Source organism: Oncorhynchus clarkii, chromosome 8 (genome assembly GCF_045791955.1).
Source record: "Oncorhynchus clarkii lewisi isolate Uvic-CL-2024 chromosome 8, UVic_Ocla_1.0, whole genome shotgun sequence".
NCBI classification, from domain to species: domain Eukaryota; kingdom Metazoa; phylum Chordata; class Actinopteri; order Salmoniformes; family Salmonidae; genus Oncorhynchus; species Oncorhynchus clarkii.
Window position 1 is genome coordinate 19,916,862 of NC_092154.1, and position 275,946 is coordinate 20,192,807.

The 275,946-nt window shown below is 42.5% G+C and overlaps 10 protein-coding genes and 2 pseudogenes across 19 annotated transcripts; 3 read left to right on the top strand and 9 right to left on the bottom strand.

Annotated features, from left to right (window-relative positions):
• Positions 1 to 590: 590 nt before the first annotated feature.
• On the top strand, positions 591 to 70,926 carry LOC139415074 (TGF-beta-activated kinase 1 and MAP3K7-binding protein 2-like). Of its 7 annotated transcripts, none has more exons than XM_071162847.1 (8): positions 591 to 913; positions 55,118 to 55,316; positions 55,510 to 57,241; positions 61,738 to 61,898; positions 62,790 to 62,883; positions 63,669 to 63,764; positions 64,098 to 64,199; positions 68,645 to 70,926. In XM_071162847.1, exons 2-8 carry the CDS (start codon positions 55,215 to 55,217, stop codon positions 68,782 to 68,784), a joined length of 2,427 nt encoding a protein of 808 aa, XP_071018948.1. In that variant the 5' UTR covers positions 591 to 913; positions 55,118 to 55,214; the 3' UTR covers positions 68,785 to 70,926. The 7 variants fall into 7 exon arrangements, with proteins under 7 accessions (XP_071018948.1, XP_071018949.1, XP_071018950.1 ...); XM_071162848.1 differs by having other exon boundaries at positions 601 to 913; positions 55,121 to 55,316; XM_071162849.1 differs by having other exon boundaries at positions 607 to 913; positions 63,669 to 63,749.
• Positions 70,927 to 71,097: 171 nt separating this feature from the next.
• Positions 71,098 to 77,922, bottom strand: LOC139415076 (ribonuclease ZC3H12A-like). Its single transcript, XM_071162854.1, has 6 exons — positions 77,057 to 77,922; positions 75,039 to 75,593; positions 73,789 to 73,928; positions 73,326 to 73,560; positions 72,984 to 73,090; positions 71,098 to 72,437 (listed from the first exon to the last, which is right to left on the bottom strand). Exons 2-6 carry the CDS (start codon positions 75,368 to 75,370, stop codon positions 71,425 to 71,427), a joined length of 1,827 nt encoding a protein of 608 aa, XP_071018955.1. The 5' UTR covers positions 75,371 to 75,593; positions 77,057 to 77,922; the 3' UTR covers positions 71,098 to 71,424.
• A 6,981-nt stretch (positions 77,923 to 84,903) lies between these two features.
• LOC139415408 (peptidyl-prolyl cis-trans isomerase-like 4) lies at positions 84,904 to 88,236 on the bottom strand (annotated as a pseudogene).
• A 5,366-nt stretch (positions 88,237 to 93,602) lies between these two features.
• On the top strand, positions 93,603 to 98,698 carry LOC139415078 (glycoprotein integral membrane protein 1-like). Of its 2 annotated transcripts, none has more exons than XM_071162856.1 (8): positions 93,603 to 94,044; positions 95,719 to 95,790; positions 95,887 to 95,986; positions 96,078 to 96,232; positions 96,364 to 96,523; positions 96,657 to 96,874; positions 96,960 to 97,123; positions 97,304 to 98,698. In XM_071162856.1, exons 1-8 carry the CDS (start codon positions 93,943 to 93,945, stop codon positions 97,437 to 97,439), a joined length of 1,107 nt encoding a protein of 368 aa, XP_071018957.1. In that variant the 5' UTR covers positions 93,603 to 93,942; the 3' UTR covers positions 97,440 to 98,698. The 2 variants fall into 2 exon arrangements, with proteins under 2 accessions (XP_071018957.1, XP_071018958.1); XM_071162857.1 differs by lacking the exon at positions 93,603 to 94,044 and adding an exon at positions 94,970 to 95,198.
• On the bottom strand, positions 98,692 to 105,722 carry LOC139415077 (katanin p60 ATPase-containing subunit A1-like; annotated as a pseudogene).
• Positions 105,723 to 105,970: 248 nt separating this feature from the next.
• LOC139415079 (serine/threonine-protein kinase LATS1-like) lies at positions 105,971 to 114,299 on the bottom strand. Its single transcript, XM_071162858.1, has 8 exons — positions 114,138 to 114,299; positions 113,073 to 113,556; positions 111,650 to 111,800; positions 109,867 to 111,341; positions 108,468 to 109,050; positions 108,145 to 108,330; positions 107,874 to 107,980; positions 105,971 to 107,769 (listed from the first exon to the last, which is right to left on the bottom strand). The coding sequence occupies exons 2-8, from the start codon at positions 113,424 to 113,426 to the stop codon at positions 107,236 to 107,238; spliced, it is 3,390 nt and encodes a 1,129-aa protein (XP_071018959.1). The 5' UTR covers positions 113,427 to 113,556; positions 114,138 to 114,299; the 3' UTR covers positions 105,971 to 107,235.
• Positions 114,300 to 114,523: 224 nt separating this feature from the next.
• LOC139415561 (nucleoporin Nup43-like) lies at positions 114,524 to 117,149 on the bottom strand. The gene is made up of 8 exons (XM_071163671.1): positions 116,898 to 117,149; positions 116,499 to 116,621; positions 116,317 to 116,394; positions 116,023 to 116,185; positions 115,675 to 115,810; positions 115,423 to 115,574; positions 115,222 to 115,338; positions 114,524 to 115,062 (listed from the first exon to the last, which is right to left on the bottom strand). Exons 1-8 carry the CDS (start codon positions 117,018 to 117,020, stop codon positions 114,833 to 114,835), a joined length of 1,122 nt encoding a protein of 373 aa, XP_071019772.1. The 5' UTR covers positions 117,021 to 117,149; the 3' UTR covers positions 114,524 to 114,832.
• A 170-nt stretch (positions 117,150 to 117,319) lies between these two features.
• LOC139415080 (protein-L-isoaspartate(D-aspartate) O-methyltransferase-like) lies at positions 117,320 to 128,820 on the top strand. Of its 2 annotated transcripts, none has more exons than XM_071162860.1 (8): positions 117,320 to 117,541; positions 120,925 to 121,029; positions 121,136 to 121,167; positions 121,317 to 121,421; positions 121,577 to 121,697; positions 122,608 to 122,693; positions 125,776 to 125,945; positions 127,287 to 128,820. In XM_071162860.1, exons 1-8 carry the CDS (start codon positions 117,487 to 117,489, stop codon positions 127,297 to 127,299), a joined length of 687 nt encoding a protein of 228 aa, XP_071018961.1. In that variant the 5' UTR covers positions 117,320 to 117,486; the 3' UTR covers positions 127,300 to 128,820. The 2 variants fall into 2 exon arrangements, with proteins under 2 accessions (XP_071018961.1, XP_071018960.1); XM_071162859.1 differs by having other exon boundaries at positions 117,472 to 117,541; positions 125,776 to 125,999.
• Positions 128,821 to 128,917: 97 nt separating this feature from the next.
• LOC139415081 (low-density lipoprotein receptor-related protein 11-like) lies at positions 128,918 to 138,926 on the bottom strand. Its single transcript, XM_071162861.1, has 8 exons — positions 138,163 to 138,926; positions 137,735 to 137,892; positions 135,153 to 135,294; positions 132,268 to 132,513; positions 130,914 to 131,084; positions 130,720 to 130,779; positions 130,504 to 130,641; positions 128,918 to 130,100 (listed from the first exon to the last, which is right to left on the bottom strand). Exons 1-8 carry the CDS (start codon positions 138,779 to 138,781, stop codon positions 129,946 to 129,948), a joined length of 1,689 nt encoding a protein of 562 aa, XP_071018962.1. The 5' UTR covers positions 138,782 to 138,926; the 3' UTR covers positions 128,918 to 129,945.
• Positions 138,927 to 139,168: 242 nt separating this feature from the next.
• Positions 139,169 to 198,992, bottom strand: LOC139415082 (mitogen-activated protein kinase kinase kinase 5-like). Of its 2 annotated transcripts, none has more exons than XM_071162862.1 (30): positions 197,977 to 198,992; positions 185,440 to 185,579; positions 179,001 to 179,024; positions 167,633 to 167,826; positions 166,418 to 166,586; positions 165,742 to 165,848; positions 163,434 to 163,604; positions 162,697 to 162,809; positions 161,459 to 161,618; positions 161,055 to 161,208; positions 159,267 to 159,374; positions 159,022 to 159,074; positions 158,216 to 158,311; positions 157,790 to 157,871; positions 157,048 to 157,181; positions 154,468 to 154,595; positions 154,064 to 154,200; positions 153,464 to 153,569; positions 151,881 to 152,038; positions 145,713 to 145,890; positions 145,523 to 145,543; positions 145,134 to 145,311; positions 144,578 to 144,746; positions 144,141 to 144,332; positions 143,204 to 143,309; positions 142,566 to 142,809; positions 142,134 to 142,246; positions 141,838 to 141,950; positions 141,464 to 141,540; positions 139,169 to 141,340 (listed from the first exon to the last, which is right to left on the bottom strand). In XM_071162862.1, the coding sequence occupies exons 1-30, from the start codon at positions 198,389 to 198,391 to the stop codon at positions 141,280 to 141,282; spliced, it is 4,101 nt and encodes a 1,366-aa protein (XP_071018963.1). In that variant the 5' UTR covers positions 198,392 to 198,992; the 3' UTR covers positions 139,169 to 141,279. The 2 variants fall into 2 exon arrangements, 1 of the variants encoding a protein (XP_071018963.1); XR_011634930.1 differs by having other exon boundaries at positions 139,181 to 141,340; positions 141,791 to 141,950; positions 197,977 to 198,972.
• An 8,082-nt stretch (positions 198,993 to 207,074) lies between these two features.
• On the bottom strand, positions 207,075 to 209,931 carry LOC139415084 (CCN family member 2-like). Its single transcript, XM_071162863.1, has 5 exons — positions 209,644 to 209,931; positions 209,170 to 209,386; positions 208,790 to 209,044; positions 208,463 to 208,674; positions 207,075 to 208,336 (listed from the first exon to the last, which is right to left on the bottom strand). Exons 1-5 carry the CDS (start codon positions 209,701 to 209,703, stop codon positions 208,040 to 208,042), a joined length of 1,041 nt encoding a protein of 346 aa, XP_071018964.1. The 5' UTR covers positions 209,704 to 209,931; the 3' UTR covers positions 207,075 to 208,039.
• A 47,439-nt stretch (positions 209,932 to 257,370) lies between these two features.
• Positions 257,371 to 274,523, bottom strand: LOC139415562 (DBH-like monooxygenase protein 1 homolog). Its single transcript, XM_071163672.1, has 12 exons — positions 274,089 to 274,523; positions 272,382 to 272,528; positions 272,022 to 272,189; positions 271,725 to 271,808; positions 268,928 to 269,107; positions 268,681 to 268,783; positions 268,327 to 268,493; positions 267,893 to 268,084; positions 266,812 to 266,871; positions 263,073 to 263,215; positions 259,595 to 259,763; positions 257,371 to 259,361 (listed from the first exon to the last, which is right to left on the bottom strand). The coding sequence occupies exons 1-12, from the start codon at positions 274,368 to 274,370 to the stop codon at positions 259,206 to 259,208; spliced, it is 1,851 nt and encodes a 616-aa protein (XP_071019773.1). The 5' UTR covers positions 274,371 to 274,523; the 3' UTR covers positions 257,371 to 259,205.
• Positions 274,524 to 275,946: the final 1,423 nt, after the last annotated feature.

Below are 275,946 nucleotides of genomic sequence, written 5' to 3' on the forward strand. Positions count from 1 at the left end.
ACACCGTGCTAGATTTGTTTTTTTCCTTGCTCTTTTGTAGCTCTCGCCTCCCCCGGAACTCCTCTCTTTGGGGGTCAAAAACACACAGTGACTACCCACATGACCATTATAACCTCCCACTGGCTCCCAGCTTTAGTATAGCTGTCCTCTGAGGGGAGGACCTGCTTACAGCTGACCACCAGCTGAAACAAGCAGTTTTTTTTAGAAGGTGTTATTCTGGACATCATTTTTGGTTTACAAAATCACTTACAATCCATTTTGTCTGTTGGATACCTTTTTTGAGATATTATGGGTGTGTATTATTGTTATTATGGGTGAGATATCATTGTGGGTGTGTACTTACCAATTTACAGTATTTTTACTCTAGCAGCACATAACTATTGTGACCTAATTTTCTCTGTTGTTCCATGAGACTCAGAGTGACACAGACCTAACCCCCACCTGTATTCCTCCCACACGTCTGTTGATAGTTTCCATTCCAATAATATTACCACAAACTGTTAATTCTCTGTCTCTGCTTCTACAGAGGATTTAGCAATCATACTTCCTCTCCCCTAACATAACTTTCCCCTAGGAGGAAAAATTAAAGTCTCGCGATAGGCGCTCGTTTGTGCAGCCGCCATATTCTGTGACAAGTATTTTGATTCGTATCTGTTGGAAGTAAGAAAAGAGAAATTAAGGGGGAGTAGAGGGGGTAAAGAAGAAGAGCTGTCAAAAGAATTCCCGTGTCTCTGAAACATCGGGGGCTGTAGTAACCCCCCACTCGGGTCAAAACAGAGAAGGCCTGGGTACCGTAGAAACTCCGTCTACGAAGTCCACCTCGCCGCTTTTCTTTCAGCACCACGGCCCTGTGGGAGATTCGGTGGTTGAGTTTCGGGTGTTGAAGGTGGCCCGGGGAGCGGCGGCGGAGACGGTAAGCGAATGCTTCAGAATAGGCCCAGAACCAGAAGTGGTTGAAGTTGTAGTTGAGTTACTGTAAATGGAAATTCGGTCTAACAACTCGCTACTAACATGTTTGAAATGTATGTGCGAGCACATCCCTCTGGTAAGTAGAAAACGAAGAACAAACTTTCTGTTGTCGGCTTTTCAGGTGTGAAAAAGTTTTTGACTGCATCTGGTGAGCTATTTCGTTTAGCTATGTGCGATTTGTTGTGTCCAGCATGCATATGTTATTACACATTTGTAATCAAATTTAGCTGTAAACCTTGCATTTATAGTCCGCTCATTTTAAAGCTGACGTGCATGTTTTGTAGTTTATAAAGGCTACACTATAGTAGCTACATTTTTCCATTGAGAGTTCTTGCAAAACTTCTTCGTCAGCCATGGTGTTCCCGAGTGCACAACTAAATTGTAACACGGCCGTTATAATGCCAATATGATTATATCAAGTGTTGTGACTTCAAATAAGTTAGATTTATTTTTGGGAAATAGTTTTCAAAAAGTTAGTTAGCTCGGTAACGTAGCTAACATAGTAGCTCGCAAGTAGCGATAGTTGGTCTGGTAATTTACCCGGACGTTTGATGCTTCCTAAATGTAACAAGTTAGCTGCAGTTGTTGCCAGCATCTAAATGTGTAAAACATTGCTTTACAATTATATGATGGCCTGTCTATCCTATCGGCTGCATTGATGGGCCTCCCCAAATATTGCCTAGAGACATATTAGGAGTTCCGAATGGCATAGCACAGGCCCAATGTAATAAGTAGGCTAATCGAAAGTCTCCTGTAGACTACATGTAATGAATTGTATTGCTGCACGAATCGAATTACCTCGAGGTGTCAAACGCAGTAACAGTAGCCTGCCCTGTACTTTCTCCTTCCCTTCTATGTAACTTATATGAAATATGTTTGCACATTCTCTCAATTAGGCTATATGTTATTCTTTATCATTTTATAATTGTTTCTTCGCTCACTTATGTGATACAGATATATTTCTTAGTTAAAGTGAATGTAATCACTTAGTTTGATCATCTGAGCAGATTTGACCCATATATTGAAATGTCCCTTCAGGAGTATTTCAGATGAGAGGTTTGACAGCTTTCATATGGATAGGTGCAGGGGAGCATGTGTGGGAGGTGGGTTTGACACATTACAATAATAATATATTTACTATCTTACCTTAATTATAGTTTGTTATCTACAAAGACATACATGGTTCAGGCCTTGTTTGCAATGGTTTAATGTAGCCTATTTCGCTATTTGTGCACACTTTGCTCATAGTGTCTTTCAAAATAATGAATACTTTATCATGTGCCCTGGCCTTTATAGGCTACATGTCAGCCAGTAACTGTTTTAACCACAGATTGTTGTTGCTCACTTGGAATTAAACAATATTCCCCTTGTAAGGCTTTTGTTTTTTAATATTTAGGGCAAATCAATCATTGGAATATGAACCTCAGCCTTCAACCACGCTAACTTTATGGATACACAACATGTATACTATCTCCATGCATAGTAGTTGTCACTGCACACAAGGACCATCTTGTTATCTTGCCCTATTTTTGTCCATATAGGCTATTAATTCAGCTCTCTTGATTTAACTCTCTTCCAAATAATTGGGTGGTATTCCTGATATTCCATGTAATTAAAGTAAATGCCTGAATGTTCCTTTGTGGTATTCCCTTTGCTACAAAGTTAAAATATTGAACAGTGATTTGTCAATAGCCTGGCTGTAAAGGGTCTAGTGCGGTCCATTTAAATTACTTAAATTACTAAATTACTGCTTTCTAGAATCTCTTCTCTATTGGTCTCCAATGGTTGTGTTGGTGTTGCTGATAGTGGTTTGGGTAGAGTATTATTCATTAGCAGCTTGTGCCTGTCTTGACTTGCAGTCAACATTGAACTTCCTGACCAATAAGCTGCCATGGCCAACTGTTTATAGGTGCAGACCCCTAACTGAAACCATGTGTGCCTGTAGCTGGGCAAATATATGTCGCTCGCTGAGAAAGCCCTGCTGATTTGCCACTCTTTGGGGGTGATAGTCTCACGTTTTACTCTGATAAGCGCTAATCCACAGATAAAATCACAAGTTCGAACAAGACGATGACTGGAGTGGATGGATGTTCTGTGTAGGTCTTCATCAGAGATAATGAAGTTGTACATTCAGTTTTTCAATTATTTTGAAAGTGCAGTGAGGGGAGCACAGTATTTCTTCAATGACTTGGTGTTTTGTGAGTGTGAATGAAGGGAGGTTAGGCTAAACATTTGTATACAGTGTTGAGTTAGTGAATAAGAATGAAGTTGTTTGATGTTGTTTGCAAGCTCACGGTCAAAGTAATGTCTCCCTGCTTAGTTTTCAAATGTGCCGTTTGCAAACACACATTGGACAAGGTAGATAGATGTTAGTCAACCAAAGCTGAAAAACAAAGAAAATGCATTGTGTGCTTTTTTATTTCATGGACTAATAGTCAGTTCCTGTTGCTGTTGTATCTTTAAGGCTAATGGCATGGTGTTTCAAAATGTTATGGTTCATTATTGCCAAGACTGGAATCCTCTCTCCTGAAAGACTGGTTTTGAGGTTTATCATTTGCACAACAACCCCTTCCCAGTCAGAGAGGGGCTGTTTTTTTTGACTAGGCAGGGGGAGGGATAATTATATGAGTATTCTGGCTTGAGTACAAGTGCTAGTTGTTTGGATCAACAGTACAGAGGAAATTTAACTTAGGAAGTCATGCTGGCTTACCTTCCTATCTGTCAGACACTGGATTTGGTTGATTTTGCCACCAGAGCATTTTTCTGTCCTGTTCATAGTTTTATCAGTAATAGCTACATCGTGAAGTAGTTGGAGTGTTCTGGTAAAATGTTGCATCACAATTACCCTACCAGGTGGACACTAACGTTTTATTGATTGGTTTCATATTGTTTGTTATAGTCATGTTCCCTTATCTCTATGAGAGCAGTACATAGTAAGTACACTATAAGGATACATCACATTATGCCAAGTGCAGCAGTCTGTCTCAGGAAGAGAGAGACAGAGCCTCTGGCTTTAACCCTCCCCCACCCTGGCCTGTGTGTGGCTGTCAGGAAGAGAGACTCAGTTGAACCTCCCTCCCCCTGGTAAAGCAGCTCTCTAACTCCTTAGCTTCAAATGGAATCCTCCCATTTCACATGGTGGACTTTCCAGTTCAGTGGTTAAATTGCATGCATCTACTGAGTATGACACTGCAAAGGTTACGTGGACTGACTCCACCACCATTAGAGCCTAGTTGCAAGAGGCACTTTGCATTACTGAATCATTACACGTTGATAAGGCTATTTGACACATTGTTGGAATACCAGTGTGGTAGATTTTGCAGGGTCCGCTGCAAGTAATCGCTCAGTTCAACGGATTCCAATCACTTGAGGCGAAGTGTGGTTAGAGTTTATTTTTTACTTACAAAAAACAGTAAACACAACATTGTAACATGACATAAACCAAAACAGTAGAACCACCACACTTTTACACATTTTACTTGATAAGAGAAGGACATTGCTAAAGAGTTTTTAAGAAATGGGGTTTATAACTAAGTCGTGAAATTGGGGAGTAACACAGGGTTATGACGGAACAATCCTCACAGTGTCAGAATAAATAGTTTTTAACAACTGTGTCATTTAAAGCAGCTAATCTAGTTAGCTCTCTGATTTTAGCAAAATCAAAACAATCACTGAGCATCATTTTTTTGCTCTCCTTCATTTGCTTGAATTGAAGAAGAAAGGTCTCAGTCATCAGTAGTAATGGGCCAGCTCCTTTTGTGTGACTGAGCACAACCATGACGTCTCCAGGCTGTTCTACCAGAGCACACTGACAGGACCACAGTGTCTCTGTCTCTGGATGTGTCCCAAATGGCTCTGGTCAAAAGTTGTGCACTATGTAGGGAATATGGTGTTGACAGGAGCACAGGGCCTCTGGCTCTCACTCAATTCAATTTTAATTTAAGGGGCTTTATTTGCATGGGAAACATATGTTTACATTCCAAAAACAAGTGAGATAAATAATAAACAAAAGTGATAAAAAAAATTAAAAACAGTAAACATTACACTAAAAAAAGTTCTATTCTGCCAGTTCTAGGATCTGTTTGATGTGAACATCACATATTTATCTCTGACTCAGGCAATGCAATTGTTTATTACCTTTTGGTTTGTTTTCCTCTTTCCGCATTCACATTAATTATTGAATAGGACCAAAAATTCCTAAGTATTAAAGTGATGATTTGACCTTTAAGGACTAGTTATAGTTGAAACTTTAGGTATAGGCTTATGTCTCAAGAATTGTTGATGTGTTTATGTGAGTGAACTTGCTCAACCTCTCTGTGGATGTATTTTGGTGCATAAAGGATGCGCTATTTGCCTGTTACTGCACATGCTGTAGTCAGCTGTTTTCAAAGAAGTGAGAGGTATTAACTTTTTGCTCACTGACAGGGAGGAAGTAACCTTGGTTGTGGTTTATCGCGTAGATCAGACAACCTCTCAAGCCTAGAAAATGTATAAACTATACCATGATCAGGTGAAAACACAATTAACCATTGTACTGCCACCCCCCAACCACTTTGCTTTTGTAAATGCTGTGAGAGATTCCGTTACACTTTGTTGGTTCTGTTTTCATGCCTCTGGGTGCTCAACATGCTGTGTGTGCAGTCAAAGGTGTTATTATAGTATAGCTGCCTTTTTAGGATCTGTTGCCTCAGGAAATGGGAGAAGTGTGCACCACATCCTATAGCGAGACTGTGCACTCTGCCCCCCTGCTTGACCTTGGGTACTATTTTCCACTACTTAAATCAGTCTGCATTCTCCTCCTTAAATCACGACAGTATGTTTTCCCCTAAAATCAGTCCCATTACTCAAATCAATGCATCTTCTCTTTTTCAAATTAGCCTAGTTTGGTCTCAACTGAAATCAGCACGCGCTCCCTTCAGTTTGTATTCTGTCGGCTGAGCCACTAATGTAACATGTCGTATTCAAACCAGAACTTTCCTATAGTAGGTACTGTATCCACTTGGGAACCATATGTTTTTTATAGATAGTCTAGTTCTGCTGAATGTCTTTGTGCGCGTTCCAAATGGCACCCTGTCCTCTATATAGTGCACTATTTTAAAAGTAGTGCACTATATAGGGAATAGGGTGTCATTTAGGAAGCACACTTTGACAAACTTGTAAATAGTTCAGTCAGTGGAACCAATGTTCCTAAAATAGCCCTCCTCAGCAACACAAGCACTTAATCAGCATAGAAAACAGAAGAATAATTAGAGAGCATGCTTTTTCTGCTAATTAAGTGTTTTTCAATGTTCCTTTCCCTTGCTGCATTTACATCCCAAATGGCACCCTAGTATCTACATAGTGTACTACTTTTGACCAAAGCCCTATGGGCCCTATATATGGTATATGGTGCAATTTGGGACACAACCCAGGAGGAACTCTGCTATGAAATAGGATAGTAGCACAACCATCAATTAAAGAAATATAGGAGAGTGCCTCAGCTGGGTTTCTTTGGATGTAGCATTTAAAGTAATTAAAAACAGAACAGACTTGTGTGTTAAAAAGGGATGTTTGGAAAGACAGGAGTGCAAGTCTCGATACATGTTTATTTAGCATTGTTAGAGAAATGCTGTATTGTGCACTTAAAGGGCAATTCCACCACTTTTCAACTTCATTTTCATTATCTCCAGCACATACATACACTACATGACCAATAGTATGTGGACACATGTGGACATCATTCTAAAATCATGGGCATTAATATGGAGTTGATCCCCCCTTTGCTGCATCAGCAGCCTCCACTCATCTGGGAAGGCTTTCCTAGATGTCCGGAACATTGCTACGGGGACTTGCTTCCATTCTACCACAACAGCATTAGTGAGGTCGGGCACTGATGTTGGGCGATTAGGCCTGGCTCGCAGTCGGCGTTCCAATTCATCCCAAAAGTATTCGATGGGGTTGAGATCAGGGCTCTGTGCAGGCCAGTCAAGTTCTTCCACACTGATCTTGACAAACCATTTCTGTATGGACCTCGCTTTGTGCACGGGGCATTGTTATGCTGAAACAGGAAAGGGCATTCCTCAAACTGTTGCCAAAAAGCACAGAATCTTGTAGCATGTCATTCATTGTATGCTGTAGCGTTAAGATTTCTCTAGCCCGAACTAGGGTTGGGCGGTATAACGTGGATGCATGGACCGGTTTGGGTTTTTACTTTACACTCTATAATGGTATTTGAATGTTTGGTTTGTTAAATGTGATATGCAGAGTGTAATGTCCATTTTTATAGTTTACTTCGCTACTTGAGTCGTCTCTCTCCGCTCTTTCTATACCGCTTTCCACACAGACCTAGCCGCGTCCCCTGTCACTCAAGGAGCGCATTTGATGTTCCTCAACCACGAGACACTTGCGTTCATTCAGTCTGCATGGTCAATGCAGCATATGCAGCACTGTTGATGACAATGATGCCGTTTTCATGTGGCTTCTTAATATAAATCTACTAGCGTTCTATAATCACATGATTCGTTTGTGTTTCATACATCTGCAAACAGCTAGTTTGTCTTTTCTTAGCAAGTTGTTCCTAAATCTTGTTAGCCTCTGATTGTTAGCCGCTAATGCTAATCGCTAGCTAGCCAGCTAATAAATGTACTGAGTAAGAGCAAGCGTAATTAGCTATACAGCCTGATAATACCAGTAATGGTGTAGACCTAAATCAGCATGTTGTTTGTTCAACAGTGTCTTCTAAATTAAAGAGGTAAACGCAAAGCAAGAATATGTTAGCAACATGAAGTAGCTAAGAGAAAACGTTCAATGTAGCCAAAGGTGTTTCCTAGGGGTCCCTATAATCTATCAACACATTAGTTCCTACCCTGTCACAATAAGTCCTCCCTGGCATTTTGATTCGTTGTCATGTCAAACAACACTGTATTAAAGTGCCCACTATCATATTATAACTATATAATTAGAACAGACATTCTATTCCCATGATTCCAAAAGTTAAGTGTTTTGCTGTAAATCGCAAGTCAAATTGCAACATGTGATTAAAAATAAGGCCCAGATTGCCTGCCCGTATCGTGCAGCCCTACATTACAGTGTGGAAATGATCTCAAATGCAGAAATGTATGAAAATTATGACATATTTTGGGGTTGAAGTTGAATTGAACAGTATAGAACAATCAGAATGGAGAAAAACTCATTGAAATCACTTAGAATGTATGTGTTGCCACCCTAGGATCTCTCACTACTCAGAAATCATTTACCTTGGATAACCTGAATGACGCTAGAATGTTTTGGAAGGCTATTAAGTTTATGTCTGGAAACAGTAATGTTAATGAATTACCTTCATCTGTATTGAAGGACTTTGTTGCTGTAAATGACAAAATTGAAATGCTGAATTGTTTCAATTAGCACTTTGTATCATCTGGTAGGCTGTTTGATTCAGTGTCCTCTGTCTCTGTACAACCCTGTGTGGATGAACCAGCGAGAGCTGGTCAAACTTTTAGCTTTTTGCCATTCTCAGTGCAGGAGGTACATAATGCCCTGAAATCCTTAGATCAGAGAAAGCCTGCAGGTCCTGATCTTTTTGTTCCCTGATTTTTAAATCTGGCAGCTGATTTCATAGCTGAACCACTTACATATCTGTTCAATCCAAAGATCTGCAAATCAGTATTTCTTCCACCACTTTTAAAAGGGGGAGATCCAACTCTTTTAAATAATTATAGGCCAATATCAAAGCTGTCACCCCTGGTGAAAATACTTGAACCCCTTGTGAGTGAACAGCTAAAAGTGTTTTTATATACTAACTCTATTTTATCAATGTATCAATCGACAAAAAACAACACTGTCTCACTTTTTATTGATCTCATCAAGGCTTTTGATACAGTTGATCATGCTATACAATTATTATTTTTTTTTTAATACCGTGATATAATACTTTGGCCATATCGCCCAGCCCTAGCCCGAACCATGAAAAACAGTCCCAGACCAGTATTCCTCCTGCACCAAACTTTTACAGATGGCACTATGCATTGGGACAGGTATCATTTTCCTGGCATCGGCTAAACCCAGATTCGTCCGTCGGACTGCCAGATGCTGAAGGGTGATTGATCACCCCAGAGAACGCGTTTACACTGCTCCAAAGTCCAATGGCGGCATGCTTTACACCACTCCAGCCGACGCTTGGCATTGCGCATGGTGATCTTAGACTTGTGTGCGGCTGCTCGGTGATGGAAACCCATTTCATGAAGCTCCCGACGAACAGTTATTGTACTGATGTTGCTTCCAGAGGCAGTTTGGAACTCGGTAGTGAATGTTGCAATTGAGGACAGAAGATTTTTACACGCTACGTGCTTCAGCACTCAGCCTACCACTTCGCGGCTGAGCCGTTATTGCTCCTAGATGTTTTCACTTCACAATAACAGCACATACAGTTGACCAGGGCAGCTCTAGCAGGGCAGAAAGTTGACGGACTGACTTGTTAGAACAGTGCCACGTTGAAAGTCATTGAGCTCTTCTACTGCCAATGTTTGTCTATGGAGATTGCATGGCTGTCTGCTCGATTTTATACAACTGTCAGCAACAGGTGTGGCTGAAATAGCCAAATCCACTAATTTGAAGGGGTGTCCAGATACTTTTGTGTATATAGTGTATGTGACAAGGGGATATTTCTGCTTTTTGTAGAAAAAGTTCTACCCAATTACATAATCAAAAGTTTAAACATTTAAAAAACTGTGATTTTCAAGCACTGTAAGATTCATGGTGACATGGGGAGTAAGAAAATACCCTCCCTCTAGCTAAAAACTCATTGCAGGTTTTGAATATCACCGTTTCTTTCGTTTTAACCACAGATCATAGAAATATGCTGTTTTCACATACAGTGCCTTGCGAAAGTATTCGGCCCCCTTGAACTTTGCGACCTTTTGCCACATTTCAGGCTTCAAACATAAAGATGTAAAACTGTATTTTTTTGTGAAGAATCAACAACAAGTGGGACACAATCATGAAGTGGAACAACATTTATTGGATATTTCAAACTTTTTTAACAAATCAAAAACTGAAAAATTGGGCGTGCAAAATTATTCAGCCCCCTTAAGTTAATACTTTGTAGCGCCACCTTTTGCTGCGATTACAGCTGTAAGTCGCTTGGGGTATGTCTCTATCAGTTTTGCACATCGAGAGACTGAAATTTTTTCCCATTCCTCCTTGCAAAACAGCTCGAGCTCAAGTGAGGTTGGATGGAGAGCATTTGTGAACAGCAGTTTTCAGTTCTTTCCACAGATTCTCAATTGGATTCAGGTCTGGACTTTGACTTGGCCATTCTAACACCTGGATATGTTTATTTTTGAACCATTCCATTGTAAATGTTGCTTTATGTTTTGGATCATTGTCTTGTTGGAAGACAAATCTCCGTCCCAGTCTCAGGTCTTTTGCAGACTCCATCAGGTTTTCTTCCAGAATGGTCCTGTATTTGGCTTCATCCATCTTCCCATCAATTTTAACCATCTTCCCTGTCCCTGCTGAAGAAAAGCAGGCCCAAACCATGATGCTGCCACCACCATGTTTGACAGTGGTGTATGGTGTGTTCAGGGTGATGAGCTGTGTTGCTTTTACGCCAAACATAACGTTTTGCATTGTTGCCAAAAAGTTCAATTTTGGTTTCATATGACCAGAGCACCTTCTTCCACATGTTTGGTGTGTCTCCCAGGTGGCTTGTGGCAAACTTTAAACGACACTTTTTATGGATATCTTTAAGAAATGGCTTTCTTCTTGCCACTCTTCCATAAAGGCCAGATTTGTGCAATATACGACTGATTGTTGTCCTATGGACAGAGTCTCCCACGTCAGCTGTAGATCTCTCCAGTTCATCCAGAGTGATCATGGGCCTCTTGGCTGCATCTCTGATCAGTCTTCTCCTTGTATGAGCTGAAAGTTTAGAGGGACGGCCAGGTCTTGGTAGATTTGCAGTGGTCTGATACTCCTTCCATTTCAATATTATCGCTTGCACAGTGCTCCTTGGGATGTTTAAAGCTTGGGAAATCTTTTTGTATCCAAATCCGGCTTTAAACTTATTCACAACAGTATCTCGGACCTGCCTGGTGTGTTCCTTGTTCTTCATGATGCTCCCTGCGCTTTTGACGGACCTCTGAGACTATCACAGTGCAGGTGCATTTATACGGATACTTGATTACACACAGGTGGATTGTATTTATCATCATTAGTCATTTAGGTCAACATTGGATCATTCAGAGATCCTCACTGAACTTCTGGAGAGAGTTTGCTGCACTGAAAGTAAAGGGGCTGAATAATTTTGCACGCCCAATTTTTCAGTTTTTGATTTGTTAAAAAAGTTTGAAATATCCAATAAATGTCGTTCCACTTCATGATTGTGTCCCACTTGTTGTTGATTCTTCACAAAAAAATACAGGTTTATATCTTTATTTTTGAAGCCTGAAATGTGGCAAAAGGTCGCAAAGTTCAAGGGGGCCAAATACTTTCGCAAGGCACTGTATGTAGACACTGGTATGGTGCTGGAGAGAATGAATATGAGGTTGAAAGTGGCAGAATTGCCCTTTAAGCAATGACTTTCCAGTTTTCATTTATGAGCAAGCAGTAGGTCAATGGACTTGGAATAGTCCAGTGGGTTTTGGAGAAAAGGGGGGCTATGATATATGCTGTATCTGTCGTCATTCTGTTGTCATCTTCTTTCAAACAGTTTGAATGACAGGTTGCACACACAGGAAGACAGAGCAGCAGTGACCATAACATTGCACACCATGGGATTAAGGAGACTGCAGCCAGACACTGTGGCAGGATATGTGTGTGTGACATACAAACACTTCCTCTTGTCAAGGACAGTTGTGATAACCACCTCAACTCTCACGCTAGCCAACTGGCACCTCATCCTCCCCTTCATATTGATTTACACTGAATAAGACACTCCATTGTCAATGCAGAAGGAATGCCAAAGAAATAATAGCAGCATTGACGATGCTAACTGATAGCTTGCTTGTCCTCATAAATTGTAAGATATTTGTTTTTCATGAATTGTGGTGCCAGTTTATCATACTAGCATCAGTCAGTCTGTACAATTAATTCCATTCCTCCTCCTTGCAGCTCAAGGACACTGTGAACCCCCTTCTCTCCCGAGTCTCCCCCAGGTGTGTAATATTGGGTCAGTCTTGAATGGAGTCTCATCCTGCACCAGTAAGGGGTTGTGAGGTGGTGCCTTTACTGTTGTCCCTCCCTCACTACTCTGTGACATGCTCTGCTGTGCTCTCAGGCAGCCCTGAGGCCCCACAACGCCACCCGAAGCCACACAAGACAACATGGCGGTGGTGGATTCAGTGGAATTAGGGCATTGAGCTTGTATTTATTTAGAGGAGAGGAGGCCAGGAAAGCCTTGAGGGGAATTGAGCCAAGATAGATATGCTGGTGCTGGCGAACTTGTCTATCTATCTGATGTGACAGTGAATGGTTTAGAGGAATGTAGCTAGCACCTGATCGTGGACACTGGTGATGGCTTCCTCTGCAGGCAGCTGACTGCACACGTTTCTGGGTGGTAGCCACCCCCAATTTGTGTGTACACACACACAATAATTTGCCAGTAACAGATGACATTCATATTCTGACAATCTCTGATTTAGTTAATACATTTGATGATACAGTGGTAGCAATGCATGGTTATAACATCTACAGAAAATACAGAAACGTCAATGGTGGAGGTGTTGCTGTTTATATTCAGAACCACATTCCTGTAAAGCTTAGAGAGGACCTCATGTTAAATACTGTTGAAGTAATATGCTACAGGTTCATCTGCCTCACCTAAAGCCCATTCTTGTGGGAAGCTGCTATAGACCACCAAGTGCTAACAGTCAGTATCTGGAAAACATGTGTGAAATGCTTGATAATGTATGTGATATCAACAGAGAAGTAAGTCAAGCTGCCCACTCAAGAAAAAGTTTCAAACTGTAACCAGTGCCTGCAATCTGGTTCAGGTTACCAGTCAACCTACCAGGGTAGTTACAAACAGCACAGGAATGAACAGATGCCTCACAAGTCCTCAACTGGCAGCTTCATTAAATAGTACCCGGTAAACACCAGTCTCAACGCCAACAGTGAAGAGACGACTCCGGGATGCTGGCCTTCTAGGCAGAGTTGCAAAAAAATAAAAATAAAAGCCATATCTCAGACTGGCCAATAAAAAGAAAAGATTAAGATGGGCAAAAGAACACAGACACTGAACAGAGGAACTCCCTAGAACGCCAGCATCCTGGAGTCACTGTTGACGTTGAGACTGGTGTTTATCGGGTACTATTTAATGAAGCTGCCAGTTGAGGACTTGTGAGGCATCTGTTTCTCGAACTAGACACTAATTTACTTGCCCTCTTGCTCAGTTGTGCACCGGGGCCTCCCACTCCTCTTTCTATTATGTTTGGAACCAGTTGGTGCTGTTCTGTGAAGGGAGTAGTGCACAGAGTTGTAAGGGATGTTCAGTTTCTTGGCAATTTCTCACATGGAATAGCCTTCATTTCTCAGAACAAGAATAGACTGACAAGTTTCAGAAGAAAGTAATTTTTTCTGGCCATTTTGAGCCTGTAATCTAACCCACAAATACTGATGCTCCAGATACTCAACTAGTCTAAAGAAGGCCAGTTTTATTTTTTCTTGAATCAGGACAATAGTTTTCAGCTGTGGTAACATAATTGCAAAAGGGTTTTCTAATGATTAATTCGCCTTTTAAAATGATAAACGTGGATTAGCTAACACAACGTGCCATTGGAACACAGGAGTGATGGTTGCTGATAATGGGCCTCTATACGCCTATGTAGATATTCCATAAAAAAATCTGCAATTTGATGTTATTTTAATGGACAATTTTCTTTATTTTTCTTTAAAAAACAATGACATTTCTAAGTGACCCCAAACCTCTAAGTGACCCCAAAGATGAGGCTGGTGTAACCGAAGTGAAATGGCTAGCTAGTTAGCGCGCGCTAATAGCGTTTCAAACGTCACTCGCTCTGATCCTTCTAGTAGTGGTTCCCATTGCTCTGCATGGTTAACGCTGCTTCGATGGTGGCTGTTGTCGTTGTGTTGCTGGTTCCAGCCCAGGGAGGAGCGAGGAGAGGGACGTAAGCTATTCTGTTACACTGGCAATACTAAAGTGCCTATAAGAACATCCAATAGTCAAAGGTTAATGAAATACAAATGGTATAGAGGGAAATAGTCCTATAATTCCTATAATTACTACAACCTAAAACTTCTTACCTGGGAATATTGAAGACTCATGTTAAAAGGAACCACCAGCTTTCATATGTTCTCATGTTCTGAGCAATGAACTGAAATGTTAGCTTTCTTACATAGCACATATTGCACTTTTACTTTCTTTTCCAACACTTTGTTTTTGCATTATTTAAACCAAATTGAACGTTTCATTATTTACTTGAGGCTAAATTGATTTTATTGATGTATTATATTAAGTTAAAATAAGTGTTCATTCAGTATTGTTGTAATTGTCATTATTACAAATAAATGTAAAAAAAATTGTCAGATTAATCGGTATCGGCTTTTTTGGTCCTCCAATAATCGTTATCGGTATCGGCGTTGAAAAATCATAATTGGTCGACCTCTAATATTATTAAGTAGATTTGGATAGAAAACACTCTGAAGTATCTAAAACTGTTTGAATCATGTCTGTGAGTATAACAGAACTTATTTAGCAGGCGAAACCCCCAGGACAAACCATTCAGATTTTTCTTTTTTTGAGGTCACTCTCTTTTCATTGGGAATCCAGATTTCTAAGGGACCTTCTTGTAGTTCCTATCGCTTCCACTGGATGTCAACAGTCTTTAGAAATTGGTTGAGGTTATTCCTTTGTGTAATGAAGAAGTACCGCCATCTTGAACGAGGGTCACTTGAAGTGTACTGTTTGACCAGAAAGCTAGCTTCAGTTTGTTTTCCTCCTGTATTGAACACAGATCATCCCATCTTAAATTTGATTGATTATACCTAAAGTTGTATTACAAAAGAAGTTTGAAATGTTTTGGCAAAGTTTTACAGGTCATTTTTGAGATATTTTGTAGTCACGTTGAGCAAGTTGGAACCGGTGTTTTTCGGGATCAAACGCGCCAAATAAATTTACATTTTGGATATATGTCGACGGCATTAATTGAACAAAAGGACTATTTGTAATGTTTATGGGACATATTGGAGTGCCAATAAAAGAAGCTCGTCAAAGGTAAGACATTAATTATATTTTTATTTCTGCGTTTTGTGTAGCGCCTGCAGGGTTGAAATAGCGTTTCTCTCTTTGTTTACGAAGGTGCTATCCTCAGATAATAGCATTGTTTGCTTTCGCCGAAAAGCCTTTTTGAAATCTGACATGTCGGCTGGATTCACAACAAGTGTAGCTTTAAATTGCTATCTTGCATGTGTGATTTAATGAAAGTTTGATTTTTATAGTAATTTATTTGAATTTGGCGCTCTGCATTTTCCCTGGTTTTTGGCCAGAGAAGTTAACTGACTTGCCTAGTTAAATAAAGGTAAACATTTTTGTTGCAAAAATAAACTCCGGTAGGGCAACATCTGAAAAATATTGCACTTGGTAGTGTGTACCGGTGCTCGAGCAGTCGGCGAAAGCCAACGTCACCCATGACAGAGAACGGTTGATTGTCAAGGGCAATGAATTCCATTATCTTGGCATTAATGGATGTTCTTACTCTTTTAAATGACTGCTCGACTTGTTGACTGCTTGATCCACACAGCAGACATTGTGGGCTAGGTTAGGAATGCTGTGTTGCACGTGTAGCGCAACATTTTATGCGGCGTCATTACGTCATGTACCTTATATAGGTATGCATGTCAGCTTTGACATCGGTTTTGCACATCAGCGTTAAACTAGACAGCAGGCCGATGTTGGCATTTTTAGCTAATATCGGCCGATTCTGATGTCTTCACCGGTATATTGTGCATCTCTGCATTTCTGCTCAAAAACGCATTTTAGATTTTTCGAAAAAAGTTTACGTTCAAATGGCTCTCTTGTGAAGTAGTGACCCGCGACATACTACTAGTTTCCTGAAATGAGTCACATACGTGAATAGTGGCCTGAGGGAACACGCTTAAAATTTTTTATGGTATCCAATTGGTAGTTACAGTCTTGTCTCATCGCTGCAACTCCCGTACAGACAATGCCCACTTAACCCGGAAGCCAGCCGCACCAATGTGTCGGAGGAAACACCGTACACCTAGCGACCGTGTCAGCGTGCACTACGCCCTAGTGCGCGATGGGACAAGGACATCCCTGCCGGCCAAACCCTCCCATAACCCGGATGACTCTGGGCCGATTGCGTGCCGCCCCATGGGTCTCCCGGTCGCGGCCAGCTGCAACAGAGCCTGGACTCAAACCCAGAATCTCTAGTGGCACAATTAGCACTGCGATGCAGTGCCTTAGACCACTGCGCCACTTGGGAGGCCTGAGTGAACACACTTGATGTGTTGTGAAAAGTGTTATGAAATGTAATGTCATGTAATGTTTTTAATTGTATATAACTGCCTTAATGTTGCTGGACCCCAGGTAGAGTAGCTGCAAATGGGGATCAGCTAATGGGGATTCTTAATAAATTAATGTACAAAATACACACACACACACACACCTTCTCCATGTAGGCCTTCACCACTAGCACCTACTGTTTCTCAGACGGGACATCAGCTGTGATTGAATAATATTTTTCTCCGTTAAATTAGTACAGGCGGCCATCCAAACCCCCAGGAAGAATGTGAAACTGTGGAAACGAGTGAAAATGGAAAGAAAAGGCATTGTTGTTTCCCCCTTGCACTGCAATTTGACATTGAAATGAGAAGCTGCAATAATACATTACTAACTACATGTTTTTACCTTCCTGATTCACTATTGAGTTTATAAGAAACATTGTGTTAGAAACAAGTAGGGTAAGTCTACCTATTAAGCCTACCAAAATCTAAGCTTAGACATTTCTAACATATTCTGCCCTAATTTATTTAAGAAAAGAAAGTCCAGATAAAATGAAATATTCATTTATGATGTGAAGTTTTATGACTTTACTTACAATTGTTTTTTATAAAACAAAAAGATTTGATAAAATATGTGAAAAGTCTGGACTGGGCTTAATTTGGTGCCTACTGAATGTACCCTTTAAACCCATGGTTGTTCCAAATAATCCCACTTTTAGATCATCTATTTAAATACATTTCCAAATGTTCAAAACTTACATATGGACATTTCTTATGTTGAATTATATAATATTAATCTCCCTAAAGTTATTAAAATAAACGCATAATTACTTTTCATTATGAAAGTAGCACTCATAACAGTGGACTTAGGCTTTTGTTCTTGCCTACCAGTACACACCTGATTTAGCTAATGAACTAATCATTGACTTCAATCGAGACATGATTAGTTAACTCAGGTGTGTTATTGCTTGATAAGTAAATATATAATAAAATAACCTTCACCCACGCCGGCCATGCAACAAAGACCATAACACACACAAGTAACACACAGTAAGTAATTATATGAAAGCGGATTCACATTTGCTGTACTGCTTTTCTTGTTAATTAGTTTGACTTGTCTTCCTAAAGCCTATCTGAAGACTGTTTCAAATCTCCCTCTCTACTGTGTATTACAAAGGTATAGGTGGTGGACCAACAAATGGGATAACCTGGATGAATGAAGGACAACAATATGACAATGCCCCCACCCAAAAGTGCATCTTCATGTCCCTAGCATTTTTGTCCACCACTTGTAGGTCCTTTATCCCTCAAGCCTGGTCTTATTCTTCTCTCTCTGCATCAACAACTACCTACCATTCCAAACATCTCGGAGAGAGTACAGAGGTTTATAATTGTTTCTAATCTTGGGAAAGGCGTATGGCTCGATGCATAATATGCATAACTGTAGTTTTTGTGTGATTTTAAACAACTTAAATCTGAACCAAAAACAAACAATTTATGCATAATCATTGAATATTAGGGATATCAACACACTATCCCCATGGGTTTCAGTGCAAAATTAGCTTAATAGGAGCATACTGAACTTAATTGGAACAACAGTGATTTATGGTGAAAAAGATAGCAAAATCAATATTTGGAAACCGATGGTTTGGGGTATACATATCCACACTGTAGACTACAATATTATGCTAAGTTAGTATTGAACAATATTTATCTATTACCATTTACATTCTGCATAGAGGGAGTTTCCTTTTTTTGCTACTGTACCCTCTAAGCTCACCCGAGATACATGTACAATATACAACAATGTAATCTATGTATAACAATGCAAGGTTAATTTAACAGTAAAATCAGACAAAATGCATTTGAAAATGTAAGCTGTAAATGCCTGAAATCTATTGTTTTGTTGTAGTTCATCAAGTTATTTTGCTCCTGTGTGACTGTGACATGCAGGCATGACTGCTATCGTGAAAAACCCATATTTTCAATTGGCAAGAAGTAGTCATTAATGCCCATGAAATATGCTATCATGTGCATATATCAGTACATTCATATCTGAATTTTACATAAAGTATGATAACTTATCTTAGACGGTAATAAATATATCAGAAAAATGTGTTTATCTGAGGGTAGCCTTAACACCAACATGTCTTTGTTGCTTTGATATTGACCACAAGTGGGAACTGACACAACGGGCAATACCTTAATAATAAAACACCTGATTCTTAGAATTAAAACTGTTATGATAAAACAACCAGATTAATAGGTTGAAACATTAAATAGCTGAAACTGTTTTTTTATTTATTTTTATTCAATGATGGAAGTGGACTTAATAGTTATGCTTACCCTATTTTTTGCTTCGTGCTACAATACAAGAGTGACATTTCTGTGTTCACGTAGTGAGTCAGCATATTGTGTTGACCTGCCTGTTGCTTGTTTCGAGAGGTCTAGATATCACAAGACAGTCAGTTGCCTTATCACCACTCACTTTGCTTATCCTATGGGCAGATTACTGTCCCGTGTCCATGTAGACCTCCCCAGGCTGTAGACAGAGAGACTGTTCTGTTCCAGTTGTGTTATTCTGTGCTGTTTTTACTGCCGTGCAGAGACGACTAGGGCTACTCTGTCCTTCATCATTGCTCTCACAGTTTGCTGATTGTCTTTCATCTATTGTCTTCTCTTTCAGGTTTTTACTCACTAATGCTGTGAAAGGGCTTTGATCTGGTGTCCTACAGCCCTATCAGCACAGTGTGGGCCTCAGGCTCTCACCCTCCATTGCCCTCTCACTCTCTCTCTCTCTCTGAGTCTCTCTCTCTTTCTCTCTCTCTCCTCCCCCGGAGCGCTCTCTCTCCCGCTCTCAAAACATTTTGTCAGGGTGTGGTGGACAGTGAAGTCCACACAGTTGAAACACTTTTGTTTGTTGTGGTTTAGTATGGCTTTGCCAAGGGCAACTGGCTGTTGTGTGGGTCTATCTCTCTCTGTAATTCCTGAAATAGTAGCGGTCTATTAAATTACATTTGGCGATGTTTTGCAACTCTTGAATCTTGAATGCAACCTCCTGAGCCCCGAGGAAGAAAACAAGCCATTGAGCTTGGAGACAATATTTTTTCCAACGCACATATTTCACAACAGCACTGCAAACATACACAAAAGTAAAGTTTGTGGATTGTGGAACCTCTGCCCACCCCCTTGGTTTTTGATCAGAATTACTTTTTGTTCAATGCTGAGGGAAAAAATGTTTCCCGAAGTGCCCACAGAGTTAGTTTAGAGAGGATCATGCTGAGTGCAGGCTTGTAAAGGTGGAAGCGGGCCACAGTGCTCTTATTACGTGAGAATCTCCTTTTTCCAAGCTGCCCTGAGCCTCCTTTTGTTTTGGTCGTTTCCTTGTTCCTTGTCGCTGATCCATGAAAACTTCTCTTGACTTTGAAGCTGGCGAATAGAGAGGGGGGCAGCAGAGCTGGGGGAAGGGGGTACCTAACCCTACCACCCCCTCTACACCCCCTCACTACTTTTTTCCTTGTCCTCTGGCCTCACAGGCCCACCCCGTCCCTGCTCCAGGTTGAAGATGTCATAACAGCGTGGCTGTGGCTCTGCTGGGTTATTCCTCAGAGGAATGTACTGCCATGGACCCTGGGTCCTGGTCCTGTGTGTAGTTTGGCTGCTGTCTGCGCTGCGGATCAGGCCTGGCCGCCGCTGGCACCCTCTCAGGCACACCTGTCAGTGCCATTCTGGGCAGAGCCGGCACTGTCCCTCCCGTCCTCTGTGGGCACCAGAAGAGCCACTCAGTAGAGCTTCCAGTCCATACCCCTTCACACGCAACACAGCCAGTCCTGGTGGGTGTGGTGGGGAAAGAGGCTGACAAATTCACATTTCATGATTTTAAAAACATCCACGCGGCATCCGTGATCACTGAGGTCCCTTTGGTCAGACTTCATGGACGCAGTCTTATAGTACACCTGGGGGAGCGGAGCCACTTATGGCATAAGTTCATACTGTCAACAGAGATGACTTATTGTTATATAGTTAATCATAGATAAGCATTCCTGTCAGTCATGACTGGCCTGTTTTCAATGTATCAATAGTCATGACTACAGTAGCTAGCTACCAGGTTACATCCCAACTCATTTACAGTGGTGGGGTGAATACAGTCACTCAGTGAGAGAAGAATGGCTAGAATGTTTAGAGAGGGCTGGAATAGAGTGTCTTTCTACCAATGGCATCCTGCGGCGGACGAGTCATGTGACTTGGCTGCCATTTGTCTTTTGGTTGGCCTCAAGGTGGGGAATAATACTCCTAGCAGCTGCAGAAAGCATTTCCGGCGGAGGGTTTTCTCCTTAGCGGAGCACATGGAGGTCTGTCCTGCCTGCCGCGATACACTGTAATATAAACTGGAGAGATCCACAGGCTTCACAGAGGGCTTCTCTCTCAGTGTGAGAGGGCATATTTTACACCCCAGTGTGGTAGAGAAAGGTGATAGAATGGACCAAAGCCACAGGGAGAGAGGGTACACTAATAAATAACCTGCTGGCTATGTGCTGCTCTAAGGAGCGTGATGACACGCCATAAGTGTATTTCCTAAGGGGCAATTCCATGGTAACGGAATTACACTTTGACTCAGTTTTTTTCTCTTTGAACTGTATGCCAAAGAAAAACTATTGATTTAAAATGTTAACAAACCATACAACTCTATGTGCAAGGACTACTTTCAACAATACAAATACAACAATTTACAACAATTTAGTGGAAGAACTGTGCAAATGCATACTTTGGTAACAGAATTATGGTAGAATCTCCCTCTGGGTTTTCCAAAAGCTCTGCAGAAAGAATTGGTTCTCAACTATGACTTGGCACCTTGAGTTTGAAAAATCTATTTTCGTTATTGAACTACAGTACGTGAAGTGGATTTGTACTCGGTAACGGAATTATATCATGGGTCCCTGATCTGTAAAACACAGAAATGCATAATTATGGATATGAATGTCATTCTGCTCACGTTTCACAAGGTGGAACATCACAGCAGAGCACAGTGCAGTACAATATAGTAGAGTACAGCAGAGTACAGTAGTACAGTAGAGTACAGCAGTACTCTACTGTACTATACTTTTCTTTACTGTATTGTACTGTGTTCTACTCACTGTACTGTATTGTACGGTACTGTGCTATCCAAACATCTATGATAAGTTCAGATTCGATCCAGTCCGGTCCGCCTGTGGACATCAAGGCCAGGGTGGACTGACCAAATGTCAACTACCTTTCATCGTCCATGGACGTCCGGTGTCGGTCAGTGCTCAGTGGGTGAGGATGCTGGTTACAGTAAATGGAAAGAGGGGGATCTTTTGGGTAGGTGTCAGTAAGAGCTGGGAGAGTGAGAGAGAGAGGCAGGGAAAGAGAGAGAGGGAGGGGTTGTCCAGACTCTGACTGTTTTTACACTCTTGGTTTGACCATCAGACAACAGAAAAACAAAGAAAACTGTTGTGAGCTGAACATAACAGTATGCCAGTAGAACGGAGGACAGTAGCAGGTGACCCAACTGTGGTTTGTGACTATTATGATTTCCCGTTGTAGCCAATTCAGTTGCAGTAATTCCGTTACAGATGTTTTGGGAATTCCGTTACAAATTTGGTAATGGAATTATTAGTTTTAATCACTTAATAATTACATAAACAAAAGGTAGATCAGTAAAATCACTATAACTTAATTTGAAGGTATGTGGGTTTTTGGTAATGGAATTACAAGGCACAAGTCAATGTTTCTTAAACTTACAAAGGTAAACAATTGTTGATATTTGTTGGCAGGGTTCTTTACGTCAATATTATTGTGTTCTGATACCTTTTCAAACTTTTTCTGGTGGATGTTTTCTAAGACCTCTTTTCTATCTGTTTATCCAGAAATCTACGCCTTTACTTATGCTACATTTTTAAGATGGAAAATGTTTGAAAATGTATCTACAGTGCATCCGAAAAGAATTCAGACGCCTTCCCTTTTTCCACATTTTGTTATGTTACAGCCTTATTCTAAAATTGATTTAAATAAAAAAATGTTTTTCATCAATCTACACACAATAGCCAACAATGACGAAGTGAAAACAGGTTTTTAGAAATGTTTGCAAATATATTAAAAATAAACAACAGAAATATCTTATTTACATAAGTATTTAGACCCTTTACTAGGAGACTTGAAATTGAACATTGATCATCCTTAAGATGTTTCTACAACTTGATTGGAGTCCACCTGTGGTTAAGTCAATTGATTGGACATAATTTCGAAAGGCACACACCTGTCTATATAAGATCCCACAGTTGACAATGCATGGCAGAGCTCCGAGACAGGATTGTGTCAAGGCACAGATCCGGGGAAGGGTACCAAACTATGTCTGGAGCATTAAAGGTCCCCAAGAACACAGTGGCCTCCATCATTCTTAAATGGAAGAAGTTTGGAACCACCAAGATTCTTCCTAGAGCTGGCCGCCCGGCCAAACTGAGCAATCAGGGGAAAAGGGCCTTGGTCAGGGAGGTGACGAAAAACCCAATGGTCACTCTGACAGAGCTCAAGAGTTCTCTTTAGAGATGGGAGAACCTTCCAGAAGGCCAAACATCTCTGCAGCACTCCACCAAGGCCTTTATGGTAGAGTGGCCAGATGGAAGCCACTCTTCAGTAATAGGCACATGACAGCCCACTTGGAGTTTTCCAAAAGGTACCTAAAGGACTCTCAGACCATGAGAAAGAAGATTTTCTAGTCTGATGAAACAAGGACTGAAATCTTTGCCCTGATTGCCAAGCGTCACGTCTGGAGGAAACCTGGCACCATCCCTACGGTAAAGCATGGTGGTGGCAGCATCATGCTGTGGGGATGTTTCAGGCTCAAGGGAAAGATGAACGAAGCAGAGTACAGAGATCCTTGATGAAAACCTGCTCCAGAGTGCTCAAGACCTCAGACTGAGGCAAAGGTTCACCTTCCAACAGGACAACTACCCTAAGCACACAGCCAAGACAACGCAGGAGTGGCTTCGGGACATGTCTCTGAATGTCCTTGAGCGGCCCAGCCAGAGCCCAGACGTTCAAACATATCTGGAGAGACCTGAAAATAGCTGTGCTGCAACGCTCCCCATCCAACAGAGCTTGAGAGGATCTGCAGAGAAGAATGGGAGAAACTCCCCAAATACAGATGAGCCAAGCTTGTAGAGTCATACCAAAAAAGACTCAGGTATGTAATCACTGCCAAAGGTGCTTCAAGAAAGTTCTGAGTAAAGGCTCTGAATAGTTATGTAAATGTGATATTTCTGTTTTTTTATTTTTATACATTTGCAAAAATGTCTAAAAATGTGTTTTTGCTTTGTCATTATGGCGTATTGTGTGTAGAAAAGTCAAGGGGTCTGAATACTTTCGGAATGCACTGTATGCTTTCATTTCCCCAAAATATAGACTCTTAGCTGTCATTTGACACCCAATTTGATATGCTATGAACTTCCCATGTTAGTGCTCATGGGTCCTTTTTGATGGATATGCCCTAAGGCAGTAAAGGGTGATTTGCCTGTGCATACCTAGCATATCAGAGCTGAACATCCTGCAAGTAGCTTCATTGTTCAGTTACAATAACACTACATGGGACAAGGCGACCACAGTACCACAGTTTTCAATCCAGTGGGACCTTCAGGTGTTTTGCAATTATCCTAACCCAAGTAGGAAATATAGGGTGAGATCTTGTCAGAGCGATGGCATGCTTTCTGTGCTTGCCTCCATTGTTGCTCCATTCAAGGAGGTGTGATACTTCCTCTTGAAGGTGTGGCTGTGGTATGAGATTAACATGAAAGATATGTCTGGTATTTATGGATTTTTATGGACAGGTCACAGTTCGCTTTGAGATACTGCCCTGAGCCTTTTCCCAGCTCTACGGCATGTGTATAACAGTCATGAAGATGTAACTCAGTGATATTTGACTGTCAGTTTATTATATTGCCAAGAGGGATGCGTTTCTATGGAAGCTTCCTTCCATAGTAATAGCATGCCATTTGCTGGAGCGCCTTGATGCTAAGCTAAGGCTACACCACTGAGTTCCTAAATTTAGGGCTGACTGCGTTGTGATCCCTAATGAATCGATCAGTGGAAGAGGCGGTTCCGTCTTAAGACCAGAAAGTAGTACCAGGGGGTTGTCTCCATGGCTCTCAAGCCAACAAATAACCTGTAATTGTGAATCATCTAGCAGAGGAATATGTTGCTAGGCACAGGGCCAGTGAAGCTGAGTAGCCTTTGAAACTCCTGTCGGAAAATCTATCAGAACCAACTGTTTCTGAACCTTTTTTTAGCCCCCTCCCACCCCTGTCCTCCGAACTATCACAGCTATCACAGATCAGTTTTCACATACTTGTGCGCTTTCTTCAATTCACCACTGTCTTTCTTTGTGACATGACAGGCAGCCGCATTGTGTTCACACATTCCTTTAGTTTTTTTTTGTGGGTATTCTCTCCAGAATCAAAGTTCAGTTATGCTAAAGCTTTTACACAATGGTTTTGAGTGTTACGCCAAAGGCTACTGTATAATATACTGCACTTGTGTAGTACCTTTCATACAACCGTTTCATCATTTGTTTTGCCTGTCAAATATACCACATAATAACCTTTTTGTTACATTACATTACAGTCCTGTGTACTGGCAGGCATACTGGGAGACAGTCTTCTAGCCTACCACATACAGTGCATTCGGAAAGTATTCAGACCCCTTGACTTTTTCCACATTTTGTTACGTTACAGCCTTATTCTAAAATGGATTAAATGAAAATCCTCTTCAATCTACACACAATACTTCATAATTACAAAGCAAAAACAAGTTTTTAGACATTTTTGCTCATTTATAAAAAATAAAATATCACATTTACATAAGTATTCAGACTCTTTACTCAGAACTAGAGGTCGACTGATTATGATTTTTCAATACCGATACCGATTATTGGAGGACCAAAAAAATCCGATACCGATTAATCGGCCGATTTAAAAAAAAAAATATATATATATATTTGTAATAATGACAATTATAACAATAGTGAATGAACACTTATTTTAACCTAATATAATACATGAATAAAATCAATTTAACCTCAAATAAATAATGAAACATGTTCAATTTGGTTTAAATAATGCAAAAACAAAGTGTTGGAAAAGAAAGTAAAAGTGCAATATGTGCCATGTAAAAAAAGCGAACGTTTAAGTTCCTTGCTCAGAACATGAGAACAAATGAAAGCTGGTGGTTCCTTTTAACATGAGTCTTCAATATTCCCAGGTAAGAAGTTTTAGGTTGTAGTTATTATAGGAATTATAGGACTATTTCTCTCTATACCATTTGTATTTCATTAACCTTTGACTATTGGATGTTCTTATAGGCACTTTAGTATTGCCAGTGTAACAGTATAGCTTCCGTCCCTCTCCTCGTTCCTCCCTGGGCTCGAACCAGCAACACAACGACAACAGCCACCCTCGATGCAGCGTTACCCATGCAGAGCAAGGGGAACACCCACTCCAAGTCTCAGAGCGAGTGACGTTTGAAACGCTATTAGCGCACACCCCGCTAACTAGCTAGCCATTTCACATTGGTTACACCAGCCTAATCTCGGGAGTTGATAGGCTTGAAGTCATAAACAGCTGCTGGCAAACGCACAAAAGTGCTGTTTGAATGAATGCTTACGAGCCTGCTGCTGCCTACCACCGCTCAGTCAGACGTCTCTATCAAATCATAGACTTAGTTATAACATGATAACACACAGAAATACGAGCCTTAACACACAGAAATATGGTCGAATCCGGAAACTATCTTCTCGAAAACAAGACGTTTATTCTTTCAGTGAAATACGGAACCGTTCCGTATTTTATCTAACGGGTAGCATCCATAAGTCTAAATATTTCTGTTACATTGCACAACCTTCAATGTTATGTCATAATTACGTAAAATTCTGGCAAATTAGGCGGCCCAAACTGTTGCATATACACTGACTCTACGTGCAATGAACGCAAGAAAAGTGACACAGTTTCACCTGGTTAATATTGCCTGCTAACCTGGATTTCTTTTAGCTAAATATGCAGGTTTAAAAATATATACTTCTGTATATTGATTTTAAGAAAGGCATTGATGTTTATGGTTAGGTGCACATTGGAGCAAAGATAGGCACCGCATCGATTATATGCAATGCAGGACACGCTATATAAACTAGTAATATCATCAACCATGTGTAGTTAACTAGTGATTATGATTGATTGATTGTTTTTTATAAGATAAGTTTAATGCTAGCTAGCAACTTACCTTGGCTTCTTTCTGCATTCGCGTAACAGGCAGTCTCCTCATGGAGTGCAATGTAATCAGGTGGTTAGAGCGTTGGACTAGTTAACTGTAAGGTTGCAAGATTGAATCCCCCGAGCTGACAAGGTAAAAATATGTCGTTCTGCCCCTGATCGAGGCAGTTAACCCACCGTTCCTAGGCCGTCATTGAAAATAAGAATGTGTTCTTAACTGACTTGCCTAGTTAAATAAAGATTAAATAAAGGTGAAAAAAAATATGGCCAAATCTGTGTCCAAAATACCCATTTCCGATTGTTATGAAAACTTGAAATCAGCCCTAATTAGTCGGCCATTCCGATTAATCGGTCGACCTCTACTCAGAACTTTGTTGAATCACCTTTGACAGCGATTACATCCTCTTGGGTATGACGCTACAAGCTTGACACCTGTATTTGGGGAGTTTCTCCCATTCTTCTCTGCAGATCCTATCAAGCTCTGTCAGGTTGGATCGGGAGCGTCGCTACACAGCTATTTTCAGGTCTCTCCAGAGCTGTTCGATTGGGTTCAAGTTCGGGCTCTGGCTGGGCCACTCAAGGACATTCAGAGACTTGTCCCTAAACCACTCCTGTGTTGTCTTGGCTGTATGCTTAGGGTCGTTGTCCTGTTGGAAGGTGAACCTTTGCCCCAGTCTGAGGTCTTGAGCGCTCTGGAGCAAGTTTTCATGAAGGATCTCTCTATACTTTGCTCTGTTCATCTCTAACCACGATCCTGACTAGTCTCCTAGTCCCCGCCGCTGAAAAACATCCCCACATCATGATGCTGCCACCACCATGCTTCACCGTAGGGATGGTGCCAGGCTTCATCCAGATGTGACGCCTGGCATTCAGGCCAAAGAGTTCAATCTTGGTTTCATCAAACCAGAGAATATTTTTTCTCATGGTTTGAGAGTCCTTTAGGTGCCTTTCGGCAAACTCCAAGCAGGCTGTCATGTGGCTTTTACTGAGGAGAGGCCTCCAGGCTGGATTGGTGTTGTGCTGCTCAGATGGTTGTCCTTCTGGGAAGTTCTCATTTCTCCATAGAGGAACTCTGGAGGTCTGTCAGACCGAGGCCTACCTCCCTGACCAAGGCCCTTCTACCCCAATTGCTCAGTTTGGCCGGGCGGCCAGCTCTAGGAAGAATCATGGTTGTTCCAAACTTCTTCCTTTTAAGAATGATGGAGGCCAGTTCTTGTGGACCTTCAATGCTGCAGACATTTTTGGGTACCCTTCCCCAGATCTGTGCCTTAACACAATCCTGTCTCACTCTACGGACAATTCCTTCAACCTCATGGCTTGGTTTTTGCTCTGACATGCACTGTCACCTGTGGGACCTTGTATAGACAGGTGTGTGCCTTTCTTTATCATGTCCAATTAATTGAATTTATCACAGGTGGACTCTAATCAAGTTGTAGAAACATCTCGAGGGTTATCAATGGAAACAGGATGCACATGAGCTCAATTTCGATTCTCATAGCAAAGGGTCTGAATACTTATGTAAATAAGGTATTTCTGTTTATTATTTTGTATAAATTTTCAAACATTCTATAAACCTGTTTTCACTTTGTTATTATGGGGTATTGTGTGTAGATTGATGAGGATATTTTGTTATTTAATACATTTTGGAATAAGCCTGTAACGTAGCAAAATGTGGAAAGGGGAAGGGGTCTGAATATTTTCCGAATGCACTTTAACTCTTCTTCATTGTTTTTCGTAAGTCTACTACAGAAGCAAACTGACTGTTGTGGATGCCCCGGCCTGCTGTGTAAGCTCTCCCTGAGGGTGTGTGGCCAGATCACCTCTCAGTATGGATCTCTCAGGCCAGGGATGACTCCTCAGGGGTTTGAAGGATTTGGGGGAAAGACTTCTGACTCCAGCTGTATCACTGGGCTCTGTGTAGAAGCCACCGGAAAACACTCCTATCGGTCTGGCCTCGTTCCTGAAGCTCTCCAAGACTCCAACTAGGTCCATCTCCTTGCTCAGAGCTCAATGTCTCAGACTGTCTGTGTTATTCAGCTCCTTTCATTCTGTCTTTGATGCACTAAAATGATTGGAGTGGGACTATGTAGGATTTTCTCATGATAAAAACGCTTTTGGTCTGAGACACTGTCCAAATATAACAGGATCCGCACAGATGTGCTGTGGTGCATATAATAAATAACAATATATGAAACAGAAAGCTCTTCGTTAAAAGAAGCTATTCAGCATTTGGTTAGGATCCTCTTGCTGACTTTGTGCTATACTGTGATACAAAGCAACCAGGCACCAAACTGGTTGATATATAGGACTATACAGTGTAGTTTAGGGTTTGCATTTCAACTTTGAGGGTTTGTTTTGGCACTTCATGAGAAATGTAATTGGTTCAGTGAATTGAATTCCACACCAAGCTCTGCAGAAATAGTGTATCCATACTCAAAGAATGTGTCTATTTCTCAATTTAATGCACACTATTTATTAAGCTCTGGCTCTATCCATCATCGTAGGAATAATATCCTAATAAGGTGTGAAAGTATAAGGTCTTGTGTTCGGTAAGTAGCTGTTAGCTCTCTATGCCCAAATGTTTTATAGTTTTAACTCTTGAAACAGCCTGCCTAGGCTACATCACGTAGCCTATCTTTTTCAGGTCTCAGTTTGGAATCTTAGGCTATACGTTATACCTGCTTAATGAGAGTCTGTGTTGAGGCTTGTCAGCTGAAAATTAATGTTTCCACAATGTAAGAAAAACACTGTGCGCACAGTGCAGTGAGTTTTCCGTCAAGACTGTTGTTGCTAGGATCCATTTTTACATTTCCATTTCTCAGTCTTCTCACAACCTCTTTTCTTAATTCAAACTTCCTTAACTTCTTGGCAGAAACAAAACAAAAAGATTAGTGGTTTAGGATAATGTTTTTCAAGTTGCTAAAGTTTCTATTTTAAGATTAGGCTGTGGTCTTGACATATAATTCCTTTAGGAGGAGGAGAAGGAAGAGGGGGGGGTCTTCAGGAATAAGGAGCATTCAGGCCACACGGTTGCAGAGGTGGAGAATGGTTGCACAATCTCTTACCAGAGCTCTGCATTCTGGTGCACACTACACCTCCCTATGTTTTTAATGCTTGATGAAAGGGAATAATTTAGCCGACGTGGGACTGGGCCTGTAAATATTGTGGAATGCTGAGATACAATGATATGCAAATCGCCATAATGATAGCTGTACAAAATATATTTATTTGACAGTTTTTGTTTAATGGTAATTATTGGTCTTGTCCTTGCATGTCCTTTCTTTGTGTTTCAGTCTACAGTATATTGGACACAGGATTTCTGTTACTAAAGTATAGTACTGGACATTTGACCCGGCAGAATTTAAATTTACCTGACATTTTAGAAATTTACTGGACCCATATGCATTGGGTACGTATCCTGATTATGGTGTATACCCACGGTGCTTAGAGTGACAGATGGTCATTAATCTTAACAGAACATGCAACTCGGGGATGCAGAGGTGTGCGTCCTTCTTACCGAATCCCAATGCGCACTTTGAAGATGCTAGAATAGCTGTCCACATTTACTTTTCCTCTGCCAACAAGACTAGTAGCGGACAGTAAAATCACTAGCCTGTCAATCTACTATCGCCATAGTAGAAAAGTTGGCATATTCTATTGGTCAGCTTGTCGTTCTGTGCGAGAAATACCCTATTTCAAACAGACTCTGGGACAGTTGTGGGATGATATATCCCAAATTCATACAACCAGTACATCAAAATAACATTAAAAAGCATTGAGGCTGATGCAACAGATCAGAACGTTTAGCTTAAAATGTTGATCAACTATTATTTCTTCACATTTTAGCTGTGCAGCAATGTAATTAGCGGGAAAACACTGTTGTCAAAAAAGCGGGTTCATGTGACAGAGATGGAAATTAGAAATCCATTAGAAATGTTGAAATATGGGAGATCTAAAGATGCAACAACTAGCATTGGTTGCTTATATGACTAGGATTCTGTCTGGACAATGAAAGAAAGTTGATTTGAAAACCAATAGAACGTGAGAGAAATAGACTACTGGTTTCAATGGCATTTGGAAGTCTTTATAAAAGAATTGCCTCCATGTTTAAAGAAACAGATTTTGACTCGGCTACTTTGAAGACATGCCTCACAATATGAAGTAAAACGTTAAGATTTCACTAAATTAAGTATGTTTTCAAAAGGCATACTGCCTCCAGATCACATTGCAAAGAGGTGTGTGACGCGCTGAAGCCTGCCTACCGTTGCCCAAGTACTTGAATAGCGAATGGGAAGTGTGCTTCAATTACCAGTTGAGAAATAAAAATAGTAGCTATTTTTTATCGTGACCATCAAAACTGTTTTCAACACGCGATTGCATTTAGAATTGTTGTGCAATGATTGGGCTTATAAAAGCATGTTTTACTCCAGCAGCAACAGGAGCTGTAGCAGCAGCTCTTGCCCTGGCTATCTTTATGAGATTATGACTTCTCATTTTCTCTAATATGAAGTGATGGAAATCAACTCAGCAGTCTGAAGCACTGACTCATACATTTTTATTGCGGAAGCACAAATATAAATTGGATATCCCCTATATAATTATGTACAGTGCATTTGGAAAGTATTCAGACCCCTTGACTTTTTACACATTTTGTTACGTTACAGCCTTATTCTAAAATTGATTCAATTGTTTTTTTTCCACCTCATCCAACTACAGACATACCCCATAATCATAAAGCAAAAACAGGTTTTTAGAAATGTTAGCAAATTTATATTAAATATAAAGATGTGGGCTGTCATGTGCCTTTTACTGAGAAGTGTCTTCCATCTGGCCACTCTACCATAAATGCCTGATTTGGTGGAGTGCTGTAGAGATGGTTGTCCTTCCGGAAGGTTCTCTCATCTCCACAGAGGAACTCTAGAGCTCTGTCAGAGTGACCATTGGGTTCCTGGTCACCTCCCTGACCAAGGACCTTCTCCCCCAATTGCTCAGTTTGGCCGTGCGGCCAGCTCTAGGAAGAGTCTTGGTGGTTCCAAACTTCATCCATTTAAGAATGGAGGCCGCTGTGTTCTTGGGGACCTTCAATGCTACAGAAATGTTTTGGTACCCATCTCCAGATCTGTGCCACGACACAATCCTGCTGCAGAGCTCTATGGGCATTTTTTTATTTTTTATTTAATCCATTTTGATTGATGAGGAAAATTTTTAGAATACGGCTTTAATAACTTAACAAAATGTGGAAAAACTAAAGTTGTCTGAATACTTTCCTAATGCACTGAACACAAATATAAACGCAACATGCAACAATTTCAACGATTTGAAAAGGACAGGGATGTAAAACAAATTTGTGCACAAAACTGGAGAGAAATAACCTTTTGGGCGTATGGAACATTTCTGAGATCTTTTATTTCAGCTCATGAAACATGGGACCAACACTTTACATGTGTTTATATTTTTGTTCAGTGTATATATGTATTACATTTGGCAAGGCTGGTTGTTAAGTGGTACGCTGGATGCTGTAGTTTTTACTGGTGATCAGTGCATTCAATTATTAATACTAAGTCCACATTTTTACTTTATTCCTTTGATGGCACTGTGATTAATATTATATTTTGTAGGTGTTTTTTTCATTTCTTTGAATCTTTAACCTGGCAGTGTATAGCTATGGTTGTTGGCTGAAAAAGTGTCCCATGAAAATTGCTCACCCCAGTCAGAGCAGTAGTAATTGTGCCTTGATTTGATTGGTGTGCGTGTAAATCCAATATGTACTGTGTTCTCTTTAATTCAGAAGTAATGCAGAACATTCTCACCTTTTGCCACAGCCATGTTACTCATGCAGAGTCGAAACCACCCGATTATGCCGAGCAATGCCTTATTTACAACCTCTCGGGCAGAGATGCTTGGAAATTACGCTGGTGGTGTTAAATGTTCATTTCATTTTTCTGTCAGTAATTCCACTAACGTAGACCAGATGTGTCCTGTTGACTGTGCATTTGTACATTCACTTGAGTTTATTTATTTACTCGGGAACACTGTATATACATTTACAATTTTTACTGGGTAGATACAACAGCTCTCTTGGGTGCTCTTTCTGTAATTATCCATAGTTGATTTGTCATCTGTTTGCCTGTGTTGACATGGAGTTTGAAAAGATTCATCACTTGTAGGCCAAGAAGTGTCTGATAAAAACTAAAAGACAGGGTTTGGCTGAATGAGTTGAATCCTCTATTATTGTGGTAGTGTTTGGTAGATAGATGCCTGCTTCATTTAACAGGCCTTTTCCTGTGTTTTTTCTATTGTTATTTTCCTATTGGTTTTTATCTAGGCCTAAGCCTCAAGGAATGTCCAGCATGTTAATCAGTGGATTATTGACCACAAGGCCTGTAAAGAGGGAGCTATACAAGCCTAAAGTCATGAAGTAGAGCCTCATCTAGGTTGTCTCCATTTTACCTGAACCAAACTGGGACTCTTTGTTTATCAGCCTGGCTGGGTTGAGCAGTGAGATTAAAGCCACAGGCCAGGCTATAACTATTGCTATATATACGTACATGACCGATACACATTTATTTTATTTTATTTATTGCATAAACTGTGCCTGTAGACCGATCTAGTCACGCCCAGCTGTAGGGTGAACCCCTGACCTTCACATCTACAATCTCCCAATGGGCTGAGTAAAGATCTAGTCACACCCAGCTGTAGAGTGAACCCCTGACCTCCACATCTACAATCACCCAATTGGCTGAGTAAAGATCTAGTCACGCCCAGCTGTAGGGTGAACCACTGACCTCCACATCTACAATCACCCAATGGGCTGAGTAAAGATCTAGTCACGCCCAGCTGTAGGGTGAACCCCTGACCTCCACATCTACAATCACCCAATGGGCTGAGTAAAGATCTAGTCACGCCCAGCTGTAGGGTGAACCCCTGACCTCCACATCTACAATCACCCAATGGGCTGAGTAAAGAGAGGACAAAAATACATGGTTCAAACCGCTTTCTATTTTTCCAACAATGTCTTGTCATAATAAGTCTTAACATAATTATGCTCTGATATAGTATTGTTTTCTTGACCGGGTTTATTTATCATAGGGATCAAGATTGTAGTTTATACAATGTTATAGATTACCCTGCCCAGAACCCAATTACCACTTGTTTCAAGATAACTGCAGGTTTAACCCATTTATCATATTCATTGATGGAATGCAACAGCATTTCCACTTCCAAGTGGCTGCTAGGTGAACTCAGCATTTTGTTGCCCACAGAAATGTTGTGTTAAAGAGGTGGGGGAGGAGCAGAGTAAAGGGAGGGAGGGAGAAGGAGGGAGTGAACCACTGAGTGAGCCTGTGTGGGTAGGAGAGCGGGAGACACACACACACACACACACACACACACACACTCTGAAAAGCAAGCTGCAGCAAGCGCCTGGAAGAGAGCTTCACCCACTTACCGCTTCTAAATCCCCTCTTCCCCTCCTGCTAATTCCTTATACGGTAAGGAAAGACACAACCCGCCGGGCCGTTATTTACAGTGTTTACAGAGGAAAACAAAAAGTGAAAATTGACAACCCCTTTGAGTACTCACTAAGACAAGAAGTGGAGTAGAGGTTTAGGTTCCTCTGTGTTTGTGAGACCTCCCAGTTTCCCACAGTGCCCTGGGAGGGGTTGGTCGACCTGGGGAGCTGGTGCCCTTGCCTGCTTCCAATCAACCACCAGCTGCAGGCTGTGGTGCTGAAGAATTGTTGATTTCCTGTCCACACACACACACACACACACACACACACACACACACACACACACACACACACACACACACACACACACACACACACACACAGAGGAGGCCGTCTACCCCTGTTTTCAAAAGTAGGCAACTAAAAGCTCAGCCTGTCTTCCAAATGAATTGCCTAGCCGATCTAATCCCACAGTTCTCTGTGCAGCATGAGGCCCAGCTTCATGGCACAGTTGAATGCAATTTGGTTTCTGCACGTAAAGTTTGTTTCTGTTTCGGAGAACTTGCTTGAAACTAAAGCACTTCAGTTACTCACATACATGTGAAATAAGAACATGTACATTTAGGTCTAGGCTATACGTTGTTAATCCATTTGTGAAGTTATACAGTATTTTTTAATCTTTTTTTTATCCGTAATGACATAGATTTAAAACGATATGCATGTGTGCACTGTGCATGTGTACTAAAAACTAAAAAAAGCCTACATTTAAGGTGACAATAGATAAAAATGAATAAATGCCGAATCATACTAGATATATTATTTTGGCAAGCAATTCTAGATGAAAATTCTAAATGAGACAGTCTGGTTTAAGTTTTTGTAAATGCAGTCATGTGATCGTACTTGTCTATTAAAGTCTACCTAGATGTTCATTCTGTTTAACGATATGACATTAATGTAGTGGTAAACCACTTTGATTCCTAGAGGGGAGGCTGTGCGATGTTTTTGCTGTATAAATACTTCTCTGTTAAGACCAGGCACCTCAGTGAAGTTTCCGTCCAGGCTTAAGCTTTCAAAATCCTCAGTGGAAGGTAAAGGCTAGCGGTTCCTCACAGTGTTGTTGAATCAAAACGATATACTGTGCGAGCACAGTGCTGGAACGGTTACTGTATAACCAACGCTTATGGATGAAGGCCGTCATGAAAATAAAATAACCTTAGTTAAAAATACATGCACAGTGCCTTCGGAAAGTATTCAGACCCTTTGACTTTTTCCACATTTTGTCAGGTTACAGCCTCTAAAATTGTTTTTTCCCCTCATCAATCTACACATAATACCCTATAATGACAAAGCAAAAACAGGTTTATAGAAATTTTTGCAAACTGAAATATCACATTTACATAAGTATTCTGACCCTTTACTCAGTCAGTACTTTGTTGAAGCACCTTTTGCAGTGATTACAGCATCGAGTCTTCTTGGGTATGACGGCACAAGTTTGGCACACCTGCATTTGGGGAATTTCTCCCTTTCTTCTGTGCAGAGCCTCTCAAGCTCTGTCAGGTTGGATGGGGCACGTTTCTGCACAGCTATTTTCAGGTCTCTCCAGAGATGTTCGATCGGGTTCAAGTCCGGGCCACGCAAGGACATTCAGAGACTTGTCCCGAAGGCACTCCTGCTTTGTCTTGGCTGTAGGCTACCGGTTGTTGTCCTGTTGGAAGGTGAACCTTCACCGCCAGTCTGAGGACCGGAGCGCTCTTGAGCAGGTTTTTTAACAAGGATCTCTTTGTACTTTTCTCCATTCATCTTTGCCTCGATCCTGACTAGTCTCCAGTGTCTGCCTCTGAAAAACATCCTCACAGCATGATGCTGCCACCACCATGCTTCACACTAGGAATGGTGCCAGGTTCCTTCCAGACATGACACTTGGCATTCAGACCCAAGAGTTAAATCTTGGTTTCATCAGACCAGAGAATCTTGTTTCTCATGGTCTGAGATTCTTTAGGTGCCTTTTGGCAAACTCCAAGCGGGCAGTCATGTGTCCTTTTACTGAGGAGTGGCTTCCGCCTGATTGGTGGAGTGCTGCAGAGATGGTTGACCTTTTGGAAGGTTCTCCCATCTCGACAGAGGAACTCTAGAGCTCTGACAGATTGACCATCGGGTTCTTGGTCACCTCCCTGACCAAGGCCCTTCTCCCCCGATTACTCAGTTTGGCCGGGTGGGCAGAATCTTGGTGGTTCCAAACTTCATCGATTTAAGAATGATGGAGGCCACTGTGTTCTTGGGGACCTTCAATGCTGCAGACATGTTGTGGTACCCTTCCCCAGATCTGTGCCTCGACACAATGCTGTCTCGAATTTACCACAGGTGTACTCCAAGCAAGTTGTAGAAACATCTCAAGGATGATCAATGGAAACAGGATGCACCTGAGCTCAATTTCGTGTCTCATAGCAAAGGGTCTGAATACTTATGTAAATAAGGTATTTCTGGGTTGTTGTATTTTGTGTCTAAAAACCTGTTTTCGCTTTGTCATTATGGGGTGTGTGTAGATTGCTGAGGATTTTTTCCAAATGTAATCCATTTTAGAAAAAGGCTGTAATGTAACAAAACTTGGAGAAAGGGAAGGGATCTAAATACTTTCCGAAGGCACCGTATATAACATTTGTCGAACGAACAGCTGACTGAATAACTACAATGCAGCAGCAGCACACATGGAAATAGAATGAATAGAACAGGCTTAGAACCTCTAACCCTGGCCATTTCAATGGTAAACTCATGAGTACATTCACAATGGCTGCATGGTACATTTGACATTTTAGTCGTTTCACAGACGCTCTTATCCAGAGTGACTTAAGGTTACTGCATTCATCTTAAGATAGCTAGGTGGTACAGCCACAAATCTCAGTCATAGGAAGTACGTTTTTCCTCAATAAAGTAATTGTCAGTAAAGTCTGTGCTAGTAGGGGGGAAAGGTTTGAGTGTTAGTTCATGGAAAGAAAGGTTGTTTTGTGGGTGGGGGTGCGAAGGCGGGTGCTGTGGGATTATTTAAAATACTCTTTGAAAAGGTAGTGTTTCAGGGGTTTTCGGAAGATGGGCAGGGACTCTGCTGTCCTAGCTTCAGTGGGAAGAGAAGAGCTTTGACTGGGCTGAGCTGGAGCCGCCCTCCTGTAGGGGTGGGAGGGCCAAGAGACCAGAGGTGGTAAAAACTGAGTACTTTGGTTGGGGTATAGGGTTTGAACACAGCCTGACGGTAGGGAGGTGTAGTTCATCTTGCTGCTCCGTAGGTTGCAGGGGTTTGATGGCACAAGTGGGGAGCCCACAGCGAATTGCAGTAGTCCAGAGAGGAGATGACCAGTGCCTGGATTAGGACCTGTGCTGCTTCCTGTGTGAGGTAGGGTTGTAATCTACGGATGTTGTAGAGCATGAATTTGCAGGAGTGAGTCACGGCTTTGATGTTTGCAGAGAACGACAGGTGTTTTCCAGGGTCACAGCAAGGTTTTTGGCACTCTGGGAGGGGGACACCGTGGAGTTGTCAACCGTGATGGACAGGTCTTTGAGCGGACTTCCCTAGGAGGAAGGGCAGCTCCATCTTGTCAAGGTTGAGCTTTAGGCGGTAGGCCGACATCCAAGCTGAGATATCTGCCAGGCACGCAGAGATACGTGTTACCATCTGGGTGTCAGAAGGGGGGAAGAAGAAAAGTAGTTGAGTGTCATCCCCATAGCAATGATAGGAGAGACCGTGTGAGGATATGACGGAGCCTAGAACTGAGCTCTGGGGGACACCAGTAGTGACGTAGTGCAGACACAGATCCTCTCCACGTCACCTGGTAGGAGTGGCCTGCCAGGTAGGATGCAATCCAAGAGTGTGCAGAGCCTGAGACGCCCAGCCTCGAGAGCGTGAAAAGGAGGATGTGATGGTTCATGGTATTGTGATGCTATGGGTATACTCGTAATGCCTGCCTTGTCCACCCATTATGCCATAATTGACTTGAATGGGGATGATCGTTCTATTAATTTAATTTTCATGGCAGCTATTTCTGGGAATTTGCAATAAATTCCCTGGTTTTCCCGAAATCCCGGTTGGGGGATTCACTTAATCAGGAGGGAATAAACAGTCAATCCGGGATTTAGGGAAAACCAGGTAATTTATTGAAAGTTCCTGGAATTGTGTAACCGTAATGGCAGCACATGCGTCTATTGCTATTAAAATGGTTATTACAATGACCGCGGTCATTTGGCTGGAAAATTACCATTATCCAACATTCCATGACTGTCACAGCCCTAGTCACACGTGCGTGTGTGTCACCCGTATGTCTGTGTCACCCATGCGTGTGTGTGTGGGTGAATATGAGCATGTGTGTGTTAGAGAGAGGGAGAACTAGTCCCACGGTAGAAGTTGTTTAACAAGTTACCATCTCCCGAATGAAATTCTAGAAGATATATAAGTTATAATCAATAACAGTCACTTATTAATCATTACCTCATATCAGTCTCATTCTGAACATCGCATACTCCTTGGATCAGCAAGAACCCCAGCTTTATTATTTATTTATTTACTAGCTAACTAAATAATAACACAGAATAACATAAACACTTAACACATGAGTAAAGTGCCTAGTGGACTAACAACAGCATGACTGCTTGGTTACCACAAGAGGGAGGGGTAGATAGGGAGAGACAATGAGAGTCAAACTTATCGTTGATACATTTGGAAGCTACCCTCAAAGTAATAATTTACTCTGCACACGAACCACCACCCGTTTAGGTAAGAGATCATGAATGCATTTACTTGTAGATGTCTTTGTTTGTTGTCTCTCTGTTGAAACCAATCAATCCTTCGATGGGGAAGTTTTAGTGTTCCGCTTCGGTGTCAGGCTCTGATTGTCCACCAGAGGTCACAATGCCCTTCTTCTTATTTGTCTTGGTCTTGTAGTGGAGTGTTCAAATAGGACAGACACTCTGTGATTGTCTGAGATGGGATTTTCTCCTTCCCACCTTGTGTCTTTAGTCAAAGTTCGAAGACCACTTTTCCATGCCCAGCTGCAGACTGGCAATGTTAAGATCTAGTCTTTATCTTCTTCACCTCGTGTGGAGATTCAAAGTTCTCACCATTTTCAGCCGTGTAGACACAGCTACACGTTTTCTGGTCTAAAATAATTATTCAGCCTTCCGACCACTTTACACGACAGTAGCAACCCGACAATGTTTTGGTCTGGTAGGTGAGGTTATCCTCTCATCTAGTGTTGAGAGTTTCAGAGTTTCCAACCATTTCAACATGTGGACCACGGTCTCACGTCTTCTGGTATGGTATGTTAATTCTTAGCGAGTCCTTTTAAGCACTCTGGTCAGAAAGGACAGTTCCACCACACCGACCCGCTCTTCTGACCTCATTCGGGGCGTGGCTACTTAAAACCTCTAGCAGCTCCCCCCCTACTTTGTGCAATTTCCGCCTGAAGACATACCCAAATCTAACAGCCTGTAGCTCAGGCACAGAACCAAGGATATGCATATTCTTGGTACCATTTGAAAGAACACACTCTGAAGTTTGTGGAAATGTGAATTGAATGTAGGAGAATAACACACAATAGATCTGGTTTAGATAAAACAATGAAAAAAAACATGTTTTTTATTTTTGTATCATCATCTTTAAAATGAACAAGATAAAACAAACATGCAGATAGGATGATGGGGAAAATTTCAGTGAAAAATATAAGAGGGCAACAGTACTTGTGTAAAGTTTCAGAATGATAACTTCCAAAATGAGTGTGCTACATGACATTTATCATGAAGTCACCCAGGTGTCCCACACAAGTAGCCCAAATGTACCCAAGTGGCCAAATTGGTGAAGGTATACATTTTGAAACAAATAACTATATACAAAATATCAAAATGGTATTCTAACCCCCCCCCCCCCCCCCCCGTCGAAAAAATAATATATATACATTTACAAAATAACATGGATAACTATTTACACACTTTCAATATTTGGAAGACCCTCAGTCCTCTATCATATCAAATCTATTAATATCGCCCCAGCCTAAAACCCCAAACAGCAAGCAATGCAGGTGTAGAAGCACGATGGCTAGGAAAAACTCCCTAGAAAGGCAAAAACCTAGGAAGAATCCTAGAGAGGAACCAGGCTATGAGGGGTGGCCATTCCTCTTCTGGCTGTGCCGGGTGGAGATCACAGTGGTTGTAGAGGGTGCAACAGGACAGCACCTCAAGAGTAAAAATGAACAGTTTAGGGTTCCATAGCCGAAGGCAGAACAGTTGAAACTGGAACAGCGGCAAGGCCAGGTGGACTGGGGACAGCAAGGAGTCATCATGCCAGGTAGTCCTGACGCATGGTCCTAGGGCTCAGGTCCTCCGAGAGAGAGAAAGAGAGAATTAGAGAGAGCATACCTAAATTCACACAGGACACCGGATAAGACTCCCATTCGGAGTCAGTGTCACTGTGAAAGAAAATGTTCAGTTAGAATAGTTTCACATATGAGCCCTGTATCAACAGGTATAATAAACAGATATATATAGAGAGTTGAAGGTTGAAAGTTGAATATATTAGGTTGAATATATTATTATATTATTATTACCTGCTAGATCTACTGTCTCTTTTATATTATGACATTTCAGTTAGATCTACTGTCTCTATTATATTATGACAGACCAGCTAGATCTACTGTCTTTATTATATTACAACAGACTAGCTGTATCTACTGTCTCCATTTCACTTTGGCCATTGATGTGGTCCTGCCCTCTCCTCAACAGCCTCAAATAGGCTATTGTGGGTTGGGGTGGGGCGGCAGACACACGCATCTCACATTTCATGACATTGCATGTTTATATATTGCTTCTAAATTTTAAAAAAATCACAAATAATATTTTATATTATTCATTTCAAGCAAGGGCATTAGCATGATAAGAACTTACCAGTCCAAAACGATGTCCTCTCCCGTTCAAAAAATATTCCTCCACAATCGCTAAATGAAGCGTCCTTCAACAATCTCTGTCTCACCTTCCCAATCAATTTATTCTAAAATAGTGTGTACATCTGTATATCTAGACTTAGATTTAGCTTTCCCTGACTTAGTCGCCATAATGATTGATATATAAACAGCTGAATCTGCGCATTCACCAAACACTGCAGTGCGTAATATGCGTAGCTTCTTCCGGTATGAAACTTCAATAGCGAATGACTCACTTTATGCTGAAGCTTACTACATGGGTTGGTCTTGCAACAAACACATAAACAATGGCGTATTGCCATTTAGCTCAGCTCATTGGCTATCTACCCAGATAGATTTCAAGACGATCAGTGGTCATTGGGTTAAAAGACAGTCAATCAACGAAACAGCGGGCAAATCATTGTTGCACAATGATGTCATGACTTGTTGTCTTCAAATCGGTTTCTTTCAGTCAATACTGAAACAGTCCCGCGAAATGGCCCATCACGTTTGATTGTGTTACAAACAAACCAGTTGATTGCAGTGAAACCAAACATGACTGGAAAAGTCACGTTCTGTGTGGGTTATTTACCTGGAATGTGTCGCCGAAAATGGAATAAGACGGAATTCACGACACACACGGTTCACAAAATGTTTCGTGTTAGGCTATAAAAACGGATTTTATCAAACAAAAGATCATTCATTGTGTAACAATGAGCATTGGAATTGCAAACAGATGAAGATCGTCAAAGGTAAACTATTTATTTTAATGCAGTTTGTGATTATGTTACGTCTGTGCTGTTTAAAATAGTTATTTTTTTTATGGGGTTCTATGCTCAGATAATCGCATCGTATCCTTTCGAAATAAATCATTTTTTAAAAGCAAGATTATAGGCTTTCGATACATGTGAGACACTTGTATTTTCATGAATATTTAATATGACTATTTATGTAGCGATCACCGTATGTTGTGGAATTTCAGCCCGCTAGCGGGTTCCGTGCGCAGAGAGGTTAATGTGCAAAGGACATGAAAAACCATTCTCATTTGAAAACCAAAATCACATTCTTATCTTAACAAAGATAGTTTCATTGTTCTACATATTGTATTTACAATGTATTGGATGACAGCCAAAGGGGGTTTCCTTCCTAAGTTACAGTATTTGGTTCATACATTTTTTAATAACATCACAAAATGACAAGCAATATGGTATGATTATTCTTTAGATCCCCACTGACCATTTCTAACATTCCCATCTTAGAAATATTTTTCCAGTATTCACTTTTTGGGTGTTATAGTTTTGGCGGCAAAAGGCTTCTGGGGGACAAAGGCATTACTTTGGTTGATACTGAAGAGCAGGAGGGAGATTCCTCTCCTCCCTAATGTATGAGTGTGAAGGTGTCAAAACCAGCCCAGATTCTTCAAAGTAGCCACCCTTTGCCTTGATGACAGCTTTGCACACTCTTGGCATTCTCTCAACCAGCTTCATGAAGTAGTCACCTGGAATGCATTTAAATTAACAGGTGTGCCTTGTTAAAAGTTAATTTGTGGAATTTCTTCCCTTAACTTCTTGACGCACCATCCCGTTAGCGGGATCATTTTCATCAACATCCTCTGAATTGCAGCGCGCCAAATTCAAATTAAATTACTAAAAATATTTAATTTTCATGAAATCACAAGTGCAATATAGCAAAACACAGCTTATCTTGTTAATCCACCTGGCGTGTCAGATTTCAATAAAGCTTTTCGGCGAAAGCATAACAAGTGTTTATGTAAGAACACCTCTCTCGGTAGACAAAATATTACAAACAGCTAGCAGCCAAGTAGATTGGTCACGAAAGTCAGAAAAGCAATAAATTGAATCGCTTACCTTTGATGATCTTCGGATGTTTGCACAGATTATTTTTAGATCCAAAATACCTCCATTTGTTTGGTGCGTTATGTTCAGAAATCCACAGGCTCGAGCGGTCACAACATCGCAGATAGTATCTGTAAAGTGCATAGAAAGATGTAAAATGTTTTTTATAATCAATCATCAGGTTGATTTTACAATATATAATCGATAATATGTCAACCGGAATATAGCTTCTTCCATAGGCGAGAGAGAGAAAAGGGCCGTTGCGCATGAAAAACTGCTGCTGGCACCCAGCCATCCACTGACGCGATGGGTTCTTTCTCGCTCATTTTTCAAAATAAAAGCCCGAAACTATGTCTAAAGACTGTTCACAGCTTGAGGAAGCCATAGGAAAAGGAATCTGGTTGATATCCCTTTAAATGTAGGCAAGGCATCCAATGGAACAGAGAGCTTTCAGGAAAAACAGCACTTCCTTGTTGGATTTTCCTCAGGTTTTCGCCTGCAATATCAGTTCTGTTATACTCACAGACAATATTTTGACCGTTTTGGAAACTTTAGAGTGTTTTCTATCTTAATCTGACAATTATATGCATATTCTAGTTTCTGAGCCTGAGAAATTTGGGTACCCAGTTTCAAATGAAAATACTGCCCCCTACACTCAAGAAGTTAATGCGTTTAAGCCAACTTGTGTTGTGACAAGGTACAGGTGGTATACAGAAAATAGTCCTATTTGGTAAAAGACCAAGTCCATATTATGGCAAGAACAGTTTAAATAAGCAAAGAGAAATGACAGTCCATCATTACTTTAAGACATGGTCAGCAATCCAGAACATGTCTAGAACTTTGAAAGTTTTTCTAGAACTTTGAAAGTGCATTCGCAAAAACCATCAAGCGCTATGATGAAACTGTCTCTCATGAGGACCACCACAGGAAAGGAAGACCCAGAGTTACCTCTGCTGTTCATTACAGTTACCAGCCTCATAAATCGGCAATTAACTGCACCTCAGATTGCACTTCACACAGTTCAAGTAACAGACACATCTCAACATCCACTTTTCATTGGAGACTGCGTGAGTCGGGCCTTCATGGTCGAATTTCTGCAAAGAAACCACTACTTAAAGACACCAATAAGAAGAAAAGACTTGAAGTGAATGTTACCTTGACCCACAGAAGATGTGTGTTTGCACAGTAGCGTGCGTGTGTCTGTGTGTACACACTCCAGCATAAGCACGGCCATGCTGGATGATTGGGGTGCCTGCCAGCAGGCCTCGGAGCGTCCACTGCCAATTAGGCCCTTTATTTGTTTACATTTGCGAGGCAGTTAGACATTCCACACAGTGTGGCTGCCTGGTGCCTGATGCTGCAGAGGACTGCTCTGATTGAAGACTGTGGGATTTTATGGTTTTCACCGTGGTAACGGCCCTGGTGTATTGATGGCATAGCCAGAAGATGTACCAGCTGGTTTAACCCAAGGGGCTGTTGGTGTTGAAAGGTGTGTTAGGCACTGGGACTGGAGGAGGAAAATGCTGCCTGGCTGCCTGTGTAATTGGCCTCTATTTTCTATCAATCAGAGGAAAATCTGCTGGCCAATGGCCATATATAATGATATCTGATCCCCACAGATAGGGTTACCTTGGAACTGCAACCCTCCGGGCTCTCATTTATAGAAGCTGTGAACTTTACCTACTGCAGCTACACACTAAATTAGGAAAGTAACACGCTACAGGTTGTGTAAGTGTAACGAAGTTGCATTCATCATCATATCCATATGAACATGCAGGCCTAGATTAAGTATTTGTTTGTTTGGAAGTTAGTTAAAATCTCTCTACCGAAGGCTCCCGTGCGTAGATCGTTAATTCACATTACATTTCCTTAATTGATGTGGACATTTTTTAAGCTACACCCACTCCTACCGAGTGAATCAGTCCATTGACAGAGCCTGGCAGGGGCTGTTACCTCCAGAAATTAGCCTGGAGCTGCAGGTAAGAGCTCTGGCACTGGGAATAACAGCTCAGCAATAGGAGCTTTGTTTTTTTTATCTCCACTGGTTCCACAGGTCTCCTTTCAGGGCCCATATGAGCCATGGATTACAGATGACATGTCAAATAAACTCAGAAAAAAAGAAACTTCCCCTTTTCAGGACCCTGTCTTTCAAAGATAATTCGTAAAAATCCATATAACTTCACAGATCTTCATTGTAAAGGGTTTAAAAACTGTTTCCCATGCTTGTTCAATGAACCATATACAATTAATGAACATGCACCTGTGGAACGGTCATTAAAACACTAACATCTTACAGACGGTAGGCAATTAAGGTCACAGTAATGAAAACTTACGACACTAAAGAGGCCTTTCTACTGACTCTGAAAAACACCAATAGAAACATGCCCAGGGTCCTAGCTCATCTGTGTGAATGTGCCTTAGGCATGCTGCAAGGAGGCATGAGGACTGCCAGGGCAATAAATTGCAATGTCCGCACTGCCTAAGACAGCGCTACAGGGAGACAGGATGGACAGCTGATTGTCCTCGCAGTGGCAGACCACGTGTAACAACACCAGCACAGGATTGGTACATCCGAACATCACACCAGCGAGACAGGTACAAGATGGCAACAACAACTGCCCGAGTTACACCAGGAATGCACAATTCCTCCATCAGTTCTCAGACTGCCCGCAATAGGCCGAGAGAGGCTGGACTGAGGGCTTGTAGGCCTGTTGAAAGGCAGGACTTCACCATACATTACCGGCAACAGCGTCGCCTATGGGCACAAACCCACAGTCGCTGAACCGGACAGGACTGGCAAAAAGTGCTCTTCACTGACGAGTCACGGTTTTGTCTCTCCAGGGGTGATGGCCAGATTCGCCTTTAGCGTCGAAGGAATGAGCGTTACGAGGTCTGTACTCTGGAGCAGGATCGATTTGGAGGTGGAGTGTCCGTCATTGTCTGGTGCGGTGTGTCACAGCATCATCAGACTGAGCTTGTTGTCATTGCATGCAATCTCAACGCTGTGCGTTACAGGGAAGACATCCTCCTCCCTCATGTGGTACCCTTCTTGCATGCTCATCCTGACATGACCCTCCACCATGACAATGCCACCAGCCATACTGCTCGTTCTGTGCGTGAATTGAGACAGGAATGTAAGTGTTCTGCCTTGGCCAGCGAAGAGCCCGGATCTCAATCCCATTGAGCACGTCTGGGACCTGTTGGATCGAAGGGTGAGAGCTAGGCCATTCCCCCCAGAAACGTGCGGGAACTGGCAAATCTGGTGCAGTCCATGAGGAGGAGATGCACTACAGTACTTAATGCAGCTGGTGGCCACACCAGATACTGTTATTTTGACCCTCCCTTTGTTCAGGGACACATTCTTCCATTTCTGTTAGTCACATGTCTGTGGAACTTGTTCAGTTTACGTCTCAGTTGTTGAATTTTGTTATGTTCATATAAATATTTACACATGTTAAGTTTGCTGAAAATAAACGCAGTTGACAGTGAGAGTTTCTTTTTTTGCTAAGTTTATTTCTTGATTATATAAGTATTCAACCCCCTGAGTCAGTACATGTTAGAATCACCTTTGGCAGCGATTACAGCTGTGAGTCTTTCTATGTAAATCTGTAAGAGCTTTGCACACCTGAATTGTACATTGTTTGCCCATTATTATAAGTTGGTTGTTCATCATTGCTAGACAGCCGTTTTCAATTCTTGCCATAGATTTAAGACAATTTAAGTCAAAACTGTAACTAGGTCACTCAGGAACATTCAATGTCGTCTTAGTAAGCAACTCCATTGTATATATGACCTTGTGTTTTAGGTTATTGTCGAGCTGTTGGAAAGCAGACTGAACCAGGTTTTCCTCTAGGATTTTGCCTGTGCTCAGCTCTCTTCCGTTTGTTTCTGCTGGGCAGGCCAACACTTGAGGGATACAAAGTGAATTGAAAGCAGGTGCTTCCTGCTTAAGCAATTAACATCACATCATGCTTAGGGTCATGTATAAAATGCTGGGTATGCCATTGTTTTGGCTACCATGGCTTTTCCCCCATAGGATGACAATGCCCACATCCACAGGGCACGAGTGGTTTGATGAGCATGAAAACGATGTAAGCCATCTGCCAGGGACCATCAACTCGATTCAGCTGCAGGACAAAAACCTTGTGTACTTTTCTATATGATCACATATACAGTATTTTTCTATTACGAGTGGGAATACTTTGGAACAGATTTCCAAAATTCAAATCACTGGGAACTGAGCTCAGAACTTGTGGGGCAAATAAAATAACCACCCTCTGGTGGTATGGATAACAGGTCCCCCTCCACCCTCTGGTGGTATGGATAACAGGTCCCCCTCCACCCTCTGGTGGTGTGGATAACTTTTTATTAAGTCTCAAGAGAAACCTAGATTCAAATAAAGATCCAATCTATCAAATGACTATAGGTGGATTTAGGTGTTTTTGGCTAGGGTCAAAATGACCCCCATATTGATACAGATACACTAAACTAGAGGTAGACCGATTATGATTTTTCAACGCCGATACCGATTATTGGAGGACCAAAAAAGCCGATACCGATTAATCGGGCGATTTGTATTTATTTATTTGTAATAATGACAATTACAACAATACTGAATGAACACTTATTTTAACTTAATATAATACATCAATAAAATCAATTTAGCCTCAAGTAAATAATGAAACATGTTCAATTTGGTTTAAATAATGCAAAAACAAAGTGTTGGAGAAGAAAGTAAAAGTGCAATATGTGCTATGTAAGAAAGCTAACGTTTCAGTTCCTTGCTCAGAACATGACAACATATGAAAGCTGGTGGTTCCTTTTAACATGAGTCTTCAATATTCCCAGGTAAGAAGTTTTAGGTTGTAGTTATTATAGGAATTATAGGACTATTTCCCTCTATACCATTTGTATTTAATTAACCGTTGACTATTGGATGTTCTTATAGGCACCTTAGTATTGCCAGTGTAACGGTATAGCTTCCGTCCCTCTCCTCGCTCCTCCCTGGGCTCGAACCAGCAGCACAACGACAACAGCCACCACATCGAAGCAGCGTTACCCATGCAGAGCAAGGGCTCAGAGCGAGTAGCGCGCGCTAACTAGCCAGCCATTTCACTTCGGTTACACCAGCCTCATCTCGGGAGTTGATGGGCTTGAAGTCATAAACAGCACAATGCTTGACGCACAACAAAGAGCTGCTGGCAAAACGCACGAGAGTGCTGTTTGAATGAATGTTTACGGGCATGCTTCTGCCTACCACCGCTCAGTCAAATACTTAGACACTTGTATGCTCAGTCAGATTATATGCAACGCAGGACACGCTAGATAATATCTAGTAATATCATCAACCATGTGTAGTTAACTAGTCATTATGATTGATTGTTTTTTTATAAGATAAGTTTAATGCTAGCTAGCAACTTACCTTGGCTTACTGCATTTGCGTAACAGGCAGTCTCCTTGTGGAGTGCAACGAGAGAGAGGCAGGTCGTTATTGGGTTGGACTAGTTAACTGTAAGGTTGCAAGATTGGTTCCCCCGAGCTGACAAGGTGAAAATCTGTCGTTCTGCCCCTGAACGAGGCAGTTAACCCACCGTTCCTAGGCCGTCATTTAAAATAAGAATGTGTTCTTAACTGGCTTGCCTAGTTAAATAAAGATTAAATAAAGGTAAAAAAAAATAAAAATTTGAAATCGGCCCTAATTAATCGGCCATTCCGATTAATCGGTCGACCTCTACACTAAACAGTGATTTAGATTTATTAAGAACAAGTTGATTCACAAAGTCATGAAAAATGTGAGGATTTTTATAAACCTTTGGGCTATAATAAAAAAAATAGGTCAAAATAACCCCAGTTGGTAGTATGAGGGTGTCACGGCTGTTATGAGAGACGGACCAAGGCGCAGCGTGATTAAAGTTCCACATCTTTTAATAAAGCAAAACTTCCAAACAAAAGAATAACCGAACCGTGACAACAGTGGTGCTACATGCACATACACAAAACAATATCCCACATCCCAGGTGGGAACAATGGAGAACTTAAGTATGATCCCCAATTAGAGACAATGACAATCAGCTGCCTCTAATTGGGAACCAAACAAACATAGATATAGGAAAACTAGAACACCCCCCCCCCTAGTCACACCCTGACCTACAACACCATAGAGAACCCTGAGGGCTCTCTATGGTCAGGGTGTGACAGAGTGAATGAAAAATAAAAAAGGTATCAAATAAAAAGGAATGTATATACACAACAGAAGTATTTTCTTAAAGTCAAGTAATGTGAATACATTATGGTTAATAAGTGATAAGCGGTAATGGGCATTCACTACCTTTATGAACTGTTATTCATATTATTCTGTGTTGTTACAGCATTCAACCCGCTGTCATTGTCAGGAAGAAGGCATGTGATGGCTGAGAGGAGCTCTAAAATCATTTGTATGTCCTTATTTCATAATGCATTTCATGTTTGAAAGGGAAAACCGGGATAAAAAATAGAAAAATCAAACAAACTGAACCGAACCCAAAAAGCACTAATCACTCAGCACTAGCGTGTGATCCTTTCTTTTGACGCACTGAAATGTATTCTTCAGTCTGGTGGTATGATTGCAAAACATTCCATTTCCTTGTATTGCAAAGGACAAAAGAAGTCATTGACTGATGGTTTGAGTGCCTGGGATGAAAGAACATTATGTACCAGCCTCTGTTATTATGTTTGATTTAAAGTGTCTCACTTTGAAACATTATTTAAATGTTTTTCTCATGTGAGTGCACATTTTCAATAGTGTGTCACAATCAAGCTAGTTTCATTGTACCATCCAATTGAATATAATTCCAGTTTTCAGAAGGTATCCCAGCCGGTCTTGTTTGAGGCAGTCTCAGGCTGTTCCTGTTAGGACTAGAGCCCTGTTGCTGCGGGCTCCCTCTTCTGACAGTAGCCCCTCCCCCTGTTATCAACAGCTCTGGTGGGATGGTTTATCATCCAGATTTACATCTCCTCAGTTATGACATTTACACATGATCACAGCTTAGATAAGACAGCACTGCTACTTGCTATGTCATCTCCTTGGCACAAAAGGCCTAGAATCTGCACTGTCTTACGCCCCTTATCAGAGAAGCATACTTTGAGTTTAATATTCTTAAAGACGCTTCTGGATTTCATTTGGCCCGACGTCTAATCTGATGGATTGGATTACCATCAAGGGACCTGTAACTGAGAGAATCCAGGATGTTCCTACTTAGCACTACCCACATTGGATTGATCTCTGTAGGCTTTTCCGGGCCTACAGCGCAGGTTTAGAAGCAGAATGGAGAACGGGTGTGCTACTGTCACAATGTTTTCACTGGCATATTCTGAGCCTCCCACTAGAGGAAGTTTTGAAAGAGTGAGGTTAGAAATAGATCAAGAGCGTGGGGGCATGCACGAAAGACATTCGCCATGCTACACCATGCTAGTCTCGTGAAAATCTCACACAGTTTTCAGATGTGCTAACATAATTGCAAAAGGGTTTTCTAATTATCAATTAGCCTTTTAAAATTATAAACTTGGATTAGCTAACACAACATGCCATTGGAACACAGGAGTGATGGTTGCTGATGATGGGCCTCTGTACGCCTATGTAGATATTCCCCCAAAAATCTTCCGTTTCCAGCTACAATACTCATTTACAACATTAACAATGTCTACACTGTATTTCTGATCAATTTGATGTTATTTTAATGGACAAAAAAAATGCTTTTCTTTAAAAAAACAAGGACATTTCTAAGTGACCCCAAACTTTTGAACGGTAGTGTATAATATTTTGCTGCTGTTTTTAACTCCCTCAAAATATCAATAAACCCCTGTTCTTCAAAGGGAAATTGAACTGCTCTAGATATTTTTAATATGGGACCACCTGGTTGTGACTTGCCCAAATGTGTAGATAATATGCAATTAAAGTCACCTCCACAATGTGTATTTGAATGCCCAGCAATCACTAAGAAACATCTATTCATAAATTGTGGGGAATCATCGTTTGGTGCATACAAGTAAGCTAAAGTAAAAGGTATGCTAAATTATAGTAATTAAATAGTAACAAACCTACCCTCTGAATCAGTTACCTTATTTTTCGATGTAAAAGACAACCTCTTATTAAGCAGTATACAAACACCATTTATTTTGAGGAGTCTGACCTACCCATTCCCATTAAGCTTTTTGTGCTCCTCATCTGATAAGTGGGTCGGTCTCCTGAAGGGGGGGCAACGTCACAATCCATTTGTTTTTAGCTGTTTCAATATTTTTTCCCAATGAATAACGTGGTTTAAACCTTTCATGCAATAAATCAAAACGTTAAGTGGTTTCATTGTCAGTATAAAGTGTCAATATAAAACACTACAGACCTTGATTTGAATGGACCTTTCCCTTGTATCCATAACTGCAGACAGATATGCTCCTTTGTTTTTCATGTCAATACAAAACACACACAGAAACAACAAGAACATCAACACAAAAATAAGTGTCTCCACTAGAACGAAGGGAGCCCGAATAGTGAAATTAAAAGTAGAACACATAAAACTGCCACATTCCTGGTTGGTGGTGTGGTGTTCTTTAAACAAAGGGGGGTACCTCACTAGACCAGTAGTGGGACAATTGTGGAAACTGTGACATTTTGGCCTATAGTATATCTGATGTAATATTTATCACTTGATAATTTCACTTCAGCAACCTATCGTTTAAAGAGAAGCATGAACGCAAAAATAAATATGAAACAAAAAGGGGGAGGAGCCCATAACCAAACCCGCATGGATGAGGCATTCCCTGCACTCCGTTATAAACTATGAAATATAGCCCCATAGCCTTTTAGGCAAATATTTTCAATAACCTACACTTGGGTAGTCTATATGTAATTGCCACGATGATAGCGCTGAGCCTCTGTGTGTCCTTCACTCCGGGCCTACTCTGGGCTGCAGGTGTGTCCTTCACTCCGGGCCTACTCTGGGCTGCAGGTGTGTCCTTCACTCCGGGCCTACTCTGGGCTGCAGGTGTGTCCTTCACTCCGGGCCTACTCTGGGCTGCAGGTGTGTCCTTCACTCCGGGCCTACCCTGGGCTGCAGGTGTGTCCTTCACTCCCGTGTCCTTCTTGTCCACAAATGTAGACATTCTTCCCCCTTTCTGCATTGGTTTAGACCCCCAAAATTTGAAAATTATTACGACGTGAAAAGTCTCCCTTCTTTTGCAATTCCTTTCCCGGGCCCATCAGGTAGTTAATAGCCTGGTCTTGTTGTATTAGCTTTTCGTCATGTTCCTCATTTTTCTTTTCAATATGGGTCAACAGTTGATTATTTTGCTCTAGAGTAACCTTCAAGCTATCGATAGAGGTTTGCATTTTGCCAGGTGATGGGGTTGTTTCTTGTCGAAATAACTAATGTTCTGCCATGAGAGATGAACCTCCGCCGTCTCTGTTTCGGCTGTGATGGCGGCCTCTACTACCTCGTGGAGTTGGGCTCAGTGAGCGACTTAAACACTGTGAACATATCAAATAAAATACATACGCCAAATACAACAGGTGTAGGTAGACTTTACAGTGAAAGGCTTACTTAAAAGCCCGTAACCAACAATGCAGTTTTAAGAAAAATAAGTGTTGAGAAAGTATTTACTAAAACAAACTGAAGTAAAAAAATATATAAAAAGAGTTAATAAATAAAAATAGGAAAATAACAAATAATTAAAGAGCACCAATAAAATATCAGAGTTAATGTGCGGGGGCACAGGATAGTCAAGGTAATTGAGGTAATATGTACATGTAGGTACAGGTAAAGTGACTATGCATAGATAATAAACAGAGAGTAGCAGCAGTGTAAACATGGGGTGGTGGGGAAGGGGGGGTCTATGCAAATAGTCCTGGTGGCCATTTGATTAGCTGTTCAGGAGTCTTACGACTTGGGGGTAGAAGTTGTTAAGAGCCTTTTGGACCTAGACTTGGCGCTCCGGTACCTCTTGCCGTGCGGTAGCAGAGAGAACAGTCTATGACTAGGCTGGCTGCAGTCTTTGGCAATTTTTAGGGCCTTCCTCTTGAGGGGGATTAGGCATTGTCGTGCCCTCTTCACAACTGTCTTGGTGTGTTTGGACCATGGTAGTTTGTTGGTGTTGTGGACACAAAGGAACTTGAAGATCTCAACCTGCTCCACTACAGCCCTGTCGATGAGAATGGGGGGCGTGCTCGGCCGTACATTTCCTGTATTCCACAATCATCTCCTTTGTCTTAATCACGTTGAGGGAGAGGTCTCTGACCTCCTCCCTATAGGCTGTCTCATCGTTTTCGGTGATCAGGCCTACCACTGTTGTGTCATCATCAAAGTTAATGATGGTGTTGGAGTCGTGCTTGGCTATGCAGTCATGGGTGAACAGGGAGTACAGGAGTGGACTGAACACGCACCCCTGAGGGGCCCCCGTGTTTTGACGATCAGCATGGCAGATGTGTTGTTACCTACCCTTACCACCTGGGGGCGGCCCGTCAGGAAGTCCAGGATCCAGTTGCAGAGGGAGGTGTTTGTGTGATGAGTGATGAGCTTTGAGGGCACTATGGTGTTGAATGCTGAGCTGTAGTCAATGAATAGCATTCTCACGTAGGTGTTCCTTTTCTCCAGGTGGGAAAGGGCAGTGTGGAGTGCAATAGAGATGGCATCATCTGTGGATCTGTTGGAGTGGTTTGCAAATTGGAGTGGGTCTAGGGTTTCTGGGATAATGGTGTTGATGTGAGCCATGACCAGCCTTTCAAAGCACTTAATGGCTACAGATGTGAGTGCTACGGGTCGGTAGTCATTTAGACAGGTTACTTTGATGTTCTTGGGCACAAGGACTATGGTGGTCTGCTTGAAACATGTTGTTATTACAGACTCGGTCAGGGATAGGTTGAAAATGTCAGTGAAGACATTTGCCAGTTGGTCAGCGCAACCTCGGAGTACACGTCCTGGTAATCCGTCTGGCCCTGTTGCTTTGTGAATGTTGACCTTAAAAGGTCTTACATCGGTGATCACACAGTCGCCCGGAACAGCTGGTGCTCTCATGCATGCTTCAATGTTGCTTGCCTCGAAGCGAGCATAGTAGTAATTTACCTCTTCTGGTAGGCTTGTGTCACTGGGCAGCTCGCGGCTGTGCTTCCCTTTGTAGTCCGTAAAAGCCCTGCCACATCCGACGAGCGTCGGAGCCGGTTTAGTACGATTCAATCCTAGTCCTGTATTGACGCTTTGATGGTTTGTCATAGCGGAGTATCTTCTCTTTGATTCCGTTTTTCACTTAAATACTCATCCTCACTCATTGTAAAGTCCGATTTAGGTCAAGTATGTGCTTTTAACTCGTGAAGTTCAATTTAGGCCAAAATTGTCACAGAGCTTGATCAGCAATTCCGTGCTCTTGAAGGTCAGCATCACACTTTGTGGCCTTGCTTCTCCGTTCTCTGGCTAGTCTATCAGAAGTAAGGCAGTGTTTCTGCTTGCCTCAAAGCTCCACTGCAGTGGTGGTATTGACTTTGAGGCTTAACTGATGATTATGTGCAGATTGCTGCAACACTGGGGACTACTGTTTGGGTCTTCTCTGTCCTTAATAATAGAATGTTGACGTTAAGATCGGTTTGAAAGGCTTTGCTTCCTCAATAGTCCAAGGTGGTTTCCTACTTTTTTATTAAGAGGCTTTTGGGGATGGGAAGGGCTGTGAAATGAATGTATTTTATATATTACAAGGGTTTCTGAAATATTGTTTTGAAAGCTCACCACCATAATGAAATAGGCGACTTTAAAATGTCTGACGGGTGTTTATCACTAGTATGAAGTTTGATTAGGCTGCTATGTCCCCGGGCGCCGAAGATGTGGATGTCGGTTAAGGCAGCCCCCCGCACTTCTCTGATTCAGAGGGGTTGTGTTAAATGCGGAAGACACATTTCAATTGAAGGCATTCAGTTGTACAACTGACTAGGTATCCCCCCTTCCTCTTTCCCGTATGTGCTCCCTGCTTTCCTGTCACTGCAACACGCATACGCCTACCTTGTTATTAACATCCTTTCAGAACACAGACTGGTACACATACAGTACACACTGTCTCTTTACTGTGTTTAGAACAAGAGAGTACGAGTATGAAACAGTGTGTGTGCGTGTTACAACTCTGGGTGCTAGCCTAAGCATCTCTGTGTTTGTTTTCCAGAAGATGCTCAAGCTGTGGCTGAGGTGCTGCCACCACTGAGGCATCGTCAGTGTGCTGAACGGAGCAAGCAGAGCAGTCTTGACCTGGCAATACACGAATGGCCCAGGGAAGCCACCAGATTGACATTCAGGTTTTGCACGACCTGCGCCAGAAGTTCCCTGAAGTTCCAGAGGGTGTTGTTTCCCAGTGTGTTCTGCATGTGAGTCTGGTGTCTCCTCATTTTCAATCCATTAGTTACAAATATATATATATATATATATATATATATATATATATATATATATATATATATATATATATATATATATATATATATATATATATATATATATATATATTGTAACACCAGTTCTCATCACAAATGACTGATTTGAACCTTCTATTTTCCTCAGAATAACAACAATTTGGACGCCTGTTGTGAGTACCTGTCTCAAGTAAGCCCAGGCTACTTGTACAGCAAAGGAGGCAAACTCAACTACACTGACGACCCCAGCTTCATCAGGTTCCGGAATCCCATGACCCAGCTGAACCTGGGCCTGCAGTCTCAGTCTCAGAATGTGCATGCGACCCCGGGAAGGGACGGCCTGAGGATGAACGGCAGCAGGACACTGTCCCACAGTCTTAGCCTGAGTGACGGGCCCCTACAGACAGGACAGCCCCCGAATAGTGACTTCTTCCAGCAGGAGCCCCAGTCAGCCCCGGTGCAGGTGCCCGCCAGCCTCAATGTGTTTGGCGTGATGGAGCCCACGCGCAAGACCCAGCCGCCCCAGCACCTGGGACTCTACCAGCTGGGGGGGAAAGGACAATCCATGGGCCAACATGGCCAGCAGATGCCCCGCTTCAACCCCATCACCGTCACCCTGGCCCCCAACATCCAGACGGGACGCAACACCCCCACCTCTTTGCACATACACGGCGGGCCCCATACACAGTCCGGCTTGAGCAGTCCACAGGGTAACTCTATCTACATAAGGCCTTACGTGACCCAGCCCAGCGGTACAACCCGGCAAAGCCAGCAGCAGCTTCAGCAGCAGGCAGGAAGGGCCCAGTACAGCCCCACCTCCCAACCCCAGCAGCAGATCTACCAGATCTCCCATCCCACCTCACTGCCTGGCTCCTGGACAGGCCCTTCCTCCCAGCAGCACCAGCACGGCTCCTCACATACCTCACAGCACCAGTCACAGGGCCACCAGACCTCCCATGTCTACATGCCCATCAGCTCCCCCACCAACCCACAGGCCCCCTCCTCTATCCTCCAGGCCCCCTCTGGAGGTCAGGGCTCCTCTTCTGGTGCCTCCTCCTCTGGCATGCCCTTAGGCATGTCCTCCTTCAGCCAGTACAACATCCAGAACATCTCCACCGGACCGCGCAAGAACCAGATAGAGATCAAACTTGAATCTCCTCAGAGGAGCAACTCCACCACGACCACGGCCGTGCTGCGCACCAGCAGTGGCCCCCGCTCCAACTCCTCCACCTCCTCCTCCTGCCCCTCATCCTCCTCCTCTGTCGGGGCAGCACCTGGCCCAACCACCACCCCCCTGTCCATCGGAGGCCCAGGTCTGAGCCGCAGCCAGCCCACTGTTTACATCTCTGCCAGCCCGCCCACTGTTGCTGCTACCACCCCCTCTGAAGAGGCCAACATGGCCTCATCCGGCTCTCGCTCCCAGCCCAAGTTTTACATTACTGCTAATAACGATGATGGTGGGGGCAGAAACCCTCCAACTGTCTACATCTCTGCTCAACCACCTCCGCACGGGTCCCAGGGGCCCCGCAATATGGGGGGCCAGGTGAGCATGGGCCCCGCCTACATCCACCACCACCCACCCAAGTCCCGCGCGTCTATGGGAGGGGCAGGCACAGCCACCTCGCCCCGAGTGGTGGTCACCCAGCCCAACACCAAGTACACTTTCAAAATCACCGTGTCCCCCAACAAGCCCCCAGCGGTGTCCCCCGGCGTCGTGTCCCCCACCTTTGAGGCTACCAACCTCCTCAGCCTCCCCTCGGAACACCATTTTGTGGAGCCTGACCCACATCATCTCTCAGACCCACTGTCTGTACACAGGGAGAGGCCCAGCGAGCCACGCAGACTCAGCATGGGCTCAGATGACGCAGCATACACACAAGGTGAGACCAGATTAGGGTTCCTAAACTCTTTCATATGTTAGTTGCTTTGCATTGTCGACGTTCACAGTCTATGGAATTATATAAACACACCAGGATACAGTTCATTGTGCAATTCTTAGGCTGAACAACAGTATCCCTCAGTCACATGCAGATCAAGTTGTGCAACAAAAGTCAAGTGGCCAAAGAGATATAACATCCACTTACAAAGTATAATGGTTGAAAGAGGCTTCAGGAATTTTGAAGAGAGTAACTTGCCCTCATAACAATAAGGAATAGTATACACTTTTGTCCACCAGTAGTAAATGCTTTTTCCACTGCATTCTGCCAAGAAAGTAATTTGACTATTGCTTATCGTTTATGCCTTGTTTTAACTTGGATTTCCATATGATGACACTAATGCATTTTTAAAGCCAAATTGTGTAGACGCTGGTCTCATTAAATAGCTATCGGTCTTAAAACCCTGCTTCATCTAAGCCTGATTTGAGGGAGTAGATAGATACATTCTTAAAGGTGACTCGCGTGGAGAGGGGTGTGATTACAGCATGAGTCGGCTGCAATAATGCTGGATTTACACTGACAGCCCTTTGACTGCGGCAGTGTGAGTCAAATGTGTTGGAGCGCAGTGTTTCCTTTTTTGGACTTTTGACTGGATTACGTGCGAGTCAGTGCCTGTGGGTCTTGCTAGGCACTCACTCATGCTGCTGTGACTACTGTGGGGCTTCTCTTCTCTCTCCACGGCCCTGAGCCTAGGTCTTCTGCCCCTTATCTTTCACTGCAGGCAGCCCTCTCCATGCATTCCTCTCTGGCTCACATGTCATTCCCAGTTTGGCTTGGCCTGGTATTGTTTTCGTTCTTTACTTTGTTATTTCTGTGCATGGTAGTAGTAGTTGTTGAGGTGAAAGGTTTATGACATGTAGGCCGAGACTGTCACTGTATGTTACAATTAGAAAAGCAGGGACAGCTCATTTCCGCATAGCTAATAGCATTTTATGAATGCGTAATAAGACAATATAACACTTCTTATGATGCGTTATAAGCAACATTTTCCCAGGATCAATGTTGACTCCCCCAAAATCCATTTCTGAAGTAGGCCATGAAATGAAGAACAATTATGGAACTGTATGATTTTTACTCAATGTATGATTCTTACTCAGCCCACTGCACGTACCGGATATTTCCGAAAGGGGAAATGCATTTAGCGGTAAGCCTGTACTGTAAATTTGGTTGTCAACCTGGCCCTTCAGCTCTCAGAGATTCAGGGCTCTCCTGTAGGTTTTCACTCCAACCCTAATCTAGCACACCTAATTATATGAATTAGCTGGTTAATAAGCTGAATTAGGTTAACAACTGGGGTTGGCGTGAAAACTCAACACTGACACAAATGACTGATGATTGGTTGAAAGAAATTGATAATAAGAAGATTGTGGGAGCTATATTGTTAGATTTCAGTTCAGCCTTGGATACTATTGATCGTAACCTGTTGTTGAGAAAACATATGTTTTATGGCTTTTCAACCTCTGCCATATCGTGGATTCAGAGCTATCTATCTAATAGAACAGAGGGTTTTCTTTAATGGAAGCTTCTCTAATGTCAAACAAATAGGGTGTGGTGTACCCCAGGGTAGTTTTCTAGGCACCTTTACTTTTTTATATTTTTTACCAATGACTGTACGTGTCAGCAACCACAGCTAATTAAGTTACTGAAACTCTTAAGGAGTTGTAGTCCGTTTTGGAATGGTTGGCCAGTAATAACCTGGTCCTGAACATCTCTAAAACTAAGAGCATTGTATTTGGTACAAATCATTCCCTAAGCTGTAGACCTCAGCTACATCTGTTAATGAATGGTGTGGCTGTTGAACAAGTTGAGGAGACTAAATTACTTGGTGTTACCTTAGATTGTAAACGGTCATGGTCAAAACATATGGATTCAATGGTTGTAAAGATGGGGAGAGGTCTGTCCGTAATAAAGAGATGTTCAGCTTGTTTACATAACACTCCACGAAGCTAGTCCTGCAGGCTCTAGTTTTGTCTTATCTTGATTATTGTCCAGCCATGTGGTCAAGTGCTGCTAAGAAAGACCTAGTTAAGCTGCAGCTGGCCCAGAACAGAGCAGCACATCTTGTTCTTCATTGTAATTAGTGGGATAATACACAGTGCATTTGGAAAGTAGTCAGACCCCTTGACTTTTTCCAAATTGTGTTATGTTACAGCCTTATTCTAAAATGTATTAAATTGTTAGTTTTTTCCTCATCAAACAACACACAATACACCATAATGACAAAGCAAAAACTGTTTTTTAGACATTTTAGAAAATGTATAAAGAAATATATATCTGAAATATCACATTTACACAAGTATTCAGACCCTTTAATCCATATTTTTTTGAAGCAACTTTGGCAACGATTACATCCTCGAGTCTTCTTGGGTATGACGCTACAAGCTTGGCACACCTGTATTTGTGGAGTTTCTCCCATTCTTCTCTGCTGATCCTCTCAAACTCTGTCAGATTGGATTAGGTGCGTTGCTGCACAGCCATTTTCAGGTCTCCCAGAGATGTTCGATCGGGTTCAAGTACGGGCTCTGGCTGGGCCACTCAAAGACATTCAGAGACTTGTACCTAAGCCACTCAGGTCCTGAGCGCTCTGGAGCAGTTTTTTTAATCAAGGATCTCTTTGTACTTTGCTCCGTTCATCTTTCCCTCGATCCTGACTAGTCTCCCAGTCCCTGCCTCTGACAAACATCCCCACAGCATGGTGCAGCCACCACCATGCTTCACCGTAGGGATGGTGCCAGGTTTCCTCCAGATGTGACACTTGGCATTCAGGCCAAAGAGTTCAATATTGGTTTCATCAGACCAGAGAATCTTGTTTCTCATGGTCTGAGAGTCTTTAGGAGCTTTTTGGAAAACTCCAAGCGGGCTGTCATGTTCCTTTTACTGAGGAGTGGCATCCGTCTGGCCACTCTAACATAAAGGCCCGATTGGTGGAGCACTGCAGAGATTGTTGTCCTTCTGGAAGGTTCTCCCATCTCCACAGCGAAGGTCTAGCGCTCTAATAGAGGGACCATCAGGTTCTTGGTCACCTCCCTGACCGAGGCCCTTCTCCCCCGATTTCTCAGTTTGGCCTCTAGGAAGAGTCTTCCATTTAAGAATGATGGAGGCCACTGTTCTTGGGGACCTTCAATGCTGCAGAAATGCTTTGGTACCCTTCCCTGATCTGTGCCTCGACAATCCTGTCTTGGAGCTCTACGGACATTCCTTCGACCTCATGGCTTGGTTTTTGCTCTGACATCCACTGTCAACTGTGGGACCTTATATACACAGGTGTGTGCCTTTCCAAATCATGTCCACTCAATTGAATTTACCACAGGTGGACTCCAATCAAGTTGTAGAAACATCTCAAGAATTATAAATGGAAACAGGATGCACCTGAGCTCAATTTCGAGTCTCATAGCAAAGGGTCTGAATATTTTAGAATAAGGCTGTAACGTAACATAATGTGGAAAAGGTCAAGGGGTCTGAATACTTTCCGAAGTCACTGTAAATACTATGCATGCCAGTCTTTCTTGGCTAAGAGTTAAGGAGATTCTGACTGCATCACTTCTTTTCATAAGAAACATTCACGTGTTGAAAATTCCAAGTTGTTTGCTTAGTCAACTTACACACAGCTCTGACACCCACACACTTATCCCACCAGACATGCCAACCGGGTCTTTTCATAGTCTCAAAAATCCAGAAAAAATCATAGAAAGTGTACAGTATTATATAGAGCCATTATGGCATGGAACTCCCTTCCACCTCATATTGCTGAAATAAACAGCAAGCCTGGTTAAAAAAAAACAGACAAAACAACACCTCACGGCACAAGGCCATCTTTTGTGTGTATATATTGATATGTAGGCTATGTGTGCCATTTTTAGATGTATGTAGTTCTGTCCTGAAGCTGTTCCTGTCTATTAATCTTGTGTATTATGTTATGTTTAATGTTCTGTGTGGAGCCCATGAAGAGTAGCTGTGGCTTTCAAAACCTAATAAAATACCAAAACCCTACAGGAGGGTAGCTCTCCAGGAACAGGGTTGGAGTTAAAACCTACAGAAGGGTATCTCTCCAGGAACAGGGTTGGAGTTAAAACCTACAGGAGGGTAGCTCTCCAGGAACAGGGTTGGAGTTAAAACCTACAGGAGGGTAGCTCTCCAGGAGCAGGGTTGGAGTTAAAACCTACAGGAGGGTAGCTCTCCAGGAACAGGGTTGGAGTTAAAACCTACAGAAGGGTATCTCTCCAGGAACAGGGTTGGAGTTAAAACCTACAGGAGGGTAGCTCTCCAGGAGCAGGGTTGAAGTTAAAACCTACAGGAGGGTAGATCTCCAGGAACAGGGTTGGAGTTAAAACCTACAGGAGGGTAGCTCTCCAGGAACAGGGTTGGAGAGCACTGGTCTAAGCCATCAGTCTGCCCCCATGTCAGTTGTTTTGTGTTAATGTGTACTATGTATCTTGCAGCCCTGTTGGTTCACCAGAAGGCCCGCATGGACCGGCTGTGGCATGAGCTGGAGCTGAAGAAGAAGAAGCTGGAGAAGCTAAAAGAGGAAGTCAACGAGATGGAGAACAATCTGACCAGGAGACGGCTAGAACGATCCAACTCCCAGTCCCAAATCCCCTCGGTAAGTCCCCACAGACACTACTCTCCTAGCTACTGTCACAGGAGGTTGGTGGCACTTTAATTGGTGAAGACGGGCTTGTGGTAAGGACTGGAGCAGAATCAGTGGAGTGGTATCAAATACATCAAACACATGGTTCCCAGGTATGTAATTCCATTCCATTTGCTCAGTTCCGTCCATTATTATGAGCCGTCCTCCCCTCAGCATCCTCCTGTGCTGTATTCATGCGTTTAGTTTGGTCACCTTTGTTTACTACAGATTTAACTGCATATTATCTTCATAGATATCCGACTTGATAAGAAATTACTTCAAATGGGTACGGCATGTTTGAGATGTTGCTCAGTCTTAGTAGATCCATGGCAATTTGACTTCATAACTCACTCCTAAGTCACATAGTGTATTTACTGTATGTTTCTAAGGAATCCATGATTCAAAACGCACACACACTTCCATGTTTTCACCCAACGTCATGTTTACATTAAGCGTGCAGCTGTGAGTTTGTTGAAATATATCAGAATGCAAAATCAAGTGGTGCTTTGAGTTTTCGGTTTTTGTCAGCTATCAGTGTGTTAGTCAGGAGAGGAAAAAGGGGACATGGAAGGTCAAGTTAAAAGCCTGGAGTTCAGCTCAGTAGCTCTTGAGTTGTGTATTCTGTGTATTCACTAGGCCAGAGAGATCTGGAGAGAACTCTCCTTCTGCGGTGTTAGCCCACTTGGCTCCCTGCACCTCCATTGACGTAATATAGGCTAGGCTTGTGTTGTGTGTCAGTACTGTACAGCTTGTGCCTAGGCTGTCACTCTCTCTACTCCTCCACTGTGTCTCTTCAGCAGACAGTGCTGCCTGTCTGTCTGTAAATGGTGGTTTATATGAACCTGATTCATTCTCTCTTATCAGATTGAGGAAATGCAGCAGTTGCGATGCAACAACAGGATACTGCAGATCGACATTGACTGCTTAACTAAAGAAATCGATCTCCTTCAAACAAAAGGTAGGAGGCTCATTTGGTTTTGCTGGGTGCGCTTGTCAGTGTTGTGATGAATGAAACACCAGCTCTCTGTGTGTGATGTGCATACATGTGCTTGTACGTCCAGTGTGTTTATGGTGTACTGTGGTGTTTCAACATGCAGTCTTTTGCAATGCAAGGAAGGTTCAGGTTCAGCCTGGTGCTCATTTCATGTTTAGTAGTGTTTGTGTATTCTGTAATGGGGAGCGTACTGCGTAGCAGAGCGAGGCAGAGAGGGGGAAATGACCTGTGGAGTGTACAGTACAGCTGTAGTAGTAGCAGTAGGTCTGCATCTGCCAGGCCTAGTCTGGTCACATCCCCTCGGCACACGCAGTCAAGGTGCTGCCATTGTAATGTTAACCACCAGTTGTTTCCTGAATTGCATCCTGTTGCTAGTTGGTAACACGTGATTTATAGGCCCCCTGGCAGCTCTCCATGGTTGACAGGATGAATACACCAGCTTGCACAGTCACACAGGTGAAATACGGAGAAACAAAAGTGGCTCAGAAATTAATATGGCCTCTTACTGAAGCCAACAGACAAATATGTTAGGAGTAAAGTGTTATGGGTTTGTTTTCTAAGTTTATTTGTTTTTGTGATATAGGCCAAAACTTAAGGTGTTTGACTGCAGTGTTTTACTTGGGTCATATGTGTGACTGGTGTATGTATGTTCATATGCTATACTGATGCTCACTATTTCAATTTAGCTTAGGATGGCTTTGGTGCAGTCTCTGTCCTGTATTGCAATCCCTTGTTTCGGTTTGTTGCAGGACCACACTTTAATCCCAGCGCCATTCATAACTTCTATGACAACATTGGATTCCTAGGTCCTGTCCCACCCAAACCCAAAGGTACTTTATCTGTTGGTAAGTTTAGAAAAGGTTGCATGGTCGCCTCTGGACAACCAGACCCTCTTCTGCTTCCACTACCATCTGTCATTTTAAACTTTGTTATAAATTAATATCTATTAGTACTTGGGCTTTAGATCGGTACTTGTGATGGTTTCTAACAGGTATTTATTTCTATCCTGGTCAATTCTCATTACATCATGTATTCTTTCATCCTAACTGTTTTCATGTCTGTTAGGGTTTTCATTCATAAATGCTGTATTTTTCTGCATCTGTCATCTTTGATTCCCTGCCATTTCTCTCCTCAATCTCTTCCTTCCTTCCATTCATCCTGTGCTTGGGACCTGTCAGAGCCAGAGGGCCTGGGGAAAGACAGGAGAACATTTAATGTCACCTCCACCCTAACCATGGAACCCTCCTCTGCCCCTCCTCCCCCTGCTGCTCTCCCTCTGGGTTGGTACCTGTCACTCTGTCTGTCTTTCAGTCTGTCTGCCTGTCCCTCTGTCTGCCTGTCACTCTGTCTGTCACTCTGTCTGCCTGTCCCTCTGCCTGTCTGTCTGTCTGTCCCTCTGTCTGTCTGTCCCTCTATGTGTCTGTCACTCTGTCTGTCTGTCTGCCTGTCAATCTGTCTGTCTGTCTGCCTGTCCCTCTGTTTGTCTGCCTGTCCCTCTGTCTGTCTGCCTGCCCCTCTGTCTGTCTGCCTGTCCCTCTGTCTATCCCTCTGGGTTGGTACCTGTATCTCTGTCTGTTTTTCTGTCTGTCTTGTCTGTTTGTCCCTCTGTCTGCCTGTCCTTCTGTCTGCCTGTCGCTCTGTCTGCCTGTCCCTCTGTCTGTCTGCCTGTCCCTCTGTATCCCTCTGGGTTGGTACCTGTATCTCTGTCTGTTTTTCTGTCTGTCTTGTCTGTTTGTCTCTCTGTCTGTTTTTCTGTCTGTCTTATCTGCCTGTCCCTCTGTATTTCCTTCTGTCCCTCTGTCTGTCCCTCTGGGTTGGTACCTGTAGCTGTCTGTCTGTCTCTTTGTATGTCTGTCTAGCTGTCTGTCTTTCTGCCTGTCATCTGTCTTTCTGCCTGTTCCTCTGTCTGTCTGTCCCTCTGGGTTGGTACCTGTAGCTCTGTCTATCTGTCTGTATATCCATGTGTCTGTCCCAGTTGTCCAACATCTCCTTTTCCTCCTTCATACTGTGTAGGCCCTGTGTTCTTCCCATCCACAAAGGTGGTGATCCCTGACATCTTAATAATTATCACCCAATCTCAAAACTTGAGATTGTTCAGCGAAAATATTAGAACTCTTGGTAAATTCTCAGCTGTGGTCCTTTTTAGACAATTGTATTCTGAATTCTCACCAGTCAGGCTTTAGGCCAGGACACTGCACCATCTCGGCTGCTTCTCTAGTCATAAAGGACATACAGTGCCTTCAGAAAGTATTCATACCCCTTCACTTATTCTACATTTTGTTGTGTTATAGCCTGAATTCAAAATGGATTAAATTGATTGTTTTTCTGACCCATCTACACACATTACTCCATGATGACAAAGCAAAACAGGTTTTAAGAATATTTTTCACATTTATTGAAAATGAGATACAGAAATATCTAATTTAACTCACTCGGTAAGTATTCACACCCCTGAGTCAATACATGTTAGAATAACCTTTGGCTGTGAGTCTTTCTGGGTAAGTCTCTAAGAGCTTTACACACCTGGATTGTACAATATTTGCACATTATTATTTTTACAATTCTTCAAGCTCTGTCAAGTTGGTTGTTGATCATTGCTAGAGACATTTTCAAGTCTTGCCAGCGATTTTCAAGCTGATTTAAGACAACACTTTAACTAGACAACTCAGGAACATTCAATGTCGTCTTGGTAAGCAACTCCAGTGTATATATGACCTTGTGTTTTACATTATTGTCCTGCTGAAAGGTGAATTTGTCTCCAAGAGTCTGTTGGAAAACAGACTGAACCAGGTTTTCCTCTAGGATTTTGCCTGTGCTCAGCTCTATTTTTGTTTATTTTTATCCTAAAAAAAACTCCCTAGTCCTTGCCATTGAGAAGCATACCCATAACATGACGCAACACCACACTGTTTGAAAATATGAAGAGTGATACTCAGTGATGTGTTGTGTTGGATTTGTCCCAAACAAAATGCTTTATATTCAGGAAATAAAGTTAATTTCTTTGCCACATTTTTTGCAGTTTTACTTTAGTGTCTTATTGCAAACAGAATGCATGTTGATAGAATATTTGTTATTCTATACAGGCTTCCTTCTTTTCACTCTGTCATTTAGGTTAGTATTGTGGAGGAACTACAATGTTGTTGATCCATCCTCAGTTTTCTCCCATCACAGCCAGTAAACTGTGTAACTGTTTTAAAGTTACCATTGGCCTCATGATGAAATCCCTGAGTGGTTGTAGTGACTGGGTGTATTGATACACCGTGCAAAGTGTAATTAATAACTTCACTATGCTTAAAGGGATATTAAATATCTGCTTTTTTTATTACGACCCATCTACCAAATAGGTGCCCTTCTTTGCGAGGCATTGGAAAACCTCCCTGGTCTTTGTGGTTGAATCTGTGTTTGAGACTCAATGCTCGACTGAGGAACCTTACAGATAATTGTATGAGTAGGGTACAGAGATGAGGTAGTTATTCAAAATCATGTTAAACACTACTATTGCACACAGAGTGAGTCCATGCAACTGATGTGACTTGTTAAGCACATTTTTACTCCTGAACTTAATTAGGCTTCTCATAACATTTTCATTTTTAATTAGTTTGTAAACATTTCTAAAAACATATTTCCACATTGATTTTATGGGGCATTGTGTGTAGGCCAGTGACACAAAATCAACATTTAATCCATTTTAAATTCAGGCTGTAACACAACAAAATGTGGAAAAAGCCAAGGGGTGTGAATACTTTCTGAAGACACTGCAGTTAACGCACTAGACAGGAAACAGCACGGTGCTGCGCTTTATATTGATCTGTCGAAAGCATTCAATATGGTTAATCATGCACTCTGCTATAGAGGCGATCTGAAATTGGTCTTGACCAAGCAGCTGGTTAAACAACTACCTGCACGACAGAAGTCTATGTATATCTGCTGATGGAGTTCAGTTTAATTAACATAACCAAAGGAGTGCCACAAGGCTCAATACAAGGCCCTTTACTGTTCACTATTTACATTAGTACTGTTGGTTTGTCCCTGAATAATAATAACTGGGGCCTACATCTATGCAGATGACACAGTAATACACAGTAATATTCCTGTGCCCCCTCAGTGCAGCAGGCCATTCACAACCTTCAGCTTGGCTTTGATTCAATTCAAGAGTCCCTCACCTATCTTCAATCAGTGATAAATGTTGATAAAAATAGTTTATGTTGTTCTCCAGGTAAAATTGACCCTAAAGACCTGCTTATCTGCACCTTGAAGGGAGCCCAAATTGAGCAAGTCCCTCATAATAAGTATTTAGAGGTGGATGCTGGTGGGAGGAGCTATTGGAAGATGGGCTCATTGTAATGGTTGGAATGGAATGAATGGAACGGTGTAAAGCATGCGGTTTCCATATGTTTGATGTGTTTGATACCGTTCCAACCATTACAATGAGCCTGTTCTTCTATAGCTCCTCCCACCAGTCTCCGCTGGTATTTAGGTATTTGGGTTGATGATAAGCTGTCCTTTAAAACACATATTTAAAAACTGACAAAGAAGCAGAGACTTAAGATCGGTTTCCTTCATAGAAAAAAATCTGGCCTTACTTTTGAAAATGAGAGGAAGATTGTTCAAGCATCGTACTGACAAGCATAGTACTGACTATGATGATATAATCTACATGCACCCAGCAGCCTCTGTTTTAAAACCTTTAGATTCAGTCTATCACTGGAGGCAATTTTCATACACATCATTGCCTTTTATATAGTTCTGTTGGCTGTGAGTCTCTGACTACCAGAAGGGCACAACATTGGCTGCTATTTGTATATAAAGCAGTTCTCGAGAAACTCCCATACTACCTCACCTCACTTCTAAATTGGAAATCCAGCCAACATCAGACTCGCTCTCAAGACTGACTGGTTCTAGAAGATTTGCAGATCTCCATAGAGTTCAGGAAGATTGCTTTTAGTAATTGTGCCCCTGTAGCATGGAATGACCGGCAGGCCACTTTGATGCTTGACTCGCTGGTCTCGAATGGTCAGTTCAGGACTTTGAGGAGGAATGTGCTGAAGGAGAAATGCACTTGTTTTGATTGATGTGTAATTTTATCTGCTGCTTTTGAATTTGAATGTGTAATTGTACATTTTTAGTGTTGTATTGAGATGGATCATGTTGGTTTATTGTTCCCTCTGGTCTCAATGGGTTTCCCCTGATTAATAAAGGTCAAATACTAAATGTTTATCAAAGCCACCTTGCACACCTTTTCCTAACAATCTTACAACAGATGACCTTCACATACAATGTTGCCATTTCACACAAAGAAAGCACCATTGACATTTGTCGATGAGAGGTTTGCATGTTGTTGCTTTTTTAACATTTGATAGGATTCTCCTAGCACTCTGATACTTCCTTAGCATTAAGTGTTTTCTTGTGCAATACACATCCTGGAGAGTGAAAGAACCAGAGTGATTCACCAACTACCAACAACTGCCAATTCAACCCATCAGTGATGCAAGGACAATATTCCAGTTTTATTGCAGAAACCAAAACAGCACTGTATATGGTGATAGCTAGATACACCCCTAATATTCAAGGGTATAATTTGAAGGAACAACCCTTGACAGTCTGACCCCATTTTGATTGATGTTCTACAGCTGACTGTGTGTCTGTGTGTTTATCTCTGGAGTCTGTTGGGTGACTAACTCCTCTCTGTCTACCGCTCTCTCTTTCCTTCCCTCCCTCCATCCAGAGTCGAGCAGTAAGAGCGTTAAGACTGTAGCAGACCAGGAGGAAGACGAGGGGACGCAGTGGAGCTGCACGGCCTGCACCTTCCTCAACCACCCCGCCCTCAACCGCTGTGAACAGTGCGAGTTCCCACGGCACTTCTGAGCCACAAAGACGCCAACAATACCAACAACCCGCATCACTTTTCAATGCGAATCAAGGAAACTACATTAGAAAATACTGTTTTTTTCCCTTCTTTTTCTAGTGGTAAGAAAATGAATGGACAGGGGTTTGTAGTTTTTTCCATTTTGGGACTGTTTCTTTCCCCCCTCCAAGGTTTGTAGTTTTTTTTCCATTTTGGGACTGTTTCTTTCCCCCCTCCTCCAAGGTTTGTAGTTTTTTCCATTTTGGGACTGTTTCTTTCCCCCCTCCTCCAAGGTTTGTAGAATGCTATCCACTGAAGGCTTGACTGGATAGTGTTTACAGGTTGTGTTACTTTACTAAGCCAGCAGAGTTGGATGATACCTCACCTTGGAGTCTCTGCATGCGTGGGGTCACCCCCCTCTCCCTCCTCCTGCTCAACGCTCGGCAGGCGACTTTACCCCTGGGGGTGCCTCGCCTTTTCCATATACAGTATTAACAAGTTGTCCTGCAGTGTGTTGGCACACACAAACACGTGTATGGGTGCCAACGTGCATTTGCTGATTTTTTTCTTCTGTGATTCTAATCAGGAATGGGAACTTTGGTCAGCCGTCACCTCACACCTGAAGGGAAAACTAACAGACTACTTGTTGACAATTTGTTTGGTTGCTGTTTCTAGAGGATGACAGGGGGAAACTTAACTGCCACCAAAACTTTTCTCTCGTCTTCTGTAATGTCCCTTATCAATCTGCGTCTCTTCAATCTAGAGTAAAAAGAACGGAAACTCAATTGCATGCTTTATGTGTACAGTACATGGAGGGAGGAAATACCATTGTGCTTTTTACTGTACATCATTTATGATTGTGCCTTAAATGCCTTCTTCCTCACTATGAATCACTTGTATTTCCTGTAAGTATAGCTTTATAGACTTTATTTACTTTGTTTTGTCTTGTTTTGTTTTCATTTTCTTTCAAACCAATAAGTACGCTGTCCCTTTTAAGCTTTTTACTTGATTTCTGTGAGAATTGAAGCATTGTGAGAAAAAAGAGGCGCAGTTGAATGAAAACTATGCAGTCATGAAGCTTCTTCTGCTCAGTCTGTCGTTCATCGCTTGTGTATATGCTGAATTCCCTGTGTACGATCTGCAGATGCAGCAAAGTCAAAAGAAAGATGGAGGAGTTTTTTTTTAGGATGCAAGAGCTCTTGGACAGGTGAAAAAAGCTCATAAGCAGAATGACAAACTGCCATCTTATCTGACAACTGGAATGTAGGTTTAATATTTGGGGACTTTTACACCTCAGTGCCAAGAGATGCATGAATTTTACAGTTCACCTAAAACTTGCATCAGAATAGAAGCTTTCGAGTCGGATGAAAGAAAGACGGACTTTGGTAATTGTATTAAGGTGTTAAGGCCCTTGTACAGCTTGGTGGAAGGCGACTGTTTCCTGAGGGCTTTCAGAATCAAAATATTTTGCTATGCAGTATAAATTGGGTAAGTGTTCCAAATGAATATGTTTTAAAGTATTCCTCTTTCAAATCAGCAGATATTTATATAGGTATGTGCTTTACTACCCCTGGCCAGAAGTTTAGAATATCTCCTCTAATAAAAGACAATAAGGACAGTGCCATTGTTATATTTCCAATAAAGTGAGACAAAATAGTGTCTGTCCTCATTGTATAATCATGTTTTTATTTGGTTAAATTTGTCCTGTGAAGCTTTTTTTTTATGAGGATAGTTTAAAAGTTTACCATTGTAATGATTTTACCTTAATTGTGGAATGGGTTATTATTGTTTGTTTTTCACATTGTGAAATGCTGCCACACATTACTGCCTTAGAATGGCATTTGTATTGACAATCTATGCAGTCACAAATTACGATGTCTTTTTTTTTTTTTTTACCAAGCTTAGTATTGTCAAAAACTGATTCGGTAGAAGCCAAATTCTTAGTTGTCTCTTAAGCACTTATAACATTTTTTTCTGTAAAAACCCCAAAGAAACAAATTGTTCAGCTTTATCTGCAGCTCGGTGTGAAGTCGGTTAATAAATGTTTTATTCATTAAAAAAAACTAATTTGGATAACTAAAGTGTTTTTTTGATTTTAGCTGGGAAACTGTCTTTGTAACAGATAAGTTATTTGTAAAAATAAAAAAAAATCTATTCTGAAATTCTGGATTTCTTACTAGATATTCCACATTTAGATTCCATTCCATTGGTTGTTGGCTTGCATTGTCACATCTCCTCACTCCAGTAGATGGCAGTAGAGACCTAAAATAGTTGGTATGATAAAGTTCAGGAAGCTTGGCAGTGTAAATTGGTAAATGAGACAGATCATCAGACAATTTTCAAGGACTTATTTTTAATATGGACAACAAACAAATGACAAGGACAGTATTATTCTGCATACCGTACAGGTTAACACCCATTTTGTCAAATAGCTTCCCTCAGTTTGAGGCTACATGTTAAAACAACACATGCTGCTTTGATAATCTTTAAGGCAATGCTAGATTCAAAATGAACTAGCATCATTCAGGAGATGGTAGTGCATTGCACTTGACCTATATACATACATAGGAAATTCAGCACAGACTGCTACATTTTCAAGCTTGTCTCTAGTCTGCTGAGGAACTACTGTGTTTAATGCTTACAGAGAAAGATCTTGCACGTTAGAAGGGAACGTGACTGGTTCTGAACCTCTGGATCAGAGGAACCAGCTCTGACTTGTTGAGGGTGTGTGGGTACAGACTCATCACATAGTCTACCATGCTGGGGGGGAAGAGGGTGCTGAGCTGGTTCTTCACACTCCTCCTCTGCTCACTATCTGCAGCTTTACCGCCATTGGACCTGGTCATCTCCACTCTCTCGCCAGAGAGGCCCTGTCCCAGGCTGTGTTCTGGGAGGCTGTGACTCTGCCTTTGTGGGGGAGGACTCTGAAAGTACTGCTGCTCGGTGAAATGGATGGGGTTACTGTGAACAACATAGGAGCTCTTTCTTAGCTGTGGCTGGAGATGCTGGTGGCCGTACATGCACTGGCTGCACTCACAGCTCTGTGAGTGGTCACAGCCACACTGTAGCAGTCTTTGGTGGGCATAGTGGACTCCCGAGGAAGGACCACCCAGGCTGAGCCTCTGTGTGTTGCTGCCGTAACTGTGGCTGCTGTAAGTGCTGGAAGGGTAGACGTCCCCACTGCCCTGGCTGCACCCGGCCACCCCACTGCTGTATGTGTAAGACACCCCGGGCCCCTTGGGGTTGTTTGTCTGGTCCTGGACATATAGTCCGGACAGGGAGGTCTCCAAGGAGCCAAAGGCCTCGTCAGTGTCTGGGCTGGGGCAGAAGTGGTGGCTGGATTTGTGCTGTAGAACTGGGCTGCCTGTTTCTCTCTGGCTAGTGAACTGATCACTTGGCAAAGCCCTGTGGGAATGGGAATGTTCATTTTTTCTAAGGTGAGGCGGTGTGGAAGGATATCTGTGTAGATGATTAGTAGTGTGATCCGGCTCATAAAGGGATGTGTAGATATGGCCCTCCTGGCCGAGGCCTGAGGGGAGAAATGACCACTCCCTGTCTGTCTGAGCAGCAGGTTTGCTCTTGGCTCTAAGTTCATCTGCTACAGACAGCTGCGATTGGTTGGAGCGCTCTGGGTGGTAGAACTTGCACTTCACTCCATAAGTACACTTCTTCCCTGGAAAGAAACATATAAGGAATATTTATGGGCTTTCAAAAACATGGCTCACATATGTAACCCTGTAACTCTTTAAAGAGACTGTCAACTAGGATGTGTGTCTGTCTGAGTGCACTCACTGTAAAGCCCTCTTCCACCCTTCTTTAGTACTGTAAACACACTTAGCAAAGCAAACAAAATATGTCTAGTCTCCAGCCTGTTTTTGTTCCACTAGGTACACGGCAGAGTGCTATGAGGGTCTGTTGTACTCCTCTGACAGGAATAATCCCAGGCCTGCCGTTAGCTTTATTATCCTGGGTGTTGATAATAAGGTATTTTGTTTGTGAGTGGCGCTGTGCTGTAGCCTTGGAGTGGTGCTGCTCCCCCATTGCCAACAGCCGACTGACAGGCAGCCAAATGGAATTACAACCGACCCAACTACTAGTCACAAACTACAAATCAAATCCTGCTCAGCTGGCTCACTTTGGATGAGTTACAGTCAAAACCCCCAGGTGAATGATGTAGGAAACTGAAAATAAAAGTGTGTATTGTAAAATATCTACCAACCATATGGGCAACGCTCCTTCTTGTTTTCTGGGGTCCACTGCTTTATTCTCAGAAAGTTGTCAATCGTTGGGCCATTCCTTCCCAGAGGATCATCAGGAGGCATGAACCTTGAATATAAAGTCATATGAATAAGACGTAAACATGATGCCCAAAACTCTTGAAGTCAAGTCTTCATTACAGATGTATTACAAGTATATAAGCAGGAGGGATTTTGTAGGTGGTGTAACAGGTGGTATACCATCTCTCATATGCCAACCCCAAATTAAAATGGTTTATATCCTCCTTATAGGCCCTGCATCAGATGCCCTCTTAGATGCTGTAAGTCTTAGTGTTGGGACTTACTTGTCATTGGCAAAGCTGTACATCAACAGCCTTTCCTCTATAAACGTCTTCCACTCTGGCTTCTCTATCTGCAGGTCTCTGTAGTTGTCATTGGACACAACGATGCCATTGGACTCGTAGGCCAGTTTGATGATGTAGCGGTCGTCGTAACACACCACTCTCTTCCCGTTGACGCAGCGTGATGGGGTGTACACCAGGATCTTTCTCTTCTCCAGCTCATGGAGGATGGGCTGATCTGCAGGGTCACGTGACGAGAGGTTAGAGTTCCATAGACTTGATGGATTGTATCATATCAATCATTAAAAAGACAAGAAAGTAGTGCACAGCATACAGGGTGTAAACCACAATTCTCAGTTATAAAAGGCCATCAATACTGCATGGTGTAGGTGCTCAGTGTGTTGGTGACCTGTGGCTCCACAGTGCCATCTAGCCCTGGTCAGATAGTATAACAGGTGTGTCCTACCTGTCATGGGGGCCTCAGGACGGGGTTGCTCCTTTCTCCACAGAGGCACGAACACTGTGATGTCACGGATACCTCTCTCCAAAAACCACCTAACTGCCAGCAACAGCCCCCGGCATGAAAACACTTGCTTGTTGCCATGGCTGCAAAGACAGGAGCCACAGTAGAACATTAGCTTCCCTTTTTCAGTTCTAAAACGACTGAAGCCAGCTAGCTGTGTGACTCACCTACTCCAATTCACTCTTTTGCATAGCCCCAGCAAAGAGACTGTTGTGTGTCCTTTAATCCCAGAAACAAGTCTAAAGTGAAAACTATCTCCCCAAATTACCAAAAACTGGAATAACAGAAAGTATTGGAGAAGATATAATGTCACACTTCTGTAACCTTGTATAACATGTGAGCTGCAGCATCCTAATAGTGGTGCGATGTCTCCAGCAATACTTTAGACAGGCCTAAGACCTAAAATGCTATAAGGCCTCCCAGACCCTGACTGGCAGCTGATCACAGGGAGTGGATCATTTGCCTATACAGACAGCACTATATATAACGTGGGGTTTCCCTGCACTCAACCATCAGGAAGTGGTAGGCAACTTTGCATAACAGGACACCAAAGATAAGACATTGTTGCCTTATAAAGCCACTGGGGCAGGGCACCGAACCCAACAACAATAGCACAGGTTATAGAATATACACAATGATTAGTATAAAGATGTACTTTGCTTAAAAGTTTAGGTAGTGTTTTGGAGTTAAAGCTTTAGGGACAGAGACCTTTAGGAACAAGGAAACTCAGGACTTGAGTAATCAAAGGCTGCTTTGTAAGCAAACTTGTCACTGAGATTTATGCCAGAGTTAATTTGAGTAAGAGGAGTGAGTTTGCCTGAGAAGTAGAATCCATCAAAGTTTAGCACCCCCCCAGCTTTAGTTTGAGACACGTGATCTGTGTTGGACAAAATAACATCTGATTTATGAGAAGTGAACTTCTCGTTTTGTTCCTCTCAGTTTCGGGCTGCAGTGTCAACACCTACTTCTGTCACCTGTTGATTATTTCAAAGTATTTGTAGCATGTGTTTTTCACTATTGTTATAACATATCTGACAATACAGGTGCTGTGGGTGACCAGATAAATCGCTTTGTGGTTATGTTTTCATTAGTACATACATTAGCTTAATTAGTGCCAGCATTTCATTTAATACTCTGTCTTTATCTATTTAATGCTAAAATTCCTATAGTCCAAAATTAAGTAGTACTCTCACCTCATGGCCACATTGCTTCCATCAATTACCACCGGTCTGAATCCCAAAGTGGGATCCCTGTCTGTAGCTGAGCTGGGCCGTAGGGACTGGCTGGGGTGAGGAGAGCTGCAGCCTCGAGGGACCAGCTGTGGGCTGGAGTGGGCTGAGCGGCTGGCTGGTATGGATGGGGTGGTGGTGGTTGTTGTAGTGGTGATTTGGCAGGTCTTGATCAGCTCCTCCAGTATTTCGTTGGTCTCGGCGTCATGACGCAGGCTCTCTAGCACACGCACAATGTCACTATGGGAGTAGCCCAGCTTGAGGAAGCGCTCCACTTTTCCATTCTGCTGGTCCATGCTGCTGGTCCTCAGCTCAGTGTGGCACACTCTGCCTCAGGTCTGTCAGTGTCTAGTATTAGTATCCTTCCAGGCTCCTGTCAGGACTGTCTGTTGGGGAATCCTCCTCGTCTCCTTTTTCTATCACTTCATCACGGTTTCCACAACAACAGCATCAGTTTTGGAAGATCTGACAGGTGCAGGAAGGCCAGGGGGGGGGGGGTGAGGTGAGGCAACCTCAACTCTGTAAACACATGAAGAAACATGGTGGAGGTCACGGGGCTTTCAAATACTTTCAATGTGGTTAGGTGCACACTGCACAAGGATAGAATCGGCTGCTCGCGCCGCCACAGTCTCATGACTGCACGCAGACGCTCACGTCATACTGGTCTAGAAAGCCCCTATAGGCTCAGGTGAACTTAAATAAAGTGTTTGATACAACTAGCGCCCGTTGTCATAACAAATATAGACCACCGGAATTAATGAGGATATTCCTCTCTTTGAACCAAAACAGAAATGTTTTATGATATTTGTTTCGCAAATACTTTACATCAGTCCAGTCAGACACATCCTCCATTTAGTGGTCTGGAAAACCCCAATAATTATTTTACAAAGTGACTCTACCAATGACTGAGTATAAAAGGTAGAAAAGTTACATGCTGTGCATACCTTCACCACACCCTTTACCTTCTATTCTGGGTAGGCCTATGGAATGTTGAGGTTATATCTAAGAATAGCAACATATTTAGAAAGTGTTAAAAGCTTCAGGAATGTATTTTTCACCAATCGTGGACTATCATGGTGACAGTGAACAAGCACAAATTGAAACTCCTCATCTCTACTTTAACATGCAGTGTTACATGCACACACACACACACACACACACACGTTTGTATGCCCCATTATCTGTTTCCTAAGAGCACCCTTTCATCCCGACCGCATTCAAATTTGAAAGGCACTGGTGTTTTCAAGATCAAATCTAATTTTATTTGTCACATACGCCGAATACAACAGGTGACAGACAACCTTAGACAGAGTAGACTCAACAGACAGAGTCCTGACAGGAGTTTGATAAGAGACGTGTTTAATGTTTATTGATACATCATAAAAGCCTCTTGGAGAATAAGGAAGAAAATGTCAGGCTAAGACAAACATTGCTCAGTTTACAAGTAAACTCTAATAGAGAAGCATACCATGCCAGTTAATGCACAACTATATAGGGGTGATAATTCCAAGATAAATATGGGTTACGATACCCCACACCCCCACTCATTTGCACGTGACAAAAGTGAGATTAGGGTTGTTGATCTTCTACCTCTGAATAGTTTGAACAATCTACTTCTAACCACATCCTCTCTCACCGCTGCATCTCAAACCAGAACACTCTTTCTGCACCACCTCTACAAGACTAGACACAGTCCTGAATGCAGAGTATGAGGCTTCCCACGCCTGTCTTACAACGATCACACACTTCGTGTCTCACTTGCTGTGAACTGTGTGGTAGTTGAAATGAACACTTGCCAAACTCTCAAGCACACAACATACAGACAATCCTAGTGAACTATCAAAGAAACCAAAACTACCCAAATAAATGATATCAGCTCTAAGAAGTTAAACATTTACATACAGTAAACCCTTGCAGCTGAACAAGATTTGGATATTAGGTGGATTGTGTGCTAATTCTGCTCCATCTCTCTCTCTACTTACAGTTCCAGTAGGTGGCAGTTAGAAGGAGCATCAATCAGCCTGCTTGTCTGGTGGAGAACCTGTTGATGTGTGTGAGAGAGCGTCAATCTCATGGAGAGACAGAACCTGTGTGTACTCTTATTAGTCATATGAGGAAGTCTCCAGAGACTTTGCTCAGACCAATGCCAGCAAGGAAGCAAAAGACAAATGCAATCATTTCACTTCCTCATCTGAGCCCAATACAGAGTCTGGGTCAGAATGCAGCTTGTTATAGGTAAGCCCCTTCCCGTCTTTCTTTGATCTTCCTGGTGTGGCATTACAACACAGTGGGACTGCCTGAGACTTGATACTGTACCTAGCCAGTTACCCGGCACTGTTCTTACTTTGTACTGTTACATATTGTTCAGTAGTAGGTGAAGTTCTATTGAATATGAGGTTAGTTCTTGAAATATGAGCAGCTTGTATTAGATTCATATCGTAAGAGCGGACGTTTAATAACCCCAACATACACCACAGGTGGCACCTTAATTGGGGAGGATGGGCTCGTGGTAATGGCTGGAGCAGAATAGGTGGAATGATATCAAATTCCATTTACTCTGTTCCAGCCATTATTATGAGCCGTCCTCCACTCAGCAGCCTCCACTGACGTACACACACTACCACACACATAATTTTGAATCTGAAACAAGAAGAATAGCTTTAAGGAACGGTGAAATATAATTCAATTTGCATAACATGCCATAGTGGTATGTCTGTCAAAATAAAGTCTATAGTTGAAAATCTAGAGCTTGTCTTTCTTGTGATACAGCACACACACAGAGGCTGATACTACTACGTATTTCCCTCTGGAATGCCAGATACCATTTCCTCCTGCAATGAACTCACCTACTCTCTGAGTCGTGGCTGTAGCTCAACTGACAGATGAGATTGGCAACAGCCAGAACCATAAACCCTCCCCCTGAGAGTCAAGTTGCTCTTAAATGAAATGTTTTGGCCATACAGGTTTAGAATCAAGGACATTATATTTATTCAGTACACATAAATATGCAAAAACACCCAGGCTACATATTTGCATGAGACTTAAAACGCATGACAAATATTGAAAACATGTATTTGGACAATATAGTATCATGTTACAAAGGAGTTGGGTGGACAACAGATGATGGTCACCCAAGCTAAAGTTAAAATATTTTGCATGCATGCTTAAAGCACAGCATAACGCTCAATGTACAGTAAACCTTATTCGGCTAATTAAAATTGCGTTGTGATACAATACAATAGGTTACTTACCTCTTAATGTGGATGCTTGAGATACTTAATGACAAAACAAGACATTTGATGATTGATATATTTACAGAATATTTTCGTGAATATGTTTAAAAAAAAATTTTAATTAATTTCTGGTTGGGGTGAGGCATCCTCGTAGGCCATGCATGACAGCGGTTTTCTCAGGAACAGTTCCCACATACAGCAGTTAAACAAACTGGTAGATATTCTTAGGAAAGTGTCTTACACTTCCTTATCTACCTGCATGCACTGAGAATAAGTGGATAAGTTATTTGTCTGTAATGTATTTTTCGTTATGTGTTGGACCCCAGTAAGACTAGCTGTTGCCATTGGCTTATGGGGATCCTAATAAATCTAATCTAAATCAAATAAGTGGAGGGTTCATTTTACAGAGCAAGTAGATTTGGTTTATTTTGATGGATAATCTATAAAGGGAATGAATGACTGCTTTTTAAGTTCAGTTTCAAGTGTTTGGTCTTTACAAAGATAAAGGTTTAGTACATTATCTAAACATAGGTTTCTGCCTCCCAGGTTGATTACTGGTCTATCCTCGTGGTGTACTTTCAATCAGGTACTGTAAATACACAGTGAGTGAGTAAGATCTAGACCATTGGAGAAAGAAAAAAAACTTTTGTGCTTTCAGTTCCTTTAAAGCTATGTTTTTTCTTCCACACACACACTGGTGAAATGGAGAAGGAACACAGCAGGTAATCATGACGTGTGACACCATCGACAACAGGCTACAACATGATCATCACATGACTCATATGGGCGGCTTGAGCACATTGAGCTGTAGGCGTATGAACGAGTAATTTAACCTTTATTTAACTAGGCAAGTCAGTTAAGAACAAATTCTTATTTACAATGCCAGCCTACAAAAAAGATCTAATAAAACAAATATAGGACAAAACCAACATCACGACAAGAGAGAAACCACAACACTACATAAAGAGAGACCTAAGACAACAACATAACATGGCAGCAACACATGACAACACAGACAACAACATAACATGGCAGCAACACATGACAACACAGTGTAGCCGATGTGAAATGGCTAGCTAGTTAGCGGGGGTGCGCGCTAGTGGCGTTTCAATCGGAGACGTCACTTGCTCTGAGACCTTGAAGTAGTGGTTCCCCTTGATCTGCAAGGGCTGCGGCTTTTGTGGAGCGATGGGTAACGATGCTTCGAGGGTGACTGTTGACGTGTGCAGAACGTCCCTGGTTCGCGCCCAGGTCGGGGCGAGGGGACTGACATAAACTCTATACTGTTACATCATGGTAGCAACACCACATGACAACAACATGGTAGCAGCACAAAACATGGTACAAACATTATTGGGCACAGACAACACCAAAGGCAAGAAGGTAGAGACAACAATACATCACGTGAAGCAGCCACAACTGTCAGTAAGAGTGTCCATGATTGAGTCTTTGAATGAAGAGATGGAGCTAAAACTGTCAAGTTTGAGTGTTTTTTTGCAGTTCGTTCCAGTCGCTAGCTTCAGCAAACTGAAAAGAGGTGCGACCCAGGGATGTGTGCGCTTTGGGGACCTTTAACAGAATGTGACTGGCAGAACGGGTGTTGTATGTGGAGGATGAGGGCTGCAGTAGTTATCTCAGATAGGGGGGAGTGAGGCCTAAGAGGGTTTTATAAATAAGCATCAACCAGTGGGTCTTGCGAAGGGTATGACAGTGATGACCAGTACAGAGGAGTATAGAGTGCAGTGATGTGTCCTATAAGGAGCATTGGTAGCAAATCTGATGGCCGAATGGTAAAGAACATCTAGCCGCTTGAGCACCCTTACCTGCCGATCTATAAATTACGTCTCCGTAATCTAGTATGGGTAGGATGGTCATGTGAATCAGGGTTAGTTTTGCAGCTGGGGTGAAAGAGGAGCGATTACGATAGAGGAAACCAAGTCTAGATTTAACTTTAGCCTGCAGTTGAGAGAAGGACAGCGTACCGTCTAGCCATACTCCCAAGTACTTGTATGAGGTGACTACCTCAAGCTCTAAACCCTCAGAGGTAGTAATCACACCGGTGGGGAGAGGGGCATTGTACCAAACCACATTACCTTTATTTTGGAGGTGTTCGGAGTACTGTTAAGGGCAGAGAAAGCTTGTTGGACACTAAGAAAGCTTTGTTGTAGAGCGATTAACACAACATCTTGGGAGGGGCCAGCTGAGTATAAGACTATCAACACTTTTGATAAACAGGGCAAAATAGAAATTGGCCTATAACAGTTAGGATCAGCTTGATCTCCCCCTTTCAATAAAGGACGCACCGTGGTTGTGACTAACCTCAAGACGTGACAATCAAATATCACTTGACAGTTGTGGAGGCAAAGCAAATGAGAGCTCTATTCCTCCTACTCACCCACTGGCTCTACGTCTCAGGAGGACCCGCCCTCGCCACTTTCACTGAGCCGTTTGATATTTATTTGATAACAGGGGAAATAAGTGAGAGGGTGGAACCTTTAAAAAGAACCTGATACATTTCCTGGAACTGACAAACACTTTGTATCACAGTAGATATCAACACTAGAAAACATCAGATGCCAAATCACCAAGTTCATGCACAGTCATGCACATAAGAAACAATAGATATCAGGCCATTTATTCTACAACGGGTTTTGTATAACAAAGTGGAAAAGAACATCTTGAAAGTGGGTGAAGTTTTTCTAACATTTAAGCAGATTTGTTATTGTTGATCGAATACGTTATTGTCTAGCCTTATCTTTAACTACTATTCAAAAGGCCTAACTGCACAAATACATTCCTAGCTCTTACAACTGATCCACTCACTGCATGGGCACACACTGGTTGAATTAACGTTCCTTCGAAGTATTGGGATGTGGAATCAACGTTGAAAATACATTGAATTTGAACAAAAACTTATCAACCGGTACGGTTTTCATTTACAGTACATTCGAAAAGTATTCAGAGCCCTTGACTTTTTCCAGATTATTACGTTATTCTAAAATTGTTACGTTTTTTTTCTCATCAATCTACAAGCAATGCCGCATACTGACAAAGTGAACAGATTTTTTGGAAGTTTTTTCAAATGTATTAAAAATAAAAACAGAAATACCATATATATATATATATACATACACACACACACACACACACATACATACATACATACAGTGGGGCAAAAAAGTATTTAGTCAGCCACCAATTGTGCAAGTTCTCCCACTTAAAAAGATGAGAGAAGCCTGTAATTTTCATCATAGGTACACTTCAACTATGACAGACAAAATGAGAAAAAAAATCCAGAAAATCACATTGTGAACACCGGTTCATATAAGGTCCCACAGTTGACAGTGGATGTCTGAGCAAAAACCAAGCCATGAGGTCGAAGGAATTGTCCGTAGAGCTTCGAGACAGGATTGTCGAGGCACAGATCTGGGGAAGGGTACCAAAACATTTCTGCAGCATTGGAAGTCCCCAAGAACACAGTGGCCTCCATCATTCTTAAATGGAAGAAGTTTGGAACCACTAAGACTCTTCCTAGAGATAGCCACCTGGTCAAACTGAGCAATCGGGGGAGAATCTCTGGTCTGATGAAACCAAGATTAAACTCTTTGGCATGACTGCCAAGTGTCACGTCTGGAGGAAACCTGGCACCATCTCTATGGTGAAGCATGGTGATGGCAGCGACATGCGGTGATGTTTTTCACCGCCAATGACTGGTAGACTAGACAGGATTGAGGGAAAGATGAAAGGAGCAAAGTACAAAGAGATTCTTGATAAAAAACCTGTTCAAGAGCGCTCAGAACCTCAGACTGGGGCAACGGTTCACCTTTCCAACAGGACAACGACCCTAAGCATACAGCCAAGACAACGCAGGAGTGGCTTCAAGTCTCTGAATGTCCTTGAGTGGCCCAGCCAGACCCCGGACTTGAACCTAATCTAACATCTCTGGAGAGACCTGAAAATAGCTGTGTTGCGATGCTCCCCATTCAACCTGACGGAGCTTGAAAAGATCTGCAGAGAAGGGGAGTAACTCCCCAAATTCAGGTGTGCGTAGCTTGTAGCATCACACCCAAGAAGACTTGATGATGTAATCGCTGCCAAATGTGCTTCAACAAAGTACAGAGTAAAGGGTCTGAATACTTATGTAATGGGATTTCAGCATTTATTTTAAATATGCAAAAATAATCTGTTTTTGCTTTGTCATTATGAGGCATTGTGTGTAGATTTATGACGGGGGGAAAGTATTTAATCAATTTTTTTAATAAAGCTATAACGTAACAATCTGGAAAAAGTCAAGGGGTTTGAATACTTTCAGAATGCACTGTATATTAGGGACATGTGGTAGCTAACTAGCTTGTTAACTGTTTACAAACAAATTAGTAAATGTGCTCAAAAGCTAAACAACTAGTTGATTGCTGAGGCTAGACAAAAATGACTAGTTTTGAAAGTTGGCTCATATCTTTTTGAACATTCAAAGCAACATCCATGGCAGGCATTGTCACCTTAGTCTTCTACAGAACTTTTGAGTGATAGGAAGCATGAGCACCACCAATCAGCTTAAATCACTGTGCACAATATCCGTCATTACTATGACAACTAGCGTAGCCATGTTAGCAAATGACTGCTGTCTGAACAAACACAAATCCGAGTTGGTCACTTGTAACAAAACTGTATTGAGCATTACGGTCTGCAGTGTGAACAAGGCTTTAGTACATAGATGTCGGCATCTGGATGGTAGACTTGTTCTCACTGAAGTGCGTTACCCCTCATGTACCAGTAGGAGGCAATGTTCTGGCAGGAACTGTTGGACTGTAGCTTCACATTTTATTTCAATATATCTCTTTATTTAGGTTGTTGGCATGACATTAAAATAATGACGTTGATTCAAACATACCATTTTACTATTAAAATATGACCAAATAAAATATGACAAATCAAATATGAAATTCAACCATTTCAACCACCCAATATAGTATGAAAAAGATTAACGTTTATTCGTGGTATTTAACGCAATTTCAATGTATACATAGTTCTGATGATTACGTTGGAATTAGATTGACTGACTTAAATACATTGATGTAACAACCTGTTAAGTTTTACCCTAATTTCAGTGTTTACAATGCTGGTTGAAATGAGAGAACTTTTTTTGAAATCCAATCAAACTACTGTTTTCAATTTATTTTCCACATATGCTTCCACATCACAATACGTTAACAAATTACGTTGAAACAACATTGAGTCAACCAGTGTGTGCCCAGTGGGGAGACATTTCACTTTGTACACCCGGCTGTCTCTAGAACAGAATGCATGACTGACTGTTCACTTCCCTTGGTCCCAAGTTCTTCCTAATTCTGGTCAATGATGGGAATCAGCTTCTGACCGTGGGATCCTACAACTGTCTGCTCATGATTAAGCTTTCTACAGTGCCATAATATTCACTCCTTTTGTCAAGTGCAATTTGCTCTCACTCAGGTACTGTGGGCTGTTGGGGAAGTCAGACAGTGGTTAGATATGGGGGTGGAAAACAAAACATACCTCTGTCTATCTGCAGTCTTTTTGCAACTTGAACCACGCTAAACCTCACCGGCTTCCCTCCAACAGCCATCTGGTTCCACCACCACCCCACCCCCACACTCAGTACAAGTTAAAAACAACCCATTTTGGGAAGCTTCAAAATGGCATCTCATTCTGAGAAATAACCAAATGTGAAATGATTCCAAATGTCAACAGACCAAATATGGTGAATGTTGACTTGGGTCTCTCGTGCTTTAATTCAGGGAACTCAGAGGGGGCTAGAAGTGGTGGCCCACAGCATTGCACAAGGAGAGGCCCTGTGGAAAACTCAACGACTGTTCGCTAGCTGCACACACTAACCCTCACTGTGCTATTATTCTATGACTGCCAAGGCTGAAAACATTATTCTGAACACTTTTGGTCAGGACTGTATCGGATTACATATAGCCTAGCTCTCTTTTGGTTTTCCCCTCACATCCCAATATACTTCAACACAGGATTCAGGTTGGGCTAACTGATACCCTTTCTGACTGTACTGCCAAGATACACAGACCCAAAACATTTAAAACTGTCGCCAAAAGAGGATCCCTCATTTAGAGATGTAGCCCACACAACTTTCAGCTAGCATAGCTTCCTCCCACTTGTTTTCACTCAGCGAGGTGGAAGGTGAGATATCATGCTATTTCAGTGATATCACACTGGCCGACCTCGTGGAGAGGGTTACACAGGGAATTCCCTTTGCAGTGCACTCACTCAGAAACACAACTCATGTTTTCCATGCCCACTTAATTAATTTACTCTACAAAAATCAGTAAGAAACTACAGTAAAAGGTCAAAGACAAACATGGGGGGAAAAAAATCATTCACCCGCCCTTTGATGAACAGAGAAAGATAGGTGGGGTAGGTATAAGTCAAACTAAAAACAAATATACTTACACAACCGTACTAACTGCCAAGGTTTTAGTCATGATGAGTCCCTGGTTCTGCTCTCCCACACATGGGTGGTGGTGGTAGGGTAGTAGGGGCCACAGAGGCAGGTATTTGGGAGGACCAATTCCATTTAAATTTAGTCAATTCATGAAAAGAACGGACAATTCCATAATTGATGGAAGTTGAAATGGAACGGACCTCAATCCCATTCCTCTCTCATCGTCGGTGTCTGCTCCTCTCCTCGTCTTTAGACTTCTTGGGTGAGTGACTACGGCTACTCTCCCTGTGGCCCTTGTCAAGGCCCTCCGGGCGGTGCTTTTCATGGGACATGCTGTGCTTATGGTGGTCATCGCCGTCGTCTCTTTCCCTGGAGTGAGAATGGTGCCAGTCTGTCTTTTTCTCCCGCCGGGGTTCCTCCCTGTCCCACTGTAGGTATAACATGGGAGAGAAAGAGATTTGAGAAAGGTTAGATAGAAATCTTTGGAGTTACACAGCCAAGTTATACTCTGCGGAATGACTGTGTAGCTGGAGTGACTGGTGTCACAACTGTTGAAATAATAGGCCATACCCAAATCACATGAGCCATGCTTACTCATATATTTACTCTTATTGCTCTGACTGAACATTATTGTGAAACAAAGGACATTTTTCACAAACAATGAGTTGGGGAGACATTTTCAGTCAACCTTGGATTTATTGGACTTCCTGGTGTCCTTGTTGTCTGAGTGATTGTGCTTCTTGTCTTTGTGTTTCTTCTCAGCATGCCAATGGCTTGTTCCTTCTTCCTCTAAAAGCAGGTCGTACTTGGAGCTTTTGGGACCATTAAGTAAAACTTAAGTAAAGAGAGTAATTCTTTAAAAGGTTTGCCAAGACAACATTTCAAAGAGAAACCCTTTCTTCCAGAGAAATGTACATTTCCTCCAACAGAAACATCTTTACAATAGTTGACCTCTCTAACCTGATTGCTATGTGAAATGGTGCACAGTTTAGTTATTTTACACGGTTCTAACCCCTATCTTTCACTTCATATGAATAGCAAATATAAAAACATTTAAGGATACTCTGGCTTGGGTTTGACTTTATCCTTAAGAGCTCATTTGTATCCCACTTCTTTTTCATAGGCCTTGAAGTCATCCTTTGTATACTTCCCACCTAGAAAACCAAAAAAGACCTTGTTAATTTCTCTACTTAGAAGAGAAGGTAAAAGGCACATCCTTTAGCTAAAGTGCCTGATTGAGGCTTAAAGTCTCTGAAAGTATATATATATAATGGAAATACTGAAAAACCCAAAATATTAAAAGGAAGTTAATGAGTTGTTTTAATAAGTGATTACCTTTGCCTTTCCATTTCATCTTTGAGACAGACTGGCTGAAGTCCACATGTACGCGTCGGTCATCTATGAGCATGTTGTCCATCTTGAAGAAGGCCTTTTCACAGTCCCCCTCCTGTGGAGAGAAATTACATCAATTATATCTAAGAGGGTAAACTGAGCCCTTATGGGTATAGTGAATAAGGAAACAACCTATCAATTCAGTAAACAAAACCCTTTCAAGTGAATTAATGTGTACTCTCAATTCTGACTAACTGGTGCCCTCTATTTGTACTCTGCATAACTGCACTTAAACGGTTCCAAAATTAATCTCTTTTTAGCTTAGTCTTGATTTGGACTTGTGAATATGAGTGGATCATTGTTCAATGTTTAAAGAGGGCTAAAATTACTAAATGCTAACTCATGGTACATATAGAAATCAAGTGAAAACCAAACATATTATTTTCAAACTCAATGAAAGCATAGCACAGAGACTCTCCTGACTTCAAGTCTCTGATGATCTCACAGCTGTACAGAAATAAGAACACGTTAATATAGGATAATACACCAATATTCTACCAAGTCTCCTTTCAATTTTTAAATGGTTAGGACTAGGTCTATTTCTAATGAAATATGTATAGTAGTGTCATGGAGGCCAGTATGTTGAAATAGACAGGGTGAAAGTCCGAAGCGAGAGAAGATGATTTCCAGGTCTTCCTCTATAGTCATAGGGTTCAGCTTACACACAAACAGAACATTCTCCGGAGGTTTCACTTCCGCATCAGGAAGATTACCCACCTACACAAGCACATACACACGACAACGTCTCAAACCACAAAACTCTCATAAAACCACCATATAATCTTTACAACACTAATATGTTTACCAGCTAATTAACTAGTGTTGGGTTCTTCAACATCAATCAGTACACAAAGTGGTAATGTGGAGTGTTACAAAATCTGCTCTGCCATTGCGCCTGAAAGTATGCGCATCCTCTACAAGGCTAGGTGGACAGAACCACAAGACCCCCATCTCACCATCTCCAGAAGGATGGCCTGGGTCTTGGCCGCCTCCTCCTTCAGCAGCTCATCCAGCTCCTCAGCCTCCTTACCATCTGTGTCGTTGATCACTTCCTCTGCTCCAATACGACCACTCTGCACACCAAAGAGGGTTTGACTTTGCAAATCAACAAAAGGTGTACAGTACATGACATCAAAAAATCTAAAGTAACATCACAGTTACTTTTGTTCAGGTATTGAGAAAATCATTCACCTTTCCTTTGATGAACAGAGAAACTATAAATTAAAACTTATGGCTTTTTAAGAAAGTTTATGAAAAGTTAAATTGCTCTGAAATGTGAGATATGCATTGCTTTGACCTCAAATGGTACCTGAAAGTACCCAGTCACTCACATCCAGCTGTTCCTTGGTAGGCTCGGGGGAACGGTTCGGCACAGGCAGGTCAGCAGGGTCATCTAAAGGGTCTTCCAGGATCACAGTGTGGTTTATCCTGCAATGACACAAAACAAGTATCACACCTCTCTTCTCACTTTATACTGGGATGTCTGAGTAGGTCATTGCATCTACACCTCTGTATGGGAGCTATTCATGAGGAAATTCGAAAGTGTATTCAATTATATTCTAATTTACCCCTAACATTGCTGCATTTAAATATGGTTCGAGGAAATGAAATCTGCTGGCCTGATATCCTGAAAAGGGATGAAGACCTTATCAACGAAGGTGTCATTGAGCTTATCCAAGACGCCAATACCCTCTGACACTTCACCGAACACAGTGTGGACCTCACCAGTTGTGATTAAGAACTGGGGGGGTAAAGAGATTGTTACAGCATAAGAAAGCTAACCTGAACATTTGAGATTTCAGACGCTTGCTATCCTGCTCGAACCAGTAGGCTAACTTTGTTGTTTTCAAACTGCAGTTAAATTGAACCATTATTTAACTAGGCAAGTCAGTTAAGAACAAATTATTATTTACAATGACGGCCAAACCCAGACGACGCTGGGCCAATTGTGCGCTGCCCTACGGGACTCCCAATCACGGCAGGTTGTGATACAGACTGGATTCGAACCAGGGTGTCTGTAGTGCCTTAGACCACTGCGCCACTTGGGAGCCCAAAATACTGAGGAGTTGGATGGCAGTTTTACCAACCTGAGAACCATGATTTTTTTATTTTACCTTTATTTAACCGGGTAGGCTAGTTGAGAACAAGTTCTCATTTACAACTGCGACCCAGCCAAGATAAAGCAAAGCAGTGTGACACAGACAACACAGAGTTACACATGGAATAAACAATAAACAAGCCAATAACACAATAAACAAGTCAATGACACAGTAGAAAAAAATAATGTATATATACAGTGTGTGCAAAAGGCATGAGGAGGTAGGCAGTAAATAGGCCATAGGAGCGAATAATTACAATTTAGCAGATTAACACTGTGATAAATGAGAGATGACGCATCAAATAAACTGGCCTGGTCTCCATAGAGTTTACTGAGGGTATAGAAAAGACATCAATACATTTGCATTTTAGTCATTTAGCAGACGCTCTTATCCAGAGCTTACACACTCGTCGCTAACATGTAGGCTCAGCATTGCCGAACAGTCCCATTACAAGTCAGAATGTTGTTCTAACTTTTTCCGCAGATTTTTTTCCCTATTTCGGAAGTAATCTGATATAAAGATCCACAGGGAAATGCTATCAACCCGACCTTCAGTACACTGGTCTGTATATCGGTTTGTATCCGGTTTTATTTTCAATACTGTTGCAATTCGCACATGACAAACCGAACCACAGACAGCAAACACTTCCAGCTGATTATGAGGAAACATGCTTTGGTCAACTACGTTCAGTTACATTCGGCTTTGTTTACATATTGTGCAATGAGTCTAGAGATTGAAAACTCAAGGGACATACCGGCGCAATAACTGTAATAACTTCTTATGACATACTGTGAAAAACTCTCTTGGCTGCTGGCTCTGTCACTTTCAGAAATGCGCAGAGCAGACTGAAAGCTCTTGACTTGAACCACAGGGGTTTTCTGTAAAGAGAGAGTAATCCAAAAGGAACAAGGCTGCAGGCCCAGACGGCATCCCCCACCTTGACTTTCAATTGGCACCCTTGACCTGTATGTATTCTCTCCTGATTGGTCTCCGCGGTGCTTAGTCAATGGGAACTCTGTTGCCGGCCCCATCATAAACACATATTTATGGTAACAAGGCAATCAAACAAGCTAAGTGTCAGTATAGAGACAAAGTAGAGTCGCAATTCAAAGGCTCAGACACAAGAGGTATGTGGCAGGGTCTACAGTTTTAATTTTGTTATTTTAACTAGGCAAGTCAGTTAAGAACAAATTCTTATTTTCAATAATGGCCTAGGAACAGGGGTAGAATGACAGACAGTGTACCTTGTCAGGCCAGGGGTTTGAACTTGCAACCTTCCGGTTACTAGTCCAACGCTCTAACCACTAGGCTACCCTGCCGTCCCACATACAGGTCAAGGGTACAGTCAATCACGGATTACAAAAAGAAAACCAGCCCCGTCGTGGACCAGGATGTCTTGCTCTCAGACAGACTAAACAACTTCTTTGCTCGCTTTGAGGACAATACAGTGACACTGACACGGCCCGCTACCAAAACCTGCAGACTCTCCTTCACTGCAGCCGGACGTGAGTAAAACATTCAAACGTGTTAACCCTCGCAAGGCTGCAGGCCCAGACGGCATCCCCAGCCGCGTCCTCAGAGCACGCGCAGACCAGCTGGCTGGTGTGTTTACGGACATATTCAATCAATCCTTATCCCAGTCTGCTGTTCCCACATGCTTCAAGAGGGCCACCATTGTTCCTGTTCCCAAGAAAGCTAAGGTAACTGAGCTAAACGACTACCCGTCATCATGAAGTGCTTTGAGAGACTAGTCAAGGACCATATCACCTCCACCCTACCTGACACCCTAGACCCACTCCAATTTGCTTACCGCTCCAATAGGTCCACAGACGACGCAATCGCAATCACACTGCACACTGCCCTAACCCATCTGGACAAAAGGAATACCTATGTGAGAATGGTGCTCATCGACTACAGCTCAGCATTTAACACCATAGTACCCTCCAAACTCGTCATCAAGCTCAAGACCCTGGGTTCCCCGCCCTGTGCAACTGACGGGCCGCCCCCAGGTGGTGAGGGTAGGTAACAACATCTCCACCCCGCTGATCCTCAACACTGAGGCCCCACAGGGGTACGTTCTGAGCCCTCTCCTGTACTCCCTGTTCACCCACGACTGCGTGGCCATGCACGCCTCCAACTCAATCATCAAGTTTGCAGACGACACTACAGTGGTAGGCTTGATTACCAACAACGACGATACGGCCTACAGGGAGGAGGTGAGGGCCCTCGGAGTGTGGTGTCAGGAAAATAACCTCACACTCAACGTCAACAAAACAAAGGAGATGATCGTGGACTTCAGGAAACAGCAGAGGGAGCACCCCCCCCCCTATCCACATCGACGGGAGAGTAGTGGAGATGGTAGTATTTTTTAAGTTCCTCGGCGTACACATCACGGACAAACTGAATTGGTCCACCCACACAGACAGAGTGGTGAAGAAGGCGCAGCAGCGCCTCTTCAACCTCAGGAGGCTGAAGAAATTTGGCTTGTCACCAAAAGCACTCTGTTACAGATGCACAATCAAGATCATCCTGTCGGGCTGTATCACCGCCTGGTACGGCAACTGCTCCGCCCACAACCGTAAGGCTCTCCAGAGGGTAGTGAGGTCTGCACAACGCATCACCGGGGGCAAACTACCTGCCCTCCAGGACACCTGCACCACCCGATGTCACAGGAAGGCCATAACAATCATCAAGTACAACAACCACCCGAGCCACTGTCTGTTCACCCCGCTATCATCCAGAAGGCGAGGTCAAAGTAGGGGCCGAGAGACTGAAAAACAGCTTCTATCTCAAGGCCATCAGACTGTTAAACAGCCACCACTAACATTGAGTGGCTGCTGCCAACATACTGACTCAACTCCAGCCACTTTAATATTGGAAAAATGTATGTACAAAATATATCACTAGCCACTTTAAACAATGCCACTTAATATAATGTTTACATACCCTACATTATTCTTCTCATATGTTTATACTGTACTCTATACCATCTACTGCATCTTGCCTATATCTTGCCAATTCTACCACTGACTAGTCTCTCATTTCCCTATGAACGGGGACACAGGGCAATAGTTTTTAATCTAAACCAGACCTTTTTTACTGGAGTACACTAACCCCTAATTGGGGCTATTTTCTTGACATACAGTAACAGTTTACCAAATAAGAAGTCAAGAAGATCAAAAAGTAGATTGTTGTAAGGGTGTATTTCGTCCTGTGCTGGCCCCATTGTCATATCCATTCTGGATTCTGAGTGGTAAAATCATAGCTGAAAAATGCCTCTATGCATGTGTTTACTGTATGTGGGATGTCTTATGTCCGTCCTACATGTAGTGTTGGTACATGTAATATTCCTCAACTGCATATATCATAAATTGCTATTGCAAATAGAAGTACTATGTTCAACAACTGTCATTTTCAGATATTATTTTGACAAACACACTTTAACACACTTTGGTGCTTACAATTCATTCTCGATTGTCAGACTTAGACTGGAAACTGTCAGTTGTGATCTGTGATATGACTTTCTTTAAGCACGTACTGATGAAACTGTCATTTAATATTTTTTTTATTAAAGCCTACAAACGCTCTACATTTATTCACTCTGTGATAGGGTTGGATCCTATATGCTACTTTTATTATTCTCCTGTAAATGGTTCAGTGCCTATAATTTAGGCTATGTGTAGAAAGGGGGTAAAAAGGAAATTACCTCTTAGATTATATTGATAAGGAAATCAGCATACATTTTTGGCCTGCGTATTTATTTGCCTATTACTAATCAGAATTCCATTATGTTTACATAAAAAAGAGAACACTGATGATGGCCAAGGAAGTTGCACAGAACTTCCCCAACATCCCCTACCAAATTGATATAGAACCTTCACAAAAAACACATGGAGCATCTGCGAAAAGAAATGGCTGAGGATTTACTAAAAATGTCTGGTATGTAATGACATTTAATTCAAAGTAAATGTAAATTCTTTATTTTTATGTAGTTGTGTGGGACAGCCATATGTTCAGTTCATGCCTATGATTTCAGAGTTCAACAAAGCCAACAACTGTTTCATGTGTGCCACTGACAAAGAACCTGCATGTGGCCCAAAGACTGACTGGGTTCATAACTTTATTTAACATGTTTATAATCTTTTGACAACAGTGACGGCATGCAAGACAATTTATTATATAACACAATGGATGGCTAATTCGTCATACTGCATGGATATTTGATATAATTTATAACGTGTTACGCTTTGTTTTAGATTGAATGTTTTGCATGCCAACGGTGGTTCCATGTGCTGTGCCTAGAAATGAAGACAAAAGAGTTCAGAGTGAAGAACACAAACTGGAAGTGCTGTCTGTGTTGTTGAAAATGTATGCTATACCCCATCCACACTGAAGAGGCTCTGTAATGTACATCAACCAGGGATAAAGAGAAAGTTAACACTGTGAAATGATTTGTACTTATTTGAAGTAAAGTGTCTGTTGACATGTTAGAAAGATTAGAGGTCTGCAATTTCTGTTTAATTTTTCAATATTCAATTTTCATTCATTGATTTTCTGGCCACTATTACTGTGGTTACATCTTCAGTATATGTATTGCCCAGCAAACCCACTGCAGCCTATCTCACTAGCTCACTCTCCATCCCTGCTTTGGACAATTAATAACATGACTCTCGTACTTTGCCCTTTTCCTCTATGGTTGATATTAACGATGAAAGGAGATATTATCTGTCTCTCTCCTATTGTGTACTGTTGTTAAATACTGTGGCAAAATAAAAATAAAACAGGGAAAATAAGTATTTAGAACTACCAATTATTATAGATAAATATTAAAGAAAAGGGTTAACACAACACTGAACCCACTAATTGTCAAACTAATATTAATGTACAATATAGAAGATACATGACTAGAGGTTATGCAATATGGGTGTATATCCACTGCACGCTTCTTAGGTGTGTAATTTACATGACCAAGGAGCAATTGAAATTTAAAACTATAAAAAATGTATGTTATGCTGTCTGATTTTACATAACACAAACAAGAGTGTGCAATATATAAGGCTAGTCCGTGGACATTCTGAAGTTTGTTTGAGTCCAGTAGGTCACATGACCAAGGAGCTATTGAAGTTTTAAATTCTGAAAAATTAATGTAAAATCGAGTGAGATGGAAATGGACAAACTAAAGGGTGTGCAATGTGTGGGCCCAGTGAGTGTACATTCTGGACCTTGTTTGAAGTCAGTAGGTGACATGACCAAGGAGCTATTGAAATTGTAAATGTTTTACATTTAATGTAAAAACATGTGAGATGAAAATGGACAAACTAAAGGGTGTGCAATGTGTAGGCCCACAGTGGACATTCTGAACCTTGTTGGAAGTTAGGTCACATGAGCAAGGAGCTATTGAAATTTAGAAAAATTCATGTAAGAACGTGTGAGACGAAAATGAACGAACCAAAGGGTGTGCAATATAGAAGGGTAGTCAGTGGACATTCTGAACCTTGTTTGAGTCAAGTAGGTCACATGACCAAGGAGCTATTGAAATTCGAATGTAAACAAGTTTGTATTTTGTTTACACTCCCTAACTAATTCAACTGGGTATACAAAATGCTACTCACATTTCCACATGTTTATTAGTTTTGGAAAGCGAATTAATGTCCAAATCGTGAAAATAAGACCTGTGCAATGTTGTGCGCAATTTTTCCAGCATCATGACACTTATTTGGAGTCTGTGGCTCAAGTGGTTTGAAAGCGCGAATATCCAACTTGAAACTGTTTTTTTTTTTACCTCGGTGGAACTCTTCCAAGTCAAGGTAAGCTTTTGGTGTTACAAATGTATTGCCACCGGTCTAACCGCTAAAGTGTTTACTGACTATACTGCATGATTGTAGGGGGTTTACTAACGCGTTAGTTATTAGCTATGTTGACTATGAAGCTACTTTAGCTAATATGGTGACAACGATGTAGCGGTTATGATATGGAAAAGTTTTCGGTAGGTCACAGGCAGCTGATGTGTTGTGCATTGAAGTCCACAAGCAACGGGGAAATGTGAGAGGAGAGCACGTAGATGCGATAACGAATACAATAAGCTGTTTGTATGTGGCTATGAAAGTGAACAGTTTGTGCGCGATCAGGGCTGTATTCATTCCGCCGATTCGGTTGAAAAACGTTTCGTAAACGGAACGAAATGGGGATAAACATATGAATTTGTCCAATAGAAACTCTCGTTTACAACTGTTGGACTAATGACAACTACACCAGAGCCTAGACCTACTAGATGCAGGCAAGAGTATGCACCACTGTGTAGTATGGACATCCTACTACAACTGTCTGTCACCTCAAATATTTCTCTCGACCCGTGTGCACCTACGTTATAAACTTCTAGAACCGTACCGCAATTGAGAATTGATTCACGTTTAGTTTGAGAATTTGGTTGTTTTGGGCTAGGAATTCTCTCCCGGCCTTCGTTTCAATGATCCACCACATCAACACTGAGTAAACTGTCATATTAAGCGTATCCATGGCAATCCTATGTTTCTGAAATATAATACTAACAAGTTAGCTAACATTTAGCTTTACTAGCTAGCTAGCAATATGCTATAGATTGGCAATGGTTAGCAATCTTGCTAGCAGTAGAATAACAGTTGATATTTTAATTTGAGCAAATGTCATTATCAAATGTAGGCTGTGTGTAACCAGACATTAACGTTGGTGCATGTTTTCTTACTTTTAGGCCGTTCGGTAAATAAATCAATGACTATATCACCAAATGTTGTTTCAAGAAGAACCGCCAGGCTTGCGCACGCGCTCTTGATTGATTTCGGTGTCACTTGGGCCGGGGGTGTTGTTTCCTCCACGATCATACGACAGCTAGAAGATGGCGATGAAACGAACATCAGTTTATACTCTATGTGTACTATTTATGTCATTCATTTTCGCTGAGTCTTCACCTCGACAATTGAACACGGTAGGAGACTACTCTACCACTAGATAGCTACATGACTTGAGGGGCAGGTAGCCTAGTGATTATAGCGTTGTGCCAGTAAGTTAACCGAAAGGTTGCTAGATCGAATCCCGGAGCTGACAATGTAAAAATATGCCGTTCTGCCCCTGAACAAGGCAGTTAACCCAATGTTCCCCGGTAGGCCGTCATTGCAAATAAGAATTTGCTCTTAACTGACTTGTCTAGTTAAATAAAGGTACAAAATAAATAAAAGTAACGCTAATCTTGGTAGCTAGCTAGCGTTATTTGGCTAATGGATGCTAACGTTACCTTTTGTTGCTATCTGACTCATTGCAGCTAGCTAATGTTTATGTTGTTAGCCAGGTTGCATGAGCGTAATACTAGCAAGCTAGAATGCGCTCAAGTATGTCACTCTCGAATGTTCTGATGTTTTGGTGAATACCTTGCTGCCTACCACATTAGCTAACTTATATCATGATCATAATAATTAATGACCGCTTTCCTATTCTTGATTCTCACACAGGAAACTATTCTGATCAATGTGACAGCAGGGACATTGAATGATACACAGGTGCAGGAGTCCAACAACTTGCAGGTAAGCTATACTATGATGTAGTGGTCCATGATTAAGCCTGTCAGAATTATATTGAATAACAACATAACGTATAGCTCAACACATGTTAATTTTCAGATCAACCTGAATATTTCAGTGGATGAAGAGCAGGTGCTCATCAATGACATCCCTGTGGAGTTGTCAGGGGTGACCAGGTTGAACTGCCAAGCCTTGCTGTGTGAGTAGTGAAAATGTTTCTGGTGCATATAACTTAGCTACAGCACAGCATTCTGCACCTGATGTAAAACAGCCTTTCACTTTGTTTACAGTGGATACCACCAATGGCACAAGTGAATTTGAATCTGGTGACTATGTCTCCACTGTCACCCGGGTGATGGTGAGCCAGAATCGCTTGTGGAGTGATTCAGAAGAGGTGGTGGCTCTCCAAGTGTTCAGCGAGGTCATCGAGATAGAGGGGAAAAAGGTACAGTTAGTTGATTGAGAAAAGGATAATAGAATAATGGTGTTAGGATATTTATGTAACAGCTAAATGAGCATATTTGCACCATGGTGGTACAATGATGGAAAATCTGTGCATCCTTTTCTATCATTTAGGTCCAGCAGCCAGAAATGTGTGAAGTGAAGATACTGATGAGCCCCAATTTCCAGACGCTTGCGCAGTATACCAACACCTATCCCATTGGACACAGCGAGATTTTCAGGATCCCAAGGGAAAATGATGTGGTCATCACAGATCCAACAAATCCTAAAAAAGGTATGCAAGAACAGCCATTTTCGTTCACTTTTCATACTCTCACATGAAATGGACAAGATAACTGAATTCCATTGCTAAAGCAATGTTCCTAAATCAATTTGTGAATGATAATGATCCACTTCCTTCTGCTCAGCTGAATACCAAGTGATGTCCCAGACCACCAGTCATTACCCTCTGAAGCATGCGGACACCACCCAGGAGGAGACTGCTGCCCCAGGCAAGCTCCCGGAGACTCCCCTCCGCATGGACCCAGACCTGCTGTATGATAACAATGAGGGTGATGACTTGGGAGGGCTGTCTGATCAGATGCAGACAGAGGCACCACTGAAAGAATCTCTCTCTTCTTACAGTGTAAGTAAATTGGACATTGGATCCAAATCGAATATTGCAAAATTCCTCTACTACAATGTGCTCTGGACTTAAAATCTGTTTGCAGGCCATGTGTCGATGGGTGGAGGAGGTGAGGGACCGCCTGCGACGCTTCTGGTCTGAGTCCTTGCCCCTGTTCTTCTTGGTCATGTGGGTGGTAGTGATTGGTGTGGTTGGGTCAGCGGTCATTGTCAAGATCCTGGACATGTTCTTCCCAACATGCGAACACAAGTACGTTTTCACACAGGTCCTGTTGAACCTGCTTACATGATTGTTGTAGAATGAAATTAAACACTGCCAGGTCAGTGTGCAGTATTTTTTTACCTTGGTGCCAAGACCAGTTAATTAGGCACATCTGTTCTTTCATCTTTTCTTAACTGTGATGCTCATGATAATGTACTTTTCCTCTAGGGGAATTTTACATTTAAATCCTGTGACTCTGATGCCGGAAGATGAGAAACACACCCTGCTGGAGAACATTGAAATAGAGGTAGAGGAGGTGAAAAGGCCTTCATTGAAAACTGAAGAGTCTGATTGCATCTGTTGAAAACACAAGGCATTATGTGGTTAGAGAAACCATAATCTCTTTGTAGCACTTATTACACATGCATTAACATGTTTAGCTTTATTTCTCAAACATTATACCCTCCTCTCAAAGAAGGAATCTGAAATGTTACTAGTGGAAGCAGAGCTGCATACTGCATTATTTTTCATATTATGATTGTGTTACCTCACAGTGCCTCTGTAACCATTCTAATTTGCATTATGAAATACTGACTTCCTATTGGTTTATTTTTGATTGCTCATTTCATATTTTATCATTCTGACTGGAGGATTGAACTGAGGATTTGGTGTTTGTTTGCATGCAACTTTAAATCATAAGACAAACTGTTTATTTACTGTATTTGAACCAGTGCATCATTGTCAGAGCCTCACCAATGCATTTGTTGTAAAATGTCAACAAAACATTTTTACGTTGGTATTACATTTTGTCTGAACTTGACGGGCCTGCGCTTAGGTTCATTAAAGGACAGGTGGTCCTAGTCTTGCACCCATCATTATGAGTGCAGTGTCGAACAGAGACTGAGCAAATAGAAGATCTCATTCCAACCATTTCAATTGATAGAGACAGATGGCAGTTAGTTCCTGTAGCTGAATGATCTCTGTCACAGAACATTGCAGATAGACCTGGAAAGTATAGAACAGACAACTGCTTTAGAGTGTCCTGTCTATACAGTCCATTTCTGTTCACTCTGAATATACTCCTGCTTTATGCCTTGAAATGTATGAATATGGTTACTGGATGTTTTGCAATATGAGTGAATGACAATGGATGTTCTCTGCAATGTGAATTAGTCGCAATGGCCGTGCACTGTCAACATAGACATCTGAAGCTACACTAATAGGACCTTATACACTTTAGTCTAAGAATAGTCAAACCTACTCCTCTCCCAATAGCTTATTGGCTGGTTTGCCTCAAAGCAGGCTAGGCATGAGCAAAATAAAATTGTATCAATGTGATTCTCAAGATTAGGCTCATGGTTGACAGATGGGGCCCTGGGACATTGACTTAGTAGCCATAGTATGGAATGCAGTTAGCTGTCAATGAAACAACTTCATAATAGGAAACTGCATGCTGATTTGAACTTAGTTATTTTACATTTTGCTTCTATGGTGCCTCAATTCAATTTCAATCTTGTTTTACTAAACGCATGGGAGCATGGCATGTGTGCATCATGTATTTTCATTCAAATCAAACTGTACATTGAATTCCCAAATCCTGCTCAATAAAAATGTTTCTGTAAATGTTCTTGTGACATTCACTCAAGTCTACACAAAGCACATGGAAGCCTTGTCAATGCAAGTCATATTTTACTTTAAACTTGTTTAACAAAATTCTTAGTGTTTATGCATGTATATGTTTTCTACCAATTTTGTTATGCCCACGAGGCTGACTAATTGCATATTGTAAACCATGTAGTTTGAGTCCTGGATGTTGATTGGCTGAAACAGCATTTCAACCATGTGTATATCAGACTATACCACCGGTATGACATAAATATAAATGTTTACCATTCTATTTATGTTGATAACCTGTTTATAATCAGTACAAGGCACCTCTGGGTGTGGTATATGGACTGTATCCAGGAAGACATTTACCAAGAGAAGCAGTTGGTTACCCTACTTTAAAGCATGTCGAATCACCTAGCCTAAAATATTAATCATTTACAAAGAAAAGGAAGACATGAGTTAAAGTATTGTTCCCAGAATATATACTGAGCCTCCTACTAATTCCTCTGCAGATTTGAGGTGCTGCAGGCTTCCTGATTAACTTTCAGCAGGAGCCAAACTCTACAATCCACTTCTCATACTTCTCCAGGTCGGAAGCTGACACAGACTTGGACACTTTCTTCAGAGAAGACTCAGTCCTCCATGGTGGTGGGCATGTGCATCTCGTCTCGGGAGATGTTACGGGTCTCCTCTGGCGTCAGCCCCTCGATCCTTCGCCGCATGGCCATCAGAGAGGCGTCCCTACAGACGTCATGGAGAGAGGGTTCACTCCAGGCAATGAAACACAAATAACATTACTTTCCACAATTAGGTTAAGAGTGGTTCTTTATTCCATTATTTGAGAGGCACCTCATTTTCAAATCAGTGATAGTCTTCGCTGAGTTATTGGAACTAACATACTTGACTAATCTATTGTTTATTTGTGACTGGTTTCTATTTGTTGAAGAAAAAACTAACCTGAAAAAGTAAAAGGCCTTACCTGCACACGTTGGTGATGTCTGCTCCTGAGTAGCCCTCCATCTGCTCTGCTATCTTGGCCATGTCCACATCATTGGCCAGCTCCAGCTCCTTTAGGTTTATCTTCAGCAGCTTCACTCTGCCCTTGGCTGCAGAGAAAACAAGCAAACATCACGTACGCCATTGTGAATGAATATATACAGTGCATTCGGAAAGTATTCAGACCCCTTCCCCTTTTCCACATTTTGTTACAGCCTTATTCTAAAATGGATTAAATAAATAAAAATCCTCAATGTAAAACAATACCCTATAATGAAAAAGCGAAAACAGGTTTAGAAATGTTTACAAATTTAGAGAACAAATGTACTTATTTCCATAAGTATTTAGACTCGAAATTGAGCTCAGGTGCATCCTGTTTCCATTGTTCATCCTTTACTCAGTACTTTGTTGAAGCACCTTTGGCAGTGATTACAGCCTTGAGTCTTCTTTGGTATGATGCTACAAGCTTGGCACACCTGTAATTGGGGAGATTCTCCCCTTCTTCTCTGCAGATCCTCTCAAGCTCTGTCAGGCTGGATGGGGAGCGTCGCTGCACAGATATTTTCAGGTCACTCCAGAGATGTTTAAGTGGGTTCAAGTCCGGTTCTGGCTGGGCCCCAAGGACATTCAGCGACTTGTCCCAAAGCCACTCCTGCGTTGTCTTGGCTGTGTGCTTAAGGTTGTTGTCTTGTTGGAAGGTGAACCTTTGCCCCAGTCTGAGCTCCCTGGAGCAGGTTTTCATTAAGGATCTCTTTGTACTTTGCTTTGATCCTGACTAGTCTCCCAATCCCTGCTGCTGAAAAACATCCCCACAGCATGATGCTGCCACCATCATGCTTCACCATAGCGATGGTGCCAGGCCTCCTCCAGATGTGACGCTTGCCATTCAGGCCAAGAGTTCAATATTGGTTTCATCAGACCAGAGAATCTTGTTTCTCATTGTCTGAGTCCTTTAGGTGCCTTTTGGCAAATTCCAAGCGGGCTGTCATGTGCCTTTTACTCAGGAGTGGCTTCGATCTGGCCACTCTACCATAAAGGCCTGATTGGTGGAGTGCTGCAGACATGGTTGTCCTTCTGGAAGGTTCTCCCATCTCCACAGAGGATCTCTGAAGCTCTGTCAGAGTGACCATTGGGTTTTTGGAAACTTCCCTGACCAAGGCCCTTCTCCCACGATTGCTTAGTTTGGCCGGGCAGCCAGCTCTAGGAATTTCCAAACTTCTTCCATTTAAGAATTATGGAGGCCACTGTGTTCTTTTAGGACCTTCAATGCAAAAAAAATTGGTACTCTTCCCCAGATCTGTGCCTCGAAACACTCCTGTCTCAGCGCTCTACGGACAATTTGTTGGCTCTGACATGCATTGTCAACTGTGGGACCTTATAAAGACAGGTGTGTGCATTTCCAAATCATGTCCAATCAATAAAATGTACCACAGGTGGACTCAAATCAAGTTGTAGAAACATCTCAAGGATGATCAATGGAAACAAGATGCACCTGAGCTCAATTTCGAGTCTCATAGCAAAGGGTCCGAATACTTATGTAAATAAAGTATTTCTGTTTTTAAAATGTGCAAAAAATTCTAAAACATGTTTTCGCTTTGCCATTATGGGGTATTGTGTGTAGATTGTTGAGTTTTTAATTTTATTGAAACAATTTTAGAATAAGGCTGTAATGTAACAAAATGTTGAAAAAGTCAAAGGGTCTGAACACTTTCCGAAAGCACTGTGTGTGTGTATATGTATATACTTTAAGATTTTAGATGTTTAACTGGAAAGCACTGTCAAGTGTAAATTATCATAGTCCAGACTGACACGTGATAGTCCGGTGTCCCATTGTGACATAGCTACGTGGCTCTGAGGCACCCATCCAAAGGGGAACGCACAGCCCGAACGCGCACCTCCCCATGATTCCCAACCAATGCAGTTTCGGTAAGCGTCCTCTATTCATTTGAATGTGTTGACAGTTGGATAAATTGCTTGAGAATTCAAAAATTATGAAAGCCAACAGACAAATATTCTAGAATACTGCTGTCCATATGCCTACATGTCTTGGACTATGATAGACGATTTACAGTGAGCAGTGTTTGTGGACCTGAAGGCAGAGGGATGTAGATTATTTTCTCCAGACGTCGCCTCAGAGCCTCATCAATGTCCCAGGGGAAGTTAGTGGCTGCCAGCACCATCACCATCTTAGAGGGATCCTCATTCTCTGATGCTCCTCCCACACCTAAACAACAGCATAATATCCTAGGAACGATAGCATAAAAAACTATAGCAAAATTCAATTACTGCTATGTATTTAGGGTACAATAATTTATTGGGCAAGAAACATTTTTATATAGACATGAATTGTGCATGTAATTAATTTGGCCTTCTATAAGCAGAGTAGCTGCTGTTTGTGTACCATCCATCTGGACCAACAGCTCTGCCTTCACCCGTCGGCTAGCCTCATGTTCCTCTGACGTTCCTCTGCGGCTGCACATGGAGTCAACCTCATCGATGAATATGGTGGTGGGAGCACAGAACCGGGCCTGTCCAGAGGAGAAAAGAAACACTGACTAGAGCCACAACACCTAAAAAACACCACCCTTTCACATCATGTAATTTGATACCACCAGATTTTCTTCTAGGAAAAAAATATTCCGCCTGGGCAGGGAAGCTGACGAGGATCTTACCATTTCAAATAGAAGGCGGACCAGTTTTTCAGACTCCTCTGTACTTGGAAGTGAGAGTAGAAGATGAAACATTGAAGAATGTGGTTCTGCACTCTGTCGCAACGGCTTTGGCCAGAAGAGTCTTTCCTGTGCCTGGAGGACCCACCAACAGCACTCCCTAGGAAAATATTGCACATAGATACACCACATATTAGCAAGGCATCGTATCAACTCTTCCAATGAAAATAACTTATTAATCAAGTGGTCCTTGGGCTTCCATGTATACCTTCCATGGTCTTCGTATGCCTTTGAAAAACTCTGGCATCCACATGGGTAGCACAACAGCTTCTTTTAAAAGCTTTTTTGCTTCTTCCAAATCTGCAATATCATCCCTACAGGCATTAAACAAACAAGTATTTCCTGTTAGACAATCCTTACAAAGAGAAACATTTTGTATGTTTTTAGAATTATCCTGTTCAGGACAGTTGATAAATCATAGCCAGTCACACACACCATTTAACATGGGGGTTCTGTGATATGATGTCTCTCTCCAGGGCCTCAATAAGGTCTTTGTCATATCCTTGCCCATCAAACTTCTTCACATCTTTCTCAGAAACTTCCAATTTGTTCTGCAAAACAAACAAAGGATTATTTGTCAGTCTTGAGGGGCTCAATGCAGCCGCGTGGCAGAGGTTTTTTCTAAGCCAGGAACCAGGTGATGATTTTAGGTAACAAGAAGATTGACAAATTTTTGGTCTACAGTGCAAATAGTTTTCAAGTTAAGATAGGGTAATGCCAGCAAAGCATTTTCCCTGTGCCAGTTCCTGGGACAGTAATACAATAAAAATATATATTTTTAATTGTAAACCTAAGAAAATCTAGGAGAATTAAATCTGTATTATGTGAAAGGAGGGTGTAACAAAGGACCTTCCCATCCATATTTTAATCCTTAATGGTACTTTGTTCACCTTGTCGTCTTTTGGTGTGGCTAGGGCCTCTTTCTTTTCCTTGCTCTTCAAAGGTTTGGCTCTGTCAACATTGGGCCCGCGTGGTGACTGGCGATGCGGAGCCCGCACACCAGCCACATACAGGCGGTTGTTGTGATGTTTACTCTCTTTGTAGGGAACCGGGGGCCCCCTAACCGGAAGAGGCGAGGATCTTTGAGGAAAGAAGGGAATACTACTCGATCAACCTAAGCAAATCAAATAACATCTTATTGGTTGCGTAGATATACAATACATGGCCAAAAGTATATGGACACCTGCTCGTCGAACATCTAATTTCAAAATCATTAGCATTAATATGGAGTTGGTCCCCCCCTTGCTGCTATAACAACCTCCACTCTTCTGGGAAGGCTTTCCACTAGATGTTAGAACATTGCTGCAGGCCACAAGAGCATTAGTGAGATCGGGCACTGATGTTGGGCGATTGGTCCTGCCTCGCAGTCGGTGTTCCAATTCGGTGTTCCAATTCATCCCAAAGGTGTCTGTTTCTCTGTTTTTCATGGTTCGGGCTAGGCGCCTTAGTTCCAGTGAATGGAAGTCTTAACACTACAGCATACAATGACATTCTAGACAATTCTGTCCTCCCAATTTTGTGACAACAGTTTGGGGAAGGCCTTTTCCTGTTTCAGCATGACAATCCCCCTGTGCACAAAGAGAGAACCATGCAGAAATGGATTGCCGAGATCGGTGTGGAAGAACTTGACTGGCCTGAACAGAGCCCTGGCCTCAACCCCATCGGACACCTTTGGGATGAATTGGAACGCCGACTGCGAGCCAGGCCTAATCGCCCAACATCAGTGCCCGACCTCACTAATGCTCTTGTAGCAATGTTCCAACATCGGGTGGAAAGCCTTTCCAGAAGAGTGGAGGCTGTTATAGCAGCAAAGGGGAGAACCAGATCCATATTAATGCCCATGATTTTGGAATGAGATGTTCAACAAGCAGGTGTCCACATACACTACATTATCAAAAGTATGTACATGATGTATAGAAAAGGTGTGCACAGCAGTAGTTATGTATGTAAACAATATTGAAGTGACCAGTGTTCAATGACTATGTACATAGACTACTGCCAGTCTCTATTGTGCAGATTTAAGTACCGGGTGGCACTCCAAATAATACATTAATGTTCAGCTATTTTGTAGGCCAAAACTAAAAAGGTAACATTTAGCACTGCAAGAAAGAGAGCAGACTACTTACTATCAGGTACTCAAAGCAATAATCCCACTCATTATTTTATTCAGACAAACAGCTTACTAACCAAACTACACACCCAATCAGATACTAATGTAAAGACCTGAAAACAGTTTAAATATATTTTCCCAGTAAAGTGCAATATCCACTTATGAATAGGCCAGTAAATCTATACAATAGAATAGGAATGTGTGAGAAATGAGTCCATACAGTACCTGCATTCTACTTGTACAGGCCATTTGTCACTAATGCCATCTTTATTACTTGGTGGTTTGGTTGGGGTGGTCTCCAGTTTAAAATTTTCTAGAGTTGTCATTATTTATTCAACCTGTTTGTTTTCTTCGTTTATCTCTTGCCATACCTGTAAGAGATGTCAAGAGCAAGGGTCGAAGTGACATTTGCAGACATTGTCTGACCAAAACTCGGTTTAAATTAAACTTCGTTTTGAAAGTGAAACGTCTTATATTTTACCTTTTGCCATCTTTGTTGGAAGCTACTATCCCGTAATGTGAAAAAGGTGTTTCTTAATTTGTTCAAGTACTCCCTGATAGCAAACAATAGCATAACTGTAGTTCCCAAGTAAGGCGTACTCTCGAGCAAGTTTCACGTTTTCACTTATCTCATGCAGACTCATTCTAGGTGATGAAGAACATTAGTTGTTAGTACAGTTCTCTCCAGAAGGGATGACAACAGAATCTCTGTAAAAACAAAACATCAACGGACATAAGGACGTGCCAGCTCTATCTGAATGTTAGCTTACTTAACATAACTTGGCTAGCTGGCTAACTAACTCAGCTAGCTAGCCAACACGTTTCAGATGAACGAGCAAACAGCACCGCGATTTAGAAAAACAATACCAGTAATACAACTGGCAAAAGTATTTGTCACAACGTTACTGGCACATAAAAATGCAACTTCAAACTAGCTCCCAAACGTCTTTAGCATGCTAGTTAGCTCTAGTGCTAACGTTAACTAGTTAGACCCACCTGTTGCATTGTTGATGGGAAAGTAAAATACGACAAAAAAAAGTGTAGAACCGCACCCACGGACGGAAACACAAATTGATCCCCAAGGTTTCCCCAATGGCTCAAATATATACAATACTGGTAGCTACATAAATATGGTTTATTTTCGTCTGACAAGACAGCTACAACAACCACACCAAAGCTGCCTCTAATGTTTGACGCTGTGAAAGCGTCATATCCTGAACTGAATTCAGAACAATAGCGGCAGCAGTACTACTACTGTTGTCCCTCATGTACCAAAAGTGTAAATAATATGGCTGTAAATTGTATTTCATGGGCTTTGACCCTCTTCACCAGACTCCACATTTGGGTGAAGATACTGGCATTGTTGATTTGTATAGCTAGTAGAGCCAGCCTGTATATTGGATAGTTCCAGTGGTGTCAGGTGTGAATGTGACAATAAAATGGAATTCGTGGAAGTGCTTTACATTGTTTATTAATCACTCCCGTTCCCTGCACCCAACCTCCCCAAAATACATTTACACTAAAATCGAATTATGTAATCAAAACCAGTGCAGCAATGTCAGTGTACCTATTCCATAATTACATTCATAGCTTTCCAAAACACATAAAAGGCTAAATGATGGGATGGAGTGGAGACCCATCCATCCACCATGAGCTACTAAAGAGTGCCTGTTCATAATCCAGTTTCCCATTACAACAGCGTCAGTCCTTCATTAACAGGTCAGCCATGTCAGTGAGCTCATACACAGCGTAGCCTAGTGCTTTGGTTGAGAGACTGAATGAAAGAAGTGATGAAAGCAGATGAAGTGAATGAAAGAGAATAACATTTACTGTACATAGCATAACAGACCCTGTCGGCTCCAACAATAGGTACCTTTCAGATTTTCCTTGGTGCTGAAAGGCCACATTAAACAAAATAAACACTGTGGAATGACAAAAATTACAGAGGAAAGAGATTTTAGAGGGGAATAATGAAGAGGGCCTGCCCTAATGAATATCAACTAACCAACAGAATAGAGAAAATATTTATACATTTATAAATACATTTTATGTATAAATTAAAAAAATACACACAATCCGAGTTCAATCAACTCAGGCTAGTCTAGTTTGAAATGGCAGTCCCATATACAGTATTTGGTGAAAGAGCAGAAGATCAAAGGCACAGGAATTAATAATTCAAGAGTTACTTATCCCTGCAAATCCTACCAGTTATATCACTACTACAGAATATCCCCATTGCAATACCTTCAAATATAAATTAGGAACATTTCCAATAAAAACAAGTTCCCCCAAAAAATAATCTCATACTTATATCAACTAGCATCACCAGTTTATAAAATCTTGAATAAATTAAGGCTTAAAACAGGGTTTGTAATTCTTTCGAAGAAAACCCTGATATTTTCTTTCAATTCATTTAAGTCTGTTCAGAGTCAACACATATGAACCTTACCATGTTCAACCCCATGAATACACTTGTAGTGTGAAAAGACTAAACCCTCCTCTTGTAGACTGTAGTGTAGAGGGACTATACTGTAGTTATATGTACCGTGTATTTGCTTGAATGGTACAATTATATCTGTTCCCAATTGTTCTGCCCCACAGAATATGCCACTGAATACACACACACACATCCTGACTCGCTCTCTGACAAACCAGAAACCTGTTTCCCAGACCTATGTGCAAACAGTCCAGCAGAACAAACATGTTCTTAAACGATACTACACATAGACCAAATCACGGCCCTGTGCCCTGCTGCTCTTTTCCTGGTCTCCCTCCTCCTGTGTCAGGGCCTCAGAGTCTGCCTCGTCCCCATCAAAACCCTCCTCATACTCTATGCCAATGGGCTTGGGACAGCTGTAGGGGTGGCCGTTGTCATCGAAGAAGCGTCGGAAAGTGAACTCATAGAAGGCGTGCTCGGGGTGCTTGCCGTTCCTGAACCACCCATTGAGGGTGTCGTTGTGGTTGCCCTCACCTTCGTTGTTGCTGCTCCACAGTTTGTCTGGATCCACCGGGTCAAAGTTGGAGGTGTCTGTGCAGTGAGCGATGGTGGGGATGTAGGGGGCCGGCTGCATTTGCCGCAGGTCGTTGGAGAAGTCGATGGTCTTAAAGAAGGGCTGCACCTTGATCTCGTCGGCACCGTTCTTGCCGAGGCGGTCCTCAGGGCCACGGCATAGTTTAATGATAAGGTCTGATGCCTCTGGGCTCAGCTTTGCTTGAGGGGGGATGTGCAGGGTGGTCTGCCAGTTTATCACCTGGGTAGAATAACGACCCAGAGCTTTAAACAGAGCGGAGGACAACAGCACTTAACAAACCAGGCCAACATGAGATATGCTCAGTTTTTAACTGGTTGATTTACCTTGAGCTGGGTTTCCAGGGGTGTAGTTGCTAAGAAAGGAGGTTGCCCAACCACCATTTCATACAGAATGACACCAACACTCCACCAATCACACAGTTGGGTGTATCCTTGAACAGTGAGGTAACACAGTCACATGTTAGACACAATAACATGATGCACAAGAGACAAATAATAACCTTTCAAAATTCCACTCCTGCACTGGTCATTCAAACATCACCGATAATATTTTCAACTTCAGAGCGGATTCAAATGTTCCCTTTCACAGGCTTACCCGTCCTTAGCAGCACTTCTGGAGCGATGTAGTTAGGTGTCCCCACCAGGGAGTGAGCCAGGCAGCGTTGGTGTTGCCTTGCCTTCCTCCTCTCCAGGGGCTTGAGCCGGTCTGCACATCGACAGTTAGATGGGTCCTGCTCCCATTCCTTACTGAAGTCCATGCTGTCCTGCCGAACATGGTCTCCTGCAGAGAGACACGACACAAAGATTTGCCTGGCTTTACTGACAATGAAAATGGGGAGAACAGTGTTACCCTAAAGACCAAAACATCCTCTTGGATTGAAGCAGCAACAAGAATCATAAAACATGGATCATACTAACCACTCTGGTAGTACTTCGAGTCATGTGTCCAGCGGAAGCCGGTGCAGAGGCCAAAGTCGGTGAGCTTGATGTGTCCGTCCCGGTCTATGAGGATGTTGTCTGGCTTGATGTCGCGGTGGATGAAGCCCATCCTGTGCACGCTCTCCACGGCGCAAGTGAGCTCAGCGATGTAGAACTGAGCCAACTCCTCTTTGAAGAGGCCCAGGCGGATCAGCAGACTCATCATGTCTCCTCCGGGGATGTAGTCCATCACAAAGTACAGGTTGTCCTTGTCCTGGAAGGAGTAGTAGAGCCGCACCACCCACTCATTATCAGCCTCAGCCAGGATGTCTCGCTCTGCCTTGACGTGGGCCACCTGGTTCCTGAGGAGAACGTCCTTCTTGCGCAGCGTCTTCATGGCGTACAGGGCTCCAGTGTCCTCCTTCCGGGCTAGACACACCTCTCCAAAGGCGCCGATGCCCAGGGTCTTGATCCTCTTAAACATGGACTTGTCCATCTTGGCCCGCTTCAGTCGGATGTAGTTGGACTCTTTCTGAGACAGCATCATGCGCATCTGCTCCTGGGCATCCCCTGACAACTTGACCTAAATTGCAAAATATGACAATTTACATTCACTTTACTTTTACTTAAGAGAACCACAGAACATGAATTAGACACAAAATAAGACAACCACAGATGTATTAGCAAAGCAATGGATTTAACCTGGCAGAATGCTGGCCCAGGTCAAGGAACACAAAATAGTAAGCATTAAAAACACATTAGAAAGGTAAGAGATAAAAAACAACCAAAGAGATACAGCAGACGTTCTCAATAAGGCTGGTTGTCTTGGCAAGTATAATTTAAGCTGGACGGAGCACTAAACATGGAAAGTAGATGGGAAGGCATGCATCTCTCTAAGGAGTTGGTGTGATGCGGTCAGTCAGCAGAGGGCATCATGCTGTTCAATTAAAGTGGCCCATCTTTCAACAGCTGCTTACTTGGTCACTGATCTGTGTGGACTATTCAGGACACAGCATTGATAGGAGATACCTTTACCTTCTACATCAGCTGTTAGTGACAGCAGGGAGAGAAAAAGAGAGAAAGAGAGACAGCTAAGCAGAAGGGAAGAATATAACATTCAAAAGAATGAAAATATAAAACAGGAAATAAATAGTAAAGAATCAGGAAGATTGAAAGCCAGGACTGCATGACAACATATTTGAAGAGGGTGCCAGAATCTTAAGGTTGACTGTGATTGGACATGCCAAATCCATTACAGTGAAAATGTAGGCCTTTCAGCTAATAAATAAATATCCTGTATTCCTCCGAATTGAATAGACCAAATGTATTTAGATTATACCATTGTTTAGACCAAATGTAACTCACAGGGACATTATAAGCAGTGACTGTGTACTCTCACCCTCTGCATCTCACTCTCCAGCTGTTTCTTCCTATGGATCCTCATCTGGTGGTTCTTCAGGATGTTCTCAACGTGCTGCTCCATGAAGAACTTGAAGGCCTGGGGAGAGTAGAGAGGCACTCTGGGGTCTCCTCGTCGTTCCTCGTCTTTCTTGTTCCGGCGCACAGGCACTGGAGATGTGGTGATCTGTTTATTCTCCTTCTCTATTTCCACAGCAGCAAAGTCTGGGCCTTCTGGCCTGTCACTAGCAGTGCTGCTACAATCCTCCTCCTCTGCAGCCTCCTCTCTCCCAGAACTGGGCTTGGGCCCTGGGTCATAGGCAGGGCAGTGTGCAACAGGCTGCTGGAGGAGGTGTTTGGGGTATGGGGGTGGAGGACCCTGGTAACTGGGCACCTCTGCTACTGGCATGGGTACCTGGGGCATGGGTGCTGGTGGTAGCGGCTCCTGGTAGGTAGTGGGAGGTGCAGGGGGCTGATGCATCCAGGGTGGGTGTGCGGGGGCCACGGCAGTGTGTAGCTCAGGCTTCTGCACACGCATGCTCTTCACAGGCTGCAGGATGGGGGCCTGGGTGATGGCTGTCACTGTGGTGGCAGAGGGCTGGGAGCTGGCCGGGTGACCCTGCCTGTTGCTCATCTGGTGGCTGTTGAAGGAGCTGGATCGGACAGGGATGGTGTGCTGCTGCCATGACGGGGACACGTCCTGGTTACTACTACTTGGGGAGGACTGAGGCTGGCCAGGGGGGGCTTGGGACCAGGACTGAGGCACGCCCATGTTGTACATGTCAAGGTTGTGACTGTTCCGGTTAGGCACCATCATGGACTGGGGGAGGTTACCCCCGTTGATGTAGGATGGGGAGGAGGCAGGTCCTCCGGCCTGCATCTGTTGAGCAGTTGGGCTTTGTCTGTTGCTCTGATTCACTGGGTAAGGGGGAGGGGGTTGTCTGCTGCCACCACTCTGGTGTCCCATGTAGTCTGGCTGAGTGGAGCCGTTCTGAGACCAGCTAGAGGGGAAGCTGAACTTGTTACCCCCAGAGCTCTGCATGATGATGGGCTGACGGCCCATGGGCACTGGGCTGATGCCCCTCTGGTTCTGGGGGGCTGAGTAGCCTTCAGGCCAGGCCCCTTGGGGAACAGGAGAGATGCGGGGCACGAGGTAATCCATGTTGCCAGAGAAGCGCTTAGTGGAGAGGTTACTGTCCCAGGAAGGTGGGGGCGGGGTTGCACCTCTGTTTGGGGGAGGGGTGACACTGCGCACCTGAGGGGGTAGGGGAGGGTTGACCCGTTGGTTGTTGCCAGGGTGACCCTGTGGGAAGGCTGGGGGTGGGCCTCGTCCTGCCATGTCACCCTGGGGTCCAGGGCTGTCTGAATGGTAAATCATCCCCTCCACCATCATGGGGCCATGTCTCTGAACCAGAGACTCCTTGGAACCCTTCCAGCTCTGCCTCCTCAGCACAGGCTGCTGAATGTGAGATGAGCCTGCAATGATGGGAAGAAAAACTACAGGTCATGGCAGCATATAAAAATGAATAATTATGTTTGCGATAGACATTACTGAAATATAAAAGAAAGCAAACCAGTGCCTTGTACAACATTCTCATTTGAAACACACGCCCTTCCCCCAAACCAGAGTTGTACAACACAATATTGTTTCCTCATTGACAATTGATTGTATCTCCAGAGACAAATAGTATAGCCAAGTCATAGATCCTGGAACAATGGTAGCCAGGTTTCCGTGAACAACGATGGGTAAAGGAGTGGTTTGGTCCCAGAGGACAGACACCTACCGGGGGATTTCATGCCTGCATTGACAGGGCGGGCGGCGGCAGCCACCATCTGCTCCCTCACAGGATCCTGGTAGCTCATCTTACTAATGTACTCTATGGCTGCCTCCACACTGCGACTGTTGGTCTGCTTCAGAGCACGGATCACCATTTCCTGCACACAATTCATATACTACTACATATACCTGAAATAAAAGGTTTCTCGAGGCGCTATTAGACAAACATATCAAGTTTACAGAAACTACTTACCCACAACTCTCAAATACAATGGAATATGAATATATATATAAAAATGTTTAAGAACCAGACATATCAGTAGCTTTTTGACATACTTGGTTTCATTGATCTCTGCCTCAGGGCTGAATATCAAATGTATTTGTCACATGCGCCGAATACAATAGGTGTAGGTAGACCTTACAGTGAAATTCTTACTTACAACAATGCTTTAAGAAAAAAAAAAAATACACGTTAAGTAAAAAATATAAAAGTAACAAATAAAATTAAACAGCAGCAGTAAAACAACAAACAAGGCTATATACAGGGGGTACTGGTACAGAGTCAATGTGCGGGGGCACAGGTTAGTCGAGGTAATATGTACATGTAGGTAGAGTTAGTGACTAAAAGTCACAGACAATCATGACACCCTGAGCATGCAGCTAAAGCTGGTCATTCCACATTGCATAGCTTTCATATTTCACATCAGTCTCCCGTCATCCACCAACAAAGGGAAAACATTCTGCAATAACTCATTTTGTGCAATAGCTGCAGCGGTGGCAAAGTTAGCATAGTGTGTGTGTGTGTAGGGGGGGGGGGGGGGGGGTTGTGGTAATGGACAATAGCGTGAACCCCGGGCAAACATTTTTGAGTTCCTTCTCTTGCTCGCAGAGACAAAATGTTGCTGTTTTAAAGCTAATTTCATGAAATTCTACATATTTTGCCATGGCTTATGCTGTGTTCTTATGCTATCTGAGTGACTCAAACATAAAATGAATGGGGGCTCCATGCCAAGACATTTTTGGAATTTTACATTCTCCCTGACTGTCTAGTCTTTAATTTGGTGAATGTTAGTTGTCAAAGATTCTCTTTGTTTTTATATATATACATATATCGCCATTATCTTTTCTGCATACTTTATATCTAGTTTTAGTCTTTAAGTTTACACTGAAAGTGTTGCACCATCCGAATAAAAAATATTCTAAAATATAATCATTTGTTAGAATGGTGGCAACGATTTAAACGAATAAATGGGAAACACTGGTATTCAGATTATTCCACAACTGTCAGTATGGACGTTGCTTGACTGATTTTAAACATCTGAATTATTTTAGTTATATTCATTAAAATTAAAATAACTTAATTTACTACACAGTACTAACATGCTACCTAGCTGAAGTACTGTTTCCACTTTTACATTATTCCTCCTTACCTCCTCAAAACCAGCAGACAGCAGCTCCAGCAGCATCTGCTTGTTAACCTCTGCAGTCCGTCCAGAAGAGCTGGGCTCATTGGCAAAAGGCATCAGGGACTTGCGAATCTCCTGCAAGGCCTTGTGGTAGGGGTTTTTGGGGTTGCTGCAGCGCCCTTGCTGCCTGGGATCTTCAGGCATCACCTTTCCAGCGCCCCCCATGTCTACCTTAGGGAGGTCAGAAGGCCGGGAAAGGTTACGGAGACTCTCCCGAATTTCCTGCAGCATCTGGTGGCTGTTGCCACTGTAGTTGCTGGCGGGGAAAGTCTTGGGTCGCATCTGTCGATATCCTTCGGGTTTCTCCCCTCTCTTCATGTAAGAACATGTAGGTTGGCAGCCAAAGGAAAGAACAGGATAGAAGCACACAGCAGTGTCACTGCGAGGTTATCTGGGGCCAAGAGATGGTTCAAGACGAATTACTTTACATCTGCATCCTGCTGAGTACCTGGGGATGACAAAACATAAACATGGTGCAGCTAGCTAATAGTAATGAATGCAACCTCTCAGTAGATACTGAAGCAGTGAAATGACCCTACAGATGGTCAATTAATATATTCAGACAAATCATTATGTAAGATAAGTGTAATAGTTTACTTTTGTAGCTTTAAATTACAACCTTATTAATGGAACTAACGAATGGTGTTGGTGGCTAACTTAGCTAGCTTACAATAGTTAACGTTAGCAACCAAATATGGTTAAACCTGTACCTATAAACGTTACTGACTGTAGAATGTTATGTAAGTGGATTCGTTTTCCAGACAGCTAATTTACAAAACAAAAAGTAACCGAAGAATACAATTCAATGTTTTATCTAGTTAACGCTAAAAAGTAACTATTACCTGACTCAATTTCAGTTAAATAGCTAGCCAGCCAGCCAGCTAACGTTGGCTAAACAAGACAGCAAAGCCCGACCACAGATATAACAAGGCCCGGCTACTGCGGGTTGTCTTCGGCCGTCGGCGTCGCAAAACAACCACTAGCCATCCAAGTTAGCTATAACTAGCAGGTTGTTGTCAATGAACTTACCGGCAGCAGTGTTATTCTCCTAATCAAATTTCCAGATTTCAAATCAACTAGAAAGTGCGATCAACTATGAGTACATCTACTGATTTAGACGTTTGAAAGTAATTAACTTTAATGCTACTCCGTGTTAGTCCCAACTGTGCCTTGAATATTCCTGTGATGTCTGACAGAGACAAGTTTCCCGGATGTGCTGGTTCACTGGGTTGTTCCCCCCCCACCACCACCACCCTTTGTGATAGCGCCCCCCCTCCAAGTACAACATATAAACAACATGGATTCTATAAATAATCTCTCATAAGACTTAAAATGTGGTCCATATAATGGTTCTTTGTCATACTGTATATCTTGTCTGTTATGAAAAGTGACACATAATTGGATAAGAGAGAACATTTTTTATGCAGACATTTTATTTCAAAACACCGGAGTTAAATGACATGAACACAACCAATATGACTTCCCCACAAATCAAGCAGAGCACAATTTCCTGTACAATAGTAATATTTGAGTGGTAATAAAAGACCTCTGTATGCTTACAATTTCTTCAAACTCCTTCAGGACTATCAAAAACAATTTCACCCGATTGAGGTTATCTAATCCTCAGAAGCGAGACCTTTTACTGAAAACAGATTTTAACAATCAGTTAAAGGTAAATTAAGTCCAGCCAGCATGTCTATTAATGTTAATAGCAAAACGTTTTTCTAAATTGGGACCCGTCTGTTGACATAAATAGCCTCTCCGTCCGTTCCACACACCAAGCATTGTCCCAGCACATCCAGACTGTTCACAGACAGGGTCTGGCTGGGCAGCATGTGAGTGGTCTCAAGGCGTCCCTTACTTGAGTCTCCAGTGAGCCAGGAACTGATGAGGGACTGGTTCCCACCTGCTGGGGCTATTGCACTGCGCGAAACTATGCTCGTGTTCCGTCCACCTGGTGAACAGAAAAAGTCAAATTCGGATGATGAATGATTGGTGTTACAATAATGTTATCCTGCCAAATAAACATGTTGATATATCAAATACTACCATTTGGCAATAAACACAACCATCCTGCTCTGTGAGCCTTTAAAACATCTTTCTGATGACTTGCCTTGTAAGAAGGATGGTGTGTCTGAATTTGAGGAAGTCTCCCAATGCAACAGTGATCCATCTTCTGAGCATGAGAACAGGTGGTCTGGGTTTGATGGATGAAAATGGACCTCCCACACTGAGCACAAAAAAAACAGTTAACCTGTGAACCAAAGATAGACTTGCTGTTTTAGTAAATAAATGACTTCCATAAATATCTTACTTTCAGCAGAGTGTGCCTCCATAAGTGAAAAGGGCATGTTGCCTTGTCTCACATCCCAGATACAGAGCATGCCATCCTGCCCCCCTGTGGCCACAATGTGTTGTTGGTTGGGGTGCCTGTCCACACAATGCAGTGGGACTCTGTCCCCAGTTCTTGCAGGCAAAACAAAATACATAAAGGACATTACACAACAAACTTGTAGGACCAGAAAAACTGATTTGCATTTGCTCTTCAAATATTTAAACAGCTTACAGTGAAAGAATCTGCGATGGTTCATTGCCCTGCTGCCTGAAGTCCCATATTTTGAGCTGGCCAATTGAATTGACAGTAAGGATCTCCGTAGTCCTTAGGAAAGTCACATCATGGATTGTGCTACTATCAGCATTTTCTGACAATTAAGAAAAAAATAGTTTGTCAGCATTATCTTGGCTAAAGGGTGGGATTTTATTTGAAGTTCCAGTTCATGACTTTTGGAAATTAGCATGTAGGCCATTCATTGCAAGTTCAAAATGCAACCTTGATGAAAACAATGTCCACTGCCCGGGGAGAATTCAATTGTCTATGAGGTATTGTTACTAAAGTATTGTTTCATTCTCAGACCTATAGTGCGCAGCACTCCTTCCTGGTCCGCTCTGAAGAGGATGATCCTTCCATCTTCCCCAACCGTGACAATCTCAGGGCTGTTACACACAATTCCAGTACATGGAGCGTTGTCGCAGGGATAATGATGTGCTCTTTCCCACAATTGAGAAACAGACAATGTCTGTTGAGAAGAGAATACAGGTGCTATTGAACACAAGGTCCTCCACAAGCTACCTTGACATTTGTAATTGTGTATCCATGATTGTTGGTGTATCTTCATTATGATGATGTCTTGTGAAATAACATCCATACCTGGCTGTTGTGGTGATGCCGAAAGATGATCACTGCTCCAGTCGATGATGCTGTTACAATTCTGTCTTGATCCAGAAACTAAAAGTGTAAGATTGACATTCAATTATGGCATTATATTTTGAAAATAAGGACCAAGTACAACAATGTCAGTCTAATATCCTAGACATAGTTGATAAACTTACTTGAAGATCCAAAACATCCCCATTATGTTTGTGTTCACATACTAATTGGGGGTCTCCCTCAAATTCATCGTCCAAACCGGAGATCCCATTCTCCCCGATGGACCAAATGGAAATTTTGTTGTCCTTAAAAAGAGATGTATGCAATCAGACAAAAATACATATTCAACAGCTGATTGATGGTAGCTAAGTATACTAGTTAGCTAGTAGCTAACGTTAGCTATGCACAAATTGCCCTAACATTAGTGGCAGCACACTGGGCTTCTGCAATGTAGGGAAGTAAAGTGACATGTTTGTTATTATTTACAGAGAATAATAAAGCAAACTAACGTTATGTGTTGACAGTACCGACAGTAGCTAGTTAACGGTAAAGTTAGCGGTTTGGCTAGCTAGCAAACCCACCTCGTTATCCCAAGACCCAGTAGCAAAGATGTCTGGTTGCTGTAAAGACGAAGATGAGACCGGTCTCCATCTCGTTTTACTGATTTTCTGTGACACGTACTTTGCATTGATACCCTCCATCATAATAATCTTAAACGTAGCTACTTGTACTTCTGTTTAATTTTTAAATTAAAACAAGTCCCCTTAACATGAATTTTCCTGAATCCCGCCAGGTCTCATATGGTGGCCCATTAGGACAAACTCAACTAAAGTAAACGTTAAACGCCTTGTAAACACGTCACTAATTCATTTATGAGTTAAGTTCTCACGCCCCTCTAGTGGGTGAACGTGGAAGATAGCTACATGCTCCGGCAATCATATCTGAGTGGTCAATTTTTTTTTTTTATATTAAATATCGTATTTTTTAACTAATATGTCAACACAATTTATTCAGGGACTAACCGTGTGGAAAAAGCTGCACACTGCGAATTATGTCGCGTGACGTTTCCCCTCCATCTTTTTTAGGAGGTTGTCAGTTTCGTAGGCAAAGGAGTTGGCGCAGGCGCGGCACTGACAGAGGCTCTCTACCTGCTCCGCAGTGTGTGTAATAATGGCCTGGAAATCAGGAGGAGCCAGCCACGCAGAGCTTGTAAACAACCTTCGCAGTAAGTTTACTCATTATATAAAGTGGATAATTAAGCATTTTGGTTTAGAGATCTAATGGGGAAAGAAGAATTGCTGCTTTCTCCAAAGCATGGTGGCAACGGTCGGGCTAGGCTAGAAATGGGAGGCTACTAAAGTTTTTACCGCGTTAGCTAGCCGTTGGGACACCACACTGTTTCCATTAGTTACCACAGCCAATGTGTTCCTCTGTAGTCACGCTACAGTAATATCAGGCGGGTGTTGGCAAATCTGCACCTGTCAGCACAGTATACTAGTTAATAATTGCGTGTCAACAGTAACTAGTGGCTTCATTTAATTCAAGGCAGTCGTATTTATAGAGCTTCCGATATTTTATATGCCTTCAATGCAATAATGTACATTATTGTTTTCCCCAACCTCTTTTGGCTTGGTAGTAGCTAACGCTAGTTACCTGCTGTTACCTACAACAGCAGTGTTGCGAAACCAAAAAAAAAACAGCTAATTTGCTAGCTAGCCAGTTCATGGGATATGTATGGCATATGTGGAGAAATGTGAATCCTGAAACCGTTTATTAGTGAGCTAGCCTACTAACTACATACATGGGAAGTTCGACTGTGTATATATGTTTTTACAACAGAAGCGAAGATGGAGAGTAGTGTAGTAGTTTGCGAACAAGCTAGGATATGCCATTCCTTGGGAGAGCGGCATGATCACACCCTGTTGTTATAACAACAGACTACTACTACTGGTCACACTCAGCACTCCTAGGTAGTTGTGCAATATTTCATTCAATTTGTAGTCACACCTGACACACCACTGTGGTAGTTAATCTTGCTGTGAACCAGCTAACATTTGTTTTTCGAATGTCTGTCTGTTTTCTTGTGTGTGTGCCATACAGCAAGGAAGTGGATTAGCTCATTGAAAGTTGGCTGATTTAGATTGAAATCTAATAGATAAGAACATATTGCTCAAAATCACGCATTTACTAGGAAGATATTTTTGTTAAAAAACGAGAGATCTGAAGACTTGGTGCAGACTGCGGAGAGCAGCTGGTTGGCTTGCCTATATTTGTGTCCAACATGATTTGGCAAGCATATCTAGTTGGCTATATTTACAGTCAGTGTCCAGCAAAGCACTGCAGCAGACACTTTGGTACTAGGGCTGGTTTTGCCAAAATCCCTTTGGGTTTACATGCACCTTATTGTTCCTTGTTTACATTTGTGATATTGTATAGACATAAAAGGGGACACATTTCATGTTGAGAACATAACATGCACAACACTGCATCCAGGGATACTTAAACATGAGGTAAAATGTGATGCTGAAGTGGTGGAATATTTTATTCCCAAAAGCTGAGTTCTGGGTAAATTTTTAGCAACACCCATCCTCCCCTGTTATGTGCATGCTGACCCATTTAGGTCTACTCACCAGCTGCAAACCTTAAGTTAGCCTAAGCCGGATTTAAACGGGTCAAACTCACGATGCATGCTAATTCCTGACTTTAGTGTTCTTTGTATCCTCCAGGGTTTCTCTGAGCTAAACGATGATTTTCACACACCGTGGGTTCAGAACATGACGTTTTTGTAAGAGTTGGTCTTTCAAGTGAATAAAAAAACATAACATTAACCTACTAGCCGATTGTGTGCATATACAGTGCATTCGGTAAGTATTCAGACCCCTTCACCTTTTCCACATTTTGTTACGTTACAGCCTTATCCTAAAAATGATTGTTTTTCCCTCTCAATCGACACACAATACCCCATAATGACAAAGCAAAAAACAGGTTTAGACATTTTTGTAAATTTATAAAACTGATATCACATTTCATAATTATTCAAGACCCTTTGTTGAAGCACCTTTGGCAGTCATTACAGCCTTGAGTCTTCTTGGGTATGATGCTTCAAGCTCGGAACACCTGTATTTGGGGAGTTTCTCCCATTTTTCTCTGCAGGTCCTCTTAGGCTCGGTCAGGCTGGATGGAGAGCGTTGCTGCACAATGCTATTTTAATGTCTCTTCAAAGATGTTTGATCGGGTTCAAGTCCGGGCTCTGGCTGGGCCACTCAAGGACATTCGGAGACTTGCTGTCTTGGCTATGTGCTCAGGGTCGTTGTCCTGTTGGAAGGTGAGCCTTCGCCCCAGTCTGAGGTCCTGAGCGTGCTGAAGCAGGTTTTCATCAAGGATTGCTCAGTACTTTGCTTTGTTAATCTTTCCCTCGATCCTGACTAGTGTCCCAGTCCCTGCCTTTGAAAAACATATCCACAGCATGATGTTGACACCACCATGCGTCACCATAGGGATGGTGCCAGGTTTCCTCCAGATGTGACACTTGGCATTTAGGCCAAAGACTACAATCTTGGTTTCATCAGATCAGAGAATCTTGTTTTTCATGGTCAAGGCACCTTTTGGCAAACTCCAAGCGGGCTGTCAAGTGCTTTTTACTGAGGAGTGGCTTCCGTCTGGCCACTCTACCATAAAGGCCTGATTGGTGGAGTGCTGCAGTGTTTCTCTCATCTCCACAGAGGAGCTCTGTCAGTGACCATCGGGTTCTTGGCCACTTCCCTGACCAAGGCCCTTCTCCCCGAATTGCCTAGTTTGACCGGGTCAGCCAGCTCTAGGAAGAGTCTTGTTGGTTCCAGACTTTTTCCATTTAAGAATGATGGGGGCCACCGTGTTCCTGGGGACCTTCAATGCTGCAGAAATGTTTTGGTACCTTTCCCAAGATCTGTGCCTTAACACAATCCTACGGACAATTCCTTTGACCTCAAGGCTTGGTTTTTGTCTGACATGCGTTGTCAACTGTGGGACCTTATATACACAGTTGTGTGCATTTCCAAATCATGTCCAATCAATTGAATTTACTACAGGTGGACTCCAATTAAGTTGTAGAAACATCTCAAGGATGATCAATGGAAACAGGATGCACCTGAGCTCAATTTTGAGTTTCATAGCAAAGGGTCTCAATAGTTATGTAAATAAGGTATTTCTGTTTTTTTTTTTACACATTTGCAAACATTTCTACAAACCAGTTTTTGCTTTGTCATTATGTGTGTAGATTGATGAGTAAGGTTGGTAAGGTTTTAGAATAAGATTGTAACATAACAAAATGTGCAAAAAGTTAAAGGGACAGAATTCTTACTTGTTCATCTAAAACTGTTGGGAATGCAGGTGTAATGTATCCTTGTGACCACTGAGCAACATAGTGGTAAGGTTGGGGCCTGGGGTCTGGGGGAGTATTAATGAGAGCAGCAGCACCGGCTGTCGCGGGCACTTCCTAGTGTTTGTACCAGTTGTCAGTGGAGCCTCCTGTGGGGGGATTAGTCTACTCTGAAGGCACTGCAGTGTTTGTGAGTCTGTGACTCTCCATTGTCCACTGTGGAGAATCACACTGTTTTCCTGTGTCCTCAGAAAATGGGATCATCAAGTCAGACAAGGTCTATGAAGTCATGTTGGCCACAGACCGAGGCCATTTCTCCAGAAGCAACCCCTACATGGACTCCCCACAGTCAATAGGTGTGTGCCTATTTCTTGTAGTATAATAAAGTAGTGTAGTGCAAATTCAATAACCCAGCCATTGATGAATGTTAGTAACTAACTATCCCTCACTTTGCACCCAAAGGCTATCAAGCAACCATCAGTGCGCCACACATGGTAGGTCTAGCTTTTAATTTTAATATTTTTTATAAATTGTTGCGTATCAAACATTGATCGCTTTGCTCTTATCATTTATTCCAACTGAGCAATACCCAGAGGTTTACAAGTACAGTGCTGATGCAGTTGTATGTTGATCTCTCCCCCAGCACGCCTATGCGTTGGAGCTACTGCATGATCAGCTGTATGATGGGGCCAAAGCTCTGGATGTTGGGTCTGGCAGTGGAATCCTATCTGCATGCTTTGCACGAATGGTGAGCTACACATGATGATGGGTAAACGCATAACATATTAGGTAATGTATTCTGGTGGGACAGTTGGTAAATTGTCCATTTCAGGTTTTGGGGATATTTTGGGTTCTGTGTCATGTTCGATGGCACAGACCTTCCTAATTTATTGTATTTAACAGGTAGGTCCCAAAGGCAAGGTGATAGGAATTGACCACATCAAGGAACTGGTAGATGATTCTATTAACAATGTAAAGAAAGATGACCCCAGCTTGATAACATCTGGTCGAGTCAAACTAATAGGTAAGTCCCAAAAGCAACAAAGCAAGATGGACATTTTTCTCTCTAATTTGGTGACTTGTATTGTTGGGTTATTAAAATGTATTGTACAAATATGTCAGTTAAATATAAAATAATCACTAGTGAAAGCCTACACACCCCTTTGTATAGTCTTCACATTTTGCTGCCTTATTCTAAAAAGGGATTCTATTTGATATTTGTCCTTCCGATCTACACAACCTACTCCACATTTTTTCAAAGTGAAAAAGGTTCCAAGTTAATACAAAATGAAGATGTATTGATTGCATATGCTTCCACACCCTATAATTAACACTTGGTGGAAGAACCATTGGCAGCCATTAGAGCTCTTAATCATTTAGAATAAGATTCTACCAACCTTGCACAACTCTTAGGGCAACATATATCCATTGTTTTTGTCAAAAACATCAGTAAATTTGGTTGAGAATCATTGATGGGCAGCATTATTCAAACCTTCTCTGACTTAAATCTACTTTAAAATGTAGACTTCCACTAGACACTGTATAAGCTTAAAACAGGGTTGGCGATGCACTGACTGTAAAATAAGGAATGTTTCAAAGGAGTCTAATGAATATTGGTCATTCCTTGGGAGAGCAACACAAAGCAGCTTAATTGATGTGGGTGCAGCACTCTGCTAAATTATTGAAAGGAGAGTGTCTGCTTTCGCCTGCCCTGCAGTCAACCAGCGTGCCCTGCAGTCAATGAGCGTGCCCTGCAGTCAACCAGCATTAGCCTCATAGGCCAGAGACGAGGCCGAGCCGTCATCTCACAGCTCTGCTGTGTGCCCTGGCATTCTGATTCTCAGTGTGTGGCCTGCTTGGCAGCTATAATGTTGGCACTGCGGGGTGGCTGGCAGCATGTGAGTGACAGCTGGTGACTGTTTGTTGTGTTCCAGTGGGAGACGGGCGGATGGGCCATCCAGAGGAGGCGCCTTATGATGCCATCCACGTGGGCGCGGCAGCACCCAACGTGCCACTAGCAGTAAGTTCCCAGACCACAGAAAAACACAATTGAAGGAATCAAAGGGGTCCCGGCTAATAGAAGCCACATCACCTAAATCCACCATCCTTAGGAATGCTGTGTTCAGAGTAGAGATCAACAACAGCACTGACTAACTCTGTTAGATGAAACATGTCAATTTGTGATTGTGGGCTTTGGTCGGTCGGTCTCAGGGAATGTTGGTGTGCTCTATACTGTGCTATTTTGTCAAACAGTCCCCTGGTCTATTTAGTTGTAGCTACTCAGGCTAGACATTGCATGTTAAAGAGCGACTGAGTGGAAAACCAACTTTTCTGTTTCAAAACGGTGGTATCGATATGAGTCGGAAAAACACTTCTACTGTCTCAATTTACTACAATGTGTAAATCAACGCTTGGTCTAAATCAATTGTTTACAAGATTACCATGAATTGTTTACGAGGTTTGATTTGTTGCATTAAATAAAAAATTATGGCTATCATCCCTTTTTATAGCCAGTAAGAAACTGCTTGCCATGGGCTGAGAACTGCTATCTAACTGGCACGCACAAAAACAGTCAACAATTTTGGGAGTACAGAACCCTAGAAATTGGCAGATCACCCTCTAGTGGTGAAAATAAGAACTACTGAAAATACAATTTTATGGGGGCATACTAACCCAAAAGAAACGTGACACGGTGTGTAAAGGATAACACATTAGTGCAGGAAATGAAGAAATGGATTCAAATGCTGGAAGGAAACAATTAACTATGCAAATAAGCAAAAGCTCTGGACATTAAGGAAATAGAGGCCTGGCTCAAATAGAAGCCTTTCTATAATATGCGCCTGTTCAGTGATTTAAGCAATTAAACGCTCTGCCTATTAATTTACGGTAGGATCATTTTTGTCATAAAGTCAGTCTCGTCTAAAACTGATATTTGCGAGATAAGGGTATGATCCACCTTATTACCTTTCCCTGATCCACCTCTACGCAGACGACACCATTCAGTATTCTTCTGGCCATTCCTTGGACACTGTGCTAACTAACCTCCAAACGAGCTTCAATGCCATACAACACTCCTTCCGTGGCCTCCAACTGCTCTTAAATGCTAGTAAAACCAAATGCATGCTTTTCAACCGTTCGCTGCCCGCACCCGCACACCCGACCAGCATCACCACCCTGGACGGTTCCGATCTAGAATATGTGGACAACTATAAATCCCTAGGTGTCTGGCTAGACTGTCAACTCTCCTTCCAGACTCATATTAAACATCTCCAATCAAAAATCAAATCTAGAATCGGCTTTCTATTTCGCAACAAAGCCTCCTTCACTCACTCCGCCAAACTTACCCTAGTAAAACTGACTATTCTACCGATCCTCGACTTCGGTGACGTCATCTACAAAATAGCTTCCAACACTACTCAGCAAACTGGATACAGTCTATCACAGTGCCATTTTTCCCAACAATTGTTTACAGACAGATTATTTTACTTATCACAATTCCAGTGGGTGATAAGTTTACATACACTAAGTTGACTGTGCCTTTAAACAGCTTGGAAAATTCCAGAAAATAATGTCATGGCGTTACAAGCTTCTGATAGGCTAATTGACATCATTTGAGTCAATTGGAGGTGTACCTGTGAATGTATTTCAAGGCCTACCCTCAAACTGTGCCTCTTTGCTTGACATCATGGGAAAATCAAAAGAAATCAGGCAAGACATCAGAAAAAAAATTGTAGACCTCCACAAGTCTGGTTCATCCTTGGGAGCAATTTCCAATTGCCTGAAGGCATGTTCATCTGTACAAACAATAGTACGCAAGTTTAAACACCATGGGACCACGCAGCCGTCATACCGCTCAGGAAGGAGACGCATTCTGTCTCCTAGAGATGAATGTACTTTGTTGCAAAAAGTGCAAATTAATCCCAGAACAACAGCAAAGGACCTTGTGAAGATGCTGGAGGTAACCGGTACAAAAGTATCAATATCCACAGTAAAACGAGTCCTATATCGACATAACCTGAAAGGCCGCTCAGCAAGGAAGAAGCCACTGCTCCAAAACCGCCATAAAAAAGCCAGACTATGGTTTGCAACTGCACATAGGGACAAAGATGGTACTTTTTGGAGAAATGTCCTCTGGTCTGATGAAACAAAAATAGAACTGTTTGGCAATAATGACCATCATTATGTTTGGAGGAAAAAGGGGGAGGCTTGCAAGCCGAAAAACACCATCCTAACCGTGAAGCACAGGGGTGGCAGCATCATGTTGTGGGGGTGCTTTGCTGCAGGGGGGACTGGTGCACTTCACAAAATAGATGCCATCATGAGGTTGGAAAATGATGTGGATATATTGAAGCAATATCTCAAGACATCAGTCAGGAAGTTAAAGCTTGGTCGCAAATGGGTCTTCCAAATGGACAATGACCCCAAGCATACTTCCAAAGTTGTGGCAAAATGGACTAAGGACAACAAAGTCAAGGTATTGTAGTGGCCATCACAAAGCCCTGACCTCAATCCTATAAACAACATTTGTGGGCAGAAATTAAAAAGCGTCTGTGAGCAAGGAGGCCTACAAACCTGACTCAGTTACATCAGTTCTGTCAGGAGGAATGGGCCAAAATCCACCCAACTTATTGTGGAAGGCTACCTGAAACGTTTGACCCAAGTTAAACAATTTAAAGGCAATGCTACCAAATAGTAATGGAGTGTATGTAAACTTCTGACCCACTGGGAATGTGATGAAAGAAATAAAAGCTGAAATAAATAATTCTCTCAACTAATATTCTGACATTTCACATTCTTAAAATAAAGTGGTAATCTTAACTGACCTAAAACAGGGAATTTTTACTAGGATTAAATGTCAGGAATTGTGAAACTGCATTTCAATGTATTTGGCTAAGGTGTATGTTAACTTCCGACTTCAACTGTAAATCTCGTTCTCAGTAAGTCAGGATTGAAATCGGGGCTAAATCAGTCATTTCAGCCGCCCTTTAATGTGAACAGCATGTCTGAGAAGACTAGTCTGATGGGGTGGGAAATTTGAAATGTTTTGCCTTGGAGGGTATCTTATTCTGACCCAGTGAGTGTCCTTAAATCTCCTCTCCCAGCTCCTGGACCAGCTGAAGCCAGGCGGCAGGCTGATTCTGCCCGTGGGGCCGCCTGGAGGGAACCAGATGCTGGAGCAGTACGACAAGCTGGAGGACGGCAGCACCAAGATGAAGCCCCTGATGGGGGTGATTTACGTGCCTTTAACAGACAAAGAGAAGCAGTGGTCCAGGTGGAAGTGACTTCCTACTCTCTCCCCTCCCTCTCCTTCACACAGTGGGCAACGGTGAAATGGTGTGGCCTGGAGTACATCATGGGGCTGAGTTTCCTTCTTGTCATCGTTATTTGATTCTTCCATACTATGGCAACTGGCTGCACATTTTTGTTTTGTATGCTATTAAAGCTGTTCAGCTAAGCACGTGTGGTGTGAAACAAACCATGTGTGGATACTTTGGAATTATATCAATGGATTCTCTGAGTTGAAATCTCATTTAAATACTATTTGATATGTTTGATGGTTGGTATTTAGCAATGATACTTCTTGCATGAGAGCATGTCAATTGTATCATCCTTGTTCTTGAGGGGAAGTGACATTTAGCCTCATTATAGGAAAGCGTGGGGTAAGTTGAGTCACCCTTGTTTCTAAGGAAACCATACACAAAATGTATAATTTGACCAAATATTTAGGACAGGTCATAATTTCATGGAGTCTGAAGGAAGAAACCACATGGAAAAAGTGGTAAGCATGTTAGGTCCAAAAATGTCTAATTCCTTTGTTTTATTTATTACCTACACTGGTTTAGATACAAGCATCATGACACCCCTAACAATCTATACATCAGATGGGGTCTATATAAGCTACAATATGAGAATCTAAACCTAGCATGAAAGTCAATCCTTGTAGCTGTGTGGGCTAATATAGTCAAAACGTTTTCCTTGGGGAAAGTTGAGCAAATTGAAGTGTTTACTTCCCAGGTTTAATGCAAGGCATTATCACTAAGATATGAGGTAGAATATAAGCCTGTGTTTAAAATATGCTTAAAATGATTAAAAGACAAAAAAGCAATTGTGTTGAATTGCGTTTGTGAAATAAAGAGTTTTTTTTTTAAAAGGTAGTGGTAATATTTTATTCAGTACAGAATTAACCCCATATCTATGGTAAGTTGTGCTAAAAGAACAAGCAATGTTTTCAGAACTGTTTTGTTTACATATGCTGATTATTTCCAGGGAAACCTCATCCTGAAATATATGTAGATATATATCTTTGTTAGAAAGAATACTATATTCCCCTTGACAGAGTAATGCTGAATGTAAAAAATGGTTCAACTTACCCCACTCTCCCCTACTGCATAATATACTAGTTATTCATTGGTTAAATCTGAAGAGATGGAGAAATCAAATAACCATAGGGACATTTGGATTTTGCACATGGTGTGGGGCATTCTATAACAGTTTGTGCATGGAAGTGTCTAACTCTAACCTATGGTTGCATGACAAGAGGAGGTGGATATGATTTGACATAGTGTATTTCCTCTTTATGTCCATTTCTTAATGTTTTGCCTCTTTCTCACAGGGATGAACTTTGAGGCGACAGACTGTCCATATTCCACATTTCAATGTGAACCTGGAGGAGACTACTTTGGGTTCCAACAACAGCCATTGGATTTCTTTGAAAACAACAAACCATGGTGATTTTGTTTTTTCTCGTTTAACTCTACCTAGAGTATCATGCTGAGGAATAACCCCTGAGGTCAGAATAACGACTGCTGGAGATTGAACAGAAGAATGTGTCGGGGGTTGTTTAAAATATATATATATATTGGCCTGCATTTTTTGGGTTGTGAATTTTCCTTTTGATTTGCTGCAAGATTGAGTTTTTGTGGTTACATCTTGATTTGCAAATCAACCATTTCACAATAATGCATTTCAGCTCCAAACAAAGCTGAATGTAAAGACTGTTCTGATGAGGAAAGCCTGAGATGAAGAGATTATTCAGCCACTTAATTTAGAGTGCATCTGAAGATCTGACTGTAGATGTCTGTACTGCTGCTCTGCTAACATATATCAGCGTCGTCGCGTAATAGGAAGTGAATGGGCAATGATGTATTGGGTTATTTATGAGTCATTTATTGTAAGAATAGAAGATGTTTCTTAACAATTCTACATTCATGTGGATGTTATGGGTGATCTTGAACAAATTGTGAATAGTGATGAGTGAGAAGTTTACAGGTACAAAGACCCCTAAATTATAACCTCTGTTATTGGTAATGGTGAGAGATTAGCATGTTTTGTTTTGTTGCAGCCTTTGTAACCTTCTCATTCATGATTCATTCAGGATTCATTCAGAAGGGTTCAGAAACATCTTCATTACTCACTTTGAAAGAAAATGACATTCTTCATTCAGTTTCTATTGGTCAAAACATAACCAAAACAACCTGCAAATGCATCACAGGTTTGTAGAGTCACAAGCTTAATGTAGTCAAGCGTTAAGAATTATACTCAACTTTTGACTACCATAATACACTATAAGCCCATTTGTCCAAATACTTATGACTTCTTTAAATGGGGGACAAGATACATAGTGCTTTCCTTTCTAAACTAGTAAAACAAATATGAGAACACCCTAAAATAAACAGTGACATTCTATAATGTTGCCTCATATGAAACATTTGATCTCAAATCCAAAATGCTGAAGTACAGAGCCACATTTAAAATGTTAGTGTCACTGTCCAACTACATATGGGAGTGAGTGTGTATATACACATGTGAACACGTGCACACATTCAGGGTTGTGATTTCCCCCATGATTTATTGTGTGCTGCCTCTGGTGTCCATGACAAGACTGCAAGCTTTACTGATTGCCGACACTAAACTAAGCAGAGCCATATATATATATATATATATATATATATATATATATATATATATATATATGTGTGTGTGTGTGTGTGTGTGAGTGAGTGTGAAACAAGGTAGCCGGTGCGTTGCCAAAATACATTTTAATGCAAAGCGATTGAATGTCTGTTTAAAAAAATTGAATATTGGATGAGCTATGGCTTTCACAATTTCTGGAATGGCAAAAATGAAAATAAAAATATGCTTATGTTTTTGTGCTATGGAGTGTTTATTGCTACAAGCTGTCTATGCTGTTGAAGACGGCTTCTATACTGCCATTTCCTAGCCATTCTAAAAAATATATGGTAGAGCAGGAAGAATTTAGTCTGTGTACCAGACTTTTTAGCTAACGTTCCACTTCTTGCCACATCTTCGGCAAATGACAGGAGTGGCAAAAGGTGGAATATAATAGCTGAACAGAGATGGAAGAATCCACATTGTATATTCAGATTGCATCTCTTACCAATTTAAAATACTCCTAAGCCTTTGGCACAGAATCACAAGACATTGATCAAGAGTTAACTTTACTATCTCACACAAACTGTGTGCATACAGACTTTTAAGATACATCTATCTACACATCAACATTGAAACTACATAGATGATAAAGAAAAACAACATACCATATCAGACACATCCTAGAATGCTTTATGGCTTGATATGGGCTTTTCTGGAATTACTTGGTTTTCTAACAAAATAATTTTCAGTAATGATTGGAATTTACAATAAATTACATATCTCGCTATCCCCATATTTCAAAGTAGTCTGGTAAAATGTTTAATTCTACGCCAAGTCTAATAGATATACAGCATCATAGCACAACAGTGGCAAGAGTATTACATAATGGATGAAGTACTATATATCTCCACGAAAATATACATCCATGACTGACATTTTGTTGTAATATTAAAATAACATCTTTAAGGGTGAAAGAAATTATGAAAGAAGAAGGAAAGCATCTCTTTCCAAACCTAAGTGCAGACAACCATCAGTTTGTACACTAAGTGAGTGTACAAAAGTGGCAAAAACATGTATTTCCTGTTAAAAGCTGTGTTTGATTTAGCTCACCTCGAGTGCTGTGTGGGTAGAGTTTGCACTTTTGGGACCATTCCAAAGAGTGATCGCCGCCTACCTCGCACGTCGAGTTATCTAAATCGAGTGCACCTGAAGAAGTCGTACACAGTCGTGATGTAGAAAGTTTGTTCGGTAATCATGAAGACTCCACCTGGCCAACAGTTGACTGACAGTGTTGGGGTTTCCCATATAAATAGAATGAATTGAAGGGACTTGGAACCTCTCATTCTAGTTCCGTGGAGCATTCATCCCTGTCTATGCTGCTACAGGTACATGCCATTGATGAGGTAATCAGACTCCTCAGTGGTGAGGGGTCGGGCCTTCTTCAGCTTGTGGCGGACCAACCGCAGGCGACAGCCAATCATGAGCAGCAGCAAAGCCGTGATGATCAGGCCTAGAGCCAATGGCAGTATAGCACCTGCATGGGAGAAGAGAGAGAGAAAGACAAGTCACAGACACTGTCATATACGATCTGTATTTCTGCATGTATAACATAATATTACAGAGTTATAATAAGTTGATAAGGATGAAGAACAGATCAGAAGAGAACCATGGCGCTCTCCCAGAAGCTTGGCTGGTGCGTAAAACCCGCCAATACAGACAAACAAAGGGATGTAATGGGTTCGGACTCAAGAAGATGTTGCATAAAGGTTCCTTCGTTATTTTGTTTTCAATGTTTTAATTATTTTCACTGCATCAGGGATAGCATACAGACGTTTCGGTTTTACAGCCTTCTTCAGTGTGTAGGTAAAATGTTAATTTGAATTCAAAACAGCCTTTGTAATAAAGATCAACAGATAAGCAGCAGGTGCTGAACAGACCTGACTCAGGCCCTGGGTGTCCTCCCATTACTGAATGTGGTTTGGATATTGGGAGCATGTCACGCTCTGGTAGTGGTTTGATCTCTGGCCACTTCATTGTCACTTTAGGGGCCTCCGCAGGAAATGTACTGGGTAAGACTGAAACAGGTGAGAGATTGTATTAAGGTCATGAATGATCATGTTCAGGAGTAATTATCACAAGATAATTAAATGTACCTGTCTCTGTGTGTTTGGTGGTGGGGGGAGGTGCCAATGTCGTTTGCTTGTTAGCGGGACCTGAATAATTGTTTCCATTATTCATTTGTATAATTATATTCCTATATTTTATACACCTCATACAATATGTAATGATGATGCACATCAGAATCCAGATAATTCTTCAAAAATTTACTCTACTAGCAAAATCCCACCTGTTTTTTTTATACATTCATTGACGCAGTCTGCCACCTGCAGGAAGTTGTTGTGGTTGCCCTTGCAGCCTCTGTAGATGAAGTGCTTGCACTCTTCAGCCACAGGGTCATAGAACCAGCGTGGGAAGATGCCTTTACATGGCCCCACAGCAGGGGGCGCTGCACAGGGCTCTGCTGGGACAGAAAGAGGGAGAGATTTGGTCTGGTGGAACATAGAGAGCAAAGAGAGGGAGAGATTTGGTCAGGTGAAACATAGAGAGAGGGAGAGATTTGGTATGGTAGAACATAGAGAGAGGGAGAGATTTGGTCAGGTGAAACATAGAGAGAGCAAAGAGAGGGAGAGATTTGGTTAGGTAGAACATAGAGAGAGGGAGAGATTTGGTCAGGTGAAACAGAGAGAGGGAGAGATTTGGTTAGGTAGAACATAGAGAGAGGGAGAGATTTGGTCAGGTGAAACATAGAGAGAGCAAAGAGAGGGAGAGATTTGGTTAGGTAGAACATAGAGAGAGGGAGAGATTTGGTCAGGTGAAACATAGAGAGGGAGAGATTTGGTTAGGTAGAACATAGAGAGAGGGAGAGATTTGGTCAGGTGAAACATAGAGAGAGGGAGAGATTTGGTTAGGTAGAACATTGAGAGAGGGAGAGATTTTGTCAGGTGAAACAGAGAGAGGGAGAGATTTGGTTAGGTAGAACATAGGGAGAGATTTGTTCAGGTGGAACATAGAGAGAGGGAGAGATGTGTTCAGGTGGAACATAGAGAGAGGGAGGGAGTGATTTGGTCAAGTGGAACATAGAGAGAGGGAGGGAGAGATTTTGGCAGGTGGTCTGTGATAAGGTCAAATGAGAAGTACCTTGCCTCATCTGTCTCAGGCTAGCCTAACCCAGGGATCAGAGGACAGAGGAGTGCTTTGCTCCACCGCTCAGGGGGTTCATGGGAATGAAGGACCCCTGTCAGGCTCACTCCTGTCCCAGCCCTTCATGTCTCACATTGCCCCTGTGGCCTGCATTCTGCTTTGCCCCAAAGTTTCCAGATCAGCTTTGTGTGTTTGGTGGTGGGGGGAGGCTCAATGGCTGCCTGCAGGGGAGAATCTGCCTCTCTCTGCACTTACTGTCACACAAAGAACCTTCCGCTCTCCGCTAGCACAGACAAAACTCTGGCCAACCAGAATGATGTGCAGACATGCCAAATGGATTTAATTCCTTCACAGTTGTAGTTCATGTTAACCATTACAGGTTTGTGTTTAAATCTGTTTATATGGTGTTTTGATGTGCATGGAATTGCCTACTGGGTTATAGCTAGCTAGGTAGTAAATACACAATAGCTAGCTAGATAATAGCTACACAATGACAGCACCTTGATGGACAGGGCTCTCCTGTTCACTGTGACTTGGCAGTGGTAGGACTCGGGGCACTGCCTTGCTCCAGTCACTAGACTGTGGAGTCTGTGGGGCTTGTGGTGGAGTTGGTCTGGCCTCCTCCATGGTCTTCCTGGGCCCACCCTGGGCCATGGAGTGGTCCTCAGTCTCCTCTGGCTGGGCCACAGGCTTGTGTGGGCTGGGTAGACCTGGAGGGGGGGGTATTGACTTCCTGTTCCCATCAACTGTAGAGGACAGGGTAGGGTCATCTTGGGCTCTCAGACACAGTATTAACACACATTCACCTGCTCATCATTAATTTACTGCAGCCCTCCTTGCTCTGATATTCCAGACTGTACAGCATCCATACAAATCCATCCTAGTACACTCAAGTCTCAAACTACACTCCATCTTAGTACGATCCAGTTGAAAACTACAATCCAACCTAGTACACGCAAGTCCACACAGGAAACCTACAGCCCTCTATTTTATTATTATTTGTATTATTATATTACAATATGATCAACGTTTCATTTATGTAGCCCTTTACACTGGTATCCATATATACGGGTTGAAAATGGCAGATTTAGGCACTAATAAGAGCTTAAATTGGAACGCAGTGGCTGTACGGGAACATGGGTTTTGACTGACAGCTGCTGTGTGGGTTTTGAGTGACAGATGTTCTGAACTTGAACACCTCTAGCGACAAGTTATCCACATCCCTCCCGGTAGTAGGGCAACTTTTGTTTTGGTCTGAGGGAAATGCTGTAAATTAAGATGACTCCATGTATTTTGAAAGATGAGATGTTGAGGATTATAATAAATACTGCTTTGATGTCATACAAGCAAGCCAGACCACCGTTGATTCCAAATATGCTCTTCACATCTCCAAATCATAAAAGTCATGTCATATACAGTGGCAACGTTTATGATCACTATGTTTGATGTACAGTTACAAGATGACATGTCGTCATACTGGGTTGTTCTGAACAGAATGAGCCTGTTTGTTTATTGTGAAGAAAATTTGCCATGGAACACGCACCTGAATGCACGCACCTGAATGCACGCACCTGAATACACGCACCTGAATGCACGCACCTGAATGCATGCATGACTTCGTTCTATGTGCACCAAAATGATGACCTGTTTCTCTGAATTGCCCTGTGAAAGCCTAACACTGTAAGATTGTATTGTATAACTTAGCTAGTCATGTTGACAATAGAACAAGCTTTAAAAGCATGCCCACCTGACCCAGATTGCAATTTATAATGGAAAGTTTTGGGGAATTGCGTAAACAATCATGTGATGGTGGAGGATGCAGGGTTGTGTTCCAAACGAAGCAACTACAAGTGTGCTTGCTCTCGTTCCTCAACGGCACAGCTAGGAGAGCTCAAAAAAAGAACATTATAGTTGAAAACTCTTCTTTGAGTCATAAAATGCATTGAAATGACTTAGGAACTGTGCACACTGTGGAGAGGCCACATAGAGACACCAGTTTGTCCTCTCACTCAAACCCTTGTCATTTTTTGGTCTTATGTTGCACCTATCCCACATTTTCCAGGAACTGTCTTATCATCTTACTGAATGTACCCAGAAGATTTCATTATCAACAAATGTGGGAAAAAAGTACAGTAAATGTAAAATGCACACTTGCGTCATGTGAACTGTTGTGTCCTCTCCTTTGGTCTAATAATTTCCCCATTTTCTCCAAACTGTTCCCTTTCTATTGCTACCATGGTTATGCATATGCTTTTCATATTTATTCTTTAAGAAACATTTCAGTTTAGCCCTATCCATGTGGGCCAATTCCCAGGGTTAACCTTTATTTTTACAGTGAAGTCAACCATTTCCAGGAGCTCCTGCCTCCCTGTGGCTATCCATGTGAGGAAGACAGACTGAGTGACTCACAGCTCTGGCAGAAATCCTCATCAGAGCGTTCTGGACAATTCTGCTTCCCGTCATGGTATGACAGTCCCCCAGGTATACTTGAAAGCCTTCCTATGGATGCTTTGTTAAAGTGCTGTTCTGTGTATTCAATAGGTCACCCATCTTATGTTTGTTGGAATTCGGGATAAGACAGAAAAAAATTGATAATAATAGTATATTGTACCCATTACGTTACTGTAACATCTGTCTTTGAGGATATTCATGGTTTATAGGTTTATACACATCTTACATAGATAGGCCTTGTGACAGTGATCTACAGCTCCAGACAAGTTTTAAAGCTAATTTCCTGCAATTCTACACATTTTGTCATGTCTTGTGTGTGTTCATGTGATATTTCGTTGACTCAAACATTACAACAAAATGGGCTAAAACACCTAGCTGAAAAACGTTAGCTGACATGGGCTAGTTGATATGGACATTTCTAACAAGTTTAAATAGGTCTCTATTTCGAAATTGCACCTTGTGCTGTCTACTATTACAACTTTCAAGAGTAAGTTGAATGCCAGACTGAGTTTCTTATCTCATCCATATGTGCATATCTCATCCATGGCCCCTCAATGCAGTGAATAGATTACAATTATTCCCTGCCTGCTCATATGGGTATGGCCATATCAGGCAGCCAGACATTTGACTAGGGGAGCACTGCTCAATTCGTTTGAGCACTAAATAGCAGACTCGCTTTCATTATCCAATGGATTCAATCCATGGAGGCAAGGATTTAATTGCAGTGCAAAGTTCCTTGTCTGTAATGCATTCGTACTTATTACAGGCAACAGGATCACAGAAAAGCACAAATACATTTTACCACAACAATAAAACATTGCTATTGATGTTAGCCAGAAATGAGGCGAGATCCACTAATTAATGATAGATGAACATGAGGCACATCTGGCTGGTAATATCTTTCAGTGAGAGAGGAGATTGAAGTGTTTGTCACCTTCAGCTTGGTGTTCTGGAGCCAGCACTGTCACAGTGACATTGTCTGAGCTCTTCTGTCCCGCGGTGTCTGTGACAGTCATCTGGAAGGTAAAGGAACCCTCCTGTAGATCACTGATTTTCAGTAACCCTGGCTGGGTCACCTACAGAGGTAAAGGGATCAAATGTTAGACAGAAAGCAAAGACAGTCTACTGGAAACATTGGGCTGGTTTCATGGACGCCATGTCATAACGACACAAAGCAATTATCGGAGCCAAGTTTGTTAAGAGAGTCATGTTTATGACGAGTTTTCCACAATAACTAAAAACTCACATCACTTCTCAGCCCACAATAGGGCTCTTGTCCCTGGGTCAGGTTGGGATATAATAACCTCTTATCTGCATATATGCAGCAGTGTATTATGGATCTCTGGTTGCACCATGCAAACATCCATGTAGACTAACTACTAACTGCACATGACTAACTAAACACATCAGGTTAGTTGCTAACTGTGTGTGTTCTAAATTAGACCTGTTTTATAGCCTAGCCTACACCTCGGTTTTCTATTGCAAACACAGTATCCATACTCTATACCTCAAGTGTATGGCTCACTTTATAACAAAGAGACAGCCGTGATTCTCAGACCTACCATGTCAGAGCTACCTACAGTGCAACATTATGACGTTCAAGATTACAACTCTGAGGAGAACGTTTTTCTTCTAAACTATGTTTTCCCATCTTTTAAGATGAAGATGAAGATCACTTTATTGGTCAATTGTACACAAGGTCCTAACCGAAACGTGACTTCTGCTTTATCCCAAGCCCTCAGAAGTACACGTCTTCTTTGGTATCATGGCTTTGGCACATTTGTTTGTGCATGTCGCCATCTACTGAGCGGGAGTGTGTGGTCGACCTCGTTACATTTTGTGATACAAAAATGAAAAGGGGAAGAATTGCACCAACAAACCCCTTACCCCTTATATCACTATTTAGTTTTTTATTTTTTATTTAAAAAAATACCCATTCCACTACTTTCGTTCAACACACCTTGTAACTTCTGCAGTAATACTTGTACACCCAAGTCTTTGCAGCTGCCACCACATCATCTATTCTCTGTGATTCTGCAGTACAGTTGATAACCATGGCAATGAATGCTAAGAAGCCATACCACTCTGTATCGGCTTAGGCCTACTACTCACCCTTTACCCATCATCCTCTACTCTCTTCACTGCCTCAGTATGCGACACCTTCTGTTCTACTCTGACACTGGCAACCTCAACTTGTCTCTCTCACACCAGTCATTTCTGATCCCCAGCAACATTGGCACACACTGTTTTTTACTACATATTCCTTTGTCCCATGCCCTCCCATTGCATACTGCTCATCTCGGAATCTCCCTCCTACACACCACTGCAACATGACCATAAGCTTGGCGTCTGAAATACATTAGTGGGTTCGGCATAAATGCTATCAATGGATAACTGACATATACTAACATGGCTTTCTCAGGTAAAGGCTCTGCTTCAAAACCCAAAAGGACAGACAGTGTCTTCTCAGTTCCACCACGCTCGCCTGCGTCGCACCAAACAGCGGGCATCACACACAGGGAATATTCCATTTCAGTAACTCCACCTCAACACTTAACGCCACCCCAGTAACCACTCCGTTCAAAGGCGCCCTGCTCTGGAGAGCAAAGCAAGTCACAGGTCTTGTCACGAGGCGTGTGACACGAAGCGCCCGCTCCCTCTAGGCGGAAGAAAGACTTTAAATCATCACAAGTCTACTTCAAGCTACCTTCACCGATTTAACAGTAGCCAATTTGTTTTCTACCCAGCCTGAGACTACATATGGGTCAGCCAAAAGGCAGGGATCAACTTCCCCACAAAATCTCGCTCCTACTGGGCCAGAATGATCCATTGCATGACCATCGAGACGAGTCCCAGACTCAGAGTTCTTCACACCTGCCACCGCAGATATTCATCCTCATTTCGTCAGGCTCAATTACGGAGCCATCAGCAGAGTACGGTTTGTTGTACTTGGCACCATTCTTCCTCAACACACATCTTCCCTCCACTCAGCTCTTCTCCTTCTTCCTCGCTGTCCATAACCACGTCTATCTGTTCACCACGCTCATGCCGCGCCTTCATCCACGGTATTGTTTGCAGAACATGCACTGATGGCATTTCTACAAAACCTAACTTCTGTTTGTTAGCCCAATTTACTAGTCTGGCATCTCCATTCTCACAAAACGTGCCACAATCGTCAGACAGGTCTCCTCTTCGTCATCCATCTTCAGACAGGACACACATGCATACCGGCATACCGGTTGGAAAGGAGGTTACCAGCAACTGGTCGCCCGTGGAGCTGTTGTTGTTGGGGGTTAAGTGCCTTGCTCAAGGGAACACCGGCAGGCAATGGCATCTAGGATTTGAAACCAGCAACCCTCCAGTTGCCAGCTCACTTGCCGGCAATTTTTTTGGGCAGACCCGGGCCACGCTCCGGCTGCTGGATAGCCTCTAAATTGCAAGGCTACCTGCCTCACATTTTTAACCAATGACACCTGCTTCATTGTTTTCAGTGCACTCTTCAGTGTTAGTGTTTACCTTCATGTTGATGGCCGGTTCACCCTTCACCAGGGCCCATTCGTAGCGGGTGACCCCATAGTCGTCCACACTGTCCCGGCCGTCCAGTACCGCACAGTCAGTGGGCAGCTGGATAACTACATCCTGGCCGGCATTACTGCGGGGCGGCTCGTCCATGTCTGGAAACAGCCCAGTCAGAACTAACCTTGTCAAACACACCTGGACTCACTCAGATTAAATCTCATTTTAGAAGCAGGGGGCAATAGCAAATTATTAACCCAAACCATACACCAGTCTGATAATTGCTAGTGGTTGTGAGAACAGAATTACCAGCAACCAGTTATGTATTATGAATGATTTGTCATAAGCAATACACATGCATTTATATTGTATCTTATTGAAAACCTGTGATTTATATTCAATATAATTAACAGCAGACAGAACCTCACCTGGCATTTGAGTGCCATCATCTACTCTAGGGTTTTCCTCAGGTCTCCTAATCAAATTGACCAATTTGTTCACATCTCCATTGCCACTGGAGGACATGAGGTGTCCTGTTGTATTGTGAGCCCGACTGTAGGTGCTAAACCCTGCCTGTGCTGCGAATGAACAAACGTTTTTATTTCTATAGGTGCAGCTGAACAAATAGCAGCTGAGGCTGTCGTCCGATTGTCTCATGTCCTCCTGGACCACCGCCACCGTGCAGTGAGGGTCTGCACAGCAGGCATGGAGACAGTCTTTCCAACTGTACACCCGGTCAGGAGCCGAGAGGAAGGTGGCTCCCTGCTCAATGGAGGCAGTCGCTCGGATGATGTGCTCCTCTACGGCGTTGAAATTAGCCAGACAGACGTCAACTACCTCTTCCTCCTCCCTGGTATACGTCTGGTCCTGTTGGAGCTGCTTGCGGAATTCCTCTAAGAGCTCCTCCACCCCCGATATTTTAGATTTCAAGTCTAATGTTTGAGAGAACCGGGTTTGAATGCTAGTCACTATACAGGACAGCAGCATACACGTAATGAGTCGATGATGCTGAGCCAAAGCCATTATGTTTACGCAGTTAAATGGCATCCCTCTCAGCTATTTTCACGCCGGATGAGAGGCGTTAACACAGAAAAAATATAACGCAAAAGAAAAAGCATCATATTGTTTCATATCCAATCATCTTGAATCACAGGCGAGCATCTTTGCTTCTTTAAAAAACATGCGGCGCTAAAGGCCGTTTGTCCGTATCATGATAACACTGCGCAGCATCTGTAGCGCAGGACATCCACAGCGATTGGAGGCCAAAATAAAGAATTGACGTCACAGTGTTCAGTATCTGCACACCTGTCAGTTTTGCTTTTATGCAACTTCCTATGACAGAGATGTCTGCAAGAGTAATAAAAATTATATTTACTCACTATTATTTGGCTATTAGACCTGTGAATATTTTGAAATCATAGCACATTATTTGTGTTCAGTTCATTATTTCAGCTGACACTTTATTTCACATTTACATTAAGACCCATTTTTGTGTTACACAACAATATGTTATTGCACAAGTAAAGTAATAAATCTATCATGAATATGAAACAAAACGGAAACCTTTGAACAAAACATGTATTTCTGACAGAAATATTTTAAATAAAAAAGGAACAGGTTGGTGGTATAACAATATGAACATGGGTTTTCAGTTATGATTTTCATTCAAACATATACATTTGATTTAAAGCATTTGCATTTTTAAAGATAATATATAGGCTACAAATGAAAGCAGGCTAAATAAAACTCCATACATTTTACAGAGTAAAATATTAATTGGGTCCTCCGACATAATTTTGTTCCATTGCCAGTATCAATAAAATCTATCAAATGTGGCTGCAAGCAGCAATGGATAGATAGGGTTCACGGGATGACCAAAAGGACACGATCGGTTGGGTAACAAAGCAAGCACTCTGTCATGTAGGAACCTTTATGTGCAACCATGAGTCTAAATACAACATCTGGAGTTAATCTGACATATGGTTCATAAGGGGAAGATGATTTTGAGCATTAGCATTACATATGCAAAAAATGAGTTGTTAATAGTTTCCTTGTTTATTGAAATATCAACACCAAATTCAGTGTGGTTCATGTTAGGGATGTCCATGATAGTGATGACACGTTTCACGTTGATAGGCCACTGTGGAGTGGATCTACAGTTGTTTAAATGGACATGTCATTCCGATTTCCTGATTTATCAATAACTCAGCCATCTTTTTACCAATCCCTTAGCATTGATGATGTTTCACATTCAGTCAGTTTTGGTTTTATACATCTCCCTATGATAGAGAGATATCTGCAGGATTAAGAAGAACTGAACGTCTATTTAATATTAGACTACTAGACCTGTTAACATTTTAAAACCAGGACACATTATTTGTGTTCAGTTGTAGAAATGTAAGGGCCATAATAGTCCCTAAGCATTATTTCAGTTTACCCTTTATTTCACAGTTAAGTTTTCAAGACACATTTTTGTTTACACAATAATATGTTTTTGCACAAATAATGTCATCAATCTATCATGAATATGAAACAAAACGGACACATTTCAACAAAAATGCGGTCCTATGGTTCATGTGAATAAGTTTCAAGGTTGGAAAAAAAATCTATCCTGACGCATATTATGGGTCCTTGAGGCAAATTTGTTCAGCATGAGGAAAGACAGCTAATTACAAAGTTTAAAGTCTCTAGGTCAAACGGGGCGGCGGATATGAGGGTTTAAGTGAGAAGGCTTATAACAGCACCAGCTTTGCTGTGAACCTCCAAACACAAATTTGCGTTATATATTTGATAGGACATCTAGCCATTTGTAAATTGTGTCACTGAAAATAGTCATTTACTGTCAATAAAATGTGCTATATATTTGCATAATTTACCCCCAAAAATAACAAAATATACCTAACATTGTAAATTACGTAAAAAAAATGACTTGAACAAAAGTCAAGAGCTATGATGTTTAAAAGCCTTCAACACCAGTTAAACAAGTACAAAAGGGCAGGCATGCAGTGATGACAATGAGAGCAGGGCATATCCATAAAACACATTTAAATCAAATAGTGATAAGAAGCCACTAGCAATAACAATGCTGTTTATCAAGATAATGTACAGCAGCTCAAACACATCAGTTTACGTTGTATTTTGTCTCTCAGGCTTGTTTTAGAAAATGGTCAATCTCATGACAGTAAACACATGATAGTAAGGAGAAAATTCTACAACCAAATAACATTTAAAGGTTAAATTCTCAGATATGTTTCATGATTTGCCCTGTAAATCTTGGCGCAGGTGTCATAACTGTTGAACATTATATAACCGGTGGCACTTAACTCCATTTGAAAATAGGAATTTCCAAAAAACAACTCATGTGTCAATACTCAATAAATGATAAACTACACTGGAACTGTCCCTTATCAGGACTGAGTCTTGGTCTGATAAATACTGAGATTAAAGTGCAGTGGTGAGTGTTGAGGAGAATACTGAGTTGTTGTTGTTGTGCTTGTGGTGAAGATCCTGTACTGTGGAGGTAGCTAACTCCACACGAGGACTCCTCACACTGGTTTCTGTCTGTAGTCTGTAATGGCCTTCCATAACTTACACAGCATCCCACCTCTGAGGAGGAAAACAAGAGAAAGATGAAGACGGACTTGAGATATTACAGTGTTTCAATCAGGTATTTAACATGGCTGGATATTTGACAGTGTAGGAGAGAATACTGTATTGTATGTTGTATACCTTAATCCCAAACTCTTCAGGTCGTCTCTCATCACATACTGGAGAAGGTCATCTAAAGTGTAATCCTCGGTCAAAATCTACAAAATGGAAGATGGATCATGGGTAAAATCATTGGTACCTTAAAGAGATTAAGCTCGGCCAATAGATGGTGCTCAACTGTGTATCTGTTATAAAGGTTTTACACATACAGTATGCATAAAGAGTACTAACAATCAATGAATAGCCTCCAGGTACACCCAGGCCATTAGTTTTAACAGCTTTACAACAATGCACACTGTTTACTTTAGTATAGGATTACATGGACGGGAGTTTGTTCACATAATGTACCCATTTAAAACAGACGTGGCCGGGGGCGGGGCTTCCTCAGGACCTACCCTGTCCATGGAGTCATCGTCAGCCCCATGGAGTCTCAGCCACTTGATCAGCTCTGGGTCACCATGGCTCACAGTGGACCGGCTCTTCTGGCTCACAGATGATGTAGGCATATCTGTCACACACATAAGTACAACTATAACTAATCATAGTAGACATATCAAATCATATATATTGTATGTTTCCTGATGTTTGTGTTGTACAAATAATTCCATTAGGCATTTAAAAAGCAGTCCTTTTTAATGCTCTTGTGCTCTCAGATAAAGGTGTGTACTAGTGTATGTTGGGATGTGCTCACCGATGGGTTCTGAGCGGATCCTCAGTAGTTTGATCTCCTGTTCCCTCTCATCCAGGACATGCTGAAGAACAGCCTGGTACTCTCTCTCCCTCGCCAGCAACTGCTCCATCAGCCTGGGGCGACACAGCAGGGAGAGAGGAGGGGAGGGGGAGACAGGGTCATTCAATGAGGAAACACAGTACTACTAAACACGGCTACTGCAGGCGCCATGATGAAAATAAACATATTTGTGTTTAGGCCCCTGTGTTAGGGCCCTTCTACATAACATAATTTACATTGGGGAGGAAATAATGTGAAGCTACAGGCAATATCTACTACTGATTGGTCACAGATGTGGAGTTAGTAGCAAAGATTGTTCATGACTTGTTGGAATAAATCTCTGGTTTTGTGTCTGACAGTCATTATCATTGTTATGACAGCACGATGACCCACCTGTTGGTTTCCAGCTTCATCCTGCCTAGTTCCATGGTGACGGAGCACTGGGCATTATGGGATCTGTTTGAAACGGTGGAACTGAGCGTGCTCACGCCGGAGGTGGCAACCGTGTTGTCATGGGCAGTGTTGGGAGGGGCTCTGCACTGATGGGCGGAGTTATCCTCAGGCTCCACGTCATCGTCAACGTTATCCTGGTCGGCCGGGTCATCCTCCGAGGCCAGGCTGAAGTGGGGCCTTAGCTCTGGGCAAGGACACGTGATATATCTTTACACCTTTACAGCAATACTAGCAATATCATGAAAACTAGTTCATATCCAACAGCTAAACTGCACCTTGAAAGAGGTAACATGAAAGATTAAGACAGCAACATCACAAGCCTCAATAAAGATCCCTCTATGATTAAAATAATCTTTAAATGCAATTGTTATAATGACATCTAACTGGTAGACACATATTCTTGTTAAATGCCATATTTACATAGTATCTAGTGCATTTCTGTATCCAAGGTTACACATATATGTTATGATTAGATTGGGGCACTGTTCAAAGTCATACTCTTATGTTTAGCTGGCAACCAGTGTGTGTCCTGGTTAAAATGTAATTTAAAACTCTGCGGCTGGAGGCACAGCTATTACCTGGCACCAGGATGGTGATGGCAGTCTGCACCGCTTTACGGATGATATTGTCCAGGGCGAACATCCAGTGGGGCTTGATGTTGTGGTTTCGTAGTACTTTGTTTACCTGGCGACGCATTGGTCAATCAATCACAAAGAAAGAAAGAAAGACAGACAGAAAGACAGACAGACAATCCATCCATTAATAAACAGCTACACATTTACTACGGATATGTATGCATCCACATCTACCAGTATCCACGCATTCGTGGAAAGGAAAACAGGCTTGACTCCAGCGGGTGTCTGTTTACATTGCGTGTGGTGGTTGCAGATATCTAAGATATCCCCCTATATAATGAGTCTATGGAAACAGCATTTCCCAGAAAAAAGAGCGACAGACATTTATAAAAAGCCATGCATTCTGGAAAATCCAAGTGTGAAAAACAAGTTTGTATCGTGAATTGATAGTAATCTTTCGCAGACAATGTACCCTATAGACCAGAGCTGGTTTCATATGTATCCACTAGGGGGAATCAGAGCTCAGTATTGACTGAGGCAGCTTCAACCTCTGCCTCACACAGGCAGCTACAGGCTAGTGTCATTTCATTTGCATAATTGTATTTGAGAGGCAGAGGACAGAATCAGCCTCTTTAAATGATGTGCTTTAAGCTGACACATTTCCCTTCTATTACCCTTTCTTAAAGGTCAAAAGTGTTTCACAGTCAATTGTCTGAACTGTTTGTTTAAACAACAGCATGGTGACATAATTCAGCTGTGAACAGTTTACGAAACCTCCTTGAATCATACTTCAATGTCTCCAGAGCCTTTGGTCTATACAAGGACAATTTCAATTCCAACCCATTCACAGTGGACAAATAGACAATGGGATATTTTAATTATCATAGGCCATGTAATGCTTATAGAGATACCTACTAATAGGTGAAGAAAGGGCACTTACTGCATCCTGGAACCCAAATAGCACCACTTGTAGTTGGCTAATGGCCGTGCTGTCAAAGTCTAGCTCTAGTTTGAGCTGGGAGAGGGTGTTGGCTATGATCTTCCTGTCCGCCATGCGCACAAAATCCCCCAGACTGACCACCAGAGTGGAGATATGCTGATGTCTCAACTTAGTGTCCGATGTCTCAGAACCCTGCACAGACAGGGGAGAGACGGATGGAGAGAGGGGTGATGAGAGGAGGGTGAAGAAAGGAGTACATATAAGGGTTTTGTTTTACCCTGAGAAAGCCCCTCATCTAGCCTGGTCCCAGATCTGTTTGTGCTGTCTTGCCAACTACTATGGTCATTGTCATGCTGCGTGACATACCAGGGAATAAAACAGAACTGGGCCCAGGTTACCCCTCACCCTGTCCACTACTAGACTAGATGCTTACTGACCTGTTTGAGAGCCTCCACAAGGTTGGACACCACCTTGTCTCTGTCCTCAGTGAGGATGCAGTGCAGAGTGGCCCTCCTCTCGCTGTCCTTCCTCAGCATGAAGAAGCCAGAGTCCTTCTCATCAGGAGATGGAGGAGCACTGTGGTCCTCAAAGTTCTCCACTGGGATACTGGTGGGGAACACAGGTTAGATTAAAGAGACCTCAGGTTTAAAAAAAAAAACAATTATACAGGAAAACACCAAAGTTCCAAATATTACATGACATTCTTTGGCATCGTGGTATAAATGGGATAAATGATTCTGTACATTATCTGGAACTAATGTACTCCGTAGATGTACAAGATACCTACATTGTCCATTATTTCCAGATAATGTACAGAGAGTCAGCGTTGATCTCTTTCCTCCAGATTGAGTTTTTTTGGCATTGCTTTTTGTCAGATGAATTGAGATGGCAGAGGTGCAGTGTTAGTGTGCTTTTCTGATCTCAAACACACAATTCTGGAGTGAAAATGCTAGCTTCACAAATACATATGGTGCTGACTGTATGTTGTGTTACCTGAGGAACAGGGAGCGGGTAGCTTTGACGTCCCGATCACTGTAACACTTGGTGCTGGGCTTGAAGCTGAAGGGGTTGGTGTTGAGGTCGTTCTCAGGGGAAACGGAGCCGTACTCGCTGCTGCTGCTGGTGTCTTCCACCACCACAGGCACTGGCAGAGAGATGCTGCGCAGGTACTCTTGAGGGCACAGAAAGGTATAGGCAGGCGGGCACAGTTACACCACTGTTACACAAAGAAAACCAGAGCTTTTTGGTTCTTTTACATTATGAATGAATCATCTCAAAGTAGGGTAGTCAACATGACAATTGGTTTAGCCTAATGTCGTTAGGCGCAGACTCAGTGTGCTCTAAAGAGGAAGCAGCTCAGAAAGGCGCTCAAATTAACTCACCTGAACCTCCTGGTGTCAGAGCTGAGGAGACAAACAGCAATTTTTTTATTACATGATATGAATTGTGCAGAAACAACAAAAAAAGTATCTAAAACATAAAGTATCTAATAGCAATTGTCTTTCTACTCAGATATGTCTATATTCTACGAACTACTTCATTGATTAACCGGTGACGCATTGTCCTAGCTACCTGTAAAGCCACTCTTGCCCCTCTTCTTGCGGCTGGTGACGGTGAGGAACTCATCAGTGAGCAGGTGCAGGGCGGTGGCCCTCTGGTCGGGGTCGGGTTCAAAGCAGCGTAGGATAAAGGCCTTGGCCTCCATTGACATGGAATCTGGGATCTCAGGATGGATCTTGAACATGCCAACCTGTAGCCAAAATAAAACAGCACAATAATGCTAGATCCAAGGGCCTAACCTGCAGCTGCAGCCAAGATGAAACCCAGCCATGTTAGAGCTAAGGGCCTAACCTGCAGCGGCAGCCAAGATGAAACCCAGCCATGTTAGAGCTAAGGGTCTAACCTGCAGCGGCAGCCAAGATGAAACCCAGCCATGTTAGAGCTAAGGGCCTAACCTGCAGCGGCAGCCAAGATGAAACCCAGCCATGTTAGAGCTAAGGGTCTAACCTGCAGCGGCAGCCAAGATGAAACCCAGCCATGTTAGAGCTAAGGGCCTAACCTGCAGCGGCAGCCAAGATGAAACCCAGCCATGTTAGAGCTAAGGGTCTAACCTGCAGCTGCAGCCAAGATGAAACCCAGCCATGTTAGAGCTAAGGGCGTAACCTGCAGCTGCAGCCAAGATGAAACCCAGCCATGTTAGAGCTAAGGGCCTAACCTGCAGCGGCAGCCAAGATGAAACCCAGCCATGTTAGAGCTAAGGGTCTAACCTGCAGCTGCAGCCAAGATGAAACCCAGCCATGTTAGAGCTAAGGGCCTAACCTGCAGCGGCAGCCAAGATGAAACCCAGCCATGTTAGAGCTAAGGGCCTAACCTGCAGCGGCAGCCAAGATGAAACCCAGCCATATTAGAGCTAAGGGTCTAACCTGCAGCTGCAGCCAAGATGAAACCCAGCCATGTTAGAGCTAAGGGCCTAACCTGCAGCTGCAGCCAAGATGAAACCCAGCCATGTTAGAGCTAAGGGCCTAACCTGCAGCTGCAGCCAAGATGAAACCCAGCCATGTTAGAGCTAAGGGCCTAACCTGCAGCTGCAGCCAAGATGAAACCCAGCCATGTTAGAGCTAAGGGCCTAACCTGCAGCTGCAGCCAAGATGAAACCCAGCCATGTTAGAGCTAAGGGCCTAACCTGCAGTCAAGTCAAAACAACAAGTCAAGTGACCTAGCCAAATCACCTACCAAGTCATGCTAAAGCTAAGAGCATACAGGACAATATGCTCCATATGCTAAGAGCATACAGGACAATATGAAGGGGACCTCAGAGATGGCAGTCAGTCAGAGGAGAGTTGGCTTGATTGAGGTGACATTAGTTAGTGGGTAAACTGATCTCTTGTAACCCATAGCTCTGTGGCACAGTAACACTATGCAGGTGAGCTCATGCCATCATAGTACAGGAGGTCAAGTTGACAGTGAAGGACAAAATGCAGCAACTCCAGGCAAGAAGCTCGTCTGATGATAGGCACTACAAATTCCAAACATTGCTTCCGGAATGTAGGCTTGAGATTAGGAATGTAATGCCCTTCCCAGTCGAGACCTTCCAAAGTGGTGCAGGAAATTTTATGTGAGGATTGTTGCCAAATGCGTTCTCATCTGCACAACAAGCCATTGCATAGTAAAAGCATTGACCAATGATGAATCTGCACTTTAAGTCACTCAGGATGAGACAGACAGAATAGCTGCTGAAAGTCTTCTAAAAGATGGCTACATGTGTTGCATTAGCGATCTATACAACCTGCTACAAAACAGTGGTTTAAAAGCACTGCAAAATCCACAGCAATTTACTACTGTAATTCATGGACATGTCTGTCATTCTGTCCTGCATTCAACATGATCTCCATCACACTCCGCAGACCACCCAGTTGAATCACTAGCTCTAGTGTTTAATGGACTACATATGTCCGGTCTATGTAATATTGCTGATGAGGGAAACACTTGAAATTTCCACTTCAGATTTATACAAGTGGAAAAAGCTTGAGGAGGGCTCATCAGTGGAACAGAGACTTAAAACAACACAAAGGATAGACTGTATTACACAGTCTATCTCCAGGTACTAGGTCTAATCTCACAGTTGGATAAGTATGTAATCCAATCACACTTATTTTTTTTTAGCTAATAACCACAAAAAGTTTAGCTTTTTTCCATTACAAACACAGTGCTGACAGCATGCTATGTTTGGGATAGTACTGTCCTGGTGATTCAACCATGGAGGAATGTGCCTGGAGGCGTGTAAGGACAGCCATCTGTCATGATCACTGCTGTGTATATTCCCCCCTAAACCGACATTGCGACGGCTCTCAATGAACTACACTGGACTTTGTGCAAACTGGAAACCGCATATCCTGAGGCTGCATTTATTGTAGCTGGAGACTTTAATAAAGGAAATCTGAGGAAAAGGCTACTGAGATTTGATCAACACTTCTGTGCTACTTGCGCATCAAACACTCTGGATCATTGCTACACTCCCTTCCGGGATGGCTAAAAGGCCCTCCCCTCCCTTAAACAGGAAGTACCCGTGGTAAAGACTGTTCAATGTTGGTCTGACCAATCGGAATCTATGCTTCAAGATTGTTTTGATCCCACGGAATGGGAAATGTTCCGGGTCCCCTCCGATAATAGTATTGACGTATACACTGACTAGGTGACTGAGTTCATCAGGAAGTGCATAAAGGATGTTGTTACCACTGTGACGATTAGAAATTATCCAAACCAAAAACCGTAGATAGATGGCAGCATGAAATTGGGAACCACTGCATTTAACCACGGCAAGGTGACCGGAAACATGGACGAGTACAAACAGACCAGCTCTGACCTCCATAAGGCAATCAATGAGGCAAAATGACAGTACATGGAGTCGCAATTCAATGGCTCAGACACAAGATGTATGTGGCAGGGATTCCAGACAATCAAGGATTATAAAGGGAAAGCCAGCCAAGTCGCGAACACCTTCTTCGCCTGCTTCGAGGAAAACACTGAGCTGGAGACATGGGCCACTGCCGTTCACAAGGACTGTGAGCTCTCGTTCTCTGTGGCCGATGTGAGTAAGACATTTAAGTGTGTTAACCCTCGCAAGGCTGCCGGCCCAGATGGCATTCCAAGCCGTGTCCTCAGAGCTGGTGCAGACCAGCTGGCTGGAATGTCTAAGGAGATATTCAATCTCTCCCTATCCCAGTCTGTTGTCCCCACTTGCTTCAAGATGTCCACCATTGTTCCTGTACCCAAGAAAGTGAAGGTAACTGAACTAAATGACTATCGCCCCGTAGCACTCACTTCTGTCATCATGAAGTGTTTTGAGAGGTTAGTTAAGGATCATGTCACCTCCAATTCATCCAACACCTTAGGCCCACTACACTTTGCATACCGCCCCAACAGATCCAAGGACGACGCAATCACCATCACACTGCCCTATCCCACCTGGACAAGAGGAATACCTAGGTAAGAATGCTGATAATCGACTACAGCTTAGCCTTCAACACCATAGTCCTATCCAAGCCAATCATTAAGCTTGGGGCCCTGGGTCTAAACCACGCCCTGTGCAACTGGATCCTGGACTTCCTGACGGGCCAACCACAGGTGGTGAAGGTAGGCAACAACACCTTCGCCACTCTGATCCTCAACATGGGGGTGCATGCGCAGCCCCCTCGTGTACTCCCTATTCACCCAGAACCGCGTGCATTCTCAAACTCAATCATCAAGATGGCTGACGACACAACAGTGGTAGGCCTGATTACCAACAACAACAAGACAGCCTACAGGGAGGAGGTGAGAGCCCTTGCAGAGTGGTGCCAGGAAAATAACCTCTCCCTCAACATCAACAAAATGAAGGAGCTGATCGTGGACTTCAGGAGACAGCAGAGAGAGCACACCCCCATCCACAGGGCCACCAAGTTCCTCGGCATGCACATCACTGACGATCTGAAATGGTCCCTTCACACAGAGTGTTGTGAAGGAAGCGCAACAGCGCCTCTTCAATCGAAGGAGGCTGAAGAAATTTGGCTTGGTCCCTAAGACACTCACAAACTTCTACAGATGCACCTTTGAGAGCATTGTGTCGGGCTGGCTCACCGGGGGCACACTGCCTCCCCCCCAGGACATCTACAGCAACTGGAGTCACAGGAAGGCCAAGAAGATCATCAATGACCTCAGTCACCCGAGCCACGGCCCGTTCACCCCGCAACCATCTCAAAACTGTGATGGAGAGACTGAAAAACATTGTTTATCAGACTGTACCCTGCCCTGAACCTTAGTCAGTGTTACTAGCCAGCTACCACCTGGTACTGTACCCTGCATCTTAGAGACTGCTGCCCTATGTACACTACCGTTAAAGTTTGGGGTCACTTAGAAATGTTCTTGTTTATGAAAGAAAAGCACAATGAATCATGCTTCATCACCTGGCATTCCCAAAGGGTGAATCTGGATTTGACGGATGCCAGGAGATCGCTACCTGCTCCAATGCATAGTGCCAATTGTAAAGTTTGGTGGAGGAGGAATAATGGTCTGGGACTGTTTCATGGTTTGGGCTAGGCCTCTTAGTTCCAGTGAAGGGAAATCTTAACCCTACAGCATACAATGACATGATGATTCTGTGCTTCCAACTTTGTGGCAACAGTCTGGGGAAGGCCCTTTCCTGTTTCAGCATGACAACGCCACAAAGCAAGGTCCATACAGAAATGGTTGTCGAGATCAGTGTGGAAGAAACCCCATCGAACACCTTTAGGATGAATTGGAATGCTGACTGCGAGCCAGGCCTAATTGCCAAACATCAGTGCCCGACCTCAATAATGTTCGTGGCTGAATGGAAGCAATGTTCCAAATTCTAGTGGAAAGCCTTCCCAGAAAAGTGGAGGCTGTTACAGCAGCAAAGGGGGGGGGGCAAATTCATATTAATGCCCATGATGTTGGAATGTATGTATGTACAGTGCCTTGCGAAAGTATCCGGTCCCCTTGAACTTTGCGACCTTTTGCCACATTTCAGGCTTCAAACATAAAGATATAAAACTGTATTTTTTTGTGAAGAATCAACAACAAGTGGGACACAATCATGAAGTGGAACAACATTTATTGGATATTTCAAACTTTTTTAACAAATCAAAAACTGAAAAATTGGGCGTGCAAAATTATGCAGCCCCTTTACTTTCAGTGCAGCAAACTCTCTCCAGAAGTTCAGTGAGGATCTCTGAATTATCCAATGTTGACCTAAATGACTAATGATGATAAATACAAGCCACCTGTGTGTAATCAAGTCTCCGTATAAATGCACCTGCACTGTGATAGTCTCAGAGGTCCGTCAAAAGCGCAGAGAGCATCATGAAGAACAAGGAACACACCAGGCAGGTCCGAGATACTGTTGTGAAGAAGTTTAAAGCCGGATTTGGATACAAAAAGATTTCCCAAGCTTTAAACATCCCAAGGAGCACTGTGCAAGCGATAATATTGAAATGGAAGGAGTATCAGACCACTGCAAATCTACCAAGACCTGGCCGTCCCTCTAAACTTTCAGTTCATACAAGGAGAAGACTGATCAGAGATGCAGCCAAGAGGCCCATGATCACTCTGGATGAACTGCAGAGATCTACAGCTGAGGTGGGAGACTCTGTCCATAGGACAACAATCAGTCGTATATTGCACAAATCTGGCCTTTATGGAAGAATGGCAAGAAGAAAGCCATTTCTTAAAGATATCCATAAAAAGTGTTGTTTAAAGTTTGCCACAAGCCACCTGGGAGACACACCAAACATGTGGAAGAAGGTGCTCTGGTCAGATGAAACCAAAATGGAACTTTTTGGCAACAATGCAAAACGTTATGGGGTGCTCATCACCCTATATATATATCAGCAGGGACAGGGAAGATGGTTAAAATTGTGTGTATTGTTTTGTATTGCTAGGTATTAATGTACTGTTAAACATAAGCATTTCACTGCACCTGCGATAACATCTGCAAATATGTGTACGCAAACAATACAATGTGATTTTATCTATTTCTGTATCTGACATCACTACGGAGAGAAATAAGTCAGAAGAACCATACATCACAATTAACAACAGAATGAGGGTGAACTCATCATTCAAAGCCATCATTTTGATGGAGATACTACTACATTTTAAGCCAGCCAGACAAAAACACAATTCACCAATGGAAAGTGAACTAAGGTCAATGAACTGAATTTTCGTTGACCTCTGAACTCTGACCTTGAACATGGCGGCCTGTGGTTCGCCCAGCTCGTAGAAGGGTGGTTTCCCAGTGGCCATCTCAATGATGGTGCAGCCAAGAGACCAGATGTCCGCAGGCTTGCCGTAGCCTCGAGGGCCTTTATCTATGATCTCAGGGGCCATGTACTGTAGTGTCCCTGCAAAACAACAACACACCAAACAGACAGGAAATTATACAAATATCAGCTACTAGTTACAAGTTGCATTTGTAAAAATGTGCATATCAGTGCTGATACAAGAAAATCAGGTTTTCAAGTTCAAGATTTAATGCAATAATCAATGACAATACAATAATAAAACACACGAGAGATAAGAAGAAATAGGAACACAATAAGTAAGAAAGTAAGCATACTATATGTAGGGTCAGTTCCAATACCATATTTACAATGTGCAGGGATACTGGCGGGATGGAGGTAAAAATGTATAGGGTTAAGGTGACTTTAATGAGGTTGAACTCTAGGTAGGGCTGCAAAATTCCTGAAAATTCTATAAATTCCCTGGTTTTCCAGGAATCCTGGTTTAATTAAAGTTCCTGGATTTTGAAACCCTAGCTCTAGGGCTAAGTTTAATTATGTGCAAGTGAAATTCTGCTAAATGCTAGCCTGTTTCAGTAGTATAGCCTAATCAACAAAGAAGAATTACATATTGTAACTCTAGATGAAGTGAGTCTATTTAAGTCTAATTATAGCCTACTGTAAGTGGCGCTTCAAAAGAGCTTTTAAAAAGGTAAGCTAAGTGCTATGGTGAAACTGGGAGAGACACATTGACGCACAACTTAAACAGGACAAACTGACTGCACTGGATGGTTTCAAGATGCGAAGGTGCATCTCTATGCTCCAATCAGATGGTCTTAACAAATGGGTCAAGCTGTGCTATCATTGGCTGCCACAATGTCAGCGATGGCATAACCCTGGCATCTTGACCTGACCACTCTGAATATCAACGGCAGGCTATTCTGAGATACGTAATTTACAGGATGATGAGCTAAAACAAGATAAATCCTCAAACACACAACACAAATAGTTTCTTAGAGATTAAATAGCAGAACTATAATTGTAAATAGTAAGTGGGATCACTGTTTTGGTTGAGGGTTCAGCCCATTTCCAAACAACCTGTTCCATCAAGGCATTTTTTGACAATGTAGGGAGAGGAAGCTCAGTGGTTAGACAGACCAGTACACACCAGCTGTTATAAACCCAGTCAAACAGACCAGTACACACCAGCTGTTATAAACCCAGTCAAACAGACCAGTACATACCAGTTGTTATTAACCCAGTCAGGTAGACCAGTAGATACCAGTTGTTATTAACCCAGTCAGGTAGATCAGTACATACCAATTGTTATAAACTCAGTCAGACAGACCAGTACATACCAGTTGTTATTAACCCAGTCAGGAAGACCAGTACACACCAGTTGTTATAAACCCAGTCAGGTAGACCAGTACATACCAGTTGTTATTAACCCAGTCAGGCAGACCAGTACACACCAGTTGTTATAAACCCAGTCATGCAGACCAGTACATACCAGTTGTTATAAACCCAGTCAGGCAGACCAGTACATACCAGTGAAAGTCTCAGTCCATGGGTTGATCCCAGCCAGCCTTTTAGAGGTACCAAAGTCAGATATCTTCAGAACTCCGCTATATGTGTTTATAAGCACATTATCACCCTGTGGATATAAAGACAACCAAGAGGATTATAAAATAGCTCCATTCCAAGTCATCTCCATTCATTAGACTTAACCCAGTGACTATGATAACAGCCTAGTAATCTAAGGTATTTCCTAGAAGGCAATCAGCAACAGTTGTTACAGTGGGCTATATTCACCACTTGACGTAAATGGCTGTTACGGTCATTTGATGAGACACTATTGTTAAATGAGGCAGAATTTAGAGGCCTATCTTGTCCTGGGTATGTGAGAAAGAGTATGCTACCTAAATTAATGTTTATATTATGGGATTGTGGTGTGGTCAGTGTGTTTTATTATTTATGACTGAGATTGAGTTATGTTCCGGTAGGATGATAAGGGGAAGTCATCATACTAGAGCCAGGCGCCACTTACAAATCAAATCATTTCTGTACCACCGACATGAATGTGGCCTCCCTACTGTCTAGGCGCATACTGCACATTGGCCAAAGGCTTGGAAATAGACCAGGCTTCACCTTGATGTCTCTGTGAGCAATCTGGTTGTCATGGAGGTATTTGAGTCCCTCCAGGATCTGTCTGGTGTAGAAGCCGATGGTGGGTTCGTTGTTCTTCAGAGGGCCCCATTTAGACCTCAGCAGAGCAGACAGGCTTCCTGGAGGCAAACCACAGGACAAAGTCAAATACATATCAATACATTCTGGTTTACTATCAGCAGGACGGTAGTGTATTCAATCAGTAAGCCAGGATACCTATTACATAAATCAGACAAGATATGTGTTTTTATTTGTTTCTAGGTGTAGTGGAGGAAATGTTGTTCTTGTCTTTCACTGAGTAAAGATGTAACATTGGCTTATAAGAAATGGTTGGGCATTGACTAGATCATTTTACCTTTCTAATGCTGCACGGATAGCCCTCTTACCTCCGGGAACCTGCTCCATGAAGATTTTGATAAAACCATTCTCGCTGATGGAGCCCAAGTACTGCACAATGTTCTTGTGCTTCAGATGTTTGTGAAGGGCAATCTCCTCATGGAGGGGCTGAGAGTACCTTGGACAGAACATCCGCTGTTACATCTCCCAGGAGGAAGAGCAGGATATTCTCTCTCACTCACTCACTCTCTCTCTCACACACACACACACACACACACACACACACACACACACACGCACGCACGCACACGCACACAATGGTCAACTGAGAAATAAATATTCAAACTTCACACCATAAATAATAAGACTAGATACATTCTCCCACTATTCTACTGAATCAGACACTTATTAGATCGTTTCCCCCCCTGAGAGGATACTTCAGAGTTTCTTCTTAATGATTAATAATAATTATTCACACATTTGAGTTAGCCCATGAGAGCCCTTTAATGACTTGTAATGTGATGAGTGGAACAATGCGTGACAGAGGAATTTTCTGAGCTGATTGGGCTCTGAAGGACTCCCATAATAAGCCAGGAGTAGTTGGAACAATGAGTATACCAGAGATGGTGGAAGGCAGTGAAGCGCAACGCAAGGCAAGGAAGTGGAGTAGAGTGCTTGGTACACTAGTTGCTAGGCAACCATTTCCCCCCTATTCTTTTCATTGCCAAGTCACTCGATCAGGTTTATAGTACAGTGCTGCTTGAAAGTATGTGAATCCTACAGTGCTGGTCATTAGTTTTGCTATAAAATATTAAAATGAACATATAAAATCCTTACCTAAACCCCAATTCATAATAAAGACATTCCAAGTAAATTATATATTTTCATTGTTTATTTAACAAAAGTGGTTTATTTAACTCAAATTTGATGTGTGCAAAAATATGTGAACCCCTTCAGTGAACCCCTTCAGTCAATAGCTTGACCTCCATTAGCAGTGATAACTTGGAGTAAACGTCTCCTATAGCCAGTAATCAGTCTCTGACATCTATTTTGAGGGATTTTTGCCCACTCCTACTTACAGAACTCAAGCCAATTGAGTGAGGTTTGAGGGGTGTCTGGCATGAATTGCCCGCTTCAGGTCCTGTGACACCATCTCGATTGGATTTAGGTCAGGACTTTAACTTGGTCGATCCAAAACATAAATCTTCTTTCTCCTGAGTCATTCTTTGGTAGATTTGCTTGAATGCTTTGGGTCGTTGTCTTGTTGGAAGACCCATTTCCGGCCCAACTTTAGCTCCTTGACTGATGGCCTGACGTTCTGTTCAAGAATCTCCTGGTATACCTCAGAATTCATGGTTCCCTTAATGATGTGGAGTCATCCAGGTCCAGAGGAGGAAAAGCAGCCCCAGATCTGGACATTCCCACCACTATGCTTGACTATTGCGATAAGGTTATTTTGGTGGTAGGCAGTGTTGGATTTTCGCCAAACATAGCGGTGTTGATTATGACCAGAACAGTCCATTTGGGACTCATCGGTTCAGAGAATGAACTACCAGAAACCTTCAGGTTTGTCCAGGTGGTCTCTGGCAAATTTATCTTTTGAGAGCAGAGGCATTTATATTCAGTGTTCTTCTTATTGTTGTAGAAGCATGCACAGTCACTTGAGATGCAGCAAGGGAGGTCTTTAAATCTCCAGATCTTATGTGTGGGTTGGCTTTTACCGGATGTATTATTGTTCTTGTGGCTCTTTTTATTTTGGGAGAGCGTCCACTTCTAGGCTGAGTTGCTGTCATGTTAAATGCTCTCCATTTGTAAATGATTTGCCTCACAGTGGAATGATGGGGCTCAAATATTTTTTAGATTATTTTATAGCCTTTCCCAGACTGATGTGCTCTCACAACCCTCCTCCTGATATCCTTGGAGATCTCCTTTCCTCTCAGCATGGTGTGCTTTGTGTTGACCTGGATGGGTAACACCAAACTGAGTCCCATCCAAACTCTTTCCTGACAATCTCTCCTTTGATTGGTTCATTTGGTACACAATTATTTACTTACACACCTTATTCTACTTACCTACTTGATTTAACCAATGCAACTTGGGGTTCACTTATTTTTGCAACTGCACTAATTCCTTTTTAATGTTGTTTTTCTACTACACGCATGATTTCCTCTACACCAACATATGGCATTAAATATAAACCTGTTTTGTCAGAACAAAAAGACTGGTTCTGATTAGATGAAGATTTCATGGTAAAAAACCCAAAAATCTGTAATTGCACAAGGGGTTCACATACTTTCAAGCAGCACTGTATAACACTGGTGTCCCAAGGAAAGGACACACCGCAGGAGAGAAGGTCTAGCACAGAGCTAACACAGTGGACGGCTCAAACGACTGCTTTGGCGCCCCTTCTATCTGCCAATCAAATGACCACTCTCAGGAAACCACTTCAGTTGTTATGCTCTGAATTACCACTCACTCACTTTACATAACGACACGGGGACTTTTTCTATACAGCCTTCCATTAGCAAAGTGCGTGATAAAAAGACAGTGAAAGAGTCATGGATGGGGGAATGGTAGAAGCTGATTGGTAGGGTCTTTTTGGAGAAAGTCTAGTTTACATGTTCTCTTACCTGCTGTCTCTCTCCGGTATCTCCTTGATGGCCAGCCGCACCTGGTTGCTAAGGTCCCGGCCGGCATACACTACTCCAAACGTCCCTTTTCCCAGAACCACCCTCTCTCCATGCTCATTATACTCATAGTCGTACTGAAGAGTCAAGCACAGGAGGACATTATGTTAAAGATGACATTTTGTTGCATGTTAACTTCAAGGACCATTACAATCTAGAGTTATAACAGGGATATATAGGTATATCTAAGAACAGGTGAGCTATAAAGTGACAGTTGTGGCTGGGTAGTAACTGATAGAAACAAAGGGAAATGTGAGCTTTGCAAGGTATGGTCCAGATCAAACAGTGTTCAAAAAACGATTGGGGCATCTGATCTGGGCCATGCTAGTGTTTGGCAGGAAGAGGCTGTGTCATTGTTTTGGGTAATTATTCACAGGTAATTGTTTTGTCGCACCACTGGGAGAACAGGTGAATAGAGGGACAGTTGCTTTTCATACAGTACAGTCTGTTGGTTTCCATTGCATGAGCAGCGTGACCCACTTTCACACTGTAGGAACCATTTCAACACTTTACATGGCCTGTATCTGGTTTTATATAGATTTTGAAAAACAATCGGAGAGACTGTTTCTGCTGAATACATCCTAGATCTTGTATACATATACTGTACATCAGGTAATCCTGTTGGAAATAACATAGAAATAAAAGAATGTGGCTAGAAAAGGAGTATCCTTCTCTCCTACTTCACCTCTAGGGCGTCAATGTCACACTCCCCCTCTTCCGGGCCTTTCCATGCTTCCTCTGCGATGCTGTTGACCAGATCACAGAACCTGCAACACACAGAGCAGTCACATCAGTACCGTTCCACATTTGAGATGAAATACTCAATTTACACCCACACAAACACCAGATAACCTTCACCGCACTTAAAAATATGTCACAAGAGCAGTCGTGAAATAACACAGAGCCCAGACAAGCAGCCTTTCACACACTCACAAACCCCCATCACACCAGCACTGACTCACTGAATCACACTGTGGAGCTATTGAGACTGGCTAGCTGTGCTTTGGTTCTTCTTTGTGAGAGTCACAAGTCTACAGTACAGACACTCCCTTGGAGAACAGCTCATGTGCTTGTGAGATGGCGCAATCACGGCGCAGAGGGACAGACAGACCTTTTGCAGTGCATCTCTGTGCAGAAGTAGATCTGAAAGTCCTCTGAGTTGTGCAGCACATACAGGAAGGCACTGCGCTCGTCAAACTTGGAAATACTGAGGGAGATGAGTTGACAGTTAGAGAAAAGACGACAGGTGAATTCACATGACATCTATAGAACGCTGGCATAGACTGGATGTCTAGGTGTAGCCAGAAATGTCTGAGAAATCATTCTAGTAGTCTCTAAGTGCAGAAGCTTTTTATTTTCACCAGAACTGCAAGTCTCTTACAACCTAACTATGTTCTTCATTCAATCACATACAACAAGTTACAGTAACTCTGAAAGAATGAATATAACTCTGAACATTCATTCCCACACACACACACTGTTGAGTCTCCACCAGTGTTCAGCTGAGCGAACAGGGATTTTAAGCCAGTTAACTAAGGCCAGGGCTGAGCGGAGTGGACCAGAGCAGAGAATGAGTGGTTGAATTCAGCCCACCATGGCACACTGCTGCAGCCAAGGGAACTGCCATTGTCTCCTAGTACACTGGAGGGCGAGTGGGCAAAAACAAAAATACGCTCCCTAGCAACATTTCACAGAGGCCCTCTGAAGTGGGAGATCAGTTGGAGGGGGAAGGAGGGAGAGGCATTGAGGGACCATCTCTGACTAATATTGCCTTGGGAACCAGGTGGCCACATTATAATCTGTTATGTTGGCATAAGTTACAGAGGAGAGTAGAGGAGAGAGGAGAGTAGAGAGCAGTCTTTATTGCCCATACATTACAATGAGTGTGTAGAGCAGGACAGCTGTGAGATCACCAACCTGACACCCCGTACTGACATGGCCCTGAAGTTCCACTCATGGACCCCCCTGTGCTGTTAGAACGATCAGAAAAACATGAACATCAGTACCTCTGGTGACTGATTAAAATGTGTCAGGGCAGAGAGAGACAGAGACAGGGAGAGACGGACATATAGACAGACAGGCAGGGCTGTACTCCTTTTCTGAGACACAAAGCAAAGACACAAGGCAGTTGTCACACAGTCTTCCTGTGGTCAGTAACTTACCTTGTCATCAGGGGAAACATGCCAGATGGAGACAGTGTTCTCCTCCACATCGTTGTTTATGGACAAGTACGAAGGCAGGTAGACTTTAGTGGGCTCCAATATCAACACCTGGAAAAAAGGACAACCAATAGGACATCAAGACATTTCACAATAAAGCAGAGAAAATAAACAGTGTAGGAAAACTGCCCCAGCTGGTACCACTGTTATGGTTGATGTAGAGCACCAGTCAAAAGTTTGGACACACCTACTCATTCAAGGGGTTTTCTTTATTTGTACTATTTTCTACATTGTAGAATAATAGTGAATACATCAAAACTATGAAATAACACATATGGAATCATGATGTAACCAAAAAAGTGTTAAACAAATCAAAACATATTTTATATTTCAGATTCTTCAAAGTAGCCACCTGTTGCCTTGATGACAGCACTGCACACTCTTGGCATTCTCTCAACCAGCTTCATGAGGAGTGCTTTTCCAACAGTCTTGAAGGAGTTCCCACATATGCTGAGCACTTGTTGGCTGCTTTTCCTTCACTATGTGGTCCAACTCATCCCAAACCATCTCAATTGGGTTGAGGTTGGGTGATTATGGAGGCCAGGTCATCTGATGCAGCACTCCATCACTCTCCTTGGTCAAATAGCCCTTACACAGCCTGGAGGTGTGTTCGGGTCATTGTCCTGTTGAAAAACAAATTATAGTCCCACTAAGCACAAACCAGATGGGATGGGGTATCGCTGCAGAATGCAGTGGTAGCCATGCTGGTTAAGTGTGCCTTGAATTCTAAATAAATCACTGACAATGTCACCAGCAAAGCACCCACACACTATCACACCTCCTCCTCCATGCTTCACGGTGGGAACCACACATGCGGAGATCATCCATTCACCTACTCTGCATCTCACAAAGACCAAAGGACAGATTTCCACAGGTCTAATGTCCATTGATTGTGTTTATTGGCCCAAGCATGTCTCTTCTTATTATTGGTGTCCTTTCGTAGTGGTTTCTTTGCAGAAATTTGACCATGAAGGCCTGATTCACGGAGTCTCGTCTTAACAGTTGATGTTGAGATGTGTCTGTTACTTGAACTCTGTGAAGCATTTTTTTGGCCTGCAATTGGAGGTGCAGTTGACTCTAATTAACTTATCCTCTGCAGCAGAGGTAACTCTGGGTCTTCCTTTCCTGTGGCGGTCCTCATGAGAGACAGTTTCATCATAGAGCTTCATGGTTTTTGGGACTGCACTTGAAGAAACTTTCAAAGTTCTTGACATTTTCAAGACTGACGGACATTTATGTCTTAAAGTAATGATGGACTGTTGTTTCTCTTTGCTCATTTGAGCTCTTCTTGACATAATATGGACTTGGTCTTTTACCAAATAGGGCTACATTCTGTATATCACCCCTACTTTATCACAACACAACTGATTGGCTCAAAAGAAGGAAAGAAATTCCACAAATGAACTTTTAACAAGGCACACCTGTTAATTGAAATGCATTCCAGGTGACTAACTCATGGAGCTGGTTTAGAGAATGCCAAGAGTGTGCAAAGCTGTCATCAAGGCAAAGGGTGGCTACTTTGAAGAATCTGAAATATAAAATATATTTTGATTTGTTTAACAATTCCTTATGTGTTATTTCATAGTTTTGATGTCTTCACTATTATTCTACAAAATAAAGAAAAACCCTGGAATGACTATTTACTGGGACTGTATATGTCTAACTGTCAAGGTCGAGTCTAAACAGTGAAGAATCCCAGGAAGGAAGGCAAAGAGAGCATGCGACACATACCGGGAAGCGGACAGACGAGACGTCTTTCTTTGTGGCCTCCACCAGGAAGTCCATCCAGAAGTCCACCAGTTCCTGTTTGGGCGGCAGCTGCTCTACAGAGGGCTTTTTGAAGTGCTGGTAAATCAGGATGGTCTCCACAAGAGAGCGCAGATACCTGGGTTGCAGTCAACACAGATGATAGCTTAAAAGAAATGTAAAAGGCCTTCGACTGCAGGAAAAGAAAAGGCAGTTAAACAGAGCTAAATAAGTTTGAATAGATTGTTTAAATCTTGAGAACCAAAATAAAATAGGCCACTGACTGACTACGAAAGACGAAAGCACATTTAAATTGTGCAAAATAGGTTGAAATAAGTTCACTATATGTTGAGCTTTAAATGTAAAAAATAAAAAACATCCTCGCTCACCAGACAGGGGCCTTCAATTTGAAGAGTTTCTCGGAGGCCTGTATGACCCTGGTGTTGTCACAGGCCAGGATGCTAGCCCCCAGGAAGAAACCCACATCCCAGTAGCTCTGCAGCTTATCCAGGCTGCCCTTCTTCCCCAGTAGGCTGCTCAGCTTCACTCCTGGAGAGAACAACAAGGTCAGGTCAGGGACATATTATAACAGTGGAGGCTGCTGAGTGAAGACGGCTCATAATAATGGCTGGAACCGAGCAAATGGAATGGCATCAAACACAAAGAAATCATGTATTTAATACCATTCCACATATTCTGCTCAAGCCCTTACCACGAGCCCGTCCTCCCCAATTAAGGTGCCACCGACCTCCTGTGTATTATTATAATATAAAAGAAAGATACTCCACACTGTTGAATCCTTCCGTTTTATTGTGCAACGTTTCGAGATACTATGTCCTATTTTGACCTATTTTGTGTTATTTTTTATACCATGTGTTATTTAAACAATATGGCCAGAGGAGGTGTAATATATATGGTCAATATACCACGGCTAAGGGCTGTTCTTACGCACAACTCAATACAGAGTGCCTGGACATATCCCATAGCCGTGGTATATTGGCCATATATCACAAACCCCTGATGTGCCTTAGAGCAGTAAAAAAAAAGTTGTCGTCATACCCGTGGTACACGGTCTGATATACCACGGATGTCAGCCAATCACCCTTCAGGGCTTGAACCACCCAGTTTATAATTCTTCACAGAGATCAGATACTTAGCGAAGGAGAACACAATGGGATGTACTGCACAGCAGGGGTTTGGGAATAGGCTGGGCACTGTAGAGCTTACTCTTATGTCAAGCATTTCACCTGAAATGTAGAATGGAGAATCTTAGTAGGTACTTGCCATGTTGCTACTAAATTGCAGAGCGATAATGGGGCATTGTTGTTATTTTTGGCCTCGCTGAGGGAAGCTGCCACTACATGTCCTGCTCAGGCAGCCCAGGACAGGGCAGATTAGAGGAGAGCAGAGGGGTGGTGGGGGGGGGGTGGGGGGGAGCAGGGACTTGGAGGAGGCCCACGGTTGATTCCCAGGATTGTCTGTCCTGTTTCTCACATTCCTGTGCTACTTTCTGAGCCTCAGATGTCACAGTAAACACAGGGGATTGGGAGCCAAACAGCACAAAACTCAGGCAGCTCAAGGCAAAACATTAGATATCAAGGAGAATAAAGTGTTAGCCAATACTCACCGACTTTGCGGAGCTCGAAGGAGGCGTCAAACTGGTGTCCCGCTGCCAGGAGTAGAACGGCGTAGTTGATGCCAGAGTGTAGTGTCGGCTCAGACTCAAACCCCTTCTTAAACCTGAGAGGAACGACAGAGAAGCTAACTTAGAATCACCAATATTACACACTATGCTTAATTTTTAAATCAGACATGATGTTCCTACAGTACTGCTGAAGTGTCCTTAGTGAGAACTCCTTAGTGAGAACTTTTCATCTCCCTAGTTTTGTAAAAAGCATCCAAAAACAATTACAGCCTTATTTGGCAGGGTGCACAGAGCTTGCACAAAGCTTGGCATTCGCAGATAAAAACCCTAATTTACTTAATGAGCAATCTGTTCCACTAAAGGAATGAGTGTGAATAACATGAGAAGGCTCTCCAAAGACATTGTCTGGGTTGGAACAGAGGACAAGGTTGCCCGAGGGGGAGTTATTCTAATGAGATGCCATAAATCGTCTCGATGCGAGACATAACCATTCCAGGAAGATCGCAATTATCTTCAATTTATCACTGGTGGTGGTGCTGTTTCAAATCAGCTTCTGCCAGACCTTGCAGCCTCTCTGCTCCATGTCAGATGACATAGATGTTCATGATCTGTAGTTGAGAGGTGGTCTTTGCTACTCTGGCTAGTGAGGAGTGAGAGGGGAGTGAGGTAATGACTCTCATCAGCAGCCAGGCTTTCACCAGTGTGTGTGCAGCTCTCACCAGGCCGTGCCACTGTCCCTGCTCTCTTTGTCAGCGAAGTGGGACTCCAAGAACATGTCCTTGTAGATGCGTCCCACCAGGCAGTAGATGTCTGAGGCCACCTGGTTGTCAGCCTTCACCAGGGGCAGCATGATGTCCAGGGCCTTCTGACGGTCCCCCGGGAGGTTCCTCCTGAAAACAGCAGAGGGAAGACCCAATGGTCAGAGACAGACAAGAGTTCCAAATTGTATCCTATTTCCTTGTGCACTACTTTTATAGGGAATAGGGTGCCATCAATCGGGCAAGGATAGTGCATCAAGGTAGACCGCCGGTGGCGCGGCGGTCTAAGGCACTGCATTTCAGTGCTAGAGGTGTCACTACAGACCCTGGTTCGATTCCAGGCTGTATCACAACCCCATACGGCGGCGCACAATTGGCCTAGCATCGTCCGGGTTAGGGTTTGGCCGGGGTAGGCCGTCATTGTAAATAAGAATGTGTTCTTAATTAACTGACATGTCTAGTTAAATAAAGGTTAAATTTAAAAAAAATGTGCTAACTTAAAGTTATGCCTTCTCCAAGGTATGCCCTACCTTCATTTGGAAGATTTTGAGTCAGCATCCAATGTAGGCCTATCACTTATTTTAGAATATAGGCCTATTAACTTCGCCTCTACCTCTCTGGATGTTTCCTTCGCCAGGTAGGATATCCCATGACACCTTGCGAAGCAGGTAAAACTCCCAAATTCCGGCAACAACTAATGGCGGACGGAAGTCACCTCTTCATAGAACATTTTCCAGAATAAAGAGGAATAACTTTGTGGAATGTGAGTATTACGTTTATTTAATAACAAAATGATGTTAAAATGTTCAACAAATTACTTTTTTTGTTGTTGTTTTTTTGTTGTTGAATTTTACCCCTTTTTCTCCCCAATTTCGTGGTATCCAATTGTATAGTAGCTACTATCTTGTCTCATCGCTACAACTCCCGTACGGGCTCGGGAGAGACGAAGGTTGAAAGTCATGCGTCCTCCGATACACAACCCAACCAAGCCGGACTGCTTCTTAACACAGCGCCATCCAACCCGGAAGCCAGCCGCACCAATGTGGCGGAGGAAACACTGTGCACCTGGCAACTTTGGTTAGTGCGCACTGCGCCCGGCCTGCCACAGGAGTCGCTGGTGCGCGATGAGACAAGGATTTCCCTACCGGCCAAACCCTCCCTAACCCGGACGACGCTAGGCCAATTTTGCGTCGCCACATGGACCTCAACAAATTACTTTGACATGCATTTTCAATTCAATAATTTGGACATACAATGCTGAATTTGCTCTTATCAGCCCGCTAGTCAAGCTAGCTAGCTAACGATTGACACGATCTAGTGAGCTAGCATTCATACAACTGTGTTTATCAGCTGTTTAGCTAGAGGAAAAGCTGAACTAACCAATTTTAATTGTAAATTCCGACGTGCAAATTATGAAGACTTGAACAGTGAATTGGTGAACTAGCTAGCCAGCTAATTAATGACAAATGGATGTTAATTAAAGCATAGGAACTAGCAGCTTTTTCCATGGAGCCTATCCAGAGGGAATGGGAATAGGGCACCTTTAATGGAGGCTGCAGCTCAGGCTGCTCTCCGCTCCCCAGCTTTCACTTCACACTAGTGTGCCGCTGAACGGCAACTGGAGGGGGGCGAAGCTAAGCAGTGAGTCAGCCTAGCCCACTCCAGTCATCCAACAGTCAAACATGGAGGGGAAGGAGGGAGGGAGTGCAACAGGAAAGGTTTCGACATTTACATCCCTGCTGCTGCTGTTTTCTCACCAATTACTCAACAGAAAACTCTGCTTGTCAGACATGTTTAAAAGAAGAGATTTAATTATAATCATCCATGCCTCATTGTTGCAGGATAATGGCAATATTTCGCTATGGTGCACTAAACTGCTGAGTCATGCACCACCTCTAGTTGGGGAGACAAATGGGCTGCTGTCTAAACAAACACACAGACTCATGGCAACCATCTTCATTTTCAGGCCATTCAATGTTTTCCCAATTATGCAAAGAATGTGCAACAGCTTTATTAATACGTCTCTTTGAGCGTGTGAAATGTTCTCGTAACTGTCTCCGAAATGATAGAGCAACTTGCTTGGAAACCCAGTGTGCGTTTACAAGTGAGGCAGCACGTTAAAGATCAGGCAGTAAAATACTTTCCAAGCTGAACATGTGGGATGTTCCGACTCAGAGCACAGACACACATGCTCAGCACATGCATGTTATGTGTGTGTGTGTGTGTGTGTGTATAGAAAAAGACAGGTGTGACATACTGGGGGACTTACCGATTCAGTGCAAAGGCATGGTGGAACTTGACATGGGGATTGGCCACAGGGTCGAATGTAGGAAGCTTCTCCAAGGTCTCCACCAGCTTCACTATGGATTCATAATCCTACATTACAAACAAGCATAGAAAAACAGATTGTTGGATTGAAAATCATGTACCCACTCAGCCACATCTTGGTTTCTATAGTTTACATGAAACCTAAAATATCTATGTCCTTGTTCCCATACAAAGTCACTGCTTTGGGAAGAACATTGTCGGCTTCTTCAAGTACTTCAATAAACAAATGTTCCCTCTTCCACCATTTTTTGTCCAGTATATATTTATCTAAATCATGTTGAATAATTCAGCCTGTCCTTGTATCTCTTGTTGTTGACATCATTTATTAATGTGACGGGTGGCTGCCTATGGCTGGCAGGATGGGAGGGTGTAGGGTGAATGGCATGGCAATGCATAGAGAACAGACTGCAGTCCAGTTGCAGATTTGCCACAGGAAGATGACAAAAACTTAATCTGCAGCTTTCCACTGGAAGCCCAAGATAAAATTATCTCAGAAGAATGATTTTGTTAGAAAATGGATTGAGGGAGGCCCTAAAACATTTATGCTGAGGCATTTCAAGTCTATCTAAATGGCCCATGCCGATAGCATCTGACAAGCTGAAGAAGGTTAAATGTACCTGGATGTCCCTGTAGGACAGAAGCAGGTTGATGACGATGTCAGCTGAAAGGCACTCTACGTTGTCCAATCGTTGTTGAATTCGGCTGAGTTCTGAGGCCAGCTCCATCCCAGTGAACAATTCCCGCGCTTTCCGAATCTCGTTGAGAATGGTTTCTCTGAAGTATTGGCTGTGAAGGGGTACCGGAGAGATTCACAGAGAGATGTTATTTCACACTAGAAATCAAGTTTTCTGCAAATAAACCATTATTATGTATTGATGTGACTTTCTGGGGAAATAAATGAGGAATGGGGATAGATACATTATTTTCAGTTATAAACGGTTGTATCTATTCCTCTGAGGCAACTTTTTATATAGGCTACAGTGTCTTTGATCTTGCCTTGCCTGACACCATTATAAATAGTCTACCCTCTTAAACATATGCAATATGTCAGTTATTTACTTCCTCGCGGCAGCTGAATGTGGAGCTCATGAATGTGTTCCCTGGTAAGCCCCTTCAAAGTATTCTTCTCTGTACTGTTGGAGCTGCACTTTTATCTTAGCTCTCTGAAATATGACTCCATATTCCTAGAAGAGAGGCTGTTGCTGAATATTGGCAGAGAGAGAAGCCTTAACCATTAGGACAGAACTAAGCAATGCTAACATTAAAACTGAGATTGCTATGCAAGCCAAAGTGTTGCAGAGGGACACACCAAATAAAGTAATGCATCATGTATTATCCAAAATGAGTGAATTGGATAATACAATGGACTCTGAGGAATACTCATGAAGTGCAATATCTGATGAAAAGAAGAACAGACAAACAAAAAACATTGCACATTTTAAATTAAGTAAAGCTTATCGGGTAACAAGACTTTCGAATACTCCATTAAACTACAGTATGGCTACAGTCATACTGCACTTCACCAGCTAGTCATCCATGTTGCTTAATCAACCACAGACAATTACACAAGACAACACAAAATCCAGCTGTTATACAGTACACTTTAGTTCATGATAATACACCTCTGTTGGCAATAATAGCTCTGTAATCATCACCTTGATGTGCATGTTCACACCTTCCCTAGCGAGGTGACACCCGTTTCACTACATCAAGGTGTGAGAACAGCAAACATGTGACTTAGGCCTATAGCAGCCCAGTTTCTAACCCCAACAACCTAATCAGCAGGAGCTTTAGGCCTAGCATCCCAGGCTACACATCCCTCTACTACTCACCAGGAGTTAGCCTGGGGCACCTTGAGCAGCTGGACGAAGCGGTCCAGCAGGGGCATGCAGATTGGTCCCAGCAGCATCTCGAAGCTGGGCTGCATCAGCTCTGTCAGGCCCTTCATCAGGCTGCTCTCGCAGCAGTACACCTTGTTGTGCGGCGTCACCATGTACGGGATGAAACAGTAGTTGGCTGAGCATGTCTGGAGGGAAACAGAAAGCAGCAATGTCTTGGGTCGTAAACATACAGAGGTCGCCTGGTCCCAGATCTGTTTGTGCTGGATGATTATAAAACACAAACAGGTCTGGTACCATGCTAATGCATAGGTTGTTTCTGTTAGATTATATTACATTGCATGTTGACTGCATGCGTTATATACAATGGGAGGACAGTGGTATGGGACTGCCTCGTGCTGGTCATTTTGTGACATAGTGTTGTGACAGAAGGAGGAGAATCTGATCTGCAGGGACAATGGTGTGGTTGTACCCATGGACATAATTGAGTTTGTCTAAAGAGCCAGTATCCTGGGGGATAGATCCACATCAGTAATGAGAGTGGCATAAGGATCTGTTTAACCGGGCTGCTCACACTGCCCTCAGGGCAGAACTAGCTTTAAAACTCCATTCACGTTGCTCATGGAAATCAATTCAAACCACGTCTGTCTTACTACTGTATTTGTATTTGCAACTGTATTTGCAGTAAATCTATCATTGATGTCAATTTAGTCTGTCATGTTCAGTATACTCAACACTCAGCACTTGAAAAGTTTGAATTGATGGATCCTAAATATACTTGAACATGTAGGCTACAGTAGGTTACGGAAAGGGATGAATCCTGAGTGCACAGTCAGTGGCTATTTTAACTTCTCTGTTTCAATTCCATCTTCAAGAACACATCCGGTGTGCTTGCAACTCACACTTGCAACAAAAGGAAGTGAAGATGCTCAACTTCTGCCTGTAGAAACTGGAATGTTCCACAGTAAAACTGCTTCCTCTCCTGCAATCTTATTTTTAAGACATCCGTCATGCCATTTCTCTCCAAAATAACCTGTGATGGCTTGTCACCGTTAGATGCAGACACAGATTACAACATCCTACCCTATATTGAGCCACATACACTGCGTGATTCATGCCCTAGCGGATTACATGATGACAACACATCACACATTTATAAATGTTTTAATTGCTAAGTGCCATTGAGACTGTCCTTATCCCTGGCAACGTCAGCCAATGAGAAGCATCCAACTGCAGATAATGCTCGTTGATGCAGCCTGGTCTGCGAATCGCAAAGCACATGTAACGGATTTCCTCCTCTTCGTCTGAGGAGGAGTAAGAATCGGACCAAAACGCAGCGTGGTAAGTGTCCATATTGATTTAATCAAAAACACAACTGAACACTGGAACAAAATAATAAACGTGAAATATACAAAACCGAAAGAGTACCGTGTGGCCCAAACACTCACACGGAAACAAACACCCACAAACCAAAAGTGAAACCCAGGCTACCTAAGTATGATTCTCAATCAGGAACAACAATTGACAGCTGCCTCTGATTGAGAACCATACTAGGCCGAACTCAAAAACCAACATAGAAAAACAAACATAGACTGCCCACCCCAACTCAAGCCCTGACCATACTAAAACACAGACAAATAGAAAGGAACTAAGGTCAGAACGTGACAGTACCCCACCCCCAAAGGTGCGGACTGAACCTAAAACCTGAACCTATAGGGGAGGGTCTGGGTGGGCGTCTGTCCGCGGTGGTGGCTCTGGCGCGGGATGTGGACCCCACTTCACCATAGTTTTTTTGCGCCTCTGTGGCCTCTTTAGAGCGGCGACCCTCGCCGCCGACCTTGGACTGGGGACCCACGCCACGGGTCCCGAATGGACGGGAGATTCCGGCGGCGCCGCAGTGAAGGACGACTCCGGCGGCGCCGCAGTGAAGGACGACTCCGGCGGCGCCGGAGTGAAGGACGACTCCGGCGGCGCCGGAGTGAAGGACGACTCAGAAGTGAAGGACGACTCTGGTGGCGCCAGACAGGCGGGAGACTCCGGCGGCTCCGGACAGGCGGGAGACTCCGGCGGCTCCGGACAGGCGGGAGACTCCGGCGGCTCCGGACAGGCGGGAGACTCCGGCGGCTCCGGAGTGAAGGACGGCTCCGGCGGCTCCTGGCTGACTGGCGGTTCCTGGCTGTCAGGACAGGCGGGAGACTCCGGCGGCGCCGGACAGGCGGGAGACTCCGGCGGCGCCGGAGTGAAGGGCGGCTCCTGGCGGCTCAGGACAGACGGGAGACTCTGGCGGCTCAGGACAGACGGGAGACTCTGGCGGCTCAGGACAGACGGGAGACTCTGGCGGCTCAGGACAGACGGGAGACTCTGGCGGCTCAGGACAGACGGGAGACTCTGGCGGCTCAGGACAGACGGGAGACTCTGGCGGCTCAGGACAGACGGGAGACTCTGGCGGCTCAGGACAGGCGGGAGACTGGCGGCTCAGGACAGGCGGGGCTCCGGCGGCGCAGGACAGACGGGAGACTCCGGCGGCGCCGGACAGACGGGAGACTCTGGCGGCTCAGGACAGACTCCGGCGGCGGAGACTCTGGCGGCGCCTCAGGAGAGGAGGAAGGGCGGCTCCTGGCAGCGCTCAGGACAGGCGGGAGCACCTGGCGCCGGAGGAGATGGCGGCGCCGGAGAGACAGCCTGGTGCGCCGGACAGGCGGGAGACTCTGCCATTGGCGGCGCCGGAGGGCTGGTGCGTGGAGGTGGCACCGGATAGACCAGGACACCTCCGGCGGCTCAGGACAGGCGGGAGACTCCGGCGGCACGGACAGGCGGGAGTCCGGCGGCTCAGGACAGGCGGGAGATTCCGGCAGCGCCGGAGTCCGGCGGAAGGACGACTCCGGCGGCGCCGCAGTGAAGGACGACTCCGGCGGCGCCGGAGTGAAGGACGACTCCGGCGGCGCCGGAGTGAAGGACGACTCCGAAGTGAAGGACGACTCTGGCGGCGCCGGACAGGCGGGAGACTCCGGCGGCTCCGGACAGGCGGGAAACTCCGGCGGCTCCGGACAGGCGGGAGACTCCGGCGGCTCCGGACAGGCGGGAGACTCCGGCGGCTCCGGAGTGAAGGACGGCTCCGGCGGCTCCTGGCTGACTGGCGGTTCCTGGCTGTCAGGACAGGCGGGAGACTCCGGCGGCGCCGGACAGGCGGGAGACTCCGGCGGCGCCGGACAGGCGGGAGACTCCGGCGGCGCCGGACAGACGGGAGACTCTGGCGGCTCAGGACAGACGGGAGACTCTGGCGGCTCAGGACAGACGGGAGACTCTGGCGGCTCAGGACAGACGGGAGACTCTGGCGGCTCAGGACAGACGGGAGACTCTGGCGGCTCAGGACAGACGGGAGACTCTGGCGGCTCAGGACAGACGGGAGACTCTGGCGGCTCAGGACAGACGGGAGACTCTGGCGGCTCAGGACAGACGGGAGACTCTGGCGGCTCAGGACAGACGGGAGACTCTGGCGGCTCAGGACAGACGGGAGACTCTGGCGGCTCAGGACAGACGGGAGACTCTGGCGGCTCAGGACAGACGGGAGACTCTGGCGGCTCAGGACAGACGGGAGACTCTGGCGGCTCAGGACAGACGGGAGACTCTGGCGGCTCAGGACAGACGGGAGACTCTGGCGGCTCAGGACAGACGGGAGACTCTGGCGGCTCAGGACAGACGGGAGACTCTGGCGGCTCAGGACAGACGGGAGACTCTGGCGGCTCAGGACAGACGGGAGACTCTGGCGGCTCAGGACAGACGGGAGACTCTGGCGGCTCAGGACAGACGGGAGACTCTGGCGGCTCAGGACAGACGGGAGACTCTGGCGGCTCAGGACAGACGGGAGACTCTGGCGGCGCCGGACAGGCGGGAGACTCTGGCGGCGCCGGACAGGCGGGAGACTCCGGCGGCGCCGGACAGGCGGGAGACTCCGGCGGCGCCGGACAGGCGGGAGACTCCGGCGGCGCCGGACAGGCGGGAGACTCCGGCGGCGCCGGACAGGCGGGAGACTCCGGCGGCGCCGGACAGGCGGGAGACTCCGGCGGCGCCGGACAGGCGGGAGACTCTGGCGGCTCAGGACAGACGGGAGACTCTGGCGGCTCAGGACAGACGGGAGACTCTGGCGGCTCAGGACAGACGGGAGACTCTGGCGGCTCAGGAGAGGAGGAAGGCTCTGGCAGCGCTGGACAGGCGGGAGCACCTGTAGGGAGGAGATGGAGAGACAGCCTGGTGCGGGGGGCTGCCATTGGAGGGCTGGTGCGTGGAGGTGGCACCGGATAGACCAGACCGTGAAGGCGCACTGGAGCTCTTGAGCACCGAGCCTGCCCAACCTTACCTGGTTGAATGCTCCCCGTAGCCAGACCAGTGCGGCGAGGTGGAATAGCCCGCACTGGGCTGTGCTGGCGAACCGGGGACACCATGCGTAAGGCTGGTGCCATGTACGCCGGCCCGAGGAGACGCACTGGAGACCAGATGCGCAGAGCCGGCTTCATGGCACCTGGCTCGATGCCCACTCTAGCCCGGCCGATATGAGGAGCTGGGATGTAGCGCACCGGGCTAAGCACGCGTACTGGGGACACCGTTCGCTCCACCGCATAACACGGTGCCTGACCAGTACAACGCCCTCTCTCTCCACGGCAAGCACAGGGAGTTGGTGCAGGTCTCCTACCAGACTTCGCCACACTCCCTGTGTACCCCCCCCAATACATTTTTGGGGCTGCCTCTCGGGCTTCCAGCCGCGCTGCTTTCTCATACCGGCGCCTCTCTGCTTTCGCTGCCTCCAGCTCTGCTTTGAGACGGCGATATTCCCCTGGCTGTGCCCAGGGTCCTTTGCCGTCCAGAATCTTCTCCCAAGTCCAGTTCTCCAAATATCGCTGCCTCTCCTGCTGCTGCTCGTTACCACGCTGCTTGGTCCTTTTGTGGTGGGTGTTTCTGTAACGGATGTTGTCAGGAGAAAGAGAGGAGGACCAAAGCGCAGCGGGGTAAGTGTTCATGATGATTTTTAATTCAAACTCAGAACACTAAACAGAAAATAACAACGTGAATTTACAAAACCGAAAGAGTACCGTGTGGCCCAAACACTCACACGGAAACAAACACCCACAAACCAAAAGTGAAACCCAGGCTACCTAAGTATGATTCTCAATCAGGGACAACAATTGACAGCTGCCTCTGATTGAGAACCATACTAGGCCGAACTCAAAAACCAACATAGAAAAACAAACAGACTGCCCACCCCAACTCACGCCCTGACCATACTAAAACACAGGCAAATACAAAGGAACTAAGGTCAAAACGTGACAGCACATGCGTCTCAAATTGTATTTTTGGTATGTGTGCGTGCAACCTGAACTCTCGACATGTTCTAGGGCATCAGTGTGCTACGCACATAGCAGACGGCGCACTAGCTCTGGTCCAAGGCATTATGTTAGTGTGTTAGTATCATCATGGTCAAAGTTGGGAGAGTTAGCTAGCTAACTACAGTGCTTTCAGAAAGTATTCACACCCTTTGACTTTTTAAACATTTTGTTGTGTTATAAAGTGGGATTCAAATGGATTTAATTGTCATATTTTGTTAATGATTTACACAAAATACTCTGTCATGTAAAAGTGGAAGAAAAATTCTGAAATATATGAAATATAAAACACTAATATACAGTATATTGATTGCATAAGTATTCAACACCCTGAGTCAATACATGTTAGAATCCCTTATGGCATCGATTACAGCTGTGAGTCTTTCTGGGTAAGTCTCTGAGAGCTTTGCACACCTGGATTGTACAATATTTGCACATTATTATTTTAAAGAATTATTCAAGCACTGTCAAATTGGTTGTTGATCATTGCCATTTTCAAGTCTTGCCATAGCTTTTCAAACAGATTTAAGTAAAAACTGTAACTAGGCCACTCAGGAACATTCAATGCCATCTTGGTAAGCAAATCCAGTGTATATTTGGCCTTGTGTTTTAGGTTATTGTCCTGCTGAAAGGTGAATGTGTCTCCCAGTGTCTGTTGGAAAGCAGACTGAACCAGGCTTTCCTCTAGGATTTTGTTTGTGCTTATTTTTATCCTAAAAACTCCCTAGTCCTTCCCGATGACAAGCATACCCATCACATGATGCAGCCACCACCATGTTTGAAAATATGAGTATAATATGAGTAGTGAGTGATGTGTTGTGTTGGTTTTGTCACAAATACAACGCTTTGTATTCAGGACATAAAGTTAATTTCTAAGCAATTTTTTTTGCCAGTTTTACTTTAGTGCCTTATTGCAAATGGGATGCATGTTTTTGGAATATTTGTATTCTGTACAGGCTTCCTTCTTTTCACTCTGTCAATTAGGTTAGTATTTTGGTGTAACTACAATGTTGTTGATCCATCCTTAGTTTTCTCCTATCACAGCCATTAAGCTCTGCAACTGTGTTAAAGTCACCATTGACCTCATGGTGAAATCTCTGAACAGTTTCCATCCTCTCCGTCAACTGAGTTAGGAAGGGCGCCTGTATCTTTGTAGTGACTGGGTGTATTGATACACCATCCAAAGTGTAATTAATAACTTCACCATGCTCAAAGGGACATTCAATGTCTGCTTTTTTTACCCTTCTATCAATAGGTGCCCTTCTTTGCATTGGAAAACCTCCCTGGTCTTTGTAGTTGAATCTGTGTTTGAATCTGTGTTCACTGCTCGACTAAGGGGCCTTACAGATAATTGCATGTGTGGGGTACGGAGATAAGGTATAAAAAAAACATTCAAAAATAATGTTAAACACTATTATTACACACAGATGGAGTCCATGCAACTTATTAAGCACATTTCTACTCCTGAACGTATTTAGGCTTGCCATAACAAGTGGTGAAAGGCTCGGCACACGCATACTCAGGCTGACTGGCTCCCTTTCAGGCAAATGAGAAATAAGCGCACTCAGGCTATCCGGAAGGCCAAAGTTAGTTACTTTAAGGAGCACTTCTCTGTCTGTGGGTCTAACCCCAAGAAGTTCTGGAAAATGGTTAAAGACCTGGAAAATAAACCCTCCTCCTCACAGCTGTCCATGTCCCTTAATGTTGATGATGTGGTTGTTACTGACAAGAAGCACATGGCTGAGCTCTTTAATCACCACTTAATTAAGTCAGGATTCATTTTGACTCAGCAATGCCTCCTTGCCCGTCCAACATTTCCTCATCTCCCACCCCTTCTAATGCAGCTAGCCCCGAGGCTTCTCCCTATTTTTCCCCTGCCCCGCTACAAAGTTTCTCCCTGCAGGAGGTCACTGTGTTGTTACAGTGCCTTGCGAAAGTATTCGGCCCCCTTGAACTTTGCGACCTTTTGCCACATTTCAGGCTTCAAACATAAAGATATAAAACTGTATTTTTTTGTGAAGAATCAACAACAAGTGGGACACAATCATGAAGTGGAATGACATTTATTGGATATTTCAAACTTTTTTAACAAATCAAAAACTGAAAAATTGGGCGTGCAAAATTATTCAGCCCCCTTAAGTTAATACTTTGTAGCGCCACCTTTTGCTGCGATTACAGCTGTAAGTCGCTTGGGGTATGTCTCTATCAGTTTTGCACATCGAGAGACTGACATTTTTTCCCATTCCTCCTTGCAAAACAGCTCGAGCTCAGTGAGGTTGGATGGAGAGCATTTGTGAACAGCAGTTTTCAGTTCCTTCCACAGATTCTCGAATGGATTCAGGTCTGGACTTCGACTTGGCCATTCTAACACCTGGATATGTTTATTTTTTAACCATTCCATTGTAGATTTTGCTTTATGTTTTGGATCATTGTCTTGTTGGAAGACAAATCTCCATCCCAGTCTCAGGTCTTTTGCAGACTCCATCAGGTTTTCTTCCAGAATGGTCCTGTATTTGGCTCCATCCATCTTCCCATCAATTTTAACCATCTTCCCTGTCCCTGCTGAAGAAAAGCAGGCCCAAACCATGATGCTGCCACCACCATGTTTGACAGTGGGGATGGTGTGTTCAGGGTGATGAGCTGTGTTGCTTTTACGCCAAACATAACGTTTTGCATTGTTGCCAAAAAGTTCAATTTTGGTTTCATCTGACCAAAGCACCTTCTTCCACATGTTTGGTGTGTCTCCCAGGTGGCTTGTGGCAAACTTTAAACAACACTTTTTATGGATATCTTTAAGAAATGGCTTTCTTCTTGCCACTCTTCCATAAAGGCCAGATTTGTGCAATATACGACTGATTGTTGTCCTATGGACAGTGTCTCCCACCTCAGCTGTAGATCTCTGCAGTTCATCCAGAGTGATCATGGGCCTCTTGGCTGCATCTCTGATCAGTCTTCTCCTTGTATGAGCTGAAAGTTTAGAGGGACGGCCAGGTCTTGGTAGATTTGCAGTGGTCTGATACTCCTTCCATTTCAATATTATCGCTTGCACAGTGCTCCTTGGGATGTTTAAAGCTTGGGAAATCTTTTTGTATCCAAATCCGGCTTTAAACTTCTTCACAACAGTATCTCGGACCTGCCTGGTGTGTTACTTGTTCTTTATGATGCTCTCTGCGCTTTTAACGGACCTCTGAGACTTTCACAGTGCAGGTGCATTTATACGGAGACTTGATTACACACAGGTGGATTGTATTTATCATCATTAGTAATTTAGGTCAACATTGGATCATTCAGAGATCCTCACTGAACTTCTGGAGAGAGTTTGCTGCACTGAAAGTAAAGGGGCTGAATAATTTTGCACGCCCAATTTTTCCGTTTTTGATTTGTTAAAAAAGTTTGAAATATCCAATAAATGTCGTTCCACTTCATGATTGTGTCCCACTTGTTGTTGATTCTTCACAAAAAAATACAGTTTTATATCTTTATGTTTGAAGCCTGAAATGTGGCAAAAGGTCGCAAAGTTCAAGGGGGCCGAATACTTTCGCAAGGCACTGTATGTGTTGCTGCCTTGCTATGTTGTTGTCTTGGGTAGTGTTGTGTTGTCTCACTTGTCATGATGTGTGTTTTGTCCTAAATTTATATATGTATATATGTATGTATGTATATATATATATATATATATATATATATATATATATATATATATATATATATATATATATATATATATATATATATATATAGTTTTTTTAAATCCCAGCCCCAGCAGGAGGCCTGTTGCTTTTTGGTAGGCAATCATTGTAAATAAGAATTTGTTCTTAACTGACTTGCTTAGTTAAATAAAGATTCAATAAATACAAATAAATGAAAAAAACAAAGGGGATGAATACTTATTGACTCAAGACATTTCAGCTTTTCATTAATTTGTAAAAAAAAATCTAAAAATCTAATTCCACTTTGACATTATGGGATATTGTGTGTATTCCACAAATTCAGGCTGTAACACAACAAACTGTCAAGGGGTATGAATACTTTCTGAAGGCACGTTATGTGTTCAGGATTCATTTAGTTTTGATAATTTTTGGATATGCCAAAAATCACTACAACCAAGCAACCACTGTTGCTTGTGCTTTAGCTCTCACAACCTAGCTAGCACTAGTAGCTAACTCGTGGCTATCTAGTAGGGCCAGTAAGCTACTTGCTAGCTAGTAGCGCTAGCCAGCTACCTAGTACTACTAGCAAAGATACTGACAACTAACCACTTTTGTCTGTGCTACTAGCTAGCTCTGTAAATTCACTAACTGTACTGCTGGGGGCAGAAATGCGCCATCCTCTCTGGCACCATTCAATATCCTGTCTCATCTTGTATGTCTCACAGCATCTGTGGCATGATAAGGTGTGTGCTGGATCTATTGCAGCCAATAGGGTCTGGCTACAGCAGATACCTTTTCATGACACAGACACTGTGAGAGTCAGCATACGAACTCAGACAGGTCTAATAGTGCCAGAAAGGATGGTGCGTTACCCTTTAAAATGAAGGCATGAAGACAATGAATAATAGGCTTGGTACTGTAGAAAAATGTAATGAAGTTGATTTAATGAAGCTTAGTGTGTACTAGCTAGCTAGTGTTGTAGACCTACTAGCTAGCTAGTATGTACTAGCTAGTGTGTACTAGCTGCAGAAGCAACAGTAGTTAATATAACATCCTGGACCAGAGCAAGTGTGTGACTGGTATATGCGTAGCACACTGACGCCCTGGAACAAAGCTACTGACTCACGCGACACAGGTGACCAACAAGCATCTACAGGTTGTGCGCGCACATACAATCTGAGACACACAAATACACACAGGTCCCAAAAACAACAAAAGGAGCACAGGGACAGAACACTAGGGATATGTCCTACATCACACCATTGCCCTACATAAGGCTGCAGTCAAAAGTAGTGCACTATAAAGGGAATAGATAAGGTGCCATTTGGGATGAAGCCAGGGTGTTTGCATGTTACAGTAATTAAGGAGTTATATATCCTAGTCAGGCAGCATGGGATGAACCCATTCATTTAAAGGGGGAGGGGTAGACGGGACTGAGTAGTGTGTGTGTGTGTGTGTGTGTGTGTGTGAGACGAGGTCAGAGTGCCACTAATGTGTCATATCTGTCTGTGGCAGAGTGTGTTTGTTTTCTCAGAGCAAAGGAGAGGAAAGTAGTGTGTAGATTCAGATGGAGAGAGATAGTCAGTCATGGAGTGCAGTAGAGCATTCTCACTCTAATACAGTAATCAGTCCTCCTCCCGAAGCTCTGTCGCCACACACAGATCAGCCATCAACCTCCTTCCTAGAGCACAACCCACCTTATTCCACTCCATAAAGCCACTTAGGCCAGCTGCTCAGGAGGCTCCCTGTCCATGCCTTTGCTTCAACACCTTACAGTTTTTCCCCCCTCATGTCACAGTGCATCAATGTCACCATATCCTACCTATTATTCTGTATAAGAAAGCCAGCCAGACTGTGTGTTGTCTCCTTGTCTGCCCTAGCTATCACTGGGCAGGAGTGGCAGACACTGTGTTACAGACGGGGGAGCTTAAACCACTGCTGTGTCGGCACAGCACAGACACAGGAAATCGAAAATGAGAGGTGAAATTGAAAGTGAACTCATTCTCTCACTGCTTTCCACATCACATTCCCCAGTCACCCTGATAATAAGGCTGCCTGTCAACCAAGTAAAGCTATCCTGGAATAATCTCTGAGTAAGGGAAAATGCTTTAGTTTACTGTACACAAAGCAGAATGCACAAAGCCAAACTAGAGGGATACTGAATTGGATAATTAAAATGGACTGATGGTGGCAGACAATGCTGTGTTGCTGAATGCTGCCGTGAAAAAAACCAACTGTTTATTGCACTTACTTTCACACAGGAAAGGTGCAAGAAATAAACGAGAGGTTTGCTTCTAACAGCTTTGAAATAGAGAGAGAAGTTTGTGCACTTACAGTGTTCTTCTGGCAAATAATATCCTGCAAAAGAAAAAGAGAAATGTCAATACTGTATTGTGGTGAGAAAGTGAGTTTGCAAAGCTGATGTAGAAAATCATTGAAACATTACACTGGTCATGGTTTATGGACTAGCGCCATCTTTCCATCATAAATGGACTCCTGCTATAAATGGACACCTGTAGTTGTAAACAGAACCAGTAGAAATGCTGATACAGTCTCACTAGCACTTATTTTTGCAGTGTCATACTGTAGGCTAGTGTAAGTGCCAGCAAACAACCATGGAAATGTTATATGTGGGAAAAGGCACTTTAATTCAAAAGAGGTTGAACCTCAGGCTCTTAAGGAGCTATTCTAAACATTCTATAAAAGGTTAACAGCCATTGTTACTCTTAACCTTCAATAAGGGAGGTTGATAGCAATCTGGTAAAACCACTACAGAACGTCATTTTTTTTACAGCAGGGAGTCAAAGTGTAGGCAGGTGGAGATGGAGGGCAGTTCATTAAGATTGCAGACATAATATTTATTTTAAAAAGGTACACTTTGCTTATTTGATTACCTATTCATTGAAGAGGTTATTCTTTGAGGATTCTACGACCATTTCAAAATATTGCAATGCTATTTTTTTATGGCAATGGCAATGGCAGAGCATTGCAGGTTATAAGAGTGTGTGTGGTGTATCTTGATTTCTGCAGTGCCTCCAGAAAGTATTCATAATGCTTGACTTATCCCACATTTTGTTGTGTTACAGCCTGGATTCAAAATGGAAAACATTTGTATCACCCATCTACACATAATACTCCTGTCATGTCTTTGGCTATGCCGGATTAAGTGATATGACATGCTATTCTATAAAATCCTTTCTCCGTAATTAATATTACCTGATTAAGCAAATCATGTAAATGTAATTAACTAGAGAGTCGGGGCACCACTAAATTATATTTATAGAGCTGTTATCTTCTGAATAAACTCTTAAAGACAATGAAATATTTTACATCAATAGCAGTCAATATTAATTGTCACCTTAATTCAGTCTCATCTGAAAGTTGTAAATTCTTGGTTATCTTCACGAACCCTGGCTAACAAGTTGAATCAGCAATACAAAATTGAGTTTAATTATTTATTTACTAAATACCTAACTAATCACACAGAATTACATATACACAGAATGAATTATACCTTGATTACGAATTAGGTTGGTGGTAGATGGAAGGCCAATGTTGCCCAACAGAGTCCTTTGAAAAATGTCTCTGTTGGTAAATTGGATACGTTGTAGTAACGTTGTTGTGCGGTAGACGGGTTACTCTGTCTGTTCTTCCCTAGCCCACGTTTGCAGCTGCTGTTGCTAACTCAACGGCTAGGAGGTATCACTTCTGTAGTGAATAAGAGTTCAAAGTTCATACCATTCGCAACCAAAGCTCACGCTGAGGTTGGCTTAGTTCTGTAGTTGATATGTTAGTCCTTTTAACGCAGAGGCTGCAGACCTCACGTACTTGGAACAGGAGGTTACATTTTCGTCAAGGCTTAATATAGTGGAGCGAAAAGTTTTATAAACCATGTCTCTTCACAGGGGCGGGCCACTGATTGAGCAGAAAATCCAAATCTCTCATTTGGAAGCTAAAATTACATTTAATCTCTTTACCAATAATTTTATAATCAAACATTTAAATTGAACAACAATTCCATGTGAATTCGATAACTACAATGTGCAGACTTTCCACTGTAGAGTTTATGTCATCCTATCATTGATGAGAATGTCTGAGATGACAACCGAACTGACATCATATTCATTAAGTACCACCGCATATATTCAATTGGTTGGATTACCAGAATATAGTTCATTTCCCCCCACCTTCTGATGTTCCCAGAATCTCTATCTTAACCAAGGGATTTTCAAATGTCACATTAGTAGGGTAGAGAGAGGAAAAAGGGGGGAAGAGGTATTTATGACTGTCATAAAGCTTCCCCCAGGCCAACGTCATGACACTTCATAATTACAGTGAAAACAAGTTTTTTTGAAAATGTTGTAAATTTAGTGAAAGTGAAATACAGAAATATCAAATTTACATAAGTATTCACACCCCTGAGTCAATACATGCTAGAATCACCTTTGGCAGCGATTACAGCTGTGAGTCTTTCTGGGTAAGTCTCTGAGAGCTTTGTACACCTGGATTATGCAATATTTACACATTATTCTTTTGAAAATTCTTCAAGAACTATCAAATTGGTTGTTGATCATTACTAGGCAGCCATTTTCAAGTCTTGATTTTCAAGCAGATTTTAGTCAAAACTGTAACTAGGCCACTCAGGAACATTCAAGGTCGTCTTGGTAAGCAACTCCAGTGTATATATGACCTTGTGTTTTAGGTTATTGTCCTGCTTAAAGGTGAATTTGTCTCCCAGTGTCTGTTGGAAAGCAGACTGAACCAGGTTTTCCTCTAGGATGTGCTTAGCTCTATTCTGTTTATTTTTATCCTATGCTTGAACATATGAATAGTGGTACTTGTGAATAATATGAATAATGATGTGTTGTGTTTGTTTTGCAGTTTTACTTTAGTGCCTTATTGCAAACAGGATGCATGTTTTAGAATATTTTTATTCTCCACAGGCTTCTTTCTTTTCACTCTGTCATTTTAGTTGGTATTGTGGAGTAACTACAATGTTGTTGATCCATCCACATTTTTCCCCCATCACAGCCATTAAACTCTGTAACCGTTTTAAAGTCACCATTGGTCTCATGGTACTTCATTAGGCCCTAATCAATGGATTTAACAAGACTGGGAATATAGATATGCATCTTTGGTGTAATGTCTGCTTCCAACTCACACTCTCATACACGTAGATCCCCTGAACGCAGCTCACTTTCCAGCTGGCACTCACACACATAGATCCCCTGAACGCAGCTCACTCTCCAGATCCCAATCACCTGAATTCTGATCACCTGTTCCCACACCTGTATGTCATTTACACACACTATTTAGTTCAGTTCTTTGCACCACATCTTTGTGAAGTATTGTTTGTTTTTGACACAGTTCTCTTTGGAGCTCTGTTTTTCCCGGCATTACTCCTCCTGTGTATGATAGGCAGGCCAGCAAAAACTAACGACGCCTTTTTCCTATTCCCTGCCTGTACTTTAGCCTATCGGATTTCCTGTTATTCACTTATTTCCTGATCTCCCGGATGACGTTACTAGCCTTTACCCTGCCTGTACTGTTACCTTTTGGACCCCCTGTGTATGACTTGCTGCCTGCCCCTGGACCCAGCTACCTGCCTCCTCCTGTGGTCCTTGAACAATAAAACACCTGCTGCGCCCTGCGCTTGAAACCAGCTCTCTGTCCCCCTCGTGTTAATTTCAGTTGGTCAAAGATACCTTAAAAAATGTAGGGACGTGGATCAGAAAACCAGTCAGTATCTGGTGTGACCACCATTTGCCTCATGCTGTGCGACACACCTCCTTCGCATAGAGTTGATCAGGCTGTTGGTTGTGGCCTGTGGAATGTTGTCCTACTCCTCTTCAATGGCTGTGCGTAGCTGCTGGATATTGGCAGAATTGGAACACGCTGTCGTACACGTTGATCCAGAGCATCCCAAACATGCTCAATTGGTGACCTGTATGGTGAGTATGCAGGCCATGGAAGAACTGGAAAATGTTCAGCTACCAGGAATTGTGCATAGATCCTTACGACATGCAGCCATGCATTATTATGCTAAAACATGAGGTGATGGTGGCGGATGAATGACACGACAATGTGCCTCAGGATCTCGTTACTGTATCTCTGTGCTTTCAAATTGCCAATGATAAAATGCAATTGTGTTTGATGTCCGTTGCTTATGCCTGCCCATACCATAACCCCACCGCCACTATGGGGCACTCTGTTCACAACGTTGACATCAGCAAACCGCTTTTTGTGCGTATGGAAAATGTCTGGGATCTTTTATTTCAGGTCATGAAACAGGGGACCAACACTTTAAATGTTGTGTTCAAATTGTTGTTCAGTGTACTAGTGGAGGCTCCTCAGAGGATGAAGGGGAGGACCATCCTCCTCAGTGAATTTCATAAAAATAGTGAAACATTTCAAATGTTATTATTATGCTTTTTAGATAAAACTAAACAAAATATATTCACCTCACCAAATAATTTATTAAAACACGGTTTTGCAATAAAGGTCTACAGTTGTCTCAACAGCACTGTAGGGTAGCACCATGGTGTAGCCGGAGGACAGCTAGCTTCTGTCCTCCTCTGGGTACATTGACTTCAATACAAAATCTAGGAGGCTCATGGTTCTCACCGCATTCCATTGACTTACACATTAATTATGACAACATCCAGAGGACATCCTTCAACCTGTCAGATCTCTTGCAGCATGAACTGACATGTTGTCCACCCAATCAAAGGATCAGAGAATTAATGTTTACATGTGGCGCATGATCAGGGGTGTATTCATTCCACCGATTCTTTTGAAAAACCTTTTTTAAACATACCTGAATTTGTCCTATAGAAACTCTTGTATTCAACTGTTGGACTAATGATTACACCCTAGGTAAGCTAGATGCAGGCAAGACTGTGCAAGGCGGTATTGAATGTGTCATTGTCTGTCCATCCCCTCAAATTTTCCCCTCGACCTGTGTGCACCTACATTGTAAACTTTAATTAATTGGCTAGGTTGTAGCAACCTCATGATAGGTATAGGGAAAATTTTAGTATCATTTAGTAGCCTAAACCTATCGATGTTACATTGAATGACAGTCATCCAATTTGGTGTAATAGAAATAAGGCCATTCTCCAAAAAATAATGATTGTCCATCTTAAACTGTACCGACTGCCACTGTACCAATAGGTTCCCTTCTTTGCAAGACATTGGAAAACTTCCCTGGTCTTTGTGGTTGAATCTGTGTTTGAAATGCACTGCTTGACTGAGGGACCTTACAATTATCTGTATTTGTGGTGTACAGAGGTGAGGTAGTAATTCAAAAATAAATGTTAAACACTATTATTGTAGATCTCCCGGGTGGCGCAGTGGTTAAGGGCGCTGTACCTCAGCGCCAGCTGTGCCAGAGACTCCGGGAGGTCCGTGGCACGACGCACAATTGGCCTAGCGTCGCCCGGGTTAGGGAGGGGTTGACCGATAGGGATATCCTTGTCTCATCGCGCACCAGCGACTCCTGTGGCGGGCTGGGCGCAGTGCACGCTAACCAAGGTTGCCAGGTGCACGGTGTTTCCTCCGACACATCGGTGCGGCTGGCTTCCGGGTTGGATGCGCGCTGTGTTAAGAAGCAGTGTGGCTTGGTTGGGTTGTGTATCGGAGGACGCATGACTTTCAACCTTCATCTCTCCCGAGCCCGTACGGGAGTTGTAGCGATGAGACAAGATAGTAGCTACTACGAAATACCACGAAATTGGGGAGAAAACGGGGTAAAAAAATATATAAAAAAATAAAAATAAAAAAAAACACTATTATTGTACACAGAGTGAGTCCATGCAACTTTTTATTTGACATATTAAGCAAATTTCTACTCTTGAACATATTTAGGCTTGCCATAACAAAGTGGTTGAATGCTTATTTACTTTTCATTTTGTATTCATTTCTAAAAACATCATTCCACTTTGACATTATGGGGTATTTTGTGTAGGCCAGAGACACAAAATCTCAATTTAATCTATTTTAAATTCATGCTGTACCACAACAAAATGTGGAAAAGGTCAAGGGGTGTGAATACTTTTTGAAGGCACTGTATGCACAGGAAACCATTGTCTCCCCTCCCCCATTCTCTAATTTGCAAGCCTGTGTGTTGTTGTTGGTGGGATTTGTTAGGGGATTCCATTGCAGCTGCAAGGGCTCTCTCACTTTGCAAACCAGTTTAGGCTGATGTTTATTCAACTGTACATCACCTGAGGAGTCCAGCCCAAGGGCACAGACAACACCAAAATTGATACACATGCAAACCTCTTCTGCAAATGCAAGGAAATGAGTCAGTCTATTAATGACATTTCCCTGTCTACGAAATGCTCTTTTACAAGACTAGACGGCTAAATGGATATAAAGGGGTAAAATATTAAACCAAATTGTGTGTTGATTGTTATTCCTCTGTCAGATGTTACTTTACATAAGGCCTAATGTCTCCTTTCCTTTTCATGAAACACACAATTTCCTGTCTAGGTGTAAATGCATCTCCCTTCAAACAAATAACTAATGTGTTGAACTGGCACTACAACAGCAATGGCAGCTATTACAGGTTCCCCACTCAGATTCTAAATATAGACTTTGTCATTAACCCTGATGAACCATATTACATTACATCCATTGTAGAAACATTAAATTGATTAAAGTATGGACAAAGTGATGAGGAAAAAAGGAGGACAGGCTGCAGATATGTTTATGTAAGGCATGTGTGCATGCCTGAGTGTGTGCGAGAGCGCGTGTGAACCACACAGCTTACCTGCAGGGACTGAAGCGAGTCAGAGTTGGTGTCACAGTACAGGATGATGTTGTTGGCCATACTGAAGCTCTCCCTCACACCCAGGTGGTAGAACAGGGAGGGCTGGCGGAAAGCGTCCGTCATCTCCACCACAGCTATGTCTGTGAGGGACAGAGATAGCCTGTTAGTGGGCTTAACACTGAACAACTGTACCTAAGTCTACAGTATAACATACAGTATGTCATGCCTATAACGTATTGTAGCCTACTATATAGTTTCTTCACATTTACCAATTTGTTTCAGTGTCAAATGAAATAAGATGAGATTGATGCTTCCTGATGGGACAATGATGCCTGCACAGTTGTTTTGGAGTAGGATCTTCAATTTGCCCAAATTATCATTTTTGGACCAGACTGTGACATCACAAAATCTTCCAAAAGAAAAAGGTCAAAATAACATTGTCTGGTATTAAGTATGGGGTGTGGTTTTTACAGAAGTATGGGGTGTGGTTGGGGTGTGGTTTTTACAGAAGTCCCTCTGGTACCACTGACTGATAACAGCACAAATAAAAGTGGGCTAAAACGGTGCTTCAGTGTTCTGTAATGACAGTGTTCTCCAGAAAGAGAACATTTAACAGACCCACTCCACCTTTCATGTGCTTCCAAGTTTCCCCTTCCATGTTAACATACACATTACATAGAGCTTGTGATCCCTTCCAATGGAGCGCCCTTTCACTGTATATCCTGGGTTCCAGTCCACTACAGACCCAACGCTAGTCTCACTCACTGAGAACCAAACGTCCACACAAGACAGCCAATGCCAAAAGGATCATCAAAGCAAATAAGCAATCTATTTTAATGTGGTGTGTCTGCTGCTGTGTAGTGACACAAAGAAAGGTCCCAGCGAAGACAGCCTGGCTTAAAATGGATGGGGTAGGCTATGTACAGCGCTCTCCTTGGAAACTTCTGCCTTATGTAAGATTAGGTTTGAGCCAAGGCAAATATTAGCTTACATTAATTATGATTTAGGAACATATAGACATATGGAAAACGTGGTAGACAGTGGCGGTCGGTGACGAGGGAGGATGATTTTTTTTAATTAGCATGGCCTTATTTCTATTACAGCATATTGAATGACTATATTCTATTCCCCCAGCTACCTGGGGCGGCAGGCCTGTAACGGAATGGTTGCTAGATCTAAATCCCTGAGCTGACAGGGTAAAAATCTGTCGTTCTGCCCCTGAACAAAGCAGGGTCGTCATTGTAAATAAGTATTTGTTCCTAACTGACTTGCCTCGTTAAATAAAGGTTAAAAAATATATATATATATATATACCTGAATTTGTCCAATATTTGTCCAATAGATACTCTCATTTGCAACTGTTGGACTAATGATTACACCCTATATATATATATATATATAGGGAACAAGACACTATATTGGTGTTTAAGTTGAGCGTGCCGTGCCTGCTTCTATAAATAAACTCTCATAGGAAAGCATGCAGGGTACTTTCACAATGGTTATTCAGCAGTTTGGAAACCCTGCCCAAAAATAAGAAATACTACTTTATTTTTAGAAATGAGTGCAATATGGAGGAAGAAGACAAGCCCCCAACCCGACAGGAAATGTGAGTAATCCGGCAGAAAGAATCCTCGGCTTTTGATACTTTAGTTTCTGTTCACACTAGCATATTTCAGAGATTGAGTACCATGGCCCAGGGGGAAAATGCAAGAACAGAATTTGAATTGATCCCATCCAGGTTGACACACAGGGAGCTGCTTACTACGTTGCCAGTTGCCTCAACTAGCATCACACTTCCCGATTGGCATCTTGTAAAATAAAAAAATTAACCAAGAGAACTTGATTTTAACAAGAGGGATTTGTTTTCTGTCAAATGAATGATCTTAATCCGATTTACCTTCAATTACACAAATATCATCTGGCAACAGCACCAGGAACAGATCACCTGGCAACAGCACCAAGAAGACACATTTGAGAAGTCATGCAATAACTGTGATGGTCATGGAATTTTGGGGTTCGGTTATTTGTTGGGCAAATATCCACGGTCAAAGCAATAACTGTTCAAATAGCTCTATTAAGGTGTGCAATGCTCTCCTCTCATCCCTGTCTGCTTGTAGTGTGCAGCTGTTGCACACATACACTGAGTTTACTTAACATTAAGAACATCTTTCCATGATAGACTGACCAGGTGAATCCAGGTGAAAGCTATGATCCCTTATTGATGTCACTTATTAAATCCACTTCAATCCGTGTGGATGATGGTGAGGAGATTTCTAAGGCTTGCGACAATTGAAACATGAATTGAAAGTGAATGGGCAAAGCAAAAGATTTAAGTGCCTTTGAACAGGGTATGGTAGTAGGTGCCAGGCGCACATGTTTTTGTCAAGAACTGCAACACTGCTGGCTTTTTCACGCTCAACATTTTCCGTGTGTATCAAGAACGGTCCATCACCCAAAGGACATCGAGACAACTTGACACATCTGTAGGAAGCATTGGAGTCATCATGGGCCAGCATCCCTGTGGAACGCTTACGACACGATGAATTGAGGCAGTTCTGAGGGCAAAAGGGGGGACTCAATATTAGGAAGGTGTTCTTAATGTTTTGTCCACTCAGTGTATTTTACGTTTGCTAGCCTAGTATTGATTTCAACTTCAGTTTTCATCACTTTGTCTCAGATTCACATTCACTTGTAAATGTCCACACTCACCAAGAATGAGATTTGGTAGTTCATTTCAATAGAAATGGTGGCTTTTAGCATTGTTCTTGCATATTTACAAACCGGACAAAACATATAGCCAGAGCACTATGCATAAGGTAGTACACACACAGATCGTGTTACAGCATCAAAGGGATCGCATTTAAGGAAAGAGCACATTTTTAAGAAGAGAGCACATTTTTTAAGGAGAGAGCGCACATTGGAGGAAGGAGACAGTGACAGTTCGATGGATTAAGGTAAAAACAATTGGTTATAATAATCATTAATTTATCCTACTGCTATTTGGTATATTGGATATATTTACTTAAAAATACAATAAAATGTATGTATTACAAAGGTTATGACTGTTATTTTATTTGCTGACTGCCTAATCATGCTAATATTAATCTGAATCAATCTCAAACACTGCCAATGTCCACAGCCAAAAACTGCTTCCCGTGCCCTACTGCCAACTTATGCTGGCACACCTGACACCACATACCCAAACTGCTGATAAAACCTGACTGAGTACTTTGATCAACCAACACTCTACACCACTCTATTTTTCCAATAAAGACTGGATTCCCTGGACAGTAGTGCGGCTGGTGATACAATTTCTCCTGACCTGATGCTCTGTAGCCCACATGGACCGCCACCATACACATGAGCATGGATAAACAACTTAGTTGACAACCAAATGGGAGCAGAGGACGACAGCCGCCAGCCAACCTTCAGGTCAGACCAAAGTGCATGTGGGATCTTGTGCAGGAATCCTCTGGCTGTCAAAACAATGCTGAATGTGATATGTGTAAGGCTATATGGTAATGTAGAGTGACTGATAACCTTTGAATCCATTACTCTAGAAGTGCTTCTTTTGGGATGAACTGAAATGAGTAGGGGACGGGTGAGGGTGAAACATCAGACTTTCTTGTTAGAGATTTACATGGTAGGATTTGGGATGTAATAGATACAGACTCTTAAAATGGCAAACAGACCAACTAAACTGAATGGAACACACACTGGGCCCCTGCTGTGAGGTACAGAAACACATTTGGTCAGTCAGTCAATGGTTCAGATCAGCTCACAGTGGAGCGACTTTAGTTGGGGGATAAACGATTACTTATATCAAGGTAATACTGTTCTCAGAATAATTTTTAACATGACTAATACCTCTACCCAGCACAGTAACAGGTGGCAGTCACCGCAAGAGTGTTGTCCTCGACACCAACATACAGTAAAAAAGCCTTAAAACCTTTACACCTTTTTAACAGAAGCCTACACCACCGGCTCACCTCATGTGGCTTGAACATGTGGTTTGACCTTTATCTATTGATGGGATTGATTTATTTAACCTTTATTTTGACAGGGAAGTCATACTGAGACCAGGGTGTATTTTACAGATGAGCCCTGCAGAAATACATTAGACACGTACAGTGCATTGGGAAAGTATTAAGACCCCTTCCTTTTTTCCACATTTTGTTACGTTACAGCTTTAAACTAAAAGGGATCAAATTAAGCTCAGGTGCATCTTGTTTCATTGATCATCCTTGAGATGTTTCTATAACTTTTTTTAATATGTTTTTTTTTTTTTAATAATGGGTGGATCAGCTTAATAGTACAGAAAGAATGTTGCTTCCATCAATGTAATTGAAAATAAGTATTTGGTCAATAACAAAAGTTAATCTCAATACTTTGTTATATACCCGTTGTTGGCAATGACAGAGGTCAAACGTTTTCTGTAAGTCTTCACACACTGTTGCTGGTATTTTGGCCCATTCCTCCATGCAGATCTCCTCTAGAGCAGTGATGTTTTGGGGCTGTTGCTGGGCAACCCGGACTTTCAACTCCCTCCAAAGATTTTCTATGGGGTTGAGATCTGGATACTGGCTAGGCCACTCCAGGACCTTGAAATGCTTCTTACGAAGCCACTCCTTCGTTGCCCGGGCGGTGTGTTTGGGATCATTGTCATGCTGAAAGACCCAGCCACGTTTCATCTTCAATGCCCTTGCTGATGGAAGGAGGTTTTCACTCAAAATCTCATGATACATGGCCCCATTCATTCTTTCCTTTACACGGATCATCATGACTTCTTACACTGAGGTTTCCACCCTCATGCTTCACAGTAGGTATGGTGTTCTTTGGATGCAACTCAGCATGCTTTGTCCTCCAAACACAATGAGTTGAGTTTTTACCAAAAAGTTATATTTTGGTTTCATCTGACCATATGACATTCTCCCAATCTTCTTCTGGATCAACCAAATGCTCTCTAACAAACTTCAGATGGGCCTGGACATGTACTGGCTTAAGCAGGGGGACATGTCTGGCACTGCAGGATTTGAGTCCCTGGCGGTGTAGTGTGTTACTGATGGTAGGCTTTGTTACTTTGGTCCCAGCTCTCTGCAGGTCATTCACTAGGTCCCCCCGTGTGGTTCTGGGATTTTTGCTCACCGTTCTTGTGATCATTTTGACCCAACGGGGTGAGATCTTGCGTGGAGCCCCAGATCGAGGGAGATTATCAGTGGTCTTGTATGTCTTCCATTTCCTAATAATTGCTCCCACAGTTGATTTCTTCAAACCAAGCTGCTTACCTATTGCAGATTCAGTCTTCCCAGCCTGGTGCAGGTCTTCAATTTTGTTTCTGGTGTCCTTTGACAGCTCTTTGGTCTTGGCCATAGTGGAGTTTGGAGTGTGACTGTTTGAGGTTGTGGACAGGTGTCTTTTATACTGATAACAAGTTCAAACAGGTGCCATTAATACAGGTAACGAGTGGAGGACAGAGGAGCCTATTAAAGAAGAAGTTACAGGTCTGTGAGAGCCAGAAATCTTGCTTGCTTGTAGGTGACCAAATACTTATTTTCCACCATAATTTGCAAATAAATTAAAAATCCTACAATGTGATTTTCTGGATTTTTTCCCCTCATTTTGTCTGTCATAGTTGAAGTGTACCTATGATGAAAATTACAGGCCTCTCTCATCTTTTTAAGTGGGAGAACTTGACCAATTGGTGGCTGACTAAATACTTTTTTGCCCACTGTACCTTTATGATTCCCCGCAAATCCTACCACCCTTCCAATAAACATTTAGGCTTCTACCTTCATATCTTATATACATTTTACAGACACAATCTATTTTACAATAGTTATATTTAGTTTGTTTTTAGTCCTTCCTCTATTTCTGATGTCCATCCAGTTTGATTTATATTTGTAACTGTGCTATTTCACAACATTTCTGAACCTATATACATTTTACAGACCCCGTATGTTTTACATCGGTTATCTTGTTATTAGTCCCACCCTTCAGCTCCATTCAACCTCTCCCATCTATCTCTCAACATCATCCATTTTGGATTTCCATTTGCCATATATTTTTCAACTGTGCAGTGATGCTTCACAAAAGTAGTGAACCTTTCTATTCTCATAGCTTCTTTAGATTGTAAATTAAAAATGTTGCTAAAATAATTATGATATTATTAATTGATTGATTATGGCTTTTCAAATCATCCATTATTGCTATCTGCAGCATTAGTTCCAGGCAATGTTGAAATTCTTCAGCCATTCCTGGACCTATGACCAAAAACGAGCTACATATGGACAATACCAAAATAAATAAAATTAAGCTCAGGTGCATCTTGTTTCATTGATCATCCTTGAGATGTTTCTATAACTTGATTGGAGTTCACCAGTGGTAAATTAAACTGATATACACTATCGTTCAAAAGTTTGGGGTCACTTAGAAATGTCCTTGTTTTTGAAAGAAAAACACATTTTCTGTCCATTGAAATAACATAAAATTGATCAGAAATACAGTGTAGACATTATTAGTGTTGTAAATCAGTATTGTAGCTGGAAACAGCAGATTTTGTATGGAATATCTACATAGACGTACAGAGGCCCCTTATCAGCAACCATCACTCCTGTGTTCCAATGGCAAGTTGTGTTAGCTAATCCAAGTTGATAATTTTAAAAGGCTAATTGATCATTAGAAAACCCTTTTGAAATTATGTTAGCACAGCTGAAACTGTTGTTCTGATTAAAGAAGCAATAAAACTGTCCTTCTTTAGACTAGTTGAGTATCTGGAGCACCAGCATTTGTGGGTTCGATTACATGCTCAAAATGGCCAGAAACAGAGATCTTTCTTCTGAAACTCGTCAGTCTGTTCTTGTTCTGAGAAAGGAAGGCTATTCCATGCGAGAAATTGCCAAGAAACTGAAGATCTCGTACAACGCTGTGTACTACTCCCTTCACAGAACAGCGCAAACTGTCCCTAACCAGAATAGAAAGAGGGGTGGGAGGCCCCGGTGCACAACTGAGCAAGAGGACAAGTATGTTAGTGTCTAGTTTGAGAAACAGATGCCTCACAAGTCCTCAACTGGCAGCTTCATTAAATAGTACCCGCAAAGCACCAGTCTCAACGTCAACAGTGAAGAGGCGACTCCGGGATGCTGGCATTCTAGGCAGAGTTGCAAAGAACCCATGATGACAAAGGAGGTTGTCATTATGGGTTATTGTGTCTAGATTGATGAGGTGGTAAAACGATTTAATACATTTTAGAATAAGGCTGGAACATAACAAAATGTTTTTCTGAATACTTTCTGAATGCACCGTACAATATATAAAATGACAAAACATATTAAGAAAAACAGACACATTTATCAACATAGAGGTCTCCGATCATTAGACTGAACTGACCAAGGGCGACCAGAACATCTCATGTCTGGGTTATGTCAATAGCCACTGCTGCGTTTACTCAGCGAGGTCACAACATGTGAATATCAAACATGGATCCGAACAGCTATTTGATATACTGTGAACATGTGTTTCCACTTGCACATTCCTGATGCACTTATTTACATGTTCTGTGAATGCTCCTTTCTTATGTCATTAAAAAATGTGGGAATTCATGACAGTTCAGCTTTTCCAAAAAAGGAGTGAAGTGGTCAGGCATCTAGTTCATTGTATACAAAAGCTTTTTTTTCCTCTCTCTTTCCTTGTGATTCCACTCCTAAAATGTCCTGTTGTAGGAACATGATAAAGACGTTGGCAATCTTTAGGGAGCTTCTGTCATTTCAACAAAGCTTGTGGACATTTTGAAGAGATACAAAAAGGGTTTCTGGGAACCACTTCCCAGCTCCCGTGAGAAGTATACAGAAAATTCCACAGAGGCCCTGTGGAAAATAGCCAAACCAAAAAAAGGGAACATATTGAGTTCTGTTTACACAACCAATAATGTTATGACAACCAACAACGGGTAAGCTGTGATGTCAGCTAAGTCTATACAACACAGGTGTTTTATAATTTCTTCACCTAGAAAATGTCCTATTGTATTATGGAGTATACAAAACACCTGATCTTTCCATGACAGACTGTGAAAGCTATGATCCCTTATTGATTTCCCTTGTTAAATCCACTTCAATCAGTGTAGCTGAAGGGGAGGACACAGGTTAAAGAATGATTTCTAAGCCTTGAGACATGGATTGTGTATGTGTGCCATTCAGAGGGTGAATGGGTAAGACAAAATATTTAAGTGCCTTTGAAGGGGTATGGTAGTAGGTGCCAAGCACACTGGTTTGTGTCAAGAACTGCAACGCTGCTAGGTTTTTCACACTCAACAGTTTCCTGTGTGTATCAAGAATGGTCCATCACTAGGGCTGTTACGGCGACCGTATTACCACTTCACCAGGGGTCACAAGTCATGACGGCAGTCAAATTCCACATGACTGTTTAGTCACAGTAATTAGGTTTCTCCAAGCTCTGATACTGCTGATGGTCATAAGTAGCCTACCAATCTTGCTAACTGCCTGGTACTCAGCACTCTATAGTCTCTCTAATCACTCTGACATCAATGCAAAAGTGGTCATAAATCTAATCAAACACTTCATGAGAGCCCAAGAGCTCGTGTTGCGCAACATTTTTATAGGCTATGCAATTGCGTGAGAAAACAGAGTGATGGTCTCTATTAAAAAGAGGAGGATCCCATCAGCTTTCTATAGGCTAAGCCTATATTTCTATAGGCTAAGCCTATATAGAAGCCTATTGCTTCTCTTTACAACAGGAGTATAGCCTACCTGGCTGGCATGAAAATTAACAATGGGAAAAGCATCCTCCATTTGCTATTGATGATCCTATTGCATAGATGACATGTATTTTTTCCCCCTGCCCCTGTTTCGAGCTGGTGCATGATATTGGTCCTTTCTAAATCAAAACAAATTTCACACTAATTATTTAGTATATGTAATGACAATATTAAATCAAAAACAGTCTGATGGGTGGCAATATTAGCCTAACACTTGTGAATTATATATTATTACTTGTGAATGATGCCCAGCTTGTGTGCAGTAAGGCAAGAAACAGCTAAAGTCGACTTAAAAAAACGTTTACAAATCATAGTCGCACACCTCATGTAACCTAGCCCATAGGCTTATTTGTTTTCATAAGGTTTGTATTACAACTAAATGGCCAAAAAAATTCTTAAAATGAAGCCCATTAATCCACTTTACAATGGATGTAGAGCCTAACTGGCATACATTCGCAACACATGAGTTTCAAGTTTGGGGAAGATAATTTTCACCATAAAAATGCACCTTTTATAATAGCATGACATGCATAATCGCATTTGCGGTCAATTTTGAGAATGGTGTTTCCCACTAATTTTCCGATTAATGGGCAATATGGCTGGGAATTGCCAGGGACCTCACGATACTTAGGTGCCGATACGATATGTATTACGATTCTATATGCATTGCGATTCAATACTGCAATTTTATTGCGATTTGATGTTCCAAACATATTTCTCACTAGGCTGTCTGCTGCAGAGAGACAAAAGATAGCTTGTTTGATCAGTCAGGTTAATAAAAGTGTTGAAAACATGTTGGCTCACTATTTAAAAAGAAGATGGATAATAAATGATAGGATGAAAAATACCCGAGTTTTGACGCAGGCATAGACAACTAGCGCTAGCGAACGCTACCTACAGCTGCAAAAAATATACAGTACCAATCAAAAGTTTGGTCACTCCAAGAGTGTGTAAAGCTGTCATCAAGGCAAAGGGTGGCTACTTTGAAGAATCTCAAATATAAAATATATTTCGATTTGTTTAACACTTTTTTTAGTTACTACATGATTCCATTTGTGTTATTTTATAGTTTTGATGTCTTCACTATTATTCTACAAGGTAGAAAATAATAAAATAAAGAAACACCCTTGTGTGTCTAAACTTTTGACTGGTACTGTATAATATATATATATATATATATATATATATATATATATATATATATATATACACATATATACATACATACACACATACACACACACAGTGGGGAGAACAAGTATTTGATAACCTGCAAAATCGGCAGTGTTTCCTACTTACAAAGCATGTAGAGGTCTGTAATTTTTATCATGGGTACACTTCAACTGTGAGAGATGGAATCTAAAACAAAAATCCAGAAAATCACATTGTATGATTTTTAAGTAATTCATTTGCATTTTATTGCATGACATAAGTATTTGATCACCTACCAACCTGTAAGAATTCCGGCTCTCACAGACCTGTTAGTTTTTCTTTAAGAAGCCCTCCTGTTCTCCACTCATTACCTGTATTAACTGCACCTTTTTGAACTCGTTACCTGTATAAATTACACCTGTCCACACACTCAAACAGACTCCAACCTCTCCACAATGGCCAAGACTAGAGAGCTGTGTAAGGACATCAGGGATAAAATGGTAGACCTGCACAAGGCTGGGATGGGCTACAGGACAATAGGCAAGCAGCTTGGTGAGAAGGCAACAACTGTTGGCGCAATTATTAGAAAATGGAAGAAGTTCAAGATGACGGTCAACCACCCTCGGTCTGAGGCTCCATGCAAGATCTCACCTCGTGGGGCATCAATGATCATGAGGAAGGTGAGGGCTCAGCCCAGAACTACATGGCAGGACCTGGTCAATGACCTGAAGAGAGCTGGGACCACAGTCTCAAAGAAAACCATTAGTAACACACTACACCGTCATGGATTAAAATACTGCAGCGCACGCAAGGTCCCCCTGCTCAAGCCAGCGCATGTCCAGGCCCGTCTGAAGTTTGTCAATGACCTTCTGGATGATCCAGAGGAGGAATGAGAGAAGGTCATGTGGTCTGATGAGACAAAAATATAGCTTTTTGGTCTAAACTCCACTCGCCATGCTTGGAGGAAGAAGAAGGATGAGTACAACCCCAAGAACACCATCCCAACCGTGAAGCATGGAGGTGGAAACATCATTCTTTGGGGATGCTTTTCTGCAAAGGGGACAGGACGACTGCACCGTATTGAGGGGAGGATGGATGAGGCTATGTATCGCGAGATCTTGGCCAACAACCTCCTTCCCTCAGTAAGAGCATTGAAGGTGGGTCAAATCAAATGTATTTATATAGCCCTTCGTACATCAGCTGATATCTCAAAGTGCTGTACAGAAACCCATCCTAAAACCCCAAACAGCAAGCAATGCGGGTGTAGAAGACACCAATGCAGGTGTCTTCTAGCAGGTGTAGAAGGTCGTGGCTGGGTCTTCCAGCATGACAACAACCCGAAACACACAGCCAGGGCAACTAAGGAGTGGCTCCGTAAGAAGCATCTCAAGGTCCTGGAGTGGCCTAGCCAGTCTCCAGACCTGAACCCAATAGAAAATCTTTGGAGGGAGCTGAAAGTCCGTATTGCCCAGCGACAGCCCCAAAACCTGAAGGATCTGGAGAAGGTCTGTATGGAAGAGTGGGCCAAAATCCCTGCTGCAGTGTGTGTAAACCTGGTCAAGAACTACAGGAAACATATGATCTCTGTAATTGCAAACAAAGGTTTCTGTACCAAATATTAAGTTCTGCTTTTCGGATGTATCAAATACTTAAGCCATGCAATAATATGCAAATTAATGACTTTAAAAAATCATACAATGTGATTTTCTGGATTTTTGTTTTAGATTCCGTCTCTCACAGTTGAAGTGTACCTATGATAAAAATTACAGACCTCTACATGCTTTGTAAGTAGGAAAACCTGCAAAATCGGCAGTGTATCAAATACTTGTTCTCCCCACTGTATATATATATATATTTTACAAATCAATACTTGAAGTCAAACATAGATGTAATATCATCCAAAAATAATATTGCAATATGTAATGATCAATCCCCCCCCCCCCCCCCCCCCCCAATCATCACTAATGGGCAAGGAGGGAAATGTACTTTAGTTTAAGTCAAAAGGTTCAGTTTACTTCTGGAGTGTAATGGAAATTTGAACCTCCACCCAAACTAAGCAAAACAATCCATGATGCTCCCTAGCCTCACTTCTAGGGGCACATAATGGTAAAGGAAAATGTGTGTGGGAAAATTATCCCCCTTCCCCACTTTGTGGAGCAAATGAGACATTCCCCCATTGAGACTCTCTAGTGCTCAATGGACTCCAGGTTGACAAATGGCTAGGCTATAGGCATTGTGAAAAGAAGTAGGCTGGGGAAAGTAGTTAATTTAATACTTCTAAACATTGACTTGTAAAACCAGTCACACAATCTTATGTGCAGTTTTCTGTGTGCTCATGGCAACCACAATAGAAGCCCCATTAGAGACAACTGGTGTGGCATGTGGATTAATGTGCATGGGCCCATTCCCACCCACTGCAATGGATATAGAACAGTAGTGAACCTGTTCTACTTTGGTGATATATGGTATGTGTTGTAGGCTGGGGTTTGATGGTTGGAGTTTGATTCAGAAGAATAGACAATGACAAAGGTATATTTGTTTTGATTCTGATAGTTTGAGGGCAACACAATCAATAGCCCATCACATACATGCTGCATGTCACCACCACCTCGTACCTGCATTATAGAACTGGTCAAGCACACACGTCTCTCCAAAGTCGATCTTTCCAAAGTGTATGATTTCCAGTTTACTTCCCACTGAGTCGCACGCGTCTTTCAGGCAATGCAGGGCCATGTTCTCTGCGGTGTGCGGCTGAGTGAGCTCGCTGTTGACGACATATGCCACCGTGACAGCCCTGCTTTTACATTTCACCGTAGACAACAAGCCGCCACTGTCCTTCGGGCAGCTCAGAATATTAGGAATGATGCTTCCGCTGACCACCGAGTCGTGCCAGAATGTCCCAGCGTCGGGAATGGGGGCACCGCTCACGCTGTCTTCCCGGGGGCCAGCAGAGTCCCCGCAGGCACCCCCAGGGCCCGAGCCAGGACCAAAGGAGGGAACCGACAATGATATCCCTTCATCTTGACTCATTTTTTCTATGTCGGTTTTGGTTGACAATCACTCTTATGTGTTCTTATGGATCCTCAGTTGCTCGACATCCCCATACATCCAAAGTCAACATTACGCACGTTTCCTCACATACATTCTATGCACAAAGCATGCAAGATATTTCAACACAGGTAAACAGTCTGGTGATATGGATCCACCTCCTGTATATTCATGTCTGGTTTCGCATGAAATTGTGCAATCTGCAGTAATAAACCAAGATAGTGGGCACTACAACCATTGAAAATCAGTGTTACTGTTAAGTCACGACACATATGCTACTCATATACAGCTAACGATCCTATGGCAAGGAACAGTTACCACTGAATTGTAACATTCTTGTGCATCTCGAAATCGACTCTTCATAGTTTCCGAAGTTAAGCACGAGCGCAGGTTGCAATGGTTACAAACCGACGGTGAGCTTGTTGGTAGATCCACCGTTCTAGGAAGCAGATCAGGGTTGTGTGCAGCACCGCAATAATTTAGAAATAATGCACATAGAATAATTCATGCCAACAAGACAATTATATCCAGTCCCCGAACCTGCCCTATTTCCACTATTATCTTCCCTGCAAAAGCACACGCACACTGGGTGGAGGTTGAGCGTTGTTTACGGGCGGTGACATGACCAAATTTGGAACAGTTGGCGCGTATTCCCCGTTAAAGCCACAGTCTGCATTTTTTCCAGTAAGAATAAGATTTACAGCAATTTGAACTAATGAACACTCTCCTTGATTTTGAGGTAAATGACTTAAAAACAGGCCTGATTAGAATACTACAAGTATATTACCTTATCATCCATCAATGTTCTTGTAAACACATTATAAATTCAAATCATCTAAAAAATAATACTGCTGCTCTCATGGAATGTCATTCATATACATCACAGTAATCGCTGGCTACAGTATTTGATTTGCACGTGAACATTACACTTGGTCCTAGTATTATCACTACACCAGAATTTTTACTTCGATACCGATACCAGGTTTAGTATCACGATACTCAATACCACTACGATTCTCAATACCAAAGTGATACCAAAACAATACCAACACAATACCAAGATTAAAAAAACAATAAATAAGGTGTGTTAGCCAAAGTCTCAGAATGGTACTTGATCCAGACATATATTTTGAGCTCAATATCATTACATTTAAAAAAAGTGTGAATGAATGCATTATTAAATTAATAAATTATACAATCACACAATCAATTTGACTGTTTTTTTTTTTTTTTAAATATTTTTTTACCAATATAACTACATACCATAATGGTAATAATTGATTTGAATGATAATCTGTAGTCTATTGATACATTGGTTAAATCAAGATTTAGTCTGGCCTATTTACAATACAGGTGAATGCATATTCAATATTTATTGAGTTTGTTTGGACTGATTTCATGGGGCTACAGATGAAAAACAATATGCTTTCCTTACATTTGGGACATATTTTAATGTACCGATCAACAGCATTTGCATAGAAGAAGCAATCTCGTATTTTATAAAAGAGTGCTGCTGTGTCTTTAAGACCCATGACATCATTCACACACGCACTCAGTTCGAGCCTTGAGCAAAGATGATCCATAGAGATAGATAGAGGACTCATCTTTATGTTTGTGCCATTATAGTGTCTGTGACAGCATGGACAGCGCCAGTGAGGCTACAACCCATAGGGATCCCCACACAGTTGATTACTTTCAAAGATATTTATAACTAACCCAAGATAGTTTATCTGTGTTGTTTACAGTGGGAGCAAATGAAGCATAGTGAAATTGATATAATGGCACCGGAGGGGATGGCTGCCAATTTATGGGCTCCTAACCAACTATGCTATTTTGTTTGCTTTTTTGCATTGTTTGTAACTTATTTTGTACGTAATGTTGCTGCTACCGTCTCTTATGACCAAAAAGACCTTCTGGATATCAGAACAGCGATTACCTTTTGAGGATCTAAGGACCCATGCCAAATCTTTTCAGTCTCCTGAGGGGGAATAAGCGTTGTCGTGTCCTCTTCATGACTGTCTTGGTGTGTTTTGACCATGACCGTTTGTTGGTGATGTGGACACCAAGGAACTTGAAGTTCTCAACCTGCTCCACTACAGCCCCGTTGATGAGAATCTTATTTGGTCCCATTAAATTGGTCTAAAGCTTCTTAGTTTACAATTCAGTGATGGGTCCCTTTTGTAGGCATGTGGATCAATTTCCAACTGAGTTGGGCTCTCAATTTACTGTTGAGAGTTAGAATAGTAGCGGTGGGGAACCGTAACAGCCTTCTACACCTTCAGATCAGGCCTAAGGATTTCTAGTTTTTTCTTTAAATATAAATGTAGTATTTTCTATAATTAAAATTATATTCTGATTTCATCTCTTCAGTTTGTGTTGGAAAGGGAAGGGTTAACACTGAAGTGAAAAAAAATATCCAATCAATATTTTTCTTTGGTGGTGTCTGGGGAGAAAAATCTAGCTAGCTAAATCAGCCATTGGCTAGGCCCTCAGAAGCTAAACTGAAAACATCTCCCATTCAACTGCATTAGGGCATAGTTGTGGAGTGACTGTGAAATCAACCAACCACATTTTTAACTTGCAATGGGTGGGATGGTGTTTAAAATAATGTTGTTGTTTTTTACTTTCTGACTTCTGCCGTTTCTAAGGCCTACATGCAAAGCATGTCACTCCTGAGAGCACAGCTCTAATTAAATTACATTAGGTTACCCACAGAAGCAGGCCAACCGATGCAAAATGCATAAATATGCACCTATTCAATAATATCAATACCTTCTGTATTTGTGTGTTTTGCATAGGTTGTCCTGCTTTTTTCTTTTGTTTATTTAAGTAGGAAAGTCAGCTAAAAATACATTCTTATTTTCAATGACAGCTTAGGAACTGTGAGCTAACTGCCTTGTTCAGGGGCAGAATGACAAATCTTTACCTTGTCAGCTTGGGGATTTGATCTTCCAACCTTTGAGTTACCAGTCCAATGCTGCAACCACTAAGCTCCCTGCTCCCCTGCTGCCCTATCATTCTGTTGGTAACCTAATGTAATTTAATCATTCAATAAGGCCATCCAATGTTTTGGGTTCCTAAATGCTACTGCCATATAGTGGTTCATTTGGGACTAAGAAGGTTAGGTTTGGATATAGCTGTATGTAGGCACAAGTGGCTGTAAAATGAGACTAGGTAATAGCCGGTATTGCACTACAGATTTCAGATGTCTATATGTGTAGGCCTATACATTTTTGATTTGTTATTGCATGACCTAATGTCATTTCTATCAAATCTAAGTAAGCGTACTAAGTAAAACACCACAACAACTGGTAAGTAGACTTACTAAGTAAAACACTACAACAACAATTTTTTTATTTTACTAGGCAAGTCAGTTACGAACACATTCTTATTTTCAATGACAGCCTAGGAACAGTGGGTTAACTGCCTGTTCAGGAGCAGAACGACAGATTTGTACCTTGTCAGCTCAGGGATTTGAACTTGCAGCCTTTACGGCTACTAGTCCAACGCTCTAACCACTAGGCTACTCTGCCACCCCTTAGTAAGTAGACTTACTAAGTAAAACACCACAACAACTGGTAAGTAGACAACTGGTAAGTAGACTTACTATGTAAAACATCATAACAACTGGTAAGCAGACTTACTAAGTAAAACACCACAATAACTGATAGGTAGGCTTACTAAGTAAAACACCACAATAACTGATAGGTAGGCTTACTCAGTAAAACACCACAACAACTGGTAATGTACGGTGCTTTATTTCAACCTGTAATTCCTGCAAAATATACATATTGAGAGCAACAAATAAATAGGTTTTGTATCACATTCCATTCATTACTTTATTTCCCTGCACCTCAAACTTCCCCTAGACTATTTCCTTCCTCCTCATAATACTAGACCCTCATTTGGGCAGAGGGGGACCCCTTGTGGTCATTGTAGCCTACCCGTGTGGTTCCATATGATTTGCCTACCTTCAAGCAAAATATAATTCATAGGGGGTCTATATGGGATTTTAAAATAGCTCCCTTGTGAAATGTTGCTACCTTATTTACATTTAGCTTCAAAGAGATCCTTGAGATGTTCTATTACAACTGTTACAACTGTTGGATCTAGGAACACAAGCATTTCACTTCACCCACAATAACATCTGCTAAATATGTGTATGTGACCAATACAATTTGATATTATTTGATTTGTTTATTCTGACATCATCACAACTGAGAGACAAAAACTCAAGAACTTAGCATGTCTAGGTGAATACCTCAGGTCTTTGAATAGACACTGGGGGGTAGTACAGGCACATTTTAAACCCAGCATCCAGGGACAATGAAGGAAGTGTAAAATGCATGAGCGTTTAGAGAGCTACAAGGGAGAGAATTCTGGAGGGAAAACGTTTACTACAGATGAAGCACTTTGTTCAAATCATGAGGTACTATTAAAGGGAATTTAATATTTTCACTTACTTTTGAGTTTACATCTGGCCTGATCCATTTTTTTATCTTCCACGTGTGATATCCGATAATCTAACTAGCCTACGGCCTATGTTATCAAAGTTAAAGCCTTTTCAATACCATTGATAAAACATAACACACTATATTGTTGATATAAATGTCTCACACTTTAGTCACCCCCCAACAACAACACGAGCCAGACTAAGGCTAAATTCAGTCAAGATTATTTTTTTAAAGCAAATAAGTAGATGAAAAGAGCCCTTTGTGGAAAGTCTGAGGGGGATTTACAAGTTTTAGACCCAATGGCTCTTTCATTTCTTCTGGAAAACAACCAAAGACCCTGCTAATCAGTGACAGGAAAAGGATTTGTGTTAATCAGCCAATCACTGTAAATGTTTTTGTGGCTTATCTTTTGGTATGAGGTAAGTCCCATTTCCCGATCACCATCATAGGTGTCTGTGTTGTCTTAGATGTTTACCCAGGACCAGTTCAGTGTGATGTGAGTTTCCCCAGTGACGGGACACTGATAGTGAGTGTTAAAGCACAACCTATTGGGCGTACCACGTCATTTCAACGTGGAAATGTGGGTCATTTTTCTTTGAGAGGTTGATCAATGAGTTTTCAACCTTTATTCACCCACTCAAAAAGACAGCCAGAAGTTTGTTGAATTCCCAATGTCTTATCACTATGTTTCAACCATCTAAAAGCACAAGTTTAGTTGTCATCTCAAATCATTTTCAACCATTTAAAAGCACAGCGAAGTTCAAACGGGAATACAATGTCAGATATTTTGTATTTAAAAAACAGTTTAATATGTTATCACTGTGCTTCATCAAATACTGCAACCAAATGACCTGGATTATAGTTCTTGTAGAGATTACATTAAAAGTACATAGTGCAAGTGATCAGTACCGTTCGAGATTCTGCACAGATATTTATACTGTGAAGATCTCCACAGACCTGCGACCTTTGCATGTTATTTTCAATATGCACACTTTCTAGGATTACTTAATAAGACTTTTATAGTTACAGTAACCTCAAAATGTGGCCACGGATGAGTTAATCATTTTAAGGTTTAATAAAAACAGTGACATTAGTTTGTAAGATAGCCTTACCTTTAGGCTATTTACTGTATTCCAAAAGTCATATCGAATTGTTTTAGGTTGACAACGCAACTAAATATCAACATTTGAAAGACATGTATATTTTGTGCCACTGACATAGTCTGACTAACTTTAAATAAAGTTTGATTTAATTTAGCCCAATTCTTTAACTTATATTGTTAGTTGAAATTGAGACGTGAATCCAACATATTCATTACTAAGATGATCAAATTTGACATCAATCAAAGCTTGAAGAGCTAGTCCTATTTGTATTGTCTACTTTTAGTTGACTTCGCAAATGCTATATAGGCCGAAATAGCATCACACCATTGATCATATAGGACATAGAGTATGGTAACATTTAATCTACTCTGTTAAACCTGCCCTTTGGAATGACTTCGATAGCAACAGTGAATCTATGTAGTTATCAGGAAATCCAGTGGGAGATGCTGCCCAACCCATTGTTTTTGTTCTGATAGTGGATATAACGTTGAAGATCTGACATTGTTTCAAAGGTACAAATTTAACATATTTCATACAAGGGTTGTCCGTGTTGAAAATTGGTTACCATCATTCTGTGGTTGAAATTTCACAACTTTTTGCAAATCCAATGTATTTTCCTCATAGATTCCACATCACAATATGTTGACAAATTATGTTGAAACAGCATTGATTCAACCAGTTTGTTCCCAGTGGGAAGGATGACAGTAAGGCTGCGTTTACGCAGGCAGACCAATTCTGATCTTTTCCCACAAATTAATCCAATCAAATCAAATTGATCTATAAAGCCCTTTTTTTCATCAGCAGATGTCACAAAGTGCTTATACAGAAACCCAGCCAAAAACCACAAACAGCAAGCAATGCAGATGTAGAAGCACGGTGACTAAGAAAAACTCCCTAGAAAGGCAGGAAGAAACCTAGAGAGGAACCAGGCTCTGAGGGGTGGCCAATCCTCTTCTGGCTGTGTTGGGTGGAGATTATAAGAGTACCTGATCGTTCTTCAAGATCTTCAAACGTTCATACTGTAGATGACCAGCAGGGTCAAATAACTATCACAGTGATTGTAGAGGGTGCAACAGGTCAGCACCTCAGGAGTAAATGTCAGTTGGTTTTTCATAGGTTGAGACAGCAGGTGCAATAGAGAGAGAGGGACGGGGGTCGAAAACAGCAGGTCTGGGACAAGGTAGCACATCCGGTGAACAGTTCAGGGTGCCATAGCCACATGCAAAACAGCAGAAACTGTATCAGTAGCATGGCCAGGTGGACTGGGGGACTGGGGACAGCCAGGAGTCATCAGGCCAGGTAGTCCTGAGGCATGGTCCTAGGGTTCAGGCCCTCCTCCTCCGAGAGAGAGAGATTAGAGCGAGCATACTTAAGTTCCCACAGTACACCAGATAGGACAGACTGACCCTAGCGTCTCGGCACATAGAATATTGCAGCATAGACACTGGAGGCCAATACAGGGGGGGTCAGGGGACACTGTGGCCCTGTCTGACAATACCCCTGGACAGGGCCAACCAGGCAGGATATAACCCCACCCACTTTGCCAAAGCACAGCCCCGACACCACGAGAGGGATATCAACAGACCACCAACTTACTACCCTGAGACAAGGTTTAGTATAGCCCACAAAGATCTCCACCACACGAGCCCGTGGGGGCGCAAAACTGGACAATAAGATCATGTCAGTGACTCAGCCCACTCAAGTCGAGTACAGCGAAAAAAACCTGGCACGACGAGACGCACCCCTCCTAGGGACGGCATGGAAGAGCACCAGTAAGCCAGTGACTCAGCCCCTGCAATAGGGTCAGAGGCAAAGAATCCCAGTGGAGAGAGGGGAGCCCACCAAGCAGAGACAGCAAGGGCAGTTCGTCACTCCAGTGCCTTGCCGTTCACCTTCGCACCCATGGGCCAGTCTACACTCAATCATAGGACCTACTGAAGTGATAAGTCTTCAATAAAGACTTAAATGTCGAGAACGAGTCTGCGTCTCTCACATGGATAGGCAGACCATTCTGTAAAAATTGAGCTCTATAGGAGAAAGCGCTGCCTCCAGCTGTTTGCTTAGAAATTCTAGGGACAATAAGGAGGCTTGCGTCTTGTCACCGTAGCGTACGTGTAGTACAGGAGGCTGCTGAGGGGAGGATGGCTCATAATAATGTCTAGAACGGAGTGAATGGCATCAATTACATGGATACCAGTCCACTTCAGCTATTACCACAAGCCCATCCTCCCCAATTAAGGTGCCACCAACCTCCTGTGAAGTGTGTGTACGGCAGGACCAAATTGGAGAGATACTGTAGGTAGGTGCAAGTCCATGTAATGCTTTGTAGGTTGTAAAACATCAGCCCTAGCCTTAACAGGAAGCCAGTGTAGAGAGGAGTAATATGATTTTGGTTCTTGTCAAGATTCTAGCAGCAGTATTAGCACTAACTGAAGTTTATTTAGTGCTTCATCCAGGTAGCAGAAGAGTAGAGCATTGCGGTAGTCTAATCTAGAAGTGTCAAAAGCATTGATTAGCTTTTCTGCCAAATGTTTTGAGAAAAATAAATCTGATTTTTGCAAATTTACGAAGATGTAAATTATGAATCTTTTGACCAACCGGATCAGCTCTTTTTCCAATAATTGTGCAAAAGATCAGAATTGGTCTGCTTGAGACTGCTCCTTTCCTCAGACACTGCCAGAGTCAGTTTCCTCAGTCTGCTGTCTGGTTAGTGTGTAAACACACGGGCAGGACAGGCAGCCTGCCGCTCCCTCCGTGCAGAGAATAGAGAACTCTAGAAAAACGTGTCGGACGTCTGCTGGTGTTGTGGCTAAAAAGTGAGACAGACTACACTTTAGGCTTAGAGACTGGGTGGTCTGACAAAGCATGGACCTGGACCACACACAATCCAATGAGTGGCATTTCAGTGGTCTGACTGCTGCTGTTGAACTGAAAGTGTTAACACAACTGCTGTGTAAAAAACATATTAGTGGTTGAAGTCATATGTTAAAGTTTGGGACAACATTGGGGTATGATGAGGGGAGCAGTTGTGTAGGGTAGGCTACATTTTCAAGCTCAGCTGGAACAACACACTGAAAGAGTGGAGCAAAGAAAGGAAGGAAGGCATCATGTTTATATAAAAAATATAATATTTTATTCCAAACTACAAAAGTGAAAACATGTAACTTCTTTGTCACACTTCTCAATAAAATATTATCAAAACTGTCACAGGAACAGTCAAACTCAGCAAATAAGCTATCAATAAACGTATTGAAGCAAGAGAAAAAAACAAAAACAAACGCTTTTTAACTTTAAATTAACTTCAACAACTGTACAACAATATGTACAACATTTACAGCATCAATAATATCTAAAAAAGGAATGAAGCTACAAATCCTCCAGTCTTTTTTTGACAAAATACAGATTCCTTCCTTGCAACCTGAATCAGTCAGTCAAAGTCAAACACCTCTTTTCTCAGTGCTGTGGCAAACCCTCAAAGCATGCACACTACGCTCCTTGTCTGGGAGGACGGTTGTTTTTCAGCATGGGATAAACCATGACCTGTCATTAACACTGCAACAGTCAGGCTCTGCAAACAGTGAACTATACACAAGGACACATTCAACTAGCACTCTGGTGCTGTAGCACTCTGGTGGGTAAAGGATTTAAGTGTCTCTACTACTGGGGTTAAAAGTTTTCACCCTTTGTTACTGCAAGTGCTCCGAGGTTGGAAACGGCCCAGTTAGTTGGATCCACACCACAGTTTAGGGAGAGGGGAACATGGCATCAGCCAATTTGTGACAACAACATAGGTTGTCACATAGTAGAACTATAGTGCAGTATTTTTCTTGGGGCCGCAGAGCAGCCCCCTTGTCTTTAGGGAAAGTGTCCCTAAACATACATCAATTTACTCATACATATATACATTGAATATACGCGTATAGGTTTCTGTCCTTGTACAAAATACAAAATTAGAAAATGAGGAAATAACAAACCAAAAGAAAAACAAATATTGTGCTGCGAGATGAGATGGATATCTGTTGGATTCAAGTTAAGAGTCATTGGTTGTTTTTGCTCTTTGGTGATGTAATTATTTACGCCATGTCTCCAAGCATCTTCTTGTAGTACATGGACTCGAAGATGTCGTTCTCGCCGGGGCAGTTGTAGTGGCACGCACAAGTCTTGATGAACATCATCTGCTTCTTCATGACCTGGCCGTCGGGGCACTTGAACTCCATGGGCAGGGTGGTGGTTCTGTGGGGGGTGCAGCAACGACCATCGGTGCACACGCCACAGAACTTGGGGCGGTAGGACTTGGTGGTGGTGCAGCCAGAGATCTCAAACTTCATGGGCTTGGACACTCTTGGTGTGCGGATGCATTTCTTTCCCTTCTGTAAGAGCAAAGCAAATTAAAACACAAACATTAGTGACCATTCCTTCATTCTTGATTAGAGGAAGTGTTTCTATTGTAGTGAATGGGTAGGCTAGTTTGGGTCATGGTTGAAGGATGTCTTTACCCTAATGCTTTGCTCCATGTGGGACTCGCAGGGCCTGACCATACACAGACGGGACTGTTTCTCCAGGCGGCACTCGCGGTTGTCATTGGTGACTCTGGTAGAGATGCCCAGGCCGCAGGTCTTAGAGCAGGCGCTCCACTCAGTGGTCTGGACCAGGCAGTTCTCCCTCATCATGGAGGGGTCAGGCCCGTAGGTCTCCTCCTCTCTGTAAGCTGCAGGCAGAGAAGGGGAAGTGACGTTAGACTCTTTATCCCCACACTCAAAAGCTGACCAGATTACATCACTACAATGTAACTGTATGTCCAAGTGTCTAAGACTGAGACTCACCAGCGAGAACAGAGCCCACAAAGCTGTTTGTGTGTTGGGGGGCATCGCACACCCACTCCTCGCAGCACTTCCCGGGCACTTTGACGCGGTGGGGCATGGGGCAGTCAGGGCTGGGCAGGCGGATGTCCATGCTGCACAGGGGCACACAGCCCACGGCACCGTCCAGGCACGTGCACTGGTATTTACAGCTGCTCTGGAAGGACTCTCCACTCCTGTACACCATCCCTCCGATCACACAGGTGGCGCCACCCTTAGCTGTGGGAGGCGGAGGATAAGAATAGAACGTCACATCTCCAGTCACACAAACAATAGCAGAGCAAAAAAAACATATATGAGTCAATGTACTATAACTACAAAGCAGCCTGTTGAGAGGGACTCACCTGTACAGACTCCGATGCGGCGGTTGATGGGGGAGCCAAATTCACAGAAGAGTCCTTTGTGGGGGTCACACACGTCCCTCTCTGTGCAGAACTCGCCCATCTGTTTGGCACACACCCTGCAGCAGCTGCAGGCATCGGGTACCAGGCTCACACCAGGAGGGCACTGTGGGGCTACATCGGGGCAACTACACTGCCCACTGCACTCCTGAGCCACAGCCTGAGGGGCAAAGAGATAGGAGCTCTGTTAGACCCAGATCACAATGTCACAACTACTAACATTACAGTACATCAACCCCAAGAGCTAGAGCATATAAAGCCTTATATAACTGTGTTAACAATATATCTATTTACATTTCAACTGCTGAAGTAATGGACTAGACATGCTGACACCTCATTGCGGTCTGTCTGGTACATGGTGCATTGACACAGCAATACAGATTCCATATAACTTAAGTCTCAGTAAAAGGGTCTTACCAGGTAGGAGAGAGTGATGCAGAAGAAAGAAATCAGTCTCATGTTCATTCCAGCAGACATTTTGCTTTTCTTAGTTTTTTTCTGAGTATCTTAGACAAAAATAAGTCTTCAGGTTCTGCAAAAGTCTTCCTTAGTCTCTTGCGAGTAGTTAAGGAGTTTGTCGTCGGATCGAGTAGATCTTGTAAGAAGTGTCTTGTTCTTGTTATTTTCTCAGTTGAGTTTAGCTTCAGTAGTATATCTGTTGCTGCTCTTGTTGCTCTCTCTTGGAGGAGGAGTTGTTCTGTTTCTGAAGCTAGGAGCTCTCCCTGCATTTATACACCCAGGGCTGCCGTGACGTGCCAATGGCTGAATGGAGTCCTGGACAAACATGGACATTCTTGGCATTCTTTCCTAGTTTCCTGCCCCCCTCTCTCTAGACCCCCCCATCCCGCATTCCTCCTGTCTGAAATCAAAGTGCTGTCACATATCAAAATAAAAGTGCAGTCTTGGCACTATCCCTCAACTTTCCTTTTTACGTGTAATCGGCTGTTGTGTTCTATCCCACAGAGACTGTAAACCTCCCCTGTTATTGGGAATAGCTGCCTTGCTGTTCTCCTAGCTCATCACACATGGATTCTTCACTAGTGACTACAAATACTTTCAATACCTATTCTTACAGGTGAATTTTATTTTCAAACAATGGGCTGTAGTGTAGTTCATGGCTGGATTTAGTCACTGTTACAAAACGGTACCATTATAAAATCCCTGTACACTTTCAGGGGTGTTTTTTGTTTGAAAGAAAACAACAGATTTCTGTCATTTTTTATTTAACCTTTATATATGCACTGAGTATACCAAATATTACTAACACCTTCTTAATATTGCGTTTTACTCCCCCCCCCCCCCCCCCCCTCCCCATTTTCCCTCAGGACAGCCTCAATTCATCAGGGCATGGACTATACAAGGTGTCGAAAGCGTTTCACAGGGATGTTGACTCCAATGCTTCCCACAGTTGTGTCAAGTTGTCTGGATGTCCGTTGGGTGGTGGGCCACTCTTGATACACACGGGAAGCTGTTGAGTGTGAAAAACCCAGCAGCGTTGCAGTTCTTGACACCAACTGGTGCGCCTGGCACCTACTATCATACCCCATTCAAAGGTACTTAAATATTTTGTCTTGCCCATTCACCCTCTGAATGGCACACATACACAATCCATGTCTCACATGTCTCAAGGCTTAAAATCCTTCTTTAACCTGTCTCACCCCTTTCATCTACACGGATTCAGGTGACATCAATAAGGGATCATAGCTTTCACCTGGATTCACCTGGTCAGTCTATGTCATGGAAAGAACAGGTGTCCTTAATGTTTTGTTTTGTATACACAGTGTATTAGATTTATGCAATATCCAATATCCACAAGTCTAATAAATCAGGGGTATTGGGATTTAATCAACCAAGTCCTTAAATGGGGGTTTGTATAAACTGTCTAGTTTACAGACTCTTTCTCAGAAGTTCAAGTCTTTGGTTTCAATCATATACTTTTTTATAGCCATGTGCTTTCACCTCAATAAGAAAGTTTAGTCCATGGACTTTAAAGCAAAGGTGTTTCACATTCCAGGTGTGGGATCCTATTTTGCTCCATCAGGCTCTAGACACTGCGCAGACTTGAGGATTGCAGGAAAGTGGCTAGACTCTTGGGTTTGTATATTTTTGATAAAAGGATCACACAAGCCCCAGACTCTCCACCTCAGTCTCATGAAAGGCAGCCCTGCTCCTCACCAGCCACCGAATCGGAAATGAAAAACTCCCAGAGAGAACTTGGAGCTGGAGGAATGCGCGGCTGCGCCAGCCGACATACTATTACTACATGCACACACCGACTGGGAGGAAGCGTGGCCTTATATGGGAATCTTCACTAGCAGCTTGTCTTTCCCTTTTTTTCCCATAGTGCTCTGAGCACACAGTACTGTAGGAGCTCTTCAGGGGCTGTACTGTCTGAAAAAGTTCTCTCTGGACAGTGTGTGACATGGTAATGTTCCCTGTCTGTCAATACAGATTAATTCGTGGCCAAGCAGAGGCTGCCAGTTCCTTAACCCCGTTGTGTCAAAATATTAGCAGTTTATTGCGTATTTGACTGTGTGCTCGATTTCCTGAACCAATAACAGTGTGGTGTGGCTTTCCATTGCAGTATTGGGTGTCTAGATGAACTGAACTCCCCTCCGCAGGGCAGTGTTCAATAAACCACTCTGTGTGAGGTAAAACTTAGCTGTCTATTAGCATCAGATTCCCTGTCTTAGGCTGTTGTCCTGGAGCTCTTAGTGCTCTCTCTCTCTGTCCCCCCCACACCTCTCCCTCTCTGTCCCTTTCTCCCCCCACCTCTCTCTCTCTGTCCCCCCCCCCTCTCTCCCCCTCTCCCCTCAGCCAGCGCCTGCTGGTGTACACCTTTTCCCTACGACATTCCTCACTCAATGGCACATAGGTAAATACTTTCAGGTCTGTTAACCTTTAATGTCATGCTCCCTGGTTTTCCATGGTGGCCAAAAGGGGTCTGAAACTCTAGCTTAAGCATGGCAAGTATTCCAAATTCAACATTCCACATTGGGTGCAGACAATAGCACAGCTATTTTCCCCTTTAGTGTCTGTACCCCCTTGAGGACAGGTATAGGTACAGTATGTATATCCCATGGGATCATGACTTAGAGATTCCACTGACCGCGAGTCCAATTTAGAATAAGTGACAGGGTGCTAAAGTTGGAGTGACAGGGAGATGTTAGCTAGGGTCAGAGGTCAAGAGCTGGTGACGTAATGGAAAGGATTCCACATTCAGTGTATATAAAGTAGCCAGCAGATATGTACTGTGGGATGTGGCAGACCTGACCATGTTACTAACCTTCCCATTACCTGTACGGAGGAGGGTGTTGTGGTTAAGTTGTTCCCATTAGCAAAAAATACAAACAGATATACACTTTCTGCCAAGGAGTAATTGTCTGCGCAGTGTGATTCCAGTTATCTCCATTCCACTGCCAAGTGCGTCCCAAATGGCACTACTTTTGACCAGATCGCTGCTGGTCCTGGTCAATAGTAGTGCACTATATAGGGAATAGGGCGTCATTTGGGACACAGCCTTTTCTGTTTGACATTTACGTAACTGTGTTCAAATTGCAAATGTTCTCTCTGAGGTATTCCATCTACAGTGCCTTCTGAAAGGATTCATACCCCTTGACTTTTTCCACATTTTGTTATGTTACAGCCTTATTCTAAAATGGATTAAATAATTTCCCCCCCCTCATCAATATACACACAATACCCAATAATGACAAAGCAAAAACTGTTTTTTAGAAATTATTCCAAATGTATAAAAAAAACAGAAATTTACATGAGTACTCAGACCATTTATTCAGTACTTTGTTGAATCACCTTTGTCAGTGATTACAGCATTAAGTCTTCTTGTGTATGACGCTACAAGCTTGGCACACCTGTATTTGGGGAGTTTCTCCCATTCTTCTCTGCAGATCCTCTCCAGCTCTGTCAAGTTGGATGGGGAGTGTTGCTGCACAGCTATTTTCAGGTCTCTCCAGAGATGTTCGATCAGGTTCAAGTCCGGGCTTTGGCCGGGCCACTCAAGGACATTCAGAGGCTTGTCCTGAAGCCACTCCTGCATTGTCTTGGCTGTGTGCTTAGGGTTGTTTTGTTGGAAGGTGAAGCTTCACTCCAGTCTTGGTCCTGAGCGCTCTGGAGCAGGTTTTCATCATGGATCTCTCTGTAGTTTGCTCCTTCCGTCTTTGCCTTAATCCTGACTAGTCTCCCAGTCCCTGCCGCTGAAAAACACCCCCACAGCATGATGATGCAACCACCATGCTTCACCGTAGGGATGGTGCCAGGTTTCCTCCAGACGTGATGCTTGGCATTCAGGCCAAAGAGTTAAATCTCGGCTCCATCAGGCCAGAGAATCTTCTTTCTCGTGGTCTGAGAGTCTTTAGGTGCCATTTGGCAAACTCAAAGCGGGCTATCATGTGCCTTTTACTGAGGAGTGGCTTCTGTCTGGCCACTCTACCATAAAGGCCTGATTGGTAGAGTGCTGGCAGAGATGGTTGTCCTTCTGGAAGGGTCTCCCATCTCCACAGAGGAACTCTAGAGCTCTGTCAGATTGACCATTGGGTTCTTGTTCACCTCCCTGACCAAGGCCCTTCTCCCCCGATTGCTCAGTTTGGCCAGGCGGCCAGCTCTAGGACGAGTCTTGGTAGTTCCAAACTTATTCCATTTAAGAATGATGGAGGCCACTGTCTTCTTGGGGACCTTCAATGCCGCAGAAATATTTTGGTACCCTTCCCCAGATCTGTGCCTCGAAACAATCCTGTCTCGGAGCTCTATGGACAATGTCTTCAACCTCATAGCTTGGTTTTTGTTCTGACATGCACTGTCAACTGTGAGACCTTATATAGACAGGTGTGTGCCATTCCAAATCATGTCCAATCAATTGAATTTACCACAGGTGGACTTCAATCAAGTTGTAGAAACATCTCAAGGACGATCAATGGAAACAAAATGCACCTGAGCTCAATTTCGAGTCTCATAGCAAAGGGTCTGAATACTTACGTAAATAAGGTATTTCTGTTTTTAATTATTTAATAAATTTGCAAAATAAAAAAAACAAACAGTTTTTAGCTTAGTTATTATGGGGTATTGCGTGAAGATTGCGGAGGATTTTTAAAAATGTAATCCCTTTAATCGATAAGGCTGTAACGTAACAAAATGTGGAAGAAGTCAAGGGGTCCGAATAATTTCCTAAATCCCTGTATATGATGATTGTATTTTTACCAAACCAGAGACCTAATCTAGGATGGAATTAGACTTTCTGTGGTCTGAAGGTTTATTATAGCAATATGTGTGTCCTTCCAGAAAAGACACAACATGCAAGATTGAAATGGGATTGGATAGAAGCAAATTATATTGCCTCCATGCAATTTATGTTGGAAATGCAAAAGAAGAATGTCAACTTAACAGGACTGGACTGTCTTATCAACGATATGTGGAAAACTATTCACTATTTCCTTCTAATAATGGAATGTCTTTGACAAGCCGTGCCAGCTCTCCACAGTATTCAGAAATGATCTTGATAAATTATAAACATAAACTTGTCAGAAAACCAGGCTTATGTGGTGACGTGTAGCCAGCCTACTAGTCAAAGCTTCTTACCATCTTGGAAGTATTTCCTTTGGCCTTTAATATAAATATTAGCCTAAATATCCCAGTGAATGCATGATTAGGACAAAAAATAGATAGGCCCAATACAGTAGAAGAGAGGTACAGAAATGTAATTTCTTATTCAAACTCAAAAGCAAAAATGTGATCAATACAGTAACCATACCCAGATGTTCTTTGGATTAGTTTTATAAGACACACCTCCTAATCTGCTTTCACTTACTTTAGGGTAAAAAATATAACAACTGAGCTTCTGTTTCTGCTGACGGGAAACCAAACCTAGTTCAAGCTTAGTGTAATCATAATACGTCTTCAAGAGAAGGGGGGGGGGGGGGGGGGGGGGGGGGCTCGTGGGTCACTGTCACACGCTATAGCCCCACTGTGCTTTCCCTAGTATTATTCCAATTATTTCCTCTGCTGAAATGTTTGTGTGGAATAATACTGCAATAAAGACATATACACATTAGCAAATTGACACCCACGTATTACTGTAGTGGCATGGAAAGAGAGCCTCCAGTTGGACAACGTCTTCCTAGCTCTGTCTGGAGGGCGGAGTGCACCATGATGGATTCCCTTCGGTTTTTACGGAGGGCGTATTTTCAGCCACAGCAGCATAGCATTCCTGTGAGATTGTTGCAGTGCATTCCTCGTGGGATTTGCCTCAAGACAACTTCGTCCTCTCTGCTCATCTCCCAGTAAGGAATATGATGACCTCACAAGAGGCCAGAATGGACCCTGTGACGAAGGAATTCCCCAAAGGCGCTCCACAGAATTTCCTCACTGGGAAAGTTTTCCATGGCGAGCCCTTGGCCATGTTATAGGAGAGGAGGTGAGGTGATGTCACAGTACGCCCTGTACAGTGCCTCTGTCCTCTGAACACACAGGTTAACTCAGCATTTCCTCTCATTGCGTCTTCATTCATTCATTATCCACTACAGTTACTTCTAAATTTGGAATAGTAAAGGCAATGTTGAATTTTACAGTTTCCCCGTTTAGGCAAGGTAGGACCTTGCTCAGCTCATAGAGTTTCCTAGGTGGTCAGGTAGCTAGAAGCTGTTGCACTTTACCAACAGCAACATAAACACAAGATGTACAGATGGAAAGACTATAGCCTCTATGTCTAATATTCCAACACCAAGCTTACTCTGTACACAGAGCTCTGTTGGGATGATTGAGTCATCAGCACTATAATACTGATTAAGGGTAATGAGCAAGTTATGAACACAAGTTAAATATTACAAGTTCAAGTGTACAGTGGGCTAACCTTAGTGAAAAATATGATTGAGTATAGAACACAAGATGATTCTGATGATTATTCCATATATTAAGCAAAAAAGTTTACAAGTTATTTTTCTTAACCTAATTTTTCAGAGGTAAGATAATAATAATAATAACAATTTCCTGGTATGTGTCGCCTATGCATTTTACAACCTACATAGCATTATTGTTCACTCTGAAAAATCTTATAAATGATTAAAATAATCATATATTAAATAAACAAGGTTTTGACATGCTATTTCAGTTGAAAGGTTGATCATCCAAAAGTGTCTGGGAACAACTATACACTAAACTTACTGAACCCTAAAGCAAATAAGAACAAATATGATTTCCCTTCATATCCATATCCACCTCACCATCTCCAACTAAAATTTCATCGCTGGCAGTTGGCAGCACACTCCAGGAATGTTCCCTGCTTTGAAACTTCAAACTGACCGTCCCTCCACCACTGTTTAAACTGGACATGTGGCAGAGATCTAAAAAATGAGCTCATTATGAAGGCTATAGTTTCTGGCTCTTTGAAATACCAAGGCTGACTGAGGTAATTCATTGCCCAGACTCTCGCCGACTGTTGGACCTTACTACATAATCCGTGTCACGGAGCAAACCCACAGACTAGGAATGGCTCAATCAAATTGTCCTTGAAAGCATGAAACAAATAAATAGAATTGGGGGATAAAGGATCCAGCTGAAAGCTGAAAGAAATATAGAGGGGCTGGAAAGTAGAAATGAGTTTGATAGATGAGGTTGTCTATAAATAGCCTTGGCTGTGGAAACTGACTGGCTGTTTACACTAGAAAGGCCAACCCAGGGAAGCGCCACGGTGCTGAACTTCTTTCAACAAACAGCAGAAAATAATTTCATCCACAGAGATGTACTGCCTTCCAAGGGGGCTACCATGGTAATGACAGTGAATGAGGAGCCCAGGTCTGCTGCATCTCTCTCCCTCTCTCTCTTACCCATGTCTGTGAAACCCACCATTTTTCCTGAACGGAATCCCATATGGGGGCCTGGAAGTCCAATATTTATTGAACCCTCTGTACTTTTTGGAATCCAAAGAGATAATGATTTGAACAGTTTCATGTGCAAATTGCAGAGTTCCAAATATAAGCCTAGACATCCAACACACTATCCCCCCCCCCTCCCCCCGCTGTATGTTTCTTGTCTTACAGAGGAGTTTTTGGAACATTCCACAGAAGATCCCCTTTATGCTGGTTGCTGTTTGTTGTCTCCTGACCAGGACTCCGGTCATTAGGGGGTCTTTGTCCATTAATCTGTCACCATCTCCTCTCTGCCCGTCTTTACATAGCAGACTTCATAACGGAACTAAGGTCGTCAAAGGCCAGGGTGTGGTGCAGAGAGACCCACTTGAAACATGATTACTTTTATGCAATGAGGTTTTGGAACTTACAAGTGTGGAGGGGAAAGAATGTTTGCCCCAAAAATAAGCGTAACAGCTAGCCAGCCGCTACCTCACGACCGCATGTAAATAAGAACATTAGCAGTGCTTGGCTTAGTTAAGAGCCAAAACAACAAGAGACCTGTCTGTAATCTGCCATAATATTTTTCAAATACATTATAGTACTTAGTGTTACAGTTGATTATGATCCCACCACAGTTCATTAGTTAGTCTACAATACAATGTGATAACATAAACAGCTGATGTTGCATAAGTTTGAGAATAGCCTTGGTAGGCAAGCTGGTGAAATACCTGTGGTGGGACTAAATACCACCTGCAGTAGGATGAAGAATCTGAAGCCAGCCAACTGAGGATTCCATTTCTACATCTCCATCAACAGCTGCTGTTATATAATAAGCCTTTATTAGTTGAATTAGATTTTTATCACCACCACTCGCATTCCTGGAACTGTTCAGAAAACACGAAAACACAGATACCTGTGGCCGGTGGGTACAGGCTAACGACTGAGGGCCCTGAAAAGCACTCATTCATGGGATTGCAGTTGGCCAGCGACCCAGTGCCAAGACAAGCAGTCCAGGAATGCCCTCATTACACTCACCATGGCAACCGAGCTGAGGTGGGAGACAACACAGCTCAGTAGTGGTCTTTAATCAAATCAACAAAAACAAACAGAATTGCCGGCCGGTTACACCCCCTACTGGGATAGGGTTAGAAAGAAGGACTAGGCTCCAGACAATAACAATATCGTGAATTTGACATCGCAGAATGATTCGATAAACACGGGACAGTATTCAATTTGAGGTGTGTGCCAAGCTTTTGGTCTAACGACCTTCAGTAGACCATGTCAGAGCAATAACTGACAGACTAACTCAATACCTAGATTCATTCTTCATATATAGAAAATACTAAATAGGGCAACCTGCATGATGTTAATTGGGAAACCTTTGACATCATAACCATATCTAAAAGGAATGATTCTGAACAAATGAACAAGAGGTGAACAACATACAACCAACGCAGAAGAATTATGAATTTGAGGTAAACAATAGCAAACAAAGAGTTAACCAGATAATACAGTAACCAGAGTCCTGTCTGTGGGACCTATCTGGTCTGGTGGTGCAGTGAGTCTCTATCCTCAGTGAGGAATATTACAGTAATGACTCATGTCTCCTTCTTGCAAGACAGACTGACCCAATCAGATGAAACCATTTCTTTACCTAAGAGGCAGAATGAACACAACACTACTCCAGCTGTTTCCATCTGAAGCATTCACAACTGGTGCACAGTTAACTGAACGTACAATATGGAAAGATTGAGTCAATAGCTGCCTTTCATTGAGCAACCAATGTAAAAAATGATGCCAAAACATACAGTAACTACAGTTTGAAAAGATACATGAGAATAATCAATACATGTACTTGTATGAATATATTTCCAACAACCCAAGGTACAGACTAAGTAGGTATGCAGATCAACAGAAAAAGTGTTGGTTTTCCCTAGATGTTGTGTTTTAAGTCAGGTTTATACAACCAGGCTCTTTCTGATGTTGGTCTGGCTGAAATCAGCCAAGAGTCTGGCCTTGTCCCACCAGTTGGAGAACTGCTAGAGACATTGTGAAGCAGGGAAACCAAACCTCAAGTACTTTTTAAAATCTATTGCGCACTGGTTATTAAATTGCATTCTGCCATTTCCAGCAAGCTTCCCTTACATTCCCTTAAAAGGAAGTTTGAGTGGAAACCAGCGGTCTTTTGTAACATAAAGAAATGAGTGGAATCACTCCAGTCATCACCAGACCACTGGAGAGGACATTGTGTTCATCACAAGTATACTGCACAGCATAGACTTCTATGTGTAAAAGCATTGCTAAAACTCATTTTGACCCAGAATGGCAGAGCCCTTGACACACACAGTTGACCCTGTCTCATGTTAAGTAACTGAGATTGTGCTGCTGCTGTTTATATTCTGCAAATTGTGTTATGGAAGACAATGCCCTGGTTTCATTAGGACACTTCAGTGACTTAACCTCCTGTGACAACAAGGGAGATGCTTGCCAGACGGCTGCCTGGCCCTGCGGCAAACTGACCTACTAACAACTGGTACAAATTGGCCCCTGTCCGACTCCCCTGGTCCCAGGAATCAAACAGCATTCAGTTTTGCTTGGCTTTGCTCTGCCTGATTGTACTCATACCCGTAAATCTCAGCTGCTGGATTAGCACCCAGAGCACAATCCCACAAATCCTCCCAGGCTAGTGTCAGGCAGCGAGCGGTAAACACAAGACCCTCACTTTCATGTCTGACCGGGTGTAAATTTCAGTCTGGGGTGGGGCTGCATAAACAAGGGTGGCTAAGGACAGAACCTTCATTTCCTTTCATTTATTCAGCAAATTCTCCCCCAATCTAAAAATGAGAGAAGGCCATGAAATCAAACAGCAATTAGACACCTTTCATGTCTTAACAGTGACAAGCAGCATTGAGCAGGTTCAATAGGAATGAAAGTTTCTCATCATACCTTTTCAAGTGGTTACCTTCACTATTTGGCTTCCTGCTAAAGTCTTTAAATATGAAGATTGGTGTTAGTCAAGTAGGTTTTGTTTGACCTAGACTCATGCTTTACAGTTTTCCGTTTTTCAAACAGGTTTGCGTGATAGGTTGCCATCCTGTCATATTTTACCTCACTTTCTCCTCAAACTTAAAATAAAGCGAGAGTGTTTTTCTTTCATTAGACTTTTAAAAGCAAAGCTTTGCATACATCTAGTAAATAGTATGTGGATTTCCCTTCCTGTATCAGCCATCAAGTCTCAGGCTGGACCAAAGGACATTCAGGACATTCAGGACCTTGACTTATGTTTTTTTTCTCATCTCATATATTTGCTGTTATTTTAACAGCAGTGTGATTTATTATTCATTAGATGTTTGATGTAATGTTTTGTTTAATTATATTTTCATAGAATTTACACACATTTTACCTTTTTCCTTTCCTAATAGTACTTTGTGAGATGTACTATATTGTTAACTGTAGTAGAAAAAATAATCTAATAATCAACAGCTTTCTCATCTAGACAACATTATTCAGAAAGAAAGGGAATAGCCAGTCAATTGTGATGTAGCCAGTTTGTCTGTTGGTTCATGAAGTTTCAGTGTCTCACCAACCAGCCCATATTCCCTCCATCCACATCCTCTCTCCAAAACACTACTACACACCATTAAACCTGGAGTAGAACACAGTGTGTACCCTCTGCCTGACAGGCCTGCCTCAGGGTGTCTAACTGTGATGTCACAGCCCCACAGTTCCTGGCATTGGAGGGATGACCTCATGCCCTGGCTGTGGGTTAGCAGGGAACAATTGCACCTCTGCTACAGAGAGGGGATTCTGTCTGGAGACTGGACCTCGAGTTCCACCTACGGGAGCTGGTCTCGGTGTGACCTAACAGACATATTAATAGTGCTGCTTCAAATTGTTTGTCAAGTTCCAACCGCCTGGAGACTTTCTCATAAACACTTACTCAGGGAGCCAGTCTGCATAATGTTTTATGAGTTTAGTAGGGCCAACAATGACTAAGAACTTTCACCCTTATACTTAGGATGTACTGAGCTTTGGATAAGTATTCTCGTTGGAATGTATACCCTTAGCAGAGATGAGACATATTCACTTTTAATACATATTTAATGAAGTGAGGGCAATAACTTATTTTCTATGCCTCCCTATAAAAGTTATTATAACTGAATGGAAGTCTGTCAGTTCAGTTATAACAACTCTCAATGGCAGCAATATGCTTTGTGTTGTGTTAGTGAGAGCGAGAATGTGAAATGTGCAGTGGTCATTGGAGTGTAATTGTTGAGTCAATACAAGGACGTTATTGATACTCTTATCAGGCTGTAACATGCTCTCTCTGAAGTTCCATCATGTTTTTAACCTCGAGAGGAAGACATGTTGGCTTGTGGATACAGACAATGGATTAGATAAGAATTCATGGTCACAGTTCCTGCTTCTAATGGAAAGTGTTACAGTGTATACCATGCACTAGCTACTTGACCTCCTGTTTATCTCAAACGGTCTGTGGTCCAATTTTTTAAGCCCCCGGACATACCCTGCCAATCAGCTGCTTGCAGTATTAAAGGACTGTGTGTGTCCAATACACACAGGCAGATTGAGCTATACAGTATTTAGTTGTTACAAAAGTGTCTATTTGCAATTTTTTTTTTTTTACTTAACTAGGCAAGTCAGTTAAGAACAAGTTCTTATTTACTGTACAATGACAGCCTACACCAGCCAAACCCAGATGACACTGGGCCAATTGTGCACCGCCCTATGGGACTCCCAATCACAGCCGGTTGTGATACAGCCTGGATTCGAACCAGGGTGTCTGTAGTGACGTCTCTAGCACTGAGATGCAGTTCCTTAGACTGCTGCGCCACTTGAGAGCCCCCGGACATGCCCTGCCAATCAGCTGCTTGCAGTATTAAAGGACTGTGTGTGTCCAATACACACAGGCAGATTGAGCTATACAGTATTTAGTTGTTACAAAAGTGTCTATTTGCTGGAGGACTTTAATCCTTACATAGGCCTTTGATAGGTCAGGGTTGGATTTCTGTGGAAATGTTTTGGATTAGGGTAAATCCGGTTAATAAAATAATGTACGTAAATATTCAGATAAAATGTCCTCATAACACAAGAGGGATGAATTTAGACCATGGGCTGAGCCCCATGCAGGTTTAGGCCTCTATTCAGGGCCCTACAGTATACAGTGTCCTGGCGGGGATCCAGGGAACTACATGTCTGAGACTCCCCAGCCTTCTGCAATTAATCACAGCTGCCATCACGACAACACAATTACATCATGCGTCAGGTAAGACAAAGTAAACCAGCTCTGCTTATTTTACCCAAGAGCAAAAATCTCCAATGTAAGATTATCAGGAGCAGATGGAAAAACAATCCTCCATCCAGCTTTTCAGCAGAGCCTCAAGACCTAAATGTAGGGCAAACCAGTTTTGATCTACCTGCTTCAGTTACACCAACCCATCTGGACTTCTGTGATTCACAGACCACTAATCCAGGAACCAGTTTAAGGGAGCTGAGTCAGGAGGTTTCGGTGTGAGCACAACCTGGACTGGGGTAGACGTAACATAGTAAATGTTAATCCGGGACACTCCAATTAGTATGATATGTTACATTTCGTATGGTATGTATTAATTAGTATGATATGTTACATTTCGTATGGTATGTATTAATTAGTATGATATGTTACATTTCGTATGGTATGTATTAATTAGTATGATATGTTACATTTCGTATGGTATGTATTAATTAGTATGATATGTTACATTTCGTATGGTATGTATTAATTAGTATGATATGTTACATTTCGTATGGTATGTATTCATTTGTGGATGTCCACCATCCATTTCGTATGATATGTTACTATATTACAATTCGTATGATATGTTACTATATTACAATTCGTATGATATGTTACTATATTACAATTCGTATGATATGTTACTATATTACAATTCGTATGATATGTTATGAATTGCAATTCATACAATATGTTAAAATGTGCACATCTTAAAATATGTTACGAATTAGCAAAAAGTATGATATGTTACAAATTCCAATATTGTTGTGGCTAACGTTAGCTAGGTGGCTAATGCAAACGTTAGCTAGGTGGCTAACGTTAGCTATGCTAGGGGTTAGGGAAATGGGTTAAGGTAAGGGTTAAGATTAGGGTGAAGGTTATGGTTAGGAGTTATGGTCAAGTGTTAAGGTTAGGGTTAGAGGAAAGGTTAGCTAACATGCTAAGTAGTTGAAAAGTAGCTGAAAAAGTAATAAGTAGTTGCAAATCAGCTAAAATTGTCTGTGATGATATTCGAACACACATAAACCTTTGGGTTGCTAGACGTTCACGTTATATGCCCACCTAGCCACCCCGACCAACCACCCTACTAACCTTCTGTCTTATGTAACCATACCAAACGTAACATATCATACTAATTTAAGTATTTTACCTTTACTATGTTAGGTCTAGTCAATGGGACCAGGCTGGTGAGCGAGACATGGGAGATATGATGGTCTCATAGAGCTGAACAGGGCCTTAGACTCTGAAGAGAGACTGAAACAGACTGTCTTGAAGGTGGTACCAGGAGGGTGTTAATGAAAACCTTCAATGTGGTCACTTAGCCTTGGTTAATAAGGACAGCTTAGCAAACCTCAGCAAGACACAGCTTTCATTAATATCAAACATAAGGAGAAAAAACTGCTGACCCTTGAACAACCACATTCAGACTACTGTAACTTCTGGTCCTACCCATGGCTGTGCCCCTGCCCAGTCATGTGAAATTCATAAATTAGGGCCTAATTTATTTATTTCAATTGACTGATTTCCTTATATGAACTGTAACTCAGTAAAATCATTAAAATAGTTGCATGTTGCGTTTATATTTTTGTTCAGTATATTAAGGTAATCAACTTCATAGGCAGTATGCTAATAATCTAACATAATATGGTGGGCTTATCCCAGTTTTACGGTAATGTGTTGGGACACGAAGGCCCCTCTGACATGTAGAATAAGGAATCACGTCGGCTCTATTCATGCCATGTCTGTCTGCAATGTTCGAAAACGTTTGGAAACTGAATGTGGCCCATGCCATCCACAGAAAGTGACTGGGATTGGTCATCTGTCACACCTGTGATAGTACCAAAGTGCCATTATTGCAATAATGAATATTACCTAAGAAAATATAGTTTCTGAAACTAACAGAAGTCAGTGAAAGCCAATGGAAAAAAAACCCATACAGTATAATCTCCATAACTTGGGGTAGTCAACCCTGCACTTAAAAAAGAGTGTTAAGGCTTACGATCTTGACATTGGTATATACTAACTTACTTAAAGACCTGTCCAGAGCGGAAGCCACAAAAGTACATTTCTATGTTGTGTGCTGTGGTCTTTTCTCATTAAAGTAATTCCTTTGGCTCTTAGAGTAAAACCCAAGCACCTTGAGGTTTTTGAACCAATTGAACTTCCCCAGTTGTTCACATTACGCTTTCATTTACTGGTATTGGTGATTTCCAACATGCCGATGAATTTCAATGAGAATAGCCCCCCTTTTCAGGGGCATAAATAAATCAACCCTGCTCTCGGAACTTAACTGCATATCACTGAAGTTACAAGGCCAAACTTGATTTTTCATATAGGAAAAGGCCTGAGAGGTTTAGGTGGGTTGTTTTTATTGTTTTCATTGTTGCCAGACCCACATACCAGTGTGGACTACTCCCAATTCACTTGGTTGAACTGTGGATGTGAAATGTCCAGCTCTTCCTTTTGATGTAGCGTGGAGAGGAACACACTTCATTTTATTGGTATCAGGTGCTGTTCAAAATACTGTTGGAAAAAGAGAGCGAGGTGTAGTGGAAAAGAAAAGCACAACGGTCTGAGTAACAGCCACATTTTTGGAATGTAAAAAAATTAACATCACCCCAAATACCAAATTACACGTAGATACAGTAAACAGTAATCAGTAGACTTTAAGCAAACACGTTTACTTATGATATTTACAATTATATTTTCCAAATGGAGGTGGCTTAATAGTCCAAGTGTTTTCAAGTATTTTCCCCTGTTCTTTTGGAGCACCTTTCGCTTCATAATATGTGGTAAACCTAGATCTTGTAAAATGGCTGTACATGCAAACTTAAGGCAATAATTCACTACTGTTTCACTCCAATTTTTCATCAGATATGATTTTTAACAGCTGTCGGGGCCGACTGTGAAGGGACAGGCTTTGTGCTACGTTAGACATAAATCCTCTGTAGTAAAGTGCTTATTACATTACAATCAACGTTCTGGTTAGATGTAGAATCTGTTCAAGATCGAGGCCTGTTTTAAGCTATTTTATGACTGCCAAACTGGTTTCCATCAACAGAATTAAAAGAAGGTCACAACAATGATAAGAATAACCAAAGCCCTATCGCCATCTGCTGAATGGTAGATTATTAAAGCACTGACACAGACAGTGGTGTTTTGGAAACCCTACTCTTTTTTATTTACTTTGCTCAAATTCCTCTGAACTATGACCAGGATCCAAACTACAGACCAAAACATTTAGTCTGAAACTTCTGGATGTTGCATCAAATACATTCCTGTTTCATTCTTTCTCAAGCAATATTCTTTTTGTTAGCCATAACATAGCAATGAAAGCCTTGTTAATAAAAAATGTAAATAAATGAAGACAGACTTTCATACGTCTGTGTATAATGATCTATTTTAGAACATTTCTTCTGGCATGGGTATAGATTTGTAGATCATTCCTTAAAACCCCTAAGGCGACAAACAGTAGTTCCTACTGCCATTATCTCCATTTAGCAGACTAAATTACCCAGAAAACTGAATGAATCTGGTTTCTGTATTTCATACAAAACAAATCCCCATCTATCTTCATTTTCATACCCAAATTAATTTGACATTTAATCTACATTTATTCTGAGCTGAAAATGATGTCTGAACCCTGGAGTAGGGCTATAACCACTCCCTGAATAATTATATCTATTACATTCCTCCGCTCCATTTGAAAGATGAGAATGCAAATGAGAAATACTGTTCCTTTTTCGAACGGCCTGAAATAGCATGACATGCTCTCAGATGTTAACGAGGTGTATCACATAACTGAAGGCTCATTATATAACTGGGTCATAGATAAATTATAGTAAATCATTTTGGTCATAAAAACTCACTGCTTGGTTCACCTTAAAATGAGTGTAAACTGTGCAAAATGTTCAGATTAACACATCCTGTATACATCTGTAATATATCTTTTGGGGTTAAAGAATGTCATGTTTTCTGTTACGTTTGTCTGCCAGCAGTTGGTGAGACGGGCACAGAACATTGCCATTAAAGAGGAGAGCGGCTATTAAAAAGATTGGTTGTCAGGCAGACTAGATTACAGTGGGATATCTGGAACATACTGTATCAGAGGAATGTCCAGACACAATTTCCAGACTGGCCATCCAGACAGGATATCCAGACAGGTCATCCAGACAGGATATCCAGACAGGTCATCCAGGCAGGATATCCAGACAGGTCATCCAGGCAGGATATCCAGACAGGTCATCCAGTCAGGATATCCAGAAAGGTCATCCAGACAGGATATCCAGACAGGTCATCTAGACAGGATATCCAGACAGGTCATCCAGACAGGATATCCAGACAGGTCATCCAGGCAGGATATCCAGACAGGACATCTAGACAGTATATCCAGACAGGTCATCCAGACAGGATATCCAGACAGGTCATCTAGACAGGATATCCAGACAGGTCATCCAGGCAGGATATCCCAGGTAAGGGGATCAGATGATACAGATGATCTAATACAGTTTCTGTAGCTCTGATGAGGACGTAAACTGGCAGCCTCTGTTAGTGTCCCAAATGGTGCACTATTCCCTATAAAGCGTACTACTTTTTACCAGGGCCCATAAGGGCTCATGGTCAAAATATGTGCACTATAAAGGGAATAAGGTGCCATTTGGGACGCAAGCTGGCTCTGTCCCCGGGGAGCTGGGCAGTCTTCAGAGGGAGTTATAAACAGATGTAAATTAATTGTTGTGGGGCTCGTGTGGGGTTCTGGTCAATAGGGCTATGGTCAAAAGAAGTGCACTATAGGGAATAGGGTGCCATTTGGGATGCAACCTGGCTTTATCCCAGGGATACACTGAATGTATGCCTTTTAATAACACCCAATGTGTCCACAGGATCTGTCCAGTCTTCGGAGGCTGTTATAACCAGATGTAAATGAATTGGAGGAGTGATGTGATGGAGGATTCTATAAAGAACCCATGAGACCACACCGGTAGTAACACAAAGACAATAAATAATACTGCTATCCTCAGCCCTGTCTGTCTCCATCCCAGAGGAACTGTAAAAATAACTCTCTCCCTCAACTCTCATTCAGAGGAAGCTCATGCACGGGTTGAGCTCTAAAATTAGTCTGTAACTTTAGAGGCCTTTGTCATTCATAGAAATGGTTGGATAAGTAAATAGACACGCATCAGCTGAGACAGAAACAATACCTATACCTCTACTTTAAAGTTCCCCCAACGCGGTGGGTACAATCAAATCACCCCCACTAAACAACAGCACATGTGGTACTTCCATTGAGGATGATAAAAGGAATGAATTTGAACATAAGGATGGTTTTGAATTACAAAAATACATCCAAATGAGGGATTACCGCAGCATCATCAACTGTGAAAACCATTCCAATATTTTTAGGCCAAAGCAACCTCAAAACATATGAGAAAACAGAGAACCAGACTGTTTTACAAATCAGCATCCAAATGCAATCCATCCTGACCTCCTGCACATTCCTCTGGTATTTAAATGAAAGGACATGATGTCTTGGTTTGCTTATACAGCATTATCTGTGATAAGAAAATAGCCGTTATATAACAGCACATATTGTCCTATTTGGAATCTGGACATCCTTGGCAGGCAGGGTAGAACCACAGAGGGAGCAGGCTGATGGGTCTAGCAGACACGGACCTGGATCGGATGTTTTATTGTCTGGCTGGGGTAATGAATGAACCACTGAAACGCATCTGTCTAGAAGTGATTCACTTGGGGGTCTGAGCTTAAAACAGCCCAGCACATGGTGAGTGTCTGTCACCTGTCTGTTATATTCCTACCCCAGTCAGTCTGCCTCATGTCTCTAACAATAGCTCCTCTGTTCAGCCTGTGGGACCCAGACTATTGGAGCGGAGGGCCTCCTTTATTTCAGCATTGACTATAGAGAAAATGTGGTTTTAGTTCAGAGAAGTCATACTATAAGTGGAACAGATACTAGGCCCATCCACTGGTCGTTTTTTTAACCACGTTTCAACCTCACTGTTTTTCTAACGTGACAGGCGTGAAATGGACGCTTTTTGCCTCTAGTAAATTGAATCAATGGACCTCGTGTGACAGGCGCGTTGTGCGTTGTGTGTGAATGTGTGAAAACAGAGCCTGTCCTATGTGGCTGGCCTACTTTCTGACCACAACATATATTTCACAGGTACTTTCTTTGCAAGGCCGGGGAAACGATACAATTTATGTATTTAAATAACACCCAATGTGTCCATAGGGTTGAATGAAATGCTTTGGTTTCAGGAAGCAGTTCATCACTTAAGGTATATGACATCACCTGTTAGTCAAAGGGCACGCAGCGGGCCCCCACAAATCTAGTTCTGAAAGTTTAGGCCCTCGATAGCCCTGCTGCACCCGCAGTATAAACACAGGTTTAAGCACTCGCATATGATCTGGATCAAAGAAAAGCCTATCCAAAGCAGGCCAATATCTAATTAGACCACAGCTACTATAGCTATTTATCCCGATTAAAGAATTACTTTCAGAAATAACTACAAATACGATAAAAGCATGCCTTTACTGGACTTTTGAGTCCAACTCCACCAAGTCCTTTTCTGACTCTGTGTTTCTTATATTTGATATGTATCTCTACAGCCATGCTGCAATGGCTCTTTAATCACAGGGGTTAGAACTGTGGTGGAGAACATTCAATCATCACGCTGGCAGGAACACATCACCATGGAATGTTTGCAGTTATATAAATGTTTTATTCAAAAACAATTCTAATTTTGCACAGTCAGTTTTTCCAGCACGCCCTCTCAAGATAGGCTTAAAATCCTTAGAGAAATCAACACAAAGGAGTTTCATAAGTTAGATAAGAGGATGAAGTGACCCTGCAGTAGAGGACATACTACTGAATGCCAGACTCCAGCATCATGCAGGTGGAAGCAGCAGGCTGGATGGGCCCAGGCCCAGGTCCAGGGGTGTCCAGCAGACGATAGAGGCCCTGTGCTGGCCTGCTGGCCCGTGGCACTGAGCCTACCTCTGAGACACGCTGGCACCAGGCCCAGATGTGCAGACAGCCAAGTGGAGGGGCGGGGGTGGAGCCGTGGGGCACCAGTCCAGAGATTACCAGAGAACTGGCTCAGTCCCAGTGGAGAGACAAACAAAAAAAGAATAACAAGATACACAGACAGATACAAAAAAAGTCAGTACAGACTAGAGTCAGAACAGATGACGTAACTGCAGATAGCATCATCAGCAATTAACTTGGTCAAGATAACATTGAAGTCAACATCCTTGAGTCCATTTGGCTGACTGTTATTAGGATGAGCATATCATTTATTTTTATTTTTTAAATTGTTATTTTTGTTGTTGTTGTTTTTTCCCCAATTTCGTGGTATCCAATTGTTTAGTAGCTACTATCTTGTCTCATCGCTACAACTCGTGCTCGGGAGAGATGAAGGTTGAAAGTCATGCGTCCTCCGATACACAACCCAACCAAGCCGCACTGCTTCTTAACACAGCGCGCATCCAACCTCGGAAGCCAGCCACACCAATGTGTCTGAGGAAACACCGTGCACCTGGCAACCTTGGTTAGCGCGCACTGTGCCCGGCCCGCCACAGGAGTCGCTGGTGCGCGATGAGACAAGGATATCCCTGCCGGCCAACCCCTCCCTAACCCGGGCAACGCTAGGCCAATTGTGCGTTGCCCCACGGACCTCCCGGTCGCGACAGAGCCTCTGTGCGAACCCAGAGTCTCTGGTGGCGCAGCTGGCGCTGCAGTACAGCGCCCTTAACCACTGCGCCACTCGGGAGGCCCCTCGGATGAGTATATAACTTTACACAACATATAACTTTACACAACATATAACTTTACACAACATATAACTTTACACAACATATAACTTTACATAACATATAACTTTACATAACATATAACTTTACACAACATATAACTTTACACAACATATAACTTTACATAACATATAACTTTACATAACATATAACTTTACACAACATATAACTTTACATAACATATAACTTTACACAACATATAACTTTACATAACATGTAACTTTTTCAGACAGCAGATATTCAGAAATACCATCACAGACATAATCATTACAATTGGGTTTTACAATGTGTGAAATTATGATATACAGGTGTAATTCCTCCCGGTCACGCTATTCTTTTGAAGTCCTTAGACCAGTCCAGGTTACTAATGGTCCAAAAACGTGATCTTTTAGACAAAAAACCTCAAATAGTGTGATATGTAAATGGTTTCAGCTGCCCCCCCCCAATAGGAAAATGTGCATGTACTGTGTAAAATAAACATGTCAGGCTGATAACTATTAGGTACATAAATGTGCCGTTCCATTAAGCATTTACTCTAATTGCTAAAGTTTTCAAGTCTGACACTGCTGCTCCTATCCAGGAACGGGGTGACTTCAGCATTCCTGTGCTGGCTCGGTATGCGGACATACAGGCCTGATTGTGGAGTGTTCTGGGATTGCACGGTGAGGGACTGTTGGTTTGGCTGATGCCATGAGAGGTGTCCTGTTTGTCGTGTGAATGCAGCTATAGTGCAGCTATATTCCAACACCTCTCGCACTTGAACTCTGTGGCGACAGCGACTGATCCGTTTAGGAGACCTGGGGAACTCTTAATCCAGGGAGGAATTTCCAGGAGGCAGTAGGCAGCAGGCACAGACTGTAGCTGTCCCTCAGGGACACTTCAGGTCTGAAGCCTCCAGCCTGCTCCATTCCACTCTCTCAGAGAGTCATGATGACACAGGAGAAAGGGAAACACTGGGGATGCCCAGGAAGGAATGCTCTGGAACTGGAGCAGCTGAGATTAGAAATCATTCTTGGTACAGTATTTTATATGACAATGTTGGACGCTTGAGTGGAGGAATGGACATAAGGGCTTTTGGATAATGAGCTTTATAGATGTTTTATAGAGGGTCTTTATATCCTCAAAATGCAACTGGAAATGTTATTATCATATCCAGTTTCAACTGAGAAATTGCCCTACTTCCTTTGGAGTGACAAAGTGATAATGATGTGCTGTGATGATGAATTTCCATTGTCCATTTTCACATCTTTTGTAGTAATTATAGACCAAGGCCAATGTGTATTGTCACCTTAGCAACTATAGCCATTTTGGACTTTGGTTTGCCCCCAACCAATACCTAGTGGGCTGCAGCTGCATTTTAAGGTGCGACTCCTCTTAAGGGTTCAGCCTCTCTTTAACTTCTCCTCAGTGACGTGGGGTATGACAATATTCATGCCACAAATACATTAGTCTCTTTCAACTTTTTTCCCAACTCGCCACGCTATGTTGACTTATCACACCATAAACTCACCAGCTGCCACAAAGGGACGATTAGCTAGCTACGCTGCCCCGCCCTGCGAGGTGTTGCTAAGGGGGAAATGGTTTGGCAGGAAAGAGGTCCAAGATAAAGTGTCAGAGACGAAGTCGGCCCCAGGATTGATCATTTGGACAAAGGCATTTCTGGAGGTCTGGTACTGTACAGGCACTGGTTTCCTCTGGGTGGGTGAGAACGTCCCATAGCAGCGTGGGCTGCATGGAGTTCAGAGGAGGAACGCCTTCCCCCAGAATCCCACCTCAATCCGTTTGCTTCTCTCTCTTGCCACCCAGCCCGGATCAGAGCATAGCCTCCTCCAGTCCTCCCCCTGACAGGAGTAAAATAGAAAAGTTACTTGGCAATGTCGCCATCAGTGTGGAGTTTTCCAATCGCAGCTGTAAAAGAAAAAGGAGACTTTGGAAATAAAACCAGACAGATCCAAGTACCTTAATTGGTCACAGTGGGCCCTGAGGAGAAAGACATAACAAAAAGGAAAAGCAAAGCATGATCAAATCAATGAGAAAAAGTAATGTTTTAATTTTATGTTGAGATTCTTGACTATAAAAGCAAGGGAGTGGTAATTGCAAGCTTATGTATTTTGTTTCTCTTCGAGCTCTATTTCACTTCACATTTTTAAGAACACACTTGGTTATACAGTACCCCTCTCTATAAAGGAAGTAGGAACAAATATCGACAGCTTATGTATATCTTTGCACCTGGTTTCACCTAATAAATCACATATTCCACACTATAAAAATGTGAAAACATCTGAATAAAACAACACCCAAACCTCCTAGTTCAGCAGTCAGGACGAACAAACTACAGATCATTATTTCCATTTCAGTGTGAAAAAGGATGAAAACCAACAACAACAGATGCTCTCAAGGACCACGTTGAGTTGTTGAGCGTTAATCGGTCCACAAGGTTTTATTTCATGCCACATGTTACAGTATGTTATTCCAAATACTACCTCTTCCATTCATCCTGGTATTTTCCTGTGTATCCCTCCAAATGTATGTTTTCTTCTGTCTATGATGTGACTGTAGGCAGTGTAAATGAGACACAGCCTCTAACTAAACAGAGCCTGCCGGGCAGTCCGGAAGGCCAGGCAGCAGTTGGCAGACTGGGCCTGAGAAACATGTGTGGTCAGGTGCCGAGGTGCAGATGTGTTGGCATTAACAGAAAGGCAAGGCAGTCCAGAGGCCACCATAAGAGATGTTTGCCTATGCAGCTCCATTTAGCTTATTAACCTAGCCTTCTGCCTTGTCTTTAGAGCCTGGGGCAGGGGGAGAAGGGAGGGTCTTGGGTACAGTACTTTGGCTTTTTTGATTTCAGGCAAAGCAAACAATATGTGTGAATTTGTGAAAGTAGAGAAGGCTTTGCTCTCTGTTGTGTAACTAAATGTTTTTGTCTGTGGACTGACTGTGTGTGTCTGTCCTCAAATGTTTTGATATTTTTCGCAGGGTGTCTGCTGCTAGTGTTGCACTCAACAGATTGCACCGTATGTTTTTGCAGGTGCCAGGCATTTTGAGTGGGACTGCCCAAAGGTGGTATTTCCTCTTTTCACGGGAACTGTGCAGTTCAAGGTCCACCCAAGAGCTTGCTAAACTGCAATTATGACAGACAGGCCAGAGCAGAGCTTTGCTCAGGGAGGGAGGTTTACAGTGGGGTCAACCCTGAGATATAAGACTATAAAGCATTACCCTGGCGGAGACCCTTAAAAACATCTAGCTAACCTCTCCACACCCACTAACAAATCATATACATCAAAGACTAGCTTGTGTGAGTTAATTCATCCTACACAGTGTAATGTATGCAAAAGAGACCACTCCTCGAATTACAGCAAAAGATGGCGAGTAAAAAAATAAAATAAAAAAATAAGTTAGTTCTTTGTGAGGGGATGAATCTAAACAGAACTATTTTTTTCATATACTAACCCTGGGGCTTTGGGAGCCAGCCAGGAGGCAGCTGTCCCTGCAACAGTATGTTCTAAATAAACGGCACAACCCCTGTCTGCTGCCCATTCTCCTGGAGAAAATAAATGGGATTATGACACACATAAGGGAGGACCGTAATGCTGCAGATGCACCTGGTCAGTCTGTGTTATTAATATACTGGACAGTGTCAGAAGGTCACATGGTGTCCTTGGGGTCACACTCTGTAGATAAAGACGTCATGTCATAGAGTGGGTATTCTGATGAGATCCTCTGTGTCATATGCTGCATTTTCAGAGAAGGAGACAAGCGGAAATGACCCTGCATGTGTTGTATTCTGCCGTAGTGATGTATGTGGTGTGTCATGTACTAAAATGAATGACAAGTTAGAGAGGCTCAATTGTAACAGTCCCCACTCTGTAACTCATGTACAGTTGGCTAATCATCTCATAGGTTGCTGTGTGAGTTTAAAACATAGATTATATGACAGATTATATAAGCACTTTTATAATGCCGTTAATAATGGTCTCACAGACACACAAACTTGAAGCTTGCAGGAAATCTAAAATGACCCTTCAATTATGAGATCTTCAATACAATTTCTGAAACATCTCAATACTTCTGAAACCATATATGCTTACAAAGAACCATTTAACAGGATAGTTGATTTCCTCTGATTCAACCTTGACCGGCAGCGGTCGGCTGGTCAAGTGTGGGAACCAGTAACAGTTCCATTTCTGTCAGGTGTTTTCTGACCATGATAATATTATGCTCTCTTTAGTGGTGGAGGTTGACTCATTAGCCTTGTACTGACCAGATGGGCCTGAGAGTTCGGCCCAGTTCACACCCTCTCTGACCTGGGTGGGAAGGGCCCTAATCAGGCCTAAAGCTGCTAAGACGCTCATTTCTACTGCTGGGAAAGCAAAACAGCCAGCCAGACAATAGGGTGAGGTAGGGTGAGGTAGGGTGAGGTAGGGTGAGGTACAGTATTATCTGTCATCTCTGTTTGATCACCTTGGAGAGATAAAGGATCCCATGTGTGGCACAACCAAGATGTCAATGACCACATCATAAGCACATCGTTTGGCGATCAGATTACACAATAGATCATCATGAAATTGTTCACCGGACTCTGTGTAATCTCTGATGCTTGCGACTATAAACACTGTACTTTACCTCAGAGAGTCACTCACAGGGCATTGTACTTTACCAAGTCTCTTTTTACATCAGCAAAACTAAACAAAATACACTACTCCAAAAAACATTTTCAAGATTTTTCAGTGGAAAAAAGCAATGTACTGTAAAGTCTGTGGGGGGGAAAAGCATTCAACATGTACAGGATAGAGTCTAGGCCAAAGCACAATGTTTCTCTTCTCTGCTTTACACCAGAGGCTGGGGGGAGGAGCTATAGGAGGACAGGCTCATTGTAATGGCTGGAACGGAATCAAATATATGGTACTCCACTCAAGCCATTACAATGAGCCCGTCCTCCTATAGCTCCTCCCACCCGCCTCCTCTGCTTTACACCACCAGTGGCTTCTCTCAATAGCAGATGGCTAGAAAAGGTCTTGGGTCTATGTCAACATATTAACCTGAGGAAAGGTCTCAAGCCTCTCTGTGGCTTGCATTTTTTCCCCACAAATGTTGAGTAGCAGGATAAATGTCAGCGCTGCCTGGCCAGTGACTCATGGCCCCTATATGCAAAACGGACCCTCGGCAGGAGGATATGTTTACAGCATGATAAATTCCTCCCCTTTGGAAAAAAACGGTAGACTGGGGAGAAAAAAATATACCTCTGTAAAAGTGTGAGCTGTTTGTACAGAATGGGATGTTTCAACATTGGGCCGGGGCTGTGTAGCCTGATGGTGTTTGCCTGAGGTCAACAGTGTCTTCTCCTGCCCCCAGCTAGCTGGACATTCCCGATGTTGTTCACAGGATTTACTGCCATATGGCCAGGTTACCTCAGGTCACTCTCAATGGATTGAAAAGAGAAAAACAACCTCTAACGAGGGCTCTGTCCCTTATAAATGGTTTTCTATTCACACAAATGAGGGTCGAATGCAGTAGAGCTCATGTAGTGGCCATAAATCCAGTTTAACTTGGGCCTTGTTTGTGACAACACGGATTCCATCCAACCTGTTCATGTGAGTAAAGTATATGTTGGATAAAAAAGTAATGACAGGCTTAATGGAAACAGAACATTTTTCGGTAAATGTAAAATGTCGACAAAACAAAATATGCTAGACACGGTGGGATTTTTCTGAGTCGGTAACATGAATACGAGAAATGTTGGTGGAAACGCTTTTATGAACAAATATTGATATAATAACCATCATATCCAAGTCACACGATGACATGTTGTGTGGTCCTCCCACTACGTCGGGAAAGCATGACGTTTTTAATTTACAGATTAAATCAATTATGATGAACTTCACAAGTCGGTGAAAGTGCAAGGTGATGAGTTTGATGCTACTTTCCAATAAATGTCGGGGGTCTTATTCTAGTCACATGATCATCGATGCCTGGCTGCATGACAATCCAAAATAATCTCGCTCTCATGTCCATAATAATCTCATAACGTAGGCTCCACGTGCGCTCTAGCCAACAGCGCACAGATACAGTACTGCATGGCTACTATATAACGCAACATTTATATAAAAACCAGCAGTAGAGTTGAAAATGCAATGGAAACCCATTTAAGGTGTATTTTTTATTCGGCACATGGGAATTGAACCGCAAAAGGTATTTTTATGTGCACTAAGTCATCACGCATAGACTTTTATCTGCAACAAGTCAAATTGATGGAAACACAGCTCTGGTGGGAAAATGCACGTATTGTTTTCATGCAGATCGGTGGCCAATTGTATGGAAACCTAGCGTATGACTGGTATTTCAGGTGATACAGGGTTTCACAAGCACAACACAGACACACGATTGGTCCCGGGGATAAGATAAAGAGGAAACGTGCTGCCAGCAAGCTATTCTCTAACAGCAACACTGCATCAAAGCTCAGAGGATGAGCTCACCAAGACGTTGCCTCACCACACAAGACAAGCTTTAAATTCCTCTGGATGCATCATGGTTTATTTGAGCCAAGCATTACTAGCCCCATGTAATCATCAGTATTGTAAACCGAGCCATCTCACAGCACCTTGGGGACAGCTTGTTTACCTCATATAATTTCTCTACTGTTCCCTCATCATGAACCCAAATCTAATGGGTGTGATGTCATTGTTAGTGTCCATGGAACGGCCTGCTGTGGAGGAGGAAAATACATGAATAATTCACTGGCATTGTGAACTCTTGGGATCTTCAAAACATTAACTCTTTTGAAAACTGAAGAAGTTGACAGTTATCCTTTTGTACTTTAGAGTGCATGCATATTCCAGCTCCAAAGGTCAGTTGATCATCAGCAGGGCTGTCTGTGACCAGAAATCCTCCCTGGCGTTTCTAACACACCAGCCCATTTTTTCCCTTGAGGCCCCACACCAGCCAATGTTTTTCCACGACGCCCACACAACAGTCCATTTTTTTTTCTTGAGGCCCCCCTTATTGGCCATCCTGGCTGGGATAATTATGATTTTGTGCAGCAAAGAAAACAACAAGTTAGACCGGCCCACTGGACAAAAAATGGACCAGCCCATTCCTGGTCATCATTTGATGTGCCATATGTTCTTCTCTAGAAACAGGCAATTTGAGGCAACTTGATAGGGAGATGAACCTCTTTGTGAGCGACCAAGCTACCATATGCACTATGCTGACATCCAATTGCTTCCCAACAGAGCTGCTGCATCTAAGATATTTTCCCTGAAGAAAAAAACCAACAACCTAGAATGCATATGGCCACAAAACTATATGAGCAGATACAGTACATGGCCAATGTGTATATGACTACATTGTATATACTGTACATTCTCAATTGAGCAGAGACAGTATTTCCCAATTTAGCTAATTTATGTATGCACCATAAGTAGCTACCTCATGGTGCTTCTTCATTTGGGTCACTGTTTGCTCATGGTGATGCTAATGATCCTCTACAGAGAATTTGGCTCTGAAAGGGCCTCTATTGCCCAGGCCTGTAACTGCCCTGGTTGGAAGTGAGTGATCTCCATTAAGCCTGTCAGGAGACGCTAATCATTTTCTCGTGTCCAAGATTTACAGGCTAGGCTGTTTTTCAAATAGCGCCCTATTCCCTATGTAGTGCACCACTTTTTGCCAGGACCCATAAGGCTGTTTTCAAAAGCAGTGCAAATAGAAGCAAATAGGCTGCCATTTGGGACAGACCCACAGCGTTCCGGTTGTGCAGTGCTAGATCAGGGAAACAGAGCATTAAAATCCCTGGCTGGGATAAGTCTGAATAACTTCCGTTAAGCCCCTGTAAGTTAACAGGCATCACTATTACTTTAGTGGAAAGCTCGAACATTCCATGTGTTATTTTGCCAATATCTATATGAGGAACAGAGGAGCAGATTATGGTGGAACTTTAAGGCGATTTAATAGAAATAAAGAGTTTATATGCTGTTTTGAGTAGAACATTAGTTTAATCTTACTTTCTGAACACAAACCTGCAACCCAACATGTGCCCACTCTCCAGTTTCAATTAAGCTATTACTGTATCATTGCATGGTGTCACGCCCTGACCTTAGAGAGCTGTTTTATTTCTCTATTTGGTGAGGTCAGGGTGTGATGTGGGGTGGGCATTCTATGTTTTGTATTTCTTTGTGTTTGGCCGAGTGTGGTTTCCAATCAGAGGCAGCTGTCTATCGTTGTCTCTGATTGGGAATCATACTTAGGTAGTCTTTTTCCCACCTATGTTGTGGGATCTTGTTTTTGTACAGCTCTTGTAGCCTACGGAACGGTTGTTTTGGTTTCACAGTGTTATTTTGTTGCTGGTTCTCATTTAATAAATATGATGACCACAAATTACACTGCGCCTTGGTCTCCTTCAAACAATGCACGTTACACATGGCAAGAGCACATCAACAGTTTTTGGCTACATATGGTAAGCGTATTGCATAGCAGGAGCGCATAAACAATATTTGGGTACACATAAGCACCTTACCAAAAGTAAGCCCTATTTCACATGACTGACGAGTTATAATGTTCCTGCATCCCTTGAAAATAACCTGTGCTATTTTAAACTCAGTAATAATTTATATTTGATATCATTTCCTTTAATCTGTATGCCAGCCAGTTGGAGGGGAAGTTAATTCATTCCAATATACATATAGCTTCATTTGGAATCTTAAATAAAACAAACACCTCTCACTGATTTAAAAAAAAAAAAGTTAAGTCTCTCGTTTCTATTTATACTAGATCACAGTTCAAACACGTGAACTTGGTGTTTCCTTAAAACGTACACATGTACAAGGAAGCATATATATTCATGCAAACACATGCACTTCACACATATATGCCGAACGTATATTAAAAAAGGAAAACAAACAAATTCCTGCGAGGTCCACCATACCGTGTGGTTGCCTGGCGGTTACAAAGAGATCCTGTGTTCTGGTGAATGTGGAAAGAAGCCCTTGTACGCATTCCAGCCGACAGAAGAAGGCCTCTCTCTTCCCTGGATCTGGGAGGGTGTTTTCGAAAGCTACTTTAGAATGTTTGTGCAATCGCTTTCGACCACTTGATTAAAAATATATTTTGATGCTAAGGAGCTATGTCCTGCAGAGAGTCAGCTCAAACTGGTTTGAGAAGAGCAACAACCTATTGGGGAATTAACATACCTGTTGTAAATAGTTTTGGGTTATAGTAGGTTGAAGTACTAGTATCGGAGTCTGAAGCAATTTAAGTTTTTTTCTACTTCCACAGCTAGGTTGTAAAATGACCAAACCCAGTGGAAATCTAACATTGATCACCACACTACTCGTACAGTAATTCCCCTCAAACCACACCGGTGGAAAAACTCAGAGGGGAAAAAAACACAGAAGCGGAAACGAGTACGTCTGTGCATCACAGTGAGTGTGGCATGACGAAAGTAACGATGGCCTGTGAACAAACAGAGTGCGTACAACCAGGGGGATGTCATTTAGACAGCTGGAGCTGTGGTGATTACAGTAGGCTTCATGCTACGGATGTGCACTAGATGGGAGATGTACTAGAACTCCCTCTCCCTGTCTCTTTCCTCCCTCATCCACCCAGACCAGACATACTGTGGCCTGACCTCTGGCCTACCGCCCCTGCCTCTGGGAGCTGATACAAAGACATAAATCAACTCTCTCTGGAAGTATTTTCCCTCCTTTAGATGATTCAGTCAGGTGCAGTCAGGAATGGTCTGGGATCTGTTTAATGTACAAGCAATTGACCCACAATTCTGTATGTAGCAAGCTTTATAAAGGGGCCCATGTAATCTTACATTTTATTGTCACAAGATTTATCACTCGTGTATTTCAGGATCTCTGGTTGAAGTGGAAATGATTTGCGAGACTACCTTTGTGTGGTTGCTCAATAGTGGTTCCTGTACAACTACAGTGCAGGGTCATGGGTGAATATTTAAATTTTACAACAATCGATGTTTTCCCTCCCTTACTGTACTGTGTAATTGCAGAAACAAACAGTCTGTTGTCATGGTAACATGTAGATAACTCATATTAGTGTACCCCGTTTTGTTTGGCAACGTCAGGAGGGCGGAACTACAGCAGTCTGTTTATGAGACCGTCACCTCACCACGTTTTCACCAACCTGTAAACCACTGGCATCCTGTGGCATTTCTGTGGTTTCAACCACATCTTACCACATCCAACCTTTATAGGAGGATGTAGGAACATGGGACTTTATTCAAGAAAACACCTTGACCTGCAAAGATGAATTTCAAACAGGAAGTTAGTTTGGAAATAATTTTGTTATGACACATCTAACCCTAACTAAAACGGTTAGCAAGTAGCTAATGAAAAGGGGAAACACATCTGCCGACAGTGTGCTCACCCAGGCTGGTCCTGGAGAGCGAGTAGAGTAGACAGGAAAGTACATGGAAGGGCTCATGTTGCAGATTGTGGCAGGACACAACGTAACCAGTGGTTTGCACCGGCGATGCGCGTCACTAACGTTGGCAGGTCAAATGTTTCAGATTTTTCACAGACTCCAGTGGAATGTGATCAACCTTGCTGTTCATGATGGACATGGAAAATGTTCTGGACAGTGAGTGGCTGGCTGCCATTAGGAGGCAGTGCATTAGGAGCAGTGGTGGCTCCTGAGGGGAGGACGGCTCCTAATAATGGCTGGAATGGAGCAAATAGAATAGCATCAAACACATGGTATCCACGTGTTTGATGTATTTCATACCATTTGATTAATTCCGGTCCAGCCATTACCACGAGCCCCTCCTCCCCAATTAAGGTGTCACCAACCTGCTGTGATTAGGAGGCAGTATGGGGTATGTTGGGGGATGTTTTCTGGCCCAATGCTCTCCTACTGAGGGTTTCATTACCTCAAATAGCACAGTGATGACTGTCAGGCCAGGCATGCTATTGGTGTGAAACATATTAGCCTCAAAACGTACCCGCCAAATGAAATATCCTGTCAGATTTTTAGAGCAGACCAACAACTTCAAAGACTGCCTGGGAGAGTGACTTCAGTTCAAAAACACCAGAGGCATGTTGGCCAAGGGCCACAAATCTCTGGGAGGTTTTGAAAAACATAAATATTTACCAGCATACTGAAGCCTTTCTATAAAAGTGATTTTATGTTCAAACTTGCCAGTTGCACAGAGAGGACGAGAGGGGTCTCATCTTTATTTATTACTTTTTTTTCAAAATATGCCCTTTCAGAGCAGCCACCGCAGTGCACACTTTCATAGCAAATACAACATTCCTTGGTACATAGATCTAGCACAGCATGAACAACAGACCAGCTCCAAAGTAAAGTTTACATTCCTTTGGGGGTTCGATGAATCTGTTGGAATGTGTTCTTTCTTGCGAGGCTGTCTTTTCATGAGGCCATGGGTATTACCAGTGGGGGCCACTTTATTGGGCAGAGCAGGAATGTACGATGCCAACACAGTTGTAACTGCTGGTCTGTAGCTATTTCCTCCTGCTCACGAAAAGGTAAATAAAGAGATGTATTTCCCGTGGGCTTTAGCAAGGCCTAAAAATACTGTCAGCATAACATACTCTGAGGATATCTGGCTTAGGAACGGAGTTTGTTTTCTATTGGAATCTACGATAAATCACCAGGGTGTTTTTCTAATGCTCATCAATTGAGAGTGAGAAATGATTGAAGTGAAAATAACACAGTTTAGACCAGTGTATCTGGGAGTATTTTTGTTACAAATGTGTGGTACTCACCCAGAACCCTCTATTTACATGGAGACCCTTTCCCCGGGCCCTGGGCCTGGATCCTTAGCCCTGCCCACCTCAACCAGGACACTGGTGGTTGGTTTAACCAGATCCTTCTATCTTCCCATTGGACAGTTATTGGGGTGGCTCGTATCCTGTCAGCTAACCCAACAATAAAAACTATAGAGAAGACAATGCCAATTCGGTTATAATCCTTTAAACATCTCTTGTCGTTGAGTAATGGGCAGCTGTGTATCAAAAATAGGTTTCCTATGTTTATTTTATAGAAAAGTAATGGAAAGATGAACCTTAGCCTGTGTGCCTGTTCCATGAGATACTGTACCAACTGCATGAACATACTGTACCACCTGCATAACATACTGTACCACCTGCGTAACATACTGTACCACCTGCGTAACATACTGTACCACCTGGATGAACATACTGTACCACCTAGATGAACATACTGTACAACCTGCATAACATACTGTACCACCTAGATTAACATAATGTACCACCTGCATAACATACTGTACCACCTGGATGAACATACTGTACCACCTGGATGAACATACTGTACCACCTGCATAACATACTGTACCACCTAGATTAACATAATGTACCACCTGTATAACATACTGTACCACCTGCATGAAATACTGTACCACCTGCATAACATACTGTACCATCTGCATTAGCATACTGTACCACCTGCATAACATACTGTACCACCTGGATGAACATACTGTACCACCTGCATAACATACTGTACCACCAGCATAACATACTGTACCACCTGGATGAACATACTGTACCACCTGCATAACATACTGTACCACCTGCACAACATACTGTACCACCTGCATAACACACTGTACCACCTGCATAACATACTGTACCGCCTGGATGAACATACTGTACACCTGCATAACATACTGTACCACCTGCAAAACATACTGTACCACCTGGATGAACATACTGTACACCTGCATAACATACTGTACCACCTGCATGACATACTGTACCACCTGTATAACATACTGTACCATCTGCATTAACATACTGTACCACCTGCATAACATACTGTACCACCTGGATGAACATACTGTACCACCTGCATAACATACTGTACCACCTGCATAACATACTGTACCACCTGGATGAACATACTGTACCACCTGCATAACATACTGTACCACCTGCATAACATACTGTACCACCTGGATGAACATACTGTACACCTGCATAACATACTGTACCACCTGCAAAACATACTGTACCACCTGGATGAACATACTGTACACCTGCATAACATACTGTACCACCTGCAAAACATACTGTACAACCTGGATGAACATACTGTACCACCTGCATAACATACTGTACCACCTGCATAACATACTGTACCACCTGGATGAACATACTGTACCACCTGCATAACATACTGCACCACCTGCATAACATTCTGTATCACCTGTATAACATACTGTACACCTGGATGAACATACTGTACCACCTGCATAACATACTGTACCACCTGCATAACATACTGTACCACCTGGATGAACATACTGTACCACCTAGATGAACATACTGTACCACCTGCATAACATACTGTACCACCTGCATAACATACTGTACCACCTGGATGAACATACTGTACCACCTGGATGAACATACTGTACCACCTGCATAACATATTGTACCAACCGCATAACATACTGTACCACCTGCATAACACACTGTACAACCTGCATAACATACTGTACCACCTGCATAACATACTGTACCACCTGGATGAACATACTGTACCACCTGCATAACATACTGTACCACCTGCATAACATACTGTACCACCTGGATGAACATACTGTACCACCTGCATAACATACTGTACCACCTGCAAAACATACTGTATCACCTGCATAACATACTGTACCACCTGGATGAACATATTGTACCACCCGCATAACACACTGTACCACCTACATAACATACTGTACCACCTGGATGAACATACTGTACCACCTGCATAACATACTGTACCACCTGCATAACATACTGTACCACCTGGATGAACATACTGTACCACCTGCATAACATACTGTACCACCTGCATAACATACTGTACCACCTGCATAACATACTGTACCACCTGCATAACATACTGTACCACCTGGATGAACATATTGTACCACCCGCATAACACACTGTACCACCTGCATAACATACTGTACCACCTGGATGAACATACTGTACCACCTGCATAACATACTGTACCACCTGCATAACATACTGTACCACCTGGATAACATACTGTACCACCTGCATAACATACTGTACCACCTGGATGAACATACTGTACCACCTGCATAACATACTGTACCACCTGCATAACATACTGTACCACCTGGATGAACATACTGTACCACCTGCATAACATACTGTACCACCTGCATAATATACTGTACCACCTGGATGAACATACTGTACCACCTGGATAACATACTGTACCACCTGCATAACATACTGTACCACCTGGATGAACATACTGTACCACCTGCATAACATACTGTACCACCTGCATAACATACTGTACCACCTGGATGAACATACAGTACCACCTGCATAACATACTGTACCACCTGCATAATATACTGTACCACCTGGATGAACATACTGTACCACCTGCATAACATACTGCACCACCTGCATAACATACTGCACCACCTGCATAACATACTGTATCACCTGTATAACATACTGTACACCTGGATGAACATACTGTAGCACCTGCATAACATACTGTACCACCTGCATAACACACTGTACCACCTGGATGAACATACTGTACCACCTAGATGAACATACTGTACCACCTGCATAACATACTGTACCACCTGAATAACATATTGTACCACCTGGATGAACATACTGTACCACCTGCATAACATACTGTACCACCTGCATAACATACTGTACCACCTGCATAACATACTGTACCACCTGCATAACATACTGTACCACCTGGATGAACATACTGTACCACCTGCATAACATACTGTACCACCTGGATGAACATACTGTACCACCTGCATAACATACTGTACCACCTGCATAACATACTGTACCACCTGGATGAACATACTGTACCACCTGCATAACATACTGTACCACCTGGATGAACATACTGTACCACCTGCATAACATACTGTACCACCTGCATAATATACTGTACCACCTGGATGAACATACTGTACCACCTGGATAACATACTGTACCACCTGCATAACATACTGTACCACCTGGATGAACATACTGTACCACCTGCATAACATACTGTACCACCTGCATAACATACTGTACCACCTGGATGAACATACAGTACCACCTGCATAACATACTGTACCACCTGCATAATATACTGTACCACCTGGATGAACATACTGTACCACCTGCATAACATACTGCACCACCTGCATAACATACTGCACCACCTGCATAACATACTGTATCACCTGTATAACATACTGTACACCTGGATGAACATACTGTAGCACCTGCATAACATACTGTACCACCTGCATAACATACTGTACCACCTGGATGAACATACTGTACCACCTAGATGAACATACTGTACCACCTGCATAACATACTGTACCACCTGAATAACATATTGTACCACCTGGATGAACATACTGTACCACCTGCATAACATACTGTACCACCTGCATAACATACTGTACCACCTGCATAACATACTGTACCACCTGCATAACATACTGTACCACCTGGATGAACATACTGTACCACCTGCAAAACATACTGTACCACCTGGATGAACATACTGTACCACCTGCATAACATACTGTACCACCTGCATAACATACTGTACCACCTGGATGAACATACTGTACCACCTGCATAACATACTGTACCACCATGTATAACATACTGTACACCTGCATAACATACTGTACCACCTGGATGAACATACTGTACACCTGCATAACATAGTGTACCACCTGCATAACACACTGTACCACCTGCATAACGTACTGTGCCACCTGCACAACATACTGTACCACCTGCTTAACATACTGTACCACCCGCATAACATACTGTATCACCTGCATAACATACTGTATCACCTGTATAACATACTGTATCACCTGCATAACATACTGTACCACCCGCATAACATACTGTACCACCTGCATAACATACTGTACCACCTGCATAACATACTGTATCACCTGTATAACATACTGTACACCTGGATGAACATACTGTACCACCTGCATAACATACTGTACCACCTGCATAACATACTGTACCACCTGCATAACATACTGTACCACCTGGATAACATACTGTACAACTTGCATAACATACTGTACCACCTGGATGAACATACTGTACCACCTGCATAACATACTGTACCACCTGCATAACATACTGTACCACCTGGATGAACATACTGTACCACCTGCATAACATACTGCACCACCTGCATAACATACTGTATCGCCTGTATAACATACTGTACACCTGGATGGACATACTGTACCACCTGCATAACATACTGTACAACCTGCATAACATACTGTACCACCTGGATGAACATACTGTACCACCTGCATAACATACTGTACCACCTGCATAACATACTGTACCACCTGGATGAACATACTGTACCACCTGCATAACATACTGTACCACCTGCATAACACACTGTACAACCTGCATAACATGCTGTACCACCTGCATAACATACTGTACCACCTGCATAACATACTGTACCACCTGCATAACATACTGTACCACCTGGATAACATACTGTACCACCTGCAGAACATACTGTACCACCTGGATGAACATACTGTACCACCTGGATAACATACTGTACCACCTGCATAACATACTGTACCACCTGGATTAACATACTGTACCACCTGCATAACATACTGTACCACCTGCATAACATACTGTACCACCTGGATGAACATACTGTACCACCTGCATAACATACTGTACCACCTGCATAATATACTGTACCACCTGGATGAACATACTGTACCACCTGCATAACATACTGCACCACCTGCATAACATACTGTATCACCTGTATAACATACTGTACACCTGGATGAACATACTGTACCACCTGCATAACATACTGTACCACCTGCATAACATACTGTACCACCTGGATGAACATACTGTACCACCTAGATGAACATACTGTACCACCTGCATAACATACTGTACCACCTGCATCACATACTGTACCACCTGGATGAACATACTGTACCACCTGCATAACATACCGTACCACCTGCATAACATACTGTACCACCTGCATAACATACTGTACCACCTGCATAACATACTGTACCACCTGGATGAACATACTGTACCACCTGCATAACATACTGTACCACCTGGATGAACATACTGTACCACCTGCATAACATACTGTACCACCTGCATAACATACTGTACCACCTGGATGAACATACTGTACCACCTGCATAACATACTGTACCACCTGTATAACATACTGTACACCTGCATAACATACTGTACCACCTGGATGAACATACTGTACACCTGCCTAACATAGTGTACCACCTGCATAACACACTGTACCACCTGCATAACGTACTGTGCCACCTGCACAAAATACTGTACCACCTGCATAACATACTGTACCACCCGCATAACATACTGTACCACCTGCATAACATACTGTATCACCTGCATAACAAACTGTATCACCTGCATAACATACTGTATCACCTGCATAACATACTGTACCACCCGCATAACATACTGTACCACCTGCATAACATACTGTACCACCTGCATAACATACTGTATCACCTGTATAACATACTGTACACCTGGATGAACATACTGTACCACCTGCATAACATACTGTACCACCTGCATAACATACTGTACCACCTGGATGAACATACTGTACCACCTGCATAACATACTGTACCACCTGCATAACATACTGTACCACCTGGATGAACATACTGTACCACCTGCATAACATACTGTACCACCTGCATAATATACTGTACCACCTGGATGAACATACTGTACCACCTGCATAACATACTGCACCACCTGCATAACATACTGCACCACCTGCATAACATACTGTATCACCTGTATAACATACTGTACACCTGGATGAACATACTGTAGCACCTGCATAACATACTGTACCACCTGCATAACATACTGTACCACCTGGATGAACATACTGTACCACCTAGATGAACATACTGTACCACCTGCATAACATACTGTACCACCTGCATAACATATTGTACCACCTGGATGAACATACTGTACCACCTGCATAACATACTGTACCACCTGCATAACATACTGTACCACCTGCATAACACACTGTACCACCTGCATAACATACTGTACCACCTGGATGAACATACTGTACACCTGCATAACATACTATACCACCTGCAAAACATACTGTACCACCTGGATGAACATACTGTACACCTGCATAACATACTGTACCACCTGCAAAACATACTGTACAACCTGGATGAACATACTGTACCACCTGCATAACATACTGTACCACCTGCATAACATACTGTACCACCTGCATAACATACTGTATCACCTGCATAACATACTGTACCACCTGGATGAACATACTATACCACCCGCATAACACACTCTACCACCTGCATAACATACTGTACCACCTGGATGAACATACTGTACCACCTGCATAACATACTGTACCACCTGCATAACATACTGTACCACCTGCATAACACACTGTACCACCTGCATAACATACTGTACCACCTGGATGAACATACTGTACCACCTGCATAACACACTGTACCACCTGCATAACATACTGTACCACCTGGATGAACATACTGTACACCTGCATAACATACTATACCACCTGCAAAACATACTGTACCACCTGGATGAACATACTGTACACCTGCATAACATACTGTACCACCTGCAAAACATACTGTACAACCTGGATGAACATACTGTACCACCTGCATAACATACTGTACCACCTGCATAACATACTGTATCACCTGCATAACATACTGTACCACCTGGATGAACATACTATACCACCCGCATAACACACTGTACCAACTGCATAACATACTGTACCACCTGGATGAACATACTGTACCACCTGCATAACATACTGTACCACCTGCATAACATGCTGTACCACCTGGATGAACATACTGTACCACCTGCATAACATACTGTACCACCTGCATAACACACTGTACAACCTGCATAACATACTGTACCACCTGCATAACATACTGTACCACCTGCATAACATACTGTACACCTGGATGAACATACTGTACCACCTGCATAACATACTGTACCACCTGCATAACATACTGTACCACCTGGATGAACATACTGTACCACCTAGATGAACTTACTGTACCACCTGCATAACATACTGTACCACCTGCAAAACATACTGTACAACCTGGATGAACATACTGTACCACCTGGATGAACATATTGTACACCTGCATAACATACTGTACCACCTGCAAAACATACTGTACAACCTGGATGAACATTCTGTACCACCTGCATAACATACTGTACCACCTGCATAACATACTGTATCACCTGCATAACATACTGTACCACCTGGATGAACATACTATACCACCCGCATAACACACTGTACCACCTGCATAACATACTGTACCACCTGGATGAACATACTGTACCACCTGCATAACATACTGTACCACCTGCATAACATACTGTACCACCTGGATGAACATATTGTACCACCTGCATAACATACTGTACCACCTGTATAACATACTGTACACCTGCATAACATACTGTACCACCTGGATGAACATACTGTACACCTGCATAACATAGTGTACCACCTGCATAACACACTGTACCACCTGCATAACGTACTGTGCCACCTGCACAACATACTGTACCACCTGCATAACATACTGTACCACCTGCATAACATACTGTACCACCTGCATAACATACTGTATCACCTGCATAACATACTGTACCACCTGCATAACATACTGTACCACCTGTATAACATAGTGTACCACCTGTATAACATACTGTACCACCCGCATAACATACTGTATCACCTGCATAACATACTGTACCACCCGCATAACATACTGTACCACCTGCATAACATACTGTACCACCTGCATAACATACTGTATCACCTGTATAACATACTGTACACCTGGATGAACATACTGTACCACCTGCATAACATACTGTACCACCTGCATAACATACTGTGCCACCTGGATGAACATACTGTACCACCTAGATGAACATACTGTACCACCTGCATAACATACTGTACCACCTAGATTAACATAATGTACCACCTGCATAACATACTGTACCACCTGGATGAACATACTGTACCACCTGGATGAACATACTGTACCACCTGCATAACATACTGTACCACCTAGATTAACATAATGTACCACCTGCATAACATACTGTACCACCTGCATAACATACTGTACCACCTGCATGGCATACTGTACCACCTGCATAACATACTGTACCATCTGCATTAACATACTGTACCACATGCAAAACATACTGTACCACCTGGATGAACATACTGTACCACCTGCATAACATACTGTACCACCTGCATAACATACTGTACCACCTGGATGAACATACTGTACCACCTGCATAACATACTGTACCACCTGCATAACATACTGTACCACCTGCATAACACACTGTACCACCTGCATAACATACTGTACCACCTGGATGAACATACTGTACACCTGCATAACATACTATACCACCTGCAAAACATACTGTACCACCTGGATGAACATACTGTACACCTGCATAACATACTGTACCACCTGCAAAACATACTGTACAACCTGGATGAACATACTGTACCACCTGCATAACATACTGTACCACCTGCATAACATACTGTATCACCTGCATAACATACTGTACCACCTGGATGAACATACTATACCACCCGCATAACACACTGTACCACCTGCATAACATACTGTACCACCTGGATGAACATACTGTACCACCTGCATAACATACTGTACCACCTGCATAACATGCTGTACCACCTGGATGAACATACTGTACCACCTGCATAACATACTGTACCACCTGCATAACACACTGTACAACCTGCATAACATACTGTACCACCTGCATAACATACTGTACCACCTGCATAACATACTGTACACCTGGATGAACATACTGTACCACCTGCATAACATACTGTACCACCTGCATAACATACTGTACCACCTGGATGAACATACTGTACCACCTAGATGAACTTACTGTACCACCTGCATAACATACTGTACCACCTGCAAAACATACTGTACAACCTGGATGAACATACTGTACCACCTGGATGAACATATTGTACACCTGCATAACATACTGTACCACCTGCAAAACATACTGTACAACCTGGATGAACATTCTGTACCACCTGCATAACATACTGTACCACCTGCATAACATACTGTATCACCTGCATAACATACTGTACCACCTGGATGAACATACTATACCACCCGCATAACACACTGTACCACCTGCATAACATACTGTACCACCTGGATGAACATACTGTACCACCTGCATAACATACTGTACCACCTGCATAACATGCTGTACCACCTGGATGAACATACTGTACCACCTGCATAACATACTGTACCACCTGCATAACACACTGTACAACCTGCATAACATACTGTACCACCTGCATAACATACTGTACCACCTGCATAAAATACTGTACCACCTGCATAACATACTGCACCACCTGGATGAGCATACTGTACCACCTGGATAACATACTGTACCACCTGCATAACATACTGTAGCACCTGGATGAACATACTGTACCACCTGCATAACATACTGTACCACCTGCATAACATACTGTACCACCTGGATGAACATACTGTACCACCTGCATAACATACTGTACCACCTGCATAACATACTGTACCACCTGGATGAACATAGTGTACCACCTGCATAACATACTGCACCACCTGCATAACATTCTGTATCACCTGTATAACATACTGTACACCTGGATGAACATACTGTACCACCTGCATAACATACTGTACCACCTGCATAACATACTGTACCACCTGGATGAACATACTGTACCACCTAGATGAACATACTGTACCACCTGCATAACATACTGTACCACCTGCATAACATACTGTACCACCTGGATGAACATACTGTACCACCTGGATGAACATACTGTACCACCTGCATAACATACTGTACCACCTGCATAACATACTGTACCACCTGCATAACAGACTGTACAACCTGCATAACATACTGTACCACCTGCATAACATACTGTACCACCTGGATGAACATACTGTACCACCTGCATAACATACTGTACCACCTGCATAACATACTGTACCACCTGGATGAACATACTGTACCACCTGCATAACATACTGTACCACCTGCATAACATACTGTATCACCTGCATAACATACTGTACCACCTGGATGAACATATTGTACCACCCGCATAACACACTGTACCACCTGCATAACATACTGTACCACCTGGATGAACATACTGTACCACCTGCATAACATACTGTACCACCTGCATAACATACTGTACCACCTGCATAACATACTGTACCACCTGCATAACATACTGTACCACCTGCATAACATACTGTAGCACCTGCATAACATACTGTACCACCTGCATAACATACTGTACCACCTGGATGAACATATTGTACGACCCGCATAACACACTGTACCACCTGCATAACATACTGTACCACATGGATGAACATACTGTACCACCTGCATAACATACTGTACCACCTGCATAACATACTGTACCACCTGGATGAACATACTGTACCACCTGCATAACATACTGTACCACCTGCATAACACACTGTACAACCTGCATACACTGGATGAACATACTGTACCACCTGCATAACATACTGTACCACCTGCATAACATACTGTACCACCTGCATAACATACTGTACCACCTGGATGAACATACTGTACCACCTGGATAACATACTGTACCACCTGCATAACATACTGTACCACCTGGATGAACATACTGTACCACCTGCATAACATACTGTACCACCCGCATAACATACTGTATCACCTGTATACTGTACCACCTGCATAACATACTGTACCACCTGGAACATACTGTACCACCTGCATAACATACTGTACCACCTGCATAACACTGTACCACCTGATGAACATACTGTACACCTGGATGAACATACTGTACCACCTGCATAACATACTGTACCACCTGGATGACATACTGTACCACCTGCATAACATACTGTACCACCTGCATAACATACTGTATCACCTGCATAACATACTGCACCACCCGCATAACATACTGTACCACCTGCATAACATACTGTACCACCTGCATAACATACTGTATCACCTGTATAACATACTGTACACCTGGATGAACATACTGTACCACCTGCATAACATACTGTACCACCTGGATGACATACTGTACCACCTGCATAACATACTGTACCACCTGCATAACATACTGTACCACCTGCATAACATACTGCACCACCTGCATAACATACTGTATCACCTGTATAACATACTGTACACCTGGATGAACATACTGTACCACCTGCATAACATACTGTACCACCTGCATAACATACTGTACCACCTGGATGAACATACTGTACCACCTAGATGAACATACTGTACCACCTGCATAACATACTGTACCACTTGCGTAACATACTGTACCACCTGGATGAACATACTGTACCACCTGCATAACATACTGTACCACCTGCATAACATACTGTACCACCTGCATAACATACTGTACCACCTGCATAACATACTGTACCACCTGGATGAACATACTGTACCACCTGCATAACATACTGTACCACCTGGATGAACATACTGTACCACCTGCATAACATACTGTACCACCTGCATAACATACTGTACCACCTGGATGAACATACTGTACCACCTGCATAACATACTGTACCACCTGTATAACATACTGTACACCTGCATAACATACTGTACCACCTGGATGAACATACTGTACACCTGCATAACATAGTGTACCACCTGCATAACACACTGTACCACCTGCATAGTACCACCTGGATGACATACTGTACCACCTGCATAACATACTGTACCACCTGCATAACATACTGTATCACCTGCATAACATACTGCACCACCCGCATAACATACTGTACCACCTGCATAACATACTGTACCACCTGCATAACATACTGTATCACGTACTGTGCCACCTGCACAACACATACTGTACCACCTGCATAACATACTGTATCACCTGCATAACATACTGTATCACCTGTATAACATACTGTATCACCTGCATAACATACTGTACCACCCGCATAACATACTGTATCACCTGTATAACATACTGTACACCTGAACATACTGTACACCTGATGAACATACTGTACCACCTGCATAACATACTGTACCACCTGGATGACATACTGTACCACCTGCATAACATACTGTACCACCTGCATAACATACTGTATCACCTGCATAACATACTGCACCACCCGCATAACATACTGTACCACCTGCATAACATACTGTACCACCTGCATAACATACTGACTGTACACCTGGATGAACATACTGTACCACCTGCATAACATACTGTACCACCTGGATGACATACTGTACCACCTGCATAACATACTGTACCACCTGCATAACATACTGTACCACCTGCATAACATACTGCACCACCTGCATAACATACTGTATCACCTGTATAACATACTGTACACCTGGATGAACATACTGTACCACCTGCATAACATACTGTACCACCTGCATAACATACTGTACCACCTGGATGAACATACTGTACCACCTAGATGAACATACTGTACCACCTGCATAACATACTGTACCACTTGCGTAACATACTGTACCACCTGGATGAACATACTGTACCACCTGCATAACATACTGTACCACCTGCATAACATACTGTACCACCTGCATAACATACTGTACCACCTGCATAACATACTGTACCACCTGGATGAACATACTGTACCACCTGCATAACATACTGTACCACCTGGATGAACATACTGTACCACCTGCATAACACACTGTACCACCTGCATAACATACTGTACCACCCACATAACATACTGTACCACCTGCATAACATACTGTACCACCTGCATAACATACTGTATCACCTGTATAACATACTGTACACCTGGATGAACATACTGTACCACCTGCATAACATACTGTACCACCTGGATGAACATACTGTACCACCTAGATGAACATACTGTACCACCTGCATAACATACTGTACCACCTGCATAACATACTGTACCACCTGCATAACACACTGTACCACCCGAATTAACATACTGTACATGTATTGGAATCTCCTTTGGTGCAGTCTTGTTAAAATAGTCCTATCAAATGAAATATAAATCAACATTTATTATTTTATACAGCTCTGTAGTCACTTTTAATTGGAGCTCAATCGTTGCAGATGTGGCTCTGAAAGCTATTTGTGGCTGAGAATGGGCAGAGGTTTTCTGAGGACTCGGATTGGAAAGTCCACTTCAAGGGCCCCAATGTTATCTATAATCCACCAGACAGGATTACTTTGGTCAGTCTACTTTGGTCAGAAGTTAAATATTATTAGGTGCAATTATTACAGGTTGATTTACTGTTCATTTTTGAATTAGATAAACAACACCAAAAGACCAATGTTGTATATACAGTATATATGTGTTGTCAGATGGACAGCCATACAAACAATACATCTTTTCTAGCCTACACTGTGTACTATTGATTAAGTCTGTAGTAGATACATGTCCTGTGTTGCCATTTTCCTGGCTGGCCCCATACTGCGTGATTGAGTAATTTGTTTTATGTCCTTTTCAATTCCCAGCTGCCTTAGCCTCATCCTGTGCTAAGCAGCATCAAAGAGAGAAAGGCCAAGACAATCGCTAATTTGTTTCCCACCATATCCTCCAGCCAGCCAGGAGAAAACAGCACCTTCTGTAGTAGTAGACCTGTTCTTGTCTTATATAAGCATGTCTCCGTGGCTTGAGGACCAGTGAATGCCATTCGAGGGGAGTGCCAATTGTTGATTGTAAGTCTGCTGGTCCAAGGACAGGAAGAGGAATGGGATAGGATGGGAAAAGGTTATTCCCTGGTGGTTTGGCCAGACGGGTATATTTACACACTACCCACAGCAGTCTGTCTGTGAGGCCTTGAGAAATGACAGTGGTCTGAGTCTCTCTCACTAGCCTCCTCTGGGCTCAATAATAATCTCTCTGTCACAGGAAGAGGAACCAATGGTCTCCCAAACATGTCCAGAGGGTTCCTGGCCTTCCAGACTGATTACGAAATCTAATAAAATGCTTCCATGCAGCTCCCAGACAGGGGGATTGGGTGTGTCTGTCTGAGACCAGGCTGAGGCATACTGTACATGAAGGATATGTTATGAGGGATCAGTGTGTTTATATCCAAAGATTTGTCAGCAAGTCAAACCCAGTGTAGGATAGAGCTCCTAATACAAATGTGAATTGGCAGGCATCCTGGGCCAAGACCTTATATTACACAGTCTGACGTAAAGGAGACCCACTGAGCATAGACATCAGTTTAAAGTCTAGTTTTTGACATAAATGTCACGTCATTGGATTTAGGTCAAAGGTTGGGTGAAAAAAAGCTGAAATGTCCAGACTTTGAAGACTTTTTGCAAATCCAATCAGTTTTCCAAGTTTATTCAACGTCATCACATTCATTTTATGGGTTGAAATGATGTGGAAACAACATTGATTCAACCTGTTTCTGCCCAGTGGGGATGTCATCCTTTTGATATTAGTTTTAAATAATACACAAATGACAAGGCAAATGATGGACGATCAGTGTCTGCAATGTTTTGATGCTACAAGATCAGGCTCACACTATTTCTCAGCGTTGGATTTGAGGACGTGGTGCAGCAATTTGCTAGTGAATACTGACCTCTGCTGGATGCCTTTGGAATTGATATCTGGAATCATTTGGACCTCAAAGAAGCATTGTGCTGGTCTACTCAGACAGGATGAGCTTTGAGGTCAATGAAAAACATCTGCTACTGTACAACACTGACATAATGACATTCAGGACAGTAGCAACAGAGGAATCAGCCTAAGGAGTAAATTGAATTTCATCTAACAAAATCATTGGACAGATTACATCAATCTGCTCTGATGCACCACAGCCACATCCTTTATTCGAAACAGGCCCCATCTTGAGAGTGGCTCTTTCATGTCCCATGGCATTTGACAAGGACATCAAAGTCAGGAAAACCAAATAACTTTGCAATGCTCTTACATGGTTCCTCACCTTGCAACAGGAGCAGTCCTCAATGACTGCTTATCCTCAGGGAATCCTTAATTAACTTGGATTTATTTTTTGTTATATAAAAAAATTCCTTAAATATAGGTGGTCTTGATTTGCCAGTTTTGAGAGAGGGTGGATGGCTACTATCTCATACTGTTGTTATACTATGGTATCACCTCGATTTTAGGCACCACTGACACAGAGAGAGAGGAAAGCTGGCACAGACTCCTACACTCTTAGAAAAAAGGGTTCAAAAACGGTTCCCCGGCTGTCCCCATAGGAGAACCACTGTTGGGCTATCTGTTTGGATTTCAGCTAGAACCATTTTGGGTTCCATGTAGATCCCCTTTCCACAGAGGGTTATACGTTGAACCCAAAAGGGTTCTACCTGGAACCAAAAGGGTTCAACAAAGGGTTCTCCTCTGTGGACAGCCAAATCACTCTTTTAGGTTCTAGATGTCCCCTTTTTTTCTACGTGTAGAACACAGACAGAATAACTTTTGGACAGAGAGGTAGCCCAAGGGGGAAAAAAGTAATGTTTTCACCCATGACTGTCTCAAACAATACATCAGTCCCACACTGCAGATGGTGGCAAATTCAAAACAGCTAAGTCCATCCCCTGTGAGAAAACGACCTTTTCATAATAATCTAGAGACACAAAGAGAAACAAAACACTCAATAACCTAGTAAAAGACAATGATGGCAGTACATTTTCATAATGTCTCATGTAATCTAATAATTCACATACCTTCTCTTGCGTCCCTATCCCACTGATGTATCTTGCTGTATCCATTAGATTAAATATCCATCCATTCATCCATTCAAATATTCATGCATTGAAATCCACGTGATCTGTAAATAACACAATATTCAATTTTCCATGACTCTTCTCTCCAAACACTAACCACATAACACATGCAGAACAGCAAGAACGAGACCTTCCTTTTTGACCTGTTTGTGACTATATGGGACGTTTGCACATTAGAGTTAGTCAGTCAGAGTAATCGCTGTAAGTCGGACTAGCGGTGCTGGTGGCCCTGCGGCCTTAGGGAGAGATGTTCCTAGCGGTACCAGGGAGCCCAAGGCCATAACAGTGGCCTTACAGTACTGAAACCCCCCCTGAGCTGCCACAGGATAATGGGATCAGGGAAATCATCTATTACTATGTTTCTATGTAGACTCAAGTAATGTACTCAGGTCTAGAGAATTCCAATCATAGGCTATGAAGAACGCATCATGAGCAATACTAGCAAAAGGGTCTTGTCTTATACTCAAAATAAATAACTAACAACCCAAACTTGACCATAGGTAATACTTATAACTACAAAATAAAACTCTTTAAACATGTATTAACTTTTGGACACACATAATATAAAAAGTATGGTTTATACATGTATATATTTAGACAACAACAAAACATTTTTTCCAACATGTGAACTTCAACCCATCCGATGGAAGATTCCTTATAATAATTCACACTCCGATAGCTCCGATCAAGTCAGAGAAGTCATTCTAGAACCGTCTTCTATTGTTGCTGATCAAAGACTGAATTTGCATTCAACAGACATCCCAATAACACATAATGAATGGATAGGGCGGAGAGATTCTAGGAATGTCTTCTTCAGTCAAACAACATCTTCCACAGCCGGTGTGAGAGAGTGAGTGGTGTGATTCCCACAGTGGTCTGGCTATAGACTAAAGGCTTAAACAGGTCTGGACTATAGAGTACGTGAGGCACATGGTAAAGAGTAGAACCACTCCACTGTGTGGCTCTGAGGCAGAACGGCACATCGTGGAGGGAGGCTTGACTTCGGACTTCACCTCTGGTGGTGACACTATGGTCCCTTGAATCTGGAGGGGGAACAAAAAAGAGGGACAAATGTATAACTATGAAATACAGTGAGGAAAATTACTATTTAAAACACATTCAATCATATATTATACAGTTGATTTTAAACGAATAAGTGATCAACATTTATATAAATCAACATCCCAGAAGAGTGAAAGGACACAGATTCATTGGTTCCCTAGTCAGTGACTAATTGAAAGCACTACATCAACTCCAGCCCTGAGTGAACACTCACCGACCACTCGTCCTGCCCCCACTTGGAGCAGCGCACATTCATGGGCAGCTGTAGAACCATCTCGTTGAAGGACTTCCCTCTGTTCTTCGACCACCTGTACTTGTCCATGGCCTCTGTGAAGGAGAGGCTGCTGTACTTCTTTGGGCTCTTGATCATGAAAGGCCAGGTCCTATGACAGAAGAAGAATATACAGTAAGTGAAATGTAGAATGTAAAATGAAGAATATTAAAGGTAGAATATTTACCATACACATGCTGATGCACAATATATCAGCCACTGTATACATGTTCAGTGCATTGTAAAGTATTCAGACCCCTTCACTTTATCCACATTTTGTTATGTTACAGATTTATTCTAAAATTGATTCAATAATTTTAAAAAACGAATCTACACAAAATACCCTATAACAACGAGGCAGTTATTAAAAATAAAAACAGAAATAACTTATTTACATAAGTATTCAGACTCTTTACTATGAGAGTCGAAATTGATCTCAGGTGCATCCTGTTCCATTGATCATCCTTGAGATTTTTCTACATCTTGATTGGAGCCCACCTGTGGTAAATTCAATTGATTGGACATGTTTTGGAAAGGCACCTACAGTACCCGTCTACAGTATATAAGGTCCCACAGTTGACAAAACCAAGCCAAGAGGTCGAAGGAATTGTCCGTAGAGCTCAGAGACAGGATTGTGTCGAGGCACAGATCTGGGGAAGGGCACCAAAACATTTCTGCAGCATTGAAGGTCCCCAAGAACACAGTGATCTCCATCATTCTTAAATGGAAGAACCAAAACTCTTCCACCAAGACTCTTTCTAGAGCTGGCTGCCCAGCCAAACTGAGCAACCAGGGTAGAAGGGCCTTGGTCAGGGAGGTGACCAAGAACCCGATGGTCACTCTGACAGATCTCTAGAGTTCCTCTGTGGAGATGGGAGAACTTTCCAGAAGGACAATCGTCTCTGCAGCACGCCACCAATCAGGCCGTTATGGTAGAGTGGCCAGACATAAGCCACTCCCCAGTAAAAGGCACATGACGAACCTAAACACACAGCCAAGACAAGGCAGGAGTGGCTTTGGGACAAGTCTCTGAATGTCCCTGAGTGGCCCGGCCAGAGACCGGACTTGTACCCGATCGAACATCTCTGGAAAGATCTGAAAATAGCTGTTCAGTGACGCTCCCCATCCAACCTGACAGAGCTTGAGAGGATCTGCAGAGAATAATATGAGAAACTCCCCAAATACAGGTTTGCCAAGCTTGTAGTGTCATACCCAAGAAGACTCAAGGCTGTAATCGCTACCAAAGGTGCTTCAACAAAGTACTGAGTAACGGGTCTGAATACTTATGTAAATGTGATATTTCAATTTAGATTTTTTTTTATAAATATGCAAACATTTCTAAAAACCTGTTTTTGTTTTGTCATTATGGGGCATTGTGTGTAGATTGAGGAGGGGAAAAAACAATAGAATCAATATTAGAATAAGGCTGTAATGTAACAAAATGTGTAAAAAGTGAAGAGGTCTGAATACTTTCCGAATGCACTCTACATTATTAAAAATTTTTACAATTTATGGTCAGAAGGAAAAACAGCAGCTGCTAACTAAATCCTTCCAAAAGCATTTCCACGAGGAAGACATTAGGGAAAGTGGGACTGCTGTTTCCTGCTAAGGCCTGTTTTTGTTTATAGAAGGTTGGTGTTCCTCTTCATGACAAGGCTTCTTGGAATAAAAAGAGTGTAGCCATGCATTAATAGCAGGAACAGAAAACGCACTCCAGCAGCCCAACCCATCAAATAGACTCATTTCCAGGCCTTTTTTTACAAACTATTCTCAGGTCTAAGGTCTCGCTTACACAACTTACCACTCAGGGGCATATGGACAGGAAACACCATGGACACATTACAATACCTACAGTAGCATCAGTTAAGGAATAGGTTGCACTATGTTTATTTAATTTACTGACATACTGACAATGAACTGACTTGTAGGTAATCTAATGATTACATGAAGTAGATTGATGTTATGTTTCAGGATTTCACATCTGCTTTTGATGCCATTGTCATTTTATTTGCATAAAAGCAAAGATGGAAAAACTTAATGGTAAAATGATTTGTTTCACTAAGCATGCTATCATCCAGTTTTCTTGCAAGTAAAGTCATACAGTATAAAAAACAGGACAGCTGTGATAAAAACAGGTTTCTGTACAATTTTATAAATACCTACAGATACTATGTTTATTCGACAGTGGTGGGTGTCAGTAAAATGTATTATGCAAGAAATAGCAGTGGAAACGCCTGTAAGCGCAAATACTGATATAATAACCATCACATGAAAGCAAACTTGGAGTCACGTGATGATATCAAAGATTTCTATAAAATGATATGGTATGTGATCCTCCAACTACGACTCGGGAAACCACACAGTTTATTAGGCTCCAGATGAAGTGGGTGTTGAAAGTGCACGCTAAGAGCTTGATGCTCCCTTCCAATAAATACAGAGGGTCTTATCTGGTGACATGATGATCAATGCTTGACTGCTGTTTGACAAATACAAATATTCTCCTGCATCCATAATAACGTCATCATGTAGACTAGCCTACCCTCACTTTGTATGTGAGCTGTTGCCTAGAGCGCAGGTGCTAAAACCAGAGTAGGCACATTTGCTATTTAACGCAACAGTTTTTGTGACAAAACTATCAGTTGAACTTTAGATTTTTTTATTCGGTAATGAAAACTTAAGCAAAAATGTAAATTTTGTGTGCACTATGTCATCATGCACAGATTTTTCTCTACAACAAGTTAGTTTGGTGGAAACACCACTAGAGGGAAAATGCTAATATTTTCTTTATTCAGATTTGAGAATATTCCTATGAAAAATTGTCACCAATTGAATGGGAATCTAGCTACAGAGACAAATATTGTGCATTTTCTAATTTAAATGGATGAACAGTATGTTATTTTGAACTAAATGAATGGAATGCAAGAGCAAAAACGTATTAAGGAAAACAATAAACTATTGCTTTGTATATCTTGCTGTCAAAGTCCAGCATGCTAACTGGTAAAACAAAACAGAACCATCTAAAACAGGAAAAAGAGTACCACTGTGCTCAACTTCAGATGTGCTCCACATGTTGACCCCACTGGGCTAGTGTGACTATGAGCTCTATACCCCATATTCCTCTGTCCTTTCCTCCTTCCTATGACATGCAATCTATTTGTACGATAAACCTCTTCCAGTCGTTCCCCTATTCTCTCTCCCAGGCCTGGGGGGACGTATTTAATCTCTCTCTATATCATGCAGTAACTCATTTGGAACATAACTTCTCCATGATAATGCATTGTGTATGACCTTTGACATTTGTAAGGTGCTCCAGGCAGAGAAAACACTTCACATAAAAATGATCTTTCCCAATTGGTATTACAGGTTCCAACTTGAACCGCTACATGGGTATTGCAGTCGCAGTACAGAGCCTCTTACTTACGTGACAGGCACCTGGATCTCTTTGACTCCGATGAACTTAAGCTGCCCGATGATCTCAGGGAGGCTCTCACACCTGGCCAGATTCACTCTGGGATAGTAGAGCAGGTAGGACAGACACATCTCATCCCTGGTGGTCAAACCACCCTGAGAGAATAGCCAGAGGGAAAATCATCTAGAAATCAAGTGGTTAAGAGCATTGGGCCAGTAACCAAAACGTCACTGGTTCGAATCCCCAAGCCGGCAAGGTAGAACATTCTGCCGTTCTGCCCTTGAGCAAGGCAGATAACCCCCAACATCAACTACTCCCTGGTTGCCGATGATGTCGATTAAGGCAGCCCCCACACCTCTCTAATTCAGAGGGGTTGGGTTAAATGCGGAAGACACATTTTGGTTCAATGCATTCAGTTGCGCAACTGACTAGGTAACCCCCTTTCCCTATTCTGTATACTAAATACCAATACAACAGGTACATTAAAGGTTACATAGCCTTTTGCGGGCCCTTCAGCCTTTTGCGGGCCCTATGTGAGATTTGGTTGCCCTCCCACCACCTCGCAGGCATTTTAGTGGCCTCCCTCTTGGCAGAGGATTGAACATTTTGCAGTTTTAATGCCATTTTCCAACAATTCTACACAATTTTATATGGGGTGGAGAGAAAATGTTGCTGTTCTAAAGCTAATTTTCTGATATTGTACACATTTTGCCTTGGCTTATGCCATGTTCATACAACATCTGGATGACTAACAAAATCAATGGGGGCCCCTGGAGGCCAGTGGCCCCCTGGAGGTCAGGGCCCCTGGGCATGTGCCCTTCCTAATTCAGCGATGAAGGTTTAGATAGCTGGCTAGACTTATAATCCTTGCAGTCTTATAAAATGTTAGCTGATATGGGATAATCGAGTGACTGTCAGTGACATGACAAGAGAAAAACTGCTGATGCACAACCAAATTACAAAATTGCACATTGTGTATTCTAGTATGCTATCTCTCAACAATAAGTTGAGACCTTGACTCAGTTACAAAAAAAATACAATAGCATTTACAAAATGATGGTGGGGGGCCGCTGGGGTCCTACGCACAGCGTGTAGTCTGAACCACTGCCTTTACTCTACTTTACTGTTATCAAATTACACTTCTATTCTATTCTATTTAGCCCCACAACAACATGGATATCTGTGTAACAATCATGAACTTCAACAAACACTAAGATTTGGCACCAGGGTCCTTGTAAACCACTAAGAAATCATGAAAATCTGTTTCTGAAAACATGTGACTGATATAGATTAAGTACCACTTTAGGCTGTATTATGTCTAACACGAAGCTGACACAATAACAGTACCTTGTGGTGACAAAGTTGTAATGGAATACAATTCTGTTTTATATTGTTCCAGAATAACAATTGGTTGGCATGTTTACTCCTGAACAGTAGAGAGTAACTCTAGAAGAGAAGGAGCCCTGTTTTACGACTGTAGTCATCAGTCATTTGTTCGTTTGATGTCTCTGTAAAAAACAATGCCAGTAGCTGCAAACAACTATATAACCAAGATCCCATCTGTGGTCCTGGGGGGTATCTGCAGACAGATTGTTCAGCCAAGAACACATACAGTACAGTGCCGTGAAAAAGTATTTGCCTCCTTTCTGATTTTCTCTACTTTTGCACATTTTTGATACTGAATGTTATCAGATCTTCAACCAAAACTTAATATTAGATAAAGGGAACCTGAGTGAACAAATAACACAACAATTACATGCATATTTCATTTATTTAATAAACAAAGTTATGCAACACCCAATGCCCCTGTGTGAAAAATAAATTGCCCCATTACACTTAATAACTGGCTGTGCCACCTTTAGCTGCAATGACTGCAACCAAACGCTTCCTGTAGTTGTTGATCCGTCTCTCACGTATCTGTGGAGGAATTTTGGCCCAATCTTCCATGCAGAACTGCTTGAACTCAGTGACATTTGTGGGTTTTCAAGCATGAACTGTTCATTTCAAGTCCTGCCACAACATCTCAATTGGGATTAGGTCTGGACTTTGAATAGACCATTCCAAAACTTAAAATGTGTTGCTTTTTAGCAATTTTCATGTAGACTTGACTGTGTGTTTTGGATCGTTGTCTTACCGCATGACCCAGCTGCGCTTCAGCTTCAGCTCACAGACGCATTGCCTGACATTCTCCTGTAGAATTCTCTGATACAGAGCGGAATTCATGGTTCCTTCTATTAAGGTAAGTCGTCCAGTCAGCAAAGCATCCCCGAACCATCACACTACCACCACCATGCTTGACCGTTGGTATAAGGTTCTTACTGTGGAATGTAGTGTTTGGTTTTACTTTTGTCCATATAACATTCTTCCAAGAGTCTTGATGATCATCCAGGTGCTTCCTTCCAAGTGCTTTTTGGATGAGATGGGTTCCATTATGCCTGGCAAAAACCAAACACTGCATTCCACAGTAAGAACCTCATACCAATGGTCAAGCATGGTGGTGGTAGTGTGATGGTTTTGGAATGCTTTGCTGCCTCAGGAACCAGGCCAACTTACCTTAATAGAAGGAACCATGAATTCTGCTCTGTATCAGAGAATTCTACAGGAGAATGTCAGGCCATGTGTGGTTATGCAGAAGACAATGATCCAAAACACACAATCACATGAAAATGGCTAAAAAGCAACAAAATCAAAGTTTTGTAATAGCTTAGTCAAAGTCCAGAACTAATCCCAATTGAGATGTTGTGGCAGGACTTGAAATGAGCAGTTTATGTTAGAAAACCCACAAATGTCACTGAGTTCAAGCAGTTCTGCATGCAAAGGTGGGCCAAAATTCCTCCCCAGATACGTGAGAGACGGATCAACAACTACAGGAAGCATTTGGTTGCAGTCATTGCAGCTAAAGGTGGCACAACCAGTTATTAAGTGTAATGGGGCAATTACCTTTTCACACAGGGGCATTGGGTGTTGCATAACTTTGTTAATTAAATAAATGAAATAAGTATGTATATGTTGTGTTATTTGTTCACTCGGGTTCCCTTAATCTAATAGTAGGTTTTGGTTGAAGATCTGATAACATTCAGTATCAAAAATATGCAAAGGTAGAGAAAATCAGAAAGGAGGCAAATACTTTTTGACAACACTGTATGTCTGAAAGTATCAACCAAGAGGTTCATGCAGGGGAAACACAACTCATTTCTATTACCGGTAAGTACAGAACACTAAATTCCATTACATTTAAGTATACTAATTCTACTGATCTATTAATTTGTAATTGTGTAATAGGAATGATGACATCCTTCTGTGTAATTTTTCTTCAAAGGTAAGAATGGTTCAAAAACAATATGGGCTTTGTGTCCATCTTATGTTACATCTGAAGTCAAAGCAATAACCCCATAGCTCTACCCTGAAGGGTTGTGTAATGTTGTCATAAACATGATGATTTTTTTCCCGTACTGCAATCAACCAAATCATCAAATCATAGAAACACAGAGACAGATTTGAAACATAAGCTCAAATAGGCTCCGTCTGAGGAACAATAGCACACATGTAAAAAATTAGGTGATCTCTGTAAACTCACATAAAACAGATCATTAGGAAGAAGCCACATCTTAAGGATGAGCTGGATTCACCATGTCAGAGCTGACAGCTCAGTTTCAAAGGCCCCATAAAAGCAAAAGGAAGAAAATAATAGAGAAAGCTGGCAAAATAAGTATTCATTTATCCATGTGGATTCTGAGTAGTGCATTCTTACCCAGGTCATGTTTTGTCTGTCTTTTGTGGTGTACTTGCATTCTGTGATCAAATTGTCACCCTGAAAAGAAAGATTAAAATCAAGGCTCTTCTGTGGTTGTGAATTTAGAACCTGTCACACCCTGACCTTAGTTATCTTTGTTTTCTTTTTTATTTGGTTAGGTCAGGGTGTGACAAGGGTGGTGTGTTTAGTTTTTGTATTGGCTAGGGGGTTTTCTAGTCTAGGGGTTTATATGTCTATGGTTGCCTGGATTGGTTCTCAATCAGAGGCAGCTGTTTATCGTTGTCTCTGATTGGGAACCATATTTAGGTAGCCATATTCCTTGGTTTATCTGTGGGTTATTGTCTATGTGTAGTTGCCTGTTTCAGAACTTGTGGTATATAGCTTCACGTTCGTTTTGTTTACGTGTTCTTCGTTATTAAAAGAAGAATGTATTCAAATCACGCTGCGCCTTGGTCTCCTCACTATGACGAACGTGACAGAACCCCACATCAAACAAAATTGTGTTTTCATTAAAGTACATAATTACGACAACACTAAAGCAGTAATATACAGTACAAGGAGGTGTGATTTCCTGTGGTTTTAGCATGGTTATGCTGCGGTCGACGGTACGAGGCAACAGCCAAAAGATGAACCTCTAATTATGTCCTTTATCTATGTAGGTGGATCAAAGTCATGCAATCATCAATCATTACTGTTCATCACAGGGAGAGGGGAACATGCTTCAACCTGCTTGGCAAGCTCAAGCGGTAGATTTATAATCCCATATTTCCTACACTATATAAAGGTAGACTCAGCAAAATGATGTTGCCACGAGCAGCACCACAGATATTGCGGTGAGCGAGATGCAAGAATTCTCTCTCACGGTCACACACAGTACCTGCGCATATGCATGTGTTCGCTTCACGTTGTTAGAGTGTGGTAGGTACGGGACGAAAACAGTGGAGAAGTTTATCCTTACTCTTCAACGCTCTTAGTTGTTGTGGAAATTGACCCACTATGCTGTTTACTTTGGCCACCTACATCATATCACTGAGTCTACCTTTAATGTGTCAGCTAAACAGTATTTCAGAGTACCAACAGGTAACAGCAGCCTCTCGTCCTTCAGCAGCTGGAACTCCTGGAAGTTGAAGTCAAACTCCTCATCATGTGACAGGGGCTGCAGCTCCTCCTGTCCCCGGAAGTGTCTGGTTCTGATGGCGCGTCCAGCTAGGTGAGCATGCATCAGAACAGCAAACACCCTAACTCCGCTGGGCATCTCCTGGCCTAGGGACTGATGGAGGAGCAAATAGATATTCTCTCACAGATGCAGAAAGTGCTTTTTAGTTTTATTGCACTTTTGGATGATCACTATTTTGGGCACGTAGCAAGACTAAAATGGAGGCTTGTCACTGTTGGTGGTATAGCATAACAGTAATTTAACAGTGGATGTTTGACTCCTGTTGATCCCCAGTGAAATGGGAATGTCAGGCATCGCACCAGTTTGAAAGACTCCGCCATAGCTGGCTTTCTTACCTCCTGCAAACACTCGCGGGTACAGTGTCCCTCTGAGATGTACTCCTGCATGCCTGGAGGCAGCATGTGGTACAGACTCACCCACACACCTGTCTCTATCACTCCTGCGTCGTACTGACGCAACTCTGGGGTGTAGAACAGACGCAGGCCAGAGCTGTCCACCACTCCTGACAATGAAACAGTAACATTACAATGAACAGGGTGACTGACTGTTGAACTGTAAAGTGCTGTAGATATCACTTTGCCACACAAGTGTGAATGGGTGAAACGGGAAAATTACAATAGAGTGAAGGCAGACAAGTCACATTCATTGTTTGTAATGCAACATGACGTGTCCTTGTGGGTGTACTATACCTTGTTGAAAGGCTGGGTTGTCGTAGTGGACCTCCATTAGGACATAGACAGGGTCTATTGATGTGCCAATGGACAGCCCAACATGGGGTGGATAGGTGAACCCCTGTAAAGGTAGATTGAGAGGCATACTGAACATGTCAATAAGGAAGCTTACATGATCACTCTGATACATGGAAACACAAGTGGCTAATGAAAAGTTTTATAACACTGAATGAAAAATGACTACAAATTTAAACCAATTGCCCACCTCGCCACCAATGGCCCAGGCGAAGACTATCGTCTCACACGTGAGAAAGGAGTCAGGCATATTTGGATGGTAACATTCATGGCCAGCCTTGAGCTCACTCTCATTCAAGGTGCTATCACATTGATACAACAAAATGTGATGAACCAGGTTTTCATGGCCCCTTTGAATCAAAGGCTCAATCTGTAAACAAAAAGAAGAAAGAAGGAAGTATTAAATGTTACTGTATTCTAACCCCGGTTGGCTTCTTTTGAATTGCCTACACTTGCCTTAACTTTTACTGTAGTGTGCTAAATCAGGGTCACACAGATTATTTCTTGGTAGTCTTAAACAAATCTACTTTGAAACAAAAGAATACACACATGGTTATGGGCTTAAAAAAAGAAGACACCTGTACCATGTCAGATATTAGTATTTTGAAATGTATTCAATTTTGAGTTTGCATCCCAATATTACACTTTATATACATCAGAGAAGACTGAAATATAACAAAACCGCTTGACATTGAAACACCACATTTTTGCAGTTTATTAATTATAAAATAATTACATTTTTTTCACAACATTCCACCCATGAGGCCACTAGAAGTCTATTTAGTCATTTGACTGCAGGAAAGGGTTAGACCTCAATTATATTGCTCTCAACGGTAGGTTTCACACAAGAGGGGATAAACAGGATTGGGTAGGCCCTGCTTACTTCAGGATGAAAGTGAAAAATAAATGTAAATAAATACGTTTTTCCTCAATGGGCCTGGGGGCCTCTAGGTTGGACTTAGAATCTGGGAAAAGCAGCTTGCTGCCTGCTGGGCAAACCGTGACATCATACTGTGAGGCCTCCTTTAAAACCAACAGGACACAAGACCAAAGCTTGGCCCATGAACACCGTATTAATATTTAGACATTCTTCCTACTTTTTCTCAAATATATTTATTCATGGTGGAAGCAGCCGTGGTAGTCTAAGTTTGAGGTTGAGATTGTGCCATGAGAGAGGAAGGATAGCGCCTCTCTTGTTAGACGATTTGGTACACTGTGTAACAAACTCTGCCTTCATAGAACACTTTATATGCCGCTTTCTCTGAATAAAGAACTCCATTGAATAGAATACATCTATCAAACTAAAATAAGCATGTCATGGAGACAGTTTTCAGGAAGTCTTGAAAGTCATTGAGTCATCTAAACAGGAGGTGAGGTTGCGGTGCCCAAGATAATAGAGGGTGGAGTGAGGTGGTGAAAGACCAAATCCCCCAGAGGGACGAAGGAGGTGGAACGGAAGGTAGGGACAGAAACCGTGACTGAGAAAATATCATGGGAGTGGGGTCTTTTTGAAGTGTCAAGATAGGATTATTGGCATAACGTGCACAGGGAAAATTAGATGGGCCTTTTAAACTTCTGTATAAATGCCATAAAACCCCAAAATAACAATAGTATCGTTTCTTTATAGACCACAGATGAATTGGAGGAGACAGTCCCATTCATATCACGCATAATAACAGATGTCTTACATACTGCCTCTCACTCACTGACTCACACATCATGCACACGCACATGAAAACATCTGGGATGGAAAAATAACAATGTTTAATCCCGAAGTCCGACTCCCACGTGGCATTTGGATACTGAAATGATTTCCATTTTACTCTACTAATTCTATAAAGGCAACACTTTAATCATCTTACATTATTTCGTCACGCAAAGAGCTCCCTCCAAAATAAGAGTTCACAACAATATCTGGGATATCACAACAGTTTGTGTTATGTATAGTGGAAACAGAGATCCTCTGAGCCCTGCAGCTGTTAATAAGGGTAGGATTTTCCAGACCTTTTTTTAATATGGGTAGGATTTTCCAGAGCTTTTCTGAAACCTTTACACAACTCCTCTGACAAATTGGATAAGGACAGTGGAGCATATTTTTCTGATAGCATGGTGCTGGTGTTTCTCATTCTATGATCTAATTGTCATCATCAGAGTGGCAGATTGCAGAACAGAAGAGCCAGATTAATGTATAGTACAGTAAGCTGTGTGCTGGAGGGGGAGTAAGAGAAGAGCGAGCTAGCTAGCTATATTTATATCTTTCTGGCTCTGGTTCACTTAATGACTGAAGACTTTGTTTTGAGCTCAAGGATTCTAAAGTCAGAGGTCATAGCCATGGAAACTTTAAAAGCAACTCTCATGTTTTCTACTTGGCAGAAAAGTCCTACTGTAAGTGATCTGACCAATGATAACACGATACAGTACAGAACTACTGTTCCATACTATGTTAATATAACTAAGGCCCTTTAGTAAAACATCAACATCTAGTTTAAAAAGCACATTTGGTCTTTATGACAAATCCCACTAAGGATTAGAACAAGAAATGGATAAGGAATGTGTCATCGTACCATTCTTTTGAATCTAAATTGTATGTGCTACCTCCTTTAATCAAGTGTGTTTTAAAGCTTTTTGGTTTCATACTAGTTCAACTATGTTTGGAATATATAATTTATATAATGGCTCATTTAATACACAATAGCAATTTGGGGCAGCAAACAAGCAGCAGGTGTGCCTCAGAAGTGGGAGAAGTATCTACAGATTTCTCTATGGAACCCACTTCAGACGACAGCAATGAGAGAGGGAGGCAGGCAGACAAATAAAAACTCTGAAATTATCCAGGTGAGATGCCTTTAAAGAAAGGTAAACAAGATGACTGCATGCTGACTGAACAATAGGCTACTCCTTCCTCAAGGGAAAGCCTGTTGTCGATTTGCTATAATTTTTCTGCTGTGTTGTTAATATAGCTCAATAAATTCAAAGTGTGTACTTACTCTAATGATATGGTGCTTCTTCTGAACCTCCTGGATCTTAAATATCTGACACCAGTAGGTAGTGTCCTTGAATGGCACTGGCACCTATCTTGAGAGGAACAAACAGACAGAGAGACTGATACTGTATTTACTCTCCATAAAAATTGGACTGATCATAAATCTCACACAGTGCAAATACAGTCTCAGAGTACAAAAGGTCCTGTGAAGTAATAGAAGCTAGAAGTGGTATCAAGTTTGTTTAAGAGATGGATAGTGGGTGAGAGAAGTAACCTTTTCTTCTCCAGCTGTCACACTTACGTTTATGTTTTGCAAGTTGAAAAAGTCCATCTCAGAGGAAATATTAACTTTACTTCCTGGGTCGAGTAGCCGCATACTCTTCCTCCCCCTGTTCACTCCATGGTACATCGGTCCTGACGGTCCCACATCCTCACTGTGGTAGGCCCATATCACCCTCACTGTACTTTCCTGGGCAGACAATACACATACACATCTTCTATCTAGAAGTGAGTTTCAATTTGAAAATGCGGTAAGAAGTACTATAACACACCAGGCATGAACTGACATTTAAACTAAAACGCTCACACAAGCACACATTCAAACACGCAAACATCAACCTCCACATTTCCCATTGATAAAACATTTCCACCACCCACGTACCGTGATGTCCTTGTCACTTGTGTCACAGGTCAGGAGGTGCCTGCTGAAAGCCAGGACTGTGTGTGTACTGTTCTCCCTGCCATACTGCAGCCTGTAGTTCTGCTGCACATCTCTGTGCACTTTTCTGTTGGCGTCTGCAAAGTAATCCTGTTGAAAGCATGCCGGATATAATACAACTGTCCTGTCTGCAATAACACTGTCCTGAACGAGGGGACAAGAGAGCCTTCAATGTAAACATACATTCATAGATGTAAATCACAAAACTTTGGGAGAACCAGTGTTCCAATGACACAATTGAAAGAGCACGGTAGATAATTACATTACTTTGCTTAATTACTGATCTATTACTCTATTATTACATTAGCTAGGATGACGACTAGCTAAATGACTATTACCACAGGACTATGCTTCATTTGTGGTTAACCAACTGCCTTGAGCCCCGTTTATACCTGGTACCAACATGCTTCCGTTGTCCTGATCTTCTCCACACTCTGATGGTACCCACATCTTTAGACAGGTGTAGATGATTAAACTACGCATTGTGATCAGATCTTCCTGACCACCTCCGGAGGTAGTCAGGCACGCTTTGTGGACAAACGCATGTGGACAGTGAAGCCATTTAAATCATCATTATCCTACACTTTAAAATCATTGACGAGGTGGCCAATTGACTTATGCCATACTTTTGTGTGTGTAATATATAGTGTATATATTTGCAAACGGAAGCATCTAAAAAGCTAGTTTTCCTATTAAAGCTTCAGAAAATGTGTCGTATGTTCCGTGTCTGAAATTTAAATGACTGTCTGTCAATATAAGTCTTAAAATAAATACAAATTATTCTGAAAGAATAGCTGTGAAATGATTTGCATACAAGGATGGACCAGGAAATCTGGTCACAATGCAGACACAGTGGATGGATAACAGACACATTTTAATACCATGTGTAGACACATTTCAGAAAACGTGGGCACAATCAGAATACAGACAAGATCAGGACACAGGACACTTTAGCACCAGGTATATACAGGGCTTGTTGTGGCAAGTGTCTGGCTGTTATGTCTTTGTCCGTATCACTGCCAAGCATTGCTTGTAAATACATGACAACAAACAACAACATTGGCACAAAACTACAGCTGCTGTCTCCTTATAGACCCTGACCCTCTGGTAACACAATAAGAGGGACTGTGTTAGATTGTGTGGCATCATTGCCAGATCCCTGAGGCACAGTGAGCTTCCTGTGATGTGTAGCAATATCCAGACCCTTTACCCTGTTGGAGTCAATCCATGAGTGGCTGGCTGTGGCCCACAAAAGTTTACCATAAGGCAGTGGGTCGGACTAACAGTAACAGGTATGGCCAATAGCTTGTTGCACCTAACCAATAACCATAAATTCAATTTGGAAACTTTCAATTATTATTTAATCTACTTTTAGATCCAAAGCCATGTATTTAGGAATACATGTCTCATCTAAATACATGGCTCTGGATAATACTATTTCATCAGGTAAACACCCCAAATATACCCAAGTGCCCTGTGAAAATAGCTAAACATAACTGTAATATAAATCATAATTTTCATATAGCTGCACAATTAAACTATGTATGTAATGTTGAAATTACAGTGAAAGTAGCCCACCTCTCATGTGATAAAACTGCAAGGCATACCTTGCGTCACTTTCATTCTATAAAACCCAGGTGAGTAACATACCTGTAGATACGGTGTCCCATCCGTGACTCCACCAATGACAATGTCTGACGACGCCATGGCACCGTTGGGAGATAGACCAAATCCTATATATCCTCTAGTTTCCACTTCTATTTCAAAAGTAATAGTTCTCCGGTCAAACCTCCACTTTAGATTATACTTCCCATGAGGGTCCAAAATAGTTGAATGACTAAATCCACTCCCGTGTGTCAAAGTTGCGTAAAACCAAAAAGTTGTGAAGAAAACTATAACACTACTATATTTCGCGGGTAACATCGTGAACATTGACGAAAAACTACTATAAACAAAATAGAATGTCGTTGTTTAGACACAAATTACGTTTCTTTAGAAGTGTTTGGTTTGCAAATTGTACGCGGGCGACCAAGCACGCACACTCATCTGCGAGGAAGCAGCTTCTCTCATCCTCTCACTAGAACTGTCGAAACTTGTGCTGGCCCCTTTGATCTTCATAGAGACACGTCCCACACTGCTACTCCTGTGGTCAGGCCTTACCATACAGGTGGCTGTGACTTTAGGCAGAGACACTGGATGGATCATCTCTGAGCATGTAAGGGAGGACATAATAGGCTATTTGCCTAAATGCCAACCAGAGATAAACATTTAAAAAAGCTCCACGTAAATGTATCAGGCTAAAATAGAATACAGAGGATGAAAAATAAGAGTATTAAAGTGATACTAGATGTTTTGTATAATTTTTGCCAGTCGTTTTTAAACAGCATACCGAAGGCCTGTTTCTCATATTTCACCCTGTCAAATTTTGTTTGAAAATGTAAACATCTTTCTTAAATTGAACTTTTCCTAAATGTATCTGTGCCATCCAGTCTGTACATGCAGCCTCATCTGTCAAGAAATCAACTGCAGGGAGAAAAACTGGCAAAACTTCCAGGAACTGCTCCTCCTCCAGAAACACACATACATGCAAGATGAGGTGAGGAAATAAAATCACCCACTGCATAAAATGGTAAATGTCTTGGAATTTGTATATGCTCATTTTCACTAAAATCCTTGTTCAACAAGAAAAATGCAATTAAGCATTTGAGATTGAGTACACAAATCAGGGTTTTATTGATTCAGCTCATTTATCATGTTTCAGGAGTATATTGTACAGTAAAGCTTCCTCCCTCAGAAAAACTGGACAAGACCAAGAATCAAAAAGAAAAAGTATATATTAAAAAAAGTTAACTTTTGATATGTAACATTTCCATTGAAAACACAAAGCAGATAGGCTACACAACTTTCTAAAGTACGACCAAATCACACTGAATTAAAGAAGAATGATGATTAGTAGGCAAAGGTCAGAATGGGGGAAAAAGGGAAGCCAGTAATTAAGAGCTCATTGCATCTGGTGCTGCACTGCTTTTTATTGAAGTGAAAATGGAAAGAGCTGTATAAAAACGGATCACATTTGAGAAAGCAAAAACATTCACAGTTCCACAATAATTGTATAACCCACACTGTGCCTTCACAAAGTATCCAAACCCCTCGACTTTTTCCACATTGTGTTGTGTTACAGCCTGAAATCTAACATGTAGTACATTTTCAAATGAAATGTCTTGAGTCAATAAGTATTCATCCCATTCTTATGGGGAGCCTAACAATTCACATACTAAGTTGCATGGACTCTGTGTGCAATAATAGTATTTAACATTTTTGAATCTCATCTCTGTTTCCCCACACATGCAGATAATTGTAAGTTCCCTCAGACGAGCAGTGAATTTCAAACACAGATTCAACCGCAAAGGCCAGGGAGGTTTTCCAATGTCTCACAAAGAAGGGCACCTATCAAATCAAATTGTATTTGTCACATACACGTGTTAAGCAGATGGCTTTTCGCTACACC

Excerpts from the sequence above, each read along its gene's own strand:
- LOC139415078 (XM_071162856.1), top strand. The coding sequence starts at position 93,943 with ATGACACTTATTTGGAGTCTGTGGCTCAAGTGGTTTGAAAGCGCGAAT. Across the intron at positions 95,987-96,077 it reads GAACTGCCAAGCCTTGCTGT|TGGATACCACCAATGGCACA; the intron begins GTGAGTAGTGAA and ends CTTTGTTTACAG. Across the intron at positions 96,875-96,959 it reads AATCTCTCTCTTCTTACAGT|GCCATGTGTCGATGGGTGGA; the intron begins GTAAGTAAATTG and ends ATCTGTTTGCAG.
- LOC139415082 (XM_071162862.1), bottom strand. The coding sequence starts at position 198,391 with ATGAGTCAAGATGAAGGGATATCATTGTCGGTTCCCTCCTTTGGTCCT. Across the intron at positions 144,333-144,577 it reads TTGTGGAGGCTCTCAAACAG|GGTTCTGAGACATCGGACAC; the intron begins GTCAGTAAGCAT and ends CTGTCTGTGCAG. Across the intron at positions 141,951-142,133 it reads GATCCGCTCAGAACCCATCG|ATATGCCTACATCATCTGTG; the intron begins GTGAGCACATCC and ends TGTGTGTGACAG.
- LOC139415561 (XM_071163671.1), bottom strand. The coding sequence starts at position 117,020 with ATGATGGAGGGTATCAATGCAAAGTACGTGTCACAGAAAATCAGTAAA. Across the intron at positions 116,186-116,316 it reads GGCATCACCACAACAGCCAG|ACATTGTCTGTTTCTCAATT; the intron begins GTATGGATGTTA and ends TCTTCTCAACAG. Across the intron at positions 115,575-115,674 it reads CCATCGCAGATTCTTTCACT|AACTGGGGACAGAGTCCCAC; the intron begins GTAAGCTGTTTA and ends TTTGCCTGCAAG.
- LOC139415084 (XM_071162863.1), bottom strand. The coding sequence starts at position 209,703 with ATGTCTGCTGGAATGAACATGAGACTGATTTCTTTCTTCTGCATCACT. Across the intron at positions 209,387-209,643 it reads GCATCACTCTCTCCTACCTG|GCTGTGGCTCAGGAGTGCAG; the intron begins GTAAGACCCTTT and ends TTTGCCCCTCAG. Across the intron at positions 208,337-208,462 it reads ACATGGAGCAAAGCATTAGG|AAGGGAAAGAAATGCATCCG; the intron begins GTAAAGACATCC and ends TTGCTCTTACAG.
- LOC139415074 (XM_071162847.1), top strand. The coding sequence starts at position 55,215 with ATGGCCCAGGGAAGCCACCAGATTGACATTCAGGTTTTGCACGACCTG. Across the intron at positions 63,765-64,097 it reads CAAAGGTACTTTATCTGTTG|AGCCAGAGGGCCTGGGGAAA; the intron begins GTAAGTTTAGAA and ends GGGACCTGTCAG. Across the intron at positions 64,200-68,644 it reads CCCTGCTGCTCTCCCTCTGG|AGTCGAGCAGTAAGAGCGTT; the intron begins GTTGGTACCTGT and ends CCCTCCATCCAG.
- LOC139415081 (XM_071162861.1), bottom strand. The coding sequence starts at position 138,781 with ATGCCATTTAACTGCGTAAACATAATGGCTTTGGCTCAGCATCATCGA. Across the intron at positions 135,295-137,734 it reads AACCGGCCATCAACATGAAG|GTGACCCAGCCAGGGTTACT; the intron begins GTAAACACTAAC and ends TTACCTCTGTAG. Across the intron at positions 130,780-130,913 it reads TGAATGTATAAAAAAAACAG|GTCCCGCTAACAAGCAAACG; the intron begins GTGGGATTTTGC and ends ACAATTATTCAG.
- LOC139415080 (XM_071162860.1), top strand. The coding sequence starts at position 117,487 with ATGGCCTGGAAATCAGGAGGAGCCAGCCACGCAGAGCTTGTAAACAAC. Across the intron at positions 117,542-120,924 it reads GCTTGTAAACAACCTTCGCA|AAAATGGGATCATCAAGTCA; the intron begins GTAAGTTTACTC and ends CTGTGTCCTCAG. Across the intron at positions 122,694-125,775 it reads CACCCAACGTGCCACTAGCA|CTCCTGGACCAGCTGAAGCC; the intron begins GTAAGTTCCCAG and ends CTCCTCTCCCAG.
- LOC139415076 (XM_071162854.1), bottom strand. The coding sequence starts at position 75,370 with ATGGACCAGCAGAATGGAAAAGTGGAGCGCTTCCTCAAGCTGGGCTAC. Across the intron at positions 73,929-75,038 it reads GGAAGCAATGTGGCCATGAG|CCATGGCAACAAGCAAGTGT; the intron begins GTGAGAGTACTA and ends CTGTCTTTGCAG. Across the intron at positions 73,091-73,325 it reads TACAGCTTTGCCAATGACAA|GTTCATGCCTCCTGATGATC; the intron begins GTAAGTCCCAAC and ends TTTATATTCAAG.
- LOC139415079 (XM_071162858.1), bottom strand. The coding sequence starts at position 113,426 with ATGAAGAGAGGGGAGAAACCCGAAGGATATCGACAGATGCGACCCAAG. Across the intron at positions 109,051-109,866 it reads TGGAGAGTGAGATGCAGAGG|GTCAAGTTGTCAGGGGATGC; the intron begins GTGAGAGTACAC and ends TTTGCAATTTAG. Across the intron at positions 107,981-108,144 it reads AGAAGTGCTGCTAAGGACGG|GATACACCCAACTGTGTGAT; the intron begins GTAAGCCTGTGA and ends TCACTGTTCAAG.
- LOC139415562 (XM_071163672.1), bottom strand. The coding sequence starts at position 274,370 with ATGTTCACGATGTTACCCGCGAAATATAGTAGTGTTATAGTTTTCTTC. Across the intron at positions 272,190-272,381 it reads CAAGTGACAAGGACATCACG|GAAAGTACAGTGAGGGTGAT; the intron begins GTACGTGGGTGG and ends TTGTCTGCCCAG. Across the intron at positions 271,809-272,021 it reads TCAACTTGCAAAACATAAAC|GTGCCAGTGCCATTCAAGGA; the intron begins GTAAGTGTGACA and ends CTCTCAAGATAG.